The sequence below is a fragment of the Poecile atricapillus genome, chromosome 2 (genome assembly GCF_030490865.1).
Source record: "Poecile atricapillus isolate bPoeAtr1 chromosome 2, bPoeAtr1.hap1, whole genome shotgun sequence".
NCBI classification, from domain to species: Eukaryota; Metazoa; Chordata; class Aves; order Passeriformes; family Paridae; genus Poecile; species Poecile atricapillus.
In genome coordinates, this window is record NC_081250.1 from 78,823,687 (window position 1) to 79,056,694 (window position 233,008).

At 35.9% G+C, this 233,008-nt stretch overlaps 1 protein-coding gene across 1 annotated transcript; it reads left to right on the forward strand.

The window, feature by feature from the left end:
* The first annotated feature begins 8,435 nt into the window (after positions 1-8,435).
* On the forward strand, positions 8,436-127,809 carry DNAH5 (dynein axonemal heavy chain 5). Its single transcript, XM_058831887.1, is given in 80 exon segments — positions 8,436-8,492; positions 13,224-13,358; positions 15,174-15,258; positions 17,369-17,417; positions 19,245-19,356; positions 19,779-19,991; positions 20,538-20,675; positions 21,278-21,454; positions 22,219-22,332; positions 24,272-24,379; positions 25,099-25,221; positions 26,973-27,188; positions 29,392-29,499; positions 30,202-30,287; positions 31,051-31,372; positions 36,445-36,651; positions 38,206-38,377; positions 39,818-39,963; positions 42,010-42,172; positions 42,621-42,863; positions 43,774-43,964; positions 44,047-44,146; positions 45,421-45,545; positions 46,867-47,068; positions 47,958-48,193; positions 49,397-49,615; positions 50,332-50,394; positions 51,313-51,551; positions 52,371-52,611; positions 53,081-53,280; positions 54,089-54,242; positions 54,907-55,070; positions 55,737-55,893; positions 57,368-57,580; positions 58,379-58,603; positions 61,524-61,696; positions 62,799-62,977; positions 64,693-64,880; positions 65,442-65,636; positions 66,291-66,425; positions 67,189-67,296; positions 68,034-68,187; positions 69,769-69,915; positions 72,127-72,368; positions 76,634-76,810; positions 77,217-77,421; positions 77,903-78,045; positions 78,770-78,904; positions 80,419-80,541; positions 81,562-81,775; positions 82,398-82,621; positions 84,637-84,832; positions 89,218-89,390; positions 91,945-92,075; positions 92,947-93,100; positions 93,779-94,046; positions 94,625-94,856; positions 96,386-96,500; positions 96,715-96,891; positions 99,780-99,983; positions 101,355-101,534; positions 102,403-102,540; positions 103,113-103,248; positions 104,696-105,012; positions 106,279-106,434; positions 106,853-107,035; positions 111,571-111,814; positions 112,823-112,937; positions 113,398-113,588; positions 114,496-114,617; positions 115,466-115,615; positions 117,231-117,476; positions 118,764-118,983; positions 119,600-119,805; positions 120,585-120,788; positions 121,386-121,601; positions 122,404-122,616; positions 124,017-124,169; positions 125,910-126,141; positions 127,573-127,809. Coding segments are annotated over 80 exon segments (13,869 nt in total). The 3' UTR covers positions 127,725-127,809.
* The last annotated feature ends 105,199 nt before the right edge of the window (positions 127,810-233,008 follow it).

A 233,008-nucleotide genomic window follows, 5' to 3' on the forward strand; every position in this document is an offset into this window, starting at 1 on the left:
TGGAAATTGGTGTGTAAGTCTCTGACCTAGTATATAAACACCCAAAAGGGATTTGGATAAAAGAGTAAGGTGGAAGGGAAGAAAGAAGTGAAAGAGGGAGAGATTAATTAAAAAAAAAAAGAGGAAGTAAAGGAAAAGAAAGAGGAAAACCAGGAGAAATTAATGAGTGAGAGATGAATTAAAGAAATACAGGAACAGTGAAAAAGAGAGAAAATGAGCATCACTTCTGGTTCCAGCATTGATCCAACAGATAAGCATTGATCTAGTTGCGTCAGTCCAGCCATTGAGACATCCAGGGTTCTGGGGAGCACTGTTCAGGCTTGGGAAAGTACCTTTTTATGGACAGATTTCTCTCTTTCTGTGTAAATTAATTATCATGTGCAGGCCTTTCTGGAAAGACATTGGAAGGCTTCAGGGGTCACTGGTGTCTTAATTCCATGTTATAATTCAGGTCCACATCTTGCCACTCATTCCTGCACTTATGTTGAACTGTGTTATGGTTCCTTCTTAGGGAAGGAACTCACCTTCCCTCTACAGTAAAGTCTTATTTTTTCTCTTTCTCATGATATGTTAATACCATCAATGAGCATCACTCAGGTTGTTGCGTGGCCTGGTTGGAGTGTGGGGATGCATCACCACAACCCATCCCATCACCAGTCAGGTTCTCTGGTCCTCTACAGCTGTGAGGTTGTTAAATTTTGTATTTTATTTGAACACTTATATTTTGAACCTGATTTTGTACCTTTTTAGGTACTGAGACCTCATGTATTTTTGAATTATGAACTTTTTATTATCGGTGACTAAAAAAATTAGTATCAGCATTGCAATCTGAAATGGTATTTCCCAGGTGTATATGAATACAGCTAGGTTACTTGCTGATTCTGTCCCCTGTCATGGAGCCCCCCCTTGTCACTGTCAGCATGTCACAGTCAGTATTTACAGGCTAATTAGGCAGACAGTAATAGCATATGCTGTGTCTATCTTCTTTGTGACTGAAACTTTTTGCTCTTGGGCTCTGGTTGACTCACTAACTTGTTTAAACTCTTTTAAACCAGTGTGCACTTTTCCACATTTCCTATGTGATAAATTGGCACAAGGTACCGATGGATACCCTCCTTATGCTGTTCTGTTAGTTTCTAGTGCTGTTGTTACAGACATTTCTTAGTTTGCAGATAGTATCCCAGATTCCCCAACTTTGTTCCTTGGACTTTTCCTGCTTAGGTAAAAGCAGTTATGTACTTATTTTAGTTTTCAGTTTTCTCCCACCTTGTTCAAAAGAACAACCTTTTACTGTCCAGCCTTTTGCTATGGCTTGCAGTTTGACAGGTGGAACCCCCTGCTTTATCATGTCATTAGCTCCCTGCGCTTCACACAAGTCAATATCTATTTTGAGAACAAATTATCTTTAGGGCCTGATTACATGTCTTTAGGATAGGTTTAAACCCCCCCCCCCCCCCAATATTTAATTATTTTGTAAATTGTATTTGTACATTTGTAGCTTTTATTCAGAAACTTACCTAACTTTCCAAAGTTTACCTGAGTTGCTGCTTCTTTCATTCCTGTAATTTCAGGAGTGCTCTCATCTTCCAATGAATCTGGACCTTGTTTCTTTCCTGGTCTTCAGTTGCATACTGAGAATTTATTCTCTTATTTATTCTTATTTATTCTCTGAGAATCATTCTCTTTAGTCTGCATTGCTAGGGATATTAGAATATTTGAGCAGTGCCAGGGATGATTGAAGATCTTGAGGTAGGGTATTTTTGCCTTTGGTCCTTGTGCTGGCTAAGTTGATGGGCACAATGTCCACATAATTCACAATAGGAAAGGGCAGAGAAGGTGTGAGGTTTTGTAGTTCCTTAAAATGAAAAATCTATCACTTTAATCATTACCTGAATGGCAATTTTCTGTCCTCACAATAATATCTTTTCATTTGATAAGACTCAGGCATCCTGTTTGTCCTGATAAACAGAAGGTTAATTATTTATCTGTCAACTGTATTAATTGTTTTATCTTTAAATTTTATTTTATTAGCAGTGGATCAAATAGGCAAGCATAGCCTGGAGAACAAATGTTTTGCCTAAAGCAGAACAGGGAATTACACTAGGACTTCCTACATGGTAGGTTAGTTCTTCAAGCAGTACTGAATTTTGCATAAAATCCTTGTTGAATAGCAACATAAAAGGTTAAAGCAACATTAAAGGTTAAAGTCTTAGTCATATCTGTTACCTCATCAAGCGAGTAAGAAGTGTAATTTTTAGCTATGATAGCTTTTTTTTCTCTCTCTTTTTTTTTTTTTTTTTTGTGTTTTAATATCTTTGAGCTGAAGATACTACGTGGCTGACAAATTGTAGCTTTGGATATTTCGAGACAAAAAGCATTTTTTGGAATGAAAAGTGATCCATGTACCTATTGCTGCAGGAAATCATTAAATATGTTGAAGTTTTAATTTTTCTCAGAAAATCAATTAAAAATCCTTGCCTTCAAGAGACTAAAACCTCAGTGTTATTTGGCTTTGAAAGCAGCTTGAGATAGTGTCTACATTTAGCTCTGGTTATTTGCATTGTAGCTGTATCAAGAGGATGCAGCAGAGTAGAATATCCTTTTCTTTAAGTTCCTCCAGTTATATTCAGTGTAGATTTTCATCTGTGATTTGTAAGTGATCATGTCTGTAAAAAATATTTCAATTACCAAATTTTATATAGACTATTTTGTGAAAAAATGTGAAAGTTATGTACACTTCCAGCTTTTAACCACTAGATGGTAGCTAACTACTATCTACTACTCCTAATTGCCCACTGTAAAAGAACCCTTGTTGCCTAAACTGTGCAATGTAACACTACCAAAAAAAATCATAGAATCATAGAATATACTGAGTTGGAAGGGACCCGTCAGGATAATTGAATCCACCTCCTGGCCCTACTGAGAACATCTCAGGAGTCACACCATGTGCCTGAGAATGTTGTCCAAACACTTCTTGAGCTCTGTTAGGCTGGTGCTGTGACCACTGCCCTGGGGTGCCTGTTGCAGTGTTTAGTCACCCTCTGGGTGAAAAACCTTCTCCTGATATCCAACCTAATATTTCTCTTACTCAGCCTCAGGCCATTCCCTTGGGTCTTGTCGGCTGTCACCACAGAGAAGGGAGCAGTGTTTGCTGTTCCTCTTCCCATCACATTATGGGGATGGAGCCCTGCAGAACCCCACTAGTGACTGCTCTCCAGCCTGATGTTACTCCATTTAATAATTTCGATACTGGAAAATTACAAAGTCTTTTGACATTGTGAAATAAACTCTCATAATTCCTAAAACAGTATTACAACTCAATATTTTAGTTTGAAAAATATTTCTCTGACAGAGTTGATTGTGTGCTTCATGGTTTTACTCATCTGCACAGCAGTAATTTACAAGGTAAATTTACCATAATTAATTACCAAAATTAATGTTATGCTGAGTGCTGAGCAGAGCCAAAGCTAGCCAGAGACATATGGCAAACTAAAATAATTCTTAGAATTCTCAGTTATAATACCAGATTACACCTCCTCAGTAATGTAAAGATTAAATTATTAAAAATAATCAAACTTCACCATGGATCTTGCACTCCTGGAGCATCTGGGGAGGAAATGTATTCTTCAAATTACAGATCTGATGATGGATCACCAATAAAATAAAGATAAAAGAGGAAGCTTTTTAAAAGTTGGTTAAAATCTGAAAGAAAACTTTTTTCCCCCAAATTATAAAAATGTTTATAGAAGTCAAATCTGGTACTGGGGTAGAACAAGGAGTCCTTTAAGCTCTGCTTCAGCAAGAATAGCTCTGACCAAAAATCTGAAAAAAATCCTGGATTATTTGACCTGTTCACAAGCCATTATACCCTATCTAATCTAATGTCCTAGTGGATGTAAAACAAATTCCTAGAGCAGTATTTAATAGTAGTTTAAGCTAAAATCAGCTTACCTATATATAAGGGTTTATTGTTCATTAATGTTTGTTGCACTATATTAAGAAAGGCGATAAGCACGACACTAACTCCCTTGGCTGCATTGTCCAAGAGAGCAAAGTTTATTGTTCTTGATCTTCTTTTATACACATGTTTGAGAAGGTCTGAGAGGTGAAACTCTCATTGGCCATTAAAGCAACACATCACCATCATGGGTCAAGTGGAATACCACCCCTTGACTTTTCCTAAACACCTGCTAAGATTGTTGTCCTTCATCAAAGACTGTTTGGATTCTTTTGGATTCTTCCTTATGCTTTCACAGGCCAGAGTGAGAAGCCTGTGTGACTTAGTTTCACACAGGCTCTGTTCCCTGCTTACTTTTTGCATTTAGCATCCATAAATGTTTATTGAGCATTATTTGCTTTTGTGGCTTATAAACCAAAGAAAAGGTAGAGGTTGTAAGAGTCTGACGCATAATAATTGACCAAAAGATTGCTTCTCGGCCTTCTGGGTTGGTTGCATTAATGTTATGCTAAATTGGCTCTGCTGGAAGTCTGACTTTTGACCTGGGGACAGCAGTGACCTGATGATGGCAGTTAAGCAGTGTTTCAGCCACTTCATTATTTTTTTATAACTTAATGAGATGGAAGATCACAGGAAGTTGAATTCCATAAACATCAACTACCTTTGAATGACTCTAACCAATATCAGTGTATAATCTAGTACTGTAAATGCAGCCTGCCTCAAGGGTTCTGAGGCTATGTTACAGCTGCAAGGAGAGTTCCTGTGTAAGGTAATGATTTGTGATTTTTTTGATATCAACACATATGTGGGTTCCCTTTATGGGTTAGATTAATCCTTGCCATGATTGTCAGTCATTTTAATTCTAAAAATGTCACATTCCAATTTACTTAAATTTCTGAGAGTTACTGAGATTTCTGGAGTTTGAAGACTTTCTCTTTTTGCAAATGATAAATGAGCCAACAGAGATGCTCGGTTAGGCTTGCCATTTGCAAATAATCAAACTAGTTGAAGATAGGAAAGTTGAGAAAAGATTTAACTGCAGAGATCATGAGTTGGTGGAACTTAAAACCCTGAAAGGACCTTAGACTTTAGAACATCAGATTTTTTATTCAGGGAATCCTCTTGGCAGGAACTCATGAAGGACTTCCCTAGTGGGAAGCAGGGCTGAAGAAAACTTGTAACCTGCTAGTATAACATCATTGGCACACACAGGCCATTCAGTGTGCAGAAGGGAGAGGAGGCCTTGTAGGAGGCCAGCATGGATGGTCACAGAGGGTATTGATTCAAAGATGCAAGCCTTCGTAGAAGTTTGGGATGAGGTAGAATCAGGGGTGGGCCACCCAGGAAGGATATAGACACAATGCCTGGGTTCAGAGATAGAGTTAAGAAGCTCAGCTGGAGTTCAGACTTGTGAGGAGGGAAAAGGGAAGTGACACTATTGTTTTTAAGTACACTGACAGCACAAGAAAATGTAGGTCCACTGCTCAAGGGAACAGGAGACTAAGAGCAAAGAACATGGGAAGGCTGATGTTTTCAGTGACTTTTAAAATCAGTTTTCATGAGCTGGCTTTGCCCTCAGGCCCTTTTAGATCTTCAAGCCTCCTTTCATAGTGAACAAAAATGTGGGATTACCTGTGGTATCCAAAGATAGTGTTAGGGAGCACTTAAGCGAATTGGTTGCACAGAAGTCCATGGGAGCAGATAAGATACGCCTGAGGGTCCTGAGAATGGAAACCAATGTAATTTTGAGGCCCATCTCTCTTCAAAAGGCCATGATGATCTGGGGAAGTTCCTCATAACTGGAAAAAGACAAATATTACACCTGTCACAGAATCAATTGTGTTGGAAAAGACCTTTGAGATCATCAAGTCCAACCTATGACTGAACACCACTGTGTTGACTAGACCATGACACTGTCATGCCCAGTCCTTCTTATGTCTGTCCCTCCAGGGACAGTGACTCCATCACCTCCATGGGCAGCCCATTCCAATGTCTAGTCACCCTTGCTGTGAAGAACTTCTTCCTGATGGCCAACCTAAACCTCCCCGGTGCAGCTTAAGACTGTGTTCTCTTCAATGAAGAGAAAAGGGAGGATCCTGGGAATGACACACCTATCAGCAGCACCTGGTAATGTTGTGAGGAAAACTGTTCTGGAAATCATTTCATGGCACATGGAGCACCAAGAAGCTGACTGAGCGCGGCTATCAGAGGTTTGCCAGTGTCAGATTCTTCATGATCAGCCTGTTTCCTGTCTGTGGTGAGATGGATGGCTCTGTAGACAAACAGGAAGCAGTGGTGGTGGGTACTGAGAGAACTTTGCTAGTTTTGCCGCAGGAAGAAAATGCTAAGGGAAGATCTTATTGCAGCCTATAATTGTCTAATGAGAGGGTAGAGAGAGGACAGAGCTGAACTCATTAATGCTTCATTAAGATGTGTGGTAATAAGAGCCAACATACACAAACTGGAACGTGGCCAATTTCAGCTAGATGGGAGCAGTCTTTATGCTGGATGGTCAAGTTATGTTTGGCATAGTTATATAGCCCCAGAGGTTGCAGAATTTCCATCCCAAGAGATATTCAATCTGCAAACATCTCTCAACAGCCCACTCTAATTGGACCTGCTCTGACCAAAAGACTGGTTTAGATGACTTTTGGAGATTTTAAAAAATTTTCATAATTTTGTGATTCTATAAGTTATTTTCTATGACTTCATAGTATTTTAGGAAAAAAAGATACATGATTTCTAGCTGTTTTTTTCAGGAGATTTAAATAAAGGGTTTTTTTCTCCTTTTTTTTTATATTTTTAATTTATTTTTGCATGGCAAAGTTAAGCCTTTTGGGCTGAACTTTTACTTTAGAAATCATACACCACACAAAGAAGTATAGAATCATAGAATGGTTTTGGTTGGCAGGAACCTCAAAGATCAACTGGTTGCAACCCCTCTGCCATGGGCAGGGACACTTTCCACTAGACCAAATTGTTCAGAACCACATCCAGCTAGCCTTGAACACATCTGGGACTGGGGTATCCACAGCTTCCCTGGTCAACCTGTGCCAGTGCCTCACCAGCCTCACAGTGAAGAGCTGGCTGTCCTCCAGCTTAAGGCCATTCCCCCTTGTCCTATCACTACTATGCCCTTGTGAAAACTCCCTCCAGCCTTCTTTCAGGCCCCCTTTAGGAAATGGTCTCCCCAGTGCCTGCTCTTGTCCAGGCAGAACACCTCTGACCCTCCCACCCTGTCTTCACAAGAGAGCAGCTCCAGTCCTGTGATCAACTTAGTGCCTCTCCTCTGAACTCCTTCCACCAGAATGTAAATAATTAATTCCTCAGTGGTTTGAATATATCCACAGGAATTAACTTTGTAAGTAATATTTAATAGCATGTTTAATTTTAAATGATAACTCTGTAAAGGGCTCAGAGAAATCTACGGACGTTTACTTTTACCCTAAGTGCAATTTTTCAGTCTTTCTCTTTCAAATATATATGCACAACTAGATTTGACTACAGTAGGTGGTAGAAAATGAAGATAATGCAGGGAAAATGGTTTTTATTCATATGATTTTTGTCAATGCTAAGGTTGTCAAGTGCTTTTAGACATTACTCACATTGATATGAGTGGAAGCAGAAATATTTAGGGACATTTTAAGCCAGAAATAGCTGTAAAATGTCTGTTTTCTTGTTACTAATACTGGATAATTAGATTGTTTTTCTTGGCATTTTCCAGAGGATATTGGATTATATGCAGTCACTGAAGTGGAAAAAAAATTAAGGCTCTTTTAGGAAGAAAAAAACCTAACATTTCTTGCTGGAAAAAATTTCTGTATTAAGCAACCATTGTACAACTGAAAAATAAGTGTGACTGAACATACTTGTATAAAAAACATGAATAGAAAACTCAGTAATTTACAAGTCTGTAGGTAAAAGATATTTGAAAGTTGCTTGACTGTTGCTGTATATTTAAACAGTCACCTGTGACAAGGAAACAAAGATACCTGTTGACACAAGGATTGCTTCAGAAGGCTAAACACAAATCAGAGAAGCACTTGGAAAATTGACTTCTGCAAATAGTTATGGTGCCCTTGAGCAGGATGAATTGTATCCAGCCGTGTTTGTATGTAAACAGTATCACCACAACAACCCGTTGTTGGTAGCAGTAGCTTTCAAGGCCTAATCTATAGGCAGTAAATTCTGGTGACCAGAGACCTCCTGTTTCTGTGATAGTGCAATTTAATTTTCCAGCAATTTGTATGCACACTAGAACTGAATTTTAAATACAGAGATAAGGTTAATAGGTGCTGGTTTTTTTTAGGTCCTTACTCTATTTTCCAGAGTTATTTTGGCATTCCTACTGAAAGGAGCGAAACAAGTGCAAACAAGAGGCTGGTGGGGAGTACAAAATGATGAATGTAGAAGCTTTCCTCATGGGTTAGGGCTTGTTCCTGAAAAACAGTGCTTGATCCTTATATTGAATAGTACAATGTTTAGAGCTGGAAGAAAGGAACTTTGGAAACAGAGCATTGGCAGAGTGATTAAGGTAAGGAAAACTGAATTTTGAACTAGGTTTAGATGAATAAATATATTATTTGAATAAAAAAGTGTGTATTGGTGGAGAGAGCATAGAAAAAAATGTAAGTTTTAAAATAGGTGTAAGTGAATGATGTTAGTTGCACAATTTGCTTTGAAAGGCAAATTTGCACTGGGAGGTGTTTATGCATTTGGCTAGTGGTACTTGTGTCTTGCCCAGATTGTTACAATGGTCTGGTAATGGTATAATTTCACAAATGCTGTATTAGTACACTAAAGAGTTTGATGTTAGGTGTGGCAACAAAACAGGGGTTGACTCTGCCATGAAGGAAAATAGAAATGTAGCTTTACTTTCCCCATACTTCTAGAATGGGAATAGAATTTTGAAGGCAATACTTAGCATTGAGAAACTATAATAGAATATAGAAGTCATTAAGATACTTAGGCTAATTTTAAAAGCTGGTTATTTAAGCAAACTGTTCTTGAGTTAATGCAATGTGATAACACATGTGCAGAGCTCGAATTTTTAAGATTTAAGAGTTAGCTAAGGGAACTGCCCTAATTCTTTAGGGTTTGTATTTTTTTGGAATGAGGAAGTAAAAACATTGAAACTTGAAAACTCAGTGTGCTTGAAAATGTGTAAAATGGTTTGCAGTTTGCTTTTGAAGCGAAATTCATGAGCAAGGCTTATGTAATATGAAACATCTTAGCAAGCTAAAGGAGAGACAAAGGAATTCCATGCTGGTTAAATAATTTTGGATAAGACAGTAAATTAACAAGAAAACATTCTTACTTTTTGACTCTTTCACTATTGAACTTCTCTGTAAAGTCTTTCTCATCCATAAGACTTTGATTTCAGCATGTTTAAATTCAGTGATGCACAATGTTCTGACAAAAAAAATGCGTCATTTGCTGGATAAAGTGTTCAGAACAAGTTTTATCTTGTGTACATATGACTTGCATACTAAACAACACTCTTGCTAACTCTGTTCAGGGTGTCTGTATCAGAAGCTACAGTCTGTAATGGAGAAGCGGCAATAGTCCATAGCTGGTTTCTGAGCCTGTCGTTTCAAAAAAAGAACTCCAGGAGTCTCTGACTTGTGCTCTTTTAGTACCTGCTGCTTAAATACATATACTTTTGTAGCAGCTAGGAAGCTTTTAAAAATTTTTAATTTAATCTCCAGTTATTTCTTCAGACTGATGGTGAGATGTTTATGGGTTTAGGTATATGAAAAATAGGTTTAGGAATCTCTCCCTTTTCTTGCTTCAGGAGAAGATGCCTACTGAAATTAGTTTCCTGTACCAAATTGTTGGTATTTAGGTATTAGAAATTTTAAGGTTTTATGTAACATAAAGCAAGCTATGAGTTATAACTTGACTAATTAACAGAAAAGGACCTTTCAGTTAAGTAGTTTAGCTTTGGACCTTCATCTGTTGTGGTCATCTGTGTCATAGGACCTTTCTTACCTTCATAACCAAGAGTGGTAAAAGAAACCCAAAACTAAACTCGGCCATGTTACCAGGGCTGTTCTTTACATGAAAAACTGAGCTGAAGCAGTACCATAAAAAACTTGAAAAACCCTTCCAGATATCTAAGTGAGACTGTTCATCTCTTATAAATACTGCATCCTCCTACATCATGGGACATTAGGAAGAGGCTTTGATGTCTGACCTTGATCAGAGTTGCTGCTGATACATTTCAGGATTTGCATGTGGGTGTTACTGCATGTAACAGCAATTTCTGTCTTACCTGCATAAACGATAGTGTGTGTGTTTCAGAATCCTTCCATCTTCAAATCTTAGTATTTCAGTGTTCTATGAAATTCTGAATTACACAGAGCTGCCTATTCTTAGCTAAATTTTTTGTAGAGATTCTGTTTAGGCCTATGTACTTCTGTAGTAAAGACTGCAGAATATAAAAGTACAAAAACTCTTAGGCCATGACCACAATGCTGATTTGAAGTGGGATGTGAGGGTAGCTAAAGGGGAAAGGGAAGAATGAGAGGTAGGAACCTCAGCATTTTCTTGTGATTAATTCTGTGATATTCCTAATTCTAAGTAAAGACTGTCTTAAAAATTCATTATTTTAGTAGTTTTCAAATGGAAACTCCAAAGCTAGACTGGAAGACAGTTTTCAGTGTAGCCCCTAAGAGTTCCTAAATACATAAATTAGTGACTTGCTATTGAAAGCACTGAAGTTAGGTGTCCTTTATTTTTCTGGGTACAACCTAATCCTAAAAGTGAGGCAGAAGTATTTTCTAATGACTGCAACAATTAATGTGTGAGTTTGTGATTGAGCAACTCATTTCGTCCCCAACTTCATTTGGGGAGGAAGTTTTTAGAAATGACAACTCATCAAAATATACAAGCATGATAGCTTGAATTATATTGAGTGTTCTTGAACTGCATTGCAGCAAATATCAGGAAAAAATGTGTGGAACTTGCATTAGTAATGGAAGCATCCAACATATCAATGCAAATGTCTTCCAGTGATGACGTGCCGAAGTCTTAATCTTCATCAAACTATAGCTTTACTGTTGCTGTGGGGTTCTGAGACCTCTGTTTCTCAGCTCAGCTGGGTCGAGCATGGCAGAACAGATCAGGATGGGTACAATGGGGTACCCAAAGATAGATTTTAATGTTCACTGGGACCACATGGTCCAAGGGGCTGCTTCCAAAGACCCGGGGGCGTGGCAAACTTCACAGTGTAAAGGGGTATCTGAGGGCAGGGGTCCAATCACAAACACAGACCAGGGACATGACCTGTCATGGAATGACTCCATCAGCATCCCCCAAGCACCCCGCCTCCCAAGGCTTCAGGTTTATTCCCTCCATCTCTCCTGGTCAAAGGTATTATCCATCCCAGCTAATTCAGTTCCCACACTTTATCATTTAGTTAATAGTTTCCTGTTTCTCTAGGGGTGGTGCATTAAGTAATTTAATGAGTTTTAAAGTTTTGTGATATCTTAATGAATATTCTTGGTACTGGACTTAGACATCAAATATTGCCCAGTGCTGTATGAACAGCCATGCACAACAGCTTGTATTTGTTATAGGGCTTGAGACACAGCAATTAATAAAATGTTTTAAAACCCAGAAACAAACATCAGGGCATGATTTCTCAGTTTGAGAAGAAGGTGTTCATGATTTCAGTCTACATAAATAGCAACTTGTAGAAGAAATGGAGACTATGAACATGTCAAGAGCATCTGTATAGGTGGAGCTGGTGACTTAAAAACCAGTGTAAGATGTAGTCTTGTATAACAATGTATCTGGAGCTTTATGTTGGAAACAGAAGCAGAGTACTAAAGTAGTCTCTCTGTAGTTTAGGTAAAAGAAAAGGCTTCTTTCTGTATTAAATAGAAACTAATTGGTAGAGTATTGGTTGCATTTTTTTTTTTTTAAAATTTTTTTTGTTAAATATGCCCTATCATACCATATGATGAACATAGATGTGTTCAAGTTACTGGAACAGTAGTTTTGAAGATTATTTTTGTTATCCTCTTGCATGAATGAAGCTGATTCAGACAAAATATTTGCTTTTTACATGTCTAACAAAAAGGAAAATTTCTACTCATGTTTAAAAACATGGGAAAAAACAATACTGTAATGATATTTCACTTTCAGGAAACTGGAGACCATGTTAGGGTATAAGAGAGGTAAAATAGCATAAAGTACATGTATGAATTAATCTGGTACTGTGTTCTTCAGACATACCTGTGTAAAGAATAGGATTTGTATGTTTGTCTTTCATATGGGAAAATATTTCAAATGCATTCAGCATTTATGAAGGCATGGTAGTAGCTACAAGTTTACCAGGCATTTGAAAATTCCTTCAGAAAGTAGGAAAGATATTTACATAAGGGTATAAACTATATTATGCAGGTCCTTTTGGCTCTGCAAAAACTTGTGGATAAATCACTTATGCATACTTTATAAAGTTACTAGTTTTCTCCTACGCACTGAGGAAATAAGAATTGAATTTACCACCAATGAAACATAATTCTAAATTTCTTTTGAAAATGAGACTATATTGAATCTTGTAACCCACAAGTACAATAATACCAATAACTATTCCAGAAGGCTATTTTGTCTGTAATGTAATGAGGTGTGTTACATATGGGATTTCAATTTAATTAGAGGAGTAGGCTTACTGCTTGAAGAATGGTATAACAGCTATAGTTAAGCACATTTGTAAACACTTGTGTACCTTGAGGCTTGTGGTTTGTTTTACTTCTCATTATATTAAAGAGATAATGCATAAACCCCTAGCTTCCTCCAGCAGCATCTGTCTTTATTAGAGAACGCTTACAATATCTTCCATGAATAACAAAGATCAGTCAGAATCCTGTCTTGACTTGATGGTCATACGTGATTAGAATGAAAAGCTGAGATGAAGGACTTAGGGTGCTGAAGGTAACTTGCAGAATAATGGAGCTGTACATATAAAATACTTTTTTTTTTTCCCCCACAAAGCCTGTCAACAAATTAGCTTTCTGTACAATGTTATTTATGATAGAAATGTTGTGATAAATCTGAAAATAGAACACCAGAAACAAACTGTAAAATTATAATGAAGTCTGCTTCTAAAATTTTTATTTGAGCACCATAAAAACATAAATGACAAGTGTGGAAGAATGTAATAGCCTTTACTTTTAAAAATAAATTTTAAAGCTTTCTTTATTTTTGTCTTCAAATTAGATTGTGAATTTTTCATTGTCCGCTTTGTATTTTATAACAGCAAAAGCTCAAGGAAGAGAGGGAGGCTAAACGTGCTCATCTGGACGGCAGGCATGATTACTTACTGGATATTGTTGCCTCTTGTGTGAATTTGGACAAAGCAGAAGTAGAAGATGCTATTCTTGATGGTAACCAGGTAATCTGATGAATTTGAAAGTGAAGCTCATAGCATACTTTGGAACTAATATTACCATTAAATTCTTGGTGAGATAGTTTTCAAGCTTCACCCCTGAGATTACTCAAGTCTTCTCCTCGAAAAATATTTTTCAGCATTTTAAATTAATTTGAACAAAAGTGTTCTTAACTCCAGGACCTATTGTAATGATATTGATTTTTAAATTGATTAGAATTTTTCTTTTCCAGTGGTTATAAATAATATGCTAAAACCTGTGACTGTATTTCATAGTGAAACTACAGTGCGAAGTCTTCCAGTCCTTGAGTACGTAGCACACAGAGGTTCAAGAGTCCTGTCCACAGCAGGTTGAATGTTGTTGTTTCTGTCAGGCTGCCAGCAACATTTGTGAGACTACATTGCAATCTAGTTTAGCAAATTAAAATACTTAGAAACTACTTGACAAAATAGAATGGCTTATGTGATCTGACTATGACTACATGAGGGCTAATACAAATTCATGTATTGAGACATTGAAAAATATCACTTTTTAAAAAAACCTAGGTAGACAGAAGTAGATCTTTTACTTCCTGACACTAAAGTAAACATGGCCACATTTGGGTTTTTATGGTTTGTTTACTCTTGTATTCCCTTTCCATCTGCATGCCTTCAATTTATGCATTCCCATTTCAGGGAATAATATTGTTGAGAAACTGAAGAAAGTCCAGTGGAAGACCAGTAAGAAAGAGAAGGACACAGGGCACATGAAGTATGAGAGGAGGGAGAAGAAGAGGTTGAGTGGCAGTCAAATAGTAGCCTGCAGCTGCTTGAAGAGTGGTTGCAAAGATGACAGAGCTGAGCTATTCTCAGTGGGTGTAGATGATAACTCCAAAGATAAAACCACATCTTGCAAAATGGCCACCAAGAGACCCTTCTTCACCAGGAGGGTAATGCAGCATGGGAATAGGTTACTTCAAGTCAGTGGTGGCACTTCTGTCCTTGGGGTTTGTGAGACAGCCTAGGAAAAGCTCAAGATGATCTGACCTGCTGTTGGTGACACAGGAAGCTGGTTTCAAGACCTCCCAGAGGTCCCTTCCAACATTTCTGTGACTTCATGAGATAGCAAATGTACAGTGCAGAACACTGTCATGCACATTAAAAAGCAGAATTTGTTTCAGCCTTTGTGCATTCTATCTCTAAATGGGTTTTCTAGTGAACTATACTGCCTGAGAATAGATGTCAGATCAGGAAAATGTTGGCAGTTTCTATACTGGAACAGAGAAAAGTGTAATAGTTGTTTTGACCTTATCTTGGAGGGCTCAGCCAAGATTTTCTGGAATAGCAATTCATTATCTTGGTGTAACTGAGGCTTGTTATTAATGGAAGAGGGATAATTGTGGCTTTCTTCAGGCTTCTGGTGATCTTTTAACCTTTTTTCTGCACTAGAAAGCACAAATGGTACCACCTAATGTTTCTGAAGATGAACTTGAAGGAGCCTTTTCTGCTAAAGATAGCTATGTAGTTAGGGACTACATAGAAGAGTGACACAGATCTAGAAAAATAATGGATGTGGCCAGGCTTTCAAGTGCTTAGAGATGGAACAGCATATTAGCATAAGGCAACTCAGTTTCTTCCTCAGCCTGTATGGCCTATACCTGAGATTTTTGGACTGCACTACCAATACACGCTTCAGTGATGCTTGATGGCAGCCTTGAATTGATGAAGAACTGTGAAATTGTCCTGATGCTTATAAATAAGTATATAAGCAAAGGCTTCCTCTGTTGCTGTGATATGAATCAAATCATGGACATATTATGATCTCAACATGATTTCAAACAGATAGAACGCATTAACAGATTCCTCGCTCCTGGAGGTCTTCGTCATCTGATGTTCTACTATCAAGACGTGGAGGTAATGGATACAGGTAAAGCAACTTATATTTTCCTGCAACATGTTATAGTTGTGCTGAGAAAATGTGCAAGGAAAAAGAAAATAGTCAAGTTCTTATAAACCGGGACTTAAAGCAAGTCAGGTTTGGTCATACCAAGGCATTGATCCTTGCTCATGAAATGAGGATTGATGAAATTAATGAAGCTTATTATTATTATTATTATTAGTGCACTTCTACATATTGCTACTATGAAGCCGCAAAGTACTTCCTTGTGAACTCAGCATCTCTTGCCTTTGGGAATTAGTTTTTGATAATTAAAAAGTGAAGTTCACACAAGGTAGCAGTGACAGATGTCCTTGCTCCTCCCCTTCAATCACACCACCTGATAGCCCTAGAAGCCATCCACATTTCTTGGGGCATGACCATCTATCTAGGTGGTTAGATGGTGGTTATCTAGGCTGTTACATGACAAAGGCCTTCATGAGGCCCACATTATGAGTAGAAGGGGTGTTACCCCATAAGTCCCTTCTGCACATACTCCTTTATCGAGTGCCCCCCTGTTCCACACATCAGGGGCAAACCTCCTTCTCCCTTACCCTGGAGGTAGCTGAAGACCCCTGTGACAAGGACATCCTCCTTTTGCCCATGGCTTCCCTCCCCAAGCCTCTGCTGCTACTGCTGTTGGGACTAGCCAGATACTCTGTGACCTCTCAGAGCCTGTGACTGGTTGGTGGGAGTTCACCCTACTTGGTTGCCCTGGATGTACATGAACAGCCCTGTAAACATATGTATATATAGCTGTATAAATGTGTTTATACATAGGTAAACATATACCTAGATGAATGTACAAATGTGGATTTATATTTCGTGCATTTTCAGTACATATGTATGTATGTGTTTTCTTCAGTGTAACTGTATATATATCTGAAAGGGATGAAAAGACTATTTAATATGATATAAGCAAGTTTAATACAAAAAGTTTCAATGCACATAGAAATACATTAAATGAAAACACAAACCCAACCACTAATTTAGGAATCTGATGAGCAAGTTTTAACATGCCTGAGATGAAGTGGTGAAAGTATGATAAAGAGAGTGTGAGGCAAGGGTCAAAAACCTAGGAATCTAATGAGAGTTGCCCATGCCCACCTGCAAACCAATCAGATCACACTACAGTATGGTATGATTTTGGTAACCTTTTGGGGTGTGGTGCTAAATGTAAGCAATATGGAAAGCAGTAGGAAAAAAACACACAAGCGTAACCCAAATGAATTCACAGCAAGGTGTGCACTGTAAGCAAAAGTGGAACATCAAACACAGGAAGAAAAAAAGTAAAAAAAAAATTAAAAAAAAAAAAAAAGTAGTGATGGAGAAGACAGTGGGGATTAAGTGAGTGGGCTGGAGACTGGCTTTGCCCACAGCTGTAAGTGTAATACTATCAGATAGTAAAACTTCCACTATACATTTTTATTTGTAGGTGGAGCAGAGTTTGTAAAGTAATTATCTGTATTGATTGTTTAGGGCTGTGGTTCACAGGCTGTCAAAACAAAAATCTCAGTTGTTGTGGTGGCTACCAATTGGTAAAACTAAGTGAATTTTTGTGGCACTACATACACCCTATTGGCAAGGGCACTTACTATGGCCACCTCATACACAAGCTGATTTTCTGACCTTGATATGGACCAACCAACACTTTTGTGAGGGCAGAAGATGATCCCATGAAGGGAGCGTACAAGAAATATTGTGTCTCTGCAGAGCAGGAGACTGTATCTGTGAGTTCAAGAAGATCTTCTTCAGAGTCTTAAGCTGGCATTTAAAAGTTTGATTTCTGTCAGTGTTTTGAACTGGCACTATTCACTATTCATGTGAATTTCAAAAACTTCTAGCACCCTTTTCAGTAAGAGTATATATTTTCTAAAGAGACTGCAGGTTATACTACCTACTTCACCTCCACAGATTGTGGGAAAACTCAACTTTTCCTGGTCTTGTCTCTGTAATAACTCGTGGCACTTTGACCATGGCCAGATTCTAGGCACCCACGAAAGCTGCTCACTCACCCTCCCCTGCTACAGCTGGACAGAGGAGAGAAAATTTGTTGAAAATTTCATGAATTGAGATAAGGACTGGAAGAAACACTCCAAAGGCAAAACAGGCTCGACTTATTAAGTGAATTTATTACGAGCTGAATCAGAGCAGGATAATGAAAAGTAAAATAAGCCTTTAAAAACAGCTTTTCTTCCCCCAACCCCTCCCTGCTTCCCACTGACAGTGCAGGGAGACAGGTTCTGGTCAGTTCATCACCCGAAGCTTTCTTTCACTGCTCAGGGAGAGGAGTCCTTCCCCTGTGAGACCACGGGGTCCCTCCCACAGGAGATGGTTCTCCATTAACTTATCCAGTGTGGTTCCAATCTCATGAGCAGCAGTCCTACCAAAACCTCTGCCACATGAGTCCCTCCCATGGGCACACAGTCCTCCCAAAACTGCTGAAGTGTGGGTCACTCTTCCACAGGGTGCAGTCCCCCAAGAACAGGATGCTCCAGCCTGGAAGCAAGGGGACCCCTCTCTCCACTGGGTTTCCCATGGGACCACAGGCTCCTCCAGGCATTCACTCACTCCAGGATGGGCACCACCCCATGTTCTCACCTCCTCTTTCTCTCTGGCTAGATATAAATCAAAAGTTTGTTTTGATTTTCCTCTCAAATATGTTATCTCAAAGGCATTACCAGCATCTCTAGAGAATTGGCCAAGCCTTGGCCAGCAGCATGTCCATCAAGGATTGGGTCTGCTGGACATGGTGGAAGCTTCCAGCAACAGAAGCCACCTTCTGTGCCCCCCTCACTACCAAGAACCATGCAAAACCAAGTCACTACTGCAATACAAAGATAGTGCAAGTTTATTAGCATGCAATAAATCATATTTTACATATTACACCATCTACAGAGTCAGGTGTTTTGCTGGTGACAGAGCCCTTGTTGTACTTCTGAGGTATATGAAGAGGAGACTTCTTCAGAGCTGTGGTGAAAAAGGAGAGAGGGACAGATGATGCAAACAGGAGGGTGGGGAGGGAACTTATGGTGACCACCTGATCCAAAATATGGATCCCTGGGGCAGATGGTCATGTCCCTGAAAGAAGAAAATGTGCAGAGGGGTCTATCATTTTTTGGATTTTGTTCTTTAACTGCTGGTATCAACAATTTACTTTTTCATCTTATTGTTGTAGTGCCTCACTGGGATGTGTATGCATGCAATTTTACTCTGAGATAACACTGAAAAGATAGTAACAAAGACATATTGTGACCAAAAACATATGAAAATATTTTACCCACAAAGACTCTGCTTCTTCTTAGTGACCCTTTACAAGTGTTGCCAGTAGCCTGAACATGGGAGCAGTATATTCGTGTTGGGGGAAGAAGAAAGGACAAGGAAGCCCCTTATACCTTCCTTATTGGTGTTTGTTTGTTTATTTGCTTACCCCACAAAGAATCTGCTGTGGCCTCTTTCTCCTTGTTTTCGGAAGCACCCTATCTTTTTTTTTTTTTTCTTTCCTTATGTTTACATGTTCTTAGGGAAGTACAGTTGATAACAGCTCCTCTAAGGTAAAATACATAACTATATTTTCTGATTTTTCTTTAATTTTCCTTTTTCAAGCAAGAGGGCATTATCTACAACTGCGTAATAGAGCCTATAAAGGACCTTGAGTCTGAGCCATTATTTAGAAGGAATAGAAAAACAAGTAAATGAATAGAAATAAAAGTCTTTTGATACAAGAATGGCAAAACTAGATGGGATATTTCTTACTGTGCCACGAGGACTCTGAATCCTGAATACTTTCTGTGGATAGTTCCGTAAGGAGCCTCCAGGAGACCGGGATGAGTGGCACAAATAATGACTGATCTGTTTGTGTAGAAAGATTTTGCTTGAATAAATAATCAATGGATCTTAATTGTTTTTTTGTTTGAATCTGTAGAGTACTTTGGTCTTCCAGGAATAGGAACAAACTCTCATTTGACTAAGAAGAGGAAACTTAAAATATTTGTGACAGAGGGAAAAGAAATTGCTTTAACTGGTGTATGCATTTTCTTCATTAGATCTAATTTTTCTAAACCCATCACAACTGAGAATATCTATCAAGTAAGTCAGAGACTGCTCATCTCTGTATATAATCTTGTTTAAGATTCGTTTTTACCATGGGGTATTTGCTCTCAGCATATAATTTGACAGCTCTTGATATGGAGGAATGAGTAAAAGGACACAGATGCATTAAATGAAACAGAACAAAAAGAGTAGGGAATGGAAGTACAGATATTATCTTGTGGCAGCAACTTGATGTATATCATTAATATGAAAAAAGGATGCTAAGGAAGAAAATTTAAACAATCTGTAATGAGAGAGTAATTAGTCAATACCTAAATACTAAGGTGTTAAATTTCAAAAAAACTCTAGCAAATTCATTAGAAAAACAAAGATTATTTTACTTTTGAAAGTCTATATGTAAATTGTATATAACTAAGTTTTTACTGGTGAAAGACCCTTGTATTTTGTCTCTTTTACAGGAAGTAAATTTTCATATGATGGATATAGGTCGAGATGGCTTATTAAAAAGTGTTGAGCAGTTGATATCAGAAATATTCATCCCAGCCTTACAGACTGTGGACCATAGCTGGGTTGAACCTCAACAAGTTCCCAATATTAAGCAGGACTTCCTTCGTGCCCTTGAAGCATTTGTTAGTCTCCTGTCAGGAACTCAGCAAAGTCTGTTGGAAAAGGTAGTATGTTCACATGGCAAATAGAAAGTAAGCTAGCTGTAGAATGTCTCTAGCTCTGGACCTTTTGAATTAACTGCTGTTGTAGATTACTCATAAAAATTGCTTTTGTTTAAACTGGAGAATAACCCAACACTTCTGTTTATTGTCATCAGTAATTCATTATACTTTAATCTGCAGTTTTGGTATTTCTGTAGGTGCTTCTGTTCTTGTTTGTTCTGGGGCCAGTTCTTTAGAGCTATTAACTTCTTGACTCTCCAGTGGCTGTAGTCATTCTCAAATGTTGAATGATTAATGTATGACAAACTGTACTTTAACTGGTTTGTTTCTACTCAGCTTCTATGAAGGAAAGGGCATGAAAGCACAGCTGCCTGTCTGGTGAATTCTCCACATTCACTTCTTCCACTTGTGGCTCAAACCAGTTTAATTCAGACTGTGCTGGGAATAGGAAGTGAGATACCTGAAGTAGGGCAACGAGTTAGTCTTTAAAGTTCCTAGATTATTTATCATGAACATTCAGCATTTTATATTTTTAAACTTATGTTTTAGGTCAGCCTGAAGAAATGTGAAACATATGACCTGAAAACTCTAAGAGGACCTTCTGATTACTTGGTGGTTGCTAACAGCATAGAGGCTCTTGAAAAAATAGAAGTTTGTATGAAAGAATGGACCAAACAAATTGAACAGGTGATATATAGGACAAATGTGAAATATGACATCTTATCTTGGCAGATGAGTTTAATCCTGTTGGTGTTATAGCTACCTTTCTATAAATTTAGATGAGTTCAATCTCTTTATTTTAAAGTATTGTTGGTATTTTATTTGTGCTTTTGCTTCTCAGTGGGAATATTACTGAGAGCTTTTTCCATCAGCTAGTGAATATAGGACACACAGTTTGGCAAGTTTAGTCCCCTGTCTTTGATAATTACTTGTTATTAAAGTACAAAAGAGTGGTTCCCAGTGGACTTAATGAAAACAAAAAGAACACAGTAATTGAGTGAACAATATTCTCAGTGGTCCCATTTGTACTTTGAAACATGCTTTGCAGGTTATTTGCAGAAAATGTAACTGTCTGTAACAGTGCTCTTGGAACAGAAGGAACAGATTATCTTCTTTAACTTGGAAATAAAAGGACCAAGCAAAATGAAGTTGCTTATATGAGGTGGAGGCTAAGTTAGGTAATTTGTCAGGCGAGGTTAATACTACGTGTAAAATGTAGAATTAATGCATGGTACCTCTGCAGATAAAAACTCTGAGCAGCACTCACTCACATTACTGTATGATAAAAGGTTCTTGCAGAAAATGACCAGTTGAGAAAAGAAGCAGATGACCTTGGACCACGAGTAGAGCTTGATTATTGGAAGAAGAAATTGTCAAAATTCAACTACCTGATGGAGCAGCTGAAGAGCCCAGATGTGAAGGCAGTGCTTGGAGTACTCACTGCTGCTAAATCCAAACTGCTGAAGGTTTTTATTTTAAATTATGAAAAATATAAAGACTAGAAATGCTGTGTATACCCTAGTTCATTTTGATAATGTATGAAACAATGCTGGTGGGGAAAACATTGAAACATCTTTGCCTTTTGCTTTCTTTTTCCTTCTCTGTTCCTGAGATTGAGTAGATAAAGTTTAAATCTAGTTCAATTTATTGAAAAAGACTGGGAATCCCCTCAGTCTAAAAGCTGATAATGTTCTTTATACATATGGCTCAACAAAAATAAATAATTTAAAATATTGGAATAGTTATTAAATCAGAATATTGAATGAAAAATATTTAATGACAAAAAAAGAATCTTTCCATTTTTAAGCCTCTTTTTTATGTTGTTACAGTGCCTGTCAAAATTTTTTGTGGAACCATAACTTCTTACATTGACATAACAAATTTAAAGTCCCATCACCAACAGAAAATAAGTAAATAAAACAAAAAAATCTTGTCTCATCAAAATGAGATGTGAAACAAATACATAGTTATATATCCATAATTCATATATTTTACAGCATCTTGACTGCACACTACCACTGACTATTTAGCTGAGTGGTCTAAACCAACTGTATGTTTACAGTCAAGTTACTGAAAGTTACAAGGACCTCGTCCTGGGAGAACAAGTATAATTCTGAAGTAAAACATCTGTGTTTTCAATTGTGTTTAGAAGCTAATGACAAACCAAAATGATGTCAAAATATTTTTTTCTGAAATTCATACTTCTGTTTTTTCAACTTTCTGTTCTTAGAAGTGGCGAGCATTGGATATTCGCATCACAGATGCAGCAAATGAAGCTAAAGATAATGTGAAGTATCTGTATTCTCTGGAAAAATACTATGACCCATTATACAATGGCGATCCTGTAAGCAGAACTTTTAAATTCTCAGCATAAATTTAATGAGACAAGCAGCATGAACATATTCTATAGGATGGGTTTGGAAATGAAACAGAAAATTTTACACGTGCAACTCCAATTTGAGATTTTGTGCAGTTGTGGTAAAAGTGGCTTAATGGGAATTTCTGGCAACAAAATAAAATACTTGTTATTTTCATACTGTAGTGTCTATAAAGCTTTTGTTCTGATGTAGAGACTGGATTCTGTGCTATGGGAGAAAGTGAATTTCTTAAGATCAAAAAAAAAGAAAAGTAAACCTAATGCCATGCTAAAGATGAAGTTTGGTCTTTTGTCTTTGTATTGGTGGCCAGGTCATGGTTAGACTAACATTTTTAAGGCAATTTTCAGCTTCTTGAGTTGGGAAAAGATAAATAGGATTATGGAAATATTAAGACATAACTATAAATCACCTTCTTATATTATAGTATGAGAATGCATAGGATGATGCAAGCATAACCTGTAGTAAAAAAACCAGCCACCCTAAATCCAGGATTGGAGGAGTCTTCCTCTCCCATTATCTGCTAAAATAGGTGGCAAATAATTGTTTTTATTAAAACTGGTTTTGCAACTTGTGTGTCTTGCTACTCAAAGAAATATGACTGGTAGCTATGAAGACTCAAAACCTTGACCTGTCCTAGCTTCCTCTCTCTCTGAAACTTTTTCCAAAGCCAAATTGCTTTCAAAGAGTGCTCAGGGCAACCATGTTTGTTTCTGTTTACTGGGTGATGTTAGAACAGTGTGTTCTTTCAGTGTTCCAAATCTACTATTTGAGTTTGTCTATTGAAAAGTAATTGGGTTATGGTACCCATAAAACCAGAGTAAAAGTGACTATACTTGCTACTGGCACTGTGCAGGGTCCGTTGAACTGGCTTGCTTTGTGCTTCAAATGAAGGTTTTCACCCAGGAGAAAGGGGTGCCCTCTTTGGAGATGTTTAGTTTTTGCCATGGTGTAACACTTGGGATGAAAGCCATAGAGGCATGGAGTATGAAGCCTTTCCCTTACTGATATTTACCTGTACAATTCTGAGAATGAGTTTGTCAACAGAATAAAACTGTTATTGCTTTAGAAATTCAGATGTGATGAAGAGCTATCTGCAAAATCTTTGTCTGGTCTATTTTGTCATTTGGTCAATTTTATGGATTGAAGATAGGACTGCTACATTTTTGAAATGATACTTTAAGTAAAGTATTTAGTAAAAGACATTTGTCTTATACACAAAACTTACTGAAGGTCACAAGGGATACGAAGAATTAAAATGGGTGTGATGGTGTGACCTTGGCTATTCATCAAGCGTTCTCTCAATCCTCATACTCAATAGGATGGGATGAGAATATAATATGAAAAGGTTCATGTATTTTTCCATGACAGGAGCATCACTCTTTATAATCATGGGCAAAACAGACTCAGCTTGGGGAAAAATGTCTTTATTGACAGTTAAAAATGTTTGGATAGTGACAAACGAAATCAGAAATTAAAGCCACATATCTGCACCATCAGGCTCAGCTTCACCCCTTCAATCCCTGTTTCTCTTCCTCCTCTTTCCAGGTGGTGAAGGGGTTCTCTTTACATGCAAGCTCACATCAGGTTCAGCAACTGAGCATATAAACATACTTTCTGTGTGGAAAAAGGGGTTCTTTTGAAGAGGCCTTTACTTCTACCAAAATTCACTCACTGATCTGAATTGTTCCAGCTAAGATTCTAGTGAAAATTTTCCACCCAAATTAAATTGTATAGCTTGGAGAATGACACAGGACAGGCAGCTCTGTGGGAGAGGTCCAGGTAGACAGGGACAGAACCATTCCAAAGACCATGTTCATAATTCTTCTGCATTCGCTAACTAGGTATTGTGCTAATATGTGGTAACAGAGGTACTAAGCAGACTTCAGACTGTGTGTTTCTTTCCAGGTGTCCATGCTGGATTCTATTCCAGGGCTCATAAATGCAATTAAAATGATTCAGAGCATCTCTCAATATTACAACACTTCTGAAAAGATCTCCTCACTGTTTGTGAAGGTTGGTGCTCAGTGGGAAAAGAAATATTCCCAGATTTTGAAATATTCCTGTGTTGTTGCTTGAGTGCAAGAGAAAACACAAAGGAACAAAGCAATTGGAGAGGCAGCACTTCAGTCACTTTATTGCTGCTTTTTGAACACATAAAGAATTGGAAATAGTGATAAACTACTTCAAATTGTTATTATTTTACTGCCTGTATTTTGGAGTTGTAGGAACATTTTCAGATTTAAATCTCACCTCTGATGTACACAGAGTAACTTTTTTGTTACAAGTTTTGCCCGTTACGAATGTTTTTTTTTTTTGGTAGAACCAAATACTTTAAATTCATATTGCCCTTAAACCTCCACATGTTTGCATAAAGAAGGAAATGGATTGGAAAGACAACCTATTCTTTACCATTTGTACTCTCATGAGCTCCTGATTTTACCTTTGCCTTCAGAAGAGACGAAGTCTTATGACTTTGTAGCCCTCAATGCTATTTCAAGCTTGGTACAAGATGTGTAGGTTTAGGATTAGCATAGTTAATCAACAACATTTTTGTCATGTCATGTTCTGGAGGCTGGGTGTTGCAAGGAGTACAGTCTACCAATGTGACTGGTATTTGGTACTGGTATTTGTCAGGCTTTAGGTCAGTGGAGTCAGAGGAATGGGATGAGACTGAGGGAATGGCATGATCTGCTTTGTCTTGGTTTTTTTCATGAAGTCGAAACTGCTTTTAGGTGACCAATCAGATGATCACAGCATGTAAATCTTACATTGCAAACAATGACACAACCACCATCTGGAATCAACCACAGGAGAGAGTTGTGGAAAAGCTACAAGCAGCTATTAGACTTAAACAGGTAAGCAAGCAAGAATAGGAAAATTTTATGTGAGAATGCACTTTTATCTTGAAGAAAATGAGTTAACTGAAAAATGTCCACTGGAACTGGGATGTTTATGCTAGAGCTAACAAGGAATTTAATCTGTTGCCTGTTGATCTTCTGGAAACAGAATTTTGATGCTTAGTCAATCTTAACTATGCTTATAAGATAATTGTTTGGATTTTCATGCCTGTGATTCTCTAGCTAGTGTCTTCTCACTTGATGTGGAGAGTTATGAAAAAGAAATTAAATCAAGGAGAGTTACTGAATTGAGTATATTCCAAAGATGTGTGGACAAGCTATACATTTAGAAAGGGCAATTTAGTGAACTAAGAAAAATACAGCTGTTCAGTTGGCCTAGACTTGTCAGGAAGATAGCCTTTGGTTTTTTTTTAATACCCTTCTGTGATAATTTTTTAATTTTATTTTTCTTTGTTCTTTTTTTTTCCCTTAAAGCATAGTATTATACCATAATTCGGCTTGGAAGGGGCCTCAGCAGGTATCTAGTTCAGGCTTCTATTCAAATCCAAAGCAGGGGCAGTATAAGATCAAACTTTATCCAGCCCTATCTTGAGGTTCTCCAAGGATGGAGAGATTGTACAGTCTTTTTGGGCAGCCTTTTTAACTATTCGACTGTCCTCGGGATGAAAGTTTCTCTCCTTATATCCAGTCAGAACCCCATCCATTTCAATATATGCCCTTTGCTTCTTGGCTTCTGTCCATGAGTTACTGTGAAGAAGACCCTGACTGTCTCTTTGGTCTTTTTTCTCTACATATTGGGAGCTTCATACAGGCTTTCTGCATTATTATTTTTTTAAATTCCTAATATGTGCTTGCAGGACTAGAGCTTTATCCTAGTGTCTCCTGAAGCAACAAATCTTGCCTAATTCTAACATAAATTAGTGTAAATTTGTATGACATCTTACCATCAGCAATGAGCACTGAACTTGTATTTTCTATAAAGATGTATCAAATTGTACAGCTGGTGCATGAAAATATTTTGAAAAATTAGGTATTCATTTTCAGTAGTAGTTCCAGAAGCTTTCAGAAATTCAATAAATTAAAACTTACAATTTGAATCACTAACAACATAGCAAAATCTGGACCCTTTGAACTGATATCTCCAAGTGGATTTATTCATACATGAATGTGATAAAGGAATGAACATTTCTTTATAAAGAAAACCACTTGAAAAAAACGATTTCAAGCAAATATGTTGACTATTTACTTTGACTTCGGGAAGACTTTAGCATGTTTGGAGTATGGTTTGTGCCTTGTTATGAATGTAGAATGAAAAGTAGAAGCTGCTATGGACTGGCATTAAAACTTAAAGAAGTGATTAACTCTTGAAAGTGATTTTTGAACCTTAATTACTCAGTAAAACTACTCAGCATGCATTTTCAGTCTCTGGAAACTGAGTTTTCATCTTGGTTATTCAGCAAACACATCAAACCCTGCTATGAAATGGAGGGAACAGAATTTCATGCTAGATAAAGGCATGTACAAATACATATATGTGTAGTTCTGTCATTTGATGAAGTGTAGAATCCTTTAATGGCATTGATGGGTTAGTTTTCAGAGGCAAATTCTGTTACTCTCTTTATAGTGTTCATGATTGTTTATTGATGCAACTTCTACTAGCTGTCAGGTTAAGATAATAACCTTGTCTATGTAAATTTTGTTCTGTGCCTTTTGTTACACGCTTGACCTTTTGAATTCTGTGTTTTAAGGAGTATCAAAATTGTTTCCACAAGATAAAAAAGAGTTTGGAACAAAATCCAGCTGGAAGACAATTTGGTTTTAGTGAGATGTATATATTTGGAAAATTTGAAGCTTTTCATCGTCGTCTGGTAAAGATAATAGATGTTTTCAATACTATGAGAACCTACTCAGTTCTACAGGAATCTAAGATAGAGGGATTGGAAGAAATGATCACAAAATATCAGGTACACATCAGCTTTTGTATATTGTGTCAGTCTAACTTGTACCTTTAAAACAAAATTATAAAAATTAAGGAAGTGTTTATTGAGAGAAAAATTAACTCTTTAGTTGTGCTAAAATTACTGGGTAATTGCAATGTAAATACGTGATTACTAGGGAAATGAGCAGACAAGATGAAAGAAAAGGTGCAAGTGGACATGTGAAAGAAGTATGCTAAAATCAAAGCTGATTGAAATAAGTGACAAAGTGGTGTAACTGTAACAGGAGTAATAGGAGCATGGTTTTGTGCTATGATCAGGAGAAAAAGTGAGAAGCGCTACATTTCTGTCTCAACAAATGTTGGGCTAGCTATAAGTGCCCCTTTACTTCTTAGTATTACTATGCAGTTTTCTTTCCTGATTTTTTTTTTAAGAGAAGTGTGACTTGAGCAATAAGGAGATCTTCTAAGAATATAAATATGTTAAGTCATATTCTTTTCCTTCCTTCTTTCTCAGATAGCTTTCTTTGCTACCAAATGGAGTCTTTTCTGCTTTTATTGAGCTTGAGTTAGCTTCCTTTTTTGTGTAACTATTAGTGCAGTATCATAATTATTGCATCTGTTAATATTAAATCAAAAGTACTCAATGTGAGGACTTTGTAGATAGCTTTTTGAGATCACATATGATACAGTGGCTGTGCAGGCAAATATGGAATTCTAGTTTACTTTACTTTGTCCTTTGCCTTTTTGTTATGGTCAGGAGTCAATCAGTTTGCCTTAGTGAAATAACTGTAGTATAAAACATGACCATTCTGTGGTCCTTCCTGGTTTGCTTTACTCCCTCTCTAGTCTGGGGTTTTGATGCCTTTAATACATCCTTCACAGCAGCCAGTTTTCTGCTTTGTTCTGTTCTATCAGCTGAGAGTTAGCCAGGGCACAGCTGTAAGGATATCAAGACTCTTCCATGTGGCCAGGACAGGCGTGGACTGCTCTAAATTTTGTTTCCAAGGTCTGCTCTCCAAAGTTGTGCCACCAGGCTTCTCAGCAACCCAGGTTGCTCAGAATTTACAGATCATGCAATTAAGGTACTATTTTGGTAGGCTGGAACAGAGGAATCTGATTTGTTTGGGGCATTTGTGTTTGAAAAGCTGCCTGTGACCATCCGCCCAGGTTGTAATGAAAACTCTATACACCTCACAATCCATTGCAGCATCCAAGTCCTTAAACAAGAGCTTTGTGTGAGACCTACCTGCTGTAGAGTCAATTGTGTTTTGGAATGAAGAGTACTTAGGTAAAAAATGTTACATGGAAGGCTCTGGATAGGTTGTGTAAAGGGCAGAAAAGTGATTGCATGTCTTTTTAAAGCGACAAAATTGAAGTACTGAAGCATTTGATATGGACCATAGCTGTAGTTATTATGTTACCGATTACATGTCTTAAATTTTTTTACAATAGGAATTCACTATTTTGCTGTTCTTTATGCTTTAACACCTAGTCCCTATCTAGGATTTGCTTGTTAGAGGAAAATATGGAATTTTTATTTACAGCAATGCAATGAAACTGAATTTCAGTTGACTTACCATAAAATAATGGAATTCAGCTGAGCTGAAAATACGCTGAGTTTCATAGCTATACTGTGGTAAACTACTAGGATGTTGAACAGTAGTTTATCGTTAGAAATCTTTTATCTGTGTGTACAGCTCAAGGGATATGCTGATTAAGATCTACTTTGAAGTGTGTGGACAGCAGCTGTGTAAGAGAAGCCAGGAATACTAAATCGTAGGCTGGTGATGTGCTGCATCTTACTGTGCTTTTTGAATAGTCTATATATCCATATGGAATCAGTTGTTTAAAGGACATGGAAAATAGTAATGTGAAAATATTTTTCTCTGTTGAACTTTAAGTTTTGAAACGAAATGAACGTCTGCATGACAATGCTTAATGAGTAAAAATGTCTTTGATGAAAAGCAAGTTTGAATTTTCTGTCAGTTCTAATTGACTTGAAGCAGAAATAATTAATATAAATGAAATTCGAATGGACATTACACCAACTTGATTCCTGCAAATATTTCTTTTAAAGGGTTTGCTTATATTACTCAGTAAGTACTGGGAAATATTAGCAAAGGTAAAGTGTGAGTCTGCACAGCTTGTTGTGCTTAATGTCTGGTGTGGTAAGTCTCTTTCATAAGACATTTTTGGTAATAGTTTTCTTTTTTTGTGAAACTGTTTAGAGCATTGTTGACAACATGAAGGATAAGCATTATGATTTCTTGGATCAGCGGAAGACTGATTTTGACCAAGACTATGAAGAGTTTTACAAAGACATAAATGATCTTCATGTAGGTTTTATGATACAATTAAGAATTTAATTTACTGATTAAGCTTTATTATACTCTGAGTTACCATCAGAAAAATTTTGCAAATCTCAAAGTTTGTATTCTGAAATTAAAAAATTATTCTAATATATTTCCACTTTAAAGCTTCCATTTATTATCTTTCAGAGTAGTTTAATGGAATAGGCCATTGAGGAGCCTTCAACAAAAGGATTTTTCATTCCTGTATGCTGGCAAGAATAACTAAAATGGGTGATTTCATTGAGTGAATAGGAGCATAGTACAAATAAGTCAGATAATTAACTTTCCAAAAGTTCTGAAATCACATGTTGGTGAAAGAACAGGGTATTTCCAGAAGAAAAAAAAAATAAAATTAAAATAAATGCCTGTCTTGCTTTGGCTGCCAAAAAGGTAACCAAGCATTCTTCGAGGCCTCAGCATGGTACAACATTGGAGGGTATGTGAACTTTCATTGGTTGCACAGCTACAGAGGGAACTTGGAAAGAAAATGCCTCGAAAGTTGGCTGTGTTTTGTTTAATTACTTTGGGAAGGAAAAAAGGGAAAAATAATACTTATTGAGACAAGTTTCACATAAACAAATTATCTTCTAATGTATCTCAAGTTAAATCCTGTCAAATAATACTTGGCATATTTGATGTGTGTTCCTTATGGACTTCTCCAATGTAGAATTATTTACTCTTCTTCAGGATCAATTAAGAAGTTTCATGGACATCACCTTTGAAAGTATTTTGAACACTGAAAGGGCACTGAGTATGTTGCAGAAATTTGAAAGGTAATATGTCCTATTTAGATTGCTAAAACTCTGCCAGGCAGTGGAAATAAGACGTTGAGGATGGTGGAAAGGGCAGGGGGAGGGAGGTGCAGAGAAGGAGGCATTTTCTTAAATACAAAGCAAACCAGCTCAACCTTTTTACTCTCAGCTTTTCAGCCCTGTTAAGAGTTGTCTTAGTAGCTTGAATGAATAAAATTTTAATAATTTTTGTATCAGAAAATGCAAAATATAGGTGGACTTCGAACTTCATCTTTCAAAATCAGCCTAAGGACAAGAAATCTTTGTTAAGAATATTTGCATTAGCTTTGTGTTTGAACAATGACATTCATTTGTTACCACAAGGCAGTCAGAAGAGAGTAAAATGCTTTTATTAAGAAACAGTGAAATTTATCTTTATAAATTAACATTGTTGCAAAACAGCCTCACTCTTTTTTCTGCCAATTTTTGTATTATACTCTGTTTAATAGAATAGGCAGCTAGTGGTGAATTGGTTACAGTTTGCTGCACATTATTTCAGCCCAGTGCTTGAAAACAGTGACAAAACAGAAAACGTGTAGGCTTGGAAACTTTTATCATCTGGTCTAAATCTTTGTTGCTTGGAATCAGGTTGTGACAGCATTTGTTCAAGCTGAAAACTCTGCTGTTGAAGTAGTTATTTTCTTAAGCATGCAAGGCAATCTGTAAAGACTATTTTCCAACAATGCATTAGAAGGATTTCAGAAGTGTTGAAGACATTTCTTCATTATTATTATTTTCTAAGCAGATTGCAAATCCCGAATCTTGGCATTGATGAAAAGTATCAGAAAATATTTCAAAACTATGGACATGACATAGAAACAGTCTGTAAGATCTACACTAGGCACAAGAAGGACCCACCACTGGCTCGTAATCTGCCTCCAGTAGCTGGCAAGATCTTGTGGGCACGCCACCTATTCCATAGGATCAAGAAGCCCATGGAGACTTTTCAGAGACATCCAGCAGTTCTGCAAACACCAGATGGCAAGAGCATAATTCGCAATTACAACAAAGTAGCAAAAGTTCTTATGAAATTTGAGGTGATCTACCACAGAGAATGGCTTCAGCAGGTAAGGCAGCTGGTTTTGATTAAGAGATTCCTTAAAGAAAAAAATTTAAAATGGTGGAATCCCTGGTTAGCAGCAGTAATCAGGTATGCTTAACTATAGACTTATGATAACTCTCAAATGAGGGATGGAATAAGAAAAGTTATTTTACAGGAAAGTGTTCATGTTAACAAAATAGGGCCTGTAGTACTTCTAGCTGAATTTAGGAGCAACTGAAAGAGCTTAATTATAACTAACAAGTTATAATAAGGTTTATAACAATTATAACAAGAAAGAAAACATAAAATGAATATTCAGTGGAAGGCTTAGCTGCCCCTCTGTCTCTGCCATATTCTTCTGACTGGTGCAAGATTATCATGTGTGGGGAGAGAAGTTTTGTCAGCTGGCTGGCTTAAGGTAAAAGCAGACACAGAGATTTCCTCTGCTCTGGACAATACAGATTTTATTTTGAGTGATAATCCACGGGTACACTCTGTAAATATACATGTAAAAAGAATCCAGTCTGAACAGATAATAGCATACTCAGTGTACAACTGGGCTTTGAGCCAGTTGTGGGTTAATCCTGAAAAGCAGCTAAGCACCACACAAATGCTCCTTCACTTCCCCCCATGCATCCCCAGTGAGACAGGGAAAAGGAAAGGCAAAGCAAAAGCAAGAAAACTTGTGGGCCAGGATAAGCTGTTTTGTTAGTGAAGGAGAAATGGAGAAAGAAAAAGAAAGGAAAAATCAAGTGCTGCAGAGGCAATTTCTCACCATCTCCCATGGGTCAAACAATGTGTAACCAATTCCAGAGCAGAGGGTGGCTAACCCCTTCAACCCCTGCCTTTCCCTTTTTATTGCTGAATATCATGTTGCCTGGCAAAGAATATCCCTTTGCTTATTTTGTAGCATCCTTTCATGACATCTGCCTGGTTTTGTCCCCTCACAGCCTCTTTTGCACTGTTCATCCCCACTTCCAAGCCCCAGTCTACACACTGTATGGACACAGTGAGAACAAGAGAAGGCCTTGATGCTGTGTAAGCACTGTTCAGCTGAAACATTATTGTGTTATCAGATTTGTTTTGATAACAAATCTGATCACACCACATAAGCTGCTATGAAGAAAATTAAATGTCAACAGAGAAAATTAACCCAGTCAGAACCAGTACAAAGCAATTTCACTTCTTACTGACAATTTTGGGATGTGTGTGTGTGGGCCTTGCACTGTCCCACAGCCCACCCCTAGATCCTGTATCCCAGCCTGCCGCAGCTGCCAATCCCTGGTGCACCAGAGCACTGATCCACACCCAGCTCTGGAGCCCCTAACCCAGCTCCTGAGTGGCCAAATGACTGGAAGTCCAGCCAAGGGGAAGGTCTAAGGCTCTTTAAAGCTGAATATGAGGCTATCTGATGTCTTCACTCTACCTCCTCTTGGAATTTCTATCTGAACACTGCTGGAACCCAGGAGCTGATAGCTATATGTGTGCTATTCTATATATCTTCTGTCTTTCTCTCTTTATCTTTCTTCTTCTAATTCCTTTTTCTTGGAATTTTTTGAGTAACTTAAAATCAAGTGGGCTTAGAGTTTGCGAAGTTGGACCAGTTTAATGCTTTGAGAAGTGTTTTATGTTGACTGAATATTTTGCCAAAGTTCTGTGATTTTCTAAAGTCCCAGTAAAGTCTGTTTTGTTGTTTTGATCTCTTGAGAATATCTGGTTGGTGTTTCTCCCATGTGTCTGACTTTGGGTACATGAACAACCATAAGCCCTTTTCATGTGTCTTGTTGAGTGAGTTGTTTGGGACCTTACAGGCAGAACATTTTGTAGCCTGAATATTCTTCAGAGAACATGGTTTGCCTTAAATTCTAAGTCTCATTTGACTCATTTTGCCTTCTTGGATTTGTCCATAGAATCTTTGACTACCTTTATATTATCAGATGGCTACTGCAGTGGCTACTTTAAAGCCTTGAAATCTCTGCAAATTTTTTTACTAGAGTTTTGGCATATTTTTCACCTACAGTGTATTTGTTGCCTTGTCAAAGAGCATCTTATAAAGAAATTTGCCTCAGCTTTGCAAAGCTGAAAAAGAAAAAATCAGAATCTCCAGATTGTGGTTTTGAAGGTAGTGTGACACCTGTCAATGCATTTGCCTGTTGTTTTTGGAACTCAGGCCAAACTGCGGAAATCTCTGGTGCTGATAAACATCAGTCTCCTCAAAGATTGTCTTAGACGAGATCTCGGACCAGAGATTCCAGCTTCCTTTTCTCCAGTCTGAATATATTCGGTTTCCCTGATCCTTCCTTTGTCACACTTGCATTTGACATGTGGTGTACAATGTAGTTTAAAGAGTCACCAGATTTGATTGTCTGATACTATAAATGGGATTTTTTGTTGTCAATTTTGTATAGTAAGCCAGGAGAAATGATTGCAATATTAGAGTACATAAAATACACTGTATTGAGACATAGTGCTGAATATGTATTATTGATGATTAATCTGGAGTTTAGTGCAAGTTGGGAATCAACTTACCTCAGCAGTTGTTTCACTATACATTATGTTTCAGGTACATCATATCCAAATTTGGCACCACTAACCTGCATAGAGTCAGTCTTGCTTCCAGGCAGTAATGAAAACTGCTGTCATACTTAGAAATGTCTTTAATTTCAATGCTTATTCTTTTAATATAGGAAATTCATATGTTTTCATGAGCTCTTCACAGAGAGCTGGTGCATATCCCTCATATTTTATAGAATGAATTGTAATGCTTCAAGAAGCCTTCTGCATTTGTTTAGTGTTTCTATCTTGGACTCAGTTTCTGTTTTGACTCCAGTATTGAGCTGGATATCTGCATCATTCAAAGTATACTGATGATAGTTTTCACCACCTTGTCTCATCTATAAAGACTAAGGAGAATGTACTATTCTTGTGGGGCTACATCTGCTCCTTTGGCTAGATGATCTAGTGATCAGGTTTTCTGACATGTATCATGCCTTGATGGAGCAGTCAAGTACATTTGCCTTTCATCTTCTGGAAAATAACTATAACATCCCAGGCATCTTCCCTGAAGTGGTGCCTTCCTTTATGAGGTCTGCATCATCTGCATTCTGATCTGTATTAAAACAACCTGCTTTCTCCTATAGCAGTCAAATCACACTTGGTAGCTCTGTAAACTTACTGATACTGCTCCAATTTATACTCATTAGGTGGGAACAAAGGGAGGTAGATTTGAACAAAATTTCAAATTTGAAAAATACACGCATGCCTCGAGAATACATGAAAAGCACATTCACTTTAACATAACATACACACACTTGTCAACCAGGTACGGCAAAAAAATATGGCTACTGCTCTGCGGTCTCTTCTCTCGAGGCAAGGAGAGTGCACACGAGTGTGGACGTGTCACAGAACACAAGGTGGAGCTCCTGCTCTACTCCTGAACAAAAGAAAAACTCGAGAGGGGCAAGTGTCCTGTGGGGAATACAAATGAAACACAAATAAGGCTATATCTCCTACTACTTTTTATTCTTCTGTACAATGTAAACGTTAAGCTTAGTGTCACTTTCTGAGATTTCTGAACATTTTTGCCCCTCTTTTTTCTACTTGTGACTGGATGGTTAACATATTATTAATCCAGTTATATATATATATGTTTTAATAGCAATTTTTAAAAAAAATTATATATATATATATTTCACTACAGAAAATGATGTTCAACTTGGACATACTAAAATAATAAATTACTTGGAAGTGTTAAAGTTACTATAATCATTTGGCAGTATAAGATTTGTGCCTTCAATATACCCCTTATTTTCATTGCCATTTTCTGTTACCTTAACAATGAAAACTGCATGAGAAGAAAACATAAATGGGAGAGGAAGACCTGAGAGTGGGAAAAAGGAATATGAAGCTCAAAAATTAGTACAGTAAGATTTGCTGTTGAAATTTACAGAAAAAAATCAACTTCTCTTTAAGGCAGTTGAGTTTTTTTTTTATTTTTTTTTTTTTTGGAAGACTGATGATAGTGGATAGAGCATGACATATTCATTGACAAAAGTTGATTAGATAATTTCTTGAAAAATGCTGTGTAAGATGTCTTGATAGTACATGATATTGCTGAAGCAAGCAGTATACTCCACTATATTTTAGACATTGAAAGGTGGTGCAAAGTTTCTGTGTTCCATAAAAAAAGAAGTAAGTTCACTGAAAGATACCAATGGGTTCTGAAAGCATGGCATAGAAATAAGCTCCATCTTAATGTAATGTGATACATGAAATTTGAGGAGTGAATAACAAACAATAAAGTTACATCAATGGAAGGAGAACTGGAAAATAAGAATAGCAGCAAACTTTTAATGTAGGAAAGATTTGCCTGCGTAAGGCAGGATTGCTCTTTGGTGTCAGCTAAATTTTCATTGTGTGGTGGTCTAAGGAACGCTGTGCTTTCTAATCACATAGAGAACAGATTGTCTAATATTTAAATAAGGCAGTTAAACCAATTATGTGATTAAGCTTTCCTTTTAAGAATTAAAAAAAATAACATCTATAATAAACAATAATTTTAGTATTTTAAAATACTTGCCCAGATGTTGGATATAATTGTCAGTACCATTAAGATTGGTTTATCTGTTAGCTATTGGAAAACAAGCAAAAGGAGAAAGGGGATAAGTTTATTATTATATCTTTTGAGATATGTGAAGACGTTATCTAAAAATACTTTAATTCATTGAGGAGGTTGTGTGCAGCCTTGCACACATATTGCAGAATATACAATAAGTTCTAAGGAGATGAGGGTTAAAATTTAAGATGGTTGAAGCAAGAAAATCTATGTCTCTGATTTGATTTTGGACTGTGGAATGCAGCTTATAACATCCAAGACCCAACAGAAAAATGTCTGTCAGATAAATAACAATTTGGTTACTAAGCATTTGGGTCCATATACACTGTGTTAATAAGTTTTTGTTTTGTATTCATATACCATATCAATCTTTGTCAGCAGATACTGATTTTAGTATCTGCCAAAGTGGTATTTATATGCAAACTGAAGTATTTTGATGTAGTGGCTTGTCTTATCATGAATGATAACTTTATTTCCTGCAGATTGAATTAACTAAAAGAGGACTTCAAGCAACCCTCTTGGTAAAAGCTCCAGAAACAGGAGAATTACTTGTGAATTTTGACCCTCTAATATTAACTTTAATCAGAGAGACAGATTGCATGGCTCACATGTGCCTTGAAATTCCACCATTTGCAAGTGTTATTCAGCAGCAGAGAGTCTGGTACAAGAAGATTGTCAACAATTTGCACGTGGGTTTACTTCAGTTATTTTATGTATGTGTACTGTACATTAAGATGCCTGGGTTCTAGACATATGGAAGAGGATAAATGAAGATCAATGATTATGCACTAAGAAAACATTTGCAAATCTATTTTCTTATCTATATGACTGTCTTGAGGCAGTTAAAATTTTTTCTTGGCTTTATGTTTTCTGTGAAGTTACTTTGCAGTTGCATGGGTTTGGGGAAGCTCTGCAGAGTCTGGGACAGAGATGAGAATGGGGAGGAAAGGAGGCTTACAAAATGCCTTGTGCTGTTGCTTACTTTCTAAATGATAAGCAATTTATCTCTCATCCAATAATGAAGTCAACATTGGGCAGTATCTGTTTTGAGAAGATACCTGGGAGGCAGGAACAGGTGGTCTGCTTTTAAAAAGTGTAAAACATGCAGCAAGTAGCAGCTTTTTTTTTCTGGCACTGGTGTTTTACACAGATGTCTGTAGAACAATTTAAAAAGAGAAGCTGAAACTTCTCTTTCTCATGTCTTTTAAGTCACTTAGGAAAAAAAAAACCAACAAACAAACATAAGTCATAATGTCTTTATGACATTAAATCATAATGTTATTGCCAAACATGTGAAACTAGATCAGCAGGTTAAAGAGGCATTAGAAAGAAAATAGTATAATAAAGTTCTGGTAAGGCTAATCTTATTAGAATTGCTGGAAAGTTCATTTAGATGTATTTTTCTCCTTGGGCTTTTTGTCTTCTGTAACACTGATTTACAGACTGAAATTTACAAGATTTTTCTATTATGTGGTTTAAGCCCAGTAAGCAACCAAGCACCACACAGTTGCTCCCTCACTCCCCTCCTTGGAATGGGGAGAGAATCTGAAGGTTAATGTATAAAACATGTGAGGTGAGATAAAGACAATTTAATAGGAAAGGCAAAAACTGCATGCACAAGGAAAAAATAAGGAATTATTCTGGTAAAACTAGGCAGTATCACAGCTACTTGGAAAGTAAAACACCATAGCTCTGAGTCTCCCCCTCCCTCCTTCTTCTCCCAGCTTTCATTTTTAAGCATGATGTCATAGGTATGACATCCCATTAATCAGTTGCGGTCCTGGCTACGTTACTTCCCAACATCTTGTGTGTCACCAGTCACCAGCAGAGTACTGTGAGAAGCAGAAAAGGACTCAATGCTGTATGACCACTGTTTAGCAATACCCAAAATACCAGTGTGTTAGTAATACAGTTTTGCTCACAAATTTAAAACATGGCATCATGGGAGCCATTGAGAAAGAAATTAACTCCATCACGACACCAGTCCAATCAAAGATTGAGATCTGTGTGAAGTAGTACTTCACACAGAGCAACAAATATATATAGAGATATAAAAACAACAAATAGTGAACTTCTGCCAAAAATAATGCAAAACATTCTCAAGCATTTAAATATAACATCTTCAGAATTTCAGTATTGTACATACAGATGACTTTTCTTAGTTTAAATACATAAATATGTGTACATGAAGAGGTTCAAATCAGTGTATATTAACTAATGTTTTCATTCTCTATTTATTTCAGGTGATGCTGGCAGAATACAAAAGAATTAAACTGAAAATACAACACCCTTTTGAACAACTAATGGCTCCTCGATTAGTGAATGTAGAGGATGCTATCCAGCCAGGTCTAACTTTACTGAACTGGACATCCTCAAATATTGAGAAATATATCAATACAGTCTTTTCTAAGCTAGGTTGGTTATTTGCCTCCTTCCATTAACTTCTGGTTATTTGTTCTATAAAAATGCAAGTTATATTATGAGATTACAGTTCTTTACAGAATTTGCACTTAATTGATTTTGTATATAAAAGACATCAGAATTTTCACCAGTCTTGTATTTCATGAAACATTTGTTTTATAACACCACCTTCTTTTTGTCTTGTATGTTCATCAAATTTTTGCTAATGTGTATGTTAGGCAGTTGGGATTACACCAAGCATAAAGTACAGTGCAAAAGGCCCTGTGTATTTTGAATTTAAAGAATGATATCTATGTTTTAAAAGAGCTCCTAGGTTTCAGACTTTCCCTAGTCCTGCTTTTTTTGTTTCTATAATGTATAAAACAACTTTTCAGGGAATAAAACTCAACAACATTTCATATTAATTTTTTTTTAACATAAATCTCTGTAAAACGAATGCACACGCACCTTGGACAACAGCTTTAGAAAACAGATGAGCTTGTACTGTTTTCAGAAGATTATCACAAGGTTGCACTGAGATGTGTTTTTTTTCTGAAGATACCAAATTCCTTTTTCTTCAGCTGAATTAATACAGCAAACAGATTTTGTTTCTTGAAATTGCATAAGTAGCTATAGTGGAAATTTTCTTCAGTTGAAAGGCCAGATTAAAGTGCATTTTGGATGCTAGCCTGACATTATGCTCAATTTAATTTTGAATAATACAGTAATCTGAGTCTGGATCACGCACCTTCCTGCCATTTCACCTTCAGCATTGAGAGTAGGTTGCTATTAAATTTTTAAAATTCTAGTGATTATTTTCTGTTAACTATTGTTTGGTCTCTAACATTTGTTTGAAGTATGGAGATTTAGTTTGCTGAAAGTTTCTGCTGCTAATAGGTTCTCCAAGTTGTAGCTAGTTCAAGCTATAGGAGAAGATGGAATATTGCTGGCCATCATTTAAATGTTAATGTCTTCATGTTTGAAATATGTATCCTTTAAGTTAATCTTATTACAGTTATAATATACATATAAAATATATATTAAATATATTATATATTTTAATATAGTTCATAGATATTTAATTATTAATTAATTTACATTTATTTCTTTTTATTTATATATAGATTATATATAATGTATTATATATAATATTTTATATAAAAATCTATGTGATATATATTTGTACAATAGCTTATATTTATATAATATTATAGTTATCTTTTAGCATGTAGATAGCATATTCTAGGTGAGTATCTGTTGTGCAAAAAAGTTAAGTATGTTTCTGTGGTGAAGCTTGCCATAACATTTAGATGTTTTAAGTAAATTGGTTAAGGAGCAGAATTCATATACAATTGAATATGATAGTTTATTGAGGTAAAAATTTAAACAGGACTCTGCAAAGGCTATGGATTCAAACTTTCATGCTTGCCTTGAATCTTCTGTTTTCTTTGAAAGCTGGGCTGGAGTTATTGCTTGATCGAGTGAATGATTTGGTTGAATTTCGTATTGATGCTGTCCTTCAAGACATGAATAGAGTGCCACTCTGTATGTTGCCAGAAGGTGAACCACAGAGCTGTGAGGAATTTCTTCAAAAGACTAATGTTAGTAGATAAAAGTTTCATGAAAAAGAGATTTATGACTTTGAGCTTAGGTATTTTTCTTGTTTATGAGATAAAAAGTTCTGAATGCAGAATTAATGAAGCATGCATGGGATATGCGTGGAAATCCCCACTTGCTTGGCTGGGACCTCACATAGGAAAAAAAGTATCAAATGCAAAGAGATCTGAGTTGAGATGTTCTTTTCTATTAATTTTTAATGTCAAACCAGATAGTGTATGATAATTCTTTTGTGCTTTCATATAGCTCAAAAATTTTGCTTCTATGATAGTATCTTTTTTTGGTCATTATTCCTGTTCAAATAAGGGAATTCTCCAGCAGGTGCCTGAGGAGGGTAAATACCATGGAAAGGATTGTGTAATAAGTAATAAGTATCTCAAACTCTCCTGAGTTGGTAATGGGATGTGGAAAATATATGCAGAATTACCTGGGTGAAGGTGTTCTGGGAAGACACCCTTCACCCCATCAAAATACTTTATGTTGAGAGTAATTAACCACAAACATGTAAATTGTTGGTTAGAAAGCTGATTAAGGTCATAATTAAATTGAATGTCAGAATAATTTTGTGAGGCTATAGTAAGGTATTGCATTTTAGGTTATAATGTCTAATACGTTTTCTCCTGAAATAAACTTTTGTTTGATAGAGACTGTAGAAAATCAAGTAGATAATCCCCATTTCTTTTCTCTTGTAGCAATAAATATTACAAATGAAAGTTTTAATTATCTTAGTGTATTTAACTCTTTGGCCTTTTCTCTTTTGGCCATTGTAACAACTCACCCTGTTGTTAAATACAGAGTAAAATTTAAAATAATATTATATGAAATGAATAGTAGTTTGCAAGCCTGACAATCCATACTTGTTTTTGTTGATCCTGCTGCTACCTTCCTCATTGGACAGGTACTAAAATGTATATTCACTAAGGTAAAAATATGTGAAAGTGAGCAAAAAACTTCTATTCACGGCATGGTAACCTGAAAACTTGAACAGCTGCATAGAAATTACACACATAGCAGTTACAATGGCCAATTGAGTTGAGTTAGCAGAGTAAGTGGTGTAAAAACCCCAGTTATGGGTACAATGAAAATAGTAACAGTTTGTAAGCTAATTGTAATTTTTCATTAGAAGGGACTAGACTTCTGTCACCTAACAGGTGTCTTAAAGTTTCTAAAGAAATTACTACAACAAAAATAATTACCCAGTGAAAAAATTCCAGAGTACTTTGTTTAGTGTTGCTGTGATACTACAAATCACATCTGCCTTCTCTCTTAACAGAACTATTAGGAACGCCAAAGATTCTCTTAAAATTTGGAAATGGCTGAATATTTCAAATTATTGATTTTTAATTAAACAAAAGTAGACATATTTGTTTAAGCAGAATGAAATATAAAAGAACAAAGTAAAAATTAAAAGGCCATTATAGATAAAGATTATAGTTAGCTGAAGAATACTTGATTGATCATGATGTAAGTATTGGAAAATAAAAGATGCATAATACTGTAATAAGATTCTGAATTTTATTTAATCTCATTCTTTGATTTCTTCTCTCTCCAGTTGATAATTTTCATGTTTATTTTAATAATAAATGCAGCTTGTATAAATTTTATCTTCTATTTAGCTTTAAATGGGAAATATGATTGGCTAATACTCATTATGACTCAGCCAATTAATGTAAATTGGCAATGATTAAAAGAACTGTTGAATTTCCCATGTCTACATTGAAAAGTTAAGAAAATTAAGAAACCCTTGCCTTTAGGAGCCTTTTAATGAAACTAGGCTTTATAAATATTGATTCATTATATTAACTAATGAATCATATGATTTAAGAAAGAAGCCAAAACAATGTTGAAAGACATTTATGATGACTTGATGATACCTAATATTTTGGAAAAAAATTAAAATTAATGTTGTATATAGATCTGGTTTTCCAAAATCTTAGGCCTTGACATTTGTGTTAATAAAGGCTGCTATGACTGTGAAATTGACATGAGAACTGTGACAATAAGAGCATATTGTTTTGGTTTGATAACAGGAACTCTGTATAAAAGGTTCTCAGACTTTACACTTAAAAAGCTCACTGGTGGAAGCCTCTGCTAATGATCTGATTAACATGTTACTTGACACTGAGGAACAGGTCAATAAAGAAGATGAGAAGTCAATTGAACCCAGTGGTGAAAAAAGGGACAATAGCAGAGGTAAGAAGATTGTATTGTATTGCGTTGTGTTGCGTTGCATTGCATTGCTTGGTGTTTGTTTCTTTTTCATGATGATAATTTGCTTTGGGGTACATTATATCTTAGGTGACTGAAATACTGAATGGTATCTAATGTCTAAAGACTTTTCCTCGAATTTGCCTGGATAATGAATAATCAAACAATCATTTATCATCTACAAAATAAGTTGATATTATTTATCTAACTTGGATGTTGAAATAAATAATATCTGAAGTTTGACGCTAATCATGCCAGTTTGTACTGAAGAAGAAGGCAGATAGGAATAAAAGACCTTTTACATTGAGGTGCAGATTACAGATGAGTAATTCTGTACTTCCTTAAAATTATTTCAGCAACCTGTGGAGGTGTTGCTTTATGGTACTTTCAAGTCCCTTAAGTAAACTTAACTAATGGATTTATGTTGTTTTAGCTACAGGAGAGGAAAGAAGATCAAAAAGCTTGACTTCCTCACAAAATTCCAGTGAGATGTGGGCTGGCTTGTCTCCTACAGCAAAGAGGAAGAGAATTGATTTAGAAAAATTAGAGGAAGATGCCAATGAACTGCTTTCTTACTTCAATAATCGTAACATTGATGCCCTTTTGAAAGTCATACGAAACACTCTGGAGACCATCCGGAAGCGCATTCATGCATCATCTACCATCAATTTCTTAGGTGGTTGCATTGTAGTACATTGCTCTTTTAAGCTACCTAAAGAAAAATGTAAATGTAATATCCCATAACTATATAAATAAGAGTCACAAGTGTAAAAGAAGGGAAAACAAAGGGATTTTGATTAAGCTGTCTTGTTAAGTTACATTGTGTGTTTCCAAACGTATTTTATTCTTGTGACAGTAGGAAAGTGTCATTACAATGCTGTTTTTCTTAGGAGTCACTGTACTGTTCTGGAGCCAATATTACATTTGGAGCTAGACTTGATAGATAAGTTTCTGATAAGACCTTGATAACTTGATAAGTTATCACTTAAGTTAAAAGTTATCAATTATTAACTTGACAAGTTAAGACCTTGATAACTTGACAAGATCTGTTTGACCTTGCCTTTACAAATAACTCCATGAAAAAAAATAGAGGCATCTTTTTTCTCTTACTAATTGCCTTCAGGTATTTCCATACATGGTGATGGAACACTGTTTTGAAGTGTTTTATTGCCACATGCATTCAGAAACAAAAATAAGGGCAGTTGTCTTTGGTCTCTATAGTTTATAAGGCATACAATACTATGAGACTCTAAGGAGCTTCTGTGTCCAGTTTAATATGCTGGCTGACAGCCAGATATCAAAATTGTCTGCTAAACAGAGTTTAGCTGCACAGAACCGGTTGAAAAGGAGCTTCATGGAGAAAAATAGGTTTGCACTCACTTTTTAGTTGTGCTGCTGTAAAGTTTAGCAGTACGTCTTTATAAATTACTCAGGAATACTTTTTCCCTTCAGAAATTACACTCAGTACTCTACATTAGGAGATATATTTGTTGATTTCTATTAAAACAATGCCTAGTTTAATGTCTTGAAAAAATATGAACAGCCTTTCATTTTGTTTTTTTCTTCTGTTTTTGTCTTTTATTTAGAAAATCACAGTATGTCTAAGCAGAAAAAAGGTGCTCATCCTATAATTAGGACCAATATTAACCTATCTATCCCTAATATCATCATGACACCCTCTTTGGATGAGGTACAGCAGACACTTAATAAAGCTGTAGATAGTATTGTGAAAGTAATGAAAGGAGTTCAACAGTGGAGTAAGGAGAGAATATCCAAGGTTGGTGTCTTTAACAGCCTTACTTAGAACGAATGCTGCAAAACAGCTGCAAATAAAAAAATAAATGTTATTCTCTCTTCAGAAGAAAGTGTTAGAGACAAAAGTTGTTCTCTTGCGGTGTGGGAGCAGAGACAGCGATTCTGATGATGGGATGAAAGAGACCGGAAAGAAAAACATCCATGGTAATGATAAACTGACATCACTAATTTTCAGTATTAGGAAAATGTGATTTATACAGAATATATTGGAAGATATTAATTACAGAATGCATCAAAAACAGTTTACTTAATAGATTTTAAACAACCTCATAGATTTTAAATTACCTCAGAAAGAAATCTCTTTCTCATTAGAAATCAGTTTGCCACTTGTCCTTCTGTGGATTTGGGTTAGGGGATTTTTTTGTGCTTCTTAAAGAGTTTTACTGCTTTGGGTTATAGCATATATATTGTTTACAATTATAGTCACTTTTGCTACAGAATAATTTTTCATGATTTGCCGGTGTGGTTTGTAATTTGGCACGTTCAAATGGCATCTTAGAACTTGTCCTTACCTTTCACAATACTTGGTATTGAATAAAAACGTCTATGTAAATTGCGATATTGATGTATAGAGGATTGTGTAAAAGATTGAATAGAGTAGAACTTCTAAAAGGATTTTCATTATTCTGTTTTCTGACCAGACATTAAGTTATTGAAGTCATTAGTTCAAGGAAATTTAGAATGGCATCTTTGTGTTTTTCGTCTCTGAAATGGTTTAAAATCAAGCCAAGTTAATTGTTCTACATTGCACCCAAGATAATAAAAAAATACATTTAAGTCTTTTTAGGTTAGCTCTCTCTTTTGCACTGAAAAAGTAGGGCAGTAATATTTGAACTGGTTAAGAATTAGTTTAACTGGTTAAATTCGTCTTTTAAAACTAAGAATTTTGCTTGCAAGAGATGAAATAAAAAATTATGATGAAGTCAAACTTGTGGATATTTGCTAACTGATGGACTTTTTAAAATCTTTATTCCTTTTTTGGGGATTGGTTATGGTCATGTCACAGTTAATGTTAATTTGTATTTCAAATAGTCAATTGTGAGGTATTTCAGAAAATAAAAATGGTTAGTGCTGATATATAGGTAAGCAAATGCTGGTATATAAATAAATCACTTAGGTGAAGCATACAAAATAAACCTTGTGGAGGCAGCAGGGAAGAGGAAAGATTCCCTTTGAAAGATTGGAGTGGAACTTGTTCCAAATTTGACAGGGTGCCTAGATGGAGCAATTTTACTAAAATGGGATGTTTATGAATTTATTTTTGCCTCCTTAACTTCTAGTTGCCTTTAAGAACACCTAACTTTAAAATTCATGCTTATTGAAAAAATATGGTTTTGTCTATAGGAATTTACTTCTCCTAACCAGTATGTCTAAGCCTGCTTTTATATTTGAATCTTCTTTTATAGATAATGTATCAGATACAGCATCACTCAGTTCATCTGACCCAGTGCAAAGCTACAACTACTTCAAGAATGTTTCAGAGAACAAAGAAATTATTAAATTAGTATCTTTACTCAGCAGTGCCATCAATTCTACAAAAAGGGTAAGACAATTGAGATGTTAATTTAATATCACTATCCAAGGGATTTTAATATATTACTTTTAATATCCTTGGGTAATAAGGGTAGGCATTTAAGGCTGTGATTAAATGTAATAATGAAAAAGTTTAGGATAGTGGATGGAAAACATGTGTCTGAAAATTTGCAAATATTCTTTAAAAGTGTAACATGGATTAAGTGTACTCTGTTCCAAGATTTGGGATTTTGAGTATTGCATAAATTAAAGCATAATAAAAAACTCTAAGTGTAGTTGTGTTGTGTGTAGCTAATGAAGCCAGCATGATTTCTGCCACATTATGAAGAGATTATGAAGGTTTTTAAAAGAAAACTGGATGTCAGATTGGCATTTGTTAAGTGCTGCATAGGATTTGCTAGTGTAAGTTAGGATTTATCTTAAAGGATATGCATAACTTCTTTGCCTTGTTCTTATTCTATGCACTCTTTAGTAAACTGTTTTTCTTTAGGGAGCTCTGCATCAGTTTCTTCTGGGCCTGGTCCAGTCTTTTAAGAGTCTTGCCATGTGAAACTCTTTGACTCGAGGTCTTGTAACTTCAGTGGTACTAAAGCACAACTACCAGGCTGGTTCTGAGTAGTTGATAATGGTGGACAATTATCATGGTATTTTGTAATACTGTAAATTTTTATCATTTAGCCAGCTTTAAATGCCTGCATGTACTATATTTATCATAAGTCATGATGTGGATTATCTCTTGTAGCACTCATCTCTCATTTACTTGTTTAATTAGAGGCAGTGATGATTTAATTTTAACTTTCTCATTTTTCTGAACTCCTGAGAACCCAAAAAAAATTCTCTTGCACACTCATTACATGATATTCAAATCAGAGACCTGAACTGAGTGTAGAAATTCATGTTAAAAAAAGATTGTCTCATAGCTTCATTATTTCAGAATGAATTTTTCTTGTTATGTTGGGCCCTGGAGCTCAGGTTTCAGTTTCTAGCCCAAGAAATGGCAGGGAAGGACAAGTGTACTGTATCCTACCTTTAAACTTTACTTCCCACTGATTCCAATGATTTTGTTGACTGAAGATTCACTTAATTGGAAAATGTTTAAGCTAATCTGACAAATTGAATGTGATTAACATAGAGTTTCTGACACGATGTGTGATCAGTAATGGAACTTATTTTAGCATAAATTTACCAGCAGCCTTTTTTTCTGTGAGGTGATTCAACCTGCTTCACTATGGCATTTGTAATGTACTGTAATGAGCAGCTGCCAAGAAATTGTATGTATGCTATATACATGATGCTGAGAATCTTTCTTTGAACTTGTGAATGTCTTTCAGAAAGTTCTTACAGTTTTGGAGAGTTTTAGTTGTTACCACCATATATGGCAGAGGGACAAGGAGGAAGCCATTGATAAATTAATGGTGGGAAGCCCATCACTCTCTGAATTTGAATCTGAAATTCTGCATTTCCAAGACCTGGACCTGAAAATAAATTCTGAGCCTGAATACATCTGCGTGGGAGCTATTGCACTGTACACTGGTAGAGTTCAGCTTCTCTCCAGAGATATGTACTTTCTAACTCCGGTAGGAAGGAGAGGTGTGACAGTTTTGGACGGGTGAGCTAGATTAAAATGGAAAGGAGAAAGGGAGAGAGGAGGGCTATTAGCTGTTTTGGCTGTAAATGCATGCAAGCAAAACAGTAACACAAGAATTTCTGTGAGGCTCAGCTGGAGTTTATTACCTCACCTGGATACTTCTGCTTACTTATGGGGTGGATGGTAAATGTTTGCTCATCCTTCTGTCACTGATTCCCACAAGTACATATTTCATGGGAGTAAGATAATGAGTTTATATTACTTTTCTCCTTGCCTGGCTGCATGCAAAGATAGCTGAACCCCCTTCTATCTAACAATTCCACCAATGCTATAACCAAACTTTGTTTCTTCAGCTTTCATAATTAGACTCCTAATTTCCTCCCCACATAATTTTTTAAAGATTAATTTTTGAAAAGATTTTAGACTTAGATGAGAATATGAAACAATTCATTAGTGATGTATGCAACAGAAGTTGATATAATGGTAAATGAACCAGATGACAAGTATGGAGTCCAGCCTCAACTTTCCAGTAGATACATCCTAAAAATATCTATGATATCTAACATCTATTAATGGTTAATGTTATTAGATTATCTTTCCAGTAGAAAATATGATAAATTCTGAGAAGAATAGGAGGAAAGCAATTGTGAATAGCAAGCAATTTTATAAACCACTTCAAGGTGCCCATGTGATTTTATCACCTCTGTATGTGAAGGGTTAGACCAAAAAACCAGAACTGGGACTGAAGAGAACACATGTAATGAAAAAGATTAAAAGTGCATCTTAAAAGATATCTACAATATCTAATATCTATTAACTGTTCAATATTTTTAGCTGATCTGAAGCTAGCACTGAGATCAGAAACCAAAGCCTGGATGACTTTGCTGGGGTGTCATTGCAATAAGAAGTACAGAACACAGATGGAAGCAATTTTGACTTTTATAGAGGAAACTGGCAAGAAGTTAAATCACAGCATCACGGACCTGGATGATATCAGAATAGCCATGTCAGCTTTAAAAGAGATCAGAGAACTACAGATTTCTATTGACTTTCAAATTGGCCCCATTGAGGTAGTGAGTGGGAATATTACATGTATGGGTACTGTTTAAGAGAGCAGTTATTTTCTGGGTTAAATCTTAACAGTGAACTTTGAAAATGTATGATTTAATATGTGTTGAATGTTGACTGACAGGCCTGTTGTGTTCCTGTAAACCTTTTTGTGTGAAATTCTGATCTGGGCAAATGTAAACTTGCTGAGGTGAGAGGTGGCTTAGTGAACAGTGCAGAAATTGAATGATGTAGGTAAGAGGAAGATGAAAGTACAGGTATTGAATGCAAGAAATCTTTTCATACTTTGTGGAAGAAGTCTGTGTATGAAAAGAAATGAGATTCCTATTTTTGTTTTTTTTTAGCTAAGCTTAAAGAGAAGTAAAAAGCTAATGTTAAGCAGACTATACAGGATTGATTGCTTTCATCAGCTATATAGGTTAAAATAAATAAAAGCAACTATCTTCCTTAAAGGAGTTAATGTAATAGAATGCATTTACTGAACATCTGACAAACGGCAGACTTAAAAACAGATGGTAACTGTTTCTCTGCATTCCTGACCAGAGTATTTATTTAAGAATGCTATAATGTGGCAAAATGCACCACTGATTTCTCAGTAGAATTCTTTTTTCTAAAACAAGTTTATGATTCCTCATTGCCCTTAATTTCATTATAAGCTTCCAATTCTGCAAGCAGGAGCCTTGAGTCCCCAGGCACAAGAAGCAACACTTGAGGTTTTTGAAAGGGAGGTTGACATACTTTCCACATAGTGTTGTAGTAGACAAAGCGTTTCCATTTTTGCAATTTGGCTACAATTTAATCAAACTGGAAAGCATGAATGGAAAAAATTCCACTTCATACAAAATTTTCAAATGACAATGTTATGCCACAGGTTCATTGCTACCCTACCCTGAGCTAATTTATAGAAAGTGAATTTAAGTTGTATTTTAATGAAAATTCACTAAGGGTTTTCAGTATGTGGACTGTTCATATGTTGGTGGTGGAAGTGGAAATCAATGGTCTGTGAAAAAAAAAAAAATTCAGATGTTTCTTCCAGTTTGGTATCGGTTTGTTAGATTTTGATAATGGCTATGCAAAAAGAACGGAATTTCTTTTTCTAACAAACCATTCTCCATTCTTAAAAGTTGAAAATGTTACCATAAATACATGTTTGCAAAGTTAACTGAAGTTACCATTTTCTGTATCTTGATCCAAATTTCTGGCAGGAATCCTATGCTATGTTGAACAAGTATGATCTACTTGTTGACAAGGAAGAGACAGAGAAGGTGGACACGTTGCACTACACTTGGGAAAAACTGCTAATCCGTGCAAATGAAGTGCAGAATGAGCTTGTTGCTTTGCAGCCAAACTTCAGAGGAGAGCTTATTAGTGCTGTGAAGACTTTTACTGAAGACTGTGCACAGTTCTATTCAGATTATGATCAGGTATGTGTTTCTATTTTATTGCTTTAGAGACATTTTTAAGGACCAATGGGGCATGGAATTAATTAATGGGATGGGCCTCTGCTGCTGAATAGGTTTATTCTTGCTAAGATGGTGTTTGAGTTTCAGTTCAGGACAGGTTCGGTTAATGTTTTGTATGTGAATGACATAAGTAATGCAGGTAATCATCTTAAAAATTAAGAATTGAGATATTTAAGGTTTTTGAAAATATCTAGTTACCATGAGCAAATGTGAAGAATAGGATTAATGATAAATTATGTTAGAAAGAAGAGTTTTCTGATGCTGGATACATGTACAAGTGACTTACACTCTCACATTCTTTTTCATTAGAACATAAATGAATGAAGCTGAATTAATTTTGTATAATCTTTTAAGTAATGCTGACTTTTACTCAAAAAGTGAGCTATGATTTCCTAGCTTTTACAGTGTAATGAAAAATTTCTGCATTAAAAATACAATTAGTTGCCTTCTTTGTTTTTTTTTTAAAATCCTTTTAAAGAAAGTGTTTGTTCTAGTAGGTTAACTGTCATCTCTTGGTTCAGCTGTTATTTGATCTGGGGAGGGGATATCTAGGCTGCAAAAGTGTTTGAGGTCAGCCCTTAGAAAATACTGATTAGAAAGAAGATGTGGTTATTCTCACTCTCTAAATTACTGTTTTGTTTTCTGGTTTGTTTGTTTGGTTTTTTTTTTCCTTTTAGAATGGGCCAATGGTGGTTGGTTTAACACCTCAGGAAGCCAGTGACAGGCTTACTATATTCCAGGTACTGTTAATGCTAAGACATAACTTAATACTTACGACAAGTGAGCTAGCACCTAAAGGCTCTGAGAAGGAATCTCAGTTGCTGAATGAACTTTCATTGATAGATAGGGTTACTGATTTGGCAAAGTCTGTTTTGTCTTAGTGAAAACTGAGCTGGAATTTTTCTATGCATTTGCAAGGGATACTGTTTAAATCTAAATTTTTTAGGAGTTAACAGAAAGGCTGCATAGATAATGAGTAATGATTACTAGATACAATATCCTGATGAGAACCTTCCCACATGTTTAGAGTATTTGGCTATAAGCTATTCTTCTGTTCATTATTGTCTTTATTTTTTTGGTTGAAGTCTATCTTTATATCATTATTAGTACCTATCCCTGCAATAACAACTTTTAATGCTTTTCTTTTTCCCATAATGTTATTCATTTGACTTCCTGCTATGTTCCCTGAGTTATATTACAATTGACAATTAAATTATTATTATATAGTTTTTCTTTGCTGCTTTAATGGTAATAATTCTTCCTTCAACAGTCAATAAAAGATTTGCACAGTGTATTCGGAGAGGTAGAATTTACTATATCCACCTTTTTTTGCTTTGTGTGTCATGCTTCACCTCTTTCAAGTGCAATTTTAGCATTTATTGTTCTGTCACTGAGCCACATGAAGTAAATGGCTTCCCTGTCAGTTTCTAAAGATGTACCTCTAAGCTAGCTAAAAGTTACCTTTCTCAAGAAAATTGTTGAAAAAACTGTTAACAGTGTAAGCTGTTACTATTTCTCTATATCTTTCTATTATTTCCTAGATTTTAGTCTAATTCAGCTCTAATCATCATTTTGGATCTTTAATATTTAGTTATTTTTATTAGCTTTTTATTTGTTATTTTTTAGTTATTTAATTTTTTTTTCTTTTTCTTTCTTAGAATCGATGTGATAATCTCTTTCGGAAATATATTACTTGTACAGATGGAGAAGATCTTTTTGGTTTGCCAGTTACTTGGTGTCCTCAACTTCTTGAAATAAATAAGCAACTGAATCTGTTGCAGAAACTCTATAATCTATATAACAGTGTCATTGACACAATCAATGGTTACTATGATATTCTTTGGTCAGAATTAGACATAGAAAAAATTAACAGTGAACTTATGGAATTTCAGAACAGGTGAGAAACTGCTGCTGTGTTAAAGTTGTCTAAAGTACTTCTTGAACATGGTTATAATTGGTTACTACTAGTAATCATATATGAGAATGTATTTGTTTATTGAGACATGAAAAATGTGAATTTAAGTTGTAAAATATATCCATTACCAACATCATAAAAGAATTAGATTCTAAAGAAAAAATTAAATTCTAAATGTTGAGCATTATTGTTCCTTAGACAGATTCTTTGCTATCTTTTTTAGTAAGTTTGGAATATATGTTCAAATTGTTATTTATTTTCTTCATGAAGGAAAGTTTCATCTTTTTGTTGTAGTATTGTTGTTCATGAGAGACAGATTTATGCTAGATGTCAAAGGCAGGTTTTTTTGAATTGCTGAATGTTTTTTCTACAAAATGGGTTATAGTGCATGCATAGAAGACGAACTTTTCATCAAACCAGGAATCCAAAAATTTAAAGAACTAATCCTTGAAGAACAGGGTTTTTCTAGAGCTCAGAACAGTGCATACCATCAGTCTCACTGAAAGATGAAATCAAGATGTAGATAGAACATTTCAAATGGTTTTGAAGATAGCTTGCAGAAAGTTATTAAAACTATGCAGCTACACTCCTTAAGGGGAGGCTGTAGGTGCCTACCCAGCTATCAGTCATTGAAATAGACCAGAAACAAATTTTCTCACATGGGGAAGCACATACAGAAGCTCCATATTACAGGTAACTTGAATTTGTAAGGTGTGTGTTCTGCTGTTAAAAAAATATACTGTGGTTTTAAAGGAAGAATAATAGAAACCTTTTGAAAAAGCTTGCTTTATCTCAATGTAGGTGCCATAAGCTCCCTCGTGCTGTAAAGGAATGGCAGCCTTTTCTTGACCTAAAGAAGACCATAGAGGACTTCAGTGAATGTTGCCCATTGCTTGAGCACATGTCAAGTAAAGCAATGATGCCTCGACACTGGAAGCAGATTATGGGTCTCACTGAACACAGATTTGACATGGAGAGTGAAACACTCAAACTGAGGAATTTAATGGAAGTTCCACTATTAAGATATAAAGAGGAAATAGAGGTATGGTGAAGGAAGAAATATGGATACATGAAACCAACAATCTACCCTCAACAATAATGTAGGAGTAACAGTAGCAAGAAGGAAATCAAAACATTTCTGTAGAAAGAATAGAGAAATGGACTATCACTTCAAGTTTTTGTATAAAATAATGACACAAATATATTGTGGTGTCAACTTCTATTTTTTGAAATCATGCCATTTGGCCCAGGAGCTAATTTGTGAGGATACCTTGCTTTGTGACATTAAACATATGAAAAGTAATCACTATGTTTTTATTTTATTTCCCCCAGAGTTGATTAAATTGTGATGTGGTATACAGATTATTAGCTATGTTGTTTGTATATCTGACCTTTCCATTAAATAGTTGCTCATGAGCCTAATGTTACCTAGTGTTAAAGGAAATAAGAGCTAGATTCGTATACCAGGGACTTAAAGGATTAATTGTTTTGACATCCTGTTTATTTAAAAGGATATCTGCATAAGTGCTGTGAAGGAGAGAGACATTGAGCAGAAGTTAAAACAAGTGATAGCTGAATGGGATAACAAGATGTTTATCTTTGCAAATTTTAAAACTCGTGGGGAACTTCTTTTAAGAGGGGACAGCACATCAGAAACAATTGCTACCTTGGAGGACAGCCTGATGATTCTTGGTTCACTCATGAGTAACAGGTAACAGGAAAGGGAGGGAGGGAATGGGGGGGAGAGAGAAAAATATTAGCAAAAGGCTTTGTTTTAGCAAACGGATCTATCACAGAAAAGAAAATAAATAAACATCTAGATAAAAACTAAGAGCTTGCTGGACCTTGAATTTTTAATGGGCTAGTTCTTATTGTATCTAGTGTATCTCCCCAATAAGTTCTTTGGAAAACATGTAGATGCAGCTCAGATTGCCTGAATAAACAGCTGGAAAGTTTTCATTGATGCAAGAAAGTGGGGACATAACTGTGGGAACAGTGCATCCTATGGCAGTCATATTACGGGCATTACAGACACTGCTACTCTGCCCCTGTGATAGGTCATTGTCTCGTGCCAAAGGTACTGAAAATCCCAGTTAAAGTGAGCTCCAGTTTTTCTGGTTTCACATGCTAAAAGACACAGATAAAATAAAGAACACAGAACCTGATCATCAGGCTCAAAAGCAGGAGTTTAGGAGAGTGTAGGAATTCTGTGAATTTACAGCTTTCAAGAGAGTAGTTCCTTTACCTTAGAGTGAAATTGAAGCCTTGTTCCCATCCTACTTCTCTTGGATCAGAGATGTGCTACGCACCTTGTGTACACAGCAGCAAGCTGGAGCTGATTGGATTTAGAGCTGCCAACGAGCTGAATTAAGTTTTTATACTTCCACTTGAAAAACTCTAAGCATAAAAATGAGTCCTCATCCCGTGACTTAAATGCTACTTTTCAAGAGTCTTCTTGTTTTCTTCTTGAAATAATGAAATGCCTCTTATTTATTTATTTATTTATTTTTTTATTGTAGATACAACACACCATTCAAGACACAGATTCAGAAATGGGTGCACTATCTTTCCAACACAACAGATATAATTGAGGACTGGCTGACTGTGCAGAACTTGTGGATTTATTTAGAAGCTGTTTTTATTGGTGGTGATATAGCAAGGCAGCTTCCAAAGGTTTCTAGACATGCCTTTTTTTAGTTTGCTTATCAACATTTTAAGAATAAAATTTAACTGTGATGTCATAACTGATGCAGTAAAATAAACTTAATTTCTTCTAGTATTTAACAAAACTGGTCTTGCTAGGAAATTAGGTAAGCAGTGTCAATGGAAGGCATGGTGTGAGAAAGAATAATAAAATCATGTGATCTGTTTGATCTTTTGATTCCTAGATTGTAAACCTGCTAATTAATATGTATTTAAATACTGTGCCTAGCAGTAGCCTTGTCTAGTAGTACCTGCCACTAACATAGTAGTACCTAGGAATCCTTATCATAAACTTACCTGCATGGCTTTTTAAATTAAAAATGAACTTCAGTTTTAGAAAAAAAATCTCCAAATTTGAAGCTTAAAATCATTTATAATGAATTTTCTGTCTTTTTCTCTAGAAGTGTAAGAGAAAGTACATAGTAGGCTTGACAGCCAAGTATAAAATTTGTGTAATTTATTGTGTAAGCAGAAAGAAATGTGCCTAAGATGAAAAATTTCTAGAAGGCATGTGATTACTAGTAAGAAGATTGCTGTTGAGATTACTGGGTGCTGGTTCTGGAAGCAGGTGCCTTCTCCCTCATTTCTCTTTCTCCATTTCTTCCATTCCACATTCATTGTCATGTTTCAACAGGAAGCAAAGCGTTTCTCTAACATTGATAAATCCTGGGTAAGGATCATGACCCGAGCTCATGAAACACCCAATGTTATTCAGTGTTGTGTTGGAGACGAAATAATGGGACAGTTATTGCCACATTTACTGGAACAGCTTGAAATCTGTCAGAAATCGCTCACAGGGTAAGATTACTGTGAGACCATATTCTTGGCCAGATGGTTGTGCATTGTGTAACTAGGGAAAGAGAAATTGCTCAAGTACTGTCCCATGATCTTTGAAAAGATCATGTTCTTATTCCACTATGAATTCAGCTGAACTGAGCAAACAAGTTAGCAGGATAATGCAACACCTCCAAAGAAATTTCTGCCAATTCATGGATAAGTATTTGATTTGTGGCTAACTCTGGTGTCACTCAATGTCTATCTCTGTTGGAACCAAAGCTGATTTCAGCCTAGTTTCAATCCAGAAGGCAGTCTAGATTTGTGTATCCCATCCACCCTTTTCACAGATCTGGGAGACATTCAGCTTGTTAGATGTAAATAGCAAGTAAAAGAGTTAATGTAAAAAATATTTTATTTCAGTTTAGTTTATTTCCTTTTAATTGTTGTTTAGATTGTAGCAAATAATAAAAGCTTTTCATGAAATGATTTCTGATACTAAGACAGTAGCTTTTAAAGCAGATGCTTAACATGAATGTATAATGGATAAAAATTGTCATTGCTACAGCTAAAATTGTATAATAAATTGTGAGAAATACCACTTTTAAAGTGGAAAGGATGTATAAATTAACCCAAATCACTTACCATCTACCCCCTCCCACCTTCTCTACCAATTTTTTAAAAATGCAGGTATCTGGAAAAAAAGCGCCTCCTATTTCCACGATTCTTCTTTGTGTCAGATCCTGCTCTCTTAGAAATTCTTGGCCAGGCATCCAACTCTCACAATATACAGGCACATCTGCTGAATGTGTTTGACAACATTAAAACTGTCAGGTTCCATGAAAAGGTATGTACTGCTCTCACTTCAGCTTTACATTCCTTCACATTAACCATGTGTGATTCCTGCTAATTTAGAGAGCTACTTGGTTGCATAAGACATTCTACTGTTTTACCTTATTCACCAACTATTTGATGTTGAGTAGGCTTTCTTTATTAAAGACTTGTTTTGTATCCTCATTTATGAGGCTGATGCCTTAAGAGGCTACCTGGAACAGATGCTGAACAGAGTTAAAGGAATAAAGTTGGTATTTATTAAAAGGCCTTCAAAGGATACACCTCGGGCAGTACAAAAGCCTGGCTGGCCATGGCTCTACCCCAGATGGATGCAAGATGGACTTTTTTTAAGTTTTCAAGTTTTATAAGTTTTGTAAGTTTTGGTCCATTTACATATTGAGGTTTATTGTCCAATTACAGCTTCAGGTTATGAAGTCCCATCCTCCCAGATTCTTCTTAATTCACAGTTGTTTATACCTTTACGGGCCTGAAGCTGCAATGGTGTTCTTGGTTCTCAGGCTGGAACAGGATTGTTTTGTCTAACTACCCTGTGAAGAGAACTTCCTAACACTTTATATGAAGTTCAGAGTCACACACTAAGGCAGTACAGAATCTGGAAAATATGAAAGCTAAAACTTAAGGCATCAACATACTAAAACTTCATGTAGAATGGCAAAACAAATATTTGCACCAGTGCTTATATTTCAGAAAAATCCACCCATATGCTGCACTTTTTTCTGTGGCTTCCTCTCAAATAAGCTTTTGAGTCTTTATGACCTTATTTATTTATTTTCATTGACGGTATTTGTATTTTTCCATTCATTTTTTGATTGTAAGAAAAAGTGTATCTACTGTCTCTCCTGTTTCTGAGCTGTCCTTATGCTGCCTTCAGACAGTGTTTGAAGAGCACTTTTCTTATGCCTTTTATAAGAACAGATAGCAACATTTTTTCCTTATGTATGCATTTCCTAGAAGCCAATTACCTTCCCATGCTTTTGAAATTCCTTTGATTGTCCATGTTCCTTGACTTTCCTGTTCTCATTATTTTTGATTCTAAGGCTGTAAATTTGGTAGGCTGTTAACCCACCAGTAATGGGGGAAAGTTTCCTTTATTGTGACTGGAAAGCGGATGTTGTCACAGACTCAAAGAATGGGTCAGGTTGGAAGGGACTACAGTGGGCCTATCTGGTCATCCTGCTCAAGCAGGGTCATCCTAGAGCATGTGTCACAGGATTGCCACTGAAACTTTAGTGAGATCCAGGAATTGTCAATATATTCTGGTTTGTCTCCTTGTTCATGACAGTGTTTTGTTCAAAGCCTTTCTGCCTAGCAAAGTAATGATTTAATAGTCTTTACATTTCATTGAACAAGTTGATATAATTTATTAGTGACTTAACTCAGTTTAATGGAGTGATTGCAGAAAAATATGAATTATTGTAAGGACAGATAACATATCTATAAACACAAGATTTTTTTTCTTTTATTAGATATATGATCGTATATTGTCAATTAGTTCACGAGAGGGTGAGACTGTAGAGCTGACTAGGCCTGTAATGGCTGAAGGTAATGTGGAAGTTTGGCTCAGCTCCCTGTTGAAGGAAGCCCAGCTATCACTACATCAAGTTATTCGCCAAGCAGCTATGGACATCCAGGAAACGAGTTTCCAGATTACTGAATTTCTTTCTACTTACCCAGCCCAGGTAATATCATTGTTAAATGTATGAAGAATTATTCACAGATATGTATCAGTTTCTTTTCTTGTCTTTGCATTTGAAGTTGCAGCCAGTGTTAAATACAAAACTAGCATTCAATTTTATTTGAATCATCTCAATCTTTTAAGTTTCAGCTTCACATAGCTGAAACCAAAAGAAGGTAATTTACCTCAAAGCTCCTATTTAAAAAGGATGCTGATTGCAATAAATTAATGTGATGAAGTTTACACTATTTCTTTATAAGCTTAATAATTGACTACTGGAGGAACAGTAGTAAAATTGTGTGTTTGTTCATATATTCAGGATAGTGCTATGTATTGCTAAAGATTTGAAACTGAGGGTAGTGTTGAGGAAAAATTATTTTTTTTAGTAGAAGCTTCATTTGTGATCAGGAATATTGCTGGAATTGGAATAAAGACTTTGTGAATTACTAGAGAAATTCAAATTGAACCACTAGTTATTCAATGGTTATTTATACATACTTTATATTATTTATATAAAATATATTTGTTACATACAGTATTTTTATATATATTGTAAATTATATTGAGCAGTTGTATAAGCAATGCACTGTAGGCAGTATCTACAAGACTGAAGTAAAGGCTTAACTATGCATTTATGAATGCACTTTGGACACACAAAACATGACCTCTATGAATGCATGGAAAGTAATTTTATACATATAGTAGGAGAACAAACAAGTTCTTCAGTTTTGCTGTGTCTGTGAATGTACATTTTAGGTGAAAGAGAAAAGATTATGAAGTATATACTTCTGTGTTTCCTAAGGTCGGGTTATTGGGGATCCAAATGATTTGGACAAGAGATTCAGAAGCAGCTTTGACTCTTGCCAAGCAGGATAAAAAAGTTATGCGCAAGACAAATCAGTTTTTCTTGGATCTTCTGAACATGCTGATAGATATGACAACAAAAGATCTTAGTCCAGTTGAGCGAGTTAAATACGAGACATTAATCACTATTCATGTCCATCAGAGGGACATTTTTGATGGTCTTGTAAGTATTAAAAAATTACCAATTAATTATGAGGGATTTTCCACATAAAACAATGTGAAATGATAAGAAAATATTATGATACCTATGCACTCCTACCTTATAAGATAAACATTTAATTTCATGATTGTAATGACTATGTGTCCATGTATATGGAATATTATAAAAATGTTGATGTTGCTTCAGTCATGTCTTCTTAGTTTCATTTTAAGTAATTCAGTCTGTTTTCCTCACCCCAAGCAGTAGCAGAATTTCGTAATGTTTTATGTTGCCCACTAAAGTTAAATGCCTCTGTTGCATGATCAGTTAAGGACTTCTTTTTCCTCACACATTTTGTTGCAAGTAATTGTCCTTATTCTGGACTGCATTATGAATTTCTACAAGTAAATAAAATATAGAATTGCAGTACAGTAAAATGTTTGAAGATGAAATCCTCTCTGTTCTAGTTTCAATAACATACCTAATTATTACTTAAGGATTTCTTTATTCTCTTTACACCTTCTCATGCTGACACAGGATGCTAGAATAAGCAAAATGAAAGCATTTAGCTTAATCAAATGTAAAGCTAGCTTTTACCTTGTTGGTTACCTTGTGATGGTTTTAAAGCACTGGCTAAAAAATCACCAGAAAACTTACTCATCTCTTGCTGTGAAATATGGATTAGGAGAAGGGCAAAACAGGCTTAAAATTTAAAAAGAATAAACAAAGTTTATTAACAAAACTACAAGAAAAAGAAACCAGAATAAAACATCAAGAAACCTTTCTTCCCCACCACCCAACTATTCCCTTGTCCAGCTGATGGCAGAGACAACCTGGTGGTTAAAGCAGTCTCAACTTCGCAATAGTCTTTTCATTAGTCTTTGTAGAGAAAAGGAGTCTTCTTTTGTCATTCTGTGGAGAGTTCTCCACAAGAAAAAAAACACTTTTCTCATTACTTCATTTCTCTGATGCCAGGTGCCTGGAGAACTCTGCCATCAAGCTTTCCTCCCATTTCACACCACCCTGAGGTGTGTTCATGGGCCATGAACTCAAGGGGTGTCATTTTAAGGATGAGTTATTCAAAGGCAAAGGTTCTTTTCATCTGTTTCTGTGATCATCTCTGGGAACAGAGGTTTTCTTGTTTTTTCTTGGGGGCCAAATATCTCTATCAGCTCTCACTTCTCTTTCTCTGTTTCCAGCATCTTATGAGATCACGACTGCTTGACCATCTGCTCAGCTTCATCAATGGATTACCTTTGCTTAGATTGCACTTTGAAATATTTAATTTTCCCCAAAATACTCTTTCTTGAATTAAAGGAGTTTTTCAGAATATTGTTGTTCATTTCTATAGCTTCAACAAAAAAAAAAATATTTCAGCTTATTCAGGCATCTCCTTATTCTCTTCCCATCTGAAGCTTAATTCTTTCTTTCACTAACTCTGATAGTTTATGTTGTCTCTCTAAATGTTGATCACTTTCGCTTTCTTCTCTCTGAAAAAGGATTAATTTGCAGGTCTCATCTGGGTAGTGAAAGAGTTAAAATCTTGCCCAGGCCTTGTGGATGGTCCCGTGATCTCTGCTCGGCCAGTGGCTGGAGCTGTCTGTGATGGAAAATTTTCAGTGGCTGCCCTGGGGGATGGGGGCCAGCATCTCAGCAGCCAGGCTAGCCCTCAGAGGCAGCACACCACTGGCCGATGGCTTCCCTCCTCCTACTTGGCAGTCTCTGGTGAAACCCAGCAGTGGCAGAATTCCAGTCGAGCCAGGGACTGGCCTGGCTTGGCAGCACTGCTGTACAGGGCTTGGGGGGCTTCCCGAGGGGGCTCAGCCCTTCTGGGAAGGGACTCCTGTCACTTCACAATCTCCATCCCTCCCCCTGCCCGGGAGCTGCTGGAGTCCGGCTCAGCCCCCTCTCCCCAGGCCGGACAAGGCTGTGGGGGGAGCGGGGCCAGCCGGAGCTCTGTTACCTTTCACAGCCGGAAACTAAAAGAAGAGACCGAGCCTCCCGGGCTTAGGTTTAAAAGGTGGTAGTCACAGGATTCATCTCACATTTCAATGGTCAAAACCACTGTCAGTTCTCAGAAATGGCCAGTTATTGGCTGGTCTCAAGCAGAAACACCCCTCTCCCCCCCCAGTTAGCCTTTTTCTCAAAGCCTTCTCTTCTGTGTTTTTTTACTTTTTTCCTTAAATGCCTAACTATCATATACTATCATAGATGATATCTTATGATATCTTATATCATAAGATGTCCTGGAACTGGTTCTTAAACTAGGCTATCAAGAAAAGAATTGAGTTTTGGCCCATTATTGATAGGAAGGCATTTATATTTTAATTTTTTTTTTTGTAGAATCATTTGTTTCTAGTTATAATCATTTTATGTGAAGTGTAATTTTTAGATACAAACTGATTGATATTTTTTAAAATCCTGTTTTAATATTCAATACAGCAACTGTGACTTATTTTCAGCTCTGTTGAATTCCTTAGGTAGTATCAATACCATGACACTGCCTTGAAATATCTTTTTACCCAATACCCATGTTGTTTCATACAATTCTTATAGCAGTTTATAAAATCAATATCACATGATGTACTTCCAACTAATGTAAAACTAAAGTGGTAGAGAGGACTAAAAGGAATGGCAATTTTAAGGTTAAACTGAAATGACTCTTGTTTGAGGATTATGGACTATTAATCTGTATTTAGAATTTTGACACACTTGTCTAAACCTTGAAGTTCCTCTGCCTAAGTATGTGATTAATCAATAATACATTAGTAATTTTTGTGGTAAATATCCAGATAGGCTCTCCACTATTCTTTTGTTACTAACTTTATGCCTTTCATTATGCTTGCAGTGCTGCCTTTGCATGTACTACTTAGATACCATAATATAAATGTGAAAGTAAATGTTAACCATAAATTCCACAGCTTTGTCTTCCTTCTCTTCTTAGTGCTGCATGCATATCAAGAGCCCTACAGACTTTGAGTGGCTGAAACAATGTAGATTTTATTTTAATGAAGACTCTGATAAAATGGTGATTAAGATGACTGATGTGAGCTTCACATACCAGAATGAATTCTTGGGCTGTACTGACAGGCTTGTCATAACACCTCTTACAGACAGGTGAAAAAGACTAATTTTATTCCTTTACTCTTTTCTACCAAACCTCAGCTTTTACAAGAGCAATTTAGTCATTCCTGTTGGATGTGGCATTGATCTCTACAGAGTTTATCCTTCATGGTCTTGTCAAAGTCAGTAATTTCATATGAAATGCTTCAATATTTTTGTTTCTGTGCCCTATAATGTGAATAATTTCCAACTTGTTTTCTGTCACACGCTTGCATTGGTCCCCACATACATGATGTATTTGACCTTCATACCTATGTAGGTGAAGCCAACATACCTGAGGATCTGATATAGCCAACAGATAAAATATGTAGAGATACAGGACAAAAGTAGGTGTTTACAAACAAGCTAATGAAAAGAGCTAAGGAGGAACAGACAGGAGCAACAATTTTTATTTAGCTGCAGTAGTCTGGAGGTCTTTGATCCTAAAGTATATTGGAAGACTTGTAATCCTATTAACAGAGAGATCTACCTGTCTAACTCAAATAGCATGAAGAATGCTTTATAATCTATCATTGGTGAAATAAGGACATTGTTAGTTTCCTTTTGCTTTCTTTGTTTTTTTTTTAACTATTCCATCCAAAAAAAACCCTAGAGCTAGTCTTGATGTATAATTATTAGCTGGTGTTTTGTTGCATTATGCATAGATGTTTCTTTTATGAAAATGGGATGCACTGTGTAATCGAATTTTAAAGATGGATAAGAAAGGAATGATTAGATGTCTTCCATTATTGTACTTCATGGTATAATGTATTTCAAAAGTACTCCAGATAAAATAACTCAGTATCCAAGCTATTCAAACTAAGATTAGGCAGAACCTCTGTATCTTCTTTCTTCCCTTCTTGTGATCATTCAGTTCACTGATAATTGAGGATTATCTGTTCTTTCACTTCATGTGTGATGAAATGAGCCTTAATATTCCCTGTGTCAGAGATCAAGTGAAGGGATTTTGTCCTTACTGATCCAAATTTTAACTAGTGGAATATAATTTCAGCACTTCCCTTTTCCCCTTTTCTCCTTAAATCAGACCTTGTGTAAGTTCCTCTGGCACTATACAGAAAGACTGCCTGCTGCAGCCTGATTGATTGTTGCCTTTTAGATGTTATATCACTTTGGCTCAAGCTTTGGGCATGAACATGGGTGGAGCACCTGTGGGACCTGCAGGAACTGGAAAAACTGAAACTGTGAAAGATATGGGACGATGCCTTGGAAAATATGTAGTGGTCTTCAACTGTTCAGACCAGATGGATTTCCGAGGACTTGGGAGGATCTTCAAAGGTAAGATGCAGACCAAAGGTAATCTGTTGGCCAAACAGTTTTCTGTTTTCTGGGGTGCACAAAGCACAGTAGAACTAACTGGGATGAGAAAGTGATAGTTCCACTATACTCAGCTTTGGAGTGGCCTAATCTCAAGTACTCTTTGCATTTCTGGAGTCAACAATTTAATAGTATAAAATAGCATAAGAAGCCATTGGAAGGTATCCAAATGAGAGTAAAAAAAAGATGGTGAAAGAGCTAGAGGACATGACTTAAGAGAAACAGCTGAATCAACCATGTTTGTTTTGCTTGGAGAAAGGGAGAATAAGGGGTGCTCTCATTGATGTTTATAACTTCCTAATGAGGGAAAGTGGAAATGGAGGTGCTGATCTCTCTGGGAACAGGACATGGGGGACTGGCTTGAAGCTGCCGTGGATGAAATTCAAGCTAGATATTCATTGAGAGTATGGAAGCACTGGAACAAACTTGCCAAGGAAGTCATTGGGGTCTCAAGCCTGTTAGTGTCCAAACAGTGCTCAGTGTTCAATTTGGTCTCGCAAATAACTATCTTATATATATACATATATATATATATATATCTATATATATATATACACATATACACATACATACATACATACATACATACATATATATATATATATATATATTTATGTATGGTTTAACTTTTAGATACACCTCCATAGAGTCAGAAGTTCTACTTGTTGATCCTCATGAGTCCTTTATAAGTCCTTTATAAGCCCTTTATAAGTCAGTCGTTTATATTCTGAGATTATATGATTTTATGAACTACATGAAAGTTTCAAATGATGGCATCTCTATGAAACAATACGCATAACCAGGAGGTGGTTTCAGCCTTTTAATAAATGCAAGTAATTAATATCTTGTTATGTGTATAAAATACTGTCTTCAGGAAATAGAAATGTCTGAAAACATGACACAGTTTATTAAAGGATAGATAAAGTCACTTAAAATTACTTAAAGTCACAAGAAGAAATGCTGCTATGAAGAGAAAATGCTGTGAAATGTATTGCTAAACTGGTGGGACATGCTGAATTTTGATTTCAGTATTTCGTCTCGTTCAAATATTGAAGTTTCTATCAGAAATGCATGGGTAGTGCTATATATGTTAAATACAATTGGCAGAGCTCACTGAAGTTAGGTGCAGATGACATTTTTTAGGCATCTGAAATTGATACCTGGCAGTCATGGCAGATGTCATACGAGAGATCAAATGGAGGTTCTTGACTACTGTATTGTTGCAGGTGACTGTATCTATGATTTTGTTTTTTTTCCCCAAAAAAATCCAAGGAAAAATATCCAGCTCTGGCATAGACTGGCCTCCAGCTTCTTTACGCAACTGTATTGTTCATTTTAATATGTGCAATAAGCTATTGACAACCTGCCACATTTTCATAGAATTACTGCAGGAATTTTTCTTGGGGGATAAAGAGGGACAGGAAAACATTCAAGATGTAAGGAAAGGAGAAGAATTCAAAGAACATTGTATCCTAGAAAATCTTAAGGACTTTGTGAACTTGTACTTTCTTACTTGAAAAGGAATTGAAATTCTCTTTGTTCCTTTCCCAGCCCTCAAAGACAAACATTCCCCCTCCTCCGCCGAGGTAGATTAACTTAATTTTTGGCTTGTGAATTGCACCAAAAAAGGGTTAAAAACATAACAGTCATATGCTTAGTTGCTTTTTTCTTTGAAGGTCTTGCTCAGTCTGGCTCCTGGGGTTGCTTTGATGAATTCAATCGTATTGATTTACCAGTGCTATCAGTTGCTGCACAGCAAATAGCAATTGTGTTGACATGTAAGAAGAAACATAAAAAAAGATTTATTTTTACTGATGGAGACAATGTAGAAATGAACCCAGAATTTGGCATCTTTCTTACTATGGTAAGTATTCAGTAAGTTTAAAACCAATGATGATTGTACAATAATCGAGTCTAACTTGGTATGTTAAGTGTACTTGCTAACTTTTACATCATTCAGTTCTTAGAACTAAACCTGATAGTTTGAAAATATTGAGCATTGCTGCAAACATGGTTTAAAGGGTCTTGTTTCAAGAACATCAAGCACATGAAACTAACGAATGCAGGCAGCAGCATAAATACAAGTTATCTCAACTTCAGATTGCTTCTACATGACAAAGTATGCTTTTTGCTACAATTACAGAAAAATTGCCATAGAGATATAGGTAGGAGTAGCCAGTAAAAATAGGACCTATAAGACGAACTCAAATTTGAAATGCTTAGGTGGAACACTTTTCATATCTCGTGGATATAAAAGAGGCAAAAATTCTGTAGAGATATGGTGGTAAGTCTGCATGGCAGTTAATTTTGACATGTGACTTAAAGCCAGCAAATTATTTTTAGCTACCAAGAAGGCATATTCCTTTGCTGATTCTTCTGCTTGTGCAAGGTACACTCAACTTCAACACCTGTTTTTCCTCTCCAGAATCCAGGATATGCTGGACGGCAAGAACTTCCTGAAAATTTGAAGATCAATTTCCGTTCGGTGGCTATGATGGTTCCTGATCGTCAAATCATAATTCGTGTTAAATTGGCTAGCTGTGGTTTCATTGCTAATGTTGCGTTGGCAAGGAAATTCTTTACACTGTACAAGCTGTGTGAAGAACAACTGTCAAAGCAGGTGAATATATTCATATGATGCAACCTGATTATTTTAGGAAAAAACCTATCTGTGAAGTCACAAAATATTCATGTGAAGAATAAAGAAAGGTTCATGTTCACTAAGTAAGCTGAGACACTTGCAGTGTAGTAATGCAGCTCTCTGCTGTCCTGGAAGATTAACCCCTGCTGCAGGTTGTTGGTGCAACAATGGGGCTTTCATTCAGAACCCCACTTATTACTAAGATTTAGCTTTAATGAATGGTGATGGCTGAGACAAATAAAGGCTTTAAAGCCTTTTCTGGTCTTACAGATTGGGTTGAGAGACATTTGGTTTGTGCTGTCTGTGCTTGTTTCTCAGTTTCCAAAGGCCACAGAGAATCAAAATAATACTGATAAAGTATTTCTCAATAGTCCTTGGGAACACTGTCTTGATTCAATTTTTTGAATTACTTTTTCTTTTCTGTCACACCTTAGATTTTAATAGATGTGACAGATTTGGAAAGTGAAGTTGCCCATAGTCATACAGCCAAAGAATAGTTGTGGATGTTTGGAGGCATTTGAAACACATGTACCACTTCTCCTACATATACATCCATTTCTTAAATAGTAAATAAGAGCTGTTTCATCCCTATTAACTCGGGGAAAATTTCCCCAAACTTCACATATCTTCTAGGTGCATTATGATTTTGGCTTGCGGAATATATTGTCTGTGTTGCGTACACTTGGAGCAGCAAAAAGAGCAAATCCCACAGATACTGAATCTACCATTGTCATGCGTGTGCTGAGAGATATGAACCTGTCTAAGCTAGTAAGTTCTGAGGGCCTGATAAATAATTTAAACCATACTTTGGAGCTAATGATGACTAGAAGATTGTATGTGACCTCTACACTGAAGCTAGCTTGGAATGTTTCGTTCTCTGAGTGGAACATTTTGACTGGAATAGAGATAAATTTCTGGTTTATATCAATATCCTGTTTGGGGTTGAGGAGAGAGTGAGCTGGCTGTTGCTTGGCTTCTTATATGGGTTAAACTTTGAATTGTTCAGAATTTGTTATCCGTATTTTCCCTGCTACCTTTTGAAGTAAGTGACAAAATAGATGTCTATGCAGTAACTTCTTTAGAAAATTTGTGCTTACGTATTTAGTCACTCTTTTGAAAGAATCTGTTATTGATAGTAATGAGTATCATCTCACCTGTCTAAATAACTAACAGCCCTCTTCTGTTACTGTGATATCTGTGATGATGATCTTTTTTTTTTTTTACACCAAATAAACTAGACTAGTTTTAATACATTTAAACTAGTTTTCTAAATGTTATTGCTACAATCTACTATAAGAAATTCTGTCTGCATGTTAGTGGTTTATTTTGACTGATAGAAGCATCATATTATCTCTTTCTGTGATGTCCTTCTGATGTTTAGTGCCTTAGAGGATTATTATAGATGGTTCCTTATGTTCTCAAGCATTTTTTCAGGTCTTCAGAACTCAGGGATTGTTTGTTTTAAAGTTGATAAAATAAATAGAACAGTTTTTAATCTGTGTGGATTTTTGTTTTCCCTGATTTTCACTAGATTGATGAAGATGAACCCTTATTTCTGAGTCTAATTGAAGATCTGTTTCCAGATATCCAGCTTGATAAAGCAGGCTATCCTGAACTTGAAGCAGCCATTGACAAACAGGTGATGTTTCTCATGATCTATCATGCTGTGGCATAACTGTAAGTTTTCTTAGGTGTCATATGACACCTAAGAAAATCATTGTTGTGGAGTCTATTCAGATGGCAATATTATATTTCACTATTTAGAGGAAGCATAAGTTTTTCCATAAATCTTTACCACTGTCATATGATTATTAAGCTTCTTCTTCATGAGGTCACTGAGTTGGGATTATAATGTCCTGTGGTTTACTTCAGTCATGGTTACTGGAGTCCAGTTTGAAAAACACATGTATATAAACTTGTTTTACATGACCCAGGGTTTAATATTTGTCTAAAGTATTGACAATTAGAATATTCATTAGATAAAATATTTACTTAAAATTACATATCTTTTATTTAATTTTTCATTAATTGTTTGTAATACTTCAGAAGGGACAACTTCCGAATATAATGTATAGATATATAATAGATATATTATAGGTATATCTAATAGATTGATTATAATGTAAATAGAGGCTGGTTTACCTTATTTTTCTGAATGCATATTTGAATAACAAATATATATTTTTTCAACATTTTTTTAAATATAGACAAGGCCTTTACAAAAGTAATCTGTTGATGATATATGTCTGTCTATCTATCTATCTAGCTAGCTACTACCTACCTACCTACCTACCTACCTATCAATATCTAAAGGCATTAAAATATATTTTGTGCTCTAAAATAATAGTAATTTGGTTTTCTGTCACTCTCTCTTAGGTGGAGGAATCTGGCCTTGTTTGTCATCCTCCTTGGAAACTGAAAGTTATCCAGCTTTTTGAAACCCAGAGAGTAAGGCATGGATTGATGACACTAGGACCTAGTGGTGCAGGAAAAACTACTTGTATCCACACCTTAATGAGAGCAATGACAGGTATATTAATACTTCTATTGTAAATTGTTACTAAACATTGTACACTTCAAACCCCATTGTTTCTTTGAAAACCTTAGTTGCTTCACTGTGAGAATATATTAATGGAAGAATGAATTTGTATGTTGAGATACTAATTATTCCAGTAGCTTAAAAATGTCTGACATTCAAAGCCATAAGCTTCATGTCCTTTTTTTTCCATATTATCATACTTTTATCAAAAGTTCTTATTCTAGATTGATTAAGAAAGAGAAATACAGTCTAGGTAGGCAGGTTAGACAAGTGATTAAAGCATCTCCTGGGTTTTCCTGGGATGCTTAAACCTTTTGCTAATTATAAATATTTAGATCTTTTTGAACACAACGCACAAGACAGGGTCTTTGCAATATAAAATAACTGGTGTTTTAGCCATAAATTCCTGGTTTAGAAAGTCTTCAAGGGTATTTATTTTGTGTCCTGGCTGGAGGCTTGAAGACTGTGTGTGGTTTTTCTGTCATCTGTATTTCCAAACAAAAATATTAGTTGAAGAATGTCTGCTTGATCTTATTAAAATAAAAGGTCATAGCTTGAGGAGAAAAACATCTCTTTTGAGGTAAGCTTGTGTTACCCTACTTCACAAGTTGCTTATATGATTTTCCAGAAGTGAATAATTTCTGTAAAAATAGTTCAGCAAGTCTCTCATACATGCAGTAATGTGCTGTGCTCAAGAAACACTGTAAGCTCTACATTGCAGTGGAAATTACTGTTTCATTTAGGAAAAAAAGCAGAAAGAACAAAGTTGCATTGCACTGTTTTCCTATCTTTTTTCCTAATGTTAAGATGTGAGCTACCACCAAGATAAAGTCACCTCAATATTTTTTACAAAGCTGATCTTCACACACAACCTCATGAAATGTTAAACTACATGATCTGTCAGGCTTCTGTGTTACATGTTCATGAAATCTGATTATTTTAAAATAAGTAATTTTTCATCTCTTTCTTTCAGCATCGTGCTACTGGCTCCTGATTACATTTTAATCTTGTTTTTTTTTTAAAGATGTCTGGAATAGTAGGTTTTAAACTATTGCTAATGAGATAAAAAAATAAAGGCTGTATGATCATGGTATGGCTAGATAGAATTTATCTGTCTAAGAGAATTCACAAGAATATGGCAATGTTGTATACTTTATTCTAAGATGTATGCAAGTGCACAGAAGGGAAAAATAATCATCTGTCTGGTATTTATTCATTGGGTTTTAAAAATGTACATCCAAACCAAATGTTTTAAAGCTCTATTGTTTGATAAGCCTTCAAAATATTGAATTAAACTTTGAATAAATTTAATCTTGCTGCTTTTCTGTTCCAAATGAAGCTATGAAATGTGAATTAAATATTCAGAACTTTCAGAATTTAATTCTACTTTTTTTGATGTCTCCAATTAATGAATTTTGTATAGCAAGAAAAGTTTTTCAAGTAAATACACACATTGTTGTAATTACGAATGCATATTAAATCATACATTTGGGTGTAATGAGTTTGAATTTGTCGAAGTTCTCTTACTGCTGAAAAGAAATGTAAAAACTAACTGGTGATCTGCCTTCATAGATTGTGGACAGCCACACCGTGAAATGAGAATGAATCCTAAAGCTATAACTGCTCCACAGATGTTTGGACGCCTTGATGTGGCAACAAATGATTGGACAGATGGAATATTTTCAACGCTCTGGAGAAAAACTTTAAGAGCAAAGAAAGGTATTGTGGTGGGTTGACCTTGACTGGACTCCAGATGCCCATCAAGTTGCACTACCACCCCCTTGCCCAGCTGGACAGGGGGGATAAGATAAATGGAAAACAACTTGTAGGTTGAGAGAAGGCAGTTTACTAAAGTAAAAGCAAAAATTTGTGTGGGAATAAGCAAAGAGAAAAAAAGGTTTGCTCTCTACTTCCCATCAGAAAACAACGTTCAGGAACAATGTTCCCAGGAAGCAGAGCATCAGCACACATAGAGGTCACTCTGGAAACCAAACTTGTAAACAGCAGATGACTCCACCCTCCTTCTTTCCCTAGCTTTTATATCTGAGCAGATGTCATACGGTATGGAATATCCCTTTGCGTATTTTGGTCAGCTGGCCTGGTTGTGTCATCTCCCAGGATTTTGTCCACTACCAGCCCCTTGATGTGGGGAAAGGAACTCCAGCTCAGCCAGACCCAATACAGGTATAATGAAAGAGACTTCCATTCAAAATAAAACAAGAAAAAACCTCAAGCTTCAGGAAAACTTTATAAAGCACAAAAGCAGATTTTTTTTTTTCTTACATGGAAGAGTTGGGAAATTGCTGGAAGAACTTCTGTCCCTTTTACAGTCTCTATTCTAAATGCTTTGTGATCAAACAGTGTAGTGTAACAAACACTACAAATACTGCATTTACTTAATGCTCTCTTTTGTTTATTAGGCCCTCATATCAAAGGAAAGTGGAAGGTAAAAGTCAGTTGCTCCGGCAGTGGGATCCTGTAAAAATTTTGGTGCTGTGAGGATTTTTACCTGTTCTCCATATTAAAAGGAAATAAATCTCGTCAGTTGTGTCATGCCAGCTAGCGCTGCACATATCATAGTCCATCTCAAATGGCAATAGATAATTCTATTTAGGCAGTCAATTTCTGCCTAAAATGATGCTGACATATATTCTTAGACTGCTATATTAACTAAAAGAATGGCCTTGATAGTTTGATGCTAGATGGTTTCTTCCTTTTTCTGTCTGAAAACTAGTATGTGATCGTATCATTATGCCTTAAGAGAAAAAATGAAAGAAAATCCTAACACTTGTAGTATTTTCATACAAAAATTCTTAGTCTTCAGAAATACAGATACATTTAAAATAGAAAATGCTTTCAATTTAATTTTGGTAGGCTTGTTTAAAATCTAGAAACTCTTGAGAATGTAGCATAGCACTAACTACTGAATTTTTTATCTTTTCCTTCAAGATGAAATATATATTAGCACACTCATATGACTTCCTCAGATTTACTCTCTAAGTGTTCTGTAATATTTCTTTGTGTGTCAGTTTCCAGACTATCTCATGCTTGAGATGCTTGAACTGTAGCTATAAAAACCCTCCGCATATAAAAAGTTTATCATCTATTTCATATCTCTTTGGTTCAACACTAGCAAAGCTCCAAGCCACCCAGGCCTCTGCAATAAGCACTGACTCAAGGCAGCTGGACCATCTCTGGCTGAAGAGCCATCACGCAAGGCTGTCTGCTCCCTAAGGGGTGGGCAGCCAGAAGCCAAGGTGGGATCTCTTTCCAGCCAGGGTCTGTTGCCCAAGTGAGGCAAGCAGGACAGACCCAGATCCTCACAGGAAACAGAGGAAGGCTTTAAAATACATTCCTGTTAGTAAATAGAAAGCAACGGAAACATTTAAAAGGAAGCTGGATCAAATTTAAGGACAGAACAAATGACTAGAATCTTCCCAAAATGGACCTCTTATACTTATGACAGTGTGCATGCTATTTGAAAGAGTAGTTTTTCAAGTGTTCCTTTCATTTAATGTCTCTACATTTGTAAAACTCATTGGAAGCAAATGAATGGTGTTTAAATAAATTTGTAGTCACTATCTTCTTAAAGTTGTTTTATGTAACTTGAAATAAACCTGATTTATTACTGTCTTGGAGACTGGATTCATAAAACTCTTTCAGCGTATTAAAAATTGGTGACTTATGCTGATGGCACATTATAAATTGAAGAATGGATAATTACTATCAATAGGTGACAAAATGAAGTACCCAGCTGGAACCGAGTGATGGAAATTGTAATTGTATTAAAAGCTGAGACTGTAGCTGTGTGCACAAATTCAGAATTAATTAAAAATTTGTCTGCAGATATAAGAAACTGGTCCTTGAAAGAAACTATCACTTCATCCACAGACCTTTTTATCTATTATATCTGTTTATCTTGGATTATAGGTGACCACATCTGGATAGTTCTTGATGGTCCAGTTGATGCTATTTGGATTGAGAACCTTAATTCTGTCCTGGATGACAACAGAACTCTAACACTAGCAAACGGTGATCGGATACCTATGGCACCAAATTGCAAAATAGTATTTGAGCCTCATAATATTGATAATGCTTCTCCAGCAACAGTTTCAAGAAATGGGATGGTATTCATGAGCTCATCAGTTCTCACCTGGAGTCCTATCCTTGAGGTACAACAGCTATGTGTCTGAATATATATTGAAAGTTTTACTGGTTACTTCTTCCACACTTCACTCTTGTTACTTTAGGACCTATTTTGTCCCTATTACTATGAAATCCCTTTTACTCTGTATAAATTTCTATGTCAGTACTTAAAATAGCAGTGTTTCTAGTACACTACTCAGGATTAACACTTTAAAAAAATAAAATAAATATTATTTTTTTCCCTCTGCATATCATCTTGCCTAGGCGATCTTGTTGAGAATGTTTGGTTAACATTATTTAGCTTTAATAAAATGTGGACTGTCTCCTGAATATCAAAAATGAAAACATTCTTCTGTGTGGCTAAGATACTGATTGTTGGTGTCATACAGATAATTACTTAATTAATTTCCCCTGAAACCCAAGTTATATTTGGTATATTTCAGTATAATCCCAAATTAAATTCCTTTATGGCGCTCTATTAGGAATGGCTGGGAAGAGATGACACAGACTCTCTAGGAGTCAATCAGGAGAATTTCTCTCAGTTTATTGCTTCAGGTCTTTTTTATAGACCGATACGTGGAAAGTACAGAAAGGAAACTCTTACTGGTTAGCAAACTACTACATCACCATCATTGGTCAGTGCGGCACACCACCCCCCGACCTTCTCCTGCAAAGAAAACAAGGAACAGACAAACAGCACCTGCAAGGCTGTTTTCTGTCTCTGAGGATTGTTTTGATTCCTCCTCATGTTTTCCCAGGCAGCTTTCTCAGGCAAGACTGAGAAGCTATGCGGCCTGCGATTTCTACAGGCACTCTGTTTCAGAGTTAGCATCCATACCTTTATATGTGCTTTAGACTTAAATTTTAAGATAGGAATTAGTTCCTGTTTATGGAAGTGGAATGCCATCCAGGTGTTTGTAGTATATTTGTCCCCTTGCTTTTCAGGCTCAAAGAACAAAACTTTATTGGCTACTATGAGCTAATAGACTAAATTTTACTGTTCTCCTTTCTAGAATGTATTACATGAACAAGACTTTTACAATATTTTTTTAAGATAAATGTTTCAGAGTCTCAGTCACTAATTTAATTTTCTAAGTCAAATAGGATACCAGTGGAAAATGCAACTAATCCTCACCTAGTTACTGTTGCTTAACTAGTCCTATGAAAATGCAGTTGGCTTCACATAACTTTCAGATGTCAGCCTTCTGTAGTGATTACTCTGTTTTAGTCTCAGCTTTCTTGTTTTTTTTTAATCCATAAAGGTTCTCATGCTTGTAATTTTTATATAGCTGGCTTGTTTACAATCAGATTCCTTATCGCTAAATTCCTGATTTGTCTGGCAATAGAGGAAAATTGGGTTGTGGGACTGCCTAGAAACACTGTCCTTAGCAAATTAGAGGTTTCAGCCCAGACAGAAATCAAAAGAGACAGTACGCTGTAGTGCAAGCCCTGAGTGACAGGCAGTGCCTGGTGCCTCTCTTTGGGACTGGAGACAGTAGAGCCCATCTGGGAAAAGCCACGGGATGCTTTTGGTGAACAGACATTACCAAGGTGAGGAAGGCTGTAAACTTATGATTTCTGGCAACAAACACAAGGTTTCTTTTCCGCCTGTAGATCTGAAATGGCAGGTCAGGTATAATGCCTTGAAAATAGGTGAGGAGCAGCAAGACCCACTAGGGAAGGCACCAGAATCCTGCTTTGCCTTAACCCATTAGGAGGTAAAGGAATGGGCTTGTTATCAGTTATTTCTTCGTGTGTCAGAAGCACCCATATCCTGTTGACTTGTTGCAAACTTGGAGGTTTGCAGCTTGTGAAGAACTAAGGGTTTCTGCAGAAGGCTAATACTATACTTTTTTAGTGGTGTCTAAAGCTTTTTCCTTTTAGAATGCTATTAAATCACACGGAGCTGTCTGTTCAGTCAAAGCTCTCTGCAATACTTGAGAATCATCACTAATTCATTGAGTTCCTTTGCCAAGTCAAAAATATTTGTAGTCTTATTACGAAAAAAAGTGTTTAACAAGTTTCCTAAAAAATTGGCTGTTAAAACTTCAGTTTTACCAATGCAAATACATGCAGTCAACACAAGTGCCTTATGTATGCTACTGCCAAGCATTACTTATTTTTTAAATTTTTTAATCTAATATGGGTACTGGGGAAAGTTATGCATCTAGGACAGTGGCTCCCCTGAGATTCCACTTGTGTTGCTCCTTTCCTCTTCTTACAATGCTTTCTAGGGTCTTCTGATGTTAGGTTCTCACAGCTCTGCCTCCTTGCATTGCTTAGTTTACAGACAACCACTTCTTGGATGTTAAAACTGTGCTAAAGATTCAGCTGCAAAGACAGCCGAAAGAAAAGCATTTTATTTTGCATTATCACTCATTATTTACCTTCTCACTTTAAAGTGTGATGCAGGCTAAATTTAGTTGTGTTGAAGTGTTATATGAAACTAGTTTTCCTTAATCCATAACCTTATGACTTTAGTATACTTTGATGATAGAAACAGACTAAAGAAAAGAAACTTCCCTTTTTTTTTTTTTTAAATTTTGGATTACATAAACCAAATTATGTTAATTTCGCCATGAAGTAACCTTTCCAACTTCCCTTCCTTTCCCTTTTGAAAATATAGGCTATAAAATTGCAGCCTATAGTTATTTATAATTGGATCCAATAGTATTTATTTGGGTTTTTTTTTGTTTGGTCTTACATCATAAATAAAATATCTTGATAGCTTTTCCAGTGTACTTCCCTTAAATCTATTGTAATGCAATATACTGCATATTCCAGCAGGTCAGGATATATGTTAACCTTGCTAATTCTTAGATGCTGAATGAAGCTTGGTATTTGTTGATATTTCAGAAGAACTTTAAAAAATATTTAAAGACAAATATGGATAGCTCAGGAAGCTGTTGTATGTTTATATTTTTCGACCCTTACCATTTGCGAAAAACTAAATATAGCTGCCTACTGGGATGCACTATTATGACATAAGCAACTTCCAAGTTCAGTGAAATAGTTCTCAAACTTTTCATGTTACTATTCTTGTGTAAAGTGCTTCTGAAGCAGATTTTGCAAAGTGAATTTGATCCGTTACTCATCAACCTCCTCCAAAGCAAAAGAATATCAGCTTTTCTACTTACCCCTAATATTTTTTTGAACTATCAATGAATTTTTGGATATCTGTTTTAAGTACTTCTGCCTTTAAATTTTTACCACTTTGTTTTCCATATATATACATACTTATTTGTGATCAGTCCCAAAGGTTGTTTATTTGGGAAGTAAAAGTAGAATTTCAAAATATTATGAAGGTAGTAGAAACAATCATAGAAGCACAATATAGTTGAGTTTGAAAGAGATAATATTGTTAATACAACATTAATCAGGTCAACCTAGAGGAGTTTGCTAAGGTCTGTGTCCTGTTCAGTTTTGAGATGGAGATTCCAGGAGCTCACTGAGAAGCCTGTTCCAGTTTTAACTGCTCTCACAAGATAAAAACAGTCTATGTTTAAAGCAAATTTTATTCTATTTCCACTTTTTCCTTTTTTTTTTTTTTTTTTTTTTGGAGTTTGGGGAAGAATCTGCAAGTGTTTTTGCTGGTGATTATATTTTATGTAGGAAATAAATTTATGGGATGTAAATGAGAAGTATTCTGCCCTGCAGATGAGAAAAACTTCAAGGTAATGCCAAGAAAAATGTTATTACTTTGAATTAAAGGCATCAAAGAATGAATCCTATTCTGTGATCTTAAGAAATGTGTAGTTTTACTCAGGTTTAGTTTATTCATCAGCACAGATACTGAGATACACAATAAGAACACAACACACACCAGCACATCTCCGCGATAGCCTGATTTTTTTGTATATCTGACAGATCTTTCAGGTTATCCTCTATCCCTCTTAGAAATGTGTAGAATAAATCAAGTTTGTGTTCAGTACATATTGTATGGTTTATTTGCAGAGTTTTTGGATACCTGTCACAGCTGTTGTGATTAAAAAAATATTTGAAAATAATGATTCTTGTGCTGTTGAATACAGTTTTTTCTTTTCAGTTCTCTTCATCTTGAACATCCAGTAGGAATTATGCATACTTGGGAAAAAATTGACCTTCTGTTAATTAAAGCCTGCCCAATGGGCAGGGAAGCTTAACTTCACCCTCCCCCCTGACATCTCTTCTCCCATTCTGCCCCCAAAAAATCAACATTCCATGCTTCCTGAATCTTTTGAATTACTGTACTTGAATTTACTGAGACTTGCATTAGGAACTAAATTTGTTTTATTGGCATGTTTTGCAACAGGGATTTTTGAAAAAATGTTCCTTCCAAGAGGCTGAAATTCTACGTCAGCTGTATTCTTCGTCATTCCCAGACTTGTACCGCTTCAGCATTCAGTCTCTGCATTGCAAGACTGAGATGCTGGAAGCCTTTGTGATTATGCAGAGCATTAATATGCTGCAGGGTCTTATCCCACCTAAGGTATGCAGTGTAAATGTTTTTACGTATACTTAACATATTGGAGATAATTTTAAGTAATGAAGTTTTGTAGAGAGGGATTCTTTGATGACTTAGAATGTCAATGGAGATGCAGGTTAGTAAGGAGTACCTTTTATTTCTTTAGAAAGTAATAGCTGGGATGTGTCCTCTCTCACAATCTCACATTTGGATTTGATGTTATGCACTGGTTTACATTAAGTACATAGAGCATGCACTGGCAGTTTTCCTTCTTTTATTTTTGGGTGATTTGTTATTGGTTGATTCTGTCTGATCATTGAAGACATCTCTAAATTTATATGTGACTGAAGACTTCTAACCTCATGTTACTAATGATTCTCAAGTAGAGTTTTTAGGCTGTTGAAAATTAAAACCTAACTCAATCCTTCAGGAGCAAAGTGGGGAGCTGACACCAAAATACTTGGAAAGGCTGTACATCTTCTCTCTCATGTGGAGTGTAGGAGCATTGCTAGAGCCGGAGGACAGATGCAAAATGGAATACTGGCTTCGAAACCATGCAACAGTAAAGCTTGATCTTCCCTGTATCCCAGAAGGCAGTGAAGATACAATGTTTGATTATTATGTGGAATCTGATGGTTAGTAACTCAGAAGGGTGATATGGGGTACAATTTAAAAGTTGTTTTTAAACTGTGCTTTTTTTAGAGAATTAATTCAGAAGTATTTTGTAGCTTGCCTTCTTTTGTGTCCTTTAGCAAGTTTTGTTTTATGGCTATACTTTACTGGTGGTGCTGTGTTTAACTTTTTCCCTGTTTCCAGTGAGAAGTCAGAATGTGGATATATTGCTACAAAAGCTGCATTGACTTCGTGGTGATGAACTGTCAAGTGAACATAAACAGATAATCCTTTAAATGATTGTCATAATTTATGTAGGAAAGAGGAAGTAAGCCTTTTAGATGAAACTTGAGGAATTCTATGATTATATTGTTGTATAAATTTTAGTCTGAAGACACTGGGACTCTGTATGTGAGACAGAAGCACAGACAGATGAATGAACTGAAAGGAAAATAAAGGAAGTGATGATGCCTAGTATTTCTAACTTAGTTCCTTTCTTATTAGGTACATGGATGCACTGGAATACACACGTTGAAGAGTATGTATATCCCAGTAGTGGTACCCCAGAGTATGGCTCAATTCTTGTGCCTAATGTTGACAATGTGAGAATGGATTTCCTTATTGAAACCATAGCAAAACAGGGCAAGGTACTTTTTCTATATTTCGTATCAAAGCACTGCCAATAGTACACATGATAAAAGTTTTGGATTAGCAGTAAAATATTATGTTATTGAAAAGGAAGAACTTTTTTTTTTTTTAGATATAAGGTGATGTTTTCAGAAGCTACTTTCATGCAAATATGCTTGAACTCTTGAATAGTCACTGCTTATAGACTTTTTTGTCTTCCCCTCACCCCTTCCTTCTGTAGTGGAAATAACTGTAATTGCAGCTGAAATTAGGTCAGAAGAGAACCAATATTTTCATATACTGATGGGAGAGGAAGAAGCACATAGGTTAGGAGGTTCATGTCTGACTCTGCTGATTGACCTCTGCCAGCATGGGGCAATTACAGAATTTATGTAGCTGTAGACTATGAAACCCTATTCTTCCCCAAAACAGTGTCACAAGCAACTGAAACTACAGATACTGAGTCTCTAGATGATTAAACCCTTTTTCAAATAATTAACTCCTTTCCTTGTTAGTTTGATTGTGCTGCCTGACATGGTCATTAACTGCAAATATTTTTAATTTGTCAGGCCTGCAAAAGTCTATGAGACATTAACTATTTTACTTCTACATGTCTCTTGTTAAGAGTTCACTTTACATAACTTTTCTAGTTTCTTTTCTGTTTAAAAGCTAAATAGGACTGTTGAACCTTTGCCAAGACACAGCTCTTGTGTTTCATCTTATTTCGATGTTGTCTTTGTCTAGGCTGTCCTACTAATTGGTGAGCAAGGAACTGCAAAGACTGTTATAATCAAAGGTTTTATGTCAAAATATAACCCTGAAAGGCACATGACTAAGAGTTTGAATTTTTCATCTGCAACGACCCCATTAATTTTTCAGGTATAGTGGTGATTAATCTTCTCATACAAGATGGTTGGATTCAGAGAATGTTCTGCTAATTTGCCAGGAGGATGCTTCTGAAAGTGATTCTGAACAATAAAAAAGCACCTGTTCAAATGGTCCGAGTGTTCTAATACATGATTTAAGACTTCTGTAAAAAAAATTGATCCTTTCGACTTTTTCAGTATCTATTTGAGCTGTTCTTGGACTTTTACAATACCATGCCTATTATTTTCTTCATCATATGTTTTTGTGTCAAATATATCAGTTCTCACTAACTGCGAAGAGCTGTTAGATTTCACTGAACACCATGGGTAAAATAAGTGTTACCCACAACAATCTGTCATTAAAAGTGTGCTGTCTGCAATTTAAGTTCCAGTCATTCCAATTACTCATTAAAAAAGTAACGCATACTGTTCAGCTGCTCTACACACAATTATGAATGCTTAAATCCTGAACTGTACTGCCTGTCCAAATTTCTACCAAGCTAATTTGAATTATTTTAAGTTTCTTTAACCTCATGACAATATTTTTGGGGAATATTTTTAATGCAGTCTGGTATGATAGGGCAAATCAATGTCTGGGCTGTAAGTGCTGTCTATAAGCTTGATGAATCACCTATCATTTGCCCGTATAGCATAGCAGAAACTACTAACATATAATGTACAAACATGCAATTTTGGTCTAAATTTTCCTAGGATTTTTTTCTTCTGTTTATTGGGCTATAAACAAAAAGTAACATATTTTTATAAAATAAATGTAGATTTATTTAGTGATAGGTGAGAGTCTGATCAGGACATCTGAAATAGATGTGCAAGACTAAGTCAATTCTCTATTAACAATCTGGATCAAAACATTCTGTTACGACATGTGCTTTAAAATTACTCTAACTTCTTAAAATCTTGGTCTAACTGATGCCAGTTGTGTAAGAAGGCAGAAGCATAGTGTAAGAATGCATATTTTTAGGTTTATACTGAAGAATAATTATGTATGGTTAAGTGAACTTTCACTTAGGATAGAGTAAATATAAACTGGACCTTAAGAAGAACAGAATAATGGAAAGATGATGAGAGGACAGTAGTGGCAAGTCTACCATTAGGCAAAATTATCTCATCAAGTGTACTTATATATGTGAGTTTAATTATCAATGTATGCTTTTATGAAATACATTGATACCTGCTGGAAAGGTGTTCCAGAATTACGTCTTCAATTTAATCTTTACTGCTATTACCAATTTTGCTGATAAATTAATAAAATGAAAGATAAGCTTGAAACCTGTTCAGATTTATGAAGCTGTTAGGCATGGTTGTCTACTTTAGACACCAGCCTAGTGCTGTAGAACTTGGGATTTCAGACATTCTGGTTGAATTAGTGCAGTAACTTTCTGCAAATGCCTTGTCTAAACCACACTTTGTAAAATTCTATGTAACAGAGCCATCAATATGTTTAAGTGATTGAATCATGTACAAAATGAAGTGCTCTTTGTAACTATACTGCTAATTGCTTTTTAACAGCGTACAGTAGAAAGTTATGTGGATAAGCACATGGGCACAACTTATGGTCCACCTGCAGGCAAAAAGATGACAATCTTCATTGATGATGTGAACATGCCCATAATCAATGAATGGGGAGATCAGGTTAGTTTGTGAAAGAAGAAAAAAGAAGACAAAATGTTTTCTTTGTTTCCATTCTACACTGTAAAATTGGCTTCTCAGTCATTCAGAATAGGGTAAATTTGATATGTAGCACTTTAATTTTAATCAATCTTTTTAAAGAACCCATCTTCATTAATTTGTCAGGAATTAAGTGAAAATAAATATGCTAACTTCAAGAAGCAGTTTGAGTGCTCTTTAGAATGAACATGTGTGTATAATTTTAATGATTTTTTTAACAACACTCATTATATAATTAAAAATAAGAAATATTTGGCACACAAATTGTGATAGGAAACTGAAATTGTGGGCAATAATTAAAATGAGAAATGTGAAACATGAAGCCTGAGAGGTAAGAAGTGTCTTCTCTGCTTGAGACAAAATGGAAGTAATCTTTATGTTTATTTACTAAGTTGTTCTGAAATTGCTTTGGAAAATGATGTTAGAATTTCTCTAGAAGCATAGCTATAGGATGTACTCTCTGTGGGGTTTTTTCAGCTTGTCAAACAGATATGTAGGGTATCCCTTTATGGCTAAAAAAAAGGATCCTTCATTCTTTTATATGGAAGTAATTCTATGATTTCAGCTGGAAAACCATGTTTGTGATTGTTACATAGGAAACTTAATACAAATATTTTGTATCATTTGCAACGTGCAAAGATGCATTAGTTTGGGCTTGATCAGAGCAAACTGGAAATTTTGTGTTAAAAGTGAGAAGTATTTTCAAGAGTAATGAAAATCATGCAGCATTCAAGTAAAAATAAATTGTCACGTGAATGACTAGTTCTAAATGAGATTAGCCCTCTACTCCCACAATTTTTTTATCTATAGATTTTACCAAATGTGCTTATTCCTTGCAGTGCATTTTTATCCTGAAACAAATAAGCAGAGGGCTAGGTGACAAAATCGTGTTATTCTCTTTGTTAGGTCTTTTAAATGTATGTTTTGTATTTCATTCAGTTGTATGTATAATATTGTCTTATATAAAACCTGGTTATTTTACAGGTCACTAATGAGATAGTTAGGCAACTGATGGAACAGAAAGGACTGTATAACCTGGAAAAACCTGGTGAATTTACCAACATTGTGGACATTCAGTTTTTGGCTGCCATGATCCACCCTGGGGGAGGTCGCAATGATATTCCACAGAGGCTGAAGAGACAATTTTCAGTGTTCAACTGTACTCTGCCTTCTAATTCTTCCATTGACAAAATTTTTGGTAAAGGGAAACTCGCTTTGTACCCATCCCATTTTTAAAATATTAGCTGATTTTTCCTTATCCTTCCATTTATACACATTATTGTTAAAATTAAGGGTTAATTCCCCTCTGATTTGTTTACCAGCACATTTTCTTTCAGTAATCACTCCCCACCTGCAACATCATCAATCTGTAAGTTTTTCAGGTCCAGTTACATCTCTGAAACCCTTGATATGCTCAGATTTAATAAGAATGACATGAAGATATTGTTTTAGTGACAATGCTGGACAGTTGCTCAGGTGCCACTGCTGCTAAGAATGAGTAACTAAAGACTAGACTTTCACAAAGGATGGAATCATACTGATTTCAGCAGATTAGCTGTTCAAGGCTAATGGAAACTATTTTGGGAGAAAAAGAATATTAAAATTAAAAGAACAATTAAGAGTTAAATAACCATTCAGCTGATGGCAGAATGGTGTTAAGAATGGCGGAATAAAGATTTGAATGAAATGAACACTGGAAAGCCATTTCAACAAATTTGAAAAGGTTTTGGGAGTTGGAAAAAAAAAGAAACAAGCTTCAGATAATCATTGCTCTTGGTGTTGTGCTAATGTGTCTGAGTTAGCAATCTTTTTTTATACAGGTGTAATTGGAGAAGGACACTACTGTAGTGAGCGGGGATTTTCAGATGATGTGAAAAAAACAGTAGCCAAATTGGTTCCATTGACACGCAGACTGTGGCAGATTACCAAGCTAAAAATGTTGCCCACACCAGCCAAGTTTCATTATGTCTTCAACCTTCGAGACCTCTCGAGGATTTGGCAAGGAATGCTGAACACTACATCGGAAGTGATCAACGAACCACAGGTAAGTGCAGCACATCAGTGACCTTATAATAATTAGTGTAGGAAAGAGGATGAAGAGTCTATCTTGGCATTTGAATTTGCTTTAAAAAAATGCAGCTTTAGTGGGTTTTTTGAGGCAAAGGTGTTTTAATCCAGCTTTTATAGTACCAACTGAAATGACAATTTTGTTTCAAAATGGTAACAGAACTCGCTTCCTTTGTCGCAACAGTTTACTTCTATCTGCTTTTCCTATTACTGAAAAATGCTAGTTTGTTTGAAAGAAGGGAGAAAATAAGTGAGAAGCAATGAACTTCCTTTAACCCAGTGAATATTGATTAAAAACTTGAATAGTTCCTCTTTTCCATTAATGTCTTGAGACTTTCAGTCACTACTTAATTTCTGTCTAACATGGTTTCTGACTTATGGTTTAAAAGGAAGAAATAGTAACAACTATTAATTATATTTTTTTTTCGCAATCTATCTTTCTTCCGTAAAACATAATTTCTCTTCTAATTTTAAGGAAGAAGTTTTAAGGAAACTTTAAGGAAACTTTCTTTAAGGAAAAGTCATTTAGAGTTTTAAGCTCTGAAACATGTAGTGCTGGAAAAGCCATGTTTATGGTAAACATGGAAAATTGGTTAAATATTTGGGTTATATAATCACTTCATGTACGATGTGCATCTGTTTGTTGAATAAGGTCTTGAACTCTACTGCATCTAAAATTTAAACTTCAGAGTAGATTTTAATTTCATCCCAAAAATATGGAGCACTTAGATAATTTTATATATATATATATATACACACAATTATGAAGTATAAAAACCAACTGGTCAAAAAATATTATATAAATTTATATATTAGTTCTGAGACTTAATATGTGTCATTTGTACAAAGTGTTGTCGAACAAAAGGTCTTCAAGGAGTACCTAGAATTTTTTCTACTACTGTATAATAACAGTATAGAACTAAAACTAGGGCTCCTGGTATTAACAGCCTGATGGGTTCTCTTTCTTCATCCTATCACCAAACTTAGGGACTTTAAAGGTATATTGAATCTGGAGAAAGGACAATATTAACACTTAAACATTCTCCCTTGTTGTTATTCTCCAATTACTTTTGTAGTATTGGGCCCAGTGATATATGTGTTTGGCATGAGATTATTTGTGCCATGAGGCTTATATTTTCACCCATCTTCTACTTAATGACCAGTTAGAAAAGTGGTTTATCAATACATAAACATGTTAACTGGTATGGATACAGTTTTAAGGCTGGGGAAAATCTTATAAAATCTTATGAAATGTTATTTATTTATTCTCTTATGCTTTGGAATGCTAGGTTAAGGCTTTGTCCATAGTTAGCTGAATATAATCTTACTACTGGGCAGAATAAGAAGATCAAGGTATCTCTTCTGAAGAACCGCCTAAATACTATTTCTTTTCTATTGTTAATCTTATTTTTAAATAAAGAAATTAAGGGAAAGCTTTAAAGTTGGTATAGTTTCTTCACAGGCCAAATGAGTTTCTCAGTACAAGAGAGACATAGAGCTCCTAGAGTGTGTCTGGCAGAGAGCTACAAACACAGTTAAGGGACGGGAGCACCTCTTTTAAGAGGAGAGGCTGAGGGAGTAGGGCCTATTCCGCCTCAAAATGAGAAGGCTGAGGGGAGACCTCATCAATGTCTGCCAGTATCTGAAGGGAGAGCATCAGGAGGACAGAGATATGTTCTTCTCGGTTGTGCCCAGCAATGGGATAAGAGGCAGGAACTGATTCACAGGAAGTTCCACCTGAACATGAGGAAGAATTTCTTTACTGGGAAGGAGATGGAGCCCTGGAACAGATTGCCCAGAGAGGTTGTGGAGTTTCCCTCACTGGAGATATTCAAGAACTGTCTGTAGTAATTATGTGCCACGTGCTCTAGGATGACCCTACTCAAGCAGGGAGGCTGGACAAAATGACTCACTGTGGTCCCTTCCAACCCGACCCATTCTCCTTCTGTGATTTTGTGAAATGCCCTTTTCTTTTTTCTTTTTTGTATGTAGGTGCTGATAAAACTGTGGAAGCATGAATGTAAGTGTGTTATTGCTGATCGTTTCACAACCTCAGAGGATGTTAATTGGTTTCACACAGCCCTGGCAAAACTCATTGAGGAGGAATTTGAAGATCCAAAATCTTTGCTGAGTCATGAAACAGATGAACTCTTTGTTGACTTCTTAAGGGATGCACCTGCAAGAATTGGTAAAGATTCACTCTAATAATCATGGAAATGACAAGAATAGACAAAGGGATATGAAGATCATAGATACTAAGAAACATATGTCGTAAAAATTAATACTAAGTTTACGCATCAAAAGTGTCTGTTTTTTCCAGTGGCTTTGAAGATAGTCTGTGTCACCAGCTGTGTCATATTTTTATCATAATGGGAATTCTAAGTCTGTATTGCTATCCAGGTTGTCTGTATAGGAGGGCCTTGCTTTCATTTAAGTTGGTGTGGCTGAAAGACAGAACTGCCAAATAGTGAGCATGAGACTTTATTATTCCAAAATGATGAAGGAAGTGTGTTACGAATGACTTGAAATGGTGGGGTTGCAGTACTAGATAAAGTATAGCAATGTAGGTAGCATGCCATAGAAATCTGATTAAAAAATACCGTCTCTGGGGTAATCCAAAACACTTTAAGAAATAACTGTTACATGATTTTTTAACAAATGACTATTAATTAAAAATTTCCTGAATGCTAGTTAAACCTCTTTAAAAACCAATATGACTTATAGCAATAGCTTTGTGTCTTTCAAACAAAACCATGGTGTCACTGACCTCACAAAATGAACTGTGGGTATTTGTCAGTTATTGCAAAAGAACAGAAAACATTTTTTTTTGTGTTTAGGGAAAGGTCATTTGATGATTCAGTTATTTGTGTTGATATCACTGCACTGATAAGAGTGCAAAAAGAGACTGGAGGCAATAAGAGACTGACATGAATGGCCAATGCTTTTTGAACCTTTCCTTAAACAGTTGAAGTAGACAGAAGGCTGTGTAAACAGGAGATAAAGGATAGGACGTATTTCATTGGAAAGGACCAAATAGAACTAAAAGTAAGCCGGTGTAAGAAAGTGTCTTGGTTTGAAAAGACAGGTGTCTACTAAGGAAGGCAGGAGCCTCCCTTAAAATGGAAAATGTAAACCTCCTCCCTCCAAATTATTATAATTTTCAAATTAAGGGGCTCTCAGGCAAAGATATGGAGTAGGAATAACAGTTCTTCACTAGTATGTATAAATACATTAAAAATATCCATACAACTTATTAGGAAAATTAAAATAAAATGCAGTAGTACAAAAATTACAAACAGTCAGGATACAACCTGACACCCTGTTGGTCAGGGTGCTGGTAGCAGTCTGTTTAAATGGTGGCTGCAGTCCTCCTGGAGTGACAGATGTGGTTCGGTTGAAGCAGTGATCCTGTAGAAGGGTGGAGTTTTCCTCTGAAGGTCCAGCGGTGATGTAGAATAGTCTGCGAATCTTCCTCTGGGAATCCAGTGGAAAAAGGCTGACTGTGGCGTTCTGTAGCTCAGATTATAATCAAGTAGGAATGCTTGGCTCCTCCCCCTGGGTGGAGCATCTCACAATGGGATGATGTAATTTTATCAGTCATGCAGTGACTGACTCAATGGCCCATTAACAGAAAATGTCCCCCTGAAGGGAGGATGGGTCATGGAAGAGTTAAAGATCACTTAGGCATTTAGTGTTTCCCATTCTGATGGAAGTTTAAGGGGGGGACTGGTTTCTGAGATCTTTATATAAAACATGATGTCGGACACTGACTTCAATGATCCCTATGCTCAGATTAGTAATAGGTTTACTAGTACTGCATAACCTTTCTGTCTCTGGGCTCTAAAAGCACAATATGTTTGTCCCCGAGAGAAATATCTGATGACTTGGATCTTAGTCAATTTTTAGATCTTAGCTTCAAAGGAATTGTTAGTGGTGCTATTGATCTCAAGACCCTCCACCTATTCAAAGGTGTCTTTATCAGTTAGTTTTGACATTGTTATTTAGTACTTGTAATACGAATCTTGAGACTGAAAAAGACTTTAAAATAATACATTTTGCTACTTTCCTCTCTAAATAATGTAAAAGTCTGCCCTTTCTTAGGTTTTGTACTTTATACTGTCCTTGGACATTAATATTTAAACTGTAGGAAAAGAATTAAGATGACATAATTATTTTAAATGTTTCAAAACTGTAAAAGTGTTGCTGCAATTTAACTCCTCGATGTACTTCTTATTAGTTTCTTATCAGCTGCTAATTTGTTTAAATGTCTTATTCAGCTTGTGAGAAATTTACTTCCACCTGGAATACTCCTTTTGTTTAACTAGTGCTTTTACAAGTTAAAATAAGAAGTCAATTGATTTAATTATGTTTTAATCTAGAGGAGCATTGGTATGCAGAAGCAATACAGAGCTAAAAATTCTGAAATTCAGGTGACTTCAAGCAAATAAAAAACACAATATAAAGGGCATCTGAAAGAGAATTTATAATTTCTTAATAATAATAAAATGTATTTTGAGAGTGTAGGTTCTATGGTAAAATGTGATTTTCTTAAACTATGTTTTTATATATGTATTTTTGATTTATTTTTTGTTATTGTTTTTCTGTTGTTGGTTTTTCCCTTGAAACTGCATGAGCATTAGAATAGTGCAATGGAAAGTAAATGGAGAAAAAATTTGAAACAAGAGAAAAGTTACAAAAACTATTGTAAATACACTAGAGTTTGGTTGGGGTTTGAAGTTTTTTCCCCCACCTTTCTGTTCCTTACCTTCACACTGGCTTTTAGTGCTTTACTAAGCCTTAGGGAAATACTTATTTTACTGGAATAACTTACTTCATTGATATTAATTTTACCAGTCAGAGATAATGTTCTGAATTATGTATTTCTTCATCAGGTTAGAACAGGCTTAGCAAAACTGATTGATCTAGGATAACTGGAAAAATACATCCTATAACATAGATAGATTATGAAATCCTGAAACTAATTGAGCTAAATGTATGTAAATAAGAGCAAAATTCTACTAGTATTGTACTAGTATTATTTTTTAGGAAATCCAAACCACCAACCAAAAGCCCCCTGTCTGCCTGCTGGCACCATTCCAATGAGATTTGGTTATTTATTAATGAAATATGGTCTGGATGAGAAGTGAGATGGATTGAAAATAGGCTGAATGGTCAAGCTCAGACAGTGGTGATCAGTGGCTCAAAGTCTAATTGGAGACCAGTAACTAAGGGTGTATCCCAGGGGCCAACACAGGGTTCACTCATCCTCAGCATTGTCATTAGTGGTCTGGGTGATGGGGCAGACTGGACCCTCAAGCCAGTTCCCAGGTGACGCAAAACTAGGAGGAGTGGTTGATATGTCAGAGATTGTGCTGCCTCCCAGGTGGGCCTTAACAAGAACTCCATAAGGTTCAGCAAAGGGAAATGAAAAGTCCTGGACCTAGGGAGGAAAGGCACCACGCACCTGTGTATACTGGTGGTCACATGTCTGCTAGTCTCCTTTCAGAAATGGACCTGGGGTGCTGGTTGACACCAACCTGAACATGAACCAGCAGTGTACCCTTCCTTGCAGGAAGAAAAAACTAGTGACATCTTGAGCTGCATTAGGAGAAATGTAGCCAGCAAGCCAAGGGAAGTGGTCCTTTCCCTTTTTTTACCACTAATAAGGCCGTACCTGGAGTGCTGTGTCCGGGTCTGGGCTCCTCAATACAAGAAAGACATAGATATACTGGATAAAATCTATTGAAGAACTTGAACATCAGTAATCACTCTTTTTTTTTTTTTTTTTCCTTCACTGTGGCAGTCTAGTTCAGGTTATCCAGAGATGTTGTAGAGTCTGTGTCTTGGGAGGTATTCATAAGGCACAGAGCATGGTCTTGGGGAACCAGCTGTAGGTGGCCCATCTTGAGCAAGGTATTGAACCAGATGACTTTCAGAGGTCCCTGCTGATCTCAACTTTCCTGTAATTTTATTTGCTGTAACAATTCTTATGGAAGAAGGCATGTCACCTTTCAGCATGATTAAGGTTATGAATGGAGAGATGAGGCAGCAGCACTGTTCCTTTCTTTGAGAGCTGACTTGTGTCTTTCATATCACCTAAGGAAATGAATGTATGCTAATTCACAATGAATATACTTTTTTGTTGTGGCAGTTATTAATTTCAAGAGTATGTTTTTTCTAGTAAATTATTTAATCAATTTAGACTGTTTTTCTTTTACAGAAAAGATTATTTGCAATTTTTAACTGCAGTGTTTATTTACCTTTATTCTCTGGTGTTACTTTTTTTCCTAGCACCTAAACAAGTATCATTTTTCTTCATTCAAGTTTCAGATACAGAGAAAGAAGGCTATTTAAATTTTTTTTTTCGCATTTTGTCTTTAAAAATTATGTAGCTGAAATCACCATTTCATGCAGGCAGGGTGTACTCTCACATGTACATCTAATATATAATATGTATAATATATCTGTTTCTGGGTGGTGAAACTTCTACTTATCTTTACTTACTTATCCCCTCATTGAACCTTTGTCAATTATTTAAGTTGCTAAGATTTTATTACTTGCTTTTTGTTCTAGATGAAAAACCAGAGGAAGTTAATTTAGATATTCCCAAAATCTATGAACCAATATCCTCATTTCATCAGCTACGGAATCGTTTAAATAAGTTTTTACAAACATACAATGAGAATGTTCGTGGTACTGGAATGGACATGGTTTTCTTTGAGGATGCTATGGTTCATTTAGCCAAGGTACAGTCTTGCTGGATTGTCATTTGTTGTTGTTCACTTTCCCCCATCTCCTTTGAGTAGAGGTATGCATGAATCAAGGTAAATTACTTCTGAAATTGAAGCAAATAATTTATTGCTAGCAAATATTTGATCTGTCACTCTGTGACTAGGTATTAAAACCTATTAAAAACTTTTCAGAAAATGCATCAGATGGAACTATTCTTTTATATCTAACTTTTATGTTTGGTGGGACCATGGCACTAGCTATTCTAATTCTATTTCAGCTTTCCTTCTTAATCCTTCTGGGAGCCCTTCCTGTCTTTGGAATGAATCAAATGAAATTCAGGTTAAGACATAATTGGTCGCTTCTGAAGAAGTATGCACAGCAGAGTAGGAATGAATGTAGTCCAAAATTCTTTTGTGGATTCACAGTATGCTCAGTAGTTTTAAAGTTCTTTTGAATATGGATAGGAACTGACCATAAATTTTAGCGCAGCACAGCTTGATATGACTGTTCACGTAGAAAAGGCCTCATACAAAGTAGAACCCTTTTTTTTGACACTAGAACCCCTATTGTCCGAGTTGAATACTGAAGTTTTCAGTATTTCTTATAATAAATTATTAAGAACTGAATATTTAACTGCATTGTCGCCCTAAATATAATTTTAAATATCTAAACAATTTAAATTTAATTATAGTTGACAAACATATTGCATCTCCAGTTTTCATAATTTTGGGGTGAATTCTTGTTATTTTGCAAAATTAGTCCCTTTCTTTCTAAGGTTCACTGCAGAATCAATGATGTTGTGCTATGCATTTCTTTAGGACAATTGTAAGTAATCATCACACTTACCAATCAGTTTCTCATTTATTCCTAGAAAAAAAAATCTATATAAGTTTAGGATGTAGTAATTTTTTTTTTTTTTTTTTGTTTCACTGAACAGCCACCTTTATCAGGAAAATTTTCTTTTGGTAGCTAGATGGTAAATACTTGAAATATTTTGTTTGCCTTTGCTTAGATGAAATAAATAGGTAGTGTTTCTGTGATTCTAAATTCTTGAAAACAGGAACAAGTGTGTGGACCTGAGACAGCTTCTAAGAGAAAGGCACAGTTGAGGTAATGCCTAATCTGAGCTCACATAGTATGACTTGAATGAGTTAAAGCTGAGGGATATCTTAAATAGAGAACAAAATTTCTAATTAACAGCTTGTGTGCCTCTGCCTGGAAAAGATCTAATAGCCATTATTGAAATGATCTGTGATATTGCAAGGATGTTGGGCAAATTAAATTTTCTTTTTCTGGGTAAATAATAAAGAAGCTTAGATTAAGACTTCATACTTGATTTTATCTTTCTTTTGAAACATTAACCTGTGGAAAATAATAAATACATTACACTCAGTATGTAAAATAAATAGGTTTTAAATAGAGGAAATTGGCATGACTATTTTTAATGGCTTGGAAAGAAGTAACTCAGACAAAAGGCAAGTAAATAAGTATCCGAGGTGGTTTATTGACACAGTGGAATTCTGGAGTCATTAAAGAACTGTTCAAGATGATAAAGAGAACAGAAGCCAATCCAGTGCATCATTGCTTGTATGGAGGAGACCAGCTGCAAACCAGCTGGCTGGTATTATTGTGTCTTTGAGAGGGAACTGGCTCTGTGCTGCTCTGGACATTAATGTAGGCTCTTCTGGGTACAGTGAGGGTCTGTCCACTTGCAACTGATGGGCTGTGGAGAAAGTTTGTCTCCTGTACTTAGACATGTTTTCTCAGCATCATGTTTCATGGCATTGTTTTTTGGACAGCAAGACAAATGTATGCAGTTCACAGTTACTGCTGAATTTTTTTTTTGCTCTGAATTCTAAAGGGTCTTGTTGTTTACATTGCACAGTCCTGAATTAAAGGGAAATGTGGAGCAGTAGGAAGCTACTGCCTTTTGATTTAAAAGATAAATAATGAAGTGGGAAAGAAATGTAGATCTAATTGGGAGATGTTTCACTGTGATCAAATATTCATACTTGATACTGTGCATTTTTGCAGTAAAGTAAATGAGAAGTGTAACAAGTTTCATTATAAAGGCTGTATTTATTACCTGTTGCAGAGAATACTGAAAACTCTTTGTCCCGAATTTAACATGCCTGGGACATCCTGTCTTTCGGTTCACGATGAAAAGACCTGGTGAGATGAGTCTTACTGAAGTTATCCAGAGGTCATGACATTGGGAAAATTATTTCTTTCCCAGTTTGACAATTCCTCATGCTGTGATAGCACATCACTAAGAAATCACAGCTGAGATTTATTTGTACTTGTTGGGAGATGTAATTCTACTGATAACTGAACATACACAGTCATGGAATCAAATGGTTGCTATACTATTTGACAGGTCAACAGTAAATGTTACAAAGTACAAATGCCCACAGAATATATTAATAGTAATATAGAATCCCTTAATTAAACCTTAAAATTTTCATTTTTTTCTTCATTTCTAATATAACTTATTAATGTGGTAGCATAGAATTTTTGGATGTGTGACTTTTACACTTTGTAGCAATAAATGAATGGTATATTACACAGATTTCTCGTGTGATTCGCACTCCTCGTGGAAATGCTCTTTTAGTTGGAGTTGGTGGCTCAGGAAAACAGAGCTTGACAAGATTGGCATCCTTCATAGCGGGCTATGAAACATTCCAGATAATGTTGACTAGGTGAGCATTACCTGAAATTTAACTAAATAAGCACTTTGAGTTTTAAGTCTTCCTATAAATAAAACAGACTCATATTCTCTGCTCAGCATAGTCTGATCACCATCACATGGAGTGGGAGGACATGAAAATCCTTTGAAACTTACTAGACTTGCTTGATTTTCTACAATAATTGTGGATTTTTACTGTCTTTGGAGTAGGATTTTTTTTTTGTTTCATTCACAGAATGAGAAAGAATATTGGCAGTGTCAAGTTATCTTTGAGTCTTTACGCAGTACATTAAAGGCTACTGAAAATATTTTTAGGTGGTTATCTATCCAAAAGGCTGTTATGAATTCATCTTGTAATATTTGAAATGCCATCATCTGAGAAAGTTGAATCTTTATCCCTGCCCTCTAATCTCACAGATCTTATATAGATATCAGTATTTTGACAACCTTTTCCAAGTACATTTTGGCTTTATTTCATATTGTTCAACCCAGTGTGGTTTCTTTTGAAATAACTCATAAAAGATAAAAAATAAATCATAAATCCTTCTCTGAATGCCTCAGAATGAATATCTCCCCAGCTGCTTGTAGCACAGGTCAATTTTGGCACTCAAATAAGATGTAATTTTAGGGAAGTGAAATTATTTTAGATCTTTTGCAGATGTGTTGGCTGCAGAAGAAAGTGTAGATTTACATGTGTGAATATCCCTTGGTGTAGGTCTCATCAGAGGACCTATCTGAAATATGCACCTTTTTGCCTTAAGTTCCAAGATATTGTTTCTAATTTAAATTTGCTTGTTTGGTTTTTTTTTTTTACCCTTTTGGTCAGATGACTTTTTTAAAAAAGAGATGAGTATTCGTTCAACTAACTTTTTTTTGTTTTGTAGATCATACAACACTTTAGACTTGATGGAAGATCTGAAACTCTTATACAGAACTGCAGGACTGCAAGGCAAAGGCACCTGTTTTCTTTTTACAGACAATGAGATCAAAGATGAGTCTTTCTTGGAATACTTGAACAATGTTCTGTCATCAGGAGAGGTAAAGTGTCTCCTCATGATCAATTTTCTGCTTTTTAAAATTTATAATCCTGAAGCAAAATAACATAATTTATTTGAAAATTTTATTATAAGTCAAGGGATGCACTTTCAAAAGCTAGAATTTAAGTGCTTTTTGTCATTAGAGTATTGTTAAAAATGAATGTGGTCTATAAAATCTACAAAATCCTAGGTTAGAGTGGGAGAAGCTATCTCAAGGGACATGAGCGCAGCTTTAAAAAAATAAAATTGAGACTGGGGAAATAATTCTGATGTTTTAAAAAGTTGTCTGTTAAATTAACTATTAGTGTACAGATAGTTTTTATATGGTAAATTTATGTCCAGAGTGCATGGGATGGATTTAATTGATTTTATTTATTTACTTATTATTGCAGGATTATGTTTCAGAGTAATTGCTACTAGTTATTGGAATATAAAGAGAAGGAATCAAAGCCATTGGAGGGTGGGGTTTAAAGTTTTACAGTAAGTTAGATTTCAATCTGTTTAATGGAATCACTTCATTAAAACTTCTTGTTTAAAGGAGTTGGTGGGCACTAATAACTTCAGTGTCCGAGATGTATGCCCCTTCCTACAATGCTGTGTATTAAAAGAACCTTGTGCTCTATTGACTCTATTTTGGATCATCTCAAAAAGCATGAAAATATCTTCCTTCTTCCCAAAGGTGTCAAACTTATTTGCACGTGATGAAGTAGATGAGATCATTAGTGATCTCATTCCCTCCTTCAAAAAGGAACATCCACGAAGACCTCCAACCAGTGAAGCTCTGTATGATTATTTCATGACCAGAGTCCGTCAGAACCTTCATGTAGTTCTTTGCTTTTCACCAGTAGGTGAAAAATTCAGAAATAGGGCCCTGAAGTTCCCTGCTCTCATTTCTGGATGCACTATAGATTGGTTCAGCCAATGGCCTAAGGATGCCCTGGTGGCAGGTATGTGTAGGTTTTATCTTTGCAGACACATAACTTTCTGATCAGTGGTCAAATAGCTGTTTTAATTGCGTTGAATTTTGCCAGAAGAAACTTACTTGATTCCAAAATTTTCTTCTTTAAAGCCTGTTGTATTAAGCTGTTGAAATATTTCTAACACAGGAATGGTTTTGAACACAGTTTGAAGAAAAATTCCCTGTGAAGATGTCTTAAAAGCATTCGTAAAGAAGGCAAAGATGCTACTAAAGAAAGAGGGTATTTGTGAATGTGTCTGTGATAGGGTATACAGAGGAAGGCTGTGCTTACCTAGTCCCTGGTAGGTAGCAGCTAGGTTCAGAGTGAAAAAGCACTTGCACAATTTGGAGATGAAAGAATGCCAGATCCTTGGCTATACTTTCTATTGACAAGTGTGGAATAATTTTCAGATTCTGATAGTGAAGAGTAAAGAAGACTGGGTTTTCAGAAGCTGGGTGAAAGCCAGGATAATACATGCTGTCTTATTTTATAGTGAGTTGTTTATAAGCTAATATGTTTTTGTAAATATTTACTTACATTTAAGCTTTCTTCCTTTCTTTCCTAAGTATCTGAACACTTTCTGTCCTCATTTGATATGGACTGCACTGCTGATACCAAGAGGGAAATCGTGCAGTGCATGGGCTCATTCCAGGATGGAGTGGCAGAAAAGTGTTCTGATTACTTTCAAAGATACAGACGTTCTACACATGTGACTCCCAAATCCTACCTGACCTTTATTCAGGGATATAAAACCACATACAAAGAAAAGCATGCTGAAGTGCAAACATTATCAAACAGGTAAACTACTCAGGTTACTTCCGCTTTTCTGTAATTTTCTTTCCCAGGTAGGTATATTCTGATATCCTTAGTTTCAATGCATGGCTTGTCTCCTTGCACAGTAAAAAAAAGGTATTTTTAATTCCTAGAATTATGTGAAAGTGTAATTTATTCAAATATTGTAGTTTCTCTTGTCATATAATCTAAAGATTATATATATTTGGAGGTGGTAGGGGAAAGGAGTAGTGGTGCATGAAAATAGAGTTAGAGGGAAAATGACGTGAGCATAAATTGTACCTGTGTGTTTTTAAAGAGTCAAAGAAGTTATCTACACGTCATTTCATAATATATTGAAAAAAGCATTTAATTTGCCAGGCAGCCACTTTTGTTTTCTTGCTGAACACTTGTAACATCCTGTTATGAATACAGAAGGAGTATCCTTAGTGGTTTTGTGAACACAGAGCCTCACTTAGACTCCTGAGCTTTTTACCTGTAGATTATTAAAGTGGTTTCGATATACTTATTCCTATTTTCAGATGCTTTATTAAACTAATAATATCTATTTGCAGATATATCTTCATGTCAGGAAAACTCAACTATAATATAAAATTAGCAATTAATGTATGAGTTGGTGTCACCCTAAAGAAAAATTGGCTTCTCAGTTTTGAGGGATTGTCAAAAAGAGTTGGAAGCCTTAAAGAAAGGCTTAAACTAATTAATTTCATTTTGAAACATTCTTTGTCTTCAACGTCAAATTGAGTTTGAGACCTGTAGTTATGTTAGGGGTGAAGGCTTGTAAAAGACAAGGGTGTTGCCATGTTTTCTACCTTCAGATTTACCAAATTAATTAATGAAGTCAAATTTTTTCCACGTAAATTTAGTTGCACTGTCTGAATGGCTTTGTCAGGGGTTACACTTTGTCTGTTCTCCTATATTTCTTCAGCTGTCTGAGTACTGCATAGCCTTTGCAATAGCAGCCTCTGTAGAGGTCCTTAAAACTTGTCTGAAAAGTCCCAAGTGAAGAATTTTTGATAGAAAAAAATCACTGTTGAAGGGGAATTTTAATGCTGAATCAGATAGGTCTTACCTCAATGTTATTTTTCTTTTACTCTCTTTTATTTGGTCTTGGATTATTTTCAGTGTCCACTTAAAATAAGAAATATTGATTTGTTATAATTTTCAAAATTTTAGTAATCAGAAAAAGCTTTCTGCTGTACAGGACTCTGTTCTTTGAGCATTGGCTCAAGAGGGACAGTGTTATTTATAGAAACGAACTGTAGGATTTTTATGCAAAGATAAAGATATAGTCGTTGATTAGAAGTGGGTAAAATTTCAAGCCACAAAATTTATTAATGTACTTTATTGTCCACTTTGTTGATTCTGAAGATATGAGAAAGGTGAAAGTTCTTGTCCAAGTTTCATTTTCGGTGTAAAACATCTTTTGCAAGCTTTCATTCTGGTTGATGTGATTCATTCTATAGATGGAAAGTAGAGTGTCAATTGTGCACCATAGCAAATGAGATGCTTTTTATTTTGCTTTTTAACTTCAGAATAAATACTGGTCTGGAAAAATTGAAAGAGGCCTCTGAGTCAGTAGCTGCTCTAAGCAGAGAACTGGAGGTAAAAGAAAAGGAACTTCAAACTGCCAATGAAAAAGCTGACATGGTACGTACAGCCTTCAAAGTGTGTTGCTGTTAGATTTTTTTTTCTACTTTTATTCCTTCTATTTTGAAAAGATGAATCAATTTAAATGAAGTTAAGTGTTGGAAAGAAAGGATCTTGGAGAGAATGATCTTATTTGACTTTTCTGGAATTGGACAGATATGATTTTGTAACAAAAACTCTTTAACTATGGCATGTGGATTTTCTCACATTCTAGGTATTGAAAGAAGTTACTGTAAAAGCACAGGCTGCTGAGAATGTGAAGGGTGATGTTCAGAAAGTGAAAGACAAAGCGCAAGCTATCGTAGACAGTATCACGGTTGACAAAGCCATTGCCGAAGAGAAGTTGGAAGCTGCCAAGCCTGCTTTGGAAGAGGCAGAAGCAGCCTTACAGGTTAGTACTTGGACATATATAACATTACCACTAAGAAGGTGGATGTCTTTGAAATACAAAATTGCAGACATATTGTATAACTCTTGACAAAAAAAAAAAAAAAAATGTATTTTGAGACTTTTTGGATTCAGTTTTGTTTTCCTTTTTTCATGTGAGTATCAACACCCAAATAGTCAGTTTTCAGAAAAGGAAACTTTTAACTTTCTTTGAAACTGTAATTAACATAACATGTGCTACAGGTTGATGTTAGACTAGTAACTGAATATTGATACTGTATTAAACAGCTTGTGTGCACTGAGTGAAGTGCTCTCCACATAAAATCAGTTGTAATTCCATCCAAATCCAAACCTTCTATTTTAAGTTTTCACAAAGAAATTGCATTTTCAATGAGTTTTCTGGTCCATTATTTTCTATCTTTAAAAAAAAAAAATTTTCTTAGGAGTTGTGGCATTACCAAGACTTCATTTCCTTCACCATACTTTTCTTCTAAAGCTTTTTTAATAGAATGCCCATATATTTAAGATTTAAAAAGATTAATATTAATTGGTCTTGCATACTATTTTTCTTTATGTCTGCTCAGCTGACTTTATAGGACGATGTGCCTCAAGACATTTTGCTTCAAGCAGTAGTAGTGGAATCTAAACTATACCTGTTAGATGCATGCAGGGAGCTTACATCTCAAGAAACAGAAAAGTATGAAGAAAAAACCTGAAGGATAGACAAACCTCAAAGGGTTTTATGTGGATTTACTGGAAATTATACCTTTCCATTTGAGAGGCTGCCAGCAGTTGTGATGGTTAAAGACTGATTTGAAAGAACGGCATTATAACTTTGAAATCTAGGGTAGAAAAATTTTATGGGTCTTCCGGATGTAAGACTTCACCTTGAATGAGAGATGTTTAACAGTCTCTGACTGCCATGATGCTTAAAGGACAGAGTACAAAAGTCTAAATAAAGGTTAGTGGCCTGACAGCTGGGAAGAGTGAAATAAAGGAGAAGGTTTGTATTATAAGACCCTGATATATAGCCACGGGAAAAAGGTTAAAGAACCAGCCACAACAAAACAACAAACCCGGTAGTGGGCAAGCATTCTGAAAAGTGGAAAAATAAGCCATGTTAATTAGTCAGCATCTGCAGTATAAAGGGGGCACCACCATCCTGTGTCTAGACATGTATCTTATTAAAGCTTACATTCTGCTTTTGACTGAAATGGCTGAACCAAAACAATACTGCTCTGGAAATGTAGGGTGCTAATAAATGAAAACCTGATTTCAAGAAAAAACTACACTGGCATTATTGTAAAATTTCTCAATGGGAAAAAATATTTGGGCTTAATCTTGAAATTCTTGAATTTTCTATAATAAATTGCTTTGCCTATGTCTAAATGGGAAAGGCAAACAATCACAAAAAGAGACCTAGTAGAACATGTCTATGTATTCTAAGCCTCCCTCCCTCCCTCCCTCCCTCCCTCCCTCCCTCCCTCCCTCCCTCCCTCCCTCCCTCCCTCCCTCCCTCCCTCCCTCCCTCCCTCCCTCCCTCCCTCCCTCCCTCCCTCCCTCCCTCCCATCCTCAGAAGGGTGGGTACGCAAGATCTTGGAAGCATTTCTAAATATATAATAAGGTTAGTTTTTTAAAATTTGAGTAAGAATTGTCAAAGTTTAGTAAAACTTTGTTGCAGTTTTCCCTGTAATAAAAATAGTGCATTCAATGCACAGCTAGAGACAAGTAAATAAATAAATAAAATTTAAATGTAACAATTTTGACACAATTTATATGTTAGCAAAAAAAGGCTGAGCTGAATTTCCTTACAGTGACTAAGAAATACTGGTTAAAATTTTCATGCAGATACCTGGAAAAATTCTGGTGAAGTATTTGGTGCACACTGAATCCAATAAGCAGCAAAATATTGAAGGGAAACAAAGGGCTGGCAGAGGGAAGGCTATCTGGATAGCCTGCAGTACTTTGAAATCCCTTTATTGAAGTATAGACACAGGTAATTAAAATCTGTCTTCGTGAATTCCCAGCGAGGTGTGTACTAGGCTAGAAGCAAGGTGTCATAACACTTGCAGTAATCTGTTTTTTCATGTTTGGGCTGTTGTGTACTAGGACTGATGTGAACTAGCAAAGCTTCTGCTCAGACTTGTGTGTGTTGTAGGCTTAGACTTGTGTGTGTTGTAGGAGCCGGTCTGCCCATCAGCAGTGCCCATTGTTCACTGGTTTTGTTGCTCTGTATGTGGTGCAGTAAGCACTACTGCTCAAATCCATTCTCTAAGGAGACATCTTCAGCTGAGTTTTCTGATAAGTCTTTTCTGACTCATGATGTAGAGTTATGAGTTACAGTGACTCGCACTCTAGGCTTACTTAGCCTTAATAGGGCCTAGGTTTTCACATCTTATTATAATTTATTTTTCTTGCAGGCCTTCTCCTATGCCAGGAATATTCCTGGTAAGATGTTTTAGAAGATGCAAACATATATATATACCAGGCCTTCTTACTGGTTTCCTTAATTTACCTTAATTTTCTGGATGTCAATGAAAAGTATTTCCATTCTAGACTCAGTTTCTGAGCAATATGCTCACATTTAAAGAAACAAGTAAAATTTCAAGATATTTCTGCTTTGTTCTTTTTTATCATCAAAACAGTTTATGGTAGTTTTGAGTTTTAAGGTGCTGCTGTGGAGGTCCTGTGCTGAGGTTTCCTAGTACTTGATAGGAGTTACTAGTGAAAATCGGATTGTGGGGTCCTTCTAGCTTTATGCTTTTTAGAGGTAAAAATAATATAAATATTTCTTTTCTCCCATTGATTAATACCGTTGGTGAGCTTATGTTCCATGTTTAATTAACTAAACATTAACAGTAATTGCTTTTCCCTTTGTTTTAAATTCCTAGACAATAAAACCTGCAGATATCGCCACTGTCCGCACACTGGGTCGACCTCCTCACCTCATCATGCGTATCATGGACTGTGTGTTGCTGCTCTTCCAGCGTAAAGTCAACCATGTGAAAATTGATCAGGAAAAATGCTGTACCGTCCCATCATGGCAAGAATCTCTAAAGCTGATGACAACAGGGAACTTCTTACAGAGCCTGCAGGTGCTTGTGCAATCTTTATTATTTTAAAAAATGTAAGAAAATAAAGGACAGTGCTTTCTCTGGTGTTCATAGGAGAACAAATGTGCAAGGGAAATCGCACAATAGATCTGAAATGTTAAGGACCTAAGAATAAATATGTCTGAACGAAATAAGCTTTAACCCTTCTTGCAAAGTCGTGTTATAAATCAATTATAATTTTTCCGAAGTAAGGCAATGGAATTGTTTTAGGTGACAAATGACCCAAAGCTTTGAGCATTTGGTTTGGATAGCCATTACTTACTCGTTTCATTAAAGCTAATAACAAACATATTTTTTTCTGGTATTTAACTTTCCATTAATTTTCAACATTGCAGCTTGTGCGCTGGCTTGAAAAAGCATAGATGTTTATTAGGATGAACACAATCAGAACTTTTTAAAATCTGGGGTTTTTTGGTTCACAGCATCTGTCTAGGGAAATGGAAACTAACTGGTAAACAAATACCGATTCATAACTAAACCTAATAATATTGTGATTTATCTAGTGGGAATAAATGTTACGTTTTCCTGCTACACAAAGTGTTTTCATCCCTGATTTTTGCATTTTGAGTTTACTTAATTTGCCACTGGTCTGGTAGGAGGCTTGACCAGTGTTGTATGGTTGATAGTGGCATGGATGTTATTTATGTAGTATTCACATTGCATCTACTTGTAAAGGTTTTTAATTTTCTAAGGGACTTCAACATTTCATTTTGCTTGTGCTTAATTAAGCCTATTTGTGCTTCATGGAACAGCTATTTTTCAATTTCATCTGGGATAGGGTTTCATTATACTCCGTATATAAATTTGAGGGATAAAACTGAGAGCTTTTCAGGAGGAAAAATGAAAAATGGGCTTTTTCAAGAGAAGAGTAAAAATACATTCTTAAAAAAATTAAATACATTTTATTAATTAGTCAAGGTAATTTAAGGGTAAGATAGCTGGCTTGCCCTTTGAAAGGACTGTCTTGTAGAATGTGTATTTTTGAACAAGAGTTTAGCTCTTCATTTTCTTTTTGAACATTTTCAAAACTCCCTATGTCTTAAGCAAAATAAGATTTCAAGCAGGACCAGTGATATTTTGAAACAATGATTTTCTGAGTGACAGTAATGGTGACTGTGAGATAGCAAAGATCATAAATGAAGGTGAACTTTTTTCCATGTTCTAAGTATATATAACAACGGAATGACTTTGTACAGGTCTCAAGGGTGCATGTGAGAAATAACTCCATATTAGCTGTTAGTAAGTAACGCTTGTGATCTTTGTAGTGTTCCATGTGTTCTGAAATACATGTATATATAATTTACAGTATTTACATATATTTTGTGTCTTATACTTTTAAAAATTTCTATTCAGCATTTTCAGAAAGACACAATTAATGAAGAAGTGGTAGAACTTTTGAGTCCTTATTTTGAAATGGTGGACTACAACATTGAGACGGCTAAGAGAGTATGTGGGAATGTTGCTGGCCTTTGCTCATGGACCAAAGCTATGGTGGTATTTTTTTCCATCAACAAAGAAGTATTACCTTTAAAGGTATGTCTGTAGTTCAGTCAAAGACACTGCTCCTTCTCATCCTTACCTGTTTGCACTTGAGGATTTAATCTGTGGGAGACTTCATCTGCCTTATTTGAATTGGTGCTTCCCTCTCTAGAAATTTATTATCTTGAACACTGTAATTCTGCAATAAAAATATATTTCAAATGTACTTCCACTTGTAAGTTGTCAAAATTATGAAAGAGATGGTGTTGTTTTGTGACTCTGGATCCCTAGTGAATGGGATTAAAGCATCTGTCATCTAGTTAAATACACTACTGCAGTTGCTTTTTTTTTTAAAATTTTGAATTAAGTAGAAAAAAGCCTTGAGATTTAGTTCTTTTTATGTTCCAGATCTCAGTTCATAAGAAGATTGTAGAGAGACTCTGTATCAGTGTTATGCAGAGAAATAAAACAGGCCTAAGTAGTTAGAATGAAAGTCAGGAAGAACACGGTATATTTAACAGAGAATAGCTTGTATTATAATAAGAACGACTGAGAAGGGAGTAAAATTTGTGTTTTGACCTAGCATATTGGTTGGACAAATCAAGTAGACTTCTAGATGCATCATTCTCTTCTGCAAGCTATGTAAGACTAACATTTGTGTCATATGAAGAATGACTGGCATTTCCAGAAGTATTTTTAATGATTTTTTTTCTAATTGATATTAAACCAACTGTTCAAGTGCAGCTATCTGAAGTAAGAATTTAGTTTGTTGAAAAAATAAAATGTTTTGCTGAGTGATGAAATCTCTCCTGAAGAATTTGATTTGGAAATGTAGTACAGGAAAACTTTCTGAAATATATCATAGCAAATGCTTTGAAATTCTCTGTGTATGAATACACTTTTATGTTTTTATGCTCTGTAGGCTAATTTAGCAATTCAGGAGAAACGCCTAACCAATGCTATGCTAGATCTGCAGAAAGCTCAAGAAGAACTGGGAGCCAAGCAAGAAGAATTAGATATTGTGCAAGCAGAGTATGAAAATGCAATGAGAGAAAAACAGGTGAACTGGTCTTCACAGAAAAGTTTCTACCCTTGCTTTAAGGAACACTTAACGCGTTCTTTCAATTTCACTATTATTCCTTGAAAAGGATGGTGATGGACAGCAGATAAGAGATAGTACTGGAATACTGCATCTTTGCTTTCTACCTCTGTCCTTTGCCTCTGATCCTCTTCCCTCTTTCCTTCCACCCCCTCAAAAACGATTTTATTTGTATTCTTTATTCAGTGCCTACTTTTTTAACTTCAAGTTTCATGTATGCTGGATATGTGTACTTGAAATTCTAATTAGAATTCCACAGAACGAATAAGTATCAAGAATTTTAAATACTATTCAACAACTGCACCAAAATAAAATTAAGAACAGAAATATTAAAAATAAATATTGAATCATATTTCTGGGAGATGTTGATAGTTTGTCCTGATATATTTTTCCCATTTCACTTTCCCTCCTCTTCATGGTGATAGAGATGTTTGAGACTATATTTCTAAGCTGTTGTTTATCTATTGGTTGTAGAGATTTTTCTGGTCTATCAGATATGTAAACAACTTCTGTTGGTGCATGGTTTTCTCTAGACTTTGCTGGAAGATGCCGAGCGTTGCCGACATAAAATGCAAACTGCCTCAAGTCTTATAAGTGGTTTAGCAGGTGAAAAAGAGAGGTGGACAGAACAGAGTAAAGAATTTGCCATGCAAACCAGGAGGTTAGTTGGTAAGTTTTTATCCAAACCTTTGAACATGGAAGCAAGGTGAATTGTAATGGGTAGTGAAACTAAAAACATTTGAAACATCAAACTTTTCCTTTGTATCTTAGGTCCCTGTCTCAAAAATGAGGGTAATTGTTCTAATTCCCCTGCTAAAGCCATGTTAGGTGAAAAATAAAGATAAGGCTAAAGTTCACATTAAAAAGAAAAGATAATGGATGCTGTGAATGTGGTGGCACATATCTGGGACACTAAAATTTTAACTTGACTGATGCTTGTAGGTAACAGTCCAAAGAGACTGATATGTTAGCAAGCACCAATAAAACGTGTATAACTGAGAATATATATAGAGGTGAGTAAGACTGACACTCAAGCACTGACATTAATATGTAGAAATCAATATTTTTGACTGCAGTTACTAATGTACATAAAAATTTGCTTCTTAGAAGGTCATTATTATTTTTTGAATTTGTACTTGTAAACTAAAGTACTTTATAATAAATAATTGGTTCATTAGTTAGATCAATAAATAAATGAAATTTATCTCATCATTTACGGTGGGCTGAAGTTTCTTCTCTGCCCTCTATCTTGAAAGGCCACAAAAAGCAGCCTTGTTGTATAGGTCGTATTATAGCAACTAGGTTGTATTTTATTTGCTGGTATAATATATACATGTGTATTAACTTTTTAAAAATGTGGGATACCTTCCCCACAGATTCATTCTATTTCTTTTATAGATAACTTGAAAATGTCCAAAAAGTATTAGGGTCGGTATAAAAGTATGATATCTTCTCCAGTTTAAATCATACATTTTTATTTCAGAAGTACAAAACCCCCTCAAACTATGGTGTCATGAAATTTAGGGGGAAAATTTTGAAACTGAAGATTAAAATTTGTCACACTTAATACCTCCATAATGATGCCTGTGACAGTTTTTATTACCAGTACTCATCATTGTAATTTGTTTACAATAATAATTTAATTGAATTAGTACTTACAAGGGGTTCTACCCCACCCTCTCCCATTCTTCCCCCAATCACTCCTCCCATTGTTTAAGCCCGTTCTTATGAGTGCACAAATAAATAATGGAATTAGAAATTTCTGAGTAAGTTCTCTCTGCCGTGTCCTGCTTGTGCAGGATCTGCTGTTTGGAATAGTGTTACATTTGTCTTGAGTTGACCTTAACAAGCTTCCAGATGCTGATCTCTTGATTCCTACAATTGCATAGTAAGAACAAAGTAAATGTGTCCTCTACTGAAATGTACCATTGTCATGCCATACAATGAGCCTTGGAAAAAGGATTGATTTGTCTTCTTTATGGGTCAAAGTGTATTCTTCAGCTACCAGCCAAAACATGTAGCAACTAGTGAAGGAAACAGCTTGTTCATTAATAGAATTGGCAAAATTGTAACACTTTGGTTTTGTTTTTTTGTTTCCCTCCTTTTTCTCTTTGAGGTGATGTACTCTTGGCTACAGCTTTTCTGTCCTACTCTGGTCCTTTTAACCAAGAATTCCGCAGTCTGCTGTTAAATGACTGGCAAAAGGAAATGAAAAGCCGTAAAATTCCTTTCTGTAACAACTTGAACCTCATAGAAATGTTGACTGATGCTCCAACTATCAGTGAATGGAACCTGCAAGGATTGCCAAATGATGACCTATCCATACAGAATGCAATCATTGTCACTAAAGCATCTCGTTATCCTTTATTAATTGATCCACAAGCACAGGGTAAAATTTGGATTAAAAATAAGGAAGGCAGAAATGACCTTCAGGTAATGGAAATGCTTGCACTAAATCCCTAAAAACTCTTAGCTTACAGAGCATTACAATTCAGTGATTCGCCTAATGCTTAATAAATGCCATTTATATAAAAAGTCTGGTTTGAAAATAACAAATATCTCAGATATATTTTAGTGGATTTGATATTTGGCTAGAGGTGGATGTGTATTCTTTAGCACCAGTCACTCCATTTGTTTAAAGACTTTACTTTAATGAAACTTTGGAAAATAGGCTGGATGGGCAATGTCTGGTAATAAACATGTTTTCAGAATAATCTAAGTGTTAGGAAAAAAGCACCAATTAGTTGATTAATGATTAATACAATTTCATGTGTTTATAAATGAAGATTCACAGCAAGATATTTTTTCATCTTTTAATCAGAAATTATTGTTAATTTCTATTGTCTTAGTGTGGATGTCAGCTGCTATGCACTCTGTTAATATACAGGGAAGATGTAGTGCTACAGTGTACAGTCTGAGAAGGCTGTATCTGAAGATAAACAAATTCAATTCAAACAAGAAAATATGAGGAAGAATGTCCTTAGTGGCTACAATTATGATTACACCAATAAACTAGCTCTTAAAAAAATCCCTGAAAGCCATAAAAGTAGTTTGAGGTGTGATAATAGAGTAGCTCAGATAATATTACTACCAATTTCATGCTGATTGTTATCTAGGTATGGAAACCTTTAATGGTTGCTTAGTTATGATAAAAACGTTTATTAGTTTGTTTATAGCTTTATTAAAGTCTAAGCTGAATGTGCTTTTTGAACATATTGAAAATCCCAGTTATACTGGGGTCCATTTGAAGCAAAAACTGTTTAAGGTACTGTTTCATGTAAACCTCTAATTTTCAAGGGTTAAAAAAACCTCCCAGAATACTTATCTTGAAATTGATTCTGCTCCAGTTTGACTTGGAGATGTTATTCAAGATAAAATTGAAGGTGCTAAAAGGTTCCTGTGAATTTTTTTTTGTGAATTTCTTGAGTAGTTGTACCCACAGGATGTCAAAACTGCAAGTGCTCAGCGCTGCTTTGTTTCTACGTTTGCTGCTGAAAAATGAAACTTTGCATTCCATGAGATCTGACAATAGAGTATGCTGATGTTACTGTTCCTTGCCTTAATACTAATCTACTCACAGGATCATTGTTTTTGGCAGTAAAGAAAGTATTTCATTTAAAGAAAATGAAATAATTTATAAATATAAAACCAACAAAAAGCTTGGTAAATGGGCATAAAATATCGTGTCTGTGTTTTTAGATCACTTCTTTGAATCACAAGTATTTTAGAAACCACTTAGAGGACAGTCTTTCTTTGGGAAGACCTCTTTTAGTAGAAGATGTTGGAGAAGAGCTTGACCCAGCACTTGATAATGTTTTGGAAAGAAACATCATTAAAACAGGTTCAGCCAATAAGGTAAAAATAAAACAAATGAGCAAATGTGGAAATTCCTCTTTCCTTCCCCTCCCCACACCATCTCCTTAGCAAAATAAATATACGACCATAAAAAAATTAAACTAATTTAAACTTGATTAATGGTAATACAAGAAAAAATAAGGTAGGGTTAAGTTCCCAAAGGTTAATATATTTAATGTAAAGAGTTCATTTTTCCTTTGCTTATGATAATTTTTAGAAGTTGAAATAAGTCTGGAATAGGCCATTTAAAGTGGTCCTTGACTGTTCTCAACAAATTTCTTGCATCAGGTGTATGATTTAAAACTGGATTTTTGCCTTTAATCAGAAAAATGTAACCTTTTTTTCCTATATGCAGTATCTGAAAAAGTATGTATTGGCTCCTGATATTTAAAATATTCTTTTTAATATTTTTCTTAAGGTGAAAGTTGGTGATAAGGAAGTAGATGTCATGAATGGCTTCAGACTTTACATTACTACAAAACTGTCAAATCCGTGTTACTCTCCTGAAATTAGTGCTCAAACCTCCATCATTGATTTTACAGTAACCTTGAAAGGGCTTGAAAATCAACTCTTAGGCAGAGTCATTCTCACAGAGAAACAGGTAAAAGAATTAAATGTATCTATTTTTCCTGGCTGTACATGTAGAATGCTTAATTTTATTACTCTCTATTCCCATATTGCAAGGTAACTTTCTCTCTGTATTGTGATTATTCTTAATATAACCTATTTGTAATGGTTTAAAAAGTGGCACAGAACCAATTGACTCATTCATGTGGAAGTTTCTCTGTCTCTTTATTATTGCAACTGTACTGTATTAACCTTATTTTTCTGCCTCATGAGAATGAAAATCAAAAGAGCCTGCAATCAAAACTGATCTTGTGTCTACACTCTGGAGCTCATGGCAACATAACCTAGTGCAAAGAATTCAGACTTAGTTACTTCCTTGCTCCAAGGGAAAATGGGCTACCTACTTATTTTGTCATTGCAGATATATTAGTTGAGGAAGTCCAGGTTCAGGATACGAGTCCCAGTCCACATGCCACCTGCAGTTCTGGAGGGAGGTTGATTGGTATCTTTTTAAGTATGGAACAGCTAATCCCTGTAACTATAAGGTCAGGCAATGTGATGTCATAAGAAACACTGTGCAGCTATGACTGTGTATTTACTACTGTATTTACTAAGATTTTGGTAATAGTTCAGTTTACCTTCACTAGAGAGGAATAACAGGAATATCTTTCCTTCCTTATTGTGGCATCTGCTGAGGTTCTCCTGTCCTTCCAACATTTCCCTCTGCCCCTCCAATATAAGATTTTTCTTGTTAATAGCCTCAGTCATTTTATTCACATCAAGTAGTTTCATTTCATTCCCAAACAGTGAATGGATCTCGTGAGAGAAATCACACTCAATCTGTTAAGGTCTGTTTTTTGTCAGACAGCTTCATTGCACCATCAGCTTCTCTTCAACCACTGACAGCTTGTCAACTATGTAATGAAATTATCACTGTCTGTCTAAAACACGCTGTGATGTGTATATTCACAAAGCCTTATGCCAAACTTCATTTCTTGGGCCTTGAAATACCGTACATTCCTCCAGGAGACAGTTTATCAAATTCCTACTGTCACTGCTGTTGCTGTGTGCTTTCTTGGAGGACACAGGAAAGGGAGGAGCTTGACTTTTCTCAGAGTAGCCAAGAAATAGATGGAGGAGTAAGAGATTCAAGTTGGAACATGGGGAATTCTGATTAGATATTAGGGGAAAAATAATTACACCGAGTGTGGTTAAATGCAGGAGCAGCTTAACCAAGGATTTTGTGGAATTTTTGTTCTTGGAAGGGTTCAAGATTCATGTGGACATTGCCCTGAGCAAATGAGCTGTTCAGATCTGAGCAGGGGTCGAACTAGTTAATTTCTGTAGGTGCCTTCCAAAGTAAAATTATTCTACTATTCAATGGCCTCTCTCACTAAATGGGAATGTCTAAAAAGTGGACATACGGTGCTCTCTCTACCAGCTTCTCAGTGTTATACTCACTACTGTTTTGTTTGAAACCACCTGGGGATATTTTCTCTAGAAAAATGATGAATGGACCACTTAACAGGCAGGGGAACTTCTACAGAATATATTCACCATGTTGCAGTTTTCTTGGCCTCTTTATATACACCTTGTGGTTCAAGGTTTCCTGAGGAGTCATTTTGAACACATCACACCATCCAAATACTTTTCTATGATGGATAATGATGCATTTTTGGGAATATGGAGTTTCCCTCTTAAGTGTCTGGATTCTTACTACCTTTTGTAGCCTTTGGTGGAAGAGTGGTGGAATAATTTTATTGTGAGGTAGTTACTCAAATGATTTGGGCGTTATGGCTGCTTTGTGATATCCATTGTTACAATGTGTGTATGGAACTTCTGTCCCAGAAAGATATTATTTATTTGAAATCAGAGTGCTTCAAGATTTTTATGCACATTCCTATCCTTCCCATTCTGCCATCTCTTACATGGTTCTGGCTTAGAATAAATGAGGTTTAGACCTCATCAAGGAAAAGGAATGTTTACAGCATGTCATTTAAAGTTTCTACAGAGTCTGACTCTCTGTGTCTGTTACGACCATTTGAAGAATCTTTGTCACATACATCTCACAGAATTAATTGTTTACTGATAGGAACACTGGTATTGTGATTTCTTATTTTACACCAGAATGTTAAACCAATTGCAAGATACAGGTGAAGCATAAAGTCAATGGGCAGCTGGTATATCTATATAAATTTGATTCTACTATATTTCTTGGATTTGAAAGATTTGATATATGTCTGAAGGTAGTATAACTTATGATATTTTAATGATATTATTTTGATACATTGGCTGTTATGTAATTTGAAAAAAAGCTTGCTTATTTAGTGTCATAGATAAGTTAGATTAGTAATAGAGTTATAATATGCAATAACTCTGTGGCTTTTTGAATTTTCACATTCATATATCAAGATTTTTGCTGGAAAAAGGCTCAAGTTTTGTAAGGAACAGTTGATAAAAATTCTTGTACTTGTGAATAATTTTGTGACAGGATGATATAAGCTTTGTAGCAGCTTTCATATTTTATGAACACTAACAAGAAATAGCATTCTTTGGTACAGTCGGTAAAATGTCATCTGCTTGTGAAAGGAATTCCATAAAACTGGATTTGAAATAGCCTCTTTGGTGCAAGTTCCTTGAATTTATGTACATGGTAACTTGGCTTATTTTTTCTGCATCCTTGGTGTTATGACAGGAAATCTTTGAAGATATGAAGAAAGCTTTCAACTATTTACATTTTCTGATCTGCAAAAAGCATCTTAAGAGCTTAATAAGGGAATTTTTTTTTCACTAAGGTTTTCATCTAGGGTTACTTCACTTTAGCTTGGTAACTGTTTCCAACTTGTTTCTCAGGCTCTTGTGAGGAGAATAGCTTTCTGTTTTGATGAGGCATTGAATTCTAAAGTATGTTTAACTTTTTAAACTGAACTCAGTAAAGCATAAAGTTTAATTTGTCTCAGTAGGTTAATTATTATATTTAATTTGATGATAACTTTCTTTTAATACTATTCTTTAAAAAAGTTTCTACTTCATCAGACTTGCATGAAAAAATGCTTCATGAGCTGTTACCTGTTTTTCTTCAGTTGCATGGAACAGCAGTTGATTGAAATGCAGATAACTGTTTTCTTGTCTATTTTCATCAGTTTTTGTCAGAATCTTTTAAATAAATAAGAACATCTTCTGTTAGGTTTTATTTGCATCATTCTAAAATGATTGCCCAACTAAATATTTTTTACCTGATGATGATAATGTTTCAATATACCAAGAAAAACTCTAAATCAGATAATAATAAGATGATTTTTCTTAATTTCCTTTTTACGGTAATAGAATGTGGAAAAATAAAAAAAAATAAAATGTTGTAATAGTGTTTCATATCTGTATAAATGAAGACTACTCAAATGGGAGAGTAAAACACCTCTTCTTACACCTTGCTAAGGGCTCAGGTCCGTTATGTCTCTAGTGCTATATGAGAAGTCATGTATTTCTTAGTGCTGTCCCTGTTTCTTTGGAATATTAGCAGCTGCTAAGCAACATGGAAATGGACTTGGCAATGACGAAGTGAACACAGAACTTCCAGGTTTGGAGAGACATTGTTAAAATTGCTCACCAGACCTTTATAAACTTTGTGAAGTATTTAACTAGACAGCAAATATTTCTAACAACTGGCTCACTTACTCTGCATTCATAAGATTCATATTAAACTTATCTTATGAAAAACTCTTAACCCACCCTCTCTCTTTTCTTTCCTTTTATTTCACTGTGTTGAAACATTTTTTAATATCTCAGTACAGGATTTTTATCTCTGACAGACTAATTTGTATTAATTTTTTAAAGGTTAATTTTAAGAATGAACTGAAAGGACTTTTATTGCTGAAAAATATTTTTCTAGAGATTTCAAATAGCTGTTTTTTAATGTAAAACTCCTAATTAATAGTTATCCATCTTCTATATTTGGGCACTGGAAAAGAAACTAAGCACATAAACCACCCAGATTATTGTACTTCTAAATGTATAAAATAAATACTTCTAGTAAAGTAACTCGAGTCCTACACATTTTCTTAATCAATGCAGCATTTTAGTAAGAGGCTGAAATTATCCCTGCTTGGTGGAGGAGTATTGGCACTTCTTGAAATATCTGACGCTTGATTCAATGACTAAGGATGGCCATTGAGACTAAATTTTCAATATGGTGATTGTAAAGCAAGGCATGAACGAGGATAAGATTACATGGAGGGGAATAAAATCTTATGTCTGGAATAGTGTTTGCATTCATCTTTTCTGAAACAGAAAGAGAAGACAAACAATTGCAAACTTATTATTCTTTTAGGGCATGATACATGCATCTTCCATAATATTTGTAGAAATGATTTGTTAATGTCTACTTATGTAGCAGGTTAAGATCCTGGCAATCAATCTTTGTGTCAAAAATACCACTGGAATTTCCCCAGATTAATGCAGCTAGTCTTGACCAACACTGTTTTAGTAGGATCACTATTTTTTAAGCAAAATGTTTTATTTTTATTTTTGATTGCTCTTCTGTTTCCCAAATATTACCATGTAATCCAATAGGAATTAGAGAAAGAAAGAACGGATCTTATTGAAGATGTGACTATGAACAAAAGGAGGATTAAAGACCTAGAAGATAACCTTTTATTTCGACTTACAAGCACTAAGGGTTCTCTGGCAGATGATGAGACTCTACTAATTGTATTGAGTAACACTAAGAAGACTGCTGAGGAAGTAACACAGAAACTACAAACTTCTGCTGAAACTGAAGTGCAGATCAATACAGCCCGTGAAGAGTACAGACCTGGTGAGTGAAGGTAGTGATGGAAGACTAACATAGCTACATCATGTATTTAAAACATCAATACTTAAAGTAGGAGAAACTGTAGGATGCGATCAGGAAGACCAAAGCTGGTAGGAGAGATCTGTGTTTTTCTGTAAATAAAATGTATCTAGGAAACGTCATATTGAGTTATAATGGAGAAAATAGTCGATGTTATGCCTCGTGGAATTTATAAAATTGAATGAATTGTTCTATTTGTAGACTTCCCATTGCTCTATAAACAAGTGCATCAGTCATTAGGGTATTTAGGTAAGTATATGTTTGAGTTCAACATGTTGACATTCTTTTACAGAGCTTATATAGCATTAAGTGCTCTTTATATCAGTTCTGATGAATGCCTCATCATTTATCCTTAGGTTATTATAGTCAGCACATTTCATGAGTCTTTTGACTTTTAACTGACAGGTAATAATGTGAAAAAAATCAGGTGGAAAAATATCTTTCTGTAATTGCCTGCGTTCTAGGCAATGTGTAAGGTGGTACAGTTAGTGTATGAGAAACATTACAGATATTGTAAAACCTTTGCATTTAAAACTGAATGACTGCTAAAAAGAAGTTAAATCAGTGCTGGGGAGTTAAATCAATATAGTTAATTTGACTTTTATATGACTCTTGTAAAAGTCTGTAAAAAGAAATTTATTTGGATACTTAAACAGCAAACAGCCATAATTTTTATATGTTCTGCTGATGATCTCAATATTGCAATGTACTGTCAGGCTGCTCTCCAGACATGTTCATATTTGAAAACTGGACTTTACATACTTTGCATTAATTACAGAATTTATTTTTTCCCCTGATGTATAAACTAGGGTTAAATGAATAATTTTTATTATTTTTCTGGCAGTAATGAGTAGAAAAACTCAAGGTTCTTCAGTTATCATTGGTGTTAAAATCACTGCACCTGTTTTGGAGAGTTAAAGTTTTCAGCTCTGCATTTCTACTTTGAACAAATTTTTCTTTCCCATTCTTCAGTTGCAACTCGAGGTAGCATCTTGTACTTCCTTCTCACTGAGATGAGCATGGTCAATGTCATGTATCAGACATCGCTTTGGCAGTTTTTGGGGCTTTTTGACCGCTCCCTAGCCAGGTAATTTAGCTAACAATGAGTATAATTTGTATTTACCCAGTCCTGGAGGTGCTTGTAGTACAGTAAAGATTTATTGCAAACTAATATCAGAAAGAAGACTGCTTCTTCTTGCCATCTTGACCAGGAATTGTCAGCTTAATACCCATAAAACTTTGTCAGTTAGCAAGGCAAAGAACCTTCTAATGTACTTAGAGTCTTTCAAAATTTGCTATTAGATAATAAAAAAATATTATACTACGTTGATTTTCCGCTGGGAAAAAAGGCTTGATTAGAAAGGATTTTTTTTGTTGTTGCTTCAATCTGAAAGTTGTTGCCCGTTTGCTGTCTGATATTCTCCTCTAAATCTATTATTTTTCATATTTTGAAAATACTGAACTATGGCTTTTTCTCTTTTGCATAGTATTCCTTTTTATAAAGTCTAAGCAAATCACCTTTCAACTGCAGACCTTTCTTCTAACAGGTCTACCAAGAGCCCTATAACCAGCAAGAGAGTTACCAATATTATTGAACATATGACATACGAAATATTCAAATATACTGCCCGAGGGCTCTATGAGGAGCACAAATTTCTTTTCACATTACTGCTTACTTTGAAGATTGATATACAAAGAAACAGAGTGAAGCATGAAGAATTTCTGACACTTATTAAAGGTTGGAACTATGAATAAATTTTAATGAGAACACATTAGTATTATAGAAAATTTATGTATTTGTATCTCCTAGCCAGCATGCTCCTTCCTTTTGCACATGAAAGCCCAGTCAGTTGTAACAATACATGTTTATCATTCTGATCTGGTGACAGACAACATTGTCTGGTAGTTCTAATTTATAGCAGCACACTGAATATTGATGAATATATCTTTGTAATCGTGAGAATTTAAAAGGAATATTGTTAAGTATCCTTTATGTCTGCTGATCAAATACCATCAGGTATATGTTTAGATAATAGAAAGATTATCTTAGTAGAAATAATAGAAAGGTTCTATTATTTAGATAATAGAAAAATTATTATTGTACTAAATCTATTATAGAAGCTGTAGCAAATAGGAGCAGAAAATGATGCTAACAGTTTAAAAGAACATCGGAGTCTAAGCTGCATGTGACAAGTTCAAGGCTTTGGTCTTGAGTGCATACAAGGACTGAGTTCACTTGAATGTTTGGATCCATTTTGTATTACCTTTTCAAGGGACTTAATTTTCCAGGCAACATTTATTTATGGATTGTATATGTGATTTTTTCCATGTTGAATTTTCAGTATATCTTTTCGCAAAAAGCATTTAATTCCAGGTACATTGCACAAAAAACCAATAAAGTCTCAAAATATAAATTGAGTAAGACTTCTGTTTGAGGTACAAAATATATAAAAAGAAAATAATATTATAAACTAACCGAATTGCAAGCTCAGCTTAATCAAATATGGCATAGTTTTGTAAGGTAGAAAACTCCTGTAACATCATGATTTAAAAAATGGATTATTGTATTTGATTTTTCCCTTTTATTTGGTTTATTTTTCTTTGTCTCTCCAATAGTACTAATGACTCATTTCAATTTCTTGTAGGTGGTGCTTCCTTAGACCTTAAAGCTTGTCCTCCTAAGCCAGCTAAATGGATTCTGGATATGACTTGGTTGAACTTGGTGGAGCTCAGTAAGCTTAAACAGTTTTCAGATATTCTTGATCAAGTACGTAACAGCTTTTTAAAGTTGATCTCTTGTTTAACAAGTAATTGTCTGGTAGCCATCAAGCAAAATGGTGGAAACTGGTTTATTTTGTAGAAGTGAAACAAAACTGACAGCAGATAGCCACAGTTATGGCCCTGTCTGCTTAGCAACCTATGTTGATATAAAGACTCAACCACCTCTGGGAAAATAAGAAGAGTGTAGAGTGTTCACACTTTATATAATTATAACTTTTTCAGATTATCAACTTGCCGTTATCCAATTCATACATTGCAACTTTATTCTTATTCTGGTTGTTAGTTTATCTTACATCCCTGTTGTACTTTCTTACACTATGTTTTATGATGCTTGTTCCAGTATTTCTCTGGTTACATGGAGTAAAAGTTAGGGAGAAGGTGTTCAGTAAATTCAATACTTGTATGAATAGTCTTACTGGACACTAAGTGTATTGTAGCTAATGGTAAATAGCTTTTGGTATGGGTGCAGAAAACTTTTCTGCACATTCATGTGGGGAGCAATTATGCACTTGCTGTTCTCAAAGCCATATCTGTGCCTAACTATCCTGTTCTGACATAGATATTATATCATAATAGAAAATACTGATTAATAGCTCCTGTTTTCAGAATATGAATACTCTAGAGTGTTGCATTCTACAATAGCATACTTACAATCTGAAATTTTATCCTATAATTTTTAATATCCTTATTCAATCTGTGGAAGAATATCTCTAAACAAATGCCTGGGTGTGGATTACATGTCTCTGACTCTCATTAAAAGTTTGCAACCTAGTGGCAGTGCAAAGATGACTTGTCTGTTTAGTGATATTTGCTTCTTTGATGGTATAATTGCAGATTTCCAGAGAAGAGAAGCAGTGGAAAATCTGGTTTGATAGTAAGAATCCCGAAGAAGAATTGGTTCCTAGTGGATATGGGCAATCTCTGGACTGCTTCAGACATCTTCTTCTTATCAGATCTTGGTGTCCTGACAGGACCATAGCTCAGGTATATTTATATAACTACATGGTCTATCTAGGTAGCACTAGAATAATAGTTTCCAGATTGCAGGTTAGTACTATCTTACATAATTGTAAACACCTTTTTGTAATGTACCTTTATGCTGTATTTTCTGAAATTCTTTTCAGACCATTTATGTATTTGTTACAAGGGCAGTGATAACAAAGTTATTGCAGTATATTGAACAAATATTATCCACTGTGGTAGATATCACTGTGGTGATTTCTGCTGGAATCATAAGTGTTTACCCAGATCTGCTTTATTAGTTCAGAAGATACTTGTGGCTTTCCTGGCTTACTCACTGGAATTTTAGAAGTGTCCTCATATTAGGCTGAAGTAAAATATTTTAATGAACTCGACTGTCTGAGAGAAAAATGAAAAAAATTTAATTGAGAAACTATTTATTGCATGGAAGAATTAGACCCACTTTAGAAAAAAATGTTTGTTAAAGACTGCTCAAGGCTTTCAATTTAAAGCCATTTATTTAAAAAGTACAAAAGTGAAGCTTATTAAATAGACCTTTTTTAAAGAAAAATCATCTTCTAGGAGCCTATTTTTTACCTTTATGTTCTTCTCCAGTAAAAAAGAACAAAAAATTATAAAATTACTTACAATTCAGAACAATTAATGACAATTTACTTGAATTGGAATGCACCACTTGAAATGTGGCATTAATTTTATTGATGCATGTCTTTAGACATCTTGATTGGATTCAGAGAAAAATCTCAGCAATTATTGGAGTAACTGCAGTCAATAGGTTAAGCAGTACTGTATAAAGAATATCTCTGTGGTGTCTCCTATGTGTCTGAAACAGATCATGTTAGATTAGTTCCTCCCTATTGTTAATGGGGCAAGATAAACTTTCATCTTTTGATGGTTTTATGAAAACTGATAGTTTATGAAATGTTTAATTTTTTTTTAACACTGAATGTCTTTCGTCTCTGAGAGGTAACCCAGAGGCATTAAGGGAAAGATTTATCTAAGACGGAAGCTGTGTGGTGGGAAAGAGTACAAGAAAGATCATCTCAGGCTCCTTGAAAGAGCCTTTCTATTTCTTTGTGAAAAAGGACAATAATCCAGAATTTTTAAAGATAAATAAAGAAGGGATAAGACTGTTCCTCTGGATTGCCTAATTAGTGACAGTTATTTTAATCATTATTACTGTTAATTCATTGCTTGTTTAACTGTAAAGTGAGAAAGGTCTAAGAACTTTGAAGCCCATCTTTAATCCTTTTCTGCTCTTTTTCTAGATTTTGAGGCTAGGAGTAATGGAGATAGCCTTAAATCATTCAAAATTTTCTCAAGTATTAGAAAAGTTATTTTTATTATATTCTAATTATAGTTATTATATATAACTACATACAGATAAGTGTAATATAATAATTATTTAAAAGAATTTAACTGGTCATATAAGGCTATATGAAATAACACCTTCAGAGACAGTATGATGGGTTAACATGTAAAAATAAACTTGCGTATTTATATTTTTGATACAAATTTTAGCAGCCTTTGATCTTCTTCTACTTATTGCTAGTATTTACACTGGGAAGAAAACAGTATTAAATGGTTAGGTCGCAAGTTAAGCTTACCCTTTTTAATATAGGCCAGAAAATATATCTCTGACACTGTGGGGGAGAAATACGCAGAGGGAGTCATCTTGGACTTGGAGAAAACATGGGAAGAGTCAGATCCACGTACTCCCCTCATATGCTTTCTTTCCATGGGCTCTGATCCTACGGACTCAATTATTGCTTTGGGAAAAAGACTGAAGACAGAAACGTGTTGTGTTTCCATGGGCCAGGGGCAAGGAATCCATGCTCGTCAACTTCTACAGCAGACAATGGCTCATGTAAGCAACAAAAATCTGAACATTTTTCTCTCTGTGTTAAATACTTAGAAATAAAAATCCTGCCATGCGAGAATGTTGTTTGGTGGGTAATTAATGCTGATGTAAACCCCTATATTTATTTATATAAGTGTCCTAAGCAAGAGAACTGTCTTTTCACGGTCCTTCAATTTGCCATAACAAGCTTCTTGATACTCTGCAGATGTTTTTCATTGAAAATGGAGAGCTTTTCATATAAAATGTAATTTTTATAGCTAATTGCAGACTGATGAACATAGCTGAATCAATTTTTTTTTGTTATATCACCAGTAAATATTCTTCTGTAAGCATTTCAGATTATTTTTTCAGTTTTTTATTTTTAGTAGTATGGATGTACTTTGTTAAATGAGGAAAATGAATTCCAAATATGCTATTGACACTTACATAAACCTGAAAAAAACAAGGTAGCATAGCAAGTTATTTTGTATTTCTGTAGTCTGAATTTGGACTTGGGAGGGACAATTTGGTAGCATAGGCATTTTAAAGGAAGAGGAATTAAAGAACAAAACTATCTGTGTGAGAAAGGTGAGATGTTCCAATTTGGCACACTTTGCCCATCAGGTGATACTACTGCTATGCCTGCTGATGTGAAAATACTGATCTTACTTTCCTGTGTTATGAGCTTCTGTTTATAACCTCTTTTACTCTGACTTTTGCTTTTTCTCTTCAACAAGAGTTTAATACTTCTCATAAGGAACTAATTAGGTGATCAAATGAGAAGAAATCCATTCAAAAATAGGGGAGAGGTGCACCTTTTGTTTAGTTAAGAGAAATGCAGTTACTTTCCCTCACTGTCTCACAAGTCCTCTTAGCAAAGAGGTATATGAGATGCCTATAATGAAGTATAGTAATTCATATAAGAAGGTTTGACATCTATTGATTGATAGCAATAGATTAATTATGTTTGTTTACTTGGTTATTTTCCAAGCCTGGGACCCTTGTGAAAAACAAAGTTTAGCAGGTTGCTCTATGGAGCTACTCCTGCGATCCCTAATGTAAGTACAAATTTGTCAATTTCTATCATCACTGTAGTCATTACACGATATGTTTTAAATGTATTCAAATGGAAAAGGTAGAATCTGTTTGAAAAGACCAGATGAGACAAGTAGGGACCACTTGTTCAGGTGAAAAGAAACAAATAAGCAAACATCATCTTCCAAAGAAACAGTTCACAGCTTAGCTCCCCTCAAGGAGTGATTTCAGTTTGTGAACAATATTGATAACTTTTTATATTCTATTGTTTTAAACTAGGGAGGCTGGGCACTTCTACAAAATTGCCACCTTGGACTTGACTTTCTGGATGAGTTAATGGACACTGTAATAGAGACAGAGACTGTTCATGAAAGCTTTCGACTGTGGATGACAACTGACATTCACAAGCAGTTCCCCATCTCCCTTCTTCAAATGTCAATTAAGTTTACCAATGAACCACCACAAGGACTCAGAGCTGGACTAAAGAGAACATACAGTGGTGAGTGCTAGAATGGTAATTATTTAAAATTAAATTTTGGACTGTGATGGTATTGTGTGATCATGTTAAACTGGTAGTAGGTGTAAGCTAGTATAAGGAACTGATCGCAACGATGTCAGGACACATCTTACTTTTTGTTTTGAAAATTAAAAAGAAGAGAAGATTTGCTGATGTTCTGTTGCCAGAACTAATTGGATAGCAAAACAGGAAATGCCTTTTATTTTCTCATGTGTTGGCTTCTAGTATCTCAGGTCAAAGTATTTTAATTTTTAATATTCTGCCTTTTGGCAGAAAGATGACATGGTTGGCTACCAAGTGCTGTTTTCACTACATAAAATAAAGGACAAATATTCTGTGCAGAAAGCAACTTGTAAAGCTTGTACAGCTATTAGTGAATGGTGGGTTTTTTCCCCTGAAGTTTACTCTTTTAATTGGAGCAACTTAATAACATGCTATAAACTGTCTCTGGCACAGAACATTTTGTGGTACAATAATTTACCCTTGGGAGAGGCAGAGCCAAGTGAATATCTCTAGAGTGATATTTTAGCACTGATTTGAAGTAATTTTGGAAAAGATGATTACTGTGATTCTTATAAAGTCCATTTGCAATCAATAGGTGTCAGCCAGGATTTATTAGATGCCAGTAAAATGGTGCAATGGAAACCACTGTTGTATGCCGTAGCCTTCCTGCACTCCACTGTTCAAGAAAGACGCAAGTTTGGGTCTCTGGGTTGGAATATACCCTATGAGTTTAATCAAGCTGATTTCAATGCTACTGTGCAGTTCGTTCAAAACCACTTGAATCGCATGGATACCAAGAAGGTAATTAATGATTTTGTGAGAAAGGTGAATTAAGATGATGGATCTTTCTAGTAGTGGAATGTATGTAAATGCTTCCTAATAATTGAACTACAAGAGTGATTTTTAACTTACTGTTTTTTTCACAAGCATTCGATATTTCAAGTATACCTGTCTCTATAGCGGCAGACTTAGACTTCTAATACAGTACATGTTTAACTTCTGTATTAACCTCTACCTCAAAAAAAAAAAGACAACAAACCTTCCCAGACATCTCAGAAATATAAACCTTAGAAGTACAGATCCTCTTTTTAATTCTAATTAAGTCAATTAGTTAAAAAGGAAGATTTAAAATACTCTTTTATTTAAATCTATTTCAAGTAAAAATAATAAGATTTGCCCCTCCCCAACCTATCATTGCAGCATGAAGAAATCAAAATTGATTTTAAGTGATTATACAAGAATTTCTTCTATGTTTTTCACTTTCATATGGTCACTTGTCATACAGAAAGGTCTGTTGCAGAGCAATTTGCAGTTGGCATTTTAAGTGAAAGGAAGATTCAAATGCATCTGTAACCTCTTCTTGCTATCTTCAAGATGCTCTTGAATTTGTCAATGAATTATATCTTGAGAAATCCTTGCAGGTGTTCTGGGAATGCAAGACTATGATAAAAAAAAGAGTAATAGGAAATTAACTGTCTTCCAAATGGGACAGACATGCTACATCAGCTGTTTTTACTAAGGCAGACCTAAGTAAATAAGGAGAGGATTAGCTAAAGTCAGTGCTTTCTGCTTGGTTTTAGGGGATCTCCTGGAGTACTGTTTGTTACATGATAGGTGAGATCCAGTATGGTGGTCGTGTGACAGATGACTTTGACAAAAGGCTCATGAACACCTTTGTAAAGGTTTGGTTCAGTGAAAATACATTCAGTCCAGAATTTAGCTTCTACAAAGGATACAGCATACCCAAATGTACTATAGTGGATCAATACCTTCAGTATATACAGGTTAGTAAATGAAAGCTAATCACTTGTTTCTTATAAGTTCCTTATTCCCTTTAAGTTTTCTTTTTTTCTGAGGATGTGCGTTTTTCCTTTCATTCACAGGTTAAATTGATTTCTAGCAATTTTCATATCTATTAGTGACAATTACTGTTATCAATGTTATCATCTCCATGACAGCAATATTTTTTATTCTTTTTTATACAGTTTGCTTGCGTGACATATGTAAAGACACAAAGTTATTAAAGAGGGCAAAGAGTGGAGTCCAGACATTGGGTACAACCACTTTGAAATAAAAGGTCTAGATATATGAGAGTAAAATTTTAATATTAATATAGCACATAGTTGTTAAAACACAATTTTGTTTGGTGTGATTTGGGCTATGGCATGACAAATAGACCACAGCAAGTTATTTGGCTTAAGACAATTTGAAGAAATCTAGCTTCTCACTTACTTTTTTTTCTGTTTTTTTATTTGGTTTTGTTGTGTGTGGAGTTTTATGTGTTTTTTTACTTGATGTTTTAGGGATTTTTGTTGTGTGGTTTTTTTCAATGGACTGCTTCCAAATCTCCAGCTGTACTCTTTTTATATTTTACTATGTAGAGCCTTCCTGCTTATGACACACCAGAGGTGTTTGGTTTGCATCCCAACGCAGATATCACCTACCAAAGTAAAGTTTCCAAAGATGTATTGGACACCATCCTCAGTATTCAGCCTAAAGATAGCTCTGGTGGAGGAGGTGAAACTCGAGAGGAAGTTGTAGCCAGACTGGCTGATGATATGCTGGAAAAAATTCCTGCTGATTATGTACCATTTGAAGTGAGTTAATGAAATTCTGGCAAAAACATTTGCTCCATCTTACCTTTTATGGATAAAAAACCAAAAACCAAAACAACCAACAACTTTTTTCAAATATTTAAATTAATTCATACAGGAAATACTTTGTTTTTTAAAGAAGTGCGGCCAAACTATTAATGTTTATAATGAAGTCATTAAATATGTGCTGAAGTGCTTTCGTAAGAACTTTTTCAGAAATATTAAGCCCATTAACATTTAAGTTGTTTGCACTATGGGGGAGGTAGGATCATCAGCTTTTAACAGAGGTTGTTGACACTATAAAATTTCTAGTTATGTCCATGCAGCTGTTCATTTTTTAATTTTATACTTTTGATTAAAAATATATCAACGAGTTTGGTTAGAATACAAGACTGCATGGTACTGTGATAGTTCCCAGGCATTGCTGCTTTGTTGAAGCAGAGTAGCTGGGACAATTAGTCTTGATTGGTTTGTGCAAAGGGAGCCTTGGAACTGCTTGTTGGAATTAAAGCTGAATTCCTCCATCTAAGGTAAACAGCCTACAAGCTCTTTAAGTGGCATTAGCTCAAAGCATGATATACAGACTAAATCATGACTTAAACTAAAAACATAGCCAGTCTCAGCATCATCTCTTGGAACAAATCCTGTGGTTTTTTCTTGCAGATAATTCAAGGGTGCCAAACTGACCATTTAGCTTCATAAATAAATTATTTTATATCTCAAAGATCATATTGGGATCTAAGCTTGACATAAAACCATTTTTTTTTTCATTTCTATTGAAGGATGTTTGGTTTCCTACCAACAGGTAAAAGAAAAACTAAAGAACATGGGGCCTTTTCAGCCTATGCACATATTTTTGCGACAGGAGATTGAACAAATGCAGAGAGTTATTTCTTTAGTGAGAAGCACTCTGACTGATCTAAAACTTGCCATTGATGGGACAATAGTTATGAGTGAAAATCTGAGGGATGCTTTAGACTGCATGTATGATGGAAGGATTCCTGCCAGCTGGAAAAAGGTAGGTGTACATCACTTGTTCTGGAAAGAAATAAAAATATTTCTGAAGAGACTAGATTAAACTGCTAGACTGATAGTAAACATTTTTTTTTTTCCAAACAATGTTTCAGAAGTGTTAACCAGAGCTGTGCAACTGCTGGAATAGATTTTGTGCTAAAATAAACATAGTCAAAACAAGCCTTCTTTCATGTAAAAAAATTGAAATGAACGTGAGGGATGCAGATATTTCCCATTTTAACAGTCTGTTGCATATTGTCAGGATAAAAAAGCCAAAGAGAGGAGAGAAATTTAAAATGTGATGATGGATTTTAAAAAATAGCACCCACATCATTGGACTACACTGGTGTTATTTATTGAACATATATAATTTTTATATATTTCTTTTCTGGGTTAAGTAGAGGTGGCCTGTCCATCTTGGTCAAAATCAGTGTACTTTGAGCTTGAGTAATAGCTACATAATTACGAAATAGTAGATGCATGGAAGGACCTATGGAGACAGTCTAGTTTAATTACACTTCTGAAAGCAGGGTCAGTTAAAGCAGGTTTCCCAGGAGTCTCCAGAATCACAGAGGTGCAACCCATTCCACTGTTTGATCACTTTCACAGTAAAAAACAACCAATCAACCAACCACCAGCCAAACAAACAAAAAATCCCTTAAGTGGAAACAAAATTTCTGACATTTCACCTTGTTCCTATTGCCTTCTCTTCTATTGCTGACAAAGATCAGGCTCTGTCTTCTTCTGGTTTCCACATGAGATAGAAACATATTATCTCCTTTGAGCCTTCTCTTCTCCAGGCTAAACAATCCCAGCTCTCAGTCTCTCCCTGTGGAAATTCCTTTCTGAGACAATTAGAACTGTTAACAGCAATTGATGGAAAGAAAAATGGGGAGATTTTTTGTTATTTGCTTGTTTTGTTTCTACTGACAAAGTGTTTTCATGGTACAAAACCTAGATGTAAACAGGTGCTTCGCAACACAGCTGTATCTCCACATAGTTGAAGTTCAGTTTTCCATAGGTTTTATTCAGAAGAATAAAAATGCAGGACAGTTTTACAGAAATCATATTGTCTTGATGCATTGACATTGGAATTATAAAGACATTTATGCAATTTTTCTTCTTAGTTTATACAGCTGTCTAACCTTGCAAAAATGCCATAAAATGGACAATTACTACAGAGAACATTAAGCATATAAATGGAATAGTAGACATGAATTTGAACAGAGAAAGAATATGCTTTAGGTTTTTGGGGGATGCAAAGTTTAAGCATCAGATTAAAGTTAAGATATGATAGATGATCTTCAAATATGCTTTGCTAATATTATATAGTTTATTACCATTGGAGGATTTAGCTCTTCTTGACAGCTGTATGCTATTTTTAAACATGTTTACTGTTTTTAGGCATCTTGGCCTTCCAGTACACTTGGTTTCTGGTTTACTGAGTTTCTAGAAAGAAATCACCAGATTTATAACTGGATTTTTGAAAGTCAACCAAACTGTTTCTGGATGACAGGGTTTTTTAATCCTCAAGGATTTTTAACTGCAGTGAGACAGGTAAATTGTGCTTGAAGTCTTATTCTGCTTATTTTTTTTACATGCTTTTAAAAATAAAATGTATTGTCTGATGAAGGATGAGTTTATACACTTGGAAAGATGTTTGACTGTCTAGCATTTCCTGAGTGAACTGCTCTTCCTTCACACATACTTTCTCAGTATATCAACCACTAATGTGTTAAAATATGTTTCCTGTGTTGACCAACACCCAAATAAGGCTATCTCACAACATTAAGGCAGACTAGAAAAATATTTTGTCTAATATTTTGTATAAATGGAAACATTGAGATATCTCTGAGAATGGCCATTAAGTCCATGAATTTGCCTTTTCCCCCCCTCTCTTTTGTTCTGTGTTCAGTACTTACCTGCATGGAGACTGGGCATAAAAGCTATTCAGAATTAGTCTTACATTTCACTTCTGCTGTTCAGTAGCTGATTAAATCTTCAGGAAGTGGGAAAGACTTTCCCTTATTAATGCATATGTATGATATTTGATGTGTTTGCTAATGTATGTATGTTGACTTGGTGATTGTGTTGGCTGTTCAGCTACTTTTTTACTTTAAAAGGAAGCAATAAATGCCTGTGTTGGTCAGCATAAGGGGACATATTAGAGAAAGTAAGCATCTGGAATGTGTAAAATGCAAAAAAGTCTACTTAGGTGAAAATATACTGTGACCTCAGGAAAAAAAGCCCAAACTTTTGGAGAAGAGAATGAAGATTTGTGGAAAAATATCCCCTCTTACTCTGAGGTCTGAGTAATGTAATCTAAAATTTCAGGCATATAACATTGGAATTATGAGTGAGCAGTCCTAAACTGGGACTCTCTTTTGCATCCAAGCTTGTGTAAAAGGTTTACTGGCAGGATTAAAAACAGTTGGAAACTACAGAATTTTCTGGTTCCATAAAAAGGAACTGTGGATATGTAACACCCTAATATCCCAAGTAAATACAAAAGTGAGTTTCTGGGCTTCACTATGTGGTAAAACAAATAGAAATGAGAAAGAAGAGTCAGAATGATCACTGGGCTATAAACCTTGAGTTCTTTTAGATCACCCAAGTAACTGCAGTATGGGGCAAACATTCATTCCAATTACTTCAAACAAAGATTTTTGAAGCCATTGGAAGATCAGGATAAAACTTTGGTTTGCCATAACTTATATTTGCATGGGATAGTAAAGAACCGGGCACCTGAGAATTGCGTGTTGTCCAATTCATTAACTAATAGGGTTTTTTTTCATTCTCTTTACATAGCTTTATATCTGATTTATATATATCTGATATAATTTCTGTCTAATGAGTTCTTACTCATTAAGAATACTGAAAAGTAGAGGTGCAGGAAAAGGAAGGTAACCCCAGAAAATATGTTTCACTTACCCCATACAGGTAATGTTTTCTCATCTCATCAAATATGTGAATTTTTTGTGTTCACAAGAGCTGTCTACCATTGGCATTCAGTGGTTGTGTTACTTGGTATGGTCTTTAGATATTTTATATAATAGAAAGAAATTAAAATCAAATTTAGTGGAAAAAGTACTGAAAGCTTTCTTGTAGTGCCATGCCATCACTCCCTTGGAGAAAAGTCAGACTTCTGTGAACATGGATATTGTAAAGAATTGGGGATTTTTTGTACTGAAGAGGATATATTATGACCATACAAATTTATTTCTAATAACTGCTGGGAAAAAGGATTCTGTGCTCATGTGAAAATGTAACCACGTAACTTTTGTCTGGTTTGGGCAGGAAATAACAAGAGCTAACAAAGGATGGGCTCTTGACAGTGTGGTGCTGTGCAATGAAGTCACTAAATGGATGAAGGATGATATCACAAGCCCTCCTTCCGAAGGTGTCTATGTGTATGGGCTGTATTTGGAAGGAGCTGGCTGGGACAGAAGAAACATGCGATTGACAGAATCTAAGCCCAAGGTGCTCTTTGAGCTGATGCCAGTTATAAGGATATATGCAGAGAATAACAGTAAGTACCAGTATTGTAAATGTTGTTATTTCCATTTAATTCAATGTAACTTTTTATTTAACTTCATTGAAATCTTTTTGGCTGTAGGAATTTCATTAAGCTGTTTCAAATCATTGTATATATAGCAAATCTCTTTCAATGGGGGAGACTTCCCAGACTTCCACTGAAAATGTGTTTTCAGACATGCTTCATAATTGATAGTAGGCACTCTTCCTAATATTTACATAGGTGTCTACACATGGTCTTAATGTTGTTAAGAAATTTGTAACCCATTTGCAGGTAAGCTGTACATATTGACAATATGTCTCCCAGATTGAAAACGCCATCTTTCTTATACATAAACTCTGTATAAATATAGGCTCTGTAGCCTCCATAACCTAAATCTAAATAATCTCATTTATACTCATGCTAAAAATGAATGTAATATATATATAAACATATGATATGTATACATTCATAAGATATACATAGATTTTATATATATACAGATTATATACATACAGATATATATAGAATATATATACAGATATATACAGATTTTATATATGCACACATACACATGTATATATTGCACTTATAGATCACATGTTATCTATACTATATATGTACTATATATATAGATATTGTATATATTTATAATTTTTTTTTTCCCCTGGACAAGTCTGATTTTGAGCTCATGGAAGCAGGCAAGAGGTGGAGTGAGGTGGTGGGAGATGTTTTGTCTTTGAGGCAGAAAAGGAATGTAGGAATGGAAAGGAAACTTATGGGGCTTAAGGACAGTGCTGTGAAAATGTGTACTTTGCCTTAATGAGGTGGGTTTTTGCATATGGAATAGGACATGCTCTTGAATAGGGATGTAAAAAAGAATAGAGAAATCCACTGCAGAACATAAAATTGGAAAAATCTGCTGAAAAGCATTCCACCTCTAAAAGCAAAGCTTGCTAACATGCTATTTTGTATAGCTAATATTTTATAAAAGGCATGATCAGCAGCCAAGATACTAATAAATGAATACTGAGGTACCAAGCATGAGTAGACTACTGTTCTAATTCTGCAGTGAAGTAGTTGATGACTTATACTCTCAAATACTAAATGCATTTTAAACCAAGTTGCTCAAAGTAAGGAAATTTTATTTTGGCATAGTACATTGATAAGAAATGATGTTCAGTGGGCAGATTGAATACTATACTACTATTACTCTAGAATGTCCATTTACATGTCTTGCTTTGAACCAGTTCCTAGGTGCTCATGTTAAATCTTAAACCTACGGAGACTTCAAAGCATATATGTTCTTCAGCTGGCAATAGCAAATAGAGAGCAGCGTACTACTGAACTTGGATTCAGTTTTCCATTTGCCTTATGGTCATTCCCTTATGGCCCCATTTTTTCAACTTCGCTTAATTGCTCTTTATGTCCCTTCTGTCTTTTCAGCTGCAAAAGATCCACGTCTGTATTCATGTCCGGTCTACAAAAAGAGCAGTCGAACAGATCTGAATTACATTGCTGCTATGGATCTTAAAACCCGTCAGCCTCCAGAGCACTGGGTACTCCGTGGAGTAGCACTTCTGTGTGATGTCAAGTAATGTTTAAAAAGAAATCAAAATGTTTCCAGGAGTACTTTTCTGATTTTAAATGTAAACATTAGTATGTAGTTAGATACACAGTGGAACACTCCTAAAAATATTATTTCTAAATTATAGACTCCATTATGATATTTTTATAAAATTGTTCTCAATAAACCTCTACAATAGGCTTATAAATGCTACACCTTATAGTGACATTAACTTTGGCGTCTTTGAAAAATCATAACAAATATTTAGTGTTTCTATCACTTATGTGTGCATAAGCACTCCTCCTGTGTGCTTAATTTTTCCTTGAATAAAGATTCATTGACTTAAACATTATTACTTTTTGGTAGTAGATATTTTGTATCAGGACATACCTTCGGGGGGGGGGGGGGGCTAAATGCAAAGCTGGGTTTCTCCTCGAGGAAGTCATCTTATAAGAGAAATATTAGCAGCTCCATTTAGTCGGAGAATATGGACCTCACATGCCAAGCACACTTATTAATCATCAAAAAGCCAGTGTATTTTTGTTGCAGAGTTCAGTAGGTCATGTATCTTAGTGGCCCACTAATCATTCCCAAAAGTGGCCTCTTCAGAAGAGGAAGCAGAGAGAATCAGTATTCCTGGATCATCTGTCATTCATAAATGCTGCTCTCCATAAATGAAGAAACTGTTTTCAATTTTATGTCAAATTAATACAGGGAGACTTCAACATTCATTTCTACAGTCAAACCAGTAATAAAACTTAGGTGGAACATTGATTCCGTCTTTGATTCTGGTTGTAGAGGTTTTCCATCTTGGTATTAATTTTTTTTCTTTTAAATAACTCACAGTGGTACAAATGAAATATGTGAAAATCTTTCCTAGGAAATACTTTTAATTTAGACATGGAAATAAATAAAGTTAGAAATGTTGAAGTGCTCTTTACTGAACATTGAAGCATCATGTTCCGGCTTCCATGAGATCTCCAGATACTTGCTGGAGTTCTAAGTTCCTCTGTGAAGAAGATCACATATTTCATCCTTGTGCAAGTCATTCAGACTGAGAATTTACAAGCCACATGTGCTTTAAATACCACTTTTCAAATTGGGCATTTTTTCTACCATGATTGCTGTAGATACAGTGGATACATCAGACCCAATAGTAATTCTCAGTGAGGCAACTGTGCACATTTTTTTCAGAGTGTGATTTTCTGTGGGAACAGTAGGGAAAACCACATTGGTGATCCTAGTTATTCCAAAGGCTGTTAGGTCAGTGAAACAATTGATATTGGCCATCATTGCTCTTTCTGTTGTTTTAGCTTTCCTTTTGTAGGAGGTTTGGCATCGGCTCTTTAGGTGTCTGCAAAACCACCATCAGGGATGAAAAAATTAGGCAGGGTAAAGTTCAATGAGCACTTGAAATGTAGCATTATGTCAGGGGCCAGAGTGCATAACCCTGCTCTCCCAGAGGTTTTACTGCCTGGACTGGGAGAAGACTTGGTACAGCTCGAATCAGACCTACCTCATTTACTATAGCCTTGCCTTGATCTGTGTGGCACTGTGGTTAACCTCATCTCTTCAGGCCCTACTTTGCTGACCCATCATTCTGGCCTGACCTCAGATCTGCCCTGTTATTACAGCCTCATCTGGCAGTCATTGGTATGTCATCTGGCCCTGCTTGCTCTCTTTTTAGTTCAGGTGCCATGGGACTGTGTCCTTATCAGAGAGAGCTTTGCCCTTCCCACCCTACTCTGGCTCTTGGCTTCCAGCTCCACTGTCCTTTCAAGCAGCCTGCTTTTGGTGTCCCCTGACATATGCCTTAAAACAGGGGGAAAAATGAGCTGGCTTTTTTTCATCTTCCTAGCACAAATGGGTAATGAAATCCTTCAATGGAAAGGCATATCAATAAAATATCAAACCTCATGGATTGTAGAATTGGATGTCTAGAACTTTTGGCTCTGCTGTTGGTACTGAATAGTTTAGTAAAGAAATACTATTCACAGACTTCAATTATACTGCTGTTAAGCATGCAGCACTATAAAATTGAGGCTCTGAAGGGGTTCAGGATAACAGAAAGTGTTCTCTATATGAATTTTTCATATTGGACATGATAAATACGTGTATTTTGGAGAATATTTAAAAAGAAACATACAATTTTATCTTGGAAATTAATAATAAAATAATGTTCTGAAAAATGTGCAGATGTTAAAGTTTCATCATAGTGCTTTGAAATCCCTCAGAAATTTTAGAGTATTTAAATTAGGCAACCTAATCTTTCAAATATGTACCGTCCTGTGTAGGGCATATTACTTTTATATGAGTTTTTCTTCAGAAAAGGTTTTTTCTTTGAGCTGTGTGCCTACACTCATACGTCTTAGCTCCTAGGTCACTTTTCTTACACTTGTGATTTGTTGCACTTTTGAGATTATAAGGAAAAAGAAAAATTCAAGTTTCAAACACAGTGCAATTCCAAACTATCAGTAAGTATGGTTGTCATCAGTGAAAAGCATTTTTTTTAATCAGAAGTACATTTCAGTGGTATATGTACAAAAATTTGATAAATAAAAAATTTCTTCTTATTCTGAAATATCCTTAAATTATTTTCACAATTAAATCAATATTTAAGATAATTCAGCTTTTCTTTATTATGTGAGCTTCTTTTTTTCATTCCTTGCTCAGACAGTTTTCCTATTTTAATTACCCAGAGGTGGATATACTATGTGGCTTCCTAATGAATCTTGAAATAAATCTTGACTAGTGTTCATATTACCACATTTTAATTTTTAGCTTTCACATTCACATTGCACATATGTTATAGGTGTGTACAAATATTTGAAGGCTTTTGGAACACACAGAACGTTTAAAATACAATGCTGTAGAGGTGTGCATGTGAGACAAGTTGCTTATCAGTTGTGTAAAACTAAAGGTCTGTTAAACAGATGAAATAAAAGAGGAGTTCTTGACATGCTTGTAGATCCCAAGATGTAACATTTACTGGAGCTTCTGGCATTTAATTTACACTATGCAGCTTTTCCAAGGACTATACTACTCTATAGCTTTTGTTCTTATAATAAAATTAAAACATCCTGTGTAAGTAATCATGCATTATGAGTCTGTATATTAGTACAGGAAAATGTAATTAAAATCTGAGCTTTTAAAGCTAAAAAGCAAATATATGTTACCAATCTCACTTTGCCCTTGAAGTCTACACATAAAATTATATATTTTTTGGTATTTAATTGCACATTCAATCTTTTAAACAAATATCTAAAACACAGAGCTATTGAACCAACACTGGAAAAGTGGGCAGAAGAAAAAGAGGGAAGAAAGGCATTATTAAAATATTTTTTAGTTAGAGCTGTTATTTAAAATGGATACTGGCCTTTAAATTTTTAGTAGAGTTATTATTTGCATTGCAATCACTTGGAGAACTGAAGGAGTTATTTTAGTTTTTGCTGTCAGAGGGTATGAGCTATCCTATTTTGGTAAGAAAAACAACAGATGTTTGCTGATGTAAAAACATGATTTTTTTTCTAAAGGTGTTATCTTAGAACAAGAAAATCTACACACAGAAAAAGAAGAGTTAGGAAACTCTGTGAACCGTCTGTGAAAAGAGGTTAACATGATTGAACAGAAGGCAGAGTAACTTGTTAAGATACTGTTTTTACATGAGTTGCCTGCAAATAACAAAGTTATTGCAGGTTCTCTGTTAAAATGCCACAAGAATGGCAGCCAATATATATAGCTCCTCCTGCAAAGTGTCTCTCCCACTACCTTCCATTTCTTGAGTATAAAAGGTGTAATTTTTGCAGAAAAATGTAATCTGGAATCTCTTGTTAACTGACCTATTTAACTTACTATATTGAATATCACATTATGCTTTCCTCTCTTTATGCTGAATTAGTTCTCTCTCTTGCTCTGAGTGAACTGGAATTCCAGCAAAATAATAGTAGCTAAGTTTGGGAAGAGCACTGTAAGCGATTCATCTTATCTTTCTGTGTCTTTTCTAATCTGATTAATATATGCTTAGAAAGGAAATGTTAACTGATGAAGCTCATAAGCATCATAGAAGATTGTGACAAGAGCGTGTGCACAAAAAATGCCTAGAGATGCTTTGTGAAGTGAGATGTGCTCAAGAAAAGTCCCTTCTACAGGCCATCATTTTCACAAAACAAATCCCTTTATGTTAACTTCCAGCACTTAAAATGGGCTTGTAAGAAAGATGGGGAAAAACCTTAGTAGGGCATGCTGTGTTAAGAAAAGGGGTAATGATTTTAAACTAGGAGAGAGTAGACTTAGGCTAGATACAAGGAAGAAATTCTTTTATAATAAAAATAGTGAAACTCTAAAGCAGGTTGCTCAGGTAGGTGGTAAATGCTTCATCCCTGTAAATATTCAAGGCCAGGTTGGATGGGGCTCTAGGAAACCTCATCTAGTTTAAGATTGCAGGGAGTTTTGGACTAAATGACCTTTAAAGGTCCCTTCCAACCCAAGCCATTCTATGATTTTTTTACTTGCATAGATCAGTATTGTTTCATTTAAAATACTTAGTGTGAAATATGCAGATGAGACAAAATTATCATCATTGCAGCCAAAGGTCAAATAACTCAAAAGGCAAAATGTTTATTTCATTTTATACATGAAATAAGTTGCTTTGCATTTCTTCTTGACACTGCACTGTGGTGTAATAAAGCTCAAAAATGCTTTTAGTATGATTTCCCTTTTGCATTTTGGTCTCTAACTTCTGCATAATAATCCTTACTTCTCAAATAAAGCTGTTCTTTATTCTTTCAAAGTAAGTTATCTCAGGTGAGTTATGTTTGACAAACAAGAAATTTGTTACTTGGATAAAAGGAGAAACCAATTAAGAAATGCATGATCTGTGCAAAACAGAAGAAATTTCACCATGGGAGGAGGTATGTCTGAACATAATGGAACTGAAATCCTTATGAAGAGTCATGCTGATTGGTGATCTTCGGTTTGCAAAAATTTGATCAATTAGCATCAGTGTTAGACTGTGTTACAACCACACAATAAAAGTTCTGCTCGAGCCTAACTAAGTGTGAAATTTAATACTGAGTTGGGCTTTGTTTTTAGGCAGATTTCAGTGAATCTCTTCTTGTTTTATCCTTTTAAAAATTAAAAAGGCAATAATAATGCTATTGGAGCTAGCTGTATTCACTGGATGAGCAGTAGTTTCTGGTCTTCATTTTACTAAATTGGTCAGATGGGAGACCAGGTTCTGTAAATATCCAACCCATGTGTTTGGTGAATGAAGTTTTATACAGCCAGAGATCTCAGCATACTACTTCATGAACAGGACACTCTTTTTGCACTGTCAGATGAGTCCTTGACTTTGAAAAGAAGCAAAAACCTGGGGCAAAAGAAAAGGGGAGGACCATGTGTGAAAGCTGGGATGGATCAGAATCATGTCAATATTTTATTGAATAGTCTACTTACTGAAATAGTTTTGAGGAAAATGCTCTGTCAGTTTCCTAGTTGTAAGGGATGTTGTGGTATCACAGAATTGTTGAGGTTGGCAGGGAGCTCTGGAGGTCATTTTGTCCAATTCCCTGTTCAAGTAGGGTCTCCTAGAGCTGGCTGCCTAGGATTGTGTCCAAGTAGATTTTTAATTTCTTAAAGGGGTGGAAACTCAACAGCTTCTCTGGACAACCTCTGCCAGTGCTCAGTCACCCTCATAGTGAAAAAATGTGTTTCCTGATCTTCATGCAGTACGGCCTATGTTTCAGTTTGTGCTTTTTGCTTCTTGTCCTATCACTGGGTATCACTGAAAAGAGCTTGTCTCTATGCTCTTTATATCATCCCTTCATGTATTTACCTATATTAATAAGATTCCCCTTGACCCTTCTTCAGGCTGAATGGTCCTACTCTCTCAGGCTTGCTTTGTGGGAGAGACACTCCAGTCTCTTTATTTTACTAATGACCTTTAATTTGAGTCTATCCGGTATCACTGTATGTTGTGGCAGATTTCTTTTACAAGAATTGGCATATGTCTGGTTCTCAACAATGCATATATTATAGGAGTAGGTATTTAAAGTACCATGGGACAACTGGTTTCCTATTCTCAGTTTCATACTGTTGTATTTTTACCAGAAGCATTATTAAAATGAATTAAAAATATGTTTTTTGTATCTATAAAGTGTCTATTAAGAGGTGGTGTGCCTGCCTCTTTAGTCTGGTAAATGTGTGGTTGGTTGGCTGCATTATAATGAAAACTGGTAATTTTTAAAATGTCTTCCTTTGATATAAAATTAAATTTGATATAAAATGTGTTTGTAATGCCACCTGGGTATTGAACTACAAGCCAGTTACTGAGACTCGCAATATGTTATGCAGGTGTGGGAAGTTAGACATGTATAATGTACTTGTGGTTTTCTCACACTAGATAGGAAAATTCCAGGAATACATTATGGTTCCAATTATTGTACCAAAACTTTGAGAATTCTGTTCCCATTCCAAATTGTCCTAACAGCTTGATTGCGCGGTAGTTTCACATTGCCTATGACTGTACTGAAAGCAGCAGTATTTGATGGTTTATGTTCAAGAATTGGAGCTATCTGGAATTTGGATGTTGTCAGCGAATGTCACATCAGTTTTTTTCCCTTTTCTTGTATTCAGTGCATTGGATATATGGAAATCAGGTATGTTCCAAGAATTATATTTTTGGTATTTGTAAAAGGCTCTGACAGTTAAAAGCATCAAAACACTACAAATGTCTTTATTTTTAGCAGCTCAAGGCTTTGTTGCAGCTACTGAATCTTGTACCTGAGGGGTTCACAAGGCAAACTATGGCAATGAGAAAGACAATAAAAACCATCTTCCTGCTTTTTCTCAAGAAGAAATTGTTCCCTGTATTAAGTGGAGATAAGAGAGATCTGAGGAGGGATCAGGACAGTTGAAATGAGAACAAAGAAGTTTCTGCCATTCATCTAAACAAGGTTAAGGCTAAGGAGTGAAAGCTGTAGAAATAGAAGCAGCTCTGCTCCTGAACTTGTTGGGTAAAATCTTGTCTGATTTGTTTTTCTTCTCACTTTTTTTTTTTTCCTTCCCCAGTGGGAATATATTATTTCCTTGATTATTATTTAAACTCCATAATTATTGTTGCAAATTATAAATGGAAAAGTAATTATTTTGGATATATAAATTACGATTAATACAGGTCTAGTAAAAGACATAGTAAATGATTCACTTTTTCTATTAACTAATAACAATAATCTTAGCATCTCAGGCCAAATCAATTAAATAATGAAAAATACTAAATGAGTATAGGGTAAAAGCATGCTTTTAGTAATAAGAATTTTCTCTTTACAAGATGAAAATTTTAATTTACTTTTTGATGACAGAAAATTTATTTGAACTTTAGCAGCAGAAAAAAAACACTTAAGAACTTCAAAGCAAAGTTTTTATTAAGTTGTGTAATACATTGAGTCTGAAATTTATCGTAGAGTTAAAACATATCAAGTGGCAGTCTCTGACCTATATATCAAAATGTTCAGTTAATCACTTACATGCAGTTGTATAATAAAATATCTTACACTTATAGATAGCTAATTGCAATTATCAGGAAGCTGCTTAAAGACTGAGGCTTTGATTAAGGTCTGTGTCTGAATGCTTAATTACACTACTCCTAATAAAGTTTGCAAGGAAAAAATATATAAACCTCTTATGTTTCATCTGAACAATGTTATCTTCCCTGATAACTGGTAATTGTACATGCATAAAATAAAAATTATAGACATACAAGCATTTTTGACATAATCAGCTTTTTAGTCCCAAGAGATTCAGCACCTATAATGTGAGAGTTAAGATAATAATCCCAGACCATTCTGAAGTGAGATATCCTCTGGTCTATCTGGAAATATTGATTTTGATTATTATGCTGTGGAGAAAGAAAAAAGTAACTGAACTTCCCATTTGAATGCATGATTAAGTTCTGACTGATTGAAGTGTCTAAGACAAGAAAACAGGTTGAAGAGGAAGGAAAGTTGCAGTGACTTTTGATGCCACAGTGAAGAGCTTAAGTGGTGTCTGAGAGGAGAACTCCAGTCACTGTCATGAGCAGCATTGTAAGAAAAGCACACACAAGCAGGCACTAACAAATTTCTTTCACTAACAGAATTCTGTATTCTCTCTTGTTTTTTGTTCATTTTCAGCTTATGCTATCTTTAGTGTCTTGGCTGTGTTTATGATGCAAAGAACTACACAGTGTTTGTTTTAGTGGCTTCTTTTCCTGAAGTGAAGCTTAGTTACACTAAATTTGTAACAGTGCAAGCTTGGAGAAGCCTAACTCTCTCTGTGTAGGTGTTTTTAAACATCCAAACACCTGTGCATTTTGTAAGATTTTTGTTAGGAGACCCTTTCAGAAAGACAGATAGGAAATTGTCTTAGGGAAACCTAAAAATTCCTGACCAGCAGTTCTCAAGAGACTAGCTCAATGACAATTGGTGGCAGTATGTGTTCTCACATTTTTTATGCAGTAGTGACTGTGACCTCTTGGAGCCATTTTTCAAGGAAGTGAAATATGATCTTATTCATCTTTGTTATCAGAGGGCAGCTCTTACATTAATTTTTTAATTTTCTTTTGAAAAGACGATGTTTGGTCTTTATTTTTAAACTGCTTTTGTGTCCATTGTAAGCTGCAGAATTCCTTGACATCAGAAAATGCCATCTCACCTAACTGATGCCTGTTTTCCAGGAAATATTAAGCCACTTTAGTGAAGCTGAGAATCTCATGTGAAATTGCCACTCTCCCAAAAATCCAAGGATTAAATGACCTGTTTATACTATTGCAATTGTAGGACTATACTGCAATTAATTTTAAGACAATAACCGGGAGTTGCTTGTAGTTTTTGTTTTACATTTAAAACAAACAAAAAAGTAGTCATTAACTTGAAGTTACAGACACTGAAATATCTCAGTTACATATGTGAAAGAGACAAAGCAAAAGATGGAAGTCACAATTAGCAAATTTTATTCGTCTGTGTTAAAGGTGTTTATTCTGTGAGGGAAAGACTTTGACTAGCACTTATTTTCTTTATGCTTCTTTCCCCTTTCTCCTCTTTACCATCTTTCTACATTTTCCTCTCATTGGTATTACAGTGTTCTCTGAGTTGATATATGTTTCAGCACTCTGCTGAATCACAGACAGGGCCATATAAAACATTTTACTGTGAGTGGAATGAAAAGAATGGCTGCTCTGATACTGCCTCTCTTTTTCCGAAGCTGTTGGAGCCGAGGATCGCTAGGTGTCAGCAGAGTAGTCCAGAAAAAGAAGCCTTTTTTCCCCTGAGGATTAATAATGGAAGTTGCAGGTAACAGTTAAAAGTTCATGCATGTAGTAGATAATCTTAAAGCATATTAGGTGTTTGTTCTAGTTCATGTTAATCTAACCTAGAAAACCAGTGTTATTGTGCTTCCCATGCCAACAGCTCTGTTTTCATTTAATTGTCAAGCTGCTTTTCATATATGCAAAGTCTCATTTTGTGTCTAGGGAATAGTGACTACGTGCTGCATTTCAGGCACTAAATGAGAAAGACTGGAAGCTAGAAAAATGCTCACTCAGTGAACTTTCCAAAATACCCAATATGCTCAGACATGAGGTCTGCAGACTCTCATGAATAACTTTCTCTTCCATTTCCTGTATGTTACCCTGTTCTGCTTATTCTGAAGACATGCAGAAATTCTGCCTTTTAAAATTATTATTTTTGTTCTTTATTCTACTAATTGATAAAAAATTATGTATTTTCTCTAGCTTTCAGCTAGGTCTGACACAGAAGATAGCATCTGCCTTCACACTCAAGGGAGTTATGCTTGCCAGCCATTCAGATGTCATCTTCCACTGGCACACTTCGTTCTGGCTAATGCTGGGCTCAACAGTGGGTGTTTATTTTATTCTTTGACAAAAGCTAGCTGGTAGATCAGCTTCCCACAGAAACTTGTCTTCCTATCCCACTGCCTTTTAAACTTTTTTGGCTTACTCTTGCAGTGGTTTGCAAAGGCTTGTTTTGCCTCTCAAACAGTGTGGAATCAAATAGCCCTGAAAAGCCTTTTTATAATCAAACTCAACACTAGCCATTGCTTGCTCCTGAAGACAAGCAGCTTCTACTGCATGATATGCAATAAAATGTAACAGATACAATTCACTCATAATTTTATACATTTCAATTCATACACATTTATACAGATACAAAAAGTATGGCATTATAAGTTTTTAAAATACTTGGTGTATGATGCTCCCTTGAATAGCTTTTTTTTCTTTATTTTTCACACTGGATGTTTGATATCCACAGAGAAGCAATTGCTAAGTGACTTAGGGAGCTGTCTGTTGAAAGTGAAGTTTATTTCTGTATTTATTTATGGAACTGATTCAGCCTCTAAGCAGAAAAGCATAGGTAGTGGCTTCTTGAGGAGGCTGAAAAGTTCATCCTCTGTGTCTGATGAAATTTGTTGAGTTAGAGACGAGTGATGCTACAAGGCAAGAAATAATGACCTCTGAGGCTCAAAGAAGAGTGTCAATAAAAATGAGTTGGCCAAATCTAAGCCTATGCAGTATTAAATGTGTGAAACTGCTAGTTAATATTTAGCTACTGCAAATGTTCATGAGGGTGCATCCTCTAAAGAAGTAAAACACTGAATAGAATTATTTTTACCTTTACATATTTCCTGGAATCTATGGCTTTAAAGGCAGTGCTCAACAAGACCACTGCAGCATTTAACTTCTGTGTTGGGGGAAGAGCCCTATTTAAAAGCCATGGACCACACAGACTGTTTTGTTAGTGGATTAAGGTACATAGGATAGAGAACAAGTGTCTTTTGCCCTTGCCATATCTGGAATATTTGTCCAGAAACGAAAGAAGCCAAAGATCCCAAAATTACTTCAATGGTAATTCAGTAAAGAAGCAGTATGAGTTTTCTGTTTACCTAAGTTTATAATCATTTATATATATTTTTTAACATGAGAAAAAAATCTTATTATTTATTTAAACAAAAATAATATATGTGCTAAATATAACCAGCATAGTATGAGAAATTAGTGAATGTAATTTTTCAGAATGTGAAAAAGGGTGTGAGCATCACTGTCAATGGTACAAGAGCGGGAATCTTTGGTGTCGTAAACTGTGAATGAATAAGTGCATTTGAAACAACTGTCACAATTCTTATAAAATCATGGCTTTAGATGTGTATAACAATACAGGAATAATAATATTAATAACAATAATAACAACAACAATAATAATAATCTTCCACCTGTATGTTTTTCAAGAATTGTATTCAAATATCCTGAAAGCCACCATAACTGACTGCATCTTTACTTGCTTGTTCAGAAGCTTCAGTGCTAAGAAGAGGTACATTTTCATGTTATGTTAGCTTTTGAAAAAGTTAGTTATTTTCTCAGATTGGGCATCAGTGTATGGCCACTCCCTGCTTTAAACTTAATGAGTAAAATCAAGTAGTTCCATGTAGCATGTTGCATTCTGAGTGGGTCCTGCACAGTATGTAAATTAATACAATAAATACTATCAGGATCCCTCAAATTATTCTCCATGAGATTTTTATGACCTGTTTTTATCCCTGCTAGGGATAAAGATCAGTTTTGTAAATGTCTAAAGCACTGTATATAGCACGGTGTTTCTTATCGCCTATAGTAGGGTTTGGTTGTACGAGTTAGATTTCAAATCATGTTAACACTAATTATTTTATGACAAAGGGGTTGTTTTAAATCTGGCATTGATGCAAGCACCCTGAATAATAGTAATGACAGTGCAATTGGTTTTTTTTTTTTTTTTAACTTTCCAAAGTTAGCTTTAGAACATAAAATGTTTATTTGGAACACTGTATGAAATACTTTCTAATATTGTAAGAAATGTTCTAGGGCTTATTGTAGAAGTCTGAAATCTATTTTGCTGGCAAGTGGAAAAATCCCCAACAGATTGCAGGTATATCATGATTGCTACGTGATGTTTATTTGGCTGTTGATGCATAGAAACACTGTGGTGTCAGAGTTACTGTCATTAATAATAGAGAAGGTGCAGGAGTTCCCAAGCAAAGGAACAGCTGTCACTGAGACCAGGCACACCAAGCCAAGGAAGTTTCTGGGGACCCACAGGTTCAGTTCATTGCTGCTTGCATTCTGTGAAGCAGTCTGTCTTTAGTTTCAGGAATATGACAAACTGAGGGAGATCCCATAGAAAATGTGTTCTGGTTTTTTTGGTTTTTTTTGAGGTGATAAACTTTCCTTCATCTTTCAGCGATTTTGTGCTTCCATAGGTACCCCGTTTTGATTTCATGAGTGTAGCTTTGTAGCAGGTAGGCTTTGAAAAAAGCAGGAAAAATCTTGCAGCAGATAAACTGACTGCAATAAAGAGTCATAAAGGTCTGATTTGTTTTAAATAACCTTGATTTCTTTAATTGGTTCAACTGTAATTTTGTATGCAAAATATGTCTTAAATACTGCATGTTCTGGCTTCCTGAGCTCTTCAAATTCATTTTGCTGCTACAGCTAGTCATAATGGAGGACTTCAATAGTAGAATAAAATCTTGGAGATTGTGTTCCAAGTACACCTCTGCTCATAAAAGCATTTATTGAGGTGATTTAAGAGCGTGGCTCATGCCTCTGCTGCTACTTTTTAAATTTTCTTACGAGTTCTGAAGAAAAAAGAGTGAAAAAGTTTTTTTAAAATAAGCTGGATAATAAGGGCAGAAGTGTCTTAACATTGCAGATTGCTTCTCTAGAGGTTTAGATTTCTTAACTTCAGTTTTTTTGTTAATGTATTAAATAATATGGTGGGTTTGGTGTTGGTTAAAATTATTAATGCACCTATTTATTTTTTGTCGTGAGATATGGATTAGGAGAAGGGTAAAATAGGTTTTTAAGTTAAAACTTAAAAGGTATGGAGAAAACTTTATTAACAGGACTAAAAGAATAAGAAGTATTAGAATAAAACTTTTAGAACCCTCTTCCTCCCCCTGCTTGACTTTTTTTTAACTGGCAACATAGAGCCAAAACCTGGGATTTTAAGTTAATTTTTAATTTTGAAATAGTTTTTTTTGTTAGTTCTTGTAGGGACAGGACTTTTTTTGTTATGTTATGAAGATTTTTTTTACGAGAAATGGTTTTTTGTGGCTTTTTATTTTTATGAATAGTAGCTGCTTGGGAAAAACTTTGTAATCGTTAAACTTTTCTTATTTTTACAGTACTCTTACAGTTGTGTTTATGGGCTATGTTAAATTATGAGGTATTATTTTAAAGGGTGATCTGTTTAAAAGTAAAGGTTTTTTAATTTATTTTTGTGATTATTTTTATTTTTGGGAATAGAGGTCTTCTTCTCTCCCTGGGGGCAAAGAGTTTTTCATTACTTTATTTTGTTTGTTTGTTTAAGGTTTTTATGGGATTACAGTTTTTTTAGCATCTATTTTGTTTTATTATGGATAGTTTTGCTTACATTTACAGTTTGAATACTTTATCTGTCTCTACTTTTTATGAATTAAAGGGGACATTTTAGTGTATTATTGTCTATCTTTATAGCACTACTAAAAGAACTTTTAGCTTCATTAAGGCATTTAATTTTTTTTTATTTTTTATTTGAGGCTTGACTTTTTTTACTGTCTTTGGTGTTTTTATGGGTTTTTTTGGTTTTTTTTTTTACGTGTCGTTATTTTTTTTTCCTTGGGAAAGGGATTAAGATTTGCAGGTCTCATCTGTGGAGTTAGGCTAGAAAGGGTTAGTATCTTGCCTAGGCTTGGAGATGGTTGTGAGCCGTGGTCACAGCAGTCACGGAGTTGGATTTCAGGCCACGCTGGACCCCTCTCTCTGCCCGGCAGCCGCTGGGAGAGGCAGTCCTGTCTCGGCCTGGAGCCGTAGGTGCGGGCTGGGACGCTGGGTTTAGTGTGGGTGAGATGTCAGCAGCCGTGGCCCAGCCCAGCCTGGGGCCAGGACCCCACAGCCTCCGTTCCCCACTCGGGAGCTCCTGGGGTCCGGCCTGGCCTCCCTCAGGCTGCACAGGCCATGAGGGAACAGGGCCGCCCCACCAGAGCTCAGCTACCTTTAGAGGCTGGAAGCCAAGAGGGAGATTTCCTGGGCTTGCTGTTTTTAAAATGTGGCTCTCACAGAGGCGGATCTGACTTCTAAATGGTTTAATTAGTTGTCTGTCTCAGGACTAGCCAGCTATTGATTTTTTTTAGGTATGGAGGAAGCTCTTAGCAGCTTCTCCCAGAAAAATAATTTCTGTGGGTCGTTTTTTTTTGACTAAATATTAATTAATGCAAAACTAGCACAGCTTCCTTGGCATAATAAAAGTTATTGACATAATTTTTATGGATACTTCCCTGAGCCAAAACCAAAAGAAAGTAAGTCAGAAAAATAATGCATACCTTTGAATACAGCAGAACTTTCTGGAGAAAAAAAAATCAAAACTCACTTGCACTGAAGACAATGGCCTGAAAGGTTCCATTTTGAAGCTATTGGTTTTTAAAATCTTTGAGTACATTGTTATTTTGCATATAGTTTGTTCAGTATCCTGAATTGGAAAGGATCCACAAGGTTCATTGAAGTCCAACCCCTAGCCCTACACAGAACACCCCAAGAGCCACACCATGTCCTGAGAGCATTGTCCAAACACTTCTTGAACTCTGTCAAGCTTGGTGCTGTGAACACTTCCCTGGGGAGCCTGCTCCAGTGCCCAAGAACCCTCTCGCTGAAAGACCTTATTCTAATATCCAGCCTAAACCTCTGACACAGCTTCATGTCATTCCTTTTGATCCTGTCACAGGTCACCACAGAGAAGAGATCAGTGCCTGTCCCTTCTCTTCACTGAGGTGTCCCCACAATCTCCTTTTCTCCAGGCTGAACTGATTAAGTGATCTCAGCTGTTCCTCCATAAGGCTTCCCCTCAGTGCCCTTCAGAGCCTTTGTAGCCCTCTTTTAGATGCTCTCTAAGAGTTCAATGTCTTTTTCATATTGCAGCACCCACAGCTGCCCCCAGCACTCGAGGTGAGGCTGTCCCAGTGCAGATCAGAGCGGGACAATGCCCTCCCTTGCCCAGCTGGCCATGCTGTGCCTGATGCCCCTCAGGACACTGTTTGCCTCCTGGCTGCCTGGGCACTGCTGACTCATCTTCAACTTGACATTGACCAGAAATAAAAATAGAAAACCTGCAAGACAGAATCATTATTTTACTAGTTTTTATAAAAATTAAGAGCGGAATTAAGAAATGTAATGCAGTTAGTGCAGTATTTAAAATTATTATATCCAAAATGGACATGAGCTAGAAGCTTTATGGCTTAAGCCATAGTGTCTTGAATATTATATGCTGAAAAGCAATTGACAGCAGGAAATTTGTATTTTATTAAAAGAACATGTATGGGTTCCTTAAGAAGCACTGCAAAAGATGATAACACATTGTAAGGGAGTACAGAAATTGAATGCAGCGGATCACACAAGACAAGAGTAATGTTTGAGGAGAAAGCTACACAGCAAGCATTAAGTTTGATAGAAGGTCTTGGAACTACCTTGACTGAGAAAGCAATATAGTAATTAAACACATTTCTTTCCAGCTGTTTCCACTTATAAGGGGAACATAAGTTAAAGTTAATAGGGAAATTTGTTTGATACTTCATGCAGATTACTACTTTTGCAATTGGGGATATCTTGGCCAAATTTTTACTAGTGTAGTTAAAACTGTGGTTTACTTATGTAGTGCAGGCTTGTCAGGGCTATTATTAGCATGTGCAGATAAATTAGTCTTCAGGTTTCCTTTGACTTTTCCTCTATGCTGACTGAAGACTCTTTACCACAATATAAAGAGTTTCTTGTGACTCCTTGGGGATTGGAAAATAAAGCTAAGATTGGCAAATGGAAGAGATTGGGGAAAACATAAGGAAAACCAACTAATTGTTAAAAGCAGGTGAGAGTACAGGAAGAAGGAATAGATATGGGCTGATTGGGGAACATAAAAGTTTAAGACTTGAAAACTGGGAAGATAACTAATGGATGAAGCAGGGGGAGAAATGAGGTAACAAAATCAGCATAGAAGTGTAGAAACAAGAATAGCCTTTTGCAACTGTAGGGTGCTTTTGCAAGGCATGACTTTGCTCCAATGAGTCCTGTATCTTGATATTACTTTATTGGAAGAAGAGTGGAAATGAAACTTAGCAGTTATAAGTGTATTCCCCCTTTTGTTGGCATTACTGCTGAACTCCCTGAAGATAATTTCCGGGCAGTTAATTACCCTGAAGTGTTTGCTGCTGTTCTGTAGTCTCAACTGGGAGCCAGTAATGAGCTCTGTGCCTCTTTGTTTCTTTCAGACAACCTATCCCTGGCCAGTTTCCCAATCTGTTACCAGTGTTAAGCTTTATAGTGTTAAGCTTTCTAGGAAAAGGAACAGTTTTAAACATTTTTATACAAATAATGTATTTATTCTTTCAGTCAGAACTTAACGGTTTATTTTTTTCCCCTAGAATCTCTTTTGCTGAAGTGATAAAACCCATGGCAGTGAAATGACCAAATGCTGTCATTTAAAATGTTTCTGTGGATTTCCTTTTGTTCCTGTTGTTTCTATGGAGTAGTTGCTGTTGCTATGTATCTTTTCTCTTTGTGTTTGCCAGAACATGACTAGCTGGGTCAACATGCTCATGGTTTTAGTGGGGAGTAACATAATTGCTGCTTGATTAGAGGAGGTATTTTAGAAACAGATTTTTGAGAGAGAAAAATCCGTATAATATTTAAATTTCCCTAGCAATGGCATAATCATGAGTAATTAGCTAAACAAGCCACGTTTAATTGTGATCAGGTAACAACCTTTATGTTGGCAAAAAAGGATAATGAAAAAAATGGATGGAAGTAAATCTAAACAATATTTGATATTGTGGTATCCTGAACTTTGCTGCTAAGTGTGCACTTAGGCATATCCATCTAAAGTCTCTAGTGCAATGGGGCAGTGATCTTTTAATTATTTTAATCAGCATTATACAGTCAGGTTAAGTAGCTACCTGCCATAGCTCGCTAAACTTGATGAAAAGGACTCCCTTCCAGTCTTTGTTCTCATGGGTGCACTCAGATGGATGCACTTTCACCTAAGAGGCATGCAGATTCCTGACAGCAAGCTTTTGGGAAGTGTTGTGAGTAATGAAAATTTTAACAGTTAATGGGCTGTTTTTCAAAGATGTGAGAGAAATGGAAATGAAGTATGCACCACCAACAAAAACTGTCATGTTATATCTTCTTGTCCCACTTTCTGTGTTATATTTGACTACTGAATTTTGGCCACATGTGTTGCCGTTTATTTCTCTGAGGAATGTTGGATGTAATTTATAAACTAACAAAACAGCAAGATTGTGCTTCTTGGTATTTTTTATTCACAGGCTGCAGAATTTCCAAGTCAGTCAGATCTCACAACCTTGCAGTTTAGGATATACTTCAACATGAAACTGAATTTTGTCATCTCAAATATCATGTTGATGGTGAAAATTCTTCCAGAAGATTCTTAATGCAGCCAAGATAGAATGTAGTATAGAGATGACGCAGCTCAGTGGTGAGAGGAGTTGATTTGCACAACCAAGTGCCATTGTGGCTGAATTCTGACCCCTGCACAGGCACAGTTTCAGCCTAATGAAACCTCATGGATGCCAAGAATTTCTGCCAGCATAAAAAAATTCATACTTCCAGCATCCATTTAAATGAAGGCTAAATAAATCTGCATGTACAGATTTGCCTCTGAATTACTAGAGATCCCTATCTCTGAAGAGAAGACATAATATAAAAATGTAGTACCTCAGTGCAGGAAATAGAGCTTTGAAAGCATGTCTGAGAAGAGTGTTTGTATCCCAGATCACTTTAGTTATGCAGCAGGACAAAAACTCAGCTGTTTGCACAAAGTTTCACAATAGAAGTGACTGTGCATGATCAACTAGGAATAACAAGGTTGAGGAGTATCAGCAAAGGAGTTGAAACAAATGCTCACTGCCAGCCTTGCCAGTGTGCCATCCTGTGCCAAATGTATAATGAACTTCTGGCAATACAGTGACCACATAGTACCAAGATCATGGGCATCTGAAGTTCCTTATTAAACTGTGAATACTCCATATCCACTGTTTATTATATGCCATTTGCTTTAGGCTTAGAAGCTCATTAAAAAGCTACAATGTGACCTTTAGAATTTTGAGTGGTATAATTTGCTACATAGCTTCAATATTTTGATAGTTTTCCTCAAATGAGTTCTGTGCTTGGAAGAAACTGTAATATGTTACAAAAAAGTTTGTTACGATGCATGTTAAAAAAAAATGTGTTGCCAAAAGCAGGTTTAAAGTATTTCCTATAGTTTTACAGACCCAGTTAACACACAGTGTTAATGGCTCCCATAAACCAAGAGATGGCAGATAATTGTTTAGAAAGTTAGAAAAATCTGTGAAGATACAGCTTAACTGAAATTCTTTTTGAAGTGAGACCCTCACCATATATTATAACAGGACTAATTGGACACACTGGGAAAAGAAGTATATATACTTACCATGAAGGCACCTCAGCATTAATCAGAAAAACTGAAACCACTGTCAAGGCTCAATCATTCTTTGATGAAGTAGGCTTCAGAACATACTTGAAAAGAATAGAAAAGCCATGAAAGGAATCCTGAACTGACAATACAAAAGGTACAGTTAGGCCAGCAAAATCCTCCTGCCTGTAGATAACCTGTAATGTTATCTTTTGGAAACAGCAGTGTCCTGGTAAGAGTGAAAATAGCACCTTTATTCAGACTGATGATAATTAAAATGGAGACTCATATGCTGTTCTTGATGACAAAAAGATTATTTGTTTACGCAATGTCTCTGCTCATGGTTGAGATAACCAGCCTTCATAAGCCTGGTTCATGATACTGTCTTTGGTAGAGTTTATTTCAATAATACATTTTGCTGGTAATATCACTGGTACTGATTTTGCACTGAACATAGTTTTTTTTTTGCTCTATTTTCCCCCCAAATGTCACTAGGCATCATAATGCTTGATTTCACTTGCTACATGTTTTTTCATACTTATCGTGTTCTTGCCTGCTGATGGGATACTACTCCCACTTCTCCTCTATGAAGTATGGATAATTCAGATGTCCATCTGAATGTCCATCTGAATGTCCATCTAATGCAGATTTCTGAGATCACCTGAACACTGGTAGAAAGTCTTGTATTCATTAAAATTTCTCTTTTGAATGGAAAATAGAATGAAAAATTGGGAAAAGAACCTGGCATGGAGTGATCATTAGATGCAGCTTTTAAGGGAAAGAAAATTAGCATCAAATTTCACTTTCACAGACATTTAGTGTTATTGGTAATGTAGCTTTACATTGTGAACATGATCAAAGACATCACTGATGGTGTTTTGTGGCAAGATGATGAACGATAGAAAGTTGCTGGACATACAAAGATTAAAATTAGGTAATGAGTTGATTCGTTTGGATCAATGCAATTTTGACCTTTGAGTTTAGAGACAGAAAAGGACCTGTTGTGAGTTGAAGATTCAGTACACTCATACCATCAAATCAACAACTCCATCTTTAACCTTAAGAAACACAAAGAACTCCTAAACTGTTGGTAAGGACAATGGTAGCAAATATTTCTTAAAATAAATATCACTTGAGTCTGCCCTTACCTAGGTTTTACAGAGCTAAAATTATAGTAGGTGAAGATTAAGCCAGTACAAATTTAAACCCCAAAATAATAATAATGTTTTGCTCTCTGTTCAGGGTCAGAACAAGACAAATAAATTCTCTTGTGAAGATCTTTGTAATTGAAACAAGCTGAAGGCATAATTATACAAGACTGCTACATCAGAAGTAGGATTATGACTAAGAAATGAGAGCAAGGAGGGAAACTGCAATGAATTGAGTTTTTGGGTAGGAGTGTGACATCCTCTTATCTGAACTAAGATGCACATATTCCTAATGACTAGAAAGAGACCTCAGTGCCAAGGCTGTAAGCAAATGAAATTTTAATTTCAACTGATCCTGCAAGTTTATGGATGTTCTCTTTTTTTTTTAACCTGTCTCACTGAAATACAAAGGGAGACAGCGTAAAAGGTACATAGTTTGAATCTGCTTCTGAAACTACACAGTCTCGTGTAACATAAAATTTTCACTTATTTACATTGGGAAGACTTACCAGACAGAAGCTGTGCCTGAGGAATCAGAAGCACAATGTCTGATGCTCCTGAAAACTTTTCTTAATGAAGCCTTTGTGCAATTTGAAGGCAAGAGATATATGATTACTCTTAATGACAGTAAAGACATTGTGAGTAAATTTTATCCTTTATGCCTCAAAATGTCACATAAAATGAAGTGTGTGGGGAAAGCTAATGTAATGCTGCACCTTAATCGTTATATCACCTTGTATAGTGAAATGTTCAGTGTATAACATTCCTCCCTAGCTCTCTCCAATTCTTTCAGGATATTTGAAAAGTACAGCTGGTGGATTTTTCCCCATGGACATGTCTGTTTTTTGGAAATGTAACAGTGTGAAAAAAGCCTGAATTCTTTCTGAAAATACACCAGATGATTTTTAGTATAATTTTTATCCTATTCAGAGTACTTAAGGAATATTAGCATTTCCTTTCCATTGTAGGCAACATAGACTTATTTAGCAAGGACTAGGGATAATATGGGAATTTTTAACTTTCTGAAACTTTAGCAATGAACATGAAAGAAAATATCTGTTGGTTCCCTATCCACTTATCCTATCTGTAATATTACTTTGCAGCTAAGAAATACATCCCTCCCCAGCATTCTTCCCATCCCTAGCCATCTGGAAGATGGTGAAAGCGTGATGGTTGCACTGATTGCTAGAGGGGCTACAGGTTTATGGTGTTGATGTTCTGTGCAAAGGCTTTCAGCATATCACTGCTGTGTATTTCCTTATAGACAGGGAGTAATGTTCTTTTCTGTTTTATTTTGCTAACAATTTGTGGAGCCATTTGAATGAAACCTATGGAGACAAATATGTTCCTTTCTTAGAAGATGTCCCACTGTCTTGAATATGGTAGCAGAAATTGAAATGTTAGGAGACGTCCTGCAACATTAAGAGAGAACAAGTTTGTCTGCATCTATGTTACCTGGAATCCTAGTCAGCTTTCATCACATGAAAATGGAATTGCCTCCAATTACCCTAATGAGTCACTGGTAGACACAAATGCTAATTACATTACCATGATGTATGATAACAGCTTTTTATGGTGTTTTTGTTTTTGTTTTTTAATTTTCTGAAAGGGCTGGTGAAAGTATTATGGAATTGTTCTGAACAGTGCTTACATCCTGTAAAGCCATAACAACCATATTTCTCGTCAGTCTGTAGGTTTGTTTTCAACAGTTTAAAGATTCACATATTCTTTAGATATTTCTGTATTGATGGAAAACAATGCAGTGAATATTTATGGATAACATATGGGATGAAGCAGGGTGAGGAAGGAAAATCATAAGGCCAACTTCTATTCTACTTGAATGTGTTTTATCTAACAAATCCAAGAGAGACAAACATTTTTACTGAAGGTATAGATTAAACATTTATGTAAACTTACTAGTCAACTCAAAAATAATAGAATTTTTTTTAATATTGATAATGAAAATAATGCTTACCAATACAGTTTGCATAAAATATGAGTTGTAGAATTGAGATTTCTTTTGCCAGGTTTCTTTTTGGTTTTTTCTGTTCTAAAAGATAAACAATCTGACCATGGGGAATCATGCAGAGCAATCAGTATATCTGAGGTAAATTTTTGTTGTTTTTCAGGTAGCCTCTGACTTAATAAAGCAAAATGTCGAGATGACTGTAAGTTTAAAATCAAGCTTGCTTTGAAAAATCTATACACGGGGATTTACTTTAGGGTGAATGGCAACATTTATTCTCTCTACACACTATAGTCTTTGCTAGAAGATACACTCCTTTGTGGTAAGACTTTGATGCTTCGTGACTACTGAGGGAAGGATTTCTTAGATTATGAAATTTTAATATTAGCTGCTGGGTTGGGTTTTCCAGGGTTATGTGGGAAGTGCAGAGGTCTTAGTAATCTGTATGTAGTGATGAGAACCTTCACTTTCTAGGTAGCAGGCTGTCAGAAACTTGTATGTATATATTTTATGCTTAGTCTGGGAAAATGCAGTGTCCAAAATGGCAGTGTCTAATCTGACATGAACACTGAACCAGCACTGAGCGTTGTTGGGGGGAAGGGGATGAAGATCAGGTCCCAGTGTCTGGTGAAGTTGTCTTTCTGTATGAGAGCAGCAGGCAGTGTTATCTTGCAGTATTTGTAAATTTGTCCTCTTAAAAATTTAACTGGTATCCAAATTAATTTTGAATTGGAATATGCTGGTTAGTTATCAGACTAAAAGGCTTTGCTTATGGCTTGCAATCAATTCTAAGACTGGAGTGAAGAACATTTATTGTGTCACTAGTCATTCAATCTATTTAAATTTCCAGAGTTTCTATTCCTCCTTCAGTGGACTATGTATTTAACAGCTTCAAGAAATTCCTTAGTTGATAACCAGACATTAAACATGTTCTCCATCTTCTGAGGATCTTTCTGGAAAAAGGATGTTGTACATCTTTTGTGTTCTACCTACCCAGCAACAGGAGAATGCAACACTCTGTCACTCCATTTTCTCAGCTTCCTCAACAGAGTGCTGTTGACTTCCAAGTCCTAATCCTCTGCTGACAGAGGCTCAGAACCTGTGCCAAAAGAATATAAAATGACATAATCAGGTTGTGGCATAATGTGTGAGGTCAAGGGCCTGGAAACAGCACTCCTTTAGCCTTCTTAGCTGTTACAGCTCCTCTCTCCTGTACATTTCTGATAAGGTTATGTCATGTGTATGCATAAATAGTTTGGCAACAGGAAAAGAGTTAATATTTTAGGAAATAGATGTTACTTCCTTAGGTCTGTGCAAGAATATATAAGAAACATGTTATATATTAAAAGCTGCTTCTTTCTGCACCACAAATGTCTTCTTGGTCACTGTCTTTATCCTTCCAAAGCCTATATGGAATAATAAGTAATATGTATTTCATAAGATATAAAATACAGGAAGATGAAGGAACACTGAAGATGATACCTATGTCTCTGCAGTAAAGGCATGATTAGGATGGTGTATGACCCAAGATCTCAGTCTCCATGCAATATACTTAGACTATTGAGCAAAGTTATGGTGGCTACAGTTTGACCACGTAAAGTGTTATGCTTCTGCTTATTTAAAAACAGATGTTTGTACTTCTCTGTCTTATATATCTAGATCTAGATCTAGACCTATACATCTCTATATATATCATATACATCTATCTGTATCTATCTATCTATATATATCTAGCTATATTTATCTATCTATACACACACACACACACACATACACATACACATGTTGCAATCCGCTCCCGGGGGGGACCCCTCTGTCCCACCCCCCGTGGTGAGAGCCCCCGCTCTTCACGGGACACGGGTGGCGGGGGGGTCCTGGAGTGGATACAACACGGACTCAAAGTATCTAGACACAGGAGGCCCAAACTTGCTGCAATAGTCCCGGGTTTATTTCATGTCGTTCATCCGGGGCAAGAAAGAGACTGAAATGCCCTGGGTCTTATCTCTTATACCAGGGGGCAGGGGTGATCGGGGGATACAGGGAGGTCACAGCCAATGGGAAGGGGGAAGGGGAAAAGGTTCTCAGGTAGGAACTAACATTACACAAACTGGAGGTGAGTTTTACTCTTTGGAGATACCAAGATTTTTAGATGCACTACAACACCTCACCCTTTTCTGTTATACAAAAATGAGAAAGAAAAAAACCTCTAGCTCATTTTGTCTTTTACCGTGAGCTTGCCCACCACTCACAATTGGTGGGCCGATTAGATTTGTTTCTGTCAGCTAGTTCCATGTGGTTAGCTTCTGAGGTAGTAAAAATTACACTACTGAGGGCCTTTAAAATTAAACAACGGAGAGTTCCAAATGCTAACACAATCAAAAACAAAATAACAAAAACCAACAAGATTGTTTTGATTATTGAAGTCCACCATCCTGTGAGTCCCCAGCCTTTGAACAGCTCACTAAACCAGTCCTCTGATTCTTGTTTCACTTGTCTGATCAAGTTTTTCATCTCTCGGAGGGCTCCATGGATATTGGGAGCTTTCGAGGTCAAGTTCAAACAGCAAAGTCCTTCAAACTCCTGACATTCGTGTCCATGCAGAAGCAAAAGGAAATCTATAGCCGCCCTGTTCTGGAGGGTAGCTTGTATGGCAATTTCTTCGTCTTCGAGGAGGGAGCTGAGGGCAGTGGATGTTAAGTTGGCCTGTTTCACTACCCCGCGTTCTAAATGTCCTAATTCACCTAATGCCTGGGCAGCTGCAACCCATGGAAGAAATATGGATACAGCAATTCTTTTTGATTTTGCCCAATGAAAAATGTTAGAATCACAATTTGGATCTAAAATGTCAGTGTTCCTTTTGTAAATTTTGTGGGTTGAATTTTCTTTTCGAATCCATTTTTTAATTTGGGTTTGGTTAGGTGCCAACAGGGACAGCCTCACAAAGGTACATGATCCTCCTCAAAGGCGAGATGGGATCCCTGCCCATGCTCTATCTCCACAAATCAGAAATATGCTTTTAGGGAGGGTTCTTGGATGTGAATGGAGAGGATCATCTGCTGTGACATGACTCTGCACACTACACCATTGCCTTGCCTTAAATTCATTTCGGTATTGTACTACGTAGTGATATAATTTAGATCTATATATCTCTATATATATCAATATACATCTATCTGTATCTATCTATATCTATATATAATCTAGCTATATCTATCTATCTATATATACAAACACACACACATACACACACACACATATATATGTATACATACATACATGCATACATATGAATTACAAATTAATAGAATTTTCCCCATTTTTTGAGGTCTTCAAAACCAGGATGAAAAGTAGACAAGAGACACCCTATTAATATGTATTAACACATTAATTATAGCAGTGGAAGTAGAGGGGAAAAAATTTGGATATGAACCCTGAATGTTCTTTGCTGCATATCTTGAGATATTTGTGCTACAGGAAAAATAATTCAAAATTTTAATCAAGCAGAATGATCTAACCAAGAAAGTGCCCACTCTGAGTGGCCAAGGGGAAACATAGGCTGTCTGACAGATTTCAAATAAGACATATTTGAGGCTCTGGAAGGGAAAGGATTTATCCCAGTAATTGGGATGTTAGTTACAGCCCTGTTTTATCAAATGGCCTTGCAGAAGTACTTTGTATTATGAAAGAAAACTGTGGGAAACATAGACTATTTTAAAGACAGTTGGAGTACTATGCAAATAAAGAATCTGCAGAGTCTCTGAAGTAAAAGATGTCAGTGTTTATGGCTGTTTCTTGTGGGAACTAACAGTGGTCAAATAAGACATTTTTAGGCTTCAGGCATTAGCTTGAGCCTGTGTGAAACTAAGTCACACAACTTTCTCACTCTGGCCGGAGAAATCATAAGGAGGAATCCAAACAGAACTTAGAGAAGGAAAACAACCTTTGCAGATGTTGTTTGTTGCCTTGTTGTTTACTTGAAAGAAACAGTCAAGAGGTGTTGTTCCTAATTGTCCAGTGATGGTGATGTGTTGGTTTAATGACCAATGAGAGTTTTACCTTTCTGGACCTTCTCAGAACTGTCTATAAAAGAAGACCTGGAAGAATAAAACTTGCTCTCCAGTGCAACCAAGGAACAGAGTCTCTGTCATCACTTTCACTGTTCCTAATATGGTTTGATGGCTTCTCACCCAAATAATTCCTCTCACAGTGAGGGGCTGTTGAGAACACAGACAAAAGGAGCAAATAAAGCAAAGACTTTAAGAAATATTATCTGGAATTTACGAGCCTTTGACTTCTTTTTAACTAAATTCAAAGATGCAGAAGTAGTCATTCAGAAGGTATTATCCTCAAGGGGAATACACCAGAATGTCAAGCTCAAAGAAAAGTTTGTGTACTACTTCCTTAATATGACTTTTTTCATTTATTCAAACTAAGTGCTTACTTATCTGGAGAAAAATGTCTTATCATTTAGTTAACACAGATACGATGCTTCATAAATCCATTCAAGCAATGTTTTTTATGGAAGGGAATTAATTATTACCCTTTTCTTTAGAAAATATTTCCATTACTAAAAAAATGCTAAACATAACTGTGCTTGAAAGAGATATATTTCAACAATAGTAGATTAAAATGTGATGAATATGAAAGCAATTTGACAAAAAGTTCTCTAAACGGATAAATTTCAGGCTGATGTTGATTCTTTTTCGTTTCCACTTGTCCTTGAAAAACATGAAGTTGCTGTATTAATTCATCACCTAGTATTTTCAGATTGATTAGGTAATAATAACTTTGGATCCTACTGGTGCATTGTTTAGACTATCTCTAAATAAGTAATTCATCTCACTTGAGGGCTTCTCCTTCTGGCTTAGTAAATAAATAGTGGCTGAAACAGTACAGTGTTTCAAAGCACAAGGCTTTAATCAGAACTGTGATGCTGATAATATCTAGAAAGTGTTTAACTGGAGTGTGTTGTGATAACTGCATGTTGCACAACAAAAACAGTTCCTTATAGAGTCAAAATAAGCAGGATGGTTTAGTTCACCCAGTCAAAGGTTTCACAGCTGTAAGCTTGGGGAAAGAAAATAAGAGGTTGAGCATTGGCTTGGTACTCCAATAAGGCTGGATTTAAAAGCTTCTCCAGCATAGGCACTTATTCCTGTCTCCATATCTTGCTGCTATCAATCACATGCATGAACCCTTCACAGGGTTCCCAATCTTGACAATTGTCTTTTGGCCATATCTTTTGGACATTTACTGCAAAACAGAAACACAAATAAAACAAATTACACTTAAAAAAAAATATGGAGATAGTAGCAATAACTGTTGAATGAGACATTTATGTCTGAAATAATGGTATAGTTTAGAAATATACAAGCCTGCCATGATAGCAGAGACCTTAAGAAGGGAGGCAACTAAGTCCAGTGATGATAAGACATGGGCCATAGGCTGGAACTGCTTCTGGCTAAAACTGAGTCACCTGTGGTCAGCTAAAACAATGCATAGGTGGGACAAAACATCTCTGAGGGGTGACAGAGAGAACAAAGAAATAGAACCTAAAAAAATGTAAAATTGTGACTGTAACATGGAACTGCAGATTAGTAAAGATATAAAAAAAGTCTTAATACAGGTAGAAGTCACTCTAAATGTATTCTAGGTAAGAAAGGTAATGGATTAGGTAAGGAAGAAGTAATCATATTTGAGGCATCAAAATGATATTACCAGCTGTGGAATACCAGATGTTGACATCTTGACTGTATGCAGTCCCCAACCCCCACCAGACTGAAGTGTCCAAATTTAGAACCCAGAGAAGCAATGGAAGGGTGAGCATTACACTACGAATTGTGGAAACTGTAAGGTTTGTCACAAATAAGTGATTTCTGAAGTTATGAGAGTGTGCTATTGTATTTCATTGCATGGAACATTGCATACACGTCTGATTTGACATGGCAAACTGCTGGAAGGAAAAAGCAGCATAAAGGAAACAAGCAACACAATTCCTCAAGAAGGCTTTGGCTTGAGCAGGGTTCTACATATAGAGGTAAAAATTCCTTTTGCTCTAAATTTTGGAGCCATTGTCTTTTCTACTGTAAATTTTTTAGTGCTGTAACTGACTGCTCTTCCACCTTTGAATGTCTCAAGATCACTGCTAAAATTCACTTTCATTGCTCTTGAGACTGGAATCATTTTTCAGCACTGTTAAATGCTCGTAAGGGAGAAAAAAGATCTTGAAGCACTTGAAAAAGGCAACAGTTTCTAACTGCTTCTTACTTCCCAACACTATGGAAACAGTTTGGTATCTGCATAGTAACAGCAGCCTTATTTTTTGTGAGGCTTCATACATTTTCAGGGTTTACACTAGTGTTGTTATTAAACCTAAGAAGGAATGGAATAACAATTTTTTAAATTTTATTTTAAAAGTGCTTGTATGTTTCAGATTACAGACACAATATTACTTTCTTCACTTAGCTTGTTCAGCCAGTGAGTTCCAGGAAGAGTCAAACCTCAGCATCAAACAAAAGGAAAGGTGAAAAATCATAGTCACTGTAATGTTAGCATACTGGTGACAAATTCTGTCGATGTCCCATCTGGAAAAGTAAATTAAGGCATATTCAACTAAATTAGTTTCTACTGATTTTGCTGGGGTACAGTAAATTTTTTTCATAGTGGCTAATGTAGGGCTGTGTTTTGGATTTGTGCTGAACACACAAATAGATGTGGTATCTGGTAATAGAGATGTTTCAGTTATTGCTGAGCAGGGCTTGCACAGAGCTTTTCTGTTTTCTGTACTGCCCTGCTGCTGAGAGGCCTAGGGGTGCATGAGAAGATGGGAGGATACCCAGCTGGGACAGATGATTCCAACTGACCAAAGGGATATCCCAGACCAAAGGGTATAATTTTGGAGTGACAGCATTTGTCTTCTCAAGTCACCATTAACCCAGTCTGATGGGCCTCTGCTCTCCTGGAGATGGCTGAATACCAGTCTGGTCATGGGAAGCAGTGAATGAATTCCTTGTTTTGCTTTACTTATGTGCATGAGTTTCACTTTTCCCAACAATCTGTCTCTATCTCAACTTCTGGCCTTCCTGTCTTCTACTTCTATCTTTTCAATTCTCTTTCTGATCCTGCTGTTGGGAGAGCGGGCCAGTGGTGGCTGCCTGGGGCTTGGCTGCTGGCTGGGCAGCATGACAATGTTTCACTGATGAAATAGAACCATCTGTACACTCGTACATACATGAAGTCACTGTAACACAGAGTAAGTCAAATTAGGTGAATTCATCCCAAAAATCATATGGGATAATTAGAAAATTTTATGACTCATAAAAGAGCAGCAAGGGGAAAGCAAGGATCATCTCCTTTGGAGATCATAGGGAGCATTTTAATTAAAACAATAAACTTCATAGTATAGATTGGAGATAGCACTTTAACATATTAATACCTAAGTGTGAAGGCTGTGCAATAATTTAAAGGTGGCAGTTTCGATTTAGTATAACTCTTTGCACAGAGAGATAGTGAAGAGAGTGATCAATTATCTAGTGCTAAGGGTTACCAAACAAGGCTGAAGTGACAGCAAAAGGCAATGAATGCACAGTGGAAAAGGCAAGTTTGCAAATTTAAAGGCTTAGATGCAAGAGCAACAAACTAAATGAGTAATGGTGCATGCAGTAACGAAAATCAGATGCTGCTGACATAATGTCTCTTGCTGTTTGTGCCACTGAACATTGATACTGCTGCCGAGTGCTTGTTTGTAATGATGGCCTCAATAACTACAAGGAGGAAGGGAAGGGTTGGTATACCTACATTGCTCTTTATAACGTGCATTACATACCTTTTATAATGTGCATTAAGCAATCATGAACATCACTAATTATTAAATCAGGAATGTGATAGAGACTTAAAAAATCTGGTGATTATTGCTGTGATTGAATATCAAATGCAGTGGTTGATTAGGTGCCGTGTATGTGAGAAGCTAGGCAAGCAATTATATTAAAAATTAGAAATAGTTACAACAAATTCCTTTTTTAGTACAAGATGGGTGAAAACATGCAATTTTTCTTGTAGGCAGAAAAACCTTTATTGGAACCAGAGAAAAAAAAAGGCTTAATATTGCTTACATTTCTCTGATGCAGAAGAAAGCAATTGAAGGGTTTGAGAGAGACTGAAAAATTGTGTGCACTTTAAATCAAGGCAGAGTGTGAGGAAATTGTCCTTGCAAGTTGACTTTACTCTTTAGTAGCCTAATGCTCGTCCTCACATATTGATGCATTGATTTCATCAGAGCTGGCCTCTATTTACTTGTATTTTGCAGGATTTCATCCTTTTGCTTTTCAACATCAGTAGATTATAAAGAAACCAACATGACTGGGGTAAAAACAGATGGTTTACATTTATTTTAAGACAGACATGGTTGCATGACAGAGATTCTGAAGAAGAGAAGCAAGTGTATTTTGCAAGCTTACTGCATCAAGAAGGAGCATTTATATATGGAGAGTATATATATGTTTGAGAATCACCAGTGGCTCCTTTTGTTACCCCAGAAGAAGGGTGGGAGACTGAATTTCTTATGGTTTATGCTATGCAGATTTAGAGACAAAGTATGGAGGCTCACGTGGTTCTGAGAGCTGCTCCATTTCTTCAGATGGGCAGAGATATAGTCAGCTAAGTTTGGGAAGAGGAACCAACAATGAAGAATGTGGTAATAAAACATACTAAAAAGAAAAAGCATGCTATGTATTGAAGAAATTGCTTACAGAGCTTTAAAAGGCACAGTATTGTCTGCTGAGTCATGTGGAGCTCCATTTCAAGATTCATTAACCTCAGAGCTTACATATATCTAGTTCAACAAGCTAATCTAAGTGGGCGAAATCCCTCTATAAGCATTAAGCTCTTGATTTAACATTTCTGCTCATAGCACAGCTGCATGTTCGCACATCCAGAACACCCAGGCTGCTTTAAATAGCCTATCTTTCAATCAGAAGTTAAGAAAATCTGCCTCTGTCATTTGGTTGTATTGTAGAAGTTAAAGAAAAAGACTTCTGTCAATATTAAGGATGTCACACTTTTGAATGTGTTGGAGATTATCCTCTTGTATTGCTTCTACACACTGCTGCAGAAGAAAAGCAGCTTTAGCTGAGGCTTAAGCAAAATGCTTTCATTCCCTCAGAGCATGTGTTTAGCTAGACCTTTTAAAAAATGACATACTGACTCTTTGCACTTCTCATGTAACACTAAAAATGAGGCATATATATTTTAAAATGAAACCCAAATATTAGAGTTAAAAATGAAAGTAAGTTATATATATATATGAAGTTCCTTAATAGGCTGTCTATAAATAGAAATGATCAATAATATCAATAGAAATGATCAATAATAAATATTTTAAAATTATGAAGCTAGCAATAAACAGGTGAGAGAAAAGGTGTGTGCTCTGCACTATTTCTTGCAGTTTTACTAGCTCTTAAGTCTTTCTGTCTTTTGTGAAAATGTTGTTTTTATTCATGTGCAGATATGGTTGTTTTAGAACATGTCTTAGAACACAAAGAGTATGTTGACTGGATAAATGTTATGTTAGAGAGCTAAATCTAGTGAAACAATTCCAGTTTGCTGTTGTCTGGATGATCATTGCTTACACCAATGTGGGTAGTTTCTCAGGATGAAGAACTTGCTTGAATTATTTTACCACCACTGATAATGATACCAATAATGTGGCAAATGTTTAAAATGGTGAACAAAGCAAGAGTATATAAATTGAAGCCAGTCAGAAAGAGATGGATAACGATGATGCCAAAATTTTCTGGGGGCAAAGTTCAAGAATTTTGACTTATGGTGTGCTAACAGCAGGAAACTTGACTCTTGCCTGGCCTCAAACAGAAGCTGCCATTCACAGTGTCCAAGTAGTCTGTGCTGAGATGGCATCAACTGGTAATGCATCCAGATAACCAAATTTTGCATGACAGATCTTGAATCTGGTTTGAAATCATGGTACTAAATGGGGCATTTAAAGTATTTGCTATGGCTTTGTTCTGCAAGAAGTAGTTTGCTACCTTACAAATTATTTTCATTCAACTTTGCCGAAGTTTCTCTTTCTGGGAAACTGTAGGAAAACTAGGAGAGCATTAATGAATTGTCAACATTTAAAACATCCCAGTGGGTTTATAATCCTGGCTGCTGGAGCCTGTCATGACCCACTCTGGCAAGTCCTTGGCATTCCTAGTCCCAGGGAACCACAGACCCTGCAATGCCTTGGGACTGGGAAACACAGGGTAAGCCTCTGCCAGCATAGGTGAACCCTTGACTAGGAAGGCGACAGTGTGGAGTTCAAGCTGCTCACTAGGAATGCAGCTTCTGTGTCAGGACACCATTCAATAGATTTAAATGGTTGTTCAGTAGCTTTAGCAATGCCATGCTCTTTGATTTTGAATTTTGACTTCTTTTTCCCAACATTGATAATTCAGTAGGGCGTGTCCCAGCCTTCTCTTGACCTGCATTTAATCTGAGGATGAGAAATCTCAAAGCATGCTTTTGATTACATAACCAAAACTGAGGACACCACCATAATCACATGCAGATGTGGCTAATCACAGACTCAGGGTAATGAATCATAACTTGCACTGTTGTGTTGTGGGTTGGTTTTGTGTATGTCATTTTAGACTTCACATTACTTTGTATGAGGAATTTACACCTTTTATTAACATTATTGGATTTTCACACTATTTAAAAGAAAATGAGTGCAGGATATGAGGGAAAGGCTGAGGAAGACTGAATCCATACTATATTCCTCTGAGGCTCTGTATCAAGAGAGATTTTGCTGAATGTGAACAAAAGTAATTTCCCATAGTAATGCTGGCACCAAGCTCTGTTTCTTTATGGAGGTAAGATAGATGAAAATCATGGTAGAGATATATTTTTTTGATCATATAGCTTTTTATTTTTTTCCCCTTTCCTCCCCCCCCCCCCCCCCCCCATATCAGCTTCTAAATAAAGTTATTAAAGATAATTCCAGCCCCTTTACTAAGCCAGATTTTATTTGAAAGAAAAGTGGTCTCTCCTCCTGGGAGCAATTTGATACTCTAAAATGGCTTTCTCTGAAGTGTTTATTGAAATGGAGAAATTATTCCCCATATTCTCTCCATTTGGAATGGAAAGCTACTCCAATACACGGAATGATTCAAGGAAATGAAGAGTGCAGAGCAGAAGAGTTTTTGATGAAAGCGTGGGAGAGACAGGCTCACGAAGCAGACAGTAAAATCATTAGAGGAAATGGGAACGTGAAATGCAAGTGTGTGAAGAGATGGCGATGACCACATTTTTCATTGGCAGGGTAATGATGACAATTTGAAAGTTATTTAGGCAACTGTCATGCCATGCTTTAGGCACTTTCATGTTGACATTTTTGTGGATCAACTTCTTGGAAAGAGTATCAGGTTCCTCAGCTTCTTGAGAAGTGTAATGGTAGGGGAGTTAGACTTAAATTCTACTGGGTGAGTTCAGGAGAATTTATAAACAGCATATTATTAATGTAATGTTTTGGGATCTCTGACATTTTCAGATAACTTCTTTATTAAGGAAAAGAAACCTATGTGAGATTCCATTAACTTTCAGTTTTCCAGCATTGCAGTTGGGACTATGACTAGGTGAGCAAGGTCTCCTGGAATGCTGATGTGCAGGATAACAGTGGAGGTTGTACCCTAAGACCATGCTCTTTTCAGTATCTCTTCTATCCACAGTATTTGTCCTCTGGTAAAGGAAAGTTTCCTGCTTATAAAGTATTTCATATAAGAAAGAGCTGTAGGGTCAGGAACATTATAATATTGGGGATTTCTTTGTATTACCTTTCTTCAAGACTTAACTGAGAGCAACAAAAGATAGGTACAGATTTTGGAGGTCTCTATTAATAAGCATCGTTTTGCACTCCTACTCAGCATCCTGGGAAAGCTGAAACATTATGAGACACTGGCAAGATAATCTCCCCTGATCTCCACCTCCAAAAGGAAAATCAAATAACTTGATTGATGTCTACTTTTTCCCTTTTTTTCTTTTTTCTTCCTAATACATTTAGCAGGAAGATAAAGAATCTAGTGAATATTCTGTTTCCAAAGTATATCTAAAATTTTTCTCTATGGCTCATCTGCAAGGCAAGCACTCACTAAGACTTTATGTTTGTCATGCCTCACGTCCTCTGGCTGGCACTACGTTTTATCCAAGGTATCACTTGCACCAAGAGAGAGCTGGTCACTCATGCTCATCTTGCTTCTGCTCTTTAAGCTCTGTCTCCATCTGGCTATGGCCAAGCCCAGCTACCTGCCTGGACAGTGTTCACAGCCCTGCTCTTTAGTTATCCTGTTTTTATAACACTTGCTTTAGTGTACAAGATCAAAATAATATGCCTGTACCAAAAAAAAAAAAATCCTACCTGAAGGAAGCCCCAGTTCTTCCAAATTGTCTCTTAAACAGGCTGCTTTTCAGTTTGATCTTTTGCCTTCCATGTCTGCAACATATATTGTTGATTAGGGCAAATATTAATCCTAGGCATATTTGGGCATACTTAATTGGCTTAGAAGTTCATGTAGCTTTACAATTATAAAAGTTAGTGACAATTTCCTTTTAATTTAAGCTGTTAGAACTGAAATTTCCTCAAACTCTGTAAACAAAAGTCTAATTGCATGTCTCAGGTCTGCTCATTAGTCTTATTCCTTTCCCTTTCATGAGATTATCACCACCTCAATTGATTTGCTTCCCTGTGACTCTGTATAGGACTTATTTTTCTCTCCTTGGCCTCTGTTAACAGGCTTATAAATGACATTTTTGAATGTTTTTCAGGAAAACAAATACGGTTACTTCTAACTTTTAAGAAGACTAATGATGTGGCAATGGACATTTGTAAGATATGATCACCAGTTTTAGAACAGGATCATATCCTACTGGTGGAAAATATTTAAAAAGGAAAACAAAAATTAAGGAGATAAGCAAGGGCTTGCTTTTAGAAGTAGGTTAATGAACATAAAATATATTTTAGAAATAAGGCTGAAAAAAATTACATCAGACACTGGCTTTTGTCCTTATGGAAATAAAATAAATTCATTGCAATTTGAAAGCACAATAATAGCTTATCAATTGTTTTATTTTTTTTCCTGAATTAAAACTTGAGTATTGTTACCTTAACTGATGTTTTGAGTAGGAAATATTACTGAAATGTAAGGGTTACATTTATGTTTTGCCTAATGCAAAGCATAGTGGAAGGAGCATTTTAAGACAACTTTTAAATTTTGTGCTGCTGCTGCTGTGTGATCTTGAATATCATGATACTGATTATATTCAAGAGATAATAGGTCTTTTTTTTATGTTGAAGTTCATGGAATTCCTATATCTGGATAAGGTTACAGCTTTCTTGATTATTTAATTGATTTAAGCATTATCTAGACAATAAATTCTGTTAGGAATTACTTCAGGTGTAAGAAAACAAGCATTGTTAAACTTGAATGGGAAAGATGCATCTGTAGATATGCAAAATTAACTTGCTCTTTATTAGTTAAAAAAAGCCAGGACCAACCAGAAGCTTTTGAGATGTCTAAGAATAGTAAGGAAAAGAGTGTGGAAACTTTGTTGATCATAGTAAGGGAAAGAATAATAAGGGAAAGAGCATGGAAAGCTTTGTTGATCATAGGAAACCAGCCAGAAGTCAAATTAAAAGTTGTCACTAAAGACCTCAATGCTTTAGCTTTAGACAGTTTTTAATGACCTTTGGACTTCATCAATTGTTATGCATGACTGCAGCATCAGTAACATGCAGTTGAATATTTTGCCTAAAATACAAATGGTTAATGAGGTTATTGAGAAAAATCAGGAAAATTTAAGTAATCCCAAGTGTGTTTGTGTCTGTGTGTCAAGGCTCCATGAAAGTTAGATGAAGACAGCTGTGTTCTCATGCCCTCTCTTTCACTCAGTAGCTTGTTGTTCACTGTCATAGTGACAAATGAAAACATTTCATGGCAGCAACTGTCAAAAGCCCTCCTGTGACCCCTGCATTTTCTTTCTTTTTCTCAGTCAAGAGCTGCCATGAAATATGACTTCATATCAGTAAGCTACAACTTCATGATCAAATAGGCTAGATGTTAGTCACTGGCTGGTGGCCATTTAGATGGTGAATAATAGGCTTTACTTACCCATTTTTCACTGAAAGAGGAAATAAGTCTCTCTTTATAGGGTACCTCATATTACAAACATGGAATATTTATCTGTGACATAAGAGCCTATTCAAACAGTGCAAACTTGCTATAAATGGATGTGCTGGCTGATACATAAAAAGGTGCTTGGCCTGTATCCCGCTGGCTATGAAGGTTTCAGCAACTTTGTCTTTCCTGTTCCATGTTCCTTAGAAAAGCAATTATGCACATTTATTGCTATATATTGTACTGCTCTTACTAATTAGCAGCTGCCAGCCATCCGAGTGTTTTTCCTCTATTTCTTTTACCTGATCCTCCATCTTTTCTTACCTGGCTGTACAGGACCTTCATTTAATGAAAAATATGCATTGCTGGTCATAACTAAATAGTACTGTTGAGTTGGAAATACAAATTTGAATAAAATTCTTCAGGTAATGAAAGATGTGTGTCCAGCATTAGTCAGAGCATTAGTACTTAAAATAAATCGCTGATAAAACTTCCGGGTTGTCCAGAACATGAAATAAGAAAATAGAATATAAAAGGAAGGGAAGGTGTGGGAAGGTGTGGGAAGGTGTGGGAAGGTGTGGGAAGGTGTGGGAAGGTGTGGGAGGGAGGGAGGGAGGGAGGGAGGGAGGGAGGGAGGGAGGGAGGGAGGGGGAGAGGGGGAGAGGGGGAGAGGGGGAGAGGGGGAGAGGAAGGGGGGAGGGGAGGAGAAAGGGGGGGGGAGGGGGGGAGGGAGGAAGGGAGGGAGGAAGGGAGGAAGGACAAGATATGTGGAAATTGTGCAACTCATTTTTTTTTGTAACATCACTCTCCTAACAAATATCCAGTGAAAATGTAGGTTGTATTTTCTTAATGGTCATAAAAGAGAATAAATTATTCTTATGAATGAAGAGTAATTTGGTATCAGCTGGTGTTGTTAGGTCATTATTGGTCATCCAATCTCAAGTCTAAGAAGTTTTGAGGCAGAACTCACTGTGTCGCATTTGTCCCTCTGCTCTCCTATGCTAGGTCCTGTTCCTAGCCATGCAGAGGTTGAATATTCAGCAGAGGGTGACAAAAATGGTTAAGGAACTGGAGCATCACTTTTAAGAAGACAAGCTGGGAAGGTTTTGGCCATTCAAACTCGAGAAAAGATGAGTGAGAGTCATGTAAGTATTTGAAGGGACGACATCAAGAGGATGCATCTGGGCTCTTCTCAGTGCTGAGTAATAACATAATAAAAATTACCTTTGCCACTGATAATGCCTTATTTTCAACAGGTAAAATTTCTACAAACCTTTGCCATTTAGAATATACTAGTCATATGCCACTGTGCTAAAGCAATCTCTAATTAACCATTCGGACCCCAAACCGATCAGCAAAGCCACAATAGCAGCAGGCAAGGCAGCATCAGCTGGAGCTCTGCATCAGTCTCTATGATGGGGGTGGTTAGTTCAAACCTGACTAAATCATCAGAGCTTGACTGTCAAGAGCCTCAGTGCCTTCAGGGACAGTCACCCCAAACCCTAGAGACAAAATGCCTTGCATATTTATGCAAATTTGTAAAGACAGTGCTTAGTCATGTTGCCAGGTTGAGTCCAGATAAGTGAGAAAAGAAGCCTCTGCTGGATAAATCATGGTGGTACTGCAGCATATAAAACTGTTCAGTGTTCATTCAGGCTAGGAATGGGACTTGTGGAATGAAAAATACAATGCTGACCTTGGTGTTATATTAAAGTTAGAAAAGCTTGAAACAGGCCCTGGAGCTGTGTGAACTGCTTCTAAGGCCTTTTTATTCATTTGTCAAAGAGGTAGACTGACTCATAGCACTTGTTGTTTTCCTTCTCAGTGGTCCAAAGAGAGGTAACTTTGCTTTAGTGATAAAAAAGGTTTGATACCCTTCACTCACATTTAAAGTGAGGAATGGGCACAAAGGAAGAGAAAAAGGGGGAGGTATACAAATCAATCTTCACAATTGATAGTCATAATTATACATTCAATAACACTCTGGCATTTCTTTGCTTAAAGCTGTGATCCAGTTTGTGTGTATCAAACACTGCATGTTTAAATTCATATACATATATACAATTTGCAGAACACATCAAACTTTTATACTATTCTGTTGTCTGGGCTGATGTAGCACAGGACTTTCACAGTGCTTTCACTTACCAGAAATCTTAGGAAGAAGGGAAGAGTCTCATATCTCTCTTACATAGGAAGTTTCTCAGACATTTTGAGTATTGAGAATGGTGCCTGTTTTTGTTCTTAACCACATCATTATTTCATGGATTAATTGCAAGCAACTCATTACAAGTGCAACTGAAACCTTTTTCAGATAAGTGAGTATGAGGCATATTCTTAAGGAGTTACACCATTACACCATGGTTAAGTTTGTTATGCTTTTAACCTGCCTTGCTGGTGTGCCTTATGAAGCATCGGTCTTGAACCTTTTATTATTGCGTGTCTTTTGGCCTTATTATCACTGAAGATAGAATGTATTATGTGAATATGAATATGAATATGAATATGAATATGAATATGAATATGAATATGAGATGAAGTCACTTATTTGCATGATCTGGGTGTATGTAGTATACTCAGTGATGCAGATTTAGAAATTTCTGTTCTTATTGGGTTTTGCATAAGATATTGAGAATAGCATATTGTGTCATGCAGTGCATTAAACAAACTTTGGTCTTCAGGGTAAACCACATATGCAGGAGTTTCTCATATTCCCTATGTGTAACATTAGGAAATGCATTAATTGTGAAGCTGTCGTAAACTTTTTTAGAATATGCTATTTGCAGCATGGCCTAGTGTTTGTTCATAATAATTTATTCTTATTAGCTTTGAGAAACAAATGACAACCTCCTACCTCAAAAATCTTGACAAATTAATTCCTTTGATTTTTTGGTCAAATCCCCAACCTTTAGTTTCAAGCATTGAAATGCCAATCTCTGAAAGCAAATAATTTTAAAAATGCCTTTGCCAGACATTCAAAGTTTTGTAGAGACAGAGATGAAAGGTATTATTTATCTCTGTGGGTAGCAGCTTTTATGCTATAAACAAGATGCAGAGATAGTATGCTAATCTTATCAGCTACACTTTAGAAATACAGTTTTACCAGGTAAGGAAATTTCAAAGTTTAGCTTAAAAATATTGCAAGTGAATATCTTACTTAATCTCCAGTGGGATACTTTTCATAGTAATTTTGTAATCATTGCAATAGTTAACCAAGATGATGATGAATTACAAAAGAATCCTTCTAAGGTTACTAGAAACAGAAACAAACTCCAAATACTATTCCGCTGTTTCTGAAATACAGAATGTACTGTTGCATAACAAAAGAAGAATAAAGCTACATTTAGCAGAAAGGCTACATATATAATATTCACTGAAGAGTATGCTGTATTTTGAGGTATGAGCATCTTCAGGTGCTGCTGTTGTAAAATTCTGTATAATTATCAGCTTTTAAATTTTGATTCTCAGTCAGTCCTGTCACAGCTGAAAAAGATCCATACAGACTCTATCACTTAGGCAATGATTTATGCTAGCTTTATCTTTTTAAGTCAGTCAACTTAAAAAATTTGAACTCCAACAACAAATTCTCATCTTCATTTTCGTTTGATGGAAAGGACATGGTCAGCAATATGAACTAAAGTAGCCACATTCACAAAGTAGATTCTACACTCTTAAAGGTATGTGAGGTTGAGGGCACATTTAGTTCAACTTAAACTAATAAAAGGAGTGGGTAGGTAAATAAAGTGCTGAAAACAGTGTTACTTTCCATGGTAACAGAAAAATGCAGCTTCTGAAAATATAATGCTGGAAGAAGAACAAAACACAGAAAAGAGAAAAACTGAGCAGTCAAGGTGAAGGTATTGGTATAGTAGTAACCCTTGACATTTTTATTAGTCTTGTCAGCTTGAGTAATGGAATTATAATTGTATAATTCTGAAGTGTTAATTTAAAAAACATAAAAAAGGTCTTTTTGTTTGAACTTTGCAAAGATTTTTAGGAATGACAGTGTAATTAAAAAAAAAATCACAGTGAGTTTTCATCCATCACTGCTTCACAATATACAGTGTGAGAACATTTTTTGGCAAATACACAGGATCTTTGTCTAAGAACCACTTAAATTCTCATGTCTGATGATGTCATCACACAGTATGTTATATTGGGTAAAGAACCAGAAGAATCAAGAAATGTTTTTTTCTTCTCACTCTTTTTTTTTTCTTTTCCTCAAATACAGCTAAAATGTCTTCAGGAGTGTTTTAATAAATGTAAGTAGTATTAAAGCTCCCACAGAGTGGGATAACTCTTAGGGTTCACTAAAGTTTGTTGGCACAAGCACAGTGCTGAGATTGAGGAGGAGGCTGTGACTCTGGAGGCCCTGGTAAGTCATGTCTCCCCTCTTATCTATTTTCTTGTCCCACTAATTTAGAGCTGGCTTAAGTCACAGCGGAAACACCATTTTCCCATATCCCCATCACCTTCAGATTAATGGATATTCCTTCTGTGTTCATCCTTGCCAACTCCCCATAACTTTTCACAGAGGTTTAGCTATTTTTTTATGTTTCTTATGGAAGCTTTGTATGTGTTATTTTGACTTCAGCAGTGCACTGTTGAGAGAGCCAGGTAATCTAAAATTTATCAGATACAGACAGAAATTTTGGAGTGTGCATTTTTAAAGTTTATCAGGATGTGCAATTTTGTCAAGACTGCAAGCAACTGAAGACTGACACCTGTCTTAATAATACCATATTTCAGTTGTGACCAAAACATTATGAGTTTCCACACTGTATTTCACCTGTAGTCTATGTAAAAACATAGTTAACTATATAGCTCAAATTCACCAACTGGCATCTCTGAGTTATTCTCAAATGCTTCCTTTAATGCTTTATTTTACTTGAGAAGTAGACTTATATTTTTGTGGATATGGGAGGGAGACTTTCCTTACATATATCAGTCTTTATCACCAAAGAGGAGATCAGTGATCATACATCAGAGATAAAAGAGCAAATGTGGTTAGGGAATTTCTGTCATACTGAAGATGCTGTATATTGCTACTGGTTTTAGCTTCACTGTCTGCAGCTAATTTTTTTCTTCACCTGTGACACAGTAAATGACCAAATATCTGCTTATAAATTATTAAATCAAGGACCTACAATGAGATAAACCTATCAGCATGTTTGTTAGGGAAGATCACTTAATCTATTATGAGGAGCTGACTGGTTAAAACAACTGAAAATAATAACTTCCTTTGTTATAGCCATTTTGACCTTTCAATTTTTCTCTCCATAACTATAATTGCAAACAAATAAAATTTTAGACGAAAAACATTCAGGTGCTAATCCTTCTTATGATTATGATATGAAGCCAATATTCTTAGAAAATATAACACTGATAATTTTCCACAGTTGATTTCATTCTAACAGTGCAGGATTTAGGGGGGTGAAAGAGTAGCCTGAGGCTTCTTAGAAGAGAAGCTATTGTCCTTTTCTAAGAATTATTATCATGTTAACCTTAAGACTGGTTTGTAATAGCAGTCTTAGTGTTCCATCAAAAACACATCACTCAGAATTTTTTTCTGGAAATGTCTGTGAGGCAGGGAGCTACTGGGTACCTTTGAAGGAGTTGCTTCCTGAACGCCTTTATTCTTTACCCAGTTATCTGAAAATCAGGGTTGGAGGTGTTTTCTACAGTGCTCTGGCAACCTAGAGACACAGATTCTGTTATGTCTGAAGAAAATATGTTCACATTTCCATGCATAAATACTTTTGGTTCTGGTCCTCTATCTGTGTCTCTGATCAGTTTTATATGGGTTTTTTTATTGTTACGCTACTGCAAACTGAAAAAAATAATGTCGCTTCCCTGTTTCCTAAATGTAACAGCTCCTAAGCCTTTTCCTTTTTATTACTGTAATTATTTGTGTTTTAAACAATTCTATAATGATAGCTTTGTGTCTGATGTGTGATATACTTTAATAAAAGTTAAAAGATGAATTGATAAAATGAATTGCAATGGCTAACAGTAGTTTGAAATTAAAAATAATGAGAAATTGTGACAAATGCCTATAGTAATACCTTCATATAATTGATACATTTTTGGATGATGCCCCTGTTATGAGTGCTGAAGTGCATTTCAGGTGAATTACTATATTTTTCTTGAGCATCCAGTATTATAAATTAATGAAATGTCATAGAAAAAGATTAAAGCCATTACAGCTGCTGAAACCAGTTTGATTTTAAAACTTCAGGACCACTTTTTTTTATTTGTGGTCATTCTTTTTTGGAACCATTCTTTGAAGAAGTCATTCTCTTCTCTTCTTTTTAATTTTTTTCCCCCCTCATATATTCAGCTCACTTTGAAACAGAAACTATGTGGGAAACTTATTTTTCTGGCTCTAAAGTGACTTTCTCCAGCATGGAAAAAAGCTGAATTGCTGCCACCTCAATTGTATTTCTAACAGTATTTGATCTCAGATGATTCTTTAAGCACTTTGTAAATGAGATTCCTAGGGATGGTATCCTCAACTACATTTCAAACTGTGGGGTGTGTAGGGGGAAACAGGTAATTGTTTTGTAAGAAAAGAAATGATGAAGAAGACTTTTTACAAGCATTGACAGTGAAAGGGATTTATTAGTGATCATTACTGACTGGGCCTACTGAGATTAAAAAGTGTGAAAAACCTTTATTATCTAATTGTCTCACTTGGTTTTACGTTGTAGAAATATCATTTTACTTTTATATTGCATAAGATCAAGTTCTAGGCATTCAGTTGCAAGACATCCAGGTACTGTGTACATCAACACAGAACTCTTTAACTTCCAATGGAACAACAGGGTTTTATTAAAATTCTCTTCAGTATACAGAAATAGCAGAGAAAGGAAAAAAGAAACCAATTTGCCTGGTCAAAAAGAAGGAAAGACTACTTGCATTAAGAGCTTTATGGTTCTTCATATTTACTTAATAACAACATTTTATGATTGCTTGAAGACAGGAGGAGGCTTTTCTGAATAATGAGTCTAGTTTTGGGTTGTTATTGAATAGAGTTATATGAAAAAACAATAGATTGCTGTCTTGTAAGTTTTAATATTTCAAAGTTCAATAAATGCACAGTCCCATCCTAGTGTATGCAAAAAAGTATTTTCCACAGGCTTTAAAGCATTAATCTTTTAGGTTCAGAAAAATTAAAAATGTATCTAATCTGCAAATATGTCTGTATAATGCAATGTACAAAAATCATCATCTGCTCTACTTAAGATACATGTGGTTGCAACCCTTTTTCTGGCCTTTGGTGGAAAAAAATCTGTGAATAAGTACTTAGTTGCAGTGAAGAACAATAGGATATTTTTGTATAACTCAGTGTTTTAATTTGCTTATTTAATTCTTTGTTTCTGTGTGATAACAGAGTTAATGAATAGTCAGAAAATGGAAATTATCAATTTAATATGCTATTTTAAATTATGAATTTCTTTTAAAAACTTCCTTTACAATGATGTGGATACTTCAGTGATGTCCATTTGGCCTCCAAGGCCTGAAAGGTTGGCTTTGTTCCTGTAGTGCTGACTCAGGGTTTTATTACAGAAATTGAATAGCTTACAGATAGCAAGTTCCATAAATTTAATCTGAAAGATTAATGGAGAGTTTTAAAGGATAAAATTTCCTTGGTTTTGCCACAGATCACACTCTGCTTCTTCAGCAGGGCAGCAATAAGAGTCATATTCAGTCCTTCATAGAGGTTTCTCTCTACTGCTCCTTCTCTGACACCTTTTTCCTATGTGCTGATGTGAGTTCTTCATAGGTTGCAGAGCCCATGGATTTGTGCAGCAGACTGTGACTCTCAGCTTCTGTGCAGAGAAGAGGGCATAACACATTGTGTGTATGTGTGTGTCTGTGGTGGTCATACATAGCTGGTATGTAGGCAACCTAGTGTTGATCTGGCTGTCCTAACAATTTGTGGATGTTTTTATGACTCTTTTTGAACGGTTTTGTGGATCTTCCATGTAACATGGGTAATAGGATCTCAGCCAGTGGTTTCAATATGGCAGGTTCAGGTTACAGTAAGGAAGGTATATTTGTGACAGCTTCAGGTTTGCAACAGGTTTAAACACTTAATATTTAGAGGTGAAATTTTAAAAATCAAATTTTATCACACAAGTATATCCTCTAAAATAATTGTGCTTTCCTGAGATATCTTTTCTCTTTAAAAGAGAAGTTTAATACATGGATTGTCCTTTCACAATACTTGTTAAACTTTTCCACAGACATTTACTTGTCTCTTGCCTGATCAGATTTCTGCTTCAAACATTTAATGTTAAACTTCTTGCATTTCCATTTCATGAATTTAGAAATGCACTAAACCAATTTTAAGCATCTATGCAATATCTGCCAAATGTTTAAGCCATCTAATCACTAGCTGATGAGGAAAGTGGTTCTCCTATGAAGAGAGAAAGATAAAGAAATTATTTTCCTCTTTTAAGGTTCAGATGTTCAGCCAGGGTGTCATGACTTAATCTTAGGCAGCAACTAAATACCATACAGATACTTGTTCACATCCATGCCCCCTGGAGAGTAGTATGTTGACTAGAATCAAATCAGAAACATGTAACACCCATGGGTTGAGATAAAAACAGTTTAATAATAGCAATAAAATAAATACTACTACAAACAACAGCAAAAGCAGCAATGTATTTACAGTGAAAAGGGAGATAACAAAAAGAGGGAGTAATAAAACCCCAAAAAGACAAGTGATGTACAAAACCATTGTTCACCACCTGCTGATTGATGCCCACCCTGTCCCTAAGTAGTGATTGATCCCTCTTGGCCAACACCCCAGTTTATATACTGGGCATTATGTTCTACAGTGTGGAACATCTGTTTGGTGACTTTGGGTCAGCTGTCCTGGCCATGCTCCCTCCTGGCATCTTGTGCACCTGCTCACTGGCAGAGCATGGAAAACTGAAAATCCTTGACTTAGGGTGAGTACTGCTCAGCAACAACTGAAACATTGGTGTGTTATCATTATTCTCATACCAAATCCAAAACACAGCGCTGTACCAGCTATTAGGAATAAAATGAATTTATTGGAATCTATCCCAGCCCAGAAACCAGGGCACAGGGAAAGAAGTTACTGGTTTAGAGTGAGTTTTTGTGTGTAGTTCTTGGTGAGATAAAATTGTTATGGACATAAGCAAAGTATCACTGAACTGTACAATTAGTTGTACTTAACTGTACAATTGTATGCAGAACTCTAACAGTTAATATTGGGCAAATGTGCCAGCATGCTTCCTTAATAACACAGATGTTTTTCATTGAATTGCTGCCTTTGAACTCTTTTCCCCTAAGGTTGCTAAATAATCTAGTGCAGTGTAATATTTACAAATTTTGCTTTAAAGACAGAAATTTTAATTGGATTTTCTATGACACTAATTCTAATAGCAACCAATACTTCAGAAATATCAACAAACTTATGTTTGAAGCACCTCACTTTGTGAGGTTACATCTAATTTTTATCCTTCCTAATTTACTAGGACATTAAGTTAAAATTGTTGCAGTTTCTTGGAATGCTCAGCAGAAGAGTCTGGAACCTGATTTGGGAAAGTATTTAGTGTTCTGTGACACTTCACATTTAAAGTACATCCCAAATGCCCTTCTGCAGACTACGGCTCTCTAACAAGCGCCCAGATCAGCTGTCAGTCATCTGTGGAAAAGCTAATTAAGATCTTGATGGCAAAAGTCAGAGCAGCCAAGTCCTGACTGCACTGTTTACTGTAAAATGTTTGTTTATTCCTCAAAAATACCTATCTGCCAGGATGACTGCACAACCCCCCACAGCTGAGGAAATAGGGCTTTTCTTATGATAGAAGTTGTGTCACTATCACCCTCATGTCACTATCTTGTGACTTGAGGTGAATACTTTGTCCAAATCAAGTCACTTTTCTAGGAAATCACAGAGGTTATCCTCTTTGCTGAAGCAATAATATTCCTTATTCACTTTACTTTTTTTTTTTTCCACTTGTCTCTTGCCATTTCTGTGGAAAAAACCTCTCTGATTTATTTTAAACTTGCTTTTAGATCCCAGTCAATTCTGTTACCTTTTTATCCCTCTTCATTTTTCAAGATTATTATCTGTCTACCTTGCAGGATCCTTTCTTTGTCATATCTGTTTTTGTGTAAATTAAGTTAATCCATTTGTTGAATGGTAATGAACACATTTGGAATAAGAGTTTATGAACAGGTTGCTGATCAAAGACAAAATTAACTGTCTCTGAATGACAATCCCAATTAAGGTCCTTAGTCAAATACCAATTTTCAGGTTTTTACGTCTGCATGTAAAACCTGGCTTTTGTGGCAAAAACCTGGCTTAAAAGTAGCATTATGGTGAACTGCAATATGCTGTGGACTAAAACTTTTGTTAATAGGTGCTACCAGTTGGTACATAGGGAAGAAGAAAAATGAAAATAAACCTCAACAAGCAATTCAATATGGAATTCTCCCCAGAGATCAATTCAGCTGTTCTGACACACAAACTGGAAAATCTTCTGGTGGTATGAAGAGAAGAGGTGAGTGAATGCTCTGAGCATGAGCTTGTGGTTTATAATTTTGCCTTGTTCTTCTGTTCAGAAAAGATAGGTGGAAAAGAGTAACACTTTGTCATAGGGAATAAATGAGAAAGGAACAGTTTATAAGATTTGACAGAAGTTATCTGGCTTATCAGACAGCAGATTTCCTTTAGTCTCTGATGGACATAAAGCTTTTTGTACAGTAGCATTTTTTCAAACCCACAGACCCCCTCACCCCCCAAACCCCAACAAAATGGCCAGCTAAAATATCTATTAGGTTAATGTAGTCCCCCAGAGGTTACTTCTCATGCACCTTACTCAGTAAACCTACTAATGAGCAGGTTAAAAATCTCCATGTGGCCTAAGAGAAATGGAGTAGACTAATTTGTATTTACCTTGTAAAGAGGAAAATTACTCTGGATATGTCATACTCTCCAGGGCTGGTCCTTGTTTCATGTTTCATGTTTTATGTTTCATGAAATTACAGAAAAATTGGGAAAGGTGTCAAATAAGGACTATTCTTGCTTCACTGTCTTCTTATCTTGGGTGATTATAAAGTTCATTTTGAGTAGAGATTTTTTTTAAAGCACTTCTCTGATTTCTGATTTTTGGAGAGAGATTTCATTCTTACCTTGGTTTGTTTCCCATTTAAGATTGTGAATCGCAAGAGTCGCATTAAACGACATTGATACCTGGAGATTACTAATGCAAAGTGTATGACTTAACTGTCAAGGCTCTAATAGAGCTGTGTAGTTCTAGACTGTATTTCACAGAATCAGAGAATTGCTATGGTTGGAATGGACTTATGGGGATCATCTTGCCCAACCCCCCTGCCAAGGCAAGGCCACCTACAGCAGGTAGCACAGGAACATATCTAGGTGGGTTTTGAATGTCTCCAGAGAGGGAGACTCCATGACCTCCCTTGGAAGCTTCTTCCAGTGTTTTGCCACCCTCAATAAAAAGAAGTTCTTCCTCATGTTGAGATGGAACTTCTTGTATTTTAATTTATGACCATTGTTCTTTATCCTGTACCTGGGCATCACCAAAAAAGAATCTGGAAACATTCTCTTGCCACCAGCTTTTGGGATATTCATATCAATTAATGGGATCCTCTCTCAGCCTTTTCTTCTGCAGACTAAATTGGCCCAGCTCCCTGAGTCTGTCCTCACAAGAGAGAGATGCTCCAGACCCCAACTCATCTTTGTGGCCTCTGCTGGACCCTCTCCAGTAATTCCTTGTCTTTCTTGTGCTGAAGAGCCCAGAACTGGATACAGCACTCCTGATGTGGCCTCACCAGGGTTGAGAAGAAGGGCAGGATCAACTCCCTCCACCTGCTGGCCACACTCTTCCCAATGCACCCCAGCTGGCAGGGCACCGCCAGCTCATAGTCAGCTTGTCATCCACCAGGACCCCCAGGTCCTTCTCCACAGAACTGCTTTCCAGTCGGTCAGACCTCAGCCTATGCTGGTACTCGGGGTCATTCCTCCCCAGGTACAGGACCCTGAACTCTTCTGTTGAACTTAATTAGGTTTTTCTGTGTCCAGGTCTCCAGACTATTCTGTCTGTCTCCATCCTATTTCTGTCTGTCTGGTTTGTTCAAGGATAGTATCAAACAGCAGTCTCCCTGGCTACCAACACAGCTTACAGTTCTGGGATTTTTCTCTTTCTTTCAAACAGCTTCATGCCTTAGATTTGCAGAAATTTATAACCTAAGGGAACAATACTTCAAGGTTAATTCAGTCAGCATTGACAATCCTCCTCCAGAAAAATGGTACATTACCCTATATAGGAACAGCTGTGATATGGCAGAAACATCAAATGTCACAAGTATTTCAGATGCTGTATGAAACATTTGTATTTTTATTTTCTCCCCACCCTTCCACATTCCTTGGGAGAGCTGGTTCTTTGAATTTTAATTAATTAATTATTTTATTTTATTTTATTTTATTTTATTTTATTTTATTTTATTTTATTTTATTTTATTTACCACACTGAAATTTAGCATATATAGGTAAAGCATGGTGGTGTTAAAGCAAATTATTTAATGTACCTGGAATCACACACATAGAAGGAAAAATGAACTTCTGTAAAATGACACTGACAGGATGTTGTGCTTTTTTGTTAGGATCTGGCTTTTTCCCCAAAACTGGAAGAAAAATATTTATGGCTCTTGGCCATAAAACAAAAATGAGGGCAAGGTTGTATTTGGCTTCCACAGAAGCCGGGAAGTTAACTTGTGTACTTAAAATGTGCTTGAACAGACTGTATTGATATCTGAGTTAACTGATAACACAAACAGGAGAGAATATGATCAATTCACAATTCATTTGTCTTCTAGGACAGATGGAGAACAAAAACGATGCCAGGTGCTGGAGCTAACTCTGCTTCTGATTCTGGGACTCACTAAATTAACAGAGTTGTAAAGAGTTTGGAGTGCAGTGCCCAAAAATACTTTCCTAGAGCAATTTTAAGACAAGGGTGGAAAAAAATTAACATGCCTATTTTTGCCTATGAGTGTAGAAAGCAGAGACAGAAAAAGCCTTAGAGTACAGCCCTCCTAGGCTCAGGATGTAAAGTCTACTTTCTAACAAATCCTTTTCTCCAAGCTGTTACATGAAAAGTTGGGGGGATTTACATATAGGAGTTTGCAGCCCTTTGAAATGTGGCAAAAGTAGTCTTGTTCAAAAGTGAAGACACCCACTGAAATTCCAGCAGCATGCAGAAGTAGCATTATATTAATCCTGAAAGTTCTGATTAACATCTCTGCAGCCCTCTACTTGTACAAATGGCAACTACTGCAGTGGAGAATAAAACGTCTTTAGTACTTGAACAAAAATATAGCAATTATCTGTGTAACCACTGCTTTTAAAAGAAGACTTATTTTGCTTTACATTGCTGCTATAAACGCTCAAACTATGGCAAGGTAGTAATGATAATTTTTCAAAATACTTAAGTTTTTCATGTGTTCTCATCTGATTATATGCTAAAATCGTATTAGATGAAGCAGATCAACTTTAGCATAAATGTGGAATAGACTCACCTTGACATCTACTCTTTTTTTAAGACTGGGTATCTACAGTGGTATTGTACAAAGTAATGTATGAATTATTAGAGCAGTGTGTATTATGACCAAAAAAGAGATGCTTATTTGTGTGATATTTCTCACCACAGTACTTCAGCCCTTCTTTAGAACTTGTTCAGAATCTTGGTTGAGGAAATACATCAGAGATTCCTACAATTGATGAAGGTATTATTAGTCAATTATATTTTCTTTGACCAATTAACATAGATATTAATAAGACTTTCCTTTTGTTTTTATTCTATTCTGTATATGAAGTGAAAGAAAAACCTTTAAAATTTTATAAAAGGGATATTTTATTTTGGTTATGGATAGTTTTAATGAACCTTATTCTGCCTGCAGGATAAATTTATATGTTATTTACGTAGGTCAAAAACCTTGTTCTGCATGAATATTTTCCACTCAGTGAAGGGTTTGAGCTGCCAGCCAGATGTGTATTTTGGATGGTTCCAGATTCAGTACTATATTAGGGAACTAAATAAATTCCATAGGCTTAAATTTAAAAAAAATATTAGTGAGACGTAGAACTACTGACCTAAATGAGACTGTAATTAGACATCACAGAGTGCAGTAACTGGGGAATTATGGAAGAGGGTGTTGATTAGGGTGTTGAAATGAAGTTGGACATGGAGATTAAAGCTGGTCAAAAAAATTTTAGAATCTCAGAGATTTTATGACAAGATAAAATGCGGTTTCTAAGACATGCATGTTTATGCCTCTGAGTTCCTGATTTACTATGACAAGGCCTCCCAGACCTGCATTTCTACCACTACTCAATTAAATTTCATAGCTCAGTCCCAACTACTGAGAGAGCCAACCCTACAACTCCATCCAACCCACTGTTTAAAAAGCTCAGGCTGTCAACCCTAGCATATGTTTTTCCTACTCCTCCCTTGATACATCAGAAAGTGCATAGCTGAATGTTTCAGGCTCTTGATTTCATACGCTTTCCACCTTCCATTTTTCTATTTGTACAGCCTGACAGCTTTTTTCACCATTTCAGTAAAGTGCAGTCACTGTTGATAGCTTTGGGACCCTCTAGCACACACCCAAATTTTGTGCTTTTTTGGGCTGATATCTGCCTCTGGGTGTTGAAACCAATCTCAAACTAATCTGCTTTGCATTCTATAAGGCTATTTTACTCAAGCTGTTGGTAGTTTGAATTTCTAGTGCAATCTATTTTGGGAATGTGTGACAGGCCTGATGTAATTTAAAGCCTAGATATGTCTCCTTCTCATTGAGAGTTCTGTCTGAACTTGGATGTTCATGTGTGCATTTGAAAATTATTAAAATCTTGGGGCTGATTGTCTTCTAGTATGACTCACTGCTGATTGGAGCTTTGAGCTGGTTCCCCTGTCCTCCTTCCTTCATGTATTTTTTACTTGTTGCAATGGTTGCTGCTGTTGCAGACGAGCTGTGTTTTTAGATATGATGCCCTCTTGATGTTTCATGCTGAGTCTAAGAAACAGCAGCTCCACTAATTGTAATTTCTCTTTTCCCCCTACTGACTTCTCCTGATCATAAAAAAAAAAATGTTTCTTGGAGGTAGGCCAGCAGTGAAGCTGACAGTCCCAGAAGCCTCTTAGCAATACTCCTTCAATGAATTCCAGGTGCAGTGACCGCAATGCAGTAGAGCAGATTCTTTAGACAAGGTCAGACTGGTATTCAGCAGAATGCAAACAGAAATTGTAACTCAGCACAGACATATCTCACTCTGTCACATGCACTGCCTGCTGACAAACTAATAACTCTTTCAGGAGTGAAATGCAGATGTTTTTCAAGGTTGTTCACTACTTTGGTGGCAATTCTAATGTTCTTGGATGTACCTACCATATACATTTCTTTTTCATTATGAGGTGAATCACTGAGCAGGGAACAATTACTGCCTAGCCGCTCATATACCACTGAGTATTGCAGTGGGTTGGTGTTAGTTCACAGTGCTTCCTACAAGCTGTCCATATATCAGTGATTTGAAAGGGATATCACTGGCTGCTGCATGAGGTGGGCAAAAGCTGTGCTCTCTTTCTACCTGTCTTACAAAGATGATGTCACCATACCAGTGCCTAGGCCATAAAAATGATACTGAAGTGTTCCATTCTGCCATCAGTTACCATGTCTGTCAGTTTTACAAAGTCATGCTGGTGTTACTTTTGTCTCTCTCTGCTTCTATTCTATGAATCACAGTACCACAATACCCCATACAGTGGGTCATTTATGTTTTTCAGGAGGTGGCATGTGAATCCCTGGCATGTATTGTGTGCTTAGAAGTATTTTTACAATTCTTGCAACCCTTACTGTGAAAAACAAAGCTTCTTCAAGAAGATCTGGATGATAGCTTCCAGGTGGAAAAGAGGAAGACTTCCCAGTACTGCTTGTCTCTCACTTTATCTTTGGCAAGGATCTGCCCTCAGGGGCTGACCCAGAGAAGGAAGTGCAAAAATGTGTATGTAGAGGGGCTTGTTCAAGATCTGTCAAGTGCAGGCATGTGCTCTGCAGCATTCACACATTAATCTCCAACTCTGAGTTGCAGTAGAGAGGGTTTTGCAGTAAAATACTGTAGTAGGGGGCCAGGAAAAAGGCTGGAAAAGAGACTCTTCACCCAAGTAGTTGCAGACACAGTTCTTTGGTGATGGTGATGTGGTAGCTACTCAAGATGAAATGGGAGGCTAAGGAATAAGAAAAGGCATGAACATGTCTGAAAAAATCTTGCTTTGGTGTTTGGCCCAGTGCTAGATTTAATTTTCCTTAATGTGAAAGGTCTTTCAAGGCTTGCAGAGCAAGATGTGAGTACTTCATGGTGCTGTCTACTGCATAATTTACTCAGCTGCAAAACAGGGGCCTGCAACTGAGCACGGTCTGACCTGTTCAAGAGCTTATCGCAGTGCTCAGGGCCAGGGCCAGGCACCCTTGCTGCTCCAGAGGACAAGGGAGAATGAGGGAAAAAATGTTGAGAAGACAAAGGACATATGAAAATAAGAGAAAGCAGCAAAAGAAAGAAGCACCTGAAGATGAGAAAGATCTAAAAAGCTAAAAATGACAACTAGCTAGTACCATGGCAAAAAATGAAATGAAACAGCAGAAAGAGGAACATGAAACTTGAGCTTGGAAATTGAATCTCATGATTCTTGAAATTCTGTGAGTTTCCCTTTACACTAGATAAGGTTTTTGCTGGTACAGTGAGGTAAGTGAATTCAGGAAGGATTGAAAGGCAATGGATTGTTCCAGTCTGCTCCTGTCTGGGGAAATCTTAGAGTGAAGTTCCGTATTTTCCATATGCCAGCTGTATCTACAATGGATTTTTTAATATTTAAATTTCAGCTATGTGCCAAGGAGTAATGTAGCATGTGTGTCAAGTGAGGAAATTCTGAAATTAATAATGTCCAATAAAAAAAACTGTAAGGGTAAGTACATGTCTGTTAAATGTGTTCTCTGAAAGATGAGACACAGATGTATCCCTGTGTCATGTTTCACATGCTGCAAATGTGCACAAAGTTGCATTCCTGCTTCCAAATAATCTGAACTGATATTCGTACTGTTGCAGTAGTAATGTTTTAATTTACTGTTGCATTATATTCCCAGAGAAATTCCCAGAAAGCATATTTCAGCAAAAAATAATGGATAATAAATTGAAGATTATAGGATAGACATGACCTGCCTTGTTCAACTTCAAGTTGAACTTCATGCAGCTGTGTATTGAGAATGTTGATTAATCTGTCTTTATGACTACAGAAATAATTTTGAATGAGTGAGAAGTCTACACGTACATGAGATCTCTATGCATGTGTTTCCTAGAAGAAATCACAAAATCATAGAATATTTTGCTTTGGAAGGTACCCACAAAGATCCTCTAGTCCAACCCACCTGCAAAGAACAAGGATATCTTCAACAGGATTAGGTTGTTTAGAGCCTAGTCCAAATTGACCTTAAATCTTTCCAGGGATGGGACATCCATCACTTCCCTGGACAATATTTTCCAGTACCTCACCACCCCCAATATAAAATATTTGTTTCTTATATTTAGTCTGAAATGAAACCAGTGTTCTTGCTAAAATTTGAAATTTTAAAAAAATTAAAAGTGATTGCAAAAATTATGAACTGTGTAAATATAATATATAATGATATATGTCAAGAGCGCACTTCAGTTTTTCCAGCTATGAAAGTAAAAAAAAATACTCCAAAATATCTAAAATGTGCTTCTAGTTTTTGAGAAGAATGTTTGTCTGCAAGTCACATTTGGACTACATTTCATGTTCAAGGCGAGTAATATTGAAAAATGGGGAGGTTGATTTTTAGTGAAAGAATACAAAAATCAGAATGCTGCTCAGTTCTCATGCCAATAGCTTTAGCCATCTAATTGAAACTAGATTAATGGCACTGGTGTATTTTTCTGTAATGAGAACATAAGAATAAGGTAGGAAAATAATTATCTCCGGGATATTCTGTTCAGTTTGAAAATGACAATAATATAATGAAAGTGTACATAAATACCATTTACATAAAAAGGCACAGTATTGTCTTTTCTTAAAATGTATGCATTGAAGTACATTTTGCAAGGAGTAAATCTTACTTTTACTGTTTTATACTAGGAAAGTTACTCAGGCCTATCATTAATGTCATAGGTTTTGACAGTGAATATAACTGTTGTCTTATAAATTTTGAAGAACTGTCAAATCTTCCATATTTTTTTATTTCAAGAAACTAGGTCTTTATCAGTTAACAGAAATTAGCAATGACATTTATGTTTTTGGCTGGATTTCTACCATTCCTACAAGTTACATAGATTGAAAAGAAGTAACCTGATTTATTCCACTGAAGCAACCCAGTATGAAATAATGTCTTTTAATTTTTTTTTTTTCTCATTGTGTCATGAAGAATAGTAGAAGGAAGGTGTAAATAAAAAACTAAATAAATAAATAAATAAAACCAAAACAAAAAAGCCTTGATTGCTACTCACTCTTGCAGTTGTTGTAGAAAGCTGCTATATCAAGAAACAGGGATATTGACAGTGTTGATTAACTCTGTGAGTGCAACTAAATACTGCATAATATTTACACTACAAAATCACATTAGCAGTTCATTTTCCATAAATTTAACTTTGCTTTCCAGCTAAATAATTATACATATTATTTTGGCATATTCACGAGAAAGGAAATGGAATATATGGTGATTCAATAACTTTATTAGTTATTACTTACTAGTGAGTAATTTTGTACCAAAACTAAAATGCACAACCATTCTTCTGAAAGTAAATTAGATGTGCTGTAACAAGAGAAAAATTCAAATAGGTAAATAATTATGGTCATACTGCCAGAGATTTTGATAATTTTTCTGGCCTAGAAAAGACATAGAAATTGTAGATTCAGTGGGAGGAATGGGAGTGGATCCTGCTTTTTGCTTGAATAGCAAAACAGATCCTGTGCAAACTATAAATTTAAATGCATCCCACATGTTTTAGGGATGGGATGCTTAAATGTGAGTGAAGGAAGAGAAAACAGTAGTGTAGTAAAGAATAGGGCACATTTTCATTTTGAAATTGTTTTTGCACTTCACAATGCTTAGCTTATATGGTGGCAGTCAGAAAGAAGTATTTTTTCTGGAATTTGTTCACAGTTGCCATAAAATTCAGCATATATGGTCACATTTAAGGTTGCTCTCCATGAACTAAATGAACCTCTTTCCTCACAACACAATAGGGCAGACAGTATTCCTAACAGAATGTGCCACATGCTGCTTTTCTTCATCTTTCCACCTCTTCAGATGAGATGCAGGGCTTTCAGCATGAATAGTTAGCCTAAATTGTCCTTACTGCACACTTAAAATTTGTATAGCAATTCACCTTAAAGTTAATTGTTTCCTTTTTTTAATAAGTGAAAGCAGATATTTGAAGGGGATTCTCTGCTATGAATGTGTATTAGAACTAAGATTTTGCTTTGTCATTATATACATCTGACATTTGTTGATTATTTAATTTTTGTATTTTTAAAATTTATCCAACACTTTCAAAAGAATAAAACCTTTGAACAGATTAGATTTGATTCTTGCTTCCACCTCTCATGTCCTTGCAAGTCCAAAGACTTGCAAAAATTTACCACATAAGAATCTTGGCACTATCTTTTTCTGAGTTCACATGTGTTTTTCTCTGTTTAGTACTTATACCTGACAATAACTGTTTGCTTTATTTGTTTCTACCAATTATTTCAAATATTCAGCACTCTTCTTTACTTGGAACTGGTGGAGACTAGATAAGGCTCTTCCTGGCCAAGAAAATTCTCCTCTCAGGGGATATATGTCAGTTGTCCTTAGATTAGAAGACATGTTCCAGGCTCAGTTAAACTGTGAGAGAAATAAGACTGTAAATGAAGTACTATTGCTTACTCCTGGTAATAACGTTATTAGCATTCCAATATTTAAATAAAAAATAAATTCACCAGTTTATCATGGTCTGGTTCTGACTTTGAATATTAATGTTATGTTCTTATTGAAGCTGCATCTTGTGAGAAAAGCAAAAACACTTTTTCCACCTAACAGAAAGGCATCTTTTCCAAAATTTAGAGTTGTTAATATGAATTATTTTTATTTTATTCAGGTCATGATATGTCATTCTGAAAACCTATACTATCTGTGAAAATTTGGTGTTCAAGAACAACTAAACTTACAAATCTGTGGTGTGATTCACTATGCAGTCTTTCTTTGACTCCTGTGTGGTAAATGAAAAGAAATGAAAAGAAAAGGTTTTTCACATTTTCTATAGATTGCAAGTTCTCAGAGTTGAGTCTGACGCTGTTGGATTTGTCTCTGTTTTTTTTGGTCTTCTGGATATGCTAGTACCTCATGTTCTCAGTTAAAATTTTGTGATGCTGTGCTGTCCTCGCAAGACAGAATCTTCAGTTTCCCAATAAGTATCTTTCAATGAGCATTAATGGTCTTTATTCTCAAGCCAGGACTCCTAAAGTCTTTTTTTTTGTCATGGACCTAGGGGATTGACTTAAATGCATATTCAGTCTTCTGGTTTTGTCTTTCCATTCATGAACTCATCTCTTTGATCCTGAAATCAATGAAGGACAAGAGCACTTAATGGCTATTACATTTTAAAACAATATTATTATTCTATTTGGCATTGTTTTTCCATGTAAAATGCACATATACGCTGTCTCTGGAATGTTTAGCATTTTGCTGGAGAGCCAGTTGGAATGAGAGTTTCAAGGAAAGCCTCACCACCCACTAATAGATTGTCCATATTTGCTCAGTTGAGAGGTTTTTTAAATTTTAATACTATATGATAAGTTTCTACCTCAACTACTGGTACCAATCAATGTAGAATTTGATATCCTGATTTCTACTTGAAGACAACCATATTCTTCCTCCATGTCTTCATCATCTACCTTGGAAAGAGTCCAAAATCTTGACATCTACTCCTGAGACTTTATTCTGGAGTATTAATGACTGGGAGAAAAAGCAAGTCTATTTAGTAGCTAGGATATATTATTAGAGAGGAAGTGAAGCAGCCTGATGACCAATCTGATGTATATTCCTCTGGAGAGACTTTTCTCAAAAGTTTGCTTTTCTGGGCTTCCTTCACCTTATTCTAGACAACAAAAGTTGATTTATAGTACTTAAAATTTTTATTTGCATTTAGAGCTGTAGTTGACGTGCTTTATAGACTCATAAAATAAGCAAGGCCAGGACAATTACTGAAAATAATGGCAGTTATAAATTGACTTATTTGGGACTAGTGTAATAGTGGATTACTTTTATGTCACTGTTTTACAGTTAGTACACCATGATAGACTTAAGTATTTCCAAGCATATGAAGTGAGACAGAAGGTGAGTATGTACAAGGCTTTATGATATCCATTAAAAGTTATGAGATTTTGCACATTATATTTGTGACTTCAGTAATTCTCTCTACATTAAACTTGATTGCTGCATTTCTTGTTACACAATATAAAGTCCAGGAAGCCAATGTAGGTTTTTTTTTTGTTTGTTTGGTTGGTTGGTTTTTTGTTTGCTTTTTTTTAATGTGGACAACAGTATAAATGTACTAGAAATTTTCTTTTAAAAGGCTGGATTAAATGAAAATGGAAGAAGAAAATTTCCTCATCAGAATTTACCAAAACACTAAGTCAAAGAAAATTGTAATTCTTTTCAACCCCAAATTTGCATACTGAAATGCCAGAAAAAGGACTGCAATTTTTGAGCCTCATTCAATTCTAGACAATATTTTTTGTAATGACATACTTTAATTTATAATTTTCCTCTGCAAAAAGTTTTTACATTATTACTTTGTGTGATTTTGAAACTATCTGATAGTCAGAAAACGTAGAATCTCATCCCCTCAGCACTAGGGGATAAGATTCATCCAATAAATAAATAAATAAATAAATAAATAAACAAACCATTTTCTAAAATATGATTTTACCGTCTAGTTGGTTTTCCAGAAAACCTGAGGAAATTTGTTGTTTAAGTTTCTTTGTGCATATGTGGACATGAACATAATATTACATATAAGATAATAAGTTAATAAATATAACTTTGTGTTTTACGTAAGTTAATAATAATAAACGGTACTTCTTGTGTCAGACTCAAATAATAATAAATTTGAACAGCCAAATAAAATACACTGAAAATCACTTACTAGTCACCCATTTGTAAGTTTGAGTTTCCATAACAGCTTTTGTTTTGTTTTGATGCTAATAAAGTAAGTAAGATGCCCTCAAGTGAGACGGCATCCAAGTGAATTCATTGCAATGTGAATATAATTAAACATTGTTAGTACTTAAAAATATTTCTGTATTCACGTTTCTAATCTTTGGAAAAGTATAACATCTTCTTGAGTGGTTTTTACTACTACATTGAAACAATCTCTCTTCAATTATATGTAAATATTTGACTACACATTTATATTGAATTTAAAATTAGACAATAAATAAAAGTTGATGCTTATTCTTTAAAGTATTCCAGATGCTTTTCTTAACACGACAAATATTTAAAACATATTTGATTTTATATATTAGGGGAAAACTGTATAACATTTAGATAAAATTTATTTTTATATTTTTGGTAATTTGAATTTTACTACCTGCTGAGGGAAGAGAGCAGAAATCAAAATAGCATAAATTTACCTTATGTGTTTGAAGTGGAATACACTCTATGCAGACTTTAAATAGAAATATCTGTGAAGGTGTGTGTGTTCAGTTAACAAAGGTTTATGAATGAAAAGGAGTAAGCTTTATTCCAAGATCAAAATGTCCTGGAAGTCTAATCTACCATTATGAAATGTAATGCAGTACTTAGAAGTTAAGCACTCACAATACAGTGCTATGAATTAGAAAAGCTGATTACGTGACTCAATGGCACATATTCTGAGATGACAGGTAATCACTTATTTCACAATAAAGCGGATTGGTTTTGACAATATCCTGTTGTAAACTTATTCTATCCCATGTTGTAATGAGCCCCTAGGGATGCTGGGTCTTGAGTTATCCCTTGGAGAGCTGTTTTCCAAGGTCTTTGAGAAGGAGGTAGAAGCTGTCAAGCAGCTCATCTGCCATTGTATTAGCTGCAGGTGCCGAGGTTTTGGTAGCACTGGGAGCCTTGAGGAGCAGTGTATTGTTTCTCTCCGTTGAACTTCAAGGGGTTCTTTTCTATAAACTACTGAAGTCCCTGAATGGCTACAAAACCATTTGATGTGCTGGAAACTTCTCACAATTCTGTGTCATCTGCAAAGATGCTGCAGGTGCACTCTCTTCTTGTCACTAATGAGGAGGTCAAACAGTGCTGGCCCCATTATGGACTCCTGAAGCACATAACTAGTGACTGGTCTCCAGCTGGAATTTGTGACACTGAACATCACCTTCTGGGCCTGGCAGTTCAGCCAGTTTCCAACCCATCTCACCATTCACTAATCTAATTAGTATTTCATCATTTTTTCACTGAGAACTTTATAGGAGAGAGTGCTGCATGCCTTGCTGAAGTCAGGATGAACCATAGAAACTGCTCTTACCTCAGTCAGTGGGCCAGGTCACGCCATCACTTGTTACATTGAAGAAGGCCATGAAATAACCCCTTCAGTTTTATTATTTATCTGTTGTTTCTGATGGTTCAACTTCCTTCAGTTTTTTTGGTTTTTTGGGTTGGTTTTTATTTTTTTTCCCTTGGTGGAGGTAGGAAGCCTTGGCTGAAAGGGTAGGTTTCATTTTAAAAGTAAAAATATTGAACATATAAAGGTTAGCATAATTTTACTTTCCTAAAGCTAATGGAAATCAATGAAATGCTGTAAACACCACTATACAGAGTTGTAAATGCCATCTAGTAGAAGCATGGAGTGAGAGATGTAATGGAAATAAATGAATGATACTCTCCTGAAAAAGTAGGGATGGAGACAGAGATGCTTTGAAATCAAGTTTTGTAGCTATTTTGGTGTAATGTGGAGGTTGCAAGACAGTTGGTTTATTTACTCTGTTTTCCAGCTTATGGCTTCTTTAAAGTAAAGTAAAATCACTGTAATTGTAAATGGGTGAACAGCAAAGACATAATATTGGTCTCTTCAGACTAAGACTTATCTAAATTTTATGAAGGAAATTGTTCAGAAAGACATGAAAAAATAATATTCTAATCAATTTAATGATCCAGTCATAGATTTAAAATTTTTTAAAAAAAGTGTTTGGCAAGTAAATGTTGCATGTTGTATAAATGTTTCATCATAGCTGAAAGTAGTTGGCTTTTCTGCCTCAAAATTGTTTGCTTCTATCAGAACAAAATGGACAGGAAGTGAATACAATCAATCTTCCTCCTTCATTGTGTGTGGAAAATAACAAACACAGGGAATAAAGAGTCACTCTTAATATCATCAATATACCGGATTTCATGATTTTTATGTGTCTGACAAAAATATAGAAAAGCAAACAATTATCAATTCCTGTGTTTTCTGTGATGAAACATAAGGATTTTATTTTGAAAGGTTTTATAATAATATATACAAGTTAAAATTATTTTGAGTATTATTTCCTTCAAAATGTTGATGGGTAATTTAAAATAACCAAATATTAAAAAATGTCTAGGGGTGCATTGTCCTGTTAAAATTACTGCAGGCTGGATTGGAAATTTAGAATGAGAATAAATGGAATCATCTACTCCAACAGTGAAATGACCTTGCATTCGATAAACTTATATGCTGTTTTGCAACTAATCTTAAGGTGTACCATATTTTTGCTTACTATGAACTTGGGTCTGCCAAAATTATTTTATATTTATTTTTTGTGCAGTGTATGTAGAGTTTAGTAAATATACTTGAAAATAAATTTGTCAAATTTAAATTTGTCTATTAGTCATCTTCCCAACTGTTGATGGGTTCCGTGTTACTTGCTGCTCCCTCAAAAGTGTTTATCCACTGTCATCAGCACAATAACTGGAGTTCCCCCAACTGATCATAAATATATCGTGAAGCTCTTTAAATTAGATGCATCCATCCAATAATGCTTCCTTTTATTTTTTTTTAATACAGAACACAGAAAAACCATGTGGCATATATGAAATTAACATATTTCAGTAAAATAAGGTGATCTATGTACAATTAAATTTTAGTTGTCTTTCAGCATTCAGACATCAGTGCTATAAAATCAAAGGGTCTCACAGGTGGCTCTGAAACTTCCAAATTGCCACTTGAATATCATGTTTCCCAGCTTTGGCCTTGAAATGATCACTGAATTCACTACAGTGGAGATAACAGGTTGTGATGAGACTGAAAGTAAAATTTGTTTATGATTTTGGGAATCATTTACTCTCTTGGAAGAAAAAGAGGCTGTATTAATAAGCTAGGATTTCACAGAAAAGGAAGTAGATTTTATGAAGTATTGGAATAATAGAAGGAATGGAACTGAACAGTACAAAAAGTAAAGTTCGTGCTCTTGTGGTGCACATTACCAAGTGTGGAAGCCCATCAATATTTAATAAGATAAGTGAACTGAACTACAGGTGTAATATTAAATCCTATGGTGATGTTTGATTAGTTTCTGATGGTGATTCTTTGATCTGCTCACCTGGAATCACAGGGGACTGAGATAGGAGGGCTTAAAGTGTTACATACTGTTTTTTCAAAAATGAGGGATCATCTGATGATTTGATGATAGTCTTTCTGCTGTATCCTAACACTTTAAATTGGTCACCTTAGGAGAACTGAGCTTTTTTTAATCTGGAGAAAATGATTGTATGGAGTTCTTAAATTTAAAAATACTTTTTTTTCTTTTTTTATATTTACATGGTTTTGGAGTCACAAAATAATTGCTGAGGGAAAATGAGAGATCAATTGACCCTGTGAAAGTGAAAACCACATATCAGAAAGTTTCTTGTTCTTTCATGCAGCTAACAAAACAAAAAATGGAATACTAAAAGCTCCTACCCAGTAGGATGTTAAAGACACATCAGCTACCTCCAAACTCATGACAGAGTTTATCTACTCTGTTTAAAAAGCTGTAGCATTTGGAGCTTTTACTATCTGATACCCAGGAACATTTTTCACTGTTTCATACACTTTTTATTTACTTTACCTTGAAGAACTTTACATCTAATCTTGACTGTCCTTTGTCTTCTTGAATAAGAACATATTACATATTTGGCTTTTTCTGATAGTTTAAAAATTCTGAATTTCTTCTTACATGTCCATCTTTTCCCTATAATGCACAGAGCTGAATACAGTACTTCAGCTGGAAACTTACCAATAGTAAGTAGTATGGAAGATTATGCGAGAATTCAGGCATTCATACTCTTCCTCTGTAGATTTTTCTCATTGAAGGAAAAGTATAGTACTCTGTGTAGGTTTCAAACAAGTTGGTTTAAAGGAAAACTATCATTAAAGTGTCATTAATGAAAATGTTGTTTAAAAATTAGACAGTTCAATGTTAGGAAAAAAACCCACTTTTCAAAATTTCCTGTTCTATGTGCTTTAAGAATTGGGGATTTTTAGTTATTAGGCAAAAAATGTTTTGTTGAAATGAAAAAAAGGAGAAAAGGAGAATAAAGAACCTACATGTACAATTAAAAGAGTTCTAATTATTGATTGAATTAATTTAATTATTCTAATAAAAATGTCTTGTGCTGGTCTACCTGATGACTGTACTTTCTGAACAGGAGAAGGCATGTGGATTTTGGTAGTTTAAGCAGTAATGTTTTTTAATGATGGCCTTGTATAAGATTAGAGGATTAAACCATCCAGATTATTATGTCATTCATACTTGTCATGAAATTGAAAGCCTCGGAAATCCTTACCCTGTGATTGGAAAGTTGTCACGGTTTTAAAGCAGTAACTAAATAATTACTAGAAAACTTACTTATTTCTTGCTGTGAGATATGGATTACAACAAGAGCAAAACAGGCTTAAAACTTAAAAGGAATAAAGAAAGTTTATTAGCAATACTACAAGAATAAGAACACCAGAATAAACCTCCAGAAAACCCCTTTATCCCTCACTACCCAACCATTCCCTTGTTCACATGACAACATAGAGACAAAAAACTTTGGAACTTTGGTGTTTAAAACAGTCCCAATTCCTGCTAGAGTCTTTTCATCAGCCTTTGTAGAGAAACAGAAGTCTTCTTCTGCTAATCTATGGAGTTTCTTACAAGAAAACTATTTCTGTTATAGTTTTCTATTTCTCTGATGCCAGCTGCCCTGAAATCTGTCATCACTTCACTCCTCCCATTTCACATCGCTCTGAGCTGTGTATGGGTCAATGAGTCTAGGGATGTCATTTTTAAGGATGAGTTATTCAAAGGCAAAAGTTTTCATAATCTGTCTCTGTGAGCCTTCCTGGAAACAGAAGTTTTTTCTTTACCTCTACAACAGCCCCAAATCTTCAACTATTACTTCTCCTCACTCTGTTCCAGCACCTCACTGTATCACAATTACTCCACCTTTTGCTCAATATCCACACTTTGAACACTCCATTCCTCCCAATATACTCTGTCATGAATTAGAGTTTTTTCAGAACACTATTGTCCATCTCCATAGCTTTAACAGAAAAAAATTTCAGCTTAATTAAAGCATCTCCTTATTCTCTCTTCCCCATCTAAAACTTAACTCTTTTCTTCACTGTCTTTGATGGTTTTATGATGTCTCTTTCATGTTATCTCTCTCTCATCCTTCTCTCTCTCAGAAAAAAGGAGTAACCTGTAAGTTTTATCCAGGTAGTAAAAGAGTTAAAATCTTGGAAAGCTGCAAGTGTTCCTGGTGTCAGGTTTCAGTTCAGCAGCAGAAACTGCAAACTAAGCCAGGCCAGCCGGCTCCGTTTCTCTTCCCCCCCCCCACTGCCCTCTGTGGCCTCGTCAGGCCTGGAGGAGGGGAGGAGGCCGAGACAGAGCCTTGTTACCTTGTCAGAAGCTGGAAACCAAAAAGAGCAAGAGACCCCTGGCTTTACATCTTAAGGTGGTGTTCACAAGTTGATCTCACTTCTCAATGGTTAAAACCGCCGCCAATTCTTAGAAATGACCAATAATTGGTCACAAGAAAAGACTCCCATCAGCCACCAGAAGCTTTAACTTCCTCCCAGATCCCGAAGCTATCTTAAAGGTAAAGTTGCCCTACGACAAAAGTATTTTTTCCAAATGAATGCATAAGACCTTTGTACAGCAATCAAGCACAAAAAGGGTTACTATGATTAGAGCACACATTTCTGAGATGGAAGCCACAGGCCTGTGCAGGTACACCTTTCAGTTGGTCCTAAGTATTTATGGAATGGCAACAGTTCTGAACTATCAGGTAAAGGAACTTCTCCTGACAAGTGTACTTGATTTCCAACCACACAGCAGGAGATTTGGAACTAGACAACGTTTAAGGTTCTTTCCAATTCAAGCCATTCTTTGAATTATTCTATGATTAATGTAGGAATTTGTTAAAATGTAATTTTAAGGGTGATATGTCACAGCTGTAGCTGGCATACAGCTACCAGATAAATACAGCCATATCAGACCCCAACCAGCCAAGAAGTAAAAACAAGGTGTGGATAAGGTGGGGATAGGCTGGATTCAAGCCCAAGCAGGGTCCTCAGCCAATTAATGTTTAGTCCAGAAAGTGGATGTATCATTGGCCAGGGAGCTGGGTGGTGCTGAGACCCAGACCAATCAGCTGTCTAAACCTGGGAAGTTCAAACCCCCTACAAAAAGAACTATAATAAATTTTTGCTGCTTGTATTATGATCAAGAGGACTCGAGTTGTGTTTTCTGTCTCCAGCCTATGTCCGGATGTAACAGTGATACAAAGATGTGCCTTCTTATGTATCATGGTCATGTGTAAATTGTGGGAGAGCAGGGTAGAACAATGTGGTAGGAGGAATAGTAATTTGTGTGATGGCATCTAGGAAATAATGCTCATCTCTCTTCCAGAAAATTCACAGTAAGTCCTTTTTTCCAAAGCTTCTTACAATGGAATACACTTATCTGATTAAAAGCATAAAGGAAAAGGTTTAAGAAATTTAGCTACTTTTCCTCTATTTTTTTATTTTTTTTTAGGAAGAGGGAAGAGATTGAGATGTGGAGAGAAGATCTTGTTGCAGTCATTTGGGGGAAAAAATTCCAAAAGTCCACTTTAAATTTGAGAGTCTGGTTCAGACTAGCTATCTATTTTCATCTGCATTTGAAAAGTGGAATTAGAAATACTTATTTGAATAGTGTCATTTTTATATTTGATTGCTAGAAAATTTAGTAGACTGTTGCGGATGAGTCATGTAAATGGTGGCAAGTACAATAAATATGTGTGCTAGAACCAGTAAAGCAACTGATTGTATTATTATTGTCTAAATTTGTAAACATTGTTGTCATCACAATTTATTTTTTAATGGTAATTTCTTTATCTTTCTGATTTCCCAGTGTAATTTGTAGTCTCTGCCAAAAGTAATAAATATAAATTTAAATGTCTAACACCTGTCAGACTAGCAATTGATAAAAGGTGTTTTATTCTTGACTGATCACTACTTTAGTCAGATGGTAGAATGTACATAATTTCATGTGCTTCTTCTCTTCAGAAGAAACTGCAGCACACAGATCTTCACTGGAGACTTTTTTTTACCAACAAACAATGAAATTTTCCTATTCCCCCTCTACTTTTTTACTTAGACTTTTATTTACTTCCTTGTCTTTGGAAAGAACATATATATTTGAAAGGTCCAACTCTGGACCATTTTTTTTTCTTAAACATTTTTATCACATACTGCTTGAATTGTATTTGTTATTCTTCATCCCTTTTCTCATCTTTCACTTCTTTTTTTTAATTTCTCTCCCAGTTTGTTCACAGGAACATCTTGTAGCACCACTGTGACTGGAATGCCAAAGATTTGTTCAGTGAAACTATATGTTTAAATACTTAGGGTGGTTAGAAAAATGAACTAACTTTTTAATTTTTAAAAAACTCCACCCCAAACTACCACATCTTGACATGTCGAATTTTACTCTGAAATGAGTATACATCTGGAAGCTAAAGATTATGTTGTGATAGATTTTCATACATTTTAGAAGGTAAAATGTACAAATTTTTATTTTCCTGCGTCCCTGGACTTCTAGAATCATTTTGCAAAGTTTTCTTTTAGTGCTAGGAATTTATTTGGTCAAAAATATTCTCAGGATTTCTTTCCTTTGCTAACCAAGAAATAGTGTCTAAGTGTAACAAAATCTCCTTCTGACATTCAACATGCTGTTGTTCTGCTGCTGTTTCTACTGTTATGTGTGTTTTGACCAGGTTGGCCTTGCCATGTAGTCACTTAAACTCATTGCTCATACCTGAAGATTTAGAGATTTTAACTCTGCTAAAGATTTGATGCATGATGGCTCTCTTCCACATCTACTCACAGTATGGTGAATCTCTTGTTATTCTGAAATGAGAAAAAATCTTTTATTTGAGTAGTTTTGTTTTCCTGTAGAAGAGGCAGGTATCAGTTTTGTATTAATGTAGCTCTCCTACACTACAGTCCTTTGTTCTATTCTTTTTCACTTTGCTTCATGTTTCTGTTCTGAAAGCTGTCACTCTTATTTCAAAGTGATCACCCCAAAGTTTGCCCAGTCCTACCATTTAACAGGATGTTAACTCCTCTTTGAGGTTCCAGAGAGTTATAGCAATGGTGTATAGAGAAGTGCATGCATAACCAGAATAATAGCTAAGCTGTTGGTAAAAATAACTCAAAATTGCAGCTATGAGGGAAATTGCCTTGTTCTGTGATATAATCCTGACCATATGCAGTCTCACTTATGGAGCACTGAGAAAAATGGAGATGCTTCAGGTGACATCAGGTGAAATGCTTCACTGTGAAATCAGAATAAAATTTCTGGAATTTTATGGAGCTGCATGAGTGAGCAAGTTTTGTCTTCATAGTCAGGAAGCTTTGTAAAGCTGTACTTGAGCATCTGCTTTCTAATTGTTGTTCATTAACTTCACTGCTGTAGGAGAAGTGGTAGCCTTACCATTAGGTAGGCCACCTAGTTTAAGATGAAAATAGATTTTCATGGAGAAGAACGTGGATGCTATCATATGACACAACTTGATCAGGGACTGGCAGCTAAGGTGTTTGAAAAAAATTTCCTTTACATATAGCTGTATGTGTGAAACTTAGTTTTGGAAGAGAGTTTACGGTTGAAAAGAATCATTTGAGCTTATTATTAATGCTAGCAGTAAAGGGTTCTGATTCTAAGCTGAGTGATGGAGTTAGCATGAGTAAGTGCCTGTGTTAGAAAATGCTCTTCTTTCTTGTAACTGAGCCATGAGTCATTAGAATTATGGTGTGCTATAAAACTTAATTAGCATTAAAGTATTCTCTCAGGTGATATACATTTTAAAAATCCTGTATTAATAGTCACATCCCACAAGATTACATACATTACAGATTTCATGGTTTAATTACCTATTCTCAGCACTTAGAACCTGTCTGGATTTGTCCATTCTTTGGCAATGAGTGGAAAATTTGTTCAAGTTTTAATAAGTTTCTGCATGAGGTAATTTTGCATCCTGTTAATATCTGTCTAAATTTGGGCTGTCTGGGCAAACAGATAGTCAGGAATAGCCATCATGGACTTACGAAGGCTAAATCATGCTTGACATAATTACTTACTACATTGAAATGAGGAAGAGGAAGCAGAAAAAGTGGTGCATGCAATATACCTTAATTTTAGTTAGATTTCTTATGCCATCTCCCACAGTATTTTCACTTGGATGCTCATGAAGTATGTACTGGAAATAGGGAAGATTAAGTGGACTGAACATTGACTGGATCTTGATATATAAAATATTGTTGACTTGCATTGTTGTTGATGGACTAACTGAGCAGGAGGACAGATTGGAGGTGCCTTCAAAATAATACTTTTATGACTATGGGAATTTTATTTCCATTACTACTAATTCACCCAATGACAAAAATACGTTTCAAAATGTTAGGATCAGAGATACTTCTGCCTACAGCATTTATAGGCAAAGCTGTCTCTGTTAATGGGGTGTTGATTCATCAATGAAGAAGTCTGGAAACAGTGGTCATAGTTATGATTTGAAATCTCCTACATCAGTTATATTTTTAACGACTTTTTCAAAACCAGAATTGTTATTAGTAGAACATAGTTCTGCAGATGAAATCAGAGGATTCCTTCCCCATTTTACCTTTTCTCTCTCCTACTTCTGTCAGTTTTAGGTCATATTAAATCTGAAACACTTACTAATGCCATGATTTTGGCAGAAGCTCCTCAAAGTATCATGAAAAAGAAAAGTAAACATTTAAAAGGTTGTATATGTTTATTTTTAAGTGGAAGTTTGATGCAGAGAATGAAATATTAAAAACTGTGATAAAATGTAAAATCATTCCTCATGAATAGAGTTGGTTTTACCCTACAGATTCAACAAATAAAATAGAAAAAAAAAAAAAAGGGGGGGGGGGAAATAAAGTCCTGAAGACTGCTTTAGGGAAGTTTCAATGCATGAGGGAGAAAGGTAGAGAGCTAGCTGACAGTGTTAGATCCTAGGGCAATGTAAAAATTCTTGCATTGAGCTCTACTGTTGCTACTCAGGGTACAGCACATGCTTTGCCTGGCTCCCCAGCAGTAGAGTTTACTGAGATAGGACTATATCTGGGCTACAGCTGTTTCTTAGGAAATTTCTTCTGAGTATCATGAGGCCTCTGCCTGTCCAAATAAACAGCTGCTAAATTTCGTTGTTGCTATGCTATTTTCTCTGTACCAAAGTTTTTCAATGAACCTCCTCCTGATCAGTCAGTAGAAGGATGGAGTGACAGCTTTTGAATTGATACTCACTTTCTTACTCCAATATGCAGAGTGTGTGAAAGTGCTATTTGTTCCTGGACGGCTTGGAAAGACTACGTGCTGAAAAAAACCCTGTTTTACTATTTGTATCAATCATAACACCTATGAGTATGAGTATGAGAACTGTGGTATTGATCAGTTCAGACTACTTCCATCAATACAATATTAAAATGTATGGCAAGCACTCAATGTAATATTAATGACAATCGATCATAAACAGGTTTCAGAATGCATTTGAAAAGTATTTCTGAGCTGTAATCACTGCTTTTGTGTGTCCAGCCATTGGAGGATATAGAAGAGATCTTTGGAAAGCCTTAAGGTATCTTTCTGCATGTGGAAATTGTCAAGCAATATGAGATACACATGCTATGACTACTGTATGTTTGCTGTCCAACACTGATTGCTAATTACTTTCCACTACAAAACACAGTTATAAAATGTGTTATAATTTTCCCCATTAATAAAATATTTACTTTATTGTAATTTTTGGTTTTCTTCAATCCCCAATAACTTCTACAATTCAGGTAATGATTCTTTTGACATAATTTTCAGCTTCAGAATCCTTATTTTTCCATTCACAGAGACAGTTCATTCATGTCTTAACCTCATTTCAGAATGGGTATGGGCAGAATGCAGACAAAAATGCATTAAATAGTTGTCACACTATTGGGAATGGTGAGGCAGTACGACACGGACTCTCTTGTGAGTTGAATGGGAGAGCAATGTTTGTTACCTCAGATCTTTTATAGAGCGATACGAGAAAGTATAGAAAGGTAAAACTCTTATTTATCAGTGAACTAACACATTACCATCATTGGTCAGTGGGGTACACCACCCCTCAACCTTCTCTTGCAAGAAAACAAGAAACTGGCAAACAGCACCTGCAAGCCTGTTTTCTGTCTCTGAGGATTGCTTTAATTCCTCCTTATGATTTCCCAGGCCACTTTCTCAGGCTAGTCTGAGAAAGTTATGTGACTTGCTTTTCCACAGGCACTGGGCTTCCTGCTTGCTGCTTGCATTTAGCATCCATAAATAGTGATGGCCAAATATCCGCATTTAACAGTCATTTCCAAAAAGGAAAAATCCAATTTTCTTCAGAACCATTATTTCCACTTTAAATCCATTCTCATCACTAAACAGAAATAACTAGAATTAGCTACTTGGGTGGAAATAAAATATTTTTTTTTTGTTCTAGTCATGTTTTGTACACTGCTGTTTAGAGGTGGAAGTGGTGAGAGGTAGGGAATAGGGATAATATATTTCTTCAAAATCTCAGTAATCCAAATACTTTTTTTTCTTCAGAATAACTTGATTTTTTTCACAGTTCTTCTTCATGATGTTAATTCCATTCAGTTATGCAGTGTCCAACGTGGTTATTCATATGAGAAAAAGAGGTGAAAATACAGATTTGCAATAGGAATAGGTGTTTCATGAATACTGTGGTTTATTTTGCTTATTTTTCTGGTTGACTTAAATCTGTTGAAACCTTTGAAAAATTGTGGGTTGAGCTTCCTTCAACATAGGAAGAGATGAAACCTACAAAGAGAATTTTTGAATTTGATATATTACTCCGGTGTTCTGATTGACTTTAGCTATGAAATGTGCATATTTTTGTGCTATAAAGCACAGAAAGAAAGTGGTTGTTCCTTCTAATATTTTAATTGCCATTGAGGCAGGCAGCGTGGTAGACCTAATGGCTGGAAACAGTCATGTGAGTTTGAAAAGTTGCCTAGAACATGTCCTGTTAAAGATGATGAATGACAACTGTCCCAGTGCTCTGTTATATGGTCATCCCTATTTCAAGTGATGACATGATAGGACATGACCAACCGCACTGAACACGGTGTAATGTGATACAAAGTATATGATAGTGCTGCTAGGATGAAAGTTTTCTGTCATCCTGAAACTAAATGTAAACTAAGACTGAATTTTCCAAATAATTTGAATTTTTAGAGACATTGTGCTACTTCTCACTTAAATTCTCAGAACTTTTAGCATTAATTACAGGATATGGGAGCTTTTATTTTGATGTCATTGTATTTCTTCAGGTAGTATACCTCCATTTAAAAGAGAAACCCAGTTTTTCTGGAATTGGCTCAACATGTGTCATTAGATTTCTGCCTCATCTCATAAAGAGCTATATCTGAACACTAAAAATGAGTATGACCTAGTTTCATGGCTAGAGGATCGTGTAGGGAAGTGGGAGATTTGGATATCCAGTTGCTTATTGATTAGATACTCCTAGAAAATTGAACCATACCAGTAGGAAAGATGAGATGAACAGTTTCCTGAGAGGGAGAAAATGAAGATCCTAATAATTTCTGGCAGTGTGAGAAACCAGTGTGAATCATATGTGCTGTGCTATCATATTGACCCTGCACTGTTAAGCTTTTATGTGAATCAAACTTTCATTACCTTTTCTTAAAATAATGGTGAAAACTCAAAAAAAAAATCAATAAATCAGTAGACCTTTTATTTAGTTCCAACCTATCTTCTCCAGAACTGAAGTGAAATTAAAATAAATCCAGATCCATCAGCAAAGTTAAGGATGTGCATGCCATAGGAAGAGTTCTGCTCAATCCTGATTTGCATGCTTTTTGAATCTAAATCTAACTTTCTGAAAAAACGGGTGTTTGTTAGTACTTGTAAACTGGTCAGAATTCATTCTGCCTCTTTCCTAGAAATTCTTATTATGTGTAAAAATTAATCATGCTTGTGGCAAGATAGACACCTAATTTGTGCAGATAAACAAAATTTGTATCAAGTAGACCTTTTCTGCATACCATGTATTCCCACCTAGGTAGTTGTAGCATTTTTTGCCATGTCTGCAGAGCAGAGGAAAACAACAAACAAAGCCCTGTCCTGTGGAGGGTTGGCTAGTGTTTATTCTGTTTAATAACTTAGAGATGTTTTCAGAAACCATTCTATCGAAGGGTTGTCAATTCTTCTCAGAAGAGCAATTATCCAGATGCAGTGCTGCAGATTCTTTCTAGGCATCTTCAGGTTTGTTTCCAGTCTAATAATTTGACATCAATATGTCCTACTCTTAGTGTATTTGGCGTAATAGTTTAGTGTAATACTGCCACTAAACTAGATACCAACCTGAGGAAACAAATAAACTGTGAGTTGCACATGATGTACTTGAAAGCTTTGTGAAAAAATGGAGAGCACATAAAAAATCAGCCATCAGGAAATATTGTTGTACAACATATAAAATATTTCTAGAACCATAAAATAGTTCTTAATGCTATGAAAATGGTGTCAGGAAAAATTAAATTTAAATAAAAATTACTGGCATTCATACAGATGTAAAACTAAATCTTTAATATCTGGGATGACAAAAACTTGTTCATAGTTTAAGAGAGACTATAAATAAGATGAATGAATGTGTCCTGGTTACAGCTCTAGCTAAAAATCACTAGAATACTTACTCATTTTTTTGCTGTGAGATATGGATTAGGAGAAGGGCAAACCAGGCTTAAAACTTAAAAGTAATAAAGAAGGTTTATTAACAGAATGACAAGAATAAGAAACCAGAATAAAACCTCCAGAAACCCTTCCTCCCCCGTACTCAACCTTTCCCTTGTCCAACTGACAACATAGAGATAAAACCTGGTGGTTAAAGCAGTCCAAACTATACAATAGTCTTTTCATCGGTCTTTGTAGAGAGAGGAGTTCTCTCTTGTCATTCCATGGAGAGTTCTCCACAAGAGAACAGTTTCCTCATGGCATTTCATTCTCATGATAACAGCCACCTGGAAAAAAACTCTGCCATTATGCCCTTCTCCCATTTTCACACCACTCTGAGGTATGTTCATGGGCCATGAGATTAAGGGATATTATTTTAAGGATTAGTTATTCAAAGGCAAAGGTTCTCTTCATCTGTTTCTATGATCATCTTTGGGAACAGAGGTTTTCTCTTTTTCTCCCTGAGGGCCAAGGGTCCTCATCAACTCTCACTTCTCTCTCTCTGTTCCAGCAGCTCATGAGATCACAACTACTCCACCATTTGCTCAGCTTCATCAGTGGATATCTTTGCTCAGATGTACACTTTGAAATACTTCATTTCTCCCAAATACTTTTTCACGAATTAAAGTTTTTCAGAACATTATTGTCCATCTCCATGGCCTTACCAAAAGAATATTCCAGTTTATTAAAGCATCTCATCATTCTCTTTCCATCTGAGGCTAGACTCTTTCTTTTATTGACTTCGATGGTTTATATTGTCTCTTTACATGTTGATCACCCTCACTTTCCTCTCTCTGGAAAGGGATTAAATCTGCAGGTCTCATCTGGGTAGTGAAAGGGTTAAAATCTGGCCCAAGCCACAGCAGGTATTCATGGTGCCGGATTTCAGGTGCCTCTCTCTCTCTCAGCCCAGCAGCCACAGGGAAGGAGCGGACAGTTCTGGGCCTGGAGCTGTCTGTGCGGGCCATGGGGGGGTTGGCGAGTGTCAACAGCCGTCCGGGGGCCCCCTGGGAAGAGCTTTGGCCACCCCGCTGGTACAGGACCTTGAGGGATTCCCGGGAGAAGCCAGCGCTGCAGCACAGCCCGGCCCAGGCCCTGGCCAAGACCCTGCAGCCTCCATCCCCTGCCCAGGAGCCGCTGGGCTCCGGCCCAACCCCACGCGGCACAGGCTGCGGGGGAAGCAAGGGCCAGCCACAGTAGAGCCCTGCTACCTTTCAAAGCCGGAAAGAAGAGCCAGAAGCTCCCAGGCTTAGGTTTAAAAGGAGGTATCCACAAAGGTGATCTCACTTTTCAGTGGTGAAAAATGCTGTCAATTCTCAGAACTGGCCAGCTATTGGCCAGGTCTCAAGCAGAGAAGAAATTCCCAGCAGTGTCTCTCAAGCGCCATCGTATCTGTTGGTGTTTCTAACTTTTTTTTTTAAATGCCAACCCACCACAGAATGTTTGAACAGCTTTGCTGTATAGAGTATTCATGTATTCATTGACTCATTTCTCCAATTCAGTTGAATATTCAGATTTCATGTTTGCTTACTATGTCAGTGACACTAAAAACCAAATTAGTCCAAAAAACTCTTTGAAATTCTTTCGCTGGAAAGAATTAATAGGCAAATCCTTGTAAAAGCAACATGGAAGAGAGGGTCTAGTTTGTTTGTCATGAGTTAAAGTGATTGAAGTGTCAGAGTTTATGGCCCCACTCATCTTTTTGATAAATGAAAGCCTTTTCTTCCTAGAGAGGTTTGTTAACATGGTAAATGATTTAGCTCTGGGGTATATGTATATATATAATATACCTATTTATAAAATATTTATAGAAGACACAATTTTAATTCTATACCAGACTTTTGTACTATGTTATCATTGGAATATTTCTGGGTGAAATAGAGTAATAAGTAAAATATTTTGGTGTACTAGAATACAATATAGGCATTAATATCTTTAACAGCAAAAAATTAATTTGACCAGGTGATACAGACATTTGGATATCTACACAAATAAATCCCCTAGTTTATTTAGTTTTCTTGGAAAGCAGTTTGTGTTTTTGTTCTGAAACTTTTTTATACTGCTTTTTATCCAGGCTAGAAGATGAAAACTGAAATATCTATATTTCTATTAGAATTAGTAAATGGGAATGTTTAGTGTTTCACAAAGGAAAAGAAGGAAAAGACTCTCTTTGTGACTTTCAATTTTGAGAAGAAAGATAACTTGGGTATCAGTAGAAGACCAGATACCATTTTCTTAAATAAACTTCAAAGAATTTTAGATACAACAAGGTTCTTTGAATTGCTCCATTAACTTCTTGCTTTTGATTTATCATTATCTTTGTGTTGGTTCTGTCAAGTTATTCTTCATTTCTGAAGCATGTTTTAGAACATAAACATACAGGAATTCACAGGTTTCATTAAAATTAGCAAAATACAGCTCTTCTCTTCTCTTCTCTTCTCTTCTCTTCTCTTCTCTTCTCTTCTCTTCTCTTCTCTTCTCTTCTCTTCTCTTCTCTTCTCTTCTCTTCTCTTCTCTTCTCTTCTCTTCTCTTCTCTTCTCTTCTCTTCTCTTCTCTTCTCTTCTCTTCTCTTCTCTTCTCTTCTCTTCTCTTCTCTTCTCTTCTCTTCTCTTCTCTTCTCTTCTCTCCTCTCCTCTCCTCTCCTCTCCTCTCTTCTCTTCTCTTCTCTTCTCTTCTCTTCTCTTCTCTTCTCTTCTCTTCTCTTCTCTTCTCTTCTCTTCTCTTCTCTTCTCTTCTCTTCTCTTCTCTTCTCTTCTCTTCTCTTCTCTTCTCTTCTCTTCTCTCTTCTCTTCTCTTCTCTTCTCTTCTCTTCTCTTCTCTTCTCTTCTCTTCTCTTCTCTTCTCTTCTCTTCTCTTCTCTTCTCTTCTCTTCTCTTCTCTTCTCTTCTCTTCTCTTCTCTTCTCTTCTCTTCTCTTCTCTTCTCTTCTCTTCTCTTCTCTTCTCTTCTCTTCTCTTCTCTTCTCTTCTCTTCTCTTCTCTTCTCTTCTCTTCTCTTCTCTTCTCTTCTCTTCTCTTCTCTTCTCTTCTCTCTTCTTTTCTCTTCTTTTCTCTTCTTTTTTTCTTGCAATGCATATTTTATTTTTTTCCTTCTAGTTTTATTGTCTCTCTCTTTGGGGCAGATGACTATTAGACTGCTTCAAACTAGGTACTTGAGAGGTTCCAGATGTTTTTTTATGTTTTGCTTCTGCCAGTGTAGGTGGTATTCTTGTCCCTTTAGAAATGATCTCTGCAACTGTTGAGGCTATTGTACAGATGGAGCTTTATTAAAATTAGAGAAAGGCATACTCTTGGCTTTCTAATATAGCTCCTGCCTTTTTTTTTCAGGGTTGTATGCAGCTGGATTGAGGTCTGTAGTCCCTTTCCTCCTTCATCAGATGGCACTTACAGCCCACTGTTCTATGAAAAATATCTTCTGCTTATTTCAATGAAAAACCACACTGTTTCATTATCTTTGGATTTTGCAATTTTTTATAAGGATGCACTGAAATCAGCATGCACAGTGATGAACCACAAAATAAATCACTTGGTCATCTAATTCCCTTCCCTAGGGATGGAATGCTACTGAGCCCCTGAAATCACTTAATTCAACAGTGATACATGTTGTGTAGCTGTCATTTTCCATATTTGAAGCAAAAATAATGACAGAGAAAAAGAATTCACCTGTACTGACCCTTGTGTAATTGTACAGTACAGTTTTTTCTACCTTGATTAATAACCTTGACAGCAACAATTTGGCCGGATAATAAAATCCAGTCACAATGGAGCAATTTTTAAATTTTCTATCTGCATTCTTAAAAAAAAAAAAAAAAAAAAAAGACACTTTAGGCTTTATAGGACAGAAGTATGTAGGTTCTTTTGAAATATTCTATTAATTTTATTCAAAATCTAAAATATAAACTCAAAGCTGGTTTGTCTCTCTAAGACTTGGGAAATGCTGATCAACAGACAATGGAGCAGGTGAATTAACATGACTGTCTTCTGTGCTGGCAGAATAAGAATATATACAAAACAAGAGCAATATTAGTTTTCATACAAAGTATGAAATGCCAAGTTGAGTGCAATGTCAGAGGCTGTATTTTTGTGAATGATGTGGTGAGGTTTACTAGCTTGCCCTGGTTATGGATCTTCACTGAACCATAAGCAATGTCATTTTGAACTAGAAGAGCCCAATAATTTATAGAAGTTGGTAGTTACCAGACATGTCTGCATGCCTTTTTCTGAAGCTATAAAGCAAAACTCCACCCAGCATGATGAATTTTCCAAAATGAAAAGCCTTAAGAAGATTTCCATGCAGAGCTCAAAGATAAAAATTTTAAAAGCTAGGCACAGGAGCAAACTCTACATCTATCAGTGATTTTCTGAGTGCCCCACAATGATGTTGTAGGCTTCCTTTTAGATTCTCACCAACTTTGATAGAAATTTCTAGAATTAATCTAGCACTTTCTCAGGGACTAGGCATGCTGCTAAGTCTGCCTTATACTATTGAATTGGAAAAATGAAGAAAGAGTTACCTACTCATAATAGTATACTAGTACCTAGTCATACTAGTATCTTTGGAATTGCTTTCTGTGTAAACTGGAAAGAAATGGTTAGGTTCTTGTACACCAAAGTAATACGGAGGGAAAGTTACAGCAACTGAACAAGCAGGTCTATGTAAAGTATTTAAACCTCTGCTAGTTCTATTAGCCTTCCTTACTTGGGCTAACACCATCTGTCCTTTCTTCTCTCCCTGCTTCCTCAGTCTGTTCTCTCAATTACCTGTGCTCAGCCATCTCAAGCAACTTCTCCTTTTACAGAAGTTTAAACCAGATTTAGAGCACAGCAGCTAGAGCAAATAGAAGCTTCCCTCCTGCTGCCAAGCTACAATCTTCTAACATCATATAAACAATGTCACAGTACACTAAAACAAAGAAAATGTTTGTATAATTCATGTTATCACATTAGCAAAATTAAAAATGTCTATCAAGGTAAGCATAGGTAGCAGAAATATGTGTATGATGTGTGACCAACCAAATCCTAGGGATGTATCTATAAATATCTAAATATCTAAAAGAATCTGATCAGAGAAAATTGGACTATGATGGTAAGCAAGAGTACAGATAAAGATACAAGAGCATCTAATAAAGCTGTACAAAAATAGCCAACAAAAAAAAAGCCTATTAGAAGAGTCACTTGGCCACCTGAGCCTGAGTTGCACATGAATAAATAGGTGGATATTTTCTCCCTTTTATGCATGTGTGTTTTGAAAAGTTGTATGCAGTAATGTGAATGTTCTAAACTTGGTATGTTTGGTGACTAAGTCGGTCCCATTGACAATTCAAGAACATAATGATTTAGTTAGATGCCTATAACACCAATGTTCTTTGTGGTCATCTTTTTGGTGGACTTCACTTGCTTCACTTTCAGTCTTCCTGAATATGAAGAACTAGAATGATTTGCCAAAATTGAGGACCTTGCGGCTATGAAAATCAAAGCGGTAGTTAAACTCTGCTCTCTAAATAATGAGAAGATCTTCTCAGTTTGTAATAAAAAAAATGTTATTAGCAGTTCAATGAAATGTGTTGAAGAAATTCTAAAGCAGGCAGATTGCGGTCACCAAAACATTAGAAACCACCCCCAAATTTAAATCCAAAGGCTGCAAAACAGCATTGCATGTATGGCATGTTCCATACTCAGCATGACGCGAACAGATCTTGGCATTAGATGGATCTTTGCACTTGGTATAACTAAAGGAAGTTTTGTTTAAGCAGGAAAGTGGAAAGCGTTTTTTTTTTTTGCAGGACCGAGTAAGACAAATCTGCTGGAAGACAAACAATTGTAGGAATGACTGCACTGAGGTGTTGAATCTTTTGATACTGCATGCATAAGGCCACTAATTATCAGAAAAGTCATCAAAAAATAAGTATTTGCCACATACATTTCATCCATTGCTAACCCTAAAGTCCCAATTTTCAGGGAACACATACAAATCTTGATTTTATTTGCTTCTAAAATTCAGGAACTTGTTTGAGTAATGAATTAGGGTTTGCATGCAGATGGCTAACCCTGACCTGTGGCACCTCTAACAAGGTAACAACGTGAGGAGTTTCAGGTTGCTGCAGGATAAAAAGGCAGACTCATGTTTGTACAGATGACCCACCTTGACCTGTGGCATCACTAACAAGATGGTGACACAAAAATGTCAGGATACTTTAGAGAACAAAAGGTGTGAGGGGGTGGATGGGACAGTTATCTAAGCAGAATTAATATCCAGGACAGAAATTCATAGGGTATCTATATCATAAATACCAGATCATGCTAGAAAATCAACCAAACTAGTGCCACTGGAAAAGGGAGAAATGGCATGTTCTGTATCTGGGAAGGGATGGAGGTGATAGAGTGAAATTTTTTGAGAGCTGAGATGAAAAGTGCTATAAATAAATCTTTTGATTAAGGTGATATAGGAGTCCCTTGTTGAAAGTCTTATATCTGATAAATGTATTCTGGAGCAGGAAAATACATCTGTTTTTTTTCCAACTGCACTCATGTATGACTTACTTCCAAGGCTGGAGGGGCCTGGGATGCTTTCCCCAGTGCTGGCAAGGGAACACCTAGAAGGTATTTCTTGCCATCCTTACACTTATTCATTTTATAATATCTTGTTTTCCCAAACTTCAGCTTAGACTTCAGTGTTCCCCAAGGCAAATGTGTGCCCATCTGTCTAATGTGCCAAGAATCTTATATATTCCCTTACTAGTACTCCTCTTGCTCTTCCCTGCTGGTACAAGTAATATTTTCTCTCGGCTTAATTAATATAATCAAATTAAATTCTGAGCAGTTCTTTGCAGTGTATATATTGATATATATATTTTATGCATGATAAAAATATTACATTGCGTTACTACAGAAATAAATATCGTAATAACATAATTTAACTTTATATAATATTAATATCTAATAATATGTAAATATAATATAAAACATATATATTAATATATTTAGTGTCAGATGTCCCTGGTTTTATTTGAAACTTTCTAAAGGATTTGTGCAGTGAAGAGCAATCTTTAAATAATTTTTTGCTCATACAAGGGTACCTCTTTTCATGTGTCTCATGACACATATCCTGATTTAGACATGATATTTGAACTATTCATATACTCAGCCTAAGCTGATTGAACTTTTTGTGGTTTCGCCAGCAAGCATGCTGTACAGTTGCATGCTCACAATTATTGCCACCAATATAATATATATATAAAATTATATTTACTAATAAAAATAATAACAACAGCAATAACCAGCACAACAACAATAATGTAAAGAAAAAAGATAAAATAGAGATGCATAAAATAGAAAGATGCATGATGCAAGAAATCACTGCTTACCACCTACTGTCCCAGAGCAGTGACTGGACCTTCCTAGTTTATGTATGGAGCAAGATGTTCTATAGGATGGAGTATCCCTTTGACCAGTTCCGGTCAGCTGTCCTGGCCATGTTCTCGCCCAGCTTCTTGTGCACCTCCTGGTTGGCAGAGCATGGGAAACAGAAAAGTCCTTGACTAAGGGTAAGCACTGCTCAGCAAGAACTGGAACATCAGTTTGTTATCAATATCATGATCATGCCAAATCCAAAACACAGCACTGTACCAGTTTCTGGGAAGAAAATTAACTTTATCCCAGCTGAAATGAGGACAGTGAACTATTTTCTTCCTTTTAAATTGCTTAATATGTTAAGACAACATAACAGGTTTCCTGTTCCTTAAGGCAATTCCTATTAAAAGTCTTTTTTAACCTCCTTTCATGTTTGCCTACACTTTTGGGCAGTATGGTTGAGAACTGGGATTTACAAAGATGGGAAATAAAGAACAGAGGTGTTAAGTTTTTGCTGTTGATTGAATGTGTGTTTTCATAGCTTATAAAGTGTTATGTAAGTGAATGCAGATAAGACGGCTCAGGGTGAAACGCTACAAACTTTTTGGGTCAGGCTTGCCTAGAAATTTTGGATTTAGCTATTTTTTTCTCACACTTTGATATGAATTACACTGCTCTATGAAACATATTCTGGAGATTCAAATCTCAAAAATCTACAGCAAAGTTTGGTGCATAATGTGAAGCACTCAAATTTTCAAAATATTTGTTCTGTTGTAAAATAATACATTTTGATTTGGTTCTATTAGCACTGATGTGTAGTCTGTATAATAGGAACCTATATTTATCATTGTAAGTATTTAATTTGTATTTCTGGCCACAGAAAGAAAAACTACTTGATATTTACCTTCAGGTAGATAAAGTTTGGGCTTTGCATGCAAGGCTCCACTTGTATTTGGTGCATGCAAAGAAGCTCAATGTTCAGTTTCAATGTGTGCCATCAAGTAGAGTGGTAAGTCGTAATTTACCCAATAGTGATGGTTAAAGTTTGAATGCATTTCTTGCTCTGCAAGGTCTGAAATTTTCAGTCAGTCTGAGCATGAAAGTAGGTGACAACTTGAGGATATGCTATTAATTGAGTCGTATTCAAAGTAATGTTAAATCAGGTTATAAGTCTATGCGGCTTTTTGGGGGGGTGTGGTGGGTGGTGCTCATATTTTGGTTTTTATAGAGTGCGTTGAAGGCTATGTATGTTAGAAAATTTGCTTCTGAAATTGCACAGGTGCTATCATGAATATTTTTTAGCCTCAGTTTTCAAAAGCTCTTAGTATAATGTTATAAATTGGATTGAAAGAGGTCAAAGAAATTAAAAAGCAAACCTTGATGGGTTTTAGGGATACTAGTCTTCACAAGACAGTTTCTTTGGATAACTCTGGTTATACATACAAAAACTTACTGCACATTTCTCAGCATTAGAAATCTACAGCAAAAAGGTATTCAGACAGAAACAGAACACATTTAGTAGGGAAAGGAGAAATACTGAAATAATTTTTCCTTTCATTTTGCCTCATGAAAGAATATTAAATTCTCTTGGAAGCATCCAACCAACCCACAACCCATTCAAAAATTGTTTTGTTCACAAAAGTCATTAATTATAATAAACTTAATTATGATAACAAATCCAGTAATTTCAGTTGATCTAACACAGGACTGTCTGAGTGAGTCAATTATGTTGAATACAAGTGGTGAAAATTCACTTACTCATCAGACATACTAGTCACAGCCTAGCTGAGGTAGTTTGCCTGTAGATGTTGGGCTGAACAAAATAACCGTGCTGTGTGACAGCATCCATACAAAGTCATTTGCATATAGGAAACACTGAATATTTGCAGAGAAGACATTAGGGAATTAAAGTATCCTGCTGTAATAATTCTTTTCATCTAAGCCAGCTGAGTCACAGCTTTGTTCATGTTGACAGTTAAATAAAATTTTATAAGAAATTACTCTTTTTTTGCACCTGTTGTTCTTGGAAATAGCCAACAGAAGTGCCTGCTCTTTCCTGATCACCATCTAATGTGCAATATTTCCTCCTTTCTCTGGCCTATACACTACTTTAACAGAAAGAAATGCTTACAATCTCCTTATTGAAATAGTCCATTAACCCATGTTAATATAAAGCTGGAGAGCATCCTCATTGGTTTTCTTACAGGCGTTGGCTCCTGTCAAGGTAAGTAGGGAAAAGGCTGGATGCTTAATCAGGGTATGAATACTGATGTCCTTGGATATTCTGGGTGGTCCATGATAATGAACATCAGAAGATTCGTATTCATGACTGCACAAAATTAGCTATGTAATGTCTATTCTATAATTTGTCACTCGTCACTCCGGAAATGTAATCCCAGGTGTCTCATTCCTATGCAAGCAGATGTGGGAGCTCATAAAAAGAATTGCAACCTGAAGGAATGAGTTCTCAGGTCTTTTGGTTGCCAGGGAAACTACATTCTCAGTCTGTGTATGTTTATAATATCTTCCTTTCCAAAGCTGCCGAAATTTCATGTTGTGGCACTTGGGACCAGACTATGATAGAGAAATTGTAATATATGTCTACTAACTATTATCTTTGATTTTTAAAATAGTATTTACAAAAATAGGTTGTACATTCTGTCTCCGAGTACGTATGATTTTAACAGCTATGTGACAAATATAGGAAGTATTTAATATATATTTTGATACTTCCGGCTACTTTTCTGTGTTACACTTATAAATCAGTCTCCATTAGAGTACAGCTAAGTATGGCCTGCATGTCTAAAGAGGTACTTCTCAACAAAAAGTTCTTTCAGCAGGAACTGTATTTTTCTCCTCCAAACATAGTATCTTTTTCCTAATTACTTTGTGGCACAAAAGCAAGGATGGGGGTTATTGGATCATGCTACATTAATCGGACACTTTAGATCTAGGGAACTGTCTTTTATGTGAGAGAATATGACAATTTATTTTTAATAATCAAAATTTTGGTGGCAGTCCTAAATTTACCTTCTCTGACTAGCATTTAGAGCTCTCTTTAATGTGCTAGTCCTGATGTCCTGTTTTTCCCTTCAGGATCATAAAGTTAGATTTCAGACAGCTAGAAAGTCCAATTTCCAGACAAAAGTATAAGACACCTTTTTTGTTGTTGTTGTTGTTTTAATTAGTCAATGATTTAATTTTCATAATCAGATCTGTGAAATGTGTATGGATATTGAAATAGTATTAAATTTGTGCTTATTCTCCATGGAGGCAGCCTGTGTGATCCACTGCCTTTCTTCTGCACCACCTGTGAATCAGTGCAGTTCTCCAGATTCAATACAGCAAAAGCACTTGTCCTGTGCTGGTATATAGTGTGCATGCGGCCTATTTCTAACTAATTTTCTTCACAGCAGCAGCAATCTTACCCACATTATTTCCTCCTAGGCAATGAAATGCAGAAACATTTTCTTTTTAATCTTCTGTGAAGGCCTATCACCACTAATGTTTATTATTTTTTTAGGTTTGATAATTTAAAAAAAAAAAAAAAAAAAGGGAATTTTATCTATAAAGGCAGCTTGTAGGAAGCTATTTGGAAGATTCTGTTGTGCAGAGGCTCAAAATGATCAGTCAAATCCAGACAGCATAGAAGATGCATCGGATTTCTTGTCTCTGAATTATTCCTCAGCAGAATGTACTATCAGCAATAAAATAAATGAACTAAATATCTTAAGTGAAAGAATATAATTTTTAAAAGTTCCACTGGAACACTAATTATTTTAAAATGTGAGTCAAAATGGATGTAGGGTTTAAAACCAACAGGCTCCAGTGGGAAGGAAAATACTCATAATGTGAATTAGTGACAAGAACTAGGATTTGGAGTACTTGCGTTTGAATAATGTTCATGTAGCTCAGTAAGAAAAACTATTACTGAACTGAAGGTAATTGCTATGGGCATTGCAAAAATGTAACATGTATTCCATATTATAAAAATTATAATAACAATCGTACATATAAAAACAATGAAAATATATAAAAATATATAAAATATATATAAAAATACTGAAAACTGAAGGGTTTTAACAGCCTGGGTGCCAACAAGTTGTTGTAGCCTCTTGTATAGAATTCTGAGGACATTGAAAAGACCATAATTAATCACTGACAAAATAGGTGAAATTGCTAATAGCTGGTTCTTCCATTAGTAAAATAAATCCAAAATGTTGCAGTAAAATACTAGCAAATGAGAGATTCAAAGCAAAATACATCAGTTCAGAGTCTGGATGAAAAGGTAGTACGTGGAGATGTATGTGGTGTTTGTCATATTTTTTGTTTCCTGGTGTTTGATGGGAAAGGAAAAAAAGTTTAATTATTCTTCAGGAGCTTGTTGAGGTGGGCAGTATTTGTATTGCATGAGCTGCTGTAACTGTGACACTGCTCTGTTAGCACAGAGGAAGATCTTGGGTGAGTGAATCAGCATCCAGAAAAGAATGAATTATATATTTACCAAGTAATCTGGATTTGCCATTTGTTCATTTGAATTTGGAACCCAGTAGCCAGTAAACTCATTTATTTGAAAAAAAAACCAACCACAATTAATAATTATTATGTGATTAATGGCTAGATCATAATAAAGCTGATTTTTTCCTATTTTTTTTTTTTCTACCTGACAGAACACATAAACAATTATTTCAAAGAATTCTCTGGTACAGTGGTCTCAGTATTTGTAATATGTACCCAAGTCAGTGACCCTGGGGGACTACTAAACAAGTGCATCTTACTGTAATGTGCTAATGTCTTTAAGATATTTGAGAAACTGAAACAGTTTATGGAGGAGTTCTGCAGTGTGGGAATTATGTTAATATGTATTTAAAGCTTTACATTATGTGCTTTTTGACTTGAATGGGTGAAGAGGCTCACACAGAAGCTGAGAACAGCAGCTGGTATGCTGTGCAGGAGCTGCTGACAGAGTCAGATCTGTGCCATTAGACTGCCTCTGTGGTGGCTGTGAAGGATCCTGCAGTGAGTCACAGGTGAAAGAAACATTTAATAATGTATATTTTAGCTCATATTTTAAGGGAATTAACAAGGTGATTTGAGAGAAGAAAAACATAGGTCTGTTGATATTAGAATGATAAACCTGCTCTTGGGCTTGAGCTGATGAAGGGACAGGGTATTTATATTTCCTTAATCTCAGTTAATGGCGGGAAAGAAAATCTTCAGCACCAAATGGTTGGTATTAAACAATATTCAGTATTTTGACTGTTAAGTAGTTGAGTCCATGTTGCTCCCTACTTTTGTGCCCTGTGTTGCAGCCTGCATGTCCAGATAAGAAACTTAATTTTCTGGATTTCAACTTGACTAACTCTCTGAATATCTGGCCTGTTTGAAGTAAAAAACGCCTAAATTTCAATTTTACATTATATTTATCCATTTTATAAAGACTCATTTTCAGAATTTCATTTTTACTTCTCGATAGTGTTTCCCTACAACACCCCTCAAAATCAAAAGGTGTACTGCACCAATAAATTTGCTGCCCATTGTTGAAAGTAATCTTTTTTAATAAATTGTTTTATTGCTTTTCCCCCATCCCCTTTCTCACTTTCAATGTGGTCATGATACATTTATTTGAGGTACGTAAAGCTTCTTACTAAAGGGAACATTTATTTTAAGTCCCATCCTGTAAAGAGCATGATACATAAATAGCTTAAAATTTGTCATAGCTTTCTTCAATTTCTAGGTATGTATTTGCCATTCTCTTTCCAATCACCATGTAAGTTATCTTGAACTGATTCATGTATTCTACACAGGAGAGAAGTGAAGAGAGCTTGAAAGAAGAGAGAGACTGAAATACCTTTGGGAATACTGATATAGTAAAAAAAAATTTTTTTTTTAAAAAAATGAAGATTTCAAGTTCACAACACTTGAGTGTCCATCTAGTTCCTAGCCAAAATAAATACTTTTTATTTGGAGACATATTGCACAGACCAGCTGTTGGTTTGTCTTATCACCTCTTCTGCTTAAATGAAATATATCCCTTATATGCACCCTGCTGCTGGCACCATAGGTATCAGTGACTACCATATTCAATAGGGAATCTCCTTGGGATACTGCTTTAGTGTCTTTAGACTTCTTTACAGGCTAGAGTAATATTTTTGTTGTTTGGGATTTTTTAAAAGTAAATCTTTATTATTTTAGAGTAGGCTATCTCCTTGCAGTAAGAAAATTACTGTGCACTGGTCTATGCCATCAAAGCCTCTTGAGACTGAACTTCCAATGGCAGCAAACAAGTCTTAATTATTTCAGATTACTCAACTAATTAGTCAACTTCTCAAGTCATGTTTTATTAGAAGCAATCTGAATTTTTTACCAGTGAGATGTTCCCCCATTAATTCAATGTTCCCCCACTAGAAATTAAACAGGATTTTGAGTCTTATTCATTCTTAAATGAATTCCTGGGTATGAACTTTGGAAAGGAAAATACTGTTTCCAAGGAAAATGAGAGTGCAAAGGACAATGAACAAAGTTTGTCATAAACATTATTTAATGGAATATTAGAAACAAGGTGAGGTGTCAACATTGAGTTCTGTCCTTTAGCTATAATGTAGAACTGCCCTCGTGGATTTTTTTTTATTATTTTTTTTTTTTACCATTCAGTAACTGCAAAGCCATTTGCCTTTCAAATTAATGACAGATAAGCTTCTGTGTGTTTTCGGCAGGACAAGTGTGCTCCAATGCTAAATCACCACTTAAAGGCTAAAACCATTTACTATCACACTAATCTTTCCTTTCAGAGCTGCAGTTGGCACTAAGTATAAGAAACTAAGTACTGAGAAACTGGTCATGTTTCTGAGAACTCCAGCTTCTGGTCAGTTATTTTCTGCTGCTTCAACAGATGTTGCAGTGTTTGTCGTTATTAGCAGAGTCAGTCCTGGATATCTTGGTTTTGATTTGATCATATGAATAAAAAGATTTTCAAGTAGGGCTTTTTATCAAAATATTGCTTTAAGTAAGTTATATGAAAAAAAAAATGTGTCTGCTCTTTGATTACAAAGGTTTTAAACTTCTTTAAAAGTATGAGAAGTTATTATTCTTAGCACTGCACAATATTCTGGAAAAGCTGCAGATGTATATGGACATTATAAAACCCATTTCAGTGGGATATCAAATGATGTTTTACCTTGAGTCAGACAGGAAAGAAAATGCCCTTTGTAGTGCAAGGACTCCTTTTATCAATACTTCATTCTTTATGGAAACAAGGTCATGGATTGAAAAAAGGAAAATAGAGTTCATTGCCTTGTTGCAGTATCAATGAATTATAATTGTAGAGTAAATGTGCATTTTTTAGTGACTTATTTTTTGTGTTACATTGTTACATTTGAGTGAAAGGTAACTATGGAAATATTAAAATAGAAAGTTTTTGTAGTAGTGCAACTCAAAGATGCATGGAGAGTTCCAAAATTTTACTGGTTGTGTGATTTTAAAGCTAAACTTAAAACTCTTATGGGAGTTTTCTTCTGTAAAGTTTTTTTATTTTTGTGTGTGTGCTTTTTTCTTTTTTGTTGTTTGTTTGGTTTTGATTTGTTTTTTTTCCCATTAATTTCAATTTCTTCTGGCATATTATCAAAAATAAAGAGAATATGTTCAACATAGATAACAATTCTACTGGTCAGCTTACGGACAAAGAATTCAGCTCCAATAGACTTCGCAGAATGGAACCAAGAGCTCACTCAATGAAATTCTTGTAGATTAAGATGTCTTGAGTAACCTGATAGTTTCAATGCTTTACACTGCATTCAATACAGGAAGAAAAAAATAATTAAACCCCCCCCCCAAAAACATTAAAATCATTATCATTGTTTCTGTAAGATCGAACTGTATTATTCTCAAATCCCAAAATTCTAAGAAAATTGAATTAACAGTTCTTATGTTGAGAATACTGAATAAAATTTGTATTCTTACCTTTTGTGTAGGTTAGCTTAAACACAGAAAGACATCCAGTCCAAATAGGCTTTTTTTCCCCTATGTGTTTGTTTATTCTCTTAGCCTGCTGGATTAATTAGGTGGACAGGTATTAAGTATCCCAGAAGTGGTGGAACTGGAACTGCTATCATAAAATAATGTTGGTAGTGCATATGTTATCTATTATATCCTGTGGGAATAAGATGGAAAAATTACACCTCTATCTCAGGGTGTTTTCTCTTCCAATGCAGGTTTTAAAGGCCAACATCAGCATTGCCTGGGAACAGTGGGATTTTGACCTAGACTTGGAGTGGGTAGTTTTGGGAGTCAGTGTGAATTCTGCTAAATATTCAAAATCCTTGATATGTTTGGGGTCATAAAAGTCATGGAAGGTAAGGTGCTAGGAACAAAAGTCTTTGTAGCTGCTGCCATAAGCACATTTACATTGAGGACTAATTATTCCTAAATTTGTCTGCTTAATTCCAATTTCTTCTCTGAATAATAAGAATTACTGTCTGCAAAATGCAAATAGTCCTTGCATGCTATGTACAAGCTGTTATATTTTCAAATACATAGAACTTCTGTAGTCAGAAGAAACCATTAAAAAATGTGCTATCCTTAGGTCAGTCCAATTCCACCATCCTATTCTAAGGTCAGATTAGCAGTTTGTGAACTTGAATTAACTGATTTGGGTTGAGATAACCTGATTTGAACTGACTGCATTTGTACTTTCACCATGTATCAGATCTCAAGAGATGAAAAAGGATTTTATAAGATGACTTTGAAGTGGTGAAATTGCTGGAAGATAATTTTTAGTTACTAAATTTGAAAAACTAACAAGCAAATAAACCAACTATGTAAGTGTGAACCTTTCTCTTAATATCCCTTCTTTTCTTTGGAAAATTATGTAAGACATAGGAGTCAGATTTAAGCTTTGAAAGTTTAGGAAAGCATTAAGCATTTAAGCATTTAAGTTTAGGAAAGAAAAAATGGAGTCTGGTCTCAGTGGAAATGCAAACTATGAGCGTAGATAGCATGTGCTGTTGCAGAGCAACTGGATTTTCAGCCTGAATGCTTGAGAGTTGTCTGTTTACAGTAAAATAGCAAGCTTCCAGTTGTCTTTCTGTTATTTTTTTCCCTAAAGTCATTCAATCCATGCATTTCTTAATTTCTTTCTTTCTCTTTGCCTCTGTGTTCTAGTTTCTTTTTTTCTTTTTTTTTTTTCCCTTTCTGCAGTATATCCTAATATTGTATCTTCTTCACCCTTCCCTTTATTTCAGTATTTTCTTTCAGCAAACAATGACATTGTAAATCTTGGGTGGATATTTGTATCAGATATACTTCTTTCTTTCTGGTCTAGAAATTAATATGATGCCATGTATAAATATAAGAGTTTAGTAAGTTGATCTTTACTCACTAAGACAAATTATAGAAACAAACATCTTTCAGGATGACTCTGATGTGCCAAGCTCTTTCTTCTCTAGCTGCATATAATAACATGTATTCTCTGCAAATTAATTTCCCAATGCAAACAGTGCTTTGTGTGTGGCAATGTAAATGAGCATAATCTTCTATGTACAGCTACAGAAGAGACAATTCCTCTATAGGAAGCATTTTTCTGAGGATGAGGAGAGTAAGCACTTGCTAACTGTAGCTATGACCTGGCTTGGTGGATCAGAATTTGAGTGAGAATAGTGTTTAATGAGTAAAAAAAAAAGTTTCTTGTGGTTTAGCTCTTTTCCTTTACCCCTGAAGATTTATAAAATAGCACTAAAATAAAGTAAATGAAAATAGAATACTGTATTTCTTCCTCTGCTTTCTTCTATAGGTTTTCTGATACTGTTTTTCTTTTCCAGAATATTGGTAAAGATTTTCTTCTGATTGACTGTGTAGAAAGGGGTATAAATCCACTATTTAATAGTTTTTTTAATGGAAATGTCTGGTAGTCCCTGCCAAATACACTTTTGGTATTTTCCTAACTACTGGACATCATTGTGCTTTCATGAGCATCTGTGAAAAAATTTTGGTTTTCTTAGCAAAAACCACATTTGATATTTATGAGACCATTTTTCCTGGTATAAGTTTTTATGCTGTATTAAAAAAATGCAAAGACAACACATTTTGACATTCTTTTATTATTGCTACAATACTTATGAAAATTAATTATAATTTTAACAACTTATAATAATAATGCAATGAAATTATTTAATTTCCTATAAAATAGATCCTTCTCTAAGCAGTAATTAACTGTGCTCTCCTTCCCCATGTATTTCCTCTAATAAATATTTATGAATCATTTTATACAGAGTGGTGTTCAACTTCAAGATCCAGGAAGGGAGGGTAAAAACAGAAGGAGAGAAGGGATTAACTACAATAAAAGCTTTCTGGAATTATTTTATTTGTGCCAACAGTGAGGGGACATATGACAAATTTAATGGCCTGGCACTGTAGGAAGAATCACTGAAAACCTTCCATAAGAAACACACTTTCTGATTCTGAGGAAATGTTTTGATGGGAACATACTGATTTTTTTAATCTCTGCTCTCGGAAGATACTGGCCAGCTTGCTTATTTCTCAGTTTTCATGCCATGCTGCTCCCTTGTGCTGTCAGGGGAGTAGGAGGGTCCTGCCAGCACTCTCTGTTTCTCTTTGAACCTAACTACACAGTGATCAAGTTTCTGACTTCTAGGCAGCTTTCTCTTCAGCCTGCTCAGTTTCCCTAAGAAATGTGTCTTTAATGATTTGGAGATTCCTGAGCAGCTATGTCCATTATTCAGTCACCCCATAAATCACTTGCATTCCATTATATCTTGTCTCACTATGAAACTAGCAGTTAGCTGACTTCCATGTCACTGATGCCTTTGTATAAGTATTTCTAGAGTTTTATGCCATGAAATACGTATGTACTAAGACTCACAAAGTCAGTTGATTAATGTCTTATTTTCTCACCAGATTGTCCAGAAGGAATATATCTGCCCTGCAATAATAATAGAGGCCTGTTACCAAGGCAGTTGGCACTTCAAAAACGTTTCTGCATGTCACCGGTGTTTTGTCAGATGGCCTTACACTAGCAGGGGGCTTATGAGTCGATATGCTGATCACATTGATCAAGGGTGTTCTGGTTTATAGAAAATATGGAAGGATATATGCACATTAAGCAGAATTCCAGCAAAGATTCTTAAGGTTAGATATTGCAGTCTGGGAAGCAGTTTCAGAGGGATGTATGCTTTCTGATGAATGAGACTTCAGATCTAAGAAAAACAGAATCCCTCTCATTACCTCATAGCTAAGTAAAGCGCAGGAAAAAAATTAGAAATTAACCCCAAAGTGGCTAACAATGTATGTTCTTTCTTGACTATTTCATGTTCAGTTTTTCAAATTAAGGGGGTTATATTTTTTTATTTACTTTACATTTTAGAGAATAAAACACTTCTGTGATTTTATTTTGCATCTTCTCTGATATGGCAGCAATTTCTAGAAAACTGTAAATAAAACTAAGTTCTTCTCTTAGGAAAATTATGAGAAGCACAGTCCTGCCCTTGGTGCAGCAAAGATCTCTTGTGCTTTTGATGTGTAGCTGCAAGGAGATCCTGGCTGTGTCCTCTCCTGCACTTCCCAGGGTAGCTGAAGTGAGCAGGTAGCTGAGAAAGCCTCCTTGGTCTTCTCCAGATTAATCTAAACCAGCTCTATAAGTGTCTCCCTATGGGTTCTGTGCTCCACCTGGCCACATAGCTGAGCACTCATTGGAGCTTGATGATGCCTTTGCTGTCATGGGGAACCCCAGCAGGGACCTGTACCAAAGACTCTGGCTGTCCCTGTGCTGGAGTGCTGGGGATTAAGGTGTTCATCTCCACAGGGCTGCTGTGTTGATCCTGAGCCCTTCATCCTCCGTGGTGCTCCACAGCCTGCTCACTTACTCCTGCAGTTCCATACTGAGGATTTTGCCCTGTTGAGCAGGAGCTGCTGGCCTGGTTCTTCCATTGACCCTTGTTTGTTCTTCATTTGCTGGGACTCCCTTCCTCTTCTTCATCCAATTTTTTCCAGTTGTGGGGTAAGCTGTTGACAAACAGAGGTAAATGTCTCTGCTGAGGTTCTTTTAGATGTTCCACAAGGAGGTTTTAATGTTTACTGTCAAATTTACTAACGTGTTATATTTAGCATGACAGAATTTTTATTTAGCAGGGGCATACAGCAATGCACACCATAATATAGCAATTGCAATAAATAATTTAATGATGATAGGAATGTGATTCCAATTATCAATCCCTTGTCCTGATGCTCCATTCACAGGCAAGGAATATGTGGTTGAAGTCAGCACAAATTTGGTTTTTTTCAAATATTTTTTTATTATTTATCCAGTTTTATATTTTATGCTTGGCTGAACCATGTACACACTTTCCCCTGCACACACCAGGCTGGTCACACACTAGAAGGACATTGCTCTCTACTTGTTACCTCAGGGGAGGCAGTTTATAGACACTGATGACTCATTGGAGCAGCCAATTATTCAAAACAAAGGTGACCCTCCAGTTGCCCCTTGTTTTGATGTAAGTTCACCCTGCTTTATAATTGGTGATCATTCTTGATTTTTGCCCATAAAAAAGGTTTTGAGCCTATCACTCAGCAAAAGCAATAACTGCTAAGAAACAGAGGAAGTATTTTAGTGTTTTGCATGTGTTTAACTTCTACCCAGTTCCACCCACAAAAAAAAAAAAAAAAAGTCTTCTGTTAGTTTGCTACAGATTTGGCAGATCTTTATTAAATGGTGGTGCAGAATACTTTCTTCCTTTCTCTTTCTAAGAGCCTTTTCTTCTTTCTGCATCTATGACTTTTTTTTCCATTTTATTTTTGGATTATGTGTGCTATATTCAATATGTACTTATTATTGTTGCAGCAGTTAAAGTCAGTGAAGTAGTGAGGACTTCAGGAATTATAGATGACTGTTACATCCAAGCATCTTAGATTAATAACAACATTATTGGAGAAAATTCAAGCCAAAAATATGTCCTAATAAATGAACTTAATTCTTGTATCTGCCAAGAATGTGAAGTACTTTCCAAATACGAACTAAAATAATGTTAAGAAATCAGTCTGCAAGAAAGTTTGTAAAAAGAATGGTGCACTTACTAGAGTGAAGATATTTTGCAGCTTCTGTTTTGTCCATTACTCTTGACGATGATGGCAGTGCCATTGAAATTACTTTAATTAATATAGTTACATATTTGTTATTCCTGTGTGTCTCAGCCTGAGATGAGGCTGTTCACTGCCCTAGAAGTAAATAGTACCCATGGCTCCAGTGCAAGGCTATTCACACACATTGTCACATACTAGTAGCTCTTTTGAGATGTATATTACAGAGCTCACTGAGTTTAGAGTTGTGTTTGTTTCAGTGAAACCCTAGCCATGAAAAATTATTAATTAGATGTAGGTTACTACATCTTTAGACTTTTGGCTGTACAGCTTGTGCAGAATTAAAAAGAAAGTGCAAGTTGTGATGGGCTGTTGATTGTGTGGGAACATGAGAAGGGGGGACTGTTTGAATGAATCTGTGGCTCAAATGATGAGACATAATAGATGTGACCTAGTATTACTGATTTCCAAGTAAAACTGCAAACAATAATATACTAACATGAAAACTAAGACACAGAGTTACTAAGTGATTTTTTTCCCACTGTATATTTGTGGGAAAAACTATAACCAAAGCTGAAAATTTTATATGTTCCTTTTTTTTATTAGTATCTACAAATTTAGTTATGATGTTGGAAGAAGCAGGACAGAATTAAAAAGTTAAAACCAAAGATTTTTATGGGGAAATTAGAAAAATCTCAAAACCATATATATTATTCAACCACATGTAGGACAGTTACGAGGTAACTAGGTAGACTGAAATGATTGAATGAACAAATGAATGAATGAATGAATGCTTTTCTGGATTGTGTTACTGCTGGTCTGATCCCATATTTAATGATTTAATGAATTTTAATGTTTTCTATGGGAGGACTTGCCTTAAGGCTGATTCACTCGCCAAAGTGGCAACATGGTGTGTAAAATGACCTCTTGCCCATGGCTAGTTGCAGGAAAAATAGCACTTTGAAATTATACCTCTGGGGAAGTTATAATGATTTTTCAGAGGATTTGTAGAAGTAACTTGAACTTGGCTTCTTGGCCTGACTATCCTCAGGTGATATCACCCACTTCATTTTAAACTGGCCTTCTAGAAGCACTCACATATGTAATTTATTCAGGTTTTGTTCTACTACCCAGTTTATCTGGGAGCTCTTTGCAGAAGGCTAAACTAGATGAATTTTTGCATGTTATACCCTGTGTTTATATAGCTGAGAAATGACTCACATGTCTCAGCTGCACCAGCTGTTAGCTGGCTGTAAAAGCTTAAATGTATCTTGCTGCATTGGAATCTTAACATGTGTAAATTCCTGACTGCAGTTGCCAGCAGAGTGCTGCACAGTAATGGCAGCACAGACAGCTTGTTCCAAAATGCCCGCTTGACTGTAACCTTCCTTCCAACACAAAGCTGCCTTCTACCCTTCTCCCATTCTTGGGCATCTCTGAAGGTGGTCAAATACTGCATCTAAACTTCCCTAAGTGAGTATCTTTGCAACTTCCTGCTGTATCACCAATTTCCTGGTGGAAGTCTTGAACTCTTGGCGCATTTTCATTTTCATTATCATAAAACAATTGGCAGACCCTAGATGAAACTGTCTATGTCTGCTTGGTACTTGAAGCATAACCCTATGCCAAACGGTCTGTCTGCATACACATTTTAATGTTATCGGAAATTTTTACATTGTTTTTAGGAGAGAGGAATGTTACCTTGGTAGAAGATTGAATACCATGAGAATCTGAGTGCATGTGCATTTGTCGAAGTCTCTGCAGCCAGAATAGTGCTGGAATACAAAATAAAGTCTCTCTGAGTCCCTCAGAGAGAGAAAAGAACTAAGATATATTAAACCACATAGACATGGAGTAAGAGTGTAGGTTTTAATTTTAAGTTCTAATATAGCTTAAATGCCTTAAGAGTCCGTGTTAGCTAGTGAAAAGCCTTATTACCCATTTTAAAGTTCAGTGAAAATACTCTTCACAGATTGAATTTAGCTTTAGACATAATGAAAACATAAGCTTGCATTCTTAAATAGAATAGATAGGATTATTCACATAAACAGATAATATCCTATATATATAAGATTTAGGCAAAAAGAACATTGCTTTTGCATGTTAGAATTAAGCTTGGATTGGTGTGGAAAGTATTGTTTTAGAACTGTTTTTAGCTGATTGGATGATTTACTAATTTAACCCCCTGTACTGGGCATCACACACACACACACGAACACACACACACACACACACACACACACACACACACACACACACACACACACACACATACACACATACACACACACAAAAGAAGAGCAGCAGCACCGTCATCACCAAGAAGAAGAACTACTGCAACTGTTTCTGTGGCCTGGGGCAACAGAACTCCACGCTGAGAAGCTGCTGCCTAGAATATCGGACCTTTATACCAGAGAGCTGCTGCTCAGAATTTGGGACTTTATGCCAAAGCTTCTAGCAAGGACTTTAACTCTGAACTCTTTGCCTTCAAGACAAACAATTTATACAATATTTATACAATAAATACTTTTCTAGAAACCAACAACTGCTCATGCCTCCTTGAGACCCAGTAATCCCCTTGAATCCCCATTGAATTCTTGACAGAATAGTTTGACATTTTCCCAAATCGTGTCCCAGAAGTTTTTTCCTTTTTATATTTAAAACATTGTAGTAGTTAAAACATTGAAACAAGTATGATAAAAACTTTCAGTTGGCTGATTACTTAAATGAGGGATGAAATATTTATTTTGAATGTTCATTTGTAAACTGTGGTGTTGTTTCTGTTTTTTATAGGGAATAATAAAATTCTCTACAGTTTTGCAAGTGTGTCTTCAACAGCATTATTGAAACCTATACTCGAAAGCAAGGTCTCTCACTTTTTTATATACATTCATTTTATTTTTGGTGAGGAAATCTGCTACAGATGTACAAGAAAAAGGACTGTCTAAAAAAAACATTTGAAAGAGTAAGTACAAAGATTAAATTTTAATTCTTAATTATATGCAAATTCAAACAACTGTTTTTGAGAAGTGTAGCTGTATATGCCAACCCAAATATCATTCCCATGCAGAATGACCATTTATACTATTGTTATTTTTAGGCAGAATAACTGTGAACAAAAGGTGGTGGCTGGTTTGTTTAGAAAAATAGGTTTTGAGCTACCTGTATTTATAACACATATCTCAATACAAAAGTAAACCCTGACATTAGTGTCTTTCAGGTCTTTACTTTTTTCTTTTTCTTTCTTCCCTCCCTTCCTCCCACAAATAGGGAAACTATATGCTCTTAAAATTATTATAAGATACTACTGTATTTTAAGAATATTTTCTGAATGTCCGTACAATGCTATATCAAGTGATTACACAGGATTTTACTTGAATGAATCATAAGTTTTTTATGGAATTCTAACCAGGGTTATTTAATTTTTCTGTTGAGATAATAAATACTGAAACACTAATATATAGCACTTAATCTTATTTTTATAACAATAATTTTTAAAAATCCACAATGAAATAAAACTGTATTTTTATAATAAGTAGTTAATTTGCTTTTTCAGACTCATTTTGAAAAACTATTTTCAAGCCAGAATCCCTGTCTGCACTAGATAGATATAGTAGTAATTTATTCCATTATGTGTTAATGAAAATAAATGTAAAAGACCTTCTCACAATGTCTTTTTCAACCTTGGAATAAGTTAAATAAAATCTTTTAGTTGATCATAAACCATAAACTTGTGTAGCTTTGGTGATACATGTTCTGTCAATGAGTCAGACTCCTCTGCAATGAAATAATTATCTTGATCGATAAAGTAAATTAGGAGTAAAAGACAGAGTGTAAGAGGAAAATGCTGGGTACGACAGCGAATTGGTGTTGGTATTTCACTTGTTTGATCTTGCTTTTATACAAAATCTTAAAATACTAAAAATAAAAATGCCAAGATTAGCTTCTGTTGAACAAATTTTATTTCTAATCTTAAATAAATAGTCATGGTAAGTCAAACCAGAAAGGTTGCACTAAGAAGACCTCCTGAAGTTTAATGGGACATAATGTTCTGATTCTGAAATGCTACAGCCATCACTGACAGTCTTCGTAACCTCCTCCCAAACTTGAAGATAAAATGCTGTAGCGTATCAGGTATGTCAGAGGTGAGAAGCCTATGATAGAGAAGTCATATGGACCGGTGTGGGGATTTTTGCTGCTCAATATCTGATCATTAGAATTAAGGAGCCTGGAAAAGAAAAAAAATTCTATTGAGTAATTCGCACCCACTGTAACACTGGCACATGAGGAACAAAGAGCTGCATCTCAGTCTACCATCTATCTTACTATCTAAGAGGGTCCACCAGTTGCAAGGTTGACATAACTGTATTTAAAGCTGGTGATTGTGTGGAAAAAGCTGTGCAGTTTAGTGGTAGGATACTGACAGATTTTTGACTGTTTACTAAGCAAATTGAATACAAATACATGGGAAGTATCAAAGGCACAATATCACCTTAATAGAATAAAAAATGCTCAGTTGACTCCTCCTACAGCCAGCCAAAGAGACCAAAAGGTGTGAAATCCCCCAGGATGACATAAGGACAGAAATGCTCTCCCTAGAGAACCATTTAAATTGACAGCTTAGAGACAATATAGGATTTGCTATGGGATGCAAGGGAAAGAGCAATTTGCAATGGGTCAGTCATAAATTCGGGGAATTCATGCAAGGGGATTTTTGTGTGTGTAGTGTATTATGGGAGGCTTAGAGGAAAGGGAAAAGGGTTGGCAAAGGAAGGATCTGGGGGGGTTGGGATGAACTGGCATGGGAAAAGAGAGAGGCAAGGGCTAAGTAGGTCTGGTCATGTTTGAACAGCTTACTGTTTGGTAAACTTGTGTGACAGCTCTTGTACTTGAACTGCGGTTGGTTCTACATTCTCATTAAATTCTGATTGTTTGTTCAATGATTTTCTTAAGGGGAGTAGTGAAGGGGGAAGAACTGATTTCTGCTTTCTGGTGACAAGCATCAGGACACAAAGAAATGAAACGAAGTTGTGTCAGGGAAATTTCAGACTGGACGTAAAGAAAAGGTTCTTCACTGAAAGGGTGGTTGATCACTGCAACAGGTTTGCCAGGGAAGTGGGCATGGCACCAAAGTTGCTAGAATTCAAGGAGTGTCTGAATGATGTCCCCGGTCATATTGTTGGGTGGTCCTACCAATAAAAAATAAAAAAGGAGCAGGGAGTTGTACCAAATAATCTGCACGTGTCCCTTCCAATTTGTGCTATTCTATGAATTTATGACTCTAATTAATAACTAATTCAAATAAATTTAAGAAAAGAACAAAGATTACCTTGCAAGTTAATGTGAAACCATTATAATAAGGAAGGATTTCAAAACTGGCTCTGATGACTTCTTGTGTAAATGTTTTCATCATGACCTTCCCTTCTAAATTTAGAAATCTTCAGGTTTAGAGTCCCACTCTATCTTGTGGAGAAAGCAGCGCTTTCAGAGTGATCCATTCCATCCTAAAATTAATCTCCACCTTGAGGTGTGTTTTTTTCTAGCAGACAGTGGTGTCTGGATGACTGATATTAGGAAATTAATCTCACTCAGCTAAAAGTAGCTAAAATGAATCCCATCTAAAGGACAACTTGAAGCTATTATAATTTAGGACAGGACAGGAAATGTTATAATTTCAATGGAAAACAGGCTGGCTGTCCACAGCATAGAGAAAAAAATCTTAATGGGACATTGACATTAGATGAAGAATTTCAAGGGCAGATTGTGTTTATTTTTTCAGATCAGTTCACAATTCTGCAGTTGAAACAAATCTTTCGTTTGTCCCCACTTTCTGTGCCTTGGAGCACTTTCTGTGCTTTACTGTGGAGCAGCATGTCTTTCTCATGGGGCTGAACCAGAAGATGCAGTCCAATTTGGACTGCAGACCAGACTATAGTATTTATGCATATAAGCGTGGGGTTTCAGTCCTCAGCTTTAGGTGCTTTGTTTTATGAAGCACCATTTGGTTTACTTTATAAATATAGTCCAATAAAGATGCATTAATGCTAAATAATATCTCTTCAACACAGCCTGAAGGCAGGAGGATTGTCACAAGTTGAAGAGATACAAAAATGCCCATGTGGCTGCCTTCACTTTTTATGTATGTGATGGTTTTGCATTATTTGACATTTAGTGAGGAGGGAAGAAGCCACCCACCGAAATTATTTTCCAGAGAGAAGCTGCCAAGAGCTTCCTCTCTGCCTGGCAAAAACCAATAGATGGCTAGCTCTGAGAATTGACAACCCTTTTAAAAGCTAGATTTGCTTCTGTGAGATTCACGTTTTAAAGATGGGCAAGTCTGCACGGTTGGGCTGGGGTGGCCCCCTGTGGCCCGGCCGAGATTTTCTGGCCCCTGAGGGGAGGTGTGCGGGCTGCCGAGCCCCTCACCGGGGAATCCACCGAGCCCCTTCCCAGCGGGGCTGGGCCCCTTCCCGACAGAGCCCGCCGGTCCTTTTCCAGCAGCACTGCCGGGCCATGCCAGCCAGAGGTTCTGTCAGTGCTGGGAGCGGCCCTGAGGCCCGGAGCGGCCAGGGGCCGGCAGTGGCTGCCGCTGGCCTGGTCCAGGAGCAGCCGCGTGGCCGGGACTGTGGGGCTGAAAAATTGGTGTGATGAGACAATGGTGCATGGCCGTTCTGCCTTGGTGTGGCTCACAATGAACTTTGCTTGTTTAGCTGCTTTTAGCCAGCCGTGCTGTGGAGAGAAGTGTGATACATAGCATGAGTAAATTCGTGCTGAAATTATAATCTTGTCTGACAAGAATCCTAGCACATTTCCAGGAAACCTTCCCTGACGAAATTATAGTGATATGCAGCAAGGCCAACATGAATATTAGTCTGCAAGGGGCGTATTTCCAAGAAACCTCTGTCCGATAAGGTTATAATGATATGCACTCATAAATATTTGTCTGCAAGAAGTGTATTTCCATGAAACTGGACTAAATTCCAACATATACACCCAAAACAGCATGAATATTTATCTGCAAGAATTGCATTCCAAAGGACCACTGAAAAGCTTGAAAACATATAAAAAGCACCCTGGGACAATTGCAGTTTGTGAAGCGCAGTGGAGAAGTGCTGCAGAAAGCCTCCTCCCTGTCTCACCTGGTGCTGTTTGCCCAGCACAGTGCCGAACTGATTTTTGCTTATGGTTTCTTTTTACAATTGTATTTTGATCATAGAGTAAATTTCTTCTTTTTATTAATCAAATTGGTTATTCATTTACAACAGAAGGACAAAAAAAGGCAGCAGCAGCAGCTTTTCCTGTTTCTGACACTCTTCATGAAGAAAAGCGCTGAGTGAAGCCAGTGGCCGGCACGGCTGGCACGGTGTTGGCAGAGACCCCGTGAGCAGCAGCGAGAGGCACGGCGAGCGATCCCCCCGATGGACAGCCTGGATGAGATCAACCACTCAGCGCTGCAGAACTCTATAAAAACTGTTTCAATTGATAAACCTTGAGAACAAATGAACCTACAAACACCAATTGTCTCCCGAATCAGGAACAGGAAAGGGTGAAAAAATGTAAGGAAAACAACCTGAGACACTTAGGTCAATAAAGAAGGATTAAAATTCTAGTTAGGAGGGGATTGAGGAGGTGCCTTGGTCTTGGGCTAAAATTCTCTTTGTAAGACCATGGTGAAGATGTATTTTTAACATATCAGACTTCGTGTTTTTTCTCTGTAATTCATGAAATGCATGGGGGGATGCAGCATTCACCTGCTGCCCATGAGAAAAAAGCACTTGTGCTGAAGTGTGTGGATGCTGAAAAGCTGTAATCCAATGAGAAGCTTAAACAGAGAAAAATGAGAAACTCTGCCCAGGGATAGAAGAAGAAAAGCTTCTGTTCCCAGAGATAAAAGAAGAGAACTTTTAGTTTTTTTATGCTGGAACAGCTCATCTTTAAAATAGCACCCCATAAGTTGACATGACCCATGAAAGCAGCTTTGGGAAAGCTGCAAGGCATGGGAGGGACTTTCACACTGCAAACAGATTTTCCTTTCCCAAGTGGCTGATTCACCATGACACTGAAGCCACAAGAGAACTGTTTCTTGTGGAGAAGTCTCCATGGCATAGTGAGAGAAACTTCTCTTTCTACAAGAACTGGTGAAAGACTATTGTAGAGGTGGTAACTGATTGAAAATCCCAGGTTTTGTCTCTACATTGTCAGAAGGAAAGAAAAGTAGTTGTGGGGAGGGGAGAAGTGTTCTGAAGGTTTTATTCTGATTCTTATTATACTTTTAGTTCTTTTAATGAAGTTTTTTGTATACCTTTTTAGTTTTGAGCCTGCTTTGTCCCCCTCCTAATTCATATCTCACACCAGGAAATGAGTAAATAATCCTAGCAGGTGCAGTGGTGATTTTAGCCAGCACTAAACCCACTACAGTATAACAGACTTATATTAATATCAAAAGTGACAAGGCACAGTAACAGTACAAAAGGAAAATCCATCAAAATGTTTACTTCAGCTGTCTCATACATTACTCATGCCTATGAAATAAGACATAGAAATGCTTCCATCTGCTCTTACCTCTTTTCTGCTAACATCAACTTTTCTATGTGGCAAGAAAACTTTAAGTTATTATGAATGAGCTGTTTTGTTCAAAACAGATTTTTAAAACCTAAAATTTTCACTCTAGAACACTGTACTTAGGCAGTTAATTTACTTCTCACACTGTTAAAAATGGTTCAGTTTGGCAAATCTATACTCCATACTTAATATTTAATATCAGTTTATAATATATTCCTCAATCAACATTTGGAAGTTTTGGAGGTATATTCATTATTCATATTTCTGAATACAATAGAAAAGATTTAATGAAATGAAACATACACACATTTTAAAGTGACTGTAAAAACCCCACATATTTAGAAACAGATGGTGTTTTTCTACTTATTTGCCCAAGTGTTTGAGCATTGATTTTCTGCATGTTAATATATGTCTCAGGATGACTCCTGGTGCACACACCCAGCCCAGTCTCCCTCTGACTTCTGCTCCTAACCACATTTCGGAAGCTTTTTCAAGCTGCAAGTTGCTAATATGGCATTGTTATGCAGCTGTTTTGGGTAAATGAAGATGTTTTCACTGCCAGTGGTATGCAAGATAAAGCTTGTTGGCTGCATATGCATTTCCAAATTTTAGCAATGTTGTCATAGAATGGCTCTGGCTGTTCTATATAATATATTTTATCATGACTCCATTCATCTCTATATTCTGCCTTTTTTTCTCATGTGTCTTATATTCTGTTAGAGGTGACTATGCCCACATGGGTCTGGGCTTGGGGCATTCCTCCTGCATCAATGAGGCTGGTGCAGTTCTGTCTCTCCAGGCTGTAGTGAGGTTGAACACATATTCCCAGCAGGTGCAAACACCCCCTCCCCTGACTAAACTGTACCTATGACCAGGCACACAGACTGAAAAAAACCGCGCTTTTATTTGCATCCTCATAAACATGGGACTCAGATAAACATGCATCCACGTTAGATGGCCTTGTTAGAGGAGCTTTTCAGTTCCATCTGAGGAAGACTGGAGTGTGCTAGCTGCAACATGCACACACGTGCACATCATGACTCTCATGTAGCTGGTGTTCCACACAGCTGGCACCTAGGGTCCTGGAGCTATTCTCCCCCACATCCTCAAATCCTTCAGAATCATGATCCAGATTTTGAAAGCACTTTGATGGTACTCAAAACTCTCACTGTACTTCTCTGCTGTCCAACTGGGCTAGTTAGTTTTCACACAGACATACACAGAGGAGAATGTAGTGTCACTGTAGGAGGACACTGTCAGCCTTCTTTTCTCTAGGATGAGCAAGCCGAGAGACCTCAGACACTCTTGAAAAGTCTTGTCCTTGAAACCTTTCTCCACCTTGTCTCTAATGCACTGGACACACTCTAATAATTTGAGGTCCTTCTTATACTGATGTACCCAAAACTTCAGATAACCATCGTGGATTTGGGAGTGGGTTTAAAGAATGGCTGCAATTACTTGCATTATAAGCAGATCTTGCTGGATGATGGTGATGTTTTCTAGTCTTCCAACCTCACCCTAATCCCAGAAGTATTGTTGCTGTAGGGGTTTCTTGCATGTTGCTGAAATCAGTCTCTTCAGAAAAATGTATTGTAGGTAATAAATTTTCTTCTGTAGCAGCTTTGTCTGATTTGAAATATGCTTGCTTAGTGAGGGAATTTGTAGTGCATTTCTGACATATGCTCATATATTATATCTTGTTCGTACTGAGTACTTCTCTAAAAACAATATATAACCCCATTAAATACAATCTATGATAAAAGATGGATTATCTAAAAGGTAGAACTTTTTTTCATTTATTTCAATGTATATTTTTATACACCACCTGTCCTCTTTTGTTATCTGCAGCTCTTAAATGCAAAACTGCTACTACTGCCCACAAAAAAGGAAAGCTATGATTTTACAAAATGCAGAGGAATGCTGTGGGAGTGATTATTAAATGACTTGAATGATAGGAGAAAAGCAACATATTTACTATTTGTCTGTGTAGTTAGGCAGGGAACTATTGTGGAACTGCAATGCTCCAGTTGTATGGATGACTGACTGTATGGGGGGGAGAAAGGCTGTGCAAGAAAATCACTAGAAAATCTAAAACATCTGTAGAATCCATTAATTACAGATCACATAACTTGAATGGACATGCCAGAGGAATTGGTACACTTAGTACACATGATAGAAGTTATCAGAATATTTTAAAACTGAGTTTAGTTAGTGATTAGAACTTTAATAAGGTTTCACATTATAAATACTTTGCATATTATATCTTTGAATAATTCATCTACCTCCTTCCTTTTTTTTTTTTTTTTTTTTTTTAATTTTTTTTTAATGTGTATATTAACCATTTTGACCTTATTTTTTCTTCTTGTGTTAAAGTGTTTCTGAGAATGTTTCATTTCAGAAGCCTAATGGTGATGCTGGTTACATTCCTCCCAGAGACATAACACACAGCACATGCAGGATACAAGCACATTTCTGAACTATATGCAATCTAATCAAAATTACTAGATTTTTCATCTGTGATCAAAATGACCTAATTAAATATGTTAGCAGTCACAGGGGGTTTGAATGGCTAGTAGAACAGTTTTATGCTTGCTTCCAGTAATTTAGCTGGAATAATTATTTGTCTGATCAGTAGAATGTACCCATGGAGGGAAAGTAAATGTCAAGTGTTGTTCTATTTTTTGCATATATTTCCTCAGTCAGAGTATGCTGCATTTTTAAAATCATCTTTGGCTCTATCATAAAAAGCAGGCAGATGGCAGTTGGTCCATGTTAACTGGAGAGGGGAGCAGCAGAGGTCATATTTCAATGACTAAAATCTTCGTTTCTGAGAGAGAGGTAGGAAGGCAGGAAGGCAGGCAGGCAGGCAGGAAGGCAGGAAGGCAGGCAGGCAGGAAGGCAGGCAGGCAGGAAGGCAAGAAGGAAGGCGGGAAGGCAGGCGGGAGGGAAGGCGGGAGGGAAGGCGGGAGGGAAGGCGGGAAGGCGGGAAGGCGGGAAGGCAGGCAGGCAGGGAGGGAGGGAGGGAGGGAGGGAGGGAGGAAAGAAGGAAGGAAGGAAGGAAGGAAGGAAGGAAGGAAGGAAGGAAGGAAGGAAGGAAGGAAGGAAGGAAGGAAGGAAGGAAGGAAGGAAGGAAGGAAGGAAGGAAGGAAGGAAGGAAGGAAGGAAGGAAGGAAGGAAGGAAGGAAGGAAGGAAGGAAGGAAGGAAGGAAGGAAGGAAGGAAGGAAGGAAGGAAGGAAGGAAGGAAGGAAGGAAGGAAGGAAGGAAGGAAGGAAGGAAGGAAGGAAGGAAGGAAGGAAGGAAGGAAGGAAGGAAGGAAGGAAGGAAGGAAGGAAGGAAGGAAGGAAGGAAGGAAGGAAGGAAGGAAGGAAGGAAGGAAGGAAGGAAGGAAGGAAGGACCACCTACCTATTATTTTAAAACAGGTTTTCACAGTGCTGCTAACGCTTGTTTTGCTGGCAATGGCAAATAAAAAAAAATAAAATAGGAAGATGCTTGTAGTATGAGAGCCATGACATGCAAATTAACTTTGGCATTGTTCCTGTCAGATTTTCTAAAGAATTGTATAGCAGAGTAGAGAAGATAAATTTTTTTGATTACGGTTTCAAGCAAAAGTTTAGAAAAAAGTTCACATAGAAGTTCACTAAGGACATGTTCTTAAATGTCATCATTTTGTTTCAGGGAAAGAGAAACTGTTATGCACTTCTTTTTGCTCTCTCACTATTGATACTTTCCTCTTGAGCGGTGGGCAATTATTTCTTTTTCTTTCCTGAATAACTTCTTAGTTTCTACTGTATATTGGTTGCACATTGCTTGTACAGACATGATTGTCTTTCCTGGGGAACTTAGTCACAGTAGTTGAACCTGTACTGGGGGAATCTATGGACTTGTAGAGATCAGTTACAATTACTACTGAAATTTGTACAGGACAAGCTCTTTCTGATGCAGAATGTATGACTTGTTTGGTGCCAAATCTCTCATTCATTGTAGTTGTAATGTGTCATTCATTAATGATAGAGGGTTTTTTTACATTAGTCAAAGCAAAGTTAACACTGCTTATTTACATATTTGTGCATGTGTGAGTGTGTTTATTTCTGACAAACTCTTTTCCAGTCTTAGTCCTTTCCTTGCTTTGTTGATAGTTCTGCATTTACACTATGCTTGGTAAT